The 288358-nt window shown below is 41.2% G+C and overlaps 4 protein-coding genes across 5 annotated transcripts; 1 reads left to right on the top strand and 3 right to left on the bottom strand.

Annotated features, from left to right (window-relative positions):
- Positions 1-4768: 4768 nt before the first annotated feature.
- C1H2orf49 (chromosome 1 C2orf49 homolog) lies at positions 4769-11700 on the bottom strand. The gene is made up of 4 exons (XM_063444637.1): positions 11517-11700; positions 9420-9586; positions 6603-6954; positions 4769-5978 (listed from the first exon to the last, which is right to left on the bottom strand). Exons 1-4 carry the CDS (start codon positions 11619-11621, stop codon positions 5919-5921), a joined length of 684 nt encoding a protein of 227 aa, XP_063300707.1. The 5' UTR covers positions 11622-11700; the 3' UTR covers positions 4769-5918.
- A 352-nt stretch (positions 11701-12052) lies between these two features.
- Positions 12053-63168, top strand: TGFBRAP1 (transforming growth factor beta receptor associated protein 1). The gene is made up of 12 exons (XM_063458636.1): positions 12053-12120; positions 25638-26376; positions 28362-28556; positions 33424-33578; positions 35435-35517; positions 39773-40114; positions 40808-40865; positions 43558-43701; positions 53678-53824; positions 55081-55240; positions 55897-56330; positions 62068-63168. The coding sequence occupies exons 2-12, from the start codon at positions 25668-25670 to the stop codon at positions 62254-62256; spliced, it is 2616 nt and encodes an 871-aa protein (XP_063314706.1). The 5' UTR covers positions 12053-12120; positions 25638-25667; the 3' UTR covers positions 62257-63168.
- A 58477-nt stretch (positions 63169-121645) lies between these two features.
- GPR45 (G protein-coupled receptor 45) lies at positions 121646-123350 on the bottom strand. Its single transcript, XM_063458563.1, has one exon. It carries the CDS (start codon positions 123348-123350, stop codon positions 122229-122231), a length of 1122 nt encoding a protein of 373 aa, XP_063314633.1. The 3' UTR covers positions 121646-122228.
- Positions 123351-123402: 52 nt separating this feature from the next.
- On the bottom strand, positions 123403-237874 carry MRPS9 (mitochondrial ribosomal protein S9). 2 transcript variants are annotated; one of them, XM_063458542.1, is made up of 12 exons: positions 237724-237874; positions 226410-226589; positions 190171-190233; positions 188259-188289; positions 187123-187202; positions 177735-177820; positions 177162-177237; positions 174703-174871; positions 173587-173695; positions 152203-152372; positions 147494-147589; positions 123403-123482 (listed from the first exon to the last, which is right to left on the bottom strand). In XM_063458542.1, the coding sequence occupies exons 1-11, from the start codon at positions 237820-237822 to the stop codon at positions 147498-147500; spliced, it is 1155 nt and encodes a 384-aa protein (XP_063314612.1). In that variant the 5' UTR covers positions 237823-237874; the 3' UTR covers positions 123403-123482; positions 147494-147497. The 2 variants fall into 2 exon arrangements, with proteins under 2 accessions (XP_063314612.1, XP_063314620.1); XM_063458550.1 differs by lacking the exon at positions 123403-123482 and having other exon boundaries at positions 147481-147589.
- Positions 237875-288358: the final 50484 nt, after the last annotated feature.

Here is a 288358-nt window from a genome sequence, read left to right as displayed (position 1 = left end):
TTTACAGCGTGACCAAGGAATACAGGTCACTTCCTCCCACTGTTCCAACGAGCTGCGCTGTAGAGGTAAAAATCAGAGAGAAGGGAGTCTGAAAGCCAGGACCAGAAAAGGGATAGCCGGCCCACACTCCCATCACACTCAGCTAGATGAAACTAGACCCCAGGGAAGCCACCCTATAGCACCAAAAATGCATGGAAGTATGGGGGGGTGCGGCTAAAAATATGTATTGTGATATGTGTTATCTGTGTGTATGTCTTAACTGTGTGCATTTGTTATCTGTGTATATGTGTGCTTGTAATCTGTGTGTGTGTGTCTATGCATCTGTATGTGTGTCATTGTATGTACCTTTGTGTCTTTGCATCTCTTTGTATATGCATGTGTATCAGTGTGCGTGATATAGGCATCCGGACCACTTCTGAATGACATGTCCTACTACACTTTTCAAAAGCGCAGCTGAAAACATTGCCGTTATGCATTATTCACAATATTTTCATTGCAGCGTTAACCTGCCTGTAGTATTGGAGGTGCTTCCCTGTTTGTTGATAAACCTCAGATGGCTACTTATCACAGTCTGTGATCAAAGGGGAAGAAATATCCAGTGAAAGTTTTGTTGTTGTTTTTTTTACATGTAAATCCTCCTAAGTATACTTGAGTGCCCCGTGGCAAGATTTATGTAGGAGAGACATCACAGAAAATTAAGGATATTGTATCTCAACAAGGGTCCATTATAAATTTTAAAAAAAAACTCGACCTGTACCTAATCATTTTTGGAAGCCAAACATAATTCACCACAGTTGAGCTTTCAAGTTATTGAGGAAGTAGCACCCCATGGGAGATTCTTTATTGGATTAATGAGTTTAACTCTATGGAACTTATAGGCATAAGAAGGGAATACGAGGTCTCCTTTCCCATAGACATAGTCTGTTTCTAATTATATTCTTTTTTTCTTGATTATGCCAAAGCATTTTTCTCCACCTATTGTTCTCATAGGTGTGAAGAGAGTTGGAGTCATACGTGTTTTGTTAGAAATAAATGTTTGTCTTGCTTACCTAATGTACAGAGCTGCATAATATGTTGTCACTACATAAATAATTGTAAATAGAATCTCCAATCAGGTAGCGTGCAGCTGTTTTGGTGAAGTACAACATGATAGCAACATTTTGAAATACATTGCTCTGTTATAAAATTGAGTCTACTTGACAGTAGAAAATAAGTGTATACAATGTTAAATGGTATATTTTGTTTTAATGTAATAGTTGGTTAGAAATATTGCACATTATTTTTGCTACACTTTTTTGTAAGGTACCATAATTATATACAATGTGTGAAGTATGTTGTGTAAATGTGTAAATTGTGAGATGGTTATGTAACTCATGATCATGTAAGTGCAATGTCAATCAGCAGTGGCTAAGGCCAGTAAGGTATTGATTGTCATGAATGAAAAAGGACATTCATTCTCGGGATAAGAATATCATTTTGCCTCTTTATAAATTACTGGGAAGACCACATATTGAATATGCTGTGCAATTTTGGGCACCTGTTCTAAAGAAGGTTATTATGGCACTAGAAAAAGTGCAGAAGCGGGCTACAAAATTAATAAAAGGAATGGAACATATCAGCTATGAAGAAAGCTTAACAAATTTAAACCTCTTTAGTTTAGAAAAACAGCGCCTGAGAGGGGATATGATAACATTATACAAATATATTCAGGGTCAATACAAACCATTGTGTGGAAATCTATTCACAAACCAGACTTTACATAGGACACGAGGCCATGCGTTTAAACTGGAAGAAAGAAAGAATTTGTCTAAGGCAAATGAAAGTTTTTTTACTGTAAGAACAATAAGGATGTGGAATTCTCTGCCCGAAGAAGTGGTTTTATAAAAGTCCATACAGATGTTCAAACGGCAACTAGATGCATACTTGCAAAAACAGAATATTCAAAGATTTAATTTTACAATTTAGGGTAATAGCTTCTTGATCCAAGGATTAATCTGACTGCCATTCTGGGATCAAGAAGGATTTTTTTCCCCTAGTTTGTTGCAAAATTGGAAGTGCTTCAAACTGGGGTTTTTTTTTTTGCTTTCTTTTGGATCAACAGCAAAAAACAAATGTGAGGAAGGCTGAACTTGATGTCCGCAAGTCTCTTTTCAGCTATGTAACTACGTTACTCTTTTTAGTCATGTGATTAGTGCATTAATTGGTGTTAATATAGTTACTAAAAAATGTGACTATGCACTTAGTGGTTAAGTTTCTTCCTGTTTAGTGGCTGCAATGTCCTCACCCATGTGTCTGTCACAATAAAAGGATTGTGACTATTAAGAAGGTGTGCTGGACCACATTCTTTCACTTTTCTTTTGTTTGGGAGTACAGATTTGGGGGTCTATAGCATCCTTTGAAGGTGTAATGATATACAAGTTGTGCCCAAACACTGCCATTCCTTTCTACCTTTATATTATATTTCATTATTCTTGTCCTAATCAGTTTAGAGGAAGTAAATAAACCCATGAGATGTTGACATATACAAGATACTCTTTACAAATGGCGAGGAATGGTGGGATAGGCCTATAATGTAAAGCTCCATACATACATACATCAATTATATTACATTCGCTGGACTCTGAAGAGCCAGAGTGGCGAAACACGCGTCAGGGGCTCTTACCTGGCGTTATCCTTTATCCACTGAATAGTCAGTGCATATTTCCGTATCCCTGTTGTAATAAGAACCGGGCTACGACTACAGCAGTACTGGCTCATTAGCATAGTTCGCGAGCCAGTGGGTGTTTCAACTATTTACAATACTTTTAGGGGGGACACCAGTCTTTGTTACTTTAGTATCAGGAGAGGATCAGGCTTTTTACTAAGGGGTGCCCTCAAAGGCACAAGATTTTAGGGCTATAAGTCACAGGCTAGCTGCCTCCCCTGTTTCACTGACTTTAACCCTGTCTAAGAGCATCTGCCCTATCACCGGCCACCATCAAGTAGGAGTTGATTCCTCTCCCTAAACGTATCCGCAAGAATTTATCTTGCCAGCTATCCATTTTCCCCCTAAACTGACTTTGTCAATTAGCGCAGCAATGCTACTTTTAACTTACGTTCCAAACAGACCGTTAGATCATAGACTGCAGTGTTGAATGTACTTAATTAGACACTCTATTGCTACCATACTTTGTTTTACAGTGTAACTAAACGGCTTGTCAGTTTATTCTCTAACCACGCTCTGCTAACAATATACTTTCATCACCCATAGTCTCAGTGTTGTATTGTTCTTACACTGTTATCTATAGTTGCCGTTCTGTTATATATCCAGTTAGGTGGGTTATCGTACTTACCGAGATTTTATTTAATTTAGTTCTAATTAAAAGCTAAGTTTTATAGATCTGGGAAATTGGTAATTAGGTGTAATACATTTCCCCCCTCTGTTTCTCTCCTGCGAGAGGGAAACTCACTCTATTAGGATAATTCACTTTTTTCCCTACTTTTCTCCTGATTTGCTCTCTTCTTTTGTATGTAAGATACTCTTTACAAATGGCGAAGAATGGTGGGATAGGCCTATAATGTAAAGCTACATACATATTATATTACATTCGCTGGGCTCCTGGTTTATTCATGTCTGCTTCATACAACTCACTTCTTATAGAAGAGCATTGGCATCTACTCTTACTGCCTCTGACTTGGCCAATTCACCAATTAATTAACAGGGAGTTCCATCTATATAATTAACAGAAAAATATACACCCTCAATAAGATAGAAGCTACAAAGGGGGTTCTGGCAGCCTGGTTAGAGCATCGCACTACCACCATTCAATGAGACCAGTGTCCTAATAAAGACCATCCTTCTAACTCAAGACATTAGTTACCATGCCATTTGAAAATGTAATCCCCTTGGAAAGATTGGACCCTTTTTAATTGTTTAAAATAGAATTCTTAACTTTTTGTGTTGATTATATAAAAACATGTGGATGAGGATATTGAAACTTTTCTTTCTTTTTCTAATCTAATTAAAGGGACACTATAGTCACCTGAACAACTTTAGCTTAACGAAGCAGTTTTGGTGTATAGAACATGCCCCTGCAGCCTCACTGCTCAATCCTCTGCCATTTAGGAGTTAAATCCCTTTGTTTATGAACCCTAGTCACACCTCCCTGCACGTGACTTGCACAGCCTTCCATAAACACTTCCTGTAAAGAGAGCCCTATTTAGGCTTTCTTTATTGCAAGTTCTGTTTAATTAACATTTTCTTATCCCCTGCTATGTTAATAGCTTGCTAGACCCTGCAAGAGCCTCATGTATGCGCTTAAAGTTCAATTTAGAGATTGAGATACAATTGTTTAAGGTAAATTACATCTGTTTGAACCAGTTTTTTTTTTCCATGTAGGCTCTGTCAATCATAGCCAGGGGAGGTGTGGCTAGGGCTGCATAAACAGAAACAAAGTGATTTTACTCCTAAATGACAGTGAATTGAGCAGTGAAATTGCAGGGGAATGATCTATACACTAAAACTGCTTTATTTAGTAATTTAGGTGACTTTAGTGTTCCTTTAAGTCCCCCCCTAATACTGCAAGTTTATCAAAATACCTTATGTAGAATAATCTGCTAAAGGGCTTTTAACTATACAGCACAGCATTATTTGCTGTCCTTGTATACTGTTCATCTTTAGAAAAACGTTGCACACAACTTAATATTCATATTTTCTGGCATAATATGCCTGACAACATCCATCTAGAATTGGAGCTGGAACCTGTTAACAAATTCTGGCTATGCTGCATTGTTTGGGTTGGGTTTATTTATTTTGTTTATATGAAACCATTGCAAGCTACAAAACGAACAAGTAACTTTTGTCTAGCAGCATTGGACTTGGAATTTTGAGACCTGCTTATAGGATATGGGGATACACTATTCAGAACAAGATCCGCTGATAAAAGGTGGTTTAGATGAAAAAGTCAATACTGATGAGCCAAGAGGAACCTATGCATGAAACAAAGACGGCTTTTATATTATTATATATTAGACAGTTATATAGCACAGGGTAGGTGGGCAAAAAAAATAATCTGTGTTTAATGGTACTTGATTTAAATAAATGTTTAACAATCTTTCTCAATCAACTTTTTCATCCACTAGGTCAAATGTTGCCCATCCATCATATAACACCCATTGATAAGATAACACAGATTTGACAATTAATATTACAAATAATCTTAATGAAATGCTATTAATAACAATGTGCACTGACTTGGCAGTTAACATTAATTATAAAACACACCTCTTACAGGATAAAATGTGTGCAATCCATACACAAGGAACATCCACAATACTGGATTAAAACTTTTAAACAAAGCTACAAAAATGTGAAGAGTCCATGTGTTTATTTCTGTTCTTTGAGCTTCAGGAGAGACAAAGTGGCACCCCAAATACAGCAGAAGTACTTTAAAACAGTCAGTCTCAGGGAGGGAGGGAGTGAGATCAAGTAGTGCATAAGCCACAGCAATCCAAATTCCCTTTAATATAAATAATATAGATAGTCATGTCATCTATTTACTAAAATCTAAGACCATTCCCTCCTGTAAGAATGTTTATGGAGAGCAGTGTACCTAAACTTACCTTCAGAAATGTATTTGGCCATGATGAAACATGTATAATCAATAAGTTCTACATAGATCTATAAAGTACATGAACGTGAGGATGTCTTAATCTTCTCTTAAAAATGTTCTCTTTTCTTCAAGAATCTTCAGTTGAGTAACACTGTTCTACATCAATTCATGCACCATTACCAGTTGGCCAGGATTATACATATAAAAATATTAAAAAGGTGCTCCTGTGGAAATAGTTTAGGTCTAAAACCTTCATGACCAGCTTCTAGAAGATGAAATAATAAAGTCAATGATTGGCGTCTTTGTGCCTTGGACAAAGTAGACATGTCAAGGCCAGGTCACGTGCTGAATAACCTTCTTCTTTGCTTCCGTAGGCTTCAAGTCATTCTATAAGAGGAGAATAAATTACTATAGTCCAACATGTTTTACGACTTAGCTTTATAATTGTGATGGACAGTGGAATATGCTGGTGCTATAAAAATGCTAAATATAATGTTCTGAACTTTAATTAAGCAATTCATAAAATCTATTCTCCGACTCCATAATATGAGCATGTAAGCTCTGAGGGAATCAGTGAGACCATCTGATTGGCACAGCAAGGCATTTTGTTGCACATGCGAACTAGCCTACCAATGCTTTAATTAGGTAAATTGGATTAGCTAAAGTCATCAATCTTGATCTTAGCCGAAGAGGCAAAGCTTCACCGTGGAGAACAGTGATGTGGGAGAGAAAATGGAAACAAACGTACTTTTAACCCTGACAACTGTGACATAAATCACTTAACCGTGACAATGGCACAATAGCGTTAGGAATACAAACATGTATTCCTAACGCTACAATGTTCCTTTAATACTGAATAGTAATACTCAAGGCACTTCTGACAAACTAAGAATTGTGTTATATATATATATATATATATATATATATACACACACACACACACCTTGATTTCTTAAAACTTAAACCATGACCATACCCTTTACATGTATCAAAAAGCAATGTATTACTTACTGTCACTTCAGGTTCATCTTTTGGAGCAACCCTTTTTATTTTTACAGCTGTCCCTGTTGTTGATTGTTGTGATCCAAGTGTTTTATCAGACTGTACTGTGTTTTCAGGATGACCATTATTACTGACTGTGTTAAATTTGGCCGGCCTATTAAGATTGGAGTAGCAAACATGAGGTGGAGGGCTAGTTGGGGATCCTATGTTCCTCGATCCAGTATTTGTACTCTCCATAGAAGAGGGCTGTAGTCGCTGGGCAGTTTCACCATTCTCTGTCTTTTTCACTTTTATTGAAGTGCTGGTTGAACTCCCATCAAACACAATAAGTGGTCGTTTTCTTACACCCTCACAACTGACACTGAAAGAAAAATAATAAGTATGACATATCATAAATATATCAAGAATTTATACTCTAAATGGTAGTAATAAAATTATGCTTTTCTTTTTTTAAAGAAGAAAATAACATTCATGGTTGCTCTGCGTTTTACTCTGAATCATCACATGTAAAGGAGGAACATCTACGGCTGTCCTCAGAATTTACATTTAAGCATCTATAACACCATTCCTTGTTTCAGTATGTCGTAACAATTATACTATATACGGGATTTGACAAACCCAAGGACCCAGCAATACCAACTTCAAGTTATATGAAAAACTACAGATACATTTATAAAATTCAGATTAACATCTGGATAACTCAGCATTGGCTCGTTAAATCCAAACACATGATTTTAAAATTTAAATTACGTGTGTATAGTTTAATTAAGAAAGGAAACATTTGCTTTGGATGGATTTAAAGAGTATTGACAATATATTATACATGTAAACATCTAATCTCCTGCTATGTTGCAAAATCACATGTATTATAAAATGTACTGCTCCCCTTTTATATAAGGACAAGCAATAACCATGCCAGAGGATTGATGTAAGATTATTATTCTGCTCCTAATATACTAATTGTTTCACTGGTGTTTAGTTTACTGGCATTTCTGGATAACAAATTGGCATACAAGATGTGATACAACACACCAAGTAAAAAAGACAGACAACTTTCACTGCTCATTACAATAAAAGGTATTCATACTTTCAAATAAAAAAATATTAAAAAAAGATACAAACATTCCATAAAAAGTTACAGAAATGTCATACAGAAACACACAAGTCACTTTCCAAACCCTTATAACATCTTTCATGAGTTGCTTCTTTTGCAAGCAGTTAGCAATTTAATTACACTTGAGCATGGAACCCATAAAAGCAAAAAATAAAAAAGGAAAGAAAAACCAGAACAAAACACACCCACACTCAGCCTCATTTGATCTCAGTGTATGATATAGGTTTTATGGATTTGTGCTGGTACAACTGAAAGACTACAAATTGTCAAGAATATGAAATAATGAAAGAAAAACAAGTTACCTGCGCTCTCTCCTTAATCCCTATGTATTTTTAAACAAATTGAGTTTTTTTTAGTTACCTCCAATGGCCATGAGAGGATAAGCCCACCTGCCATCGTCAAGGCAGACCCCCCTACGTGGGTCCTAACTCTAACCATTCACCTTGCTTCCTTGAGCTTCTGGTAAAGGGGTGTATATAAAAATACCCCTTTTTGTCTCATTAGAGATCTTTGCCAGAAGCTCAAGGAAGCAAGGTGAATGGTTAGAGTTAGGACCCACGTAGGGGGGTCTGCCTTGACATTGGCAGGTGGGCTTATCCTCTCATGGCCATTGGAGGCAACTAAAAAAAAAAAAAAAAAACAATTTGTTTAAAAATACATAGGGATTAAGGAGAGAGCGCAGGTAACTTGTTTTTACTATGTATTGGGGCTGATGTGTACTGTAGTCATTGCGGCGCCCAGTGATGGGAGTGAGCGCAGGACTTATCTTTCTGCATTAATATGAAATAATGGTTGAGGGGGATGAAGGTCCAGGATTTAGGGATTAACCGGGTGGGTCTAAGGTGTTTTTAGGTTGTTTTTTTTAGACTCAAAAGGAGTATTTTTTATTTATTTTGTGTTGCACCTCCCTGCAAATAATGTGCACAGCCTTCCTAAACAGTTAAAGTATTTATATATTAAAAAAAAAAAAAAAGTATCTCCACTTTAAACGAATCAAAAAAGATACACATACTGTATGTGAACATTGCATAGAAGTTTAAAAATTCTATAAAGAAATACATGGGTCACTTTGCAAAAAAATTATCCAATTTTACATAGACGGCTTCCTTTGCAAGCAGTTTAGTAGAACTGCAGCTTTTGCAAGATCCTTTAAGATATACCCCGAATAAATACATGCATATCCACTAAACAGTTGCTTGTACTTTTTATTTTTCCGTCATTTGGGCAGTGAAGTATCCTTTTAAAACTTCCATACATGCTTGCTTGGAATTTTCTTGTAGCTCTTCTAACTCCTTGCTGTCTATGCTTCTATTAACCAAAGTGTGCCAAATGTGTTTTATACCCCACCTCCTATAGACTGTAAGCTCGTTTGAGCAGGGTCCTCTTCAACCTATCGTTCCTGTAAGTTTTCTTGTAATTTTCCTATTTATAGTTAAATTCCCCTTCTCATAATATTGTAAAGCACTACGGAAACTGTTGGCGCTATATAAATGGCGATAATAATAATAAGTTGAGAGGGTTTGATGGAGATGCTTTAGGACAAAATAAAACTATATTAAATCAGTTTGCCTGCGAGATAATCTCACGATCACTTGTTCCATTTCCATCCCTGTTTTTTTGTTAAATCCTTCTGCGAGCCTTAAAAATACAGGGGAATAAAAAAAAAACGGATCTCTCCAAAGATACAATACACTTTTATTCAATGTCATTACCTTTTCGTTTGTGGTTCTGTTACTTTATTCTGTTCTCTCTTGCTTTCCATTAGCTTCCCCCAGCGACTCTTTGGCAATGCTCTCTGAGGCAGAGGCATTGCATGTTGGACAAAGATTTCGGTCAGTCGTTCTTTGTCATTTAATGCCTCTTTCACCTCAATATTTTTCTAAATCGAAAAGGAAATGTATATTGAGAAATGACATAACAATAAATGAAATTAAGCAATACACAACCATCAAATGAAATGTTTTATATATATATATATATATATATATATATATATATATATATATATATATATACACACACACACATACATACACACACACACACACAAATATAAATTATACTTGTATATTGTTTTGCAGGCATAGAATGGTATTCTGCCAGCACTTTATATCAGTTTGCCTAGTACACACAGGGTCATATCAAATCAAGTATTTTTCATTTTCCTATTGTAAAAACGTACGGATATTGTGTCAGAGTAGTATATGTACATGTCAAGAAACATCACAAATCACTAAAGTTCAACCAGATAATCAGTCAAAGAAAATAATCAAGGTATTCTCTGTTGTGAGAATTATTGGCATGAAATGGTTCCAGTATTGGCAACTACACGTGCAGATGATGTCCTTCACACATGCATCTTAAATTTAACCAGGGATCTCAACCATGAATGCAAGTTAGCAAAACACAAAACGAAGATGAATAGTATCAAAAGCATTGTAGCCTACTGAGCCAGCTACAGACTGAGGACTCCTAGAATCCTTTGGATATGTAGCTGTTCAGCAAAGTTAAAGGAACACTATAGGGTCAGAAACACAAAGAAACCTATAGTGTTAAAACCACCATCTGCCTCCCACTTCTTGAAGGGAATTATTATATGCACCAGAACAAATACAATAAGCTGTAGTTGTTCTGGTGACTATTATTATTTATATAGCGCCATCAGATTCCGTAGCGCTGTACAATGGACTAGATCAGGGGTAGGCAACCTACGGCACGAGTGCCATGCACGGCACTCAAGGCTGCTAGAGCCAAACAGGTCTGTCCTATTAGGAGTCCCAGTGAAACTTCAAATATCTGCTAATACAAAAAGGTGGTGAAGGACAATCCTCAATTTATACATTGCAGCACGTAGAGGTAGTGATCTCAGATCACTGTCTCCCAGCACTTGTGAATGGGAATGAATCCACACTTTAGAAGAGTAGCCTGCAGCTGTGGTTGCAGATCCTGTACGTGGCCAGCCTGGAACCCAGGGAAGCCACCCACACTGCTTGATATACACAGAAATGCACAATAACCCTACCTTCATATAAATAATATGAACAGCCCACAAACACACACACGTAACCCGCTAACAATCCACATACATGCACACAACCCACATGCAGCCTCTCTCATACAATACCCCAAACAGCCCCACACTACCAAACACACAATGTGACATATCCATCCACACACACAATTCTACAAGCAGCCCCCATACACAGCCCACACTCATATGTATCATACACGATACCAAAAACTACTCATGAACATATACAATATAACAGCTTATATATGCACAAATACAAAGCAATTGCAGTATAAATAACACAAGAAGAATACGGCAACATTCACACCTCAATTTTAAAAAAATAGGATCGGCACGCTACGGCACAGTGCTTCTAAAAGGTTGCCTACCCCTGGACTAGATAGTGTCCCTTTAAATAAATAAATTGAGAAATCACCATGGAAACCAAATGAATGTTTTTGCTAACTGCCCACAATTAGAACTTTGCACTTTATTGCTTAGGTGGATTAAACCCGGAGTATTCTCTGATGTATAACCATGGGGGGTTTTGGGGGGGGAAGGTCATATTATAATATAATAACTGTCCTATGCTCCCATGTTATCTGGCTGTGATGCTGAATACACACAGTGTGAGCAGGTGCACACAGTTATCAGTATCCATGATGCCTGTCTGATGGCCCCAGGTTACTCATTAGATCAGTAAGTCCAGGTTCCAGACACCATAAGCACTGTGCTCGGCCTGTCCTCCCTGTCCCAGGCCCCGGCGGCCATTGTGGGTCCCTCGGACACCCAGCCTCACCTGGCCCAGTGAGAGCAGCAGGAAGTCCCGGGAGAGCAGCTCCGGGTGTAGGAGTACATCAGAGCCCAGCTCCCGGACCCCGGCACAACTTCCACCAACAGCCATAGCACCGACTTCCCACGATGCTCAGCGCCCGGAGCGGAAGTGACGTTGGCTCTCGACGACCTAATCTGATTGGAGGGCAGTGTGTGCTGTGGATGTAGAGTGTGGACTGACCATTCATGGCTGTGTGACCGATAACATATATATATATATATATATATATCCATCCAAGTGTGCGCGTGTCTCTATATAGTAACACACCAGGGGGCCAGACTCTATACATTGAAGTAGTGTCTCCACGGAGCTAGATCCTATAGCATGTACAGCGATCAATTACAATTCCTACACAGTGCGTGCGGTTGGCACATTCACACATACTCAGACACGGATTTCACATGTTGCCATAATCAAAGATGGCGGAGCGTGGAATGTTTTTCCCAGTGGTGATCACATGACCCGGTTACACTTAACGTCTGTACGTCACGTGGTTCGGAAACACCTCCCGGCCTGGGGCACGTGACTTTGACACCGAGGAGGCCCGGGGCAGCCAGAGCACAGCCAGGTACTGACACAGGTTGTATTATCTCAGCGCACGGAAACACACACTGTGTATATATAGAGTAATGTCTGCTACCAGCACAGCCTCACTATACTAATAATGTATTATCCGGGTATATTAATTATACATCACACAGGTCCAGTAATAGCTATACTGACAATGTATCAAATGGCTGCACAGCCAGGTACTGACACAGGTTGTATTATCTCAGCGCACGGACACACACACACTGTGTATATATATATATAGAGTAATGTCTGCTCCCAGGGCACTGCCTGCTACCAGCACAGCCTCACTATACTAATAATGTATTATCCGGGTATATTAATTATACATCACACAGCCAGGTACTGACACAGGTCCAATAATAGCTATACTGACAATTTATCAAATGGCTGCACAGCCAGGTACTGACACAGGTCCAGTGATAGCTATACTGACAATGTATCAAATGGCTGCACAGCCAGGTACTGACACAGGTCCAGTGATAGCTATACTGTCAATGTATCAAATGGCTGTACAGCCAGGTACTGACACAGGTCCAGTGATAGCTATACTGTCAATGTATCAAATGGCTGTACAGCCAGGTACTGACACAGGTCCAGTGATAGCTATACTGACAATGTATCAAATGGCTGTACAGCCAGGTACTGACACAGGTCCAGTGATAGCTATACTGACAATGTATCAAATGGCTGCACAGCCAGGTACTGACACAGATCCAGTGATGGCTATACTGACAATGTATCAAATGGCTGCACAGCCAGGTACTGACACAGGTCCAGTGATGGCTATACTGACAATGTATCAAATGGCTGCACAGCCTGGTACTGACACAGGTCCAGTAATAGCTATACTGACAATGTATCAAATGGCTGCACAGCCAGGTACTGACACAGGTCCAGTAATAGCTATACTGACAATGTATCAAATGGCTGCACAGCCAGGTACTGACACAGGTCCAGTGATAGCTATACTGACAATGTATCAAATGGCTGCACAGCCAGGTACTGACACAGGTCCAGTAATCGCTATACTGACAATGTATCAAATGGCTGCACAGCCAGGTACTGACACAGGTCCAGTGATAGCTATACTGACAATGTATCAAATGGCTGCACAGCCTGGTACTGACACAGGTCCAGTGATAGCTATACTGACAATGTATCAAATGGCTGCACAGCCAGGTACTGACACAGGTCCAGTAATAGCTATACTGACAATGTATCAAATGGCTGCGCAGCCAGGTACTGACACAGGTCCAGTGATAGCTATACTGATAATGTATCAAATGGCTGCGCAGCCAGGTACTGACACAGGTCCAGTGATAGCTATACTGATAATGTATCAAATGGCTGTACAGCCAGGTACTGAACCAGGTCCAGTAATCGCTATACTGACAATGTATCAAATGGCTGCACAGCCAGGTACTGACACAGGTCCAGTGATAGCTATACTGTCAATGTATCAAATGGCTGCACAGCCAGGTACTGACACAGGTCCAGTGATAGCTATACTGTCAATGTATCAAATGGCTGCACAGCCAGGTACTGACACAGGTCCTGTAGGTAGAATAGCAATGCATTATCTCACTGCACACCCACCTGCTGACACATCGTGTAGATGGCTATACTAATAATGTGGCTTCATACTGCATAGGCAGGTACTGGCACAGGCTCTCTACATATATCAAATGGAAACACAGACCCCTAAAGCACTTTTAGCTTGCTGAATAGCTTTATGTGTGAAGTGTCGTTTTTTTCAGCTTACAAAAAAGTGTAGATTTCATTAGAAATTGGCACTTTTATAAATTAACCTTGTTATGCCCCTCCCTTCAGCTGTCAGTAAGACAATCAATCCTGTTCCTCCCTGGTAGTTGAGCTACTCTTCAAGAGGCAGGTAATTGCCCATTAAGCCTGCCTTGCATATTTATTTTATCTAATTGTTCTGCAATGGGAAGTCTGTGATTGGACACCCACAGAAAGTTTGGGCTGGAGAGGAATGAAAGAGTTTGCAAAGACTGCAGCCAAGAGATCTGCAAGTTTTGAAAGCTATTTTAAATATACCGCCAATAAAAATACATATTTAAATGGACACTATAGTCACCAGAACAACTACAGCTTAATGTAATTGTTTTAGTGATTATAATCATTATATGCAGGCATTTTCATGCAAGCCTTATCTTTTCAGAGAAAAGGCAGTGTTTACATTGCCCCTACGGACACCTCCAAGTGGCCACTCCTCAGATGGCCACTGGAGGGGCTTCCTGGCTCAGTACTGCACAGTAGGCAGCACTGCTGTTCAGCGTCTCTACCCTCTGCATGGGGACCCTGAATTTTCCTCATAGAGATGCATTGATTCAATGCATTTCTATGAGGAGGTGCTGAATGGCCAAAATGGTGTTTGGCCCCGCCCCTTGTCGATTTTATCCAATTGGCTAAAAATCAGCAATTCTGATGATGACACCAAGGGGGCAGGGCTAGCGCTGGCAGACCTGCGCGGCGCTGGATATAAGGTGAGTTTTAATTCCTTTTTAAGGGGTGTGAGGGGGGAGGGGGGGAAAGCCACCTAAAGGGTGGGTTTAGCACTATAGGGTCAGGAATACATGTTTCTGTTCCGTACCCTATAGTGTTCCTATTGAAATGAGGAGGCAGATGGAGCTACAGTGCCAGGAATACAGCTTTAAAGGGACACTCCACTGTCTAAATAAAATAAATATATATATATATATATATATATATACCGTATTTATCGGCGTATAACACGCACTTTTTTCCCCTGAAAATAGGGGGAAAATCGTGGGTGCGTGTTATACGCCGATATCCCATAATTACTGACCTGTCCTGAAGCGTGGGCCGGCTTCACAGCGCGCACCGCGGTACAAGAACTTTAATTTCAGGTTCCGGTTTCCGGCGGGACTGAAAGGAAGTGTGCACAATAGTGTGCACACTTCCTTTCAGTCCCGCCGGAAACCGGAACCTGAAATTAAAGTTCCTGTACCGCGGTGCGCGCTGAGAAGCCGGCCCACGCTTCAGGACAGGTAAGTAATTATGGGACAAGGGAAAGTACACTATGGGAGGGGAGGGGGGGAAAGTACACTATGGGAGGGGAGGGGGGAGAATACTATGGGAGGGGGGAGAATACCATGGGAGGGGAGGGGGGGAGAATACCAGGGGAGGGGAGGGGGGGAGAATACCAGGGGAGGGGAGGGGGGGAGAATACCAGGGGAGGGGAGGGGGGGAGAATACCAGGGGAGGGGAGGGGAGGGGGGGAGAATACCATGGGAGGGGAGGGGGGGAGAATACCATGGGAGGGGAGGGGAGGGGGGGAGAATACCAGGGGAGGGGGGGGAGAATACCATGGGAGGGGAGGGGAGGGGGGGAGAATACCAGGGGAGGGGGGGAGAATACCAGGGGAGGGGGGGGAGAATACCATGGGAGGGGAGGGGAGGGGGGGAGAATACCAGGGGAGGGGGGGGGAGAATACCATGGGAGGGGAGGGGAGGGGGGGAGAATACCATGGGAGGGGGGGAGAATACCATGGGAGGGGAGGGGAGGGGGGGAGAATACCATGGGAGGGGAGGGGAGGGGGGGAGAATACCATGGGAGGGGAGGGGAGGGGGGGAGAATACCAGGGGAGGGGAGGGGAGGGGGGGAGAATACCAGGGGAGGGGAGGGGAGGGGGGGAGAATACCAGGGGAGGGGAGGGGGGGAGAATACCAGGGGAGGGGAGGGGGGGAGAATACCAGGGGAGGGGAGGGGAGGGGGGGAGAATACCAGGGGAGGGGAGGAGAATACCAGGGGAGGGGAGGGGGGGAGAATACCATGGGAGGGGGGGAGAATACCATGGGAGGGGAGGGAGAATACCATGGGAGGGGAGGGAGAATACCATGGGAGGGGAGGGAGAATACCATGGGAGGGGAGGGAGAATACCATGGGAGGGGAGGGAGAATACCATGGGAGGGGGGGGAGAATACCATGGGGGGGGGGAGAATACCATGGGAGGGGATGGGAGGGGGGGAGAATACCATGGGAGGGGAGGGGAGGGGGGGAGAATACCATGGGAGGGGAGGGGAGGGGGGGAGTATACCATGGGAGGGGAGGGGGGGAGAATACCATGGGAGGGGAGGGGAGGGGGGGAGAATACCAAGGGAGGGGAGGGGAGGGGGGGAGAATACCAAGGGAGGGGAGGGGAGGGGGGGAGAATACCATGGGAGGGGAGGGGAGGGGGGGAGAATACCAAGGGAGGGGAGGGGAGGGGGGGAGAATACCATGGGAGGGGAGGGGGGGAGAATACCATGGGAGGGGAGGGGGGGAGAATACCATGGGAGGGGAGGGGGGGAGAATACCATGGGATGGGAGGGGAGGGGGGGAGAATACCATGGGAGGGGAGGGGGGGAGAATACCATGGGAGGGGAGGGGGGGAGAATACCATGGGAGGGGAGGGGAGGGGGGGAGAATACCATGGGAGGGGAGGGGAGGGGGGGAGAATACCATGGGAGGGGAGGGGAGGGGGGGAGAATACCATGGGAGGGGAGGGGAGGGGGGGAGAATACGAGGGGAGGGGAGGGGGGAGAATACCATGGGAGGGGAGGGGGGGAGAATACCATGGGAGGGGAGGGGAGGGGGGGAGAATACCATGGGAGGGGAGGGGAGGGGGGAGAATACGAGGGGAGGGGAGGGGGGAGAATACCATGGGAGGGGAGGGGAGGGGGGGAGAATACCATGGGAGGGGAGAGGAGGGGGGGAGAATACCATGGGAGGGGAGGGGAGGGGGGGAGAATACCATGGGAGGGGAGGGGAGGGGGGGAGAATACCATGGGAGGGGAGGGGGGGAGAATACCATGGGAGGGGAGGGGGGGAGAATACCATGGGAGGGGAGGGGAGGGGGGGAGAATACCATGGGAGGGGAGGGGAGGGGGGGAGAATACCATGGGAGGGGAGGGGAGGGGGGGAGAATACCATGGGAGGGGAGGGGGGGAGAATACCATGGGAGGGGAGGGGAGGGGGGGAGAATACCATGGGAGGGGAGGGGAGGGGGGGAGAATACCATGGGAGGGGAGGGGAGGGGAGGGGGGGAGAATACCATGGGAGGGGAGGGGAGGGGAGGGGGGGAGAATACCATGGGAGGGGAGGGGAGGGGAGGGGGGGAGAATACCATGGGAGGGGAGGGGAGGGGGGGAGAATACCATGGGAGGGGAGGGGAGGGGGGGAGAATACCATGGGAGGGGAGGGGAGGGGGGGAGAATACCATGGGAGGGGAGGGGAGGGGGGGAGAATACCATGGGAGGGGAGGGGAGGGGGGGAGAATACCATGGGAGGGGAGGGGGGGAGAATACCATGGGAGGGGAGGGGAGGGGGGGAGAATACCATGGGAGGGGAGGGGAGGGGGGGAGAATACCATGGGAGGGGAGGGGAGGGGGGGAGAATACCATGGGAGGGGAGGGGAGGGGGGGAGAATACCATGGGAGGGGAGGGGAGGGGGGGAGAATACCATGGGAGGGGAGGGGAGGGGAGGAGAATACCATGGGAGGGGAGGGGAGGGGAGGGGGGGAGAATACCATGGGAGGGGAGGGGAGGGGAGGGGGGGAGAATACCATGGGAGGGGAGGGGAGGGGAGGGGGGGAGAATACCATGGGAGGGGAGGGGAGGGGGGGAGAATACCATGGGAGGGGAGGGGAGGGGAGGGGGGGAGAATACCATGGGAGGGGAGGGGAGGGGGGGGAGAATACCATGGGAGGGGAGGGGAGGGGGGGGAGAATACCATGGGAGGGGAGGGGAGGGGGGGGAGAATACCATGGGAGGGGAGGGGAGGGGGGGGAGAATACCATGGGAGGGGAGGGGAGGGGGGGGAGAATACCATGGGAGGGGGGGGAGAATACCATGGGAGGGGAGGGGAGAATACCATGGGAGGGGAGGGGAGGGGGGGGAGAATACCATGGGAGGGGAGGGGAGGGGGGGGAGAATACCATGGGAGGGGAGGGGAGGGGGGGGAGAATACCATGGGAGGGGAGGGGAGGGGGGGGAGAATACCATGGGAGGGGAGGGGAGGGGGGGGAGAATACCATGGGAGGGGAGGGGAGGGGGGGGAGAATACCATGGGAGGGGAGGGGAGGGGGGGGAGAATACCATGGGAGGGGAGGGGAGGGGGGGGAGAATACCATGGGAGGGGAGGGGAGGGGGGGGAGAATACCATGGGAGGGGAGGGGAGGGGGGGGAGAATACCATGGGAGGGGAGGGGAGGGGGGGGAGAATACCATGGGAGGGGAGGGGGGGGGGAGAATACCATGGGAGGGGAGGGGGGGGGGAGAATACCATGGGAGGGGAGGGGGGGGGGGAGAATACCATGGGAGGGGAGGGGGGGGGGGAGAATACCATGGGAGGGGAGGGGGGGGGGGAGAATACCATGGGAGGGGAGGTGGGAGAATACCATGGGAGGGGAGGGGAGGGGGGAGAATACCATGGGAGGGGAGGGGGGAGAATACCATGGGAGGGGAGGGGAGGGGGGAGAATACCATGGGAGGGGGGAATACTATGGAAAGGGGGGGGGAGAATACTATGGGATGAGGGGGGGAATACTATGGGATGGGGGGGGATTTCTAAAAATGAGGTGCGTGTTATACGCCGATAAATACGGTATATATATATATATATATACAAATCACTATTTAGTAGATATACACCAAATGAAAGCATGCATGCATGCATTTGATTTTGAATTACTTTGACTGGTGGTATATCTAAAAACGGATTGCAAATGTTGCATTTCTTGTTTGCTGCCTTTGCAAATTTTTCTCTTTTAACCACTCCCAGACTTTCTGTTTCTAGCCAACTACAGACTTTCCAATGCAGCTCAATGAGAAGTCTTTACAAGTTAAGTGCTCTGAGCGATTGCCTGCAGTCTGCTTGAGTCAGGGAGGTGTAACAAGGATATATTATAAAAGTGCCAAACTCTATTGAAAACTGCACTTTTTGTAAAATGAAAAAAAGGACACACTCTGCTCACATAACACATTTCATCAAGCTAAAGTGCTTTAGGTCTCGAGTATCCATTTAAATGCAATCAAGTTTTCATTAACGGTATATCTACTAAACAGTGATTTATTTTTGTGTAGTGGAGTGTCCTTTTAATAATGTATATCACACCGCACAGCCAGGTACTCACACAGGTCCTGTACGTATATAATAATCTTGCTGCACACCCAAGTACTGGCACAGGCTCAGTAGGTATACTAATAATGTATCACAACACTGCACAGTCAGGTATAAAAACATATCCTGTAGTTATATTAAATTAATCTCAATGAAGTAGGTACAATGTCTGGGGTCCCCTGGTGCCATTTCGCCATTCAGTTTTAAATTTTATTTAATGTTTAAATGATCACTATAGGGTCAGGAAAACAAACATGTATTCCTGACCCTATAGTGCTAAACCCACCATTTAGGTGGTTTGCCTAACCCTTAGCCCCCCTATATGATTTTTGCAGAATCTGTAGTATTTGGATTTATGTTGCTACTTCTCAGAAATTACACACTATTCCTAAAGGAACACTGTACTACCATACCAACTTAATCTAAAAGAAGTTGCTATAGTGCCTACAGTGGCCTCAAATGACTTTATTTTAATAACTAGAAGGTTTGGAAGTGCGGCTTCAAGCCACGCCAGCAACCCTCTGGGTAGAAGAGCAGAGAAGCATACCCTAGCATACCATGACGTCATGGTCATTCATAGAAAATCATTACATGTTATGATTCTCTATGGCACAATCATAGGCAGATTGCGACTTGTGCCACACATGTGGTCCTCACTGCTTCTCTATGAGGAGCATCAGTTTGGACTATTATTCTGGAGCCATGAGTAGAAGAGTGAAGGTGTGATGAGTACATTTTTTTGTTGTTGTTGTTTTTTCTTTTGTATTTAAAGTGCATGGAGGGGTGTCCTGAAACTATCTAGGGACATTAAGACAATAGCGTTAGGAATGTCGTTATGTATTCAGTGTCCCTTAACAGTACATCATTATTGAAAAAGTTTGACATTCCTATCTTTCAATATCATTTTCTCTGTAGTTTTCCACCTCTATGATGCTAGGCACTTTGCTTTCTGGCTGATAGTTTTCTCATGCATCCATCAAACACATTATTCCATCAGACTGCCAGACATTGAAGCATGATTCATCACTCCAGAAAACACTTTTCCCCCTAATTCAGACTACAGTGATAATGTGCTTTTCACCACATCAGCTGACATTTGACATTGCGTATGTTTATGTGAAGCTTGTGTAAAGCTGCTGTCAAAACGTTCTTGTGCTGACGTTGCTTCCAGAAACGGATTTGAACACTAGTGAGTAATGCAACTACTGTATGTGCTTTAGCTCGCTGCACCCCTACTCTGTAAGAGTGCATGACTGGATAGATGTTGCTCATGAACACTTCACAATAATAGCACTACAAAATACTTTTGGCCATATTGTGTATGTATAGGATGGAATGTGGTCCAGTTATGCATATCAGTAAGAATAGAAAGTTGTCGGCTTTTTTTTTTAGCAACCTTACATCATGGCTACTTTCAGCCAGTCGTTATTTTGAAACCCTAGAGAGAACAATGTAAGGCTTTACATGAATTTTAGGAAACGGCTTGTAATGTTAGAAAACGATTGCTTGTTAATGTGAAACAGCAACATCAATTAATTTTCCATGGTAATATTATTCCACAAAAAATATGGACACAGAAAGAGGAATACTGAGCAAAATATTCTATATTATTATATAGCGACTATAGCTCAAGAATGTCATACCCTGTACTGTGTTAGTACCCATTTACAGAGTCACAGTAGTGAAATTGCAGCAAGATGCTTGTGATATGCAGGAACAGGAAAGATCATGCAGACCTTGCTTCTTGAATAATTGATTTATGCTTCCATGTGGTCCAGAATTAATTGAATGCTAATTACAACTTCGGTTGTAATACCTTAATATGACATTACATATTCAACACTCAACAAATCCCAGACTAGGAATTTTGTACTGGCAGCTAGGTGTTTGTCAGCCCACTTAGACGAGGTGGCTGGCTGGCTAAAGGAGTATGGAGGTGGGCTTCTGGCTGACTGAGTGAAAATTGAGCCTGACTGTGAGTATGCTGTAATCTTCGAGCTTTTCTTGCTCTGCTTCCGTGCACACACTCCTGTGATGCCGTGATATGACGTCAGTCCGACCCCGGCATCACTAAACAGAGCTTGAAGAGTACAGAATCACAACAGCTCCACTGGACACCAGGGAAAGGATCCACTCTAGCTCTCTCTGAAAAGGCATTGTTTACATTGAAAAGCCTGCACGGGCAGGCTATTAACACCAGAAACACTGCATTGAGTTGTAGTGGTTGTGGTGACTATATTGTCACAGAAGAGAAAGGCAGCCATTTCCAGAGCATTAATCCATCCAACATTTGCTTCTGGGTCTATATTATACCGCATTATATTAAAACTTCAATTTTCAGTGAAATATGTTTTTATAAAGGTCTACAGACTTGTATTGTTTAAGAAATACTGCAGAGCAACAATTCGTGTTATTAAGATTTGTTGAAATCTCACAGACAAAAACTGTAATTTCAGATTGGTAATACAACTGAAGATACAATGATGTTGATATTTGTTTTTTTGCATAGACCATTAGGAAGGAAGTGATGCAAAATAAGCACTTCTGTTTACCGTATATTATATTGACGTGCTGCTGAGGTTCTTTTTTCTTAGTTTCTCAATCTGCGCTACCTGAACTCCATAGAATACTATACCATAGTCGCCAGTGAATGCTTCATCACCAGTTTAATTTCATAAGTTAAAGTTACATAGTTAGATAGCTGAAAAGAGACTTGCGTCCATCAAGTTCAGCCTTCCTCACACCTGTTTTTTGCTGTTGATCCAAAAGAAAAGAAAAAAAAAAAAAAAAAAAAAAAAAAAAACCCAGTTTGAAGCACAATTTTGCAACAAGCTAGGACAAAAAATTCCTTCTTGACCCCAGAATGGCAGTCAGATTTATCCTTGAATCAAGCAGTTATTACCCTACATTGAAAGATTATATCCTTGAATATTCTGTCTTTGCAAGTATGCATCTAGTAGCTGTTTGAACATCTGTATGGACTCTGATAAAACCACTTCTTCAGGCAGAGAATTCCACATCCTTATTGTTCTTACAGTAAAAAAACCTTTCCTTTGCCTTAGACGAAATCTTCTTTCTTCCAGTCTAAACGCATGGCCTCGTGTCCTATGTAAAGTCCGGTTTGTGAATAGATTTCCACACAATGGTTTGTATTGGCCCCGAATATATTTGTATAATGTTATCATATCCCCTCTCAGGCGACGTTTTTCTAAACTAAATAGGTTTAAATTTGTTAACCTTTCTTCATAGCTGATATGTTCCATTCCTTTTATTAATTTTGTAGCCCGCCTCTGCACTTTTTCTAGTGCCATGATATCCTTCTTTAGAACAGGTGCCCAAAATTGCACAGCATATTCAATATGTGGTCTTACCAGTGATTTATAGAGAGGCAAAATGATATTCTCGTCCCGAGAATGAATGCCCTTTTTCATGCATGACAATACCTTACTGGCCTTGGCCACTGCTGATTGACATTGCACATTGTTGCATAGTTTGTTGTCTATAACAATTCCCAAGTCCTTTTCGTGTGTTGTTATCCCTAATTCGCTTCCATTAAGGGTATACGTTGCTTGTGTATTCTTTACGCCGAAGTGCATAACTTTGCATTTTTCAACATTAAATTTCATCTGCCATTTGAGTGCCCAGTCCCCCAGTCTATCTAAATCCTTCTGCAGCAAAGTAATATCTTGCTCACATTGTATTATTTTACAAAGTTTTGTGTCATCTGCAAACACTGAAACATGACTTTCAATGCTGTCTTCAAGATCATTTATAAAAATGTTAAATAGAAGGGGTCCCAGAACAGACCCCTGAGGGACACCACTTGCCACCTCTGTCCAGCTTGAAAATTTACCATTAACAACAACTCTTTGTATTCTGTTTTTAAGCCAATGTTCTACCCAAGAACAAGCATTTTCATCGAGACCGATTTCCTTGAGTTTGAACACTAATCTTTTGTGTGGAACTGTATCAAATGCCTTGGCAAAATCCAAATAGATCACATCCACTGCAACACCCTGATCTATACTTCTACTTACTTCTTCGTAGAAAGCAATCAAGTTAGTTTGACACGACCTGTGCTTCATAAAACCGTGCTGATTTTTGCTGATAACCATATTCTTCTCAAGGAATTCTTGAATATTATCCCTTAATAACCTTTCAAATATTTTACCAGCCACAGAAGTTAAGCTCACAGGTCTATAATTTCCAGGCAAGGATTTTGAACCCTTTTTGAATATAGGAACCACATCTGCCTTCCTCCAATCCTCCGGAACACTTCCTGAAAGAAAAGAATCTTGAAAGATTAAAAACAGAGGTTCACTTATTTCTACACTTAGTTCCTTAAGTACACGTGGATGGATACCGTCAGGCCCTGGAGCTTTGTTTATATTAACTTTCTTTAGTTGCTGCAGCACATTGTCTTGAGTTAACCAATTACAATTATTCTGCAAGTTTTTAGTAGCAATCATTTGCACATCTATTGCCATGGGTTCTTCTTTAATATATACGGAGGAGAAATAGTTATTTAGAATTCCTGCCTTTTCTTGGTCTTCATTAACCAACACCCCCGTTTCAGTTTTAAGTGTACCTATACTTTCATTTTTGGGTTTTTTGGAATTTATGTACTTAAAAAATGCTTTGGGGTTGGTTTTGCTCTCTTTAGCTATCATTTTTTCATTTTGAAGTTTAGCAAGTTTAATTGCCTTTTTGCACGCATTATTTGCTTTCTTATATCTTTTATAAGATGCATCTGATTTGTCTGATTTAAATGCTTTAAATGCCCTTTTCTTATTTTTAATCTCTTGTTTTACTTCTCTACTAAGCCACATTGGTTTTAATTTGTTTCTTTTATACTTATTTCCCAATGGTACATACTGAGAAATGTACCTTTCTAATATTTGTTGGAAGATGATCCATTTATCCTCAGTGTTCTTTTCACTAAAGAGTTTATGCCAGTCAATATATTGTAAAGCTTCCCTTATCTTATTGAAATTGGCCTTTTTAAAATTATATGTTTTAGTATACCCCATGTGCTTTTGTTTTTTTGAGTTTATTTCAAAGGACACTATATTGTGATCACTAAGTTATTGGCACTTACTGAAAATGTGGATGTTATTGGCTGAAACTAAAATCAATTTCTTATAGAAATCTAATTAAAGAAAGATTAAGATGCACTGCCCTATGGTCTTTCCTGATTTATACAGAGTGCAGCTATTCCAGTACCACTCAGGATTACTGTTGGTCAGGAAAAGTCCATCAGTCTTCACTGACAGACAGTTTGTCAGGTCTGCACGTTATGAATAATTGAATATTATGTGTAAAGTAAAAATTTTCAATATTCTGAAACCAATATTTAATCTGTTGTTCGAATGGTTGGTAATACATGATCTCTAAATTAAACCAAGTAGAATAAATGTTGACAGACATTTTTATTTATTTGCATTACTTGTAACTGTTTGTATACAGTAAATTAATACATTTTGCAATTCTAAAACTTCCAATAATCTGACTAATCATTTGTTATGTATCCATAGTTTTTAACGTGACCTAATTTGGCAACGTATACAGTAAACAGTAAATTAATACATTTTACAGTAAACAGTAAATTAATACATTTTACAGTAAACAGTAAATTAATACATTTACAGTATACAGTAAATTAATACATTTTGCAATTCTAAAACTTCCAATAATCTGACTGATCATTTGTTATGTATCCATAGTTTTTAACGTGACCTCATTTGGCAATGCGTGTGACGCACAGTGACGCACTGTGTAATAACACATTCACGGTTGTTTTGTATCGGAGGAGCAGTGCAGATTTTACCGCTAGTAATTGTTGCTCAACATACATGTTTTTGTGAGATAAGGGGCAATATGGAGAGCTTTTTCAAATGGTAATGTATACTGTCAAATCTAATAAAAGGAGCACTATGCTCAGTTAGCTGGTATAACAAAGCATCAATTATCAGCAGCAATTGCTTGGTTATATAGGCTGGGAAATGTGATCTATTTGTCTTTTGCACATGAACCTGGCCGGAAAAATAAAGACTGCCTCTGTCAAAGCACAAGGTAATGACTCAATTATTTGCCTGGAAGGTCCCAGGCTCAGGGGCTGGACCTTCACTAACTAACTCAATGTAGACTGCTCCTTAATGTTTCTCCCCCCCCCCCCCCCCTCCCACCCCCTTTTTTTTTATTTTTATTTTTACATATACCATACACACTCATACACACTTCAAATTATATTTTAGAAAAATATATTTTCTAATTTTTGTATGTTCTCTTTTGTATCTTAAAATGTATATCATTTTTCATTTTCGATATGTGCTGTACATTGTTTTGATTTATTCCTATTTGGTGCTGCAGGTCGCCCTGGGGCTCCCCGTGGATTTTGCCATGAGTGTGCAAGCGTTTCATTTGGTGTGTGCATCTGGAAGGGAGCAGCTGCCACCAGGGATTCAAATTGAGTGCTTGGAGTGCAGCGGCCATGATCTCTACCTGGGCACCTTCGATGGCTCCATTTACCATTTCTTGCTAGTGGAAGAGCATAGCAGTGACCCAACAGGACTATCTCTAAATCAGCAAACAGACTGCTCAAACACCAGGTTTTCCATCACCAGGCAAAGGCAAAAGCAACTTGGGCTGAAGAAGCCAGTGTGTGAACTGAGAGCCGCTTCAGCCCTTTGTCGACTGTTGGCGCTGTGCGATAACACTATTCTTTCGCTGTGCAGTGACACCCTTGAGCCAATCCCGGGAATAAAGATCAAGGGAGCTCTTAGCTTTAGCCTCAATGAAAACCCTGTGAGTGGGGACCCGTTTAGTGTGGAGGTGTGCCTTATCTCCTCCAAGAGACGCACAGTGCAGATCTTTAGTGTAGGACAAGAGAAAGTACAACTGCTAAAAGAGGTTGCTACCCCTGAGCAGCCTTGTGCTTTAGCAGCTGATGGACACTACCTATGCCTGGCACTCAGCAGCCGCTACATTACACTGAACTATAACACAGGGCACTGCCAGGACCTTTTTCCATACCCCAGTGAACAGAAGAGACCAATTGTAAAGAGGATTAGCCGACAAGAGTTTCTTCTGGCCGGACCAGGTGGATTAGGTAAGCACACAGAGACACTGTAAATATGTTGCTTTTTTGCACAAACGTTCTAAGAGTCCCAAGGAAATGTTTGTAGTTTTACACTATTAATTCACATGGACATTAAATTGCACATTTGTAACCTACTGTGTAGATTTACCCAGCACTAATAAAATACATATTTCAAACATTAAACTGAAAGCGTGTAAGTAGGCTAGGACATGTTAAGCGTGTAACAGTTAAATATATCACCATGTTTACATTTGCTAATAATCAAGGTAACATTGTGTAAATGGGAAAACAATAGGTGATTACAACAGGTTGGCTTGACCTAGTCTTTAACAATTTTCTAAAAACAGCGTTCTTGGAAGCTGTATCATAATAGCAGAAAGTGACATTAGTTTAGCTGTTCTCCAACAAAATGTGCTGTATAGATAGAATCACTTATTATTGGCCAGTGAAGGTGTTTGACCACGTTTTTGTTTTATTATTTTTAGTGTTGTCCAATTTGATGTGATCCCCTGACAGAAACAGGAAGTGGATTGAATACTGAGATTTATTTTCTTGTGTCAATATAAATATTTTATTTATTTTCTTCACAAGACCTCGAATATTTTAATTAGATTCACCCTGTTCATAGAGGAATTATCTAACCGAAATTTTTTTTTAATTTTTCCTTCCCCTCCGTAAACACTGTTGTACTATTAAACTCAATTAGCCGCACACCAGTTCAAGACACGGGAGCAAACGCCTTCCTATGAGGTGACTGATACACTTACACTCTCAACCATCTTCTTCTGTAATGCTGTACTCTTGGCATTCCTGCCATAACGCCCACACTTTGGACATCCTAGGGATCATAATGATTACCTAGACAGCTACACATGTAGTATAGTTTTTAAATAAAAGACAACTCATTGCTGTTTTCTAGCTAGCTTATACAATTTCCAGCAAAAACAAAACTGATGTATATTTAAACATTACACTTGAAAGTATATTGAAACAAAATCATGATTAAAACATATGAGGGAAAGAGATTCAGTGTCAGTTAAAACAGTTTAGCTTACAATGGCATAATTTGCTCTCCGATATTCTGAAAGGGAATCTCTTATGAGGAAAAACAACTTGCCTTAAATCTCTGCCATACACATTGAATACATTATATATTGTATAGATGCATAGTATATTCAATGTAAAATATAAAGATTTACGCACTTTTCCTCTGTTCCAATGCCAGTTCATGAATATTACACTTCGTATAACACACACACATCCACTAGCTGGTCAATTCTCATCAGTGATGTCAGCACGTTGGCTTCATTGCTGGTGTTGGAGTGAAGTGAGGTCAGTACCTTTTTGGCACTGGCTAGGAAGTTCTTATAGCAACCACAGTGAATGCGTTGCAGAGAGACCCCATGCGACATTGACTGACAGCTGGGAGAAAAACCTATTTTTAAATATATATATATATTTTTTTTTTTTCCTCCTAATCTGTACATTGTGTTAGTAACCCTGCTAGCACAATGTACAGGTAAAATCTTATCTAGTGACCATGTTTTTTTTGGGGCATGACACACGCCTTTAGAGGAACCAAGTAGCATACCTGCTGTAGTGGGTTGGAGTGCCCTGTCACCCCCACTGTAGTAGTCTTTGCTAACTGTTCAACTTCTTTCCTGGGATCAACCAGCCACGGCTCAGTTGCTTTGTTACCACTCTGTCAAGTCAGTGTGTAGCTATGTTTTACAAATCCTCCTAAGCTATTCGTGTAAACGATGTACAATTCCATTTCTATTTTCCTTCTTAGCCTGGCATCTAGATTTTGGGAGCTGCAACTTCTTCCAATCTCTATTTCTGCTGCCCAGTTTGGTTTTTATGTAGGTGATATCACTCACTTTTGTAATTTCAATAAAGTATACTGATTTTTAAATCATTAGAACCCCCTATTGTTCCCAATATATTTCTCTTCAATCCTTGCTACTATTCTGTCCTACTCCTTTTTTTTGCAGGCATGTTTGCAACCGTAGCGGGAATCTCCCAACGTGCTCCAGTTCGCTGGTCAGAGAATGTTATTGGTGCTGCAGTGTCTTTTCCTTACGTCTTAGTTCTGGACGAAGAGTTCATAATGGTTCATAGTATTCTAGATCAACAACAGAAGCAGACTATGCCCTTTAAGGAAGGAATCATTCTGCAGGATTTTGAAGGTATAGCTTTTAGCTGGATGGCTCTTTTTGAATTTTCTGACCCCATTTCTTTTAGTTTTTTTTTCTTTTCTTTTGTTTTGCTCACCAACAAATATTTTTTATTTAAAATAAGATTTTTTTGACCAGGTAAAACTGTAATGACCTAGACAAGAAAATATTCAATGAGATCTATAAATGGTACTATATTTGAAAGTGTTACAGTGTTTCCTTTGACCCTGATTTCATAATGATCTGTACATTTTTTTTTTGTTTGTTTGTTTCTTATGTGCCCAAAAAGTACAATTGCAATCTTTTATTTTATTCTCATCGTGATATCTAACTATTTATCTTGACCTATTGTGCAGGACACCACATATTTAATAGAGAAACATTTTATTACCATGAAATGATCTGAGAAATATTGCAGGTCCCATTCTACTTTGTTTCATCAAACATAATAATTATATTGTATTTCTGTTTTGGAGCGGTTAATACACTTGTACTTTTTTTTTCTCTTGGCAGCAGGGTGAATTTGAATAAAATCAAATCAGTTTAAATAACTAGTTGGTAAAACTTGATTTAAATCATGGCTTTCTAAGTAAAGACTTGTTCTTGTTAGAATATTAATATTTGCAATCAGATGAAGCTTTCATTTTTAGAATAGCTTTTCAGATTAGTTTGTTGGGATTGAGGTCCTTTTCAGAACTGTTTTTGTTTTGTAACATTTTCTTGTGAAGAAGGTTCATGTTATCTCTGCAAACACAAATGAACCGTTTTGAGAATTGATAATCCAAGCACCAGTAAGAATATCTTCTTGACAGAAAAAATGTCCGAAACATCCTTACAGAAACTCTGGAGTGTGAGTTTCTGAATGGATTAATGGAATTAATTGATAAAAGTACAAATTCAATGTTGCATGAATATATAGCCTCATGTTTGTATGCTACATGCATAAAACAAATCAATATGGTGCTATCAATAGCGTGTAAACTATAATATATCTTTATTAGAAAGCAAGCTTAAGAGATTTTCATTGACAAACTTTTACTTATTTAGTTTTTAATCATATTGTTTTATTTAAAAAAAATATATATATATATTCTCACAGGTTGTTTTTTGTTTATTCTATACATAGCATATGTGATTACAGAGCACATAACCTTTTCTAAGTTACTTTACTTACAGCGATTGTAATATATTAAATGCTATTCTAGTATGCTTAAATTAGGATTACCTGTCATATATTCATAGATTTGAGCGGGAACTACTTCACCTCTTGTCAATATTATTTTGTATGTCAATTGCTTGTTGTCAGAAATCCGCATTCTATAAATGTAAAGTGCTGAAGAATATGATGGCGTTATATAAATGCTACTTTTACACTCTATTGTCTGATAAAAAGAAACCCTTCATCTTTTTTAATGATATACAGTTGTTGTTTTTTTTGTGATAATTGCTGTTGATTGCATCGGGGTTTTGCCTAATGGTTAAAATATTTCATTATATGGTGTGTGCATCTTTAGTCAAGCGCATACCTAAATTTAAACTAATATATTGAACAAAAGTACCACAGAAACACATCCATCCTAGAACAAATCTCAAAACCTTTAAATAAAACTACATGGATTGCAAACTCTGTCACCCAAAGGTTCTGACACCAAAAATATTTTATCTAATCTTCTTCCTCGTACTTTCCTGTGCCTTAATCGGTTTCTTTTCCTGAGAGCTCTAGTTTTTGTTAAAATACATAAGGAAAATGAGGGACTAGTTTTCCTTCTGTATAAGGAAAAGGATCATTGTATTAACTAGTGTTGAGGTGACTGTTGTCCTTTTTAAAGCAAGGTTCTGTGTTCGTTACAAATCAAATGTATCTACAATCTATCAGTAAATCAATCAGCAGAAGGGAAAATAGCAGATATCATGGGCAGAGGAGACGAAAATGTCTGTAGCCAGATATTGAGATCCAGCACAAGGGAACATTTTTATTTGTAATTTTTTTTATATATAAAGGCAATTTGGCAGAAGAAAATTATAATCAAAAAGTTAAACTGTTACTGGTAGATGGACTCAGGGCCATCTTTAACGCGGGGCAAACTGGGCAGCTGCCCCGGGCCCAGTTTCTCCTGGGGGGCCCAAAGCAGCTCCACAGTTTGCCCTCTGTCTACAACAATTTATTTTAGGATCACCGATCCTAAAATAAATTGTTGTGGATAGATTGCAAACTGGGCAGTACAGGGGCAGCGGCAGAAGGGTCTCGAGCCACCTTCCTTGAGCAAGCAGAGAGATCAAAAAATCTCCCTGCCAGCTGTTAGAATGAACTCCCTGTTGGTCCAGTGTGCTGCTGGGGCTGCCGCACGCTCACGCGGTTCCGGTGCTCTGTGAGTGTCAGAGCACAGACGCCAGGCTCCCAGCCTGTGCTCTGACATCATCGTGCGGACCACCAGGGAGCCAACCAGCAGCACACTGGATCACCAGGGACTCACTGGACCAGCATGAAATGAATTATTGCCTCCCCTGCCTGCATAGAAGGTCAGCAGGTTTGGCAAAGTTACATAAACCCCCTAACCCTGTCTCGCTAGCCCGCCCCAGCCCTGTCCTGTCTCACTAGCCACCACAGTCCTGTTACACTCGCCACCCCATCACAATCCCTTAGAAACCCCTAACACTCATATTCAAACCCCCTACCCTAAACTGTGGCATGCTCACCTACTATCTCACACTTGCCCAACAGATGTCTGTGTATGTATCTGTGTGTCAACGTGTGTAAGTACCAGTGGGTGTATCTCTGTGTATGTGTCAGTGTGTGTAGACTTGTGTCTTTGCATTTGCATGTCTGTTGCTGTGTGTGTCAGTGTATCTATGTGTGGCAGTGTAAACACGACACACAAATGCACACCTGCATTCTAAAGCGAACATTCATACACACATACTCCTTATAAAACATGCTTACATTCAAACACACACACATTGCTCAGTACTAAATACAACCCTGCAAGAATGGGAAAATTGTAGATCCCAAGCTAGCAAAGCATTGTGGACTTGTATGACAGATGGGGATCTACATATTGGCCAACCTTGTGCTAGAAGGCGGTCCAAAAGAAAATTCTTGCCCCTGCGGACCCTAAGCAACTTGTCAGTATGTCTGTCAGTGTATTTGTGTTTTTAGTAGGTCTATCAGTGTGTGTCAGTGTGTATCAGTATGTCTGTCAGTGTTTGTGTGTGTCAGTATGTCTGTCAGTTTGTGTGTGTGTGTGTGTGTGTGTGTGTGTGTCAGTATGTCTGTCAGTTTTTGTGTGTGTGTGTGTGTCAGTATGTCTGTTAGTAACACACAGATTGCATGCAAGGGAGCGGGGAGGCAAGGTCCAGGGGGCCCAAGCAAATGCTTGCCTAGGGTCCAACTATTATTAAAGACTGCCCTGTACAGACTGGCATCCTGTCTATTCATCTTGTTGTGACCATCTATGTGAAACTGCCCAATTTAAAGCTCTGAAGGTGGTTAGGCCTTTGGAATACCGTTACATTTCTCCTAGGTAAAAGACCGCACTGTAGATGTGCATTGTCCTTTTTATGGGATAGTGCATATTATTATATGAGCTCATATTGGAGTGACTAGGAAGATAGAAAACATCACCACAAAATGGAGGTCGTGTGTAAAATTTACTAGATTAGAAATGTCTCTAAATTTAATTAGATAGCAAAGTAATCCCCCTCTCAAATTTTACATGATTGTTGCCACTTAAGTAGCCATTCTCCACCTTTTTAATAATGATACTCAGATTTGTATCTATGGTAATCAAAAATAATTTTCTACAAACCAATAATCTTGAAACCTTGGTTGCATTTTGTTTTCTAAGAAGTAAACAGATTCTCAGTTTTACTAAGGTTTCTTAAGAACTTTCTGTCACTCACAGAAAATAAAGATTTGATTAAAGACCCAGAGGAGAAAATTATATTTCTTAGTTGATAATTCTCTTGGCAGATGCTCCGTTACCTGAGTTGCTGTGCTTTCTTTCGGTAAAATGTGAGCTGAACAATAGGCTGAGTAACACATATTGGCTTTCCTTTCACCATATGTCAATGTTTGACCTTGTTTGAGAACAGAAATCTGTGCAAGATCTAGTATTACAAAAACAGTCAGTGTCCACAAACATAGAATAGTGGTTTTCATGTACAGTACACCCAACATCCTATGTTGCTGTTACCCCTTTTAGGCCCAATGACAAATACTATAGGATTTTTACATTTTATAGTCCTGTCCTGCATGAAAACCTAAAGGGTTCTGTTCTGTGACATGATTAAAAAATAGCATTCACCTAGCAACCTGTACTGTTTATGAATGAATGTAAAGCTATTATTTAATGAAGAATATTACAATATTTGCAATGATATACTTTCTGGAATACCTTAATTAGTGTTGTTCTATTACTTGATTTATTTTTAATGTGAAAGCTTTGATACCATTCAGAGGAATGTGTTCAGGACCAGATTATTAAATTGAAATTTAATTGAACACAATATTTTTTTCTGGACTGGACTGGATACTACCTTCAATGGTGCTTCTTGGAAGACAGTGTCTCTAAATTGGTGTCTTCCCTTTGTGAAGAACAGTCCCCCGTCAGTGATGTAACATTTTAAAAATATGCATTAGTAGGTTGGCCATGAAGTAAATAAAAATGTTACTTGCAAACCTCTGCTACCACAACGGAAAGAAATATCAATCTAAATAAAACAACATTTTTGTTTAATTAAAATGATATATGTCTCCTGTATGTACCTCTCCTAAAATTGAATGTGAGTTTAGTTTTGCACAGAAAGATTCTTAGTCGGAGTTACTCAAAAAGTTCCATCACACACTTTCTTATTCTTTCTTATTTTTTTATTTTTAAAGGAAGGGTAATTGCAGCAACGGCTAATGGGATATACATTCTACTTCCCTTACCTTTGGAGAAACAGATACAGGACCTCCTGTCAAGCCAGAGAGTCGAAGAAGCCTTAGTGTTGGCCAAGGGGGCTCGGCAGAACATTCCAAAGGAGAAATTCCAGGTTAGTTCATTTGTAATCTTACGGAAATGAGGGATACTTTGTTCCATTGAGTGGACAGCTTTCTTAAAAATGTATAGGTGACTATACATTTTGCTGTGAAAATGATTAACAAATCTAATTATTAAAAGACTCACTTCCCTGGATTACCTCTGACTACTCCAAGAAATGGATGCAAGTAGTTGTGTGCATCCTTTGCCAATGGCCACCTTCGTAGTTTTTCCTATGTGAGGAGTATGGTACTAAAGATGTAATAAAAGGTACACTGTGTAAAATAACTTCATTAGTTGTTAGGTTAGTGCAGTGTATGTATACATGTGTACTTTCACAAAAGTTGTTGGGTTTTGGTTTGGTTTTCTAATCAAGTCTTTTTACCAAATATGTGTGGCCACTTTAACATGTGCTTTTATAAAATAAATAAAACAAATTGAGAACTTAATTTGACTTACTATTAGACTTTTAATACATTGCACCTTGTTAATGCTCAGTGGCAGACATTGACGGAACTGGAAGTCACAAATCTAACACGTTATATTTGTGACTGTATATACCGTATATACTCAAGTATAAGCCGACCCGAATATAAGCCGAGGCCCCTAATTTTACCCCAAAAAACTATTGACTCGAGTATAAGACTAGGGTGGGAAATGCAGCAGCTACTGGTAAATTTCTAAATAAAACTAGATCCTAAAAAAATTATATTAATTGAATATTTATTTACTGTGTGTGTGTGTGTATATAATGAGTGCAGTGAGAGTGTGTGTAATGCAGAGTATAAGACTAGGGTGGGAAATGCAGCAGCTACTGGTAAATTTCTAAATAAAACTAGATCCTAAAAAATTATATTAATCGAATATTTATTTACAGTGTGTGTGTGTGTGTACGAATGCAGTGTGTGATGCAGTGTATGTGTTGCAGAGCCTTGGTGGGGGGTGGGCATTTTTATTATAATTTTTTTAATTTTATTATTTATTTATTTTCGTCCCCCCTCCCTGCTTAATACATGTCAGGGAGGGGGGCACTCACTCCCTGGTGGTCCAGTGGATGGGCTGTGTAGGAGGGGGGCTGGCAGGAAGCATTTACTTACCTTTCCTGCAGCTCCCTTCTCCTCCGTGCCAGTCCAGTCAGCTCCCTCTGCAAGTCCCAGTGTAGACCCGTGGCAACACTCTGACCCCGCGGCTCTCGCGAGACTTACACTGGGAACTGACTAGACTGGCGCGGAGGAGAAGGGCGCTGACAGGAGCTGCAGGAAAGGTAAGTAAACGCTTCCTGCCAGCCCCCAACAGCCCCTTGTCTGTATTATGGCAATGTAAGTTGCCATAATACAGACATTGACTCGAGTACAAGTCGAGTTGGGGTTTTTCAGCACAAAAAATGTGCTGAAAAACTCGACTTGTACTCGAGTATACACAGTAGGTGCTTTCTGTTTGTGGTGCAGTGTGTATTGGGGTAGATTTGCTCAGTGTTTACTCAGACACCTGCCATTTCACATGACTTCAGGAAGGAAAATACCATGCACTTACTAAGGCTGAATCTCAAATTGACCTGCCTTGATTAGTTATCTGATTTCTTACCTGTTGCAGAGCAGTGCAATGCCTGATGTCAACAATAGACTTGTAGTGGACCAGGTAACCCAAGCCATCCAGGAGATTGATCGACAATGTTAATGTCACTGGATGTATTGTTTGTATAGTATAGTGTTTTGTTTCAGATTATTTTTGATTTTATCCTTTTCCCCACGAAGAGCAGAAGAGTTGCAATGTTTTTTGTTTTGTTTTTTTGTATCATGTCCACAAAGTAGAACATATAAACATAAGATGTGTAAGGTAGCATGTATAACATTCTCTTTATTTGTGCAGGTTATGTACAGAAGAATCCTGCAACAGGCTGGATTTATACAATTTGCTCAGCTACAGTTTCTAGAAGCAAAAGAATTGTTCAGGTAACTAGCTACTAGTTTCTGATTTACAGATTTCTTTTTAAACTGATGCATGAAGCCTAGTTTTTAAAACAAGCCAACCTCAATGTTACGCAAATAATAAGTGTATATTATGGTCGTCTAGAAATAATGCTAGAAAAAAAAAAACAACAACCCTGTTTGAAGTGAATGTTTCAGGAGATGCCACACCTGCATTGGTTTGACTGGAATGCAGACCTGTTCGTCTTCAGAATTTGGTCTGCCTTAGGACTCTAAGGACTCTATCTTAGCAAATTTGTTAGATGAGGATTGCCAACCTTCCTAGAACTTTTCAGATATTATTGTCAACGGCGTTTACACTTCTATATACACCCTATGTTTAAGCAGTATTCTGTTGAGGGGGAGGCATTTTGAATATCTGCCATTTACTGCATTTGGAAAAACCAGCCTAGCCTTTAAAATGTCCAGTTTGTATGGGAAGGTGAACATGATGTGTCCTTTACAAATGAATAGTGCTTTTTTTGCTTGGTTAATATCTAATCACAATGAACTTTAATTTGAATGCAGCCCTTTGTAAAATATCATCTCATTGCTGCAGAATCCCTCAGTGGATGCACATGATTTCAGCTGCCCATTGTAATAAAATGTTGGGGACCGTAGGCTCCATGCAACATATCAAGTGAACCTGCCTGACTTGGCCTCTGTTTTGAGAAAAGTATATACCACCATAAAAACCTTCTCAAAATTACCTATATCCAAATATAAAAAGTCCCTTTTCTTAGCATTTCCTAAATGCTGCTAAATTACCGATCTCTGCACTCTAGAAGGAGGCTTTGGTCCCAGCATTCCGTTAATGGCTAGCTTGGCTTGAGTAAATTAGGGGTTAGGAGCTCACCGCTTCCCTGACCTACTGTATAGAGCAGTATCTTAATACCTGGAGACTTGATTACATAGCTATACACGCAGTTATAGATGTGGGCTATGCAGATGAAGCAGTCAGTTAAGTTGGCTTTATTTTATTTTTGGCTTTGTGTTATTGGTGTAGCTCTGGTTTCTTACATGAAGTGTATGGGAAAACTCATAACTCGCTAGAAGTACTCTCATACATTCAATCTATTTACCTATTTCGTACCATTAGATTCTGATAGTACTTTATTATTCCGAAATAGCGTAGATAGCAGAAATTTGTTCAGAATTGACATTGTTTTATTACTAAGCCTTGTGTGGATTATGTCAGCTTGCAGTATTTTCATTGTGTGTAATTTCAAAATAAAAAAATGTATGTAGCCATTAAATGGCTCTGTCCTTTAGCATGTTTTATTTTCTATTGCATAAATATACAAACAATACAATTATTACATCCAGCATACATCCTTATTGCACATACTTAACCAACATTACATCAGAGTCTGAGAAGACTTGCCCTTCCTAAGCTGGATTCTCAATGAGTGATTTAATTATCTATTTTAAATTTGTGTGATAATATAGGCGTATTATAATTGTGTTCTAAAAGTGCTAGTGCTTTTTGAAGACATTCTTCCCTTATATTATTGTTTTCGGAAGGGTAATTATTTATCCGACCCATGCCATTTTCCATCTTTAATTGATAAATAATTTCTTTCCACTGAGAGTATCGTATTTCATGTCGTTGTTTCCAATCTCTTGCTATTAAAATTTTAACTGCAGTGAAACCATGTACTAGAAGATAGTATTGAGTTTTGTTTAGGGTGGGCCAGAACAAATGCAAAAGGGCCGTTTGAGGCTTACTTTCTATTTTAATCTGATCCATACAGATCAAAAACTCATTCATATGGGCCCAACTCCACATCTCTAACAAAATCTTGAAGTATTTGGGTTGATTTTGGCTAATCACGTAGGAACCAGATACCATCCATTGCTTACTTTATAGAAGGTTTCTCTCAATGATAAATTTTGAATTTGTTTATTGACTCCAACTAATGCTTTACCCCATTCATTAAGATTGATTTTAAGTTCCTTTTCCCGTTTTAGAATCACCTTAGCTTTTTCCTCCAATAAGGTTCTCATTACTAAATCATAACAGTCGGCCAGTAGCTTTAACCTTTGGGTCAAACACTTGTTTCATAAGATTATACTCTCTATCTGATCCCTTAAACATATATTTTGATAAATACGATTTGATCCTTAAATAATAGATATTTTGGAATTTGGAATATTGTACTTTGAGACTAAAGAAGAGAAAGGTTTAATACTTCTCCCACTCATAATCTTATCCAAGGTATTAATATTCCTACCCTTCCACTTTGCCAGAGATAAATCTTGGATGAGGAATTCTAATATCTCTATTTCCATAAAACCAAATATTTTATCTGTACACAGTTTTATTTCTAATTTTGTACCATATTGTAAGAATATGTACCATTATCTTGTTTTTTTATTTGTTTCAACCTTTAAATATCTTATGTTATGCCAAATCAGTTTCCAATTCCATTCTAAACCACCCTTCGTTACTCGATGTTGTGTTTTTTGTTTTGTTTTTAGTTAACAAATTCACATGTTATATCCTACTGGCTTCTGCGGTTTTCTTCTTATAGACATAGGCTATCACCATATCTTGGTTTCCCATTTCAATATTTAGAGCGGCAAAAATTTTTTATCATATGTAATCGATTCAGGGATATTTTTTAAGCGAATGTTCTTTCTTCTAGCTTTGTCTTCCCATTCATTAATTTTCTTTTCAAGTATTTTGATTTCTGCTGCAATTTCCTTTTGTGAGTCTGCCACCATTCTATTTTGGATTTCCATTTGTTCGTATCTTTCTTCAATCTTTATTATCTTTGTCCGTACATCCTCTATTTGTTGTTTTAATTGAAAGGCGCTATTTTGGATCTCTATTTTGAATGTTTCTGTTTGCTGTTCCAAACTAAATTTAAAAAAATTCTTGTTAAGGAGTATTTTTGATTCTTCCAGTATTGGGATTTCTGCCCTAGATTTATTTTGTTCTTTACTGGATTGTGGAGAAAAGAATGATGAGACTCCTTTATCCTGTTTAAAGACACAGAAAAAATAGATCTAAAAAAGGACACTAAAGGACCACTATAGGCACCCAGACCACTTCAGCTAAATTAAGTGGTCTGGGTGCCAGGTCCCCCCTAGTTTTAACTCTGCAGCTTACATTGCAGGGTTAATCCAGCCTCTAGTGGCTGTCTCCCTGGCATGCGCATTCGGTGTCACTCGGGAGCGGACTTTGGCAAGGGAAGGAGAGGTCACCAGCACCCGAGGGATCCCTGGCTGGATTAAGGTAAGGATTTTAACCCTTTCAGCCCAGCGGGAGGGGGGGCCCGAGGCGGGGGAGACCTTATAACCCTGTAGTGCCAGGAAAACTTTTTTTTTTTTTCTGGCACTGTAGTGTTTTTTTTAAGGTGGCCATATTTGGTTTACTTGGTTAAGTTACTTTGTTCACTCTAGGCCATATAGATTATTTATTTTATTTATTTCACCTCTTGATTTATAAAAAGCAAATTGGTGCTTCATGTTTAAACAATTCACATGCAGGGAGCCAAAACACAAAAGAAAGAAAAGAGAACAAAAAAGAAAAGGAAAAAAAACAAACAAACAACTTTACACCTATAAAGAACTAATAAACCTTAACATCCTTTTCCCTTTTTTTCCTCTTGATTCATAATATGGTAAAGGTTTGCTATTTTTTTTCCAGTTTTAATCCCATTTAGTCACGTTTGTTTCTTTAAGGCTTCACAGATTAGTTGGTTATATAATTTGCTTACCACCAGTTTCGTTATATTGATAGTAAGGAGATTATTTTACACTTATCGTGCAGGGCTTGCTCATCCAATTTCCTTCATTAGGCCCCTTGTAAATTTCCTTTCTGCACTACCTCTCACAGAGCCACCGTACACTTTTCTTCTCACCGGTCTCTCCCATCCGTGTTAACGCCAGAATATTTGGTCCACGGCCGCTATCCCTTACTCAATATAGGTCACCACTCATCTCAGCATTCAGCTTCCAGACCATTCTCTATTGAACGCCGCTGATTACCGTACTCCGCCCAGACCCCGCCTCCTGATGCGTGCGCGCGTCCGCACGTAGTCACATCCTGTCCTTTAGATTTTATGATCACAGACTGCAAGCTAATAACTCATAAACAATAAGCAATGATAGTGGTAGGTTTCAGTAACTGCCTGGTAAATATGACCCTTTACTGCTTCAGCAAGATAAGATGAGTGGGACTTTGTCAGTGAAATTAATTTGTTAATTTGTTCATGATTTTTTGTCATCACAGAACCAGCCACCTTGATATCCGAGAACTAATATCACTTTACCCTCTCCTGCTGCCATCTACTTCCTCGTTTATCCGTACGCACCCACCTCTACACGAGTATGCGGATCTCAACCAGCTCACTCGAGGAGACCAGGAGAAAGTGGTCAAATGCAAGCGCTTCCTTATGAGTTACCTGAGTGAAATCCGAAGTACTGAGGTGGCTAATGGATACCAGGAAGATGTGGATACTGCACTATTAAAGCTGTATGCAGAGGCGGACCATAAAAGCCTACTAGATCTTTTGGTATCAGACAATGCATGTGATCTCGCAGACGGTGTCTCCTGGCTGGAAAAGCACAAAAAGTGAGCTATGAAAGATTTTAATACAGTGTTAGTCCGTAAATCAAACCTTTACAATTTTTATAAAGTCTAATTGGAGATTACGATCACACGATTGAGCCAATGTGAGACACTTTACAGTCTTCATCACCGCATGAAGTAATGTGGATGAAATAAGTCTTAACAGTAAACTCTTTTGTTGACATTACAATGCATTCAAAAGCTATACATAAGACAAAATAATGACTACTTTGTCTCAATTGCCTATCTTTGGCAAATGTGGACTTTCTGCCGTCATTTCCCATCAGCAGATACATATGGCACCTTATTGCACATAAGCAAAATTTAATGGAATATAGCAGGATCCATTGTAGACTTTTTATTTTGTATCTCAAGAGTACAATAGTAACATTGCTGCCTGGCATATGAGAGAGAGCAGTCTGTATCTGCTCTCCCAGTCCACCACCATGCAAGCGGACATAGTCATCTTGTAGGGTCTATACAACGTATGCAAAGACTCCACAAGTGAAAGTACCACTTTAAAGTTGTATATCTTAACTAGATATTACACAATTCAAGCTTTTTACACTCTTTTTCGTGTTAATGTGTTTAGCCTGTAAAGGATTCATTTTTACCAAAGGAATATTTTTATCTTGCTTGCTGCTTCATTAAATAGCCATCTACTTCTACAACTATTTTATATTTTCTGTATTTTAGATACTTTGCACTTGGTCTCCTGTACCACTACAACAAGCAGGACGCAGCTGCACTTGAGGTAATTGGAACACATCCTGACACATGTTGACACATTTCCCATGTATTATCATTAAACATTTTCATTCAGTACAGTCACTTTCCTATTACAAATGTGTATCTTGTACCAGGGTTTCATAAGGCTTGCACTCAGAAATATAGTAGAAACCTAAAAGTGAAGTGGGAATGTTCATTGTTCATTCTTGTTTCAGCCGCTACGGACCGTTTTTTTTTTTTTCTTCTCATATGTATTCTTTGTTTGAAGCTAGTTTGTGCAAAGGATTGCATATTGGCAAATCCTTGAGTTATCACTTACATTTAATTTAATGTAATTACTTAATTTAAAAAAACAATCAGTTCGGGGGTGAGAATAGTATCGCTCACGAGCAACGGCATGATACAGAGCGATGACCCAGCGGACAATCCTGAATGTTCAGCGTAAATAACAGCATCTATCCAGCATAAGCCAGATGCCTTTACTTTACTTTCCATGACCTGCTGTCACTTCTCTCATAAATCACGCTGTCTCACCCTAGTATAGGTCTAGATCTTCTGCAGCACCGTTTTACATTTAACTGATTAATGCTTCAAAGGACTTTTGCTTGTTATCTTTACTTCATACACTGAACATAGGCTTTCCTCTCATACTACAGCTGTATGATATCTAGGTGCTCAATGCATGCAAGACTCAATGTTTAATTAACCAGTTTATTCATAGACACATCTGCCTCGCAATTTGTAGTTTGAGGTCATTTGTCTGAAAGGCTTAAAGTAAAGTCATAAGATTTTGATTAGCCACTTGGACACAAGAGTATAGCATGTTTTGGATAGATGACCATGTACTGTATTGACACATTACTGTTAGATAGCCTTACCGCATTAGCCTGTATAACTGACAAGCATATTATACCCACATTACATGCACTGTAATTGCAATGGCCTGAGTATAACTTTGACAATTGTACCTTAGTTATGTATGTGCTAAAAGTCTACTTAATCATAAAAAATAAAATAAAAAAAGAGGCAGAGAACTCGCGGAGATGATATCCACTGTATTGTTATACCCCCGTCTGTAATGTATCTTTACCGTCTCCCCTTCTTTATTCTGTTCCCATGCAACACTATGCCTCAATAAAAGAAAGAATTGAAAAAAAATAAGTAGTTTCCTACTATAGATGAAACAATCTGGAAGCGGTGTGCAGTTCTCCTCCTGAGTGATTGTGGTATGGAAGGTGTTTATCTGTTTTTGTGGTGATATTTTTTTTGTGTGATATATATATATATTATATATATATATATATATAATATTGGGTGTAAAGAAACTGCTTGCACTCACGGACTTGAGATCTAAAAGTTTTTCTTTATTCAAAGCATATCCATAAAATCGTCACACCAACGTTTCAGCCCTCGTCCGGGGCTTTCCTCAGGATGAACGGACAATCCTGAGGAAAGCCCCGGACGAGGGCTGAAACGTTGGTGTGACGATTTTATGGATATTATTATTATTATTATTATTATTGCCATTTATATAGCGCCAACAGATTCCGTAGCGCTTTACAATATTTTGAGAGGGGGGGGATGTAACAATAAATAAGACAATTACAAGAAAACTTACAGGAATAATAGGTTGAAGAGGACCCTGCTCAAATGAGCTTACAGTCTATAGGAGGTGGGGTATTAGAAACATTAGGATAGGAAATATCAAGTAGGAGTGAAGCAGAGCTGGAGGAGAGAGCAAAGCACTATTCCATAGGGACAGGTATGTAAGGGAGAGATTACTCTGGGAGGCCATACGCTTTCCTGAAGAGATGGGATTTAAGGCCCTTCTTAAATGATTGAAGACTAGGGGAGAGTCTGATGGCAGTAGGCAAGTTATTCCATAGGAGAGGAGCAGCCCGTGAGAAGTCCTGCAAGCGTGAGTTGGCCGTACGGGTGCGAGCAGCGGTCAGGAGGTGGTCGCGGGCAGAGCGGAGGGTACGAGGAGGGGCATACCTCTGGATCAGTGAAGAGATATAAGAGGGGCTGGAATTGTTCAGTGCTTTAAATGTATGGGTTAGCACTATATGCTTTGAATAAAGAAAAACTTTTAGATCTCAAGTCCGTGAGTGCAAGCCGTTTCTTTACATGTATACTTTTGGCTATGGCTTTGAAGCATCCGGCCCTTAAAATTGTGGTTGAGCCCGAGTGCAAGGATACAAGCATCTTTTTTTAATTTTTATTTATATATATATATATAATATAAATTTGAAGAAAGGTGCACTCACAGGGCTTCATCAATAAGTTTTTATTCTTAGATGTGTATGTTTTTTTTTATAAGTTCTTTTATTCTTAGATGTGTATTACATGTGTAATCAAATCATCAATTACACATGTAATACACATCTAAGAATAAAAAGAACTTATGGATGAAGTCCTGTGAGTGCACCTTTTTTCAAATTAATATACATACCTACGCTGAGGTTTGCACCCAGGCAGGAACACAAAGAAAAATTTTTTTTTGAAGGGTGAGTGCCATATATGTGAGTGTAATAAATATATATATATACCGGTGTGTGTGTGTGTGTGTATATATATATATATATATATAAAAAAGCTTTGTGACTATTTTATGTCCGTGTTATAGCTTATTCTTCAAATAGGCCGTTGGTTATTTGTAATATAAATTCTGATTATGGTAATGTGGGTCAATAAAAGTTTTCCCTTCACCCTTACAGGTCTGGGTGAGAATTGTGAATGGTGATCTGGAGGATAACACACGCCCCGACCTCTTTGAATATATTGTGGACTTTCTTACCTTTTGCACAGACCCACAGCTGGTGTGGCAGTACACAGATTGGGTTTTACAGAAAAGTGAGCAGGTTTGTGGTTCTATTGAGAGCAAATTGAGCTGACTGTGGTTATTGTAAACTGGTGCGTTTTATTTAACAGTAAATACATCACATACTATTTTGTGTATGTCTCTATCTCTGATTAATCATATTTTTTTTATATGCTGTTCCCAGAGCCATGAATGTGGTTATCTTCTCTTCTTTTTCACTTATTGTTTCCTTTTTTCCTTATTTGTAGCAGACCCTCAATCGATGTCCCAGAGGGCTGGCAAATAAATAGACACTTTTGTTAGAACAAAGCAAAAGAAAGGAAGCTTAGGGAGTACACTCGTGTAGGGGTTAACCCAAAGAACTACAAAGGTAGTAAAAAAAAAAAAAAAAAAAACAAGAGCATGAGTGCCCTAAATCATACAATATAAACTTTAATTGTAATTGATAAAATCAGGGCTATACAGGGAGTGCAGAATTATTAGGCAAGTTGTATTTTTGAGGATTAATTTTATTATTGAACAACAACCATGTTCTCAATGAACCCAAAAAACTCATTAATATCAAAGCTGAATATTTTTGGAAGTAGTTTTTAGTTTGTTTTTAGTTTTAGCTATTTTAGGGGGATATCTGTGTGTGCAGGTGACTATTACTGTGCATAAATATTAGGCAACTTAACAAAAAACAAATATATACCCATTTCAATTATTTATTTTTACCAGTGAAACCAATATAACATCTCAACATTCACAAATATACATTGCTGACATTCAAAAACAAAACAAAAACAAATCAGTGACCAATATAGCCACCTTTCTTTGCAAGGACACTCAAAAGCCTGCCATCCATGGATTCTGTCAGTGTTTTGATCTGTTCACCATCAACATTACGTGCAGAAGCAACCACAGCCTCCCAGACACTGTTCAGAGAGGTGTACTGTTTTCCCTCCTTGTAAATCTCACATTTGATGATGAACCACAGGTTCTCAATGGGGTTCAGATCAGGTGAACAAGGAGGCCATGTCATTAGATTTTCTTCTTTTATACCCTTTCTTGCCAGCCACGCTGTGGAGTACTTGGACGCGTGTGATGGAGCATTGTCCTGCATGAAAATCATGTTTTTCTTGAAGGATGCAGACTTCTTCCTGTACCACTGCTTGAAGAAGGTGTCTTCCAGAAACTGGCAGTAGGACTGGGAGTTGAGCTTGACTCCATCCTCAACCCGAAAAGGCCCCACAAGCTCATCTTTGATGATACCAGCCCAAACCAGTACTCCACCTCCACCTTGCTGGCGTCTGAGTCGGACTGGAGCTCTCTGCCCTTTACCAATCCAGCCACGGGCCCATCCATCTGGCCCATCAAGACTCACTCTCATTTCATCAGTCCATAAAACCTTAGAAAAATCAGTCTTGAGATATTTCTTGACCCAGTCTTGACGTTTCAGCTTGTGTGTCTTGTTCAGTGGTGGTCGTCTTTCAGCCTTTCTTACCTTGGCCATGTCTCTGAGTATTGCACACCTTGGGCTTTTGGGCACTCCAGTGATGTTGCAGCTCTGAAATATGGCCAAACTGGTGGCAAGTGGCATCTTGGCAGCTGCACGCTTGACTTTTCTCAGTTCATGGGCAGTTATTTTGCGCCTTGGTTTTTCCACACGCTTCTTGCGACCCTGTTGACTATTTTGAATGAAACGCTTGATTGTTCGATGATCACGCTTCAGAAGCTTTGCAATTTTAAGAGTGCTGCATCCCTCTGCAAGATATCTCACTATTTTTGACTTTTCTGAGCCTGTCAAGTCCTTCTTTTGACCCATTTTGCCAAAGGAAATGAAGTTGCCTAATAATTATGCACACCTGATATAGGGTGTTGATGTCAGTAGACCACACCCCTTCTCATTACAGAGATGCACATCACCTAATATGCTTAATTGGTAGTAGGCTTTCGAGCCTATACAGCTTGGAGTAAGACAACATGCATAAAGAGGATGATGTGGTCAAAATACTCATTTGCCTAATAATTCTGCACTCCCTGTAAATAGATATCCCCAATGTAAGCGAAATGCAACAATTAATATACAAGGCTAAACATTTTTAGCCTTGTATAATAATTGTTGCATTTCACTTACCTTGTGGATTTCTATTTATATCCCTGATTTTATCAATTACAATTAAAGGTTATATTGTATGATTTTGTTAGCCTGTTGGCCAGAGCTAGTGCAGGACACGGCCTATTTTTTACATTCCTTTTGAACCGCTGATTTATTGTACTCGATTTTTGTGCCCTATACCCCTCTCGTCATTATACAAACTGAGCATTACCACCTAGTGGTGAAATGTGGGTGCTACACATGCTCACTTCATTTGGCAACTTGGTAAGCAAGCAAATAGCACATGTGATTTTTGGCTGCAGCTGTGATGCCCTAATTTTTTTTCTGTTGCTGATCTGTGGTTGTATACGCCTCTCACTTATCTTATTTCTGTATCACCCCCTAGTGGTTAACTGTGGGTATTACATTTGTTTACAATATTTTTGGAAGCTTACTCACAAGGCTGCAGCTTATTTGTTTTCTGCTACAGCCTGGACAACTAGTGACTTAATTGGGGTACTACACTTAAGGATAAGTACATGTACAAAATAATTAAATATTTCTTGTGGAGCTAAACTTTCCTTTTCCACAAAATTAAATATTTTATATTACCTTGGAGCATTTTAAAGTATATGTAATGAAAGTTACTGTTTTGTATTTACTTTCTGTATAGTTCCACTTTTTAAGAAGAACCCAGTCCAATACTGTACTGAGTGTTTAAAATATGAACGTATTCTTACTATACTTTTAAAGATATACTGGCGCCCCACTTGACCTCACTATTCAACAGCTGTCTCCAAACAGGAGTCATGCCCACAGACATGCTCCAAGCCCACATCACAACACTCCCGAAACGGGGAAAACCCCCGACTCACTGCTCCAACTTTTGGCCAATTTCCCTCTTAAATTGTGATACTAAATGATATGCCAAACTACTAGCCAACAGGATAAACCCCATTCTACCACGCATAATACATAATGATCAATCAGGCTTCATTAAAGGGAGGCAAGGTTCTGACAATACTAGGAAGATTCTCAATATATTATCCCACGTTGAAACGGAGGGGATCGAGAGTATTCTTTTGGCCCTTGATGCTGAAAAAGCCTTTGACAGGCTTAACTGGGCATACATGACGTCAGTACTGATTGAATTCGGCTTCCCACAACAACTCATACGCGGTATCATGGCGCTATATAGACACCCCACTGCTCGAGTATATCAGTGGGGATTCCTGTCAACCCCATTTACACTTAAATGGTACCAGGCAGGGGTGCCCTTTATCCCCCCTACTTTTCATATTAGCGTTAGAGCCCTTAGCCTACAAAATCCGACAAGACCCACTCATCACTGGAATATGTATAAACACAAACGAATACACATTATCTATGTTTGCCGATGATATCCTACTTTCCCTTAGTTCACCGGAGGTCTCTTTACCTCGGCTCATAGAAACGCTACAAGATTACGGTCACATATCGTACTATAAACTCAATAGTACTAAAACACAAGCCCTACCATTACACATACCCTCATCACAGATAAACGTACTACGTCATAACTTCAACTTTGACTGGAGGCAAAAGTATATTACGTACTTAGGTGTGAAATTAACTCTGCATGCCCCACAAATGGTGGTCCTCAATTATGGTACGCTACACCATATATGTACCTCACACTTCCAAACATGGAAACACGTCCTAATCAATAGAGAAAACTACCTCAATAAAGAGAAAGTGTTTCTTTACAGTGCCCAAAATGTAAAAGCTGCCCAACACTAAAAGTGGAATACCCCTTACCCACAATAAAAAACAAATATACAGAAATAAGGTATACAAATTATACCAAACAAGTGGAGCGCTCTAAACAGTAGAGGGGTTTACTCACCCCTTTGGTACAGTGACAGTCTTGAAAAACTTGAATGTACATATACAAGGAAGCAAAAACAAGAAAAACAAAAATATAGTGCAGATGTTCCAAAAATGGATAATTGGTAGTATGTAATGACTGAAACCACTCACATGGACAGGAGCCTATATGGTATTGGCTCCGTAAAAGGATCCTTTATGCTTTTACAGCAGCAACACACCCCTTTATCCCAGGTAGTGTCCCTCCAGGAGTATACAACGAGAAGAAAAGCAGAAAAACAACTGTGTAGAATTGCACATACTATAATGGTATTTTGAAATATAAATAGTTGTGCTCACCTTCTGCAGAGCCCTGAAATCCCGGCTCTGAGGTTGATAAACAATGTGCTACTTTAGAGGGGGAATAGCACTCTCCCCAATGGAGTTCCTGATGGCTAGAAAGGACTTTGGACTAAAGTATAAAATAGTAAATAACATTTATTGTATTAAAAACAAAATAAATGGGTACTTAGAAAGTAAAAAAGATCCAATAAAAGTCCAATAAAAAGTCCAGAATAATCAGCTAAACGCGTTTCACTCTATGAGCTTCCTCAGTAGCTACGCTTCCTCAGTAGCTAGGTTTCCCAAAACTATCTGCATACTACGAAGCCGCCCTCCTAGAATCCGCCATACGCCTCCATGCGACTAGACATAGACTACAATGGGTCGATATGGAACATGACAAAACACTCCCATACAAATTGCTGCACACTATTTGGTCTCCGACACCGTATAGGAGTCAGAAAGGAATGCTATACCCTACCACCAAACTATCTGTGAAAATCTGGGACAAGGTCTTAACCACAATGTCTGACAAAGGGAAATTTTGCACATATGCCCCCTTGTGGGCGCTGGAAGGGGTAGCATCAGGACTATCATTGAAGCCATGGAACACTCACGGTATCACCCTTATCAGAGACCTCTGCTCCCAAGGGAAAATGCTGCCTTTCCTTGACCTTCAGGCAAAGTATAACCTACCTACATAATTTATATTTAAATACCTGCAACTGAAGAGCATGATACAAAATAAATGATGCAGACCTCACTGATAACACCCCGAACGGCTCATTCCGTAACTATCTTTAACAGGTGCCCTTCCTCACCGACCAAACCCAAAGCCTTATATGTTTGCTATAAGGCCCTGTTAGGACACACACCACCTCACTCTTTCACATATATATCCCAATGGGAAAAGGAGGGCATACCACATATCTCGAATGACCAATGGCTCCACTCACTAAACGCTCTTAAAGGGCTCACGTCTTGCTTCTCACAAAAAAGTAGTCTATAGGTGGTACCTGACGCCACAGAGACTTAACCAAATATATCCCGGGACAAGCCCTCTCTGCTGGAGATGCGGCGTAGACACAGGTACTATGACCCACATATGGTGGGAGTGTGGCTTGATTAGACCACTCTGGCTGCAGGTTCACCACATATTACGAACCACACTGGGCTATTCGACACCCCTTACACCGTTGACAGCTCTCATGCTGCTCTTCCCAACCACGTGGAATAAAGCGGCTAAGAAACTAGCCTCTCACGTCATATTGGCAGCCAGAACGCTTTTAGCCCAACAATGGAAAACCACGTATTGTCCATCACGTAAAGAACTGTTAGACAAATTGTACCAATATTATAGATATGAATTGCTTTCCTCTGAATCCCACATGAAGGCGAAGCACACAGAACGACTATGGCACCCTTGGCTAGCACTCTTATACCCCCCAAAATAGCGGTTGAGCATCAACATATATCATTAACATATATCACCAAGATACCTGTTCCAGAAAATGACACGCTCATGTAAGTCCGTGCTACGAAAGTGGCTCTCCCACAGACGCACAATATGAGATAATTTAAGACAATCATACAAAACGCTAAACGGTTGCACGATAATGTTGAAAGACAACTCAAATATAAGATGATGACTGTATTAAAATGTGTAAACATATTCGATGATGTGTTCCACACTGTATGCATGTCAATAATGGCACTGTTGTAAAAATGTTACATAATATGCTGGAATCAATAGCTGGAATCATAGTGTACCCCCACCCCTTCTTTCTTCTTTTTGTACCCCCTTTTCTTTTTTACCTTTGCAAAATAAAAAAAATGTAAATCTCAAAAAATATGAACGTATTCTGAGAACACTGGCTTCTACAAGAATTGTTTGCATAATTCTGGCTTTGATTGATGATCCTTTACTGTTGTAAAGATCGGTGTTGGAATTTTTTATATATATATATATATATATATATATATATATATATATATATATATATATATATATATATATATATATATATATATATATATATATATATATAAATATATATATATATATATATATATAATGTGTGTGTGTGTGTAGAAACAATCGCACTCCTGGGACTTGGTTGAAGTAGTAAAATTTTGCTTTTATTTATTCCATATAAAATATCAACGTTTCAGCTCCAACATGGAGCTTCATCAGGACAGGTAACATGTAACAAATGTGCAGACAAGAGAATATGTACCCCAGATCCCTCCAAAACAAACTGAACAATCAAATTAAATTAAATATGCACCACTGGAGTGTATTTACTGAATCAGTGTCCGGATGTAGCACAGCTGGCCATGGCTGACTCCCACTTTGCCCTTGTATCTGCACAATTGGGGCTCAGAGGGAAGGGGGGAGGGGAGTGTTTGTGTTCCAACCACTTGCCTGGCAATATCCGGTATGCATGCAGGGGCGTATTAGCCGCGAGGCAAACAAGGCATTTGCCTTGGGCGGCATTTTCCAGGGGGCGGCAAAAAAAGCCGCCCCCAAATGCCCAAGGCAAATGTCTTGTTAGCCTTGCGGCTAACAGACATGCCGGCGGGCTGTTGGGCGATCGGGCGGGCGGCCGGCGAGGGAGCACTTCCCCTGAGCTGTCTGCTCAGCTCCCTCGCCAGCCGCAGAGTGAGGCTGGGAGCCGGAATATGACGTCATATTCCGGCTCCCAGCCTCACTCTGAGGCCGGCGAGGGAGCTGAGCAGACAGCTCAGGGGAAGTGCTCCCTCGCCGGCCAGCCGCCCGCCCGCCAGGCAGTGTCGCCCGATGGCCCAGCAGCCACTGGACCACCAGGGAGGTACAGACACCCCCCACCCCCCCACCATTCCCAAAGGTAAGGAGGCTGGGGGAGGGGGGTGTTAAATTTTAAAAAAATGTGTTAAAAATAAATGTAAAAAAAAAACATGTTAATAATAAATTAAAAAAATGTATTAAAAAAAAAATGTGTTAGTGTGTGTCTGTTAGTGACTGTGTTTGTCTGTTACTGAGTGTGAGTGTGTCTGTTACTGAGTGTGAGTGTGTCTGTTACTGAGTGTGAGTGTGTCTGTTAGTGTGTGTGTGTTTCTGTTAGCGAGTGTGTGTTTCTGTTAGCTAGTGTATGCGTATCTGTCAGTGAATGTGTGTGTGTGTGTATTTAGAATGCGGGGCGGGGGGAAAGGTTGGGTGGGGGTGGCGCGGGGGGGGGAGGGGGGGCGCCTGAGTTTTGTCCTGCCTAGGGCAGCACAAAACCAGGATACACCACTGTATGCATGGTTTGGGGTTACCATGATTACAAACAGAACTTTAACTCTCATCATCCTTAGCCAGCGGTGTTGCCTGGGTACTTGATTCAGTAGTGTAAAAAAGCTTGTATAAAAATAGTTACTAAGTAGTGAATTACTAAAAACAAATACTCGCAGGACAAGATGGCGAGTCGCAAAGCTAACAAATTATTAGTATAATAGACTGATAGTTAGAATGCATCTTATCTACAAGTTTAAGGGAAGGGCTTGGTGGGAGTAGCGACAGAGTACCGTCAACCTTATAGTAATAGCTTGTACTAGCACTGTTTTTAAGTGGCAATAAGGTTTTAGTGCTAAGACAACATACCCTCAACAGAATAGCTACCTTTGCCACAACCAGCACCGGGCACTACAAAAGTCTTCTACGATGTGTGTGTGTATATATATATATGTGTATATATATATATATATATATATATATATATATATATATTTTTTTATTTTTTTTTGAGTTGCACTGGTGTCTATAGTTCTGTTTTGAGCACTTACCATTTCTTCGCTTGGTCTAAACTTACCGATTAAGGGGCTAAGCACCATAACCACTTTGGAACTGTTTCACAAAAAAAACTGGGCTCTCCCTTTCAGCTATAGCCACTTTTACACTTTTACATTGTCATGTGTGACTGTGAATACATGTATGCATTGATTACTGAGAGCGCTGAGCTAACCTGTCCTATGAACTCCCAGCCTGTTATTGCCACCCAAGTTCAGATGGTTTTTCACTCGATAATAAAGGAGTGTAATATAGGCATTATGAATGCGGTTGCAGAGGCCCTGGGCCCCAAAATGGTTTTATATAAAATTTGGAAGACCGCGCTCATAGACTTATAGCAGTATGGTGCTTATAGTGGCCCTTTGGATTTCAACTGATTGTGTAAAAGCCTGTAGTTACAGAATAGTTAACTTGTGTAGTCCTGTTGTGCATTTTCTGTATGCTGTGAATTCTCTTTGAAATAAAATGAGAAGCACGTCTTATATCAGGTGCAGTCAGCAGGTAGTGCTAAATGTGTTGATGAGTTTCAAGTTCCATGATTGTCTGCAAACCTGTGTCCATCCAACTGCTCTTGAAAGATAATGGAAGTCCTAGATCAACAACAACTGTTAAGATACCTATTGGCTACTATTGCTTTATTTTTATTTTTTGTTTGTGTAAAGCAAACTGTATTTGAAGCCTTTTAACTATATCCAGAAGGTAGAAAAAGATTGTAGCATCATCAAATGGCATTCTCCAGACTATATCCTGTGATCAGTTGAAGATGTAAAGGGGCTCTTTAAGTGCAATACCCACTACTGACCATTTTAGTGTTGGTCCTAGTTATTTAGACTATGGAGGCCAGATGCTCTCAGCATATCACTGCCATCCAGTTATGATGTTGCTAATGTGGAAGTATATATTCTGCATTTGCAAAATGTCATAAGCATGCCTGGGATACAGTTCATGCTACTTGGAGTACCCCTTTAAATGAAATCTCCAATAACCATAACCCACTGTAAATTTTTAAAGTGCATTTAGAACAGTTTGAATTCTTACCTGAGTCATTGTGGAACTGGTCCTTGCCTGTGCTAGGGAGAGCCTGAAGCTCTCTGCCTAATCTAAGTCCGGCATTGATTAGGTCAGCTGACACTCGCAGCCCATGAGCTAGCACTGTATATCCAGGTTAGTAGCTTCAAGGTGTCCACAGAATGTGGTGGGTGCAGGAAGTGGCTCCCAACAGGCCTGTAGTAAGAAGTCGAACCAATCTAAAACTTTTTGACTGCTTAAAATGGGTAGGTGCCAGGACACCCATGTACTGTTTATCTGAAATAGTTATGATGCTTGAAGTGTTCCTTTAAAAGAGCCTTTCCAGGCACCAAAACATGTATTTATAAAATATTTTACCAAGAAGGATACATTGAGATTTCTCTCGTTTTCAAGTATGTCCTGGGTGAAGTTGTTATAGTGCCAGGAGGCCTCTGGAGGCACTCCTGCCTCAAAGGGTTGAACAGTTCTTGGAAAGAAACCTTTTTTCCAAGCCAGTTTTGTGATTGAGGAGTCACTGATTGGCTGAGAGCATCAGCTGACCACTCTCAGGCCATCAAGGGCGCCTCTGCCCGGTGGCACTCCACGCTTCCTAAATCTAAAAATTCAGAATCCAGATGCCGCCTGGGGGAGTGGACATTGCCGCTAAAGGCAATTTTGGGGTTAAACTGTCCGAGAATGGTTTAACGCCTTAAGGTTAGAGTGCCTCTGGGGGTCTCCTGGCACCATAGCAACTTAATTTAGATGGAATGGCCCTTTAATTCACTAGCATGTTATTTTATGCAAGGGAGGTCCTGTACATGTGCTATTGAGTTGTATCAATCACTTTATAGTGGGGAGTTTTTTGTTTAGTTTTTTTATGCATTCCCACTTAATGCTTTAGATTCACTATTGCACCCTTTTCATATCTTGCAGATTGGAGTCCAGATTTTTACAAAACGGTCTTCAGATGAGCAGTTACAGAATGGCTTCAGTCCAGATAAGATTGTGAATCATCTGTGCAAATATCGCCAGGCCTTAATTGTATACATGGAACATTTAGTGTTGGGGAAAAGGATACAGGTAAGGGCCTCAAAAAAAATAAATACATTTATTTTTTTTGTGCAAAATTTCTGACCTTTTTGAAAAATAAAAGCACTTTGACGAATACGTTTTCCGTGGTTTTCTTGGAATTCATCCATTATCTTAAGCATGTTGTTTGGCATTATTTAATACCAACGTGACTAGTGTTAGGCAAGGTATGTTTTATTGTGACACGTCATCTGTTACAATGAAACTGCTAAAGGGTTAAACATATTCTGGGGATTTAAATGTAAGGAAAGTTTCCCAGTGAAAGTTGTTCAAAGTACGGTATGTGAAAGAGAAAATGGCCTTTAAAGGGATACTGTAGACACCAAAACAATTTTATCTTAAAGCAGTTTTGGTTTATAGGTCTCTCTGCTCAATTATCTGCTATTTAGGATTTAATCACTTAGTTTATACAGCCCTAGTTGCACCTCTGCATGTGACTTTCCCAGCCTTCAAAAACACTTCCTGTATCGAGGGGTCTAATGTTTAAACTTATTGCACAGTCTGTTTAATTCAGATTTTATCTACTACTTTGTTAAAAGCATTATAGACCCTGCAGGAGCCTCCTTTGTGTAATTTAAAGTTTAATTTACAGAGCAGGAGATAAAAACTTCAAAGTAGGTTAAAATCTGATTGAAAATGGGGAAAGAAAGAAAAATTCATGCAGTCTGTGTCAGTCATAGCCAGGGGAGTTGTGGCTAGGGCTGCATAAACAGAAACAAAGTGATTTAACTCCTAAACGGCAGAGAATTGAAAGTCAGGGTTCTAGTTCCCACCATTTTTTACTGTCCATTATATACATTTCAAAAGTATATTTTCTGTTTAAATTTTTTTTTTTTTGGCAAACATTCCATGTACCAACTACGGTCAGCTGCTCATGATATGCTTTATTAATCACTTTATAAATACTCGCATAACAATTCAAGTTTGATCGTTATTACTATATTGAATATTCCCAATAACCTGTTTATGAGAGAAGTCAGAACTCAACATTTACACTCACCAGTAGCCATTGGCAAGATAAACGTCTTCCGTGGTAAGTAGAAATTCACCTCTGCGAAGTCTGTCATGGAACCACCGAGCATGCAGTGGTGAGGAACATTTAAGGCCTACAAAGTAGGGTAGGAGCTTTAAGCCCAGATTATATGATTTATAGAAGAGTGATTTAATCCAGAAATGCATTTTATCTTTGTATAATATTTTATGTATGTGTTCTGCTGTAAGTAAATAAACTGATCCTCTCTTGACAGAAGGAAAAGTATCACACACATCTGGCTGTTCTGTATGTGGAAGAAGTCCTGCGCCTTAAGTCTATGGACTCTTTAGAGCAAAAAGAAGTAATGGAGCTCCATACACGACTTCAAAACTTGCTGCGACAGTCAGAGCTTTATAGGGTTCTCCTGATCATAGGTAAATATGTGTGACTATACAGGAAAATAAACAAGGCTTACAATTTAGAGATCTTTTAATAAAACACTACACAGGCATCGATTAAAACAGGTTGGGAATACATTTTTGAATACTTTGACGTATAATATTGATCATTTTTGCTGTGATAAATATTTCTCAAACATTCAAAGTAGAATAAAAAAGTGTCATAGTGAAATATGTTCATATGTAGAATTGTAAAATTGTGAGTATACTTCCAGGCACTCTCATATAAAAAGCAGAGTCATAGTTTTTAGGATTTCAAATGCAACTCTGCTGTAATTCTTTAATATTAAAAATACAATATTTGCACAAATAGTCTCTCACAAATTAGAGAATGTACAATGAGGGATGTGTAGGACCATCAACCACTTGAAATGTCCATTGTAACTTTGTACCCTGCATTTAATCACAGTCTTGCTTAAGCTGTTTGTGTCTTAGCTGATACACTGGCTTCTTTATGTCTGAATTGTTAAATGTAATGCTCACAGGGTGTCATCTTAATAAAGCTTTTTATTCAGTGTCGGACACTTTAAAGCATGACCACTGATTACAGCCAATATTGGGAATTGTGGTTATTAAAGGAAATGTTTTGTTATTAAGTAGCTTTGTTAAGCTTTATTTATCTTCTCTGTCAGATAAAATAAAAGGGACCGATCTGCACCTGGAGCGGGCCATATTACATGGAAAACTGGAAGAGCATGATCAGGCTTTGGACATTTTAGTTCACCGTTTAAAAGACTTTGCTGCTGCTGAAAGTTATTGTGTGTGGAACTCACAAGGAAGAGACGTCCCTTACCGCCAGCGCCTCTTCCAGCACCTTCTTACCACCTACCTCAATCCTCCCAGTCCAGATAATGCACTTTTAGTGGCTGCTGTGGATTTACTAAATAACCACCCATTGGAGTTTGACGCTGCCAGGGTTTTGCATCTAGTACCAGAGAACTGGTCCGTACAGCTCTTGTCCCCTTTCTTGGCTGGGGCTATGAGGGAGCATATTCATGCACTAAGGACGTCCCAGGTGGCATTGGGCTTGGCAAGAGCTGAAAATATCATTTACAAGCAGGAAAAGGTGTGTCTGCTATTTTTTTACCCCTTTTTACCTCAATCATAAAGATGTAAAATAACATGAAAAACTGTGCTAAAAAGAACAATGTAAAACAAGTCTCATCATTATGAGCCATGTATCCTTATATAGTGACTTTTATGTGTTAGGACTGACAGATATAGAATTTAAAAGCCAGACTTTCATATTTAAAAAAAACAAAACTGATTTTTTTTTCCCCATTATATTTACTTATTTATATTTCAGAATTAAATTCACAAGTAGTACAAAAAGGAAAAATGGCAATCCTTATATGTCATATACAAGTATAAGCGTATTCCCCATACACAATAGATAGCCATATTAACCCTATCACATACACTGATTCTGTTTTTTACACGAGACGGCAGCCAGCCTCCCTTACGAACTTTGATTTGTTTAACCGGTAATAGCAACTACTAACAGACTTGCATTACTTGCATTATTGGTCCCTCGATTATCATCATTTTTTGTTATGATGAATAGGCTGACGATTATAGACCACGACTAGGGTATCTAGTCAGCTCTGGGATCTGGGGTGCGATATATATATTTGTGTTTGCGCTCCTTATTAGTATCTGTTACAAGTTGGCTTTACTTGATTGTTAATTCTAGACGGTAGTCAGCCATTCTAAACGAACATTCATTCAGCAACAGCGACCGCCATCACTACAAACCTGCTTGACTGGTCCCCATATTATTATGTTGGGTCATGATGATTAGACCGACGAATACATACCACGATCAGGGAATTCAGTCAGCTCTGGGATCTTGATGGCAATTTGCCGTCAGGGGCACATACTTTAAGTTATCCTCATACCTATCAGGGTTCTATAGGGCTTTACCATATGATCTCTATATCTTAGGGTTGGTTTTCTAGCATTTCCCCTCCATTAGGAGGACTTGTCTCGTACATTCTGATTTCCTTACTCCCCTTTCCTGTACCAGATGCCCATGAAGGCATCTTTCTCACTACATCTCTGTTTATTTGTACAGCTAATACATTCTCTGAACAGGATCCCTGCATGTTATCAGGTCTCTCGCTACTATTTGATACCTGTTTCTTTACAACCAATTCTGTAACTTTGTTATAGTCCCGGTGTTGCTTCAGCTACTGTGTACCATTCTCGGACATTATTCTGCTCGAGTTGGGTGCTTTGTCACTCTATATTATATCCGCACGTTATATTGCAACATTATATCGAATCATAGCGTACTTTTAGTAGCGCAGGGCATATTCACGCAGAGAAGGTGATCCTGTCATCTAGGGGATCACTGAATGTTGACTACGTGTGTATTCACACGGACTACTGACATTAACTCTATACTTGCCATTTTGGGCTTTAGAGTCCTGTCCTTTCAGACAAGCCTCCTGGGAGTGTTTCTGAACCCTTTACTTGGGATTATAATTGTTTTTTATATTGACACCGTGATGCTTTACCTACCCGGCTAAACATGAGTATGTTTCATGTTCGCATCACCCGTATTATGGCTTTTAGTATTATTTTTCTTCTTTTCTGTTATATTTTGATTCTCGGCTTTTGACTGCCATAACTGACTCGATCCTCTAGTCAGCAAGTCATTACTGGGATAGCTTTTTGTTTTGATGTCCCATCTTATATTTCACCAATAAAGGACTTTTAACTATTTGTTAATTTCAAATTTTGGGAACAGATCTTTTTCCTCTTTCCCTTTTTCCCTCCCCTTTCCCCCTTTTTGTACAGTACTATCACATACACATACCAACAATAAGACAAACAAAAAATATTGACTGCGAGATCTATTTCTTCGTTAACTTCTATTGTTCCTGGTTCAGTAGACAAAAGCCAACACTATCAGGGTTCGGAGTACAGGCCAACAATCTTGTCTATTCTTTATAGATGGTTGAGGAACTGTAGGGTAGTTAAATAGTATATTTTTCATCTCCAATTGGAAGAGCAGTTGTTTTATAAATAGTTGGAATTATTACTTGCTTGCAGTGTCTAGCAATCAGTAATTTTGCTGCCATTAAGCAATGTGTAATCAGAATATCATATTTTCTAACACCTACCATGCTATTTATATTTAATAAAGCAGTTTCTGTTTTTTTAATCAGCAGTATACCATCCTACAATCCTTTGTGATTTTAAATACTTGGTCCCAAAATTGAACTATCCTAGGGCAAGAGGTGTAACTAGGCTGTTTCTGGAGGATGTCGAGATTTTTCCCGTTACCTCCTTCCCTTTAGGGGTTTTAATGTGCGGGTGTGCGATGTTTTTTGCGGTTGACTTGTCTTGGTGTGTATTTGGAGCATGTAGGTCTTTTGTAGGACTGATCTATGTATTGCACCATAAACCCATTCAATGGTAGGATAGTTAACTTGTAGGAACAGTATAGAACAAAACAAAACAAAACATGTGGCCAGTTTTGGCAACTTTGATCTTGGTATTGTGTTTGAGCTTTCTTTTCTTTGTTTTAATATATATTATTATTTATCTGGGTTTTTTTTTTTTTTTAGTTTCTTGCCTTCCTTATGTGGGGTTACTCTCTGGTGGGTTTCTGAGGAGTGTTACCGGGGTGGGTTTCCCTCTTGGTATTCTCTGTGCAGCCTTCTTTTCTGCCGTTCCCTGTTTGCCGGCCTGTTCGTTTGTCTATGGTATTCTGTGATATAGGGGGCCTTTGTGGGGTCAGTGGTTGTTGGTATCGTTTAGGCCGTTTAGCTTCTGTTTGTTCGTGCCGTATTTTAGTGTCACCAAAAGGGGGGGGGAGGGGTGACTCCAATACTATGGGGGTGGGGGGGTAGAGCTAATTAATTTTTAAATCTTTCTTTATACCCTGCTATTCTTTCAAAGTTTGTGAAATTATTAATGATTTCTCGAAGTCGTAAGTAGTTTTGTTTCTTTCTATATCATTCCACAATCGATAAGCAAGGTTGTCAGAGCCTACTCCTGCTTGCTTCCAATTTATACCATGCCTGATCCTTTGAATCGTTGATGTGTAATTTTTGGACGTGAATAATCATAATCGCCAGATAGGTATTTCTAATTACCGGGTATCCTATTCCTCCATGATTCTTTTTTTCATTTTTATTTATTTTTTGGCCAATATCCTAGTATTTATTCGAGGTCTTTTGCCTCTCCAGATGTAATTGGTAAAACTGTATTGTACAGTATCTAGCCATTGTTTTGGGATTGCTAGAGGGAGCATCTGAAATAGATATGCCCATTTGGGGAAGATATATGATTTAATGGTGTTAATTCTCCCCCACCAGGAAATTTCATAGTATCTCCATTCTCTTAACAGGATAATAGTATGTTTAATGAGTCTCAAAAAATTTACTTCCATTATTGCTTTTGGATCTACGGTAATATCAATGCCCAAGTATCGTATAGCCTTAGCAGTCCAATTAAAATCATAATCTTTTTTAAGTCTTTTAAGTTTGTTGACTTCAATATATTTAAATAGGACCGATGTTTTATTCATATTGAATTTATAGTTTAAAACTAGTCTATAACTCTTAAATTCCTGCATTAGATGGGGTAGAGAAAAACACGGGTCTGTTACGGAAATAAGGATGTCATCGGCATGTAGGCATAGCTTTAGTTCCCTACCTCTTAGAATCATTCCTTTAATCAAGGGGTTACTTCTTATATTTATAGCAAGATATTATATAGATAATATGTATAATAGAGGGGATAAAGGACACCCTTGTCTCGTTCCATTAGATATATCAAACCTATCTGTACAAAAGTCCTGCCCCACCAATCTAGCTGAGGGAGATGAATACAATGCACCAATCGCATCTGCAATCAATCCTATCAGGCCAAATCGTGTTAAAACCTACCTCAAATATCCCCAACCCTGTCGATGGCCTTCTCTGCATCCACCGCCAATCCTGCTTGGCCCAAATAAATCCACAATCCGCCTTGTATTATAACAAGACTGTCTTCCCATTAGGAAGCCTATCTGATCCGAATGAGTAACTAAAGGCAAGATCTTCTTGAGTCTTTCTTATAAAATTGAAGCATATATTTTCATATCTATATGATTAAAGATATTGGGCGATGGTTAGATGCGTCTGTCTGTACCTTGTCCAGTTTTAGGATTGGGATTATATTTGCGCTTAATAACTCTTTTGAGGCCGACCCTTTTGCTGCCGACCTTTTTGCTGCCAGCTCATTAAAGGTAGCCGTCATAGGTGCAATAACACTTTTCTGGAAAGCATTATAGAACGTGTTTGTATAACCATCTGGTCCCGGGGCTTTGCTATTAATCTAATTTTACTAATTGCTTGCTGTACCTCACCTGGGTCAATCTGCTGGTACAGGATCTCTAAATTTTCCAATGATATTGTCTATATCTTGGATTTTTTTTTTATAATTATCAATATGTAGGGGTATTGAGTAGTCCTCCAAATTATAGAGTTTATTATAAAATATTTTAAATACATTGCCTATTTCTTCTGGCTTTAGTTATGTCTTGCCATCTTTTATTAATGTATAAATTATCTATTTTTTTTACTTATTAGTTAACATTTTATCTACTCTGTTGTTCCTATAGTAAAATCTGGTTTTTAGTCTGCTTAAATTGGTTTCTATTCTTTCCGATATTTTTGTGTTAATCTTTTCTCGATATAGCTTAATTTAATTTTCCCACTCCATATTTAGTCCTTTTTTTTTTCTTTTTTTTTTTTCTTGACTTGCTATTTTAATCCAGTAACAACTTATTACTGTTTTAAAAGTATTCAAAAGAAATCTCTTCTGATTTTTTTATTTATTTTTTCCAAAACTGACTTTTTTGTAAAGTGTGTATATAGTGGCAACTCCCATGATGCTTTAGCAGTAGTTATACAGCTGCAGGCTGCATCCACTGTTGTCTTTTCTATGGAAAGTGTTTAAAGGGGCACTATTGTGCCAGGAACACCAAGTGTATGTAGTTTTTAAACCACTGTTTAGATGATCGGCCCCACTTACATCTTGTAAGGTTATTTGCTCACCTTTTTCCATCTCCGCACGGTGCTCCTCGTGTTTGACCCCATCCCTCATCCGTCTCCTTGGCCGACATATTTAGAACTGATGATCTCTGCCAATCACAATGTTTTCCTATAGGAAAGCATCGGATTGACTGAAATCATCAATTCTGATTATCTTAGATTATCTCAGCCAAATGCCACCATGACCAATCTGCATCTCCTCCTGGAGATGCATTGAATTAATGCATCTCTATGGGTAAAGTTCAGCACACTGTGCAGCACTGACCCAAAAAGCACCTCTAGTGGCCATCTGAGGAGTGGCCACTAGAGGTGTTCCTGGGCTGTAATGTAAACACTGCCTTTTCTCTGAAGTGTTTACATCAAAATGCCTGTAGGGACTGACTCCACTAAATAAACTGTAGTTCTGGTGACTATAGTGACCTTTTAATTGTTAGGTGATAATGGTTTTATTTCGAGGATCTAAAGCTTTCCTAACTCTTGCATTTGGTCAAGTCCTGTATATGCTCGTACATGTTCATTGCAGTGCAGTGTCTCAGTGATAACTGGTTACCCCCAACATAACATATTTTTGTCTTTTCTCACATTGATATGGTGCAATGTCACATTTGACATGCTAGTATGAAAGCTTTGTAAGAGTTTTTATGTTTGCTAGCTTTTTGTTTAACCTGTGTCTCTTCAGTGTTTGTTTTTTATTTATTTTTTTCACACAAAAAATTGATGAAAAAAACATGTTTTGTTTGTTTCTAATTCCAGCTGAGCATGATGAAGAATCCAGTGGTTCTGTCTGAGAAGAAGCTCTGTCATGTTTGCCGAAATCCTTTCCAGGAACCAGTTTTTGTCAAACACCCAAATGGCCATATTGTTCATACCCATTGCGCTACAAACCAGCACATGAATAGTACCATTTCTGACAATCTGCCCAGTGCTAGCAAACGAACTTGAATGACGTTCATGGACCCAAAGTTATCACGATTATCTGTCAATGATGGAAACTCTCTCCCTCAGCCAGATATGTAAGGAATTTGGTGGCTTTAGATGAATGCAATGAGAAAACATTGCAGTTATCAGATGTGAAAACAAGTCATGAACAGTCTAAAGTATTGAACATGACATTGTGGAGATCAACCAAACCACCATGAACCACCACACGGAGCATATTGGTAAGCGGTCAAGCACTTGTGATGTCAACACCGTCCCATGAGCAACAATAACTATCTTAAAACATCAACTTAATGAAGTCAGGAACTAAGCTTTTTGCATTTTTTTTTTTTTAAGATATTTGCACTGAAGATATTTTGCATAAAATGTGATGGGGAAATTCAAGAAATCGTAATGCATTGGATCCAAAATCTACCATAGTCTTTTTGGGGGGATAAATGTCTTGTTGCAGGTATCATGCAATCTCTAAATCATGATTCGTCACATGTTGACACTTCTCTAAATATGAATTGTGCTCTGCCACTACACTCCCTGATCATCAGAACTCTATCATATATTGCATTCCTGTTACAAAGGAGGTCCACTTGACCAGTTCATAGCAAGAGACAAATAATAGTGGTGTTGCTCTCCTGAACTTCAATAATGTTTTGCTGGTTTTTACAAATGGAAAATGATGCATACTGTTATATAAAAATTGTATAAATTTATATGCATATGTGTAATCTAATTACATCTCTATTCATGTCCGTGATAAAAATCACTCACATTATCAGATTTTAAGACATTGTATCAAAGCTTTTCATCCGCTCGACGTTCTAGTCACAGCTAATTGATATAGTGTTTTCTAACTAAATCTGATCTTCAGCCTGTGTATTCCTTTTTGATCAGTCATTTATCATTGTTGGTTATGACAAACATTTCTAAAGGAATGTTTAGAGGTGTTGAATAGTACTCTGCTTTGAATTACCTGAATTTACATCATTTTATCACTTAAATGGCAGATTTTGCCCTAGTCACCTTTTTTCTTAGATATCTGGTTTCTGTTTGTATGCGAGGACCATTGGATCTGTGATATGATAGATCAAGATGAATACCTGTGCATGTGGCATTCTCATAACTGTTAAATGGTGGGTGGGGAACATTAATTTTTGTGTTTGACCTTTTAAAAGATACATATTTCAGTGCTGATTAATGCTCCTACATTTTCAACGATCTCCCTAAATTCACATACTAGTCAAATTGTGGCTTTCCTGTCTGCATATAGGTGATTTGACTTGTATTCATTATCTATCCTTAAATCCTGAAATCCCTAATCTGAAACTCCTGTTTAAAGTTGATCTTGATGAACTCTATAGTTCAATGCTTAACAATCACTATACCATAGACTTAAATGAACACGCCAAGCACCATAATCACTATAGCCAGCTTTAGAGGATATGTTGCAAGGAGGGTATGATACTACAGCCCACTGTAGTGGTTATGGTGACAGAAGTACCCGGACACCCTTTCAGAGTATAGTGTCAACGCATTTTAGAATGGTTAGACAAGTTCCCTGGGTGCCAACACTCTCTCCTGCAGGAGAAACCAAATGTATCACCCCAGCTAAGCACATCCTGATACCAGGCCATGCTGCACTGATGCTCACTGGAGCTAAATGGATTTTCCTGCAAGGTGGGACCCAGATATACTGTCAAACCCTTGTTAAATTACTCTGAGTTATCAACAGGAGACTCCTCGCACCATAACAGCTTAGTGTTCCTTTAATGTTTAAGTTAACTCCATCTACTCTCTGCAGTCCTGAGATATATCCTTGCAGTATTCAGCAATGCCAATTGGCTGTTTTTAATGGAAATGTTACATTGTCTTGTATTACATAAAATCCGCATTGTCCTGTCCTTTAGAGAGCTATATCCACAGGTTCGGTTTGTGTTCCTAAACTGAAGTTAAATTATATAGGAATCACATTTACTTTCCGTTCCATTCATGATTTCTCAAAATTTCTCTAAGCGTTGCTCGCCTACTCTGTTTCCAGGAAATTTATTAAGATGTAAGTACCATATTTTTCGCTCCATAAGACGCACTTTTTTCCCCCTCAAAAGTGAAGGGAAATGTCTGTGCGTCTTATGGAGCGAATATGAAGCTTTACTTATTTGTCTTGTAGCGTTGGCCGGCTTCACAGCGCGCACCGCGGTACAGGAACGTCAATTTCAGGTTCCGGTTTCCGGCGGGACTGAAAGGAAGTGCGCACTCAGTGTGCACACTTCCTTTCAGTCCCGCCGGAAACCAGAACCTGAAATTGACGTTCCTGTACCGCGGTGCGTGCTGTGAGGCCGGCCCACGCTACAAGACAGGTAAGTAATTATGGGAGGGGGAGGAGAAGACTATGGGACAGGGGAGAAAAAAAAAATATTCTGAACAAACTGTCCCATAGTAGGAAACACTATGGGACAGTTTGTTCAGAATTTTTTTTTTTTCTGGGTTTCTTCCTCTAAAAACTAGGTGCGTCTTATGGTGTGGTGCGTCTTATGGAGCGAAAAATACGGTACATAGTCATGTCTACAATAATGCGCAGAAATGTTATTACACTCCAAGCAAGGTTAATTATTTGCGTGGGAAGGATGCAAACAGATTTTGTATTTAGGAAGGTTTTGTGCTTAGGATTTTATTTTGTTTTTGTTTTAAATAATAATAAAAAAAGCAAAAAACTATACATTGCAGGGTTTATGTGATAAACTTGATATTGCGGAGAATTGTCAAAGTAATTGCAAATGTTAGGCAAAACCAAGTCTTAAAGGAACACTATAGTCACCTAAATTACTTTAGATAAATAAAGCAGTTTTAGTGTATAGAGCATTCCCCTGCAATTGCACTGCTCAATTCACTGTCATTTAGGAGTTAAATCACATTGTTTCTGTTTATGCAGCACTAGCCACACCTCCCCTGGCTATGATTGACAGAGCCTGCATGGGAAAAAAAAACTGGTTTCACTTTCAAACAGATGTAATTTACCTTAAATAATTGTATCTCAATATTTAAATTGAACTTGAATCACATACAGGAGGCTCTTGCAGGGTCTAGCAAGCTATTAACATAGCAGGGGATAAGAAAATCTTAATTAAACAGAACTTGCAATAAAGAAAGCCTAAATACAGGAAGTGTTTATGGAAGGCTGTGCAAGTCACATGCAGGGAGGTGTGACTAGGGTTCATAAACAAAGGGATTTAACGCCTAAATGGCAGAGGATTGAGCAGTGAGGCTGCAGGGGCATGTTCTATACACCAAAACTGCTTCATTAAGCTAAAGTTGTTCAGGTAACTATAGTGTCCCTTTAAGCCAAGAAATAACAGTGAAAAATGTTTCCAACTGTCTCTGCTTAAAATTTGCAGTTTCCTGTTCAGTTCGCCATAATATTGACTGTTTCCCAGTTTTAGAAAATTATTAAAGGGAAACTATAGTGCTAGGATAACAAAGTTGTTTTCCTGGCACTAAAAGCTCCCTTTAGTGCTCCCCCCACTTCTGTCACTTACCTGATTCCAGCACCAATGTCCCACGGTGCTGGTTTAGGCTCCATCTCTGCTCCTCCCCCGCCGTCAGCCTGTGGGGGAGACCATGTGCGCCGATCGTCGCATTAGAACTTCCACCATAGGAAAGCATTGTACAATGCTATCCTATAGGGTTCAGGGTGAAGCTGGATGTCCTTATGCAGAGCATGAGAACGTCCAGCGAGCAAAAGTCGCCTAACAACCCGAAAGTCCCTCTAGTGGCACTAGAGGTGGAGTTAACCATAAAAGGTAATTATTGCAGTTTCTTCAAAACTGCAATTATTACCTTTGCAGAGTTAAGGAAGCTGGGACAGTGCACCCAGACCACTGTAATAAGCTGAAGTGAGATGGGTGCCTACATTTAAGGTTTATTTTTATAAAATGATGGCATTTAGTGCATTTTGCAGAAGCCTCATTATAATAATAATAATATATATATATATATATATATATATATATATATATATATACACACACACACACACACACACACACACACACAATGCCTGGAAATACAGGTCACAGAAATAGAAACATTTTACTGCTTAAACACAGTATCAGTTTTAATTAAAAACCTTTCCTTCCCTTAAAATTGCCACTTGTTTAAATAAATGTCACAATCATCACTAGCAATAGGGTATAACCATTGAATAAAAATGAAATTGTTTATAGCGGTGCCTGGTATTCCTATGCAGCTGTCTTTGCTTTAAACATGTGTATCAACCAAACCACCATGAACTACCGCACAAAGCATATTAGTAAGAGGTCATTTTGGATATGCTGACTTTATAAAACGGTTACGTTTCTTGTCCTGATACTTCCAGACACGGAAGCTCATGGAAAAAGGCCGATTTAGACATGAGCAATCATTGTTTAAATTCTAGGTGTACCTGGAACCTCTAGCATTGAAACGATTACATCACTAATTATTTTCCATTTAAAAAAAATCCTTTTTCTATTCACCAGGCATGCTCTTAATGAAATGAAATTGGTATTGGGAACTGCGTTGGTCAGCAGAGATTAAACCCAGGCTCTTAACCCCTTAAGGACACATGACATGTGTGACACGTCATGATTCCCTTTTATTCCAGAAGTTTGGTCCTTAAGGGGTTAATAGGTGAAATAACAATTTGTAGCATTTTGAAGAGTGTGTATAAAAAAAAAAATTAAAAAAAAAGAGCACTTAAGTGATCTGTAAATTGGTTATTTGTGATGGAAATCATGTTGTCTTATTTTAACTCCAACAAGCTCTTTTGTTTTGTGTGTAACTGAGCTACTGCCCCTACCTCTTACTTTAAGTGCATTTTAAGTTCTGCCCTCTGCCACACATTCAAGGAGTATAATCTGTTTACAGAACAATGGAATATGCCTGTCTTATGAGTGAATGCTTAAAATAGAGAATGGCCCAATGCACATAGCTGGTAAAGGACTGCACATTGTAATGTCAAACCCCTAGCAATAGCTGCTAATGAAAGCATGTGTACATGAATTACTGCCCTTTTGTGTGAATGCTCTTTCTTGCCATTAACAAAGCACTGTGAGACTTCATTCATTGAAAAATGATTATTATGCTGTCAGTGAATTTATTTTAATTGCAAATAAAATCGGAAAGAAAATTGTATACCCATTCAAAATGTAATTACTACTCGTGATACTGATGATTAAATAAATGTAAAAAGATCCTCTCTAAAGTCTTTGTATATTCTTTTTATTTTTTTGTGCAATATGAAATACATTAAACGAGTTCATCAGTAGCAGATACCCAAGAGGGCAATATAAAGGGATACTATAGTCACATGAACAACTACAGCTTATTGTATTTGTGTTTTCAGAGACAATGCAGTGTTTACACTATAGCCGAGGGATACCTCCACTGGCCGCCACTCAGATGGCTACTAGATGTGCTTCCTGGGGCAGGGCTTCAGTGTGGAGCACTATCATTCAGTGTCTCTGCCTTCGGCATGCAGACACTGAACTTTCCTCATAGAGATGCATTGATTCAATACACCTCTAAGAGGAGATGCTGATTGACCAGGGCTGTAAGGCTCTGCACCTGATCTGCCTCTTGAACAGTCTCAGCCAATCCTATGTGAGAGCATTGGTATTGGTTCAGATCACTACTTCTGATAATGTCAGCCAAGCAGGCAGACCAGGGGCAGAGCCAACAGCTGCAGAACAAAAGTAATACTTTACTATATTTAGGGGGGTGGGAGGAGGCGACAGGAAGGCTAGATGGTGGTGGTTTTAACACTGTAGGGTCAGGGATACATGTTTGTGTTCTTTTAAATTTGACAAATTTGTAATTGAGATGATATAAACACTGAGTCACAACATTAAAATCACCTTTTATTATCGTGTAGATTCTTTTCGTGCTGTCAAAACAGCTCTGCTGCGTCGACGCATGGACTCCACAAGATCTCTGAACGTGTTTTGTTATCTGGCACCAAGACTAGCAGTAGATCCTTTAAGTCCTGAAAGTCACAAGGTGGGCCTCCATGTTTCGGATTAGTTGTGACCACACATCCCTACGATGCTCCTTTGGATTGAGATCTGGGGAATTTGAAGGCCAAAGCAACACCTTGAACTTTGTCATGTTCCTCTAACCATTCTTGACAATGTTTGCAATGTGGAAGGGTGCATTAACCTGCTGAAAGTGTCCATTGCCATCACAGACCACCATTGTCATAAAGGTGTGTATGTTGTCTGCAGCAATCTTTAGGTAAATGATTAGTGTCAAAGTAACATCCACTTGAATGCCAGGACCCAACAGAACATTGCTCAGAGCATAACTTTGCTTCCACCGGCCTGCCCTCTTTCAATTGTGCATCCTGCTGCCATCTCTTAATCAGGTAAACAGACATGCACTCGGCCATCCACCTGACCTAAAAGAAAACCTGATTCATCAGACCAGGCAACCTTCTTCTATTGCTCCATTGTCCAGTTCTCACGCTTTCATCATGACCAGTCTGCAGCTACCCAGCCCCATACACAACAAACTGTGAGGCACTGTATGTTCTGACACTTTTCAATTATGATGATCATTTAGTTTTTCAGCAATCTGAACTACAGTCGTTCTACTGGAGTGGCTAGCCTTTGCTCTCAATGTGTATCAATGAGCCTTGGGTGCCTATGACCCTGATGCTGGTGCACCACTTGTCCTTTCTTGCACTACTTTTGGTAGGTACTAGCCACTACATACTGGGAACACTCCACATGTCTTGCTGTATTGGAGATGCTCTGACCAGTCATCTTGCCATCACTATTTGGATCTTTTCAAGGACAATGAGTTCAAGAACTGACAGTTTACTTGCTGCCTAATATATCGTACCTGTTGACAGGTGCCATTTTAAAGATATAATCAATGTTATTCACTTCACCTGTCAGTGGTTTAATGTTGTGACTGATCTGTGTGTGTGTGTGTGTAAGTTATATATATTATCTATACATATAATACATGCACACTAGCATTGCGGGTTTCAATTGCATCATGAAAAGAATTACTTCAATCTGTTGAGAGACCTTCAGAACCTTGGGCCCACAAAGGCATCTGCATAGAGCAGAGAGACAGGAGGCATTTACAGTCTCTCTGCAGAGACAAAAAGGGATACAATGAAGTTCTGCTGAAAATGTCTGTGCCTAGAGAAGATGGGAAATGGGTCAGAGGTGAAAGGCAAGTTTACTTTATTTTGTGTTCCTTTGAAATACAAAATAAAAGTTGTACATGTGTATAAATAGGGTTGGAATTAAAGGGGTTATGAATATTTACAAGGTAATTTAATAAACTCCAGATTTTAGTTATAGCAGAAGTTGGGACACACAGGAATTATCCATTGCCGACCTTATTAGGAAAAAGGAGTTGCGACGGTTCAATGGTAAAACGGCATGTATTTTATTCTATATGCTCTCATCCTAATTTATCTATTTTTTTGCCTGGCCTATAGTGGCAGTAGACAGTGGTGTCTGTATTCCTTAGTGGGACAAGCAGACTGCAAAGTGAAATAAAATAAATTTAAATAATCCCTCTTCCTTCCCATGTAAATTTGGGCTTACCTTACACCTTCAATATTTTCTTATCCGAAAAAGGGACGGACAGGCGGACAGCACGTGCCAAGGGGACCCTGCCCGAGAGCTCCTCAGGTGCTGAGCTGCAAGACACTGCTCCATGGGGAGCTGTGGACGCATTTTTGTTGAGGAGCTTCCAAACAAGTGTTTGGATACATTCCTGGGCGGTTCGTCTATTGCGAAGCAGGCTTTGCGCCAGCGCACAGTTGTGGAACACATGCCGAAGAGGACTTGTGTGCCACTGAGGTTTCAAATGCACTACTGTGTATGCACATTTTAAAACCTCGATTCCTGGCGCAAAATTCTATTTTTAAATGCCTATTTAAGCTGTGCAAGCCCTTTTCTGGCCACAGGGTACGTATCAGTTTGGGATATACAGTGTCACTAGTTTTACTCCCACAGTCTTCGAAGACTTCGAGGTGAGCTTAATTATCTCTCTACTTTAAAGACTTCCATTGTATTTTCCAAGTTTAGTCATTTAAACTTGGATTTTTTTTTTCTTCTTGTTCTGTGTTTCAGATGTCTAGCCTGATGTCACTTGAAAAAATGGAGAAAGATAAAGTTTCGGCCACAGTATCTCAAAAATGCTTTTAAATCCAAGCCACCTGCCTTGCAACTAGTGTGCTGCGCAACTCTCTGATAGCTGTAAGAAAAAGATCTGCAATCAATGCTCTGCTGAGTTTTTGGAAAAATCAAAACAAAAAAAGATGCAGTCATTTCTGCAATGGTTTCAAGGCAACCTAGCGCAGACTTTTGAAGCATTTAAAGAAAGAGCTTAGTTCAATCTTTATGAACTTGCAAGTAAGAAATGTAAAAAAGAAAGGTCGTCGTCATCATCTCATTCTGAGTTATCATCAGGAGAATGTTCGGATTCTTCTATGTATGAATCATCTAGCCAAATTTCTAGCGTGGAAGAAGGTTTTTCCAGCAGAAGAAATCAACAGATTTATGAGAGAGGTGACTTATGTTTTACAGGAAGATGCTACCTCTAAACGTAAGTGAAAAGGCTTCCTTATACAACCTAAACTTTTAGAAGTTATGAAAAGTGAATTGAAGAATCCAGAAAAAAAAGAGCATTCATTTTGAAACCTTTTAAAGAAGTATTTAAGTTACAGGAGGTGGAATGGGAAGTCCTACCTAAAGGTGATATCCAAATTGCCTAACTCTCTAAAAAGACGGAAGTAGAAGATGCCAAGCTTGCTATCAGAGGTAGTTAAGATATCCGGAAAGATTCCTTAATTTTCAGACAACAAATGGATAACTGGTTTAATGAGAATAAATCCAATAAACAGGACAAAAGAAAGATTCTGATGGCATCAAAGTAGGAGGGATAGTCCAAGGGTTTTATCAAATATGGAAGAAAACAACTGCAAATCCCTGGATTCAATACCTCATAAAAGATGGGTACAAGATAAAGTTTACAGAAAGGCCAAGGTCACATTTCCTGATCTCATCATAGCTTTCTCATGCCAAAATGGAATCTCTCTTGGCAGAAGTTTAAAAAAGGAGTAATTGAGAGATGCCAAGGAAAGAAAAGCACCAAAAAGTTTACTCAAGATTATTCCTGGTTCCAAAGCAAGAGCATTGCTTTTCGTCCTGTGTTAGATCTCAAACACATCAACAAGTTCATTCCGTATCTCAATTTTTGCATGGAAACCATTATGATGGTAACTCACATTCTTCAAAAAAGAGATTTTTATGGTTACCTTGCACTTGAAGGACGCATACCCGCATGTTCCTATGGCAGCAGACACAAGGTGGTTTCTGAGGTTTGCAATCCCCTCAGGAAAGATAATTCTACATTATCAGACTGGCCTCTGCCCCAATTATATTTACAAAGACCATTTAACAGCATCATTGAGAGAAAAAGACAACTCCATAGTATCCTATTTAGATGATTGGTTTCTCAAAGCAAGATCAAAACTTTGTGTGCAGGAGGATATTCAAGCTACGCAGCAGCTCCTAAGAGATCATGGTTGAATCACCAACCAATAAAAGGCTACAGCCCGCATCAGTTATTCAGTTCCTGGAATTTATTGTAGACTCAACACGCTAGCTCTTCATCTACCCCTTCAAAATAAAAGGAAAATCAGAAAAGTCACAGCACATTGGTCACAGACAGAGTGCTCTCCACATCCAGAAACTTTTTTTTTCCAATTTAGTGTTTATTGGTGTTTTTTATTGATTGTTTTTGCTTGAAAACATTTAGTAGAACAAGTTTACATACAAGCGCAGAAATAGTAATAGTAATTCAGTCTCAAGGGGTTAACATGATTAACATCAGCGAATCGGTATATCGTGTAGGGTATAGTGGATGCAACACAGGCAGCGTTATCACATCAAGACCAAACAACACAGTATTGATCCGTACATCATACATATTTTGTAAGTATGCACCCATATCATTAACCATAGAGAGGGGGGTTAGGAAATAAAGAAGACATGCTTTCATAAGTGTAGTATTGTTGTATTTTGTCACAAAGCTGGGAGATGGATTGACACTTAGTGGATTTTAGAGGCAATTAGATTACAAGCTGCCAGGAGAATAAGGGCAGTCAGCTTTCTGTGTTTACTATTTAAGGTGGATGGGAATAGTAGGAGTAGGCAAGACGTGATTGTCATGGGGAAGTCTTGAGTTTCCAGCATATTTAAAATGGTCTTGACATGGCCCCACAGTGGACATACAGTTGCAAGAAAAGGTATGTGAACCCTTTGGAATGATATGGATTTCTGCACAAATTAGTCATAAAATGTGATCTGATCATCATCTAAGTCACAACAATAGACAATCACAGTCTGCTTAAACTAATAACACACAAAGAATGAAATGTTGCCATGTTTTTATTGAACACACCATGTAAACATTCACAGTGCAGGTGGAAAAAGTATGTGAACCCCTAGACTAATGACATCTCCAAGAGCTAATTGGAGTGAGATGTCAGCCAACTGGAGTCCAATCAATGAGATGAGATTGGAGGTGTTGGTTACAGCTGCCCTGCCCTATAAAAAACACACACCAGTTCTGGGTTTGCTTTTCACAAGAAGCACTGCCTGATTTGAATGATGCCTCGCACAAAAGAGCTCTCAGAAGACCTACGATTAAGAATTGTTGACTTACATAAAGCTGGAAAGAGTTATAAAAGTATCTCCAAAAGCCTTGCTGTTCATCAGTTAACGGTAAGACAAATTGTCTATAAATGGAGAAAGTTCAGCACTGCTGCTACTCTCCCTAGGAGTGGCCGTCCTATAAATATGACTGCAAGAGCACAGCGCAGACTGCTCAATGAGGTGAAGAAGAATTCTAGAGTGTCAGCTAAAGACTTACAAAAGTCACTGGCAAATGCTAACATCCCTGTTAGCGAATCTACAATACGTAAAACACTAAACAAGAATGTATTTCATGGGAGGATACCACAGAGGAAGCCACTGCTGTCCAAACAAAACATTGCTGCACGTTTACAGTTTGCACAAGAGCACCTGGATGTTCCACAGCAGTACTGGCAAAATATTATGTGGACACATGAAACCAAAGTTGAGTTGTTTGGAAGAAACACACAACACTATGTGTAGCGAAAAAGAGGCACAGCACACCAACATCAAAACCTCATCCCAACAGTGAAGTATGGTGGTGGGGGCATCATGGTTTGGGGCTGCTTTGCTGCGTGAGGGCCTGGACTTGCTATCATCGAAGGAAAAATGAATTCCCAAGTTTATCAAGACATTTTGCAGGAGAACTTAAGGCCATCTGTCTACCAGCTGAAGCTCAACAGAAGATGGGTGTTGCAACAGGACAATGACCCAAAGCATAGAAGTAAATCAACAACAGAATGGCTTAAACAGAAGAAAATACGCCTTCTGAAGTGGCCCAGTCAGAGTCCTGACCTCAACCCGATTGAGATGCTGTGGCATGACCTCAAGAAAGCGATTCACACCAGACATCCCAAGAATATTGCTGAACTGAAACAGTTCTGTAAAGAGGAATGGTCAAGAATTACTCCTGACCGTTGTGCACGTCTGATCTGCAACTACAGGAAACGTTTGGTTGAAGTTATTGCTGCCAAAGGAGATTCAACCAGTTATTAAATCCAAGGGTTCACATACTTTTTCCACCTGCACTGTGAATGTTTACATGGTGTGTTCAATAAAAACATGGCAACATTTCATTATTTGTGTGTTATTAGTTTAAGCAGACTGTGATTGTCTATTGTTGTGACTTAGATGATGATCAGATCACATTTTATGACCAATTTGTGAAGAAATCCATATCATTCCAAAGGATTCACATACTTTTTCTTGCAACTGTACACCCTCCCAGGCCCACCAGATATGGAGAAAGGATCCTACGTCGGTGGTGCGCCTCCAACAGCAGGATGGTATGTTAGGGAAAATTGTGTACACTCTAAGAGGAGTCATTGTGTACACTCTAAGAGGATCAGTTTCCTATGTGTGAGTAACATTTTGTCACTGTGGAAGGCCATTAAGTGCAAATAGAAAATCTTTGTCAAAGATTGGTTCTGCCCTACCCGTTTCCCACTGGGTTTTGCAGCTGGGTGGTTTGTTCAGCATCATATCTTGCCATGCTTTGTAACATAAAGATAGGTTTAGTGGGAGAAACCCAGCATCGCTCTAGCAAGAGCTGTGCGAAAGGGAGGCCTGGTGGAGGTGCATGTAGTGCTACTTTAGCTGAGATTATATTTTTAAGTTGCAGGTAGGAGAATATGGTGTGATTAGGGACCCGACAAGTGTTTTGTATAGTTAGGAGAGACTCTGTGCCCTGGCTGTCAGTTAATTGGCATATCTGGGTGACACACAAGGAAAGCCACCCTGCGATGTCCCAGAGTTTTATGGTCAAGATAGTTGTAGGGAGCAGATAAGGTAGTCTTGGTCAAAGGGCTTGAGGTGTCCACATGTAATCAATTAAACATTGTTTATGGAGTTGTTCTCTCCATATCTACCCACTGTGAGGTTTCTTCTGGTGTATGCATGAGTATTCCTGTGTAAAGAATTGCGGCCTTGTAGTACAGCCATAAATTAGGCAGACCTATGCCACCGTGTTGAGGGGGCCTTTGTAATAGAGTAAACGGAATACTCTTTTTTTTTTTTTTTTTTTTTTTACAGTACCAGATGAAGAATCCAGAAACCTTTCTAAGTCTCGTAGGAAGGTTTGGTTTGCCAGAAGTGGATCTTATGGCAAGATGAAAGAACAGGAAAGTGCCAGTTTTCACTTTCCTGTACAAACAAGAAAACCCTCAGTTTCTGGATGGTATGTAAATTCCATGGGTCTTCAAACTTGCTTACATTTTTTCCTCCAATGGCTTTAATTCTAAGAGTACTCCAAAAAATCAGAGCAGAGAAGGCGAGAATTATAGCAATAATTCCTTATTGGCCAAACAGGGCTTGGTTTTCGGAATTGAAACAAATGGGCTTGACCTACTGGGAACTACCAGTTTCAACACAACCTCTGGAAGACAATCTTCTTCCAGAGGACTCACTCCAAATTTTTCAATTAATGGCTTGGCTGCTGCAAGGTTAATTCTATATGATCAAGGAGTGCCGGAAAACTTGTGACATACTACTGAACTCCACAAGAAAGTCTACATCAAGAATTTACTTGAGGATTTGGAATAAATTCTTACATTGGTGTGGACATCATAATTGTATTTGATGTGCCTTATCTGTTTCTACAATTCTCAATTTTCTACTGTCCGGTTTCTTGTCTGCTCTTGGTGAAAGTCCAGATTTCGGCTCATAGACATTTTCTGGTCCAGGATTTCGCTTCACACTTATTGGTTAAAAGATTTTTTTAATTCAATTTTTTAATTGAAGTACCACTCCAAACTATCAGGCTCTGGGAGGATCAGCCCCTTGCAGTCGTAGGATCCAGTGGGTGGACAGCTGAAAGTACTCACTTGATGACCGGTAAGTTCAAAAGTTAAATTCCGTTTATTCAAACATAAAAAGTATAAATAAAATTGTTAAAAGCATGCTCCTGTCGCTGTTGGAGTCCAATAAGTCCAGAGTTGCGTTTTCCCTGACGAGACGAAAGTAGTAGTTTCCTCTTTCTCTTCGGCTCTCTCCTCCAGCGCAGCTGCTTCCGACTTCCGGTTTCACGCAACGCGTTTTGCCCCGCCTCTCGGGGCTTTCTCAAGCGGACGCTTGAGACGCTTGAGAAAGCCCCGAGAGGCGGGGCGAAACGCGTTGCGTGAAACCCCAAAGTCGGAAGCAGCTGCGCTGGAGGAGAGAGCCGAAGAGAAGTCAGAGAAAGAGGAAACTACTACTTTCGTTTCGTCAGGGAAAACGCAACTCTGGACTTATTGGACTCTAACAGCGACAGGAGCATGCTTTTAACAATTTTATTTATACTTTTTATGTTTGAATAAACGGAATTTAACTTTTGAACTTACCGGTCATCAAGTGAGTACTTTCAGCTGTCCACCCACTGGATCCTACGACTGCAAGGGGCTGATCCTCCCAGAGCCTGATAGTTTGGAGTGGTACTTCAACCACTCCACAATTGTGAGTGTGAAAATATTTTTCTTTATTTCAAGTTCATCTACCTCAACAATATTGCACTAGGTCTGTGTCTTTTTATATTATAGATTGGACTACCTGAGCAGACCTGTGCAAGTATATATTTTTTCTTTGTGTTGGTGTATATTAATTTGCACAGTTAATATATACGTAGTGTTTCCCCAATATGCATATACACCTGCATTTGTGTATTTGATTGCATGACACGTTTGCATGCTTTGCACATTATACTGTACGAGCTACATATTTATTCTGCGCACTTATTTTTCTATTGTCTACAGGGGATGGTTAATGTTTGCACTCACTAGATAGTGAATAATATCAGGCACTTCGCAGGTACTTGAGCTTCTTGAAGATTTCCTCAATGTAGCGTTGAATGTGTATATGTGGAGAAAGGTCACAAAATATGTGGCAATATATCAAAAGTAAAAGTACAACTTATATCTATTAACGTTCAAGGAAGTAATATCTGGAAAGAGGTCTCCAAACCTTCTACTGCTAGATGGATCACCGATACCGTTAAACCAGCACACGAAGGCTGTGGTCTAATGTTATCTTTTCTTGTGCAAGCACATTCCACCAGCGGCAATGGTGACTTTCTTGGTGGAGAGAGATCCAACGTTTTACCAGGAGATATCTGCAAAGCTGCAATATGGTAGTCATTCAGCATGTTTATAAAGCACTACAGGCTAGACATTTCCTCCGTAGAGACTTCTTTCAAGTGTAAGGTGCCCCAGGCTGTTGTTTTATAAGACCCACCATTTTTGTCATTTTTATTTTGGGATCTTGCTATATCCCCACTGTCTACTGCCACTATGTCAGGAAAAACTGAAATTGTACTTGCTGTAAATTCTTTTTTCCTTAATATAGCGACAGTACAATTTCCCTCCCTTCTTTTTGATAATAAATTTATATTTTTGCATTTAGCATGTATCTGCCTTTTTTTTTTTTTTTTAATATATATTTTCTGAAGTGTATGTAAGGTATGAGCCAGCATTTATATGGCAAGGAGGAGGGATTATTTATTAGATTTTACTTTGCAGTCTGCTTGTCCCATTAAGGAATACAGACCCCCCACTGTCTACTGCCACTATATTAAGGAAAAAAGAATTTAGTAAAATTTCAGTTATACTCAACTACTAATTACATCTTCAAAACACTGTTTAACAAAAAAAATGTAAAATATTCAGGCTGTATAGGTCAATTTAATGAAGAAAAAAAATACCTTTATTGTGACAGACCCAAATACTACAGATATGCACAAAATATATTCAGTTGAATGTGTGATGCAGAAAGGATAAGTGTAAAAATTAGATGTTACCAAGTAATTTGACTGTCTTCATATGAAATGTCTGTTATTTTCCTTTATATGCTAATAGTATGTGCTTAATTTAATTATTTATGTTTGTTCTCCAATCCTTTTTCTCTGTTTGTGTCTTTATGTTCTAGAGATGACTAATGAATAAGAACACAATTATGTATTCAATTATCTCTTAAATTGTGTTTATAGTAGGGAGGTTTATACTAGAACCATATAACAGAAACCGTATTTATTTATTCTTAATAAAAATATCAAACAGCCATTGTGCTTGTGTGAGAATGGTGCTGAATATATACATGATTCAGTATGTTATAACCTTGCTCAAATGGCATATAATGTTTCAGAACTACTGTATGTAATACAGTATGGGGTAATAGTAAGAAGTAAATAATGAACTGGGCCTTGGACAGTATCTATCTGATTCTATAGAAAACTGCTATGCAGTGGAGAGAGATCAGACAGGCAAACAGGGCTACCTGTGGCTGCTATCAAGTGGACACATGACGATGCTGTGATTTCTTGGTGTAACCCTGCAGCAGCTAAGCTAGACTAAGCAGCAATTTGTCAGATAACAATAGAATCTGAATCAACATACGGTAACTGAAATGTGTTCCTGAAAATGGTGCAATTGCAAAAACCCAGAAACAAGCAAGCTGCTAGTTATGCAAATGGGTAGCAACCATTTGGGGTTTTTTTTCCCCATAAATTGATGCTACTAGTTATTGTTCTAGATTAAAAAAAAAAAAGTGTAATTTTATGCCTTTAAATAAATATATCTTGTAAACGTTAAAAAAAACTGTTTACCACGTTACGAAATGGCAAACCATAAATTGTAGGAGGTGCTGACTCAGTGGTTTGCAGATACCATCTGTCTTGGAGTTGGTATTTAAGAAAAACACATTATGTTGTCTATTTTCAATTTTAAAATGAAAACAGGGCAACAGTGAGAAAACATTTAATTGCATTTCATTTAATCTTTCTGATACTATGAACACATTTACAACCATGGAAGTCTGAGAAAAGTCACTTCATAAAGGTCTGGCATTAAGATTTATTCCATTGTGGATGGCTCAAATGGGAAGGGGTGCAAAAGACAATATTGTGCTAGCTAGTACGTCACACTCCCTGCTTATTATAACCATATTAATTTAACAGGGCTGCAATCAGAAATTTTGGGGCCCCTGACAAATGTCAAGGTCTGTGCCCACAGAGCCCACCCTCAAGTCTGCCCACAGGTGGAACTAACTTAGAGGGGGCCCTGGTGCAAGACATTTTTTGGGGGCACCCTCTAGCACAAGGGTAGCAAAATGTAGATACCCATCTTTCGTACAAGTCCCAGACTGCTTTGCCAGCTGGGGATTTACAATTTGCCCATCCTTGCATGGTTGTATTTAGCACTGAGCAGAGTTTGTGTATTTGAATGCAAGCATGCACAGACACACACATACACAGACACACTTAAAGTTACACTCACTGACATAAAACACACACACTGACACATCGGTATACCCACAGATATACACACATACACTCAGGTGCACACTGACACACAGACACAGAAAGGTGCCTCTACTGGCTGGGGCTTATATGAGTCAGGATCTGGCTCTCCCATCCTCTCTGCCTTACCTGTACTTTAATTGTTTAGTTTTGACACTGTTTTTTATTTATTTTATCACATTAATTTTGCACTCTATATACTCGCAATGCTCTTACATTAGATTCATTATTATACACTTTAGCTTATTTAACACTGGAACTATTTAATTTTTCTCCCACGTTTGGAATAAGTGTAGTACCCATCGATATTGGGGCACATATATATATAGTGATAATTACTACATATATATATATATATATGCCTGGGCCATCAGGACCACCGGGCCCATGACAACTGTCCTGTCGCATTTTACGGACCAGCCCTGTTAGCTATATTTATTGTATGGAAATAAACAGACTCTGTGGAGGAGTCTAATTTCTGAGCTGATTGCTAGTTGTTATCCCGAGGTGTCTCCAAAGCTGCCACTGGCAATTACCATGCTTTCAATTATATGCTTTCAATCTATTTTTCCACTGATAATGGACTCCTGTGCCAAGAATACGCTGTGTGCAAAGGTATATGCATCTATTTAACAATTATGCATTTATTACAGTTGCTGAACATAAGCAGGTTTTTTCATTAACAACAGGGGATTCTTTCCGATATCTACAATTAAGGGATTTAGTCCAAGTAGACACAGTTAAGTCTGCAGTAAACAACCCCCTCACCTTTTGTGAATGCATTTGTACCCCAGACACACTACAAAAAGGCCTTATTACTACTATATACGGTTATATTTGTGACTCCTCTGGGGAATGGGGCAGACCAGGAACAAATCCTTGGCTCCAGGTCGCCATAGCGATTTAGGAATTTTGAGTGTTTTTTTTTTTTTAAAGTTTGTCAGTCTGTTCAGCTCCCAAGGTGACCGGCTGGCAGAGGGGTGAAGGTGGGCAGGTGGCGGCTGTAATGATTAGAGGCGGCAAGGGAGCGGAAATATTATTGCTCTGCTCCCTCACACACCCTGCTGTGATGCCTGGAACCAGAATATGATGTCACTCCGCCCTGGCATCACTAAACAGCGCTCAAGGGAGCAGAGCAAAAAGACCATGGAGATCATCAGAGCAGCTCCACTGGCCCTCCGGAAAAAGATTCACTCCACCTCTCCCAAAGGTAGGGAGGTTTGGTGGACATAACGTAAAATAAAAAAAATATTTGTGAGCGCCTGAGAAAAAGTGTGTGAGGTTTGCACTATTAGTGTGTGCCTGTCAATGTGTATCAATGCTGCGCCAATCAGCATCTCCTCGTAAAGATGCATTAAAACAATGCACCTCTATGGTGAACATTCAGCGCCTCCAAGCAGAAGTGGAGACGCTCAATGTAGGTGCTGCAGCCTTGAAATCATCTATCTCCATCACACAACAAGAACAAACATATAAGACAATATGCAAATGCTACACTATCTCAGTGAAAATGTGTTAAATGGAGAAAACCAATTTGGATCTATGCTGCAGAAGGTGTGAGCAAATAGGCACACATGGTGGTGGAACTGTACAAGGTTCAACAATATTAGATGCAGGTAACAGATTTGTTGACATTCATTTTCCATATACCCATTGAACTGGACCCATGGTCCTTTTAAATAGCCAAACATCACACCACACCAACAGGTTATTTAACAAAATTACCCTTGCTGCTAAAAGAGCATTGGCTCAAGTTTGGTAAGGGGCTTACATTCTTGAGAACGATAGAATAGTAATGAAAATAAAAGACAGTTACTTTTTTTTAATATATATATATGTATTTTATTTTTAAAAAATTTCATTAGTACATAAAAAACATACAATACCTCAAATTGCAACACATGTTTTCAATTATAGTATTTTTACCTCGATACTAGGTATAAAGCAATCAAAACGAGAAGTCTAAAACATATAGCTATGCATACAATGCCTCCAGTTACATTACATGTATTCAGATAAAAAGATTTACAGTGTCATTAGATGGATGGATGGATTGCAAAATTAAGGTACCTCCAAGATCAAACACTCTCAGACTCATTCACAGTCCCGCGGAGCTAGCAGTGTCATGTGCGTATGTACAATTACTACCCAATTGGGGGCGTACATAGCAGCTAGTGTCTCTCGGGACCCAGACACACCTCAGGGGCATCAAATACCATCGATATTATTGTGGCGGAACCAACCTCGCCACTGAGAACTGGAGAAGCCTGGTTGCTAGCCTCCTGCCCAGTGATTATGGTCCCTGGGAGATATTGCCCTTTAAGGGACTGAATTGGGGCTTATGGACTGCTACCATAATGTACTGACCCTTTAAGAACTACTTTGGGCATGTGGATTGTATAATACTGTCCCTAGCCCTTTAAATACTTTGGGGACAGATTGGTACTTTTGTATATGGCACTTCGGACACAGTCGAAGCTGTCGAAGTTACCGAAGTTGTCGAAGTCGTCGAAGTGGCCGGTATCGGACAAAGGACCACGTGGCGGCGGCCATTTTAACTTCGAACACCGCCGACCCTTAACATCAACTCCACTTCGACACTTCGACCAAAGTCGAAGTTCAGGCACACTTCCAATGGGACTTTTTTGCCAGGAATTGACCGACTGCACAGCCCAAATCTATGGAACGGTCGGTCATAAAAGGACTTCCGTGTAACTTTTGATCCAGTGATCTGGAGGGATTTGCCTGAATTTTGGAAGTGTTTATGTTTAAAGTATGCTGAGTCTGAATATGTGATTTGTATGTGAATGTGATGTATGGTTTTGAAGTTATAAATATTGTGTAAAAAGTATATTTTAAACTGTATGAATAATGGGATTATGTGTCACACTAAGGGGAGGGGATGTGTGGGTTGCACCCGTGATACTATTGGTTATTTTATGCCTCCCCCTGGGTGTGGCCTGTATGTGTACTCTTGTAATAAAAGCCAGGCTGGATGTGCCAGTCCAGAGTTCCTGTTTTACCCTCAAAGTGAAGTGTCGTCTCATTATTGGGGGAAGGATTTATTGCATGCTGTTCCAGTTGACTGCTAGGAGTGTAAGCCTATTCGTATGGTTCCTATTCAACGGTCTACAGCATTCCTATGCTTGAAAAGATTCATATGCTGCATCGGTTTGGTGATTGTGGTGTCTGCCAGAGTGCTTGGAGTCCTCAGGAAGCGCTAGGAGCATCCATTAAAGGAGGTACCCAGTCGGGGTGCCAGGCGATCCGTTACAATTATAAACATTAACTACTGACCAGGAGCTTTTCCACAATTTATGTCATCTGCTGATTTTGGTCAGTCCAACCGAGTTCCCTTGAATTATTCCAGTTTCCATTTGACATTGATATATTAATTGTTTTTTAATTTCATCCCACTCTAAAACTTTATTGCTTTTCCAATGCCTTGCCAGCATTATCTTAACTGCCATTAGAATGTGAGTTAATAAGATACTTTTTTCAATGGGCATGGAGGGCCATCCCTGATGTAACAGGAAGCTCTGTGGTGTAAAAGGTATATATATCTGGCATATAGCATAAATCTGATCATATATACTCTTCCATAACTTAAAAAATTTACATTGCCACCATATATGGAGATAATCACCTTTCACAACAGCACATCTCCAGCATTTATTATTCTGATCTTTATATATTTTAGCCAGTTTTTCAGGGACCATATACCATCTATTTATGAGCTTATAAAAATACTTGACTATGTTTAAGCAATGCACCGACTTGTTCACCTTAACCATCGCCCTTAACATATCTTGCTCGGTAATTTCAATGTGTAAATCCTTTTCCCACTTATTCTTGGATTTCCAAACAAGAGACTTCTGAGAATCTTTTAAAAGTTCATAGCATCTAGTAATATGTCCTTTTTTCCTGTAGCTTTCCATAATATTTTTTAAATTATTCAGATTTTTATCCACCTGAAATTCCAAGACTTTCCCCAAGTAGAACTTAATTCTTAAATATGTAAAAATCTCCTTGCTATTGATACCGGAGAAACTGACGGAAGCCGAGCACAGAGAGATGGACACAGGTTTCTTCAGGAAGGAAGAGATCTTTATTCGATTCACTGACCGGGACTCAGAGGGACTAATGTCACCAAAAAACAGCAAATTCTGAGCCCTGATCATACAGTGTAGGTCCCTTATATAGGTATATAGCTCCTCCCATAATCAGCTCCACCCACACGTACTCTTACCCAATCAACAGAATAAAGACTAACTTCCTGTTTGACCACATGGCTTGCCCAGCACAATGGAGGAGGGGAATTCTCTATATCCTGTATTTCTGCACATGCTCCGTACACTACTGATTGTATCGTTGCCACGTGCAACCAACCGACCGATACATCAGTATATGCACGTGCACATACCACGTGGCAATCTCGGCCTACTAAATTTATTTTTACCGAGATTCCACCACATTCCCCCCTTTGATGCTTCTGATATTTCATAATTCCAGATGCATCACTTAATCAGAGTTTGCTTACACCTCAAGTTGCCATAAACCAGACTAGACTTTGCGACTCTCTAAAGATACGAATCCCTCAGCATTCCTCTTCCTGTACATGTTCTCCTTGATTTAGAGCCTCATACCTATAAACAGCCATTATCTGTGCAGCTGCCTTTCTCTCTGCTATATTCTCTATAATGCTCTGCACAGACCTAACTACCAAAGGAATCAGACATGGCAGGAGAAGGCACAACATCAAGATTAGCATGACTCCACCTACCAATGCCTTGAGTCCTCTAAACTGCTCATACCAATTACCAAACCAACTACTCGGATTATACCCTTTCCATACTTGAGTAGGCACATGAGCTAGTTTAACCATATGGCTAGTAAGCTCAGATATTGCTTGCCCTTCATCATCTAATTGAAGACAACAATTGCTTAGATTAAACTTCCCACATACACCTCCCTCTACTGCCAATAGGTAATCCAAGGCTAATCTATTTTGGTAGACGGCTGTCCTCATCCTAGTGTTATGCTTTGCCAGGAGATTGAACGCTTGCGATGTTTCATTGGTAATTATCTCAACCACTGCCTGTAACCATATGATACGGTTGAGCATGTATATTGGGGTTCTATATCCAAAAGTACCATCTTCTGCCCGCGTAGCTGGCCCATAATAATCTATAATACGCTGGGGAGGCCACTCATTATCTTCCCAGGTACCTATCTCTAGGGGTCCCCTTTTCTTTCTATGATTCACATCCTATACTTTAACTCCCAAAGTCTCTCCTGTTTCAATTGGCAACAAGAAGAAGGATGGTTTGAGGATACCTAATACACATGACCCTTCCCAGTCCTGTGGTAACTCCGAATAGGCCTTCTTACCACAGATCCAGTACAAATTTGCTGGAGCTTTCCAACTAGATGTAGCAGATAAGTCAAACCACACATCCTTTAAATTGGTATAAATTGCAAACGGATTAGGTGGTTCTGAGACATTTGAAGCTGACCACCAAGTTGTATCTTTTGTATCATCATCATAAGCTTTTTGCCAGGGGTCAAGTCCTGGGTAAAAAAGTGCAGGAACTCACCCCAGATCCACTCCCCGCCCCCTCCCCCCCCTCCCCCCCAAAAAATTATACGCTTGTATGCAGGGGCTGAGTAAGGGCACGGGGCTGAGGAGGGGGGCAGGAGCTGAGGAAGAGGGACAGGAGCTTAGGAGGGTGGGGGGGAGGGGGGCATGGGCTGAGGAAGGGGGCATGGGCTGAGGAAGGGGACATGGGCTGAGGTAAGGGATAGGGGCTGAGGAAAGGGACAGGAACTGAGGGGCTGAGGAAAGGGACAGGAACTGAGGGGCTGAGGAGGGGGACAGGGGCTGAGGAAAGGGACAGGGGCTGAGGAAAGGGACAGGGGCTGAGGAAGAGGGACAGGGGCTGAGGAAGAGGGGCAGGGGCTGAGGAAGAGGGGCAGGGGCTGAGGAAGAGGGGCAGGGTTGAAGAAGAGGGGCAGGGTTGAAGAAGAGGGGCAGGGTTGAAGAAGAGGGGCAGGGACTGAGGAGGGGGACAGGGCCTTAAATAGGGGGACAGGGACTCAGGAATGGGACAGGCCTGAGGAGGGGACAGGGACTGAGTAAGGGGATAGGGCTTGAGGATGGGGACAGGGACTGGGGAAAGGGACTAAGGAGGGGGGCAGGAACTGAGGAGGGGGGACAGGGCCTTAAATAGGGGGACAGGGACTGAGGAGGGGGAACAGGGCCTTAAACAGGGGGACAGGGACTGAGGAGGGGGGCAGGAACTGAGGAGGGGGGACAGGGCCTTAAATAGGGGGACAGGGACTGAGGAGGGGGGACAGGGCCTTAAATAGGGGGACAGGGACTGAGGAGGGGGGCAGGAACTGAGGAGGGGGACAGGGCCTTAAATAGGGGGACAGGGACTGAGGAGGGGGGCAGGAACTGAGGAGGGGGGCAGGAACTGAGGAGGGGGGACAGGGCCTTAAATAGGGGGACAGGGACTGAGGAGGGGGGACAGGGCCTTAAATAGGGGGACAGGGACTGGGAAGGGGGACAGGGACTGAGTAAGGGGATAGGGCTTGAGGAGGGGGGCATGGACTGGGGAAAAGGTCTAAGGAGGGAGACAGGGACTAAGGAGGGGGGACAGGGCCTTAAATAGGGGGACAGGGACTGAGGAGGGGGGACAGGGCCTTAAATAGGGGGACAGGGACTGAGGAGGGGGGCAGGAACTGAGGAGGGGGGACAGGGCCTTAAATAGGGGGACAGGGACTGAGGAGGGGGGACAGGGCCTTAAATAGGGGGACAGGGACTGAGGAGGGGGGGCAGGGCCTTAACTAGGGGGACAGGGACTGGGGAGGGGGACAGGGACTGACGAAAGGGATAAAAAAAAAAAAACTAAAGTGCCTTCCCCCCTCCCTGAGGCTTACCTTGGGCCAGGAGGGGTGGGACAGGATCTGGAACCTGCAGCCTGCAGTCAGTGGAGTAAGCCGGCCTCTCCTGATGATGTCAGGAGGATGGGGCGTGGCTTCCTCTGCTCCCCAGCGGTCCTGTGAGAAGAGCAGAGAAAGTCACGCCCCCTCCTACTGACATCATCAGGAGAGGCTGGACGACTCCACTGACTGCAGGGGGAGAGGTGAGTTTAGAAATCCGAGTCCCCAGTCAGAGGCAGGGGATTCGGATTTGTGCTCCCCCTGCTCTCGCAGCCGCTTGTGCCAGCCCTGGATCCTGCAGGACTAGTAATGGGAACGGCGTTCCTGCTGTGGAAAAAGTGCAGGAACGCCGTTCCCACGCGTTCCTGCAGGACTCGAGCCCTGCTTTTTGCCCTAGACAAGTCAATTCTCCTACAGATGTATTAAACATTATTCCTTTCCTTGCTATGCAAACATAACCTATAATGGAGGTCTTTAATCGCCACTCAGATTTACCTCTAACACTCATTTGATAATCAGTTTGAGAAGATATTAACTGTTCAACTGTCTCAGAACTGGAATACATTACCTCCTTTGCTTCCCATGGCCATTGGTCTCCCATATTAGTACCTCCACACACATAGCAGTTGGTTACATTAAGACTACCAGCAATACTAAATCAATAAATACGTTCTTTGCGTTATGGGGGATCTTATTTTCCACACTCATCTCCTCATAGAAGGAATGGAAGACCTGATGAGTCTGGGTTGCCACAGTATCGGTCTCTATCCCTATAAATAATATTGTCCCAGGATCCAAACCTGTTCCATATATTTGGAACCCTAATAAGTTCCCAAACCTATCTATAAATAGTTCTGGGTCATTGATAAGTATATGGACTGGGTTACACTCCATAGACTTACAATATGGTTTGGTAGGCAACTTAGTAACAATCATATCCTTATCTACTGTCTGTCCCCAGGTTGCCCACCCTACACAGGACCAATACGGACAATAATTATAATCTTTATTTGGGCATTTTGGATCCATATATTTGTACTTACTACTGGGACAAATATATTTATCATTAGACCCATACGTTCTTTCACATTTAAGATCACCACATACATTCCACGGTTTTCTACCACCTGATATCGCCTTACATGCATCAAATAGCAGAACACCTGAAGAATGTACGGTTTCTAGTATGGTCTTATTTATCAGGGTCCCCTGTGAGTCTCCATTCCGAATAGTCAACCAAATTGTACGGGGTTGATACTCAGGGCTAAAACACTTAGGTTCTCCTGCTCCTAAATGGCATACACTATAATCTATACCTAAGTATCTACACTTAGATACATGTCCTTTACACTCATATTGTGAATGCCAAATAAGGGTCTGGGAAATGTGATTGCCTGTTTTCGTAGTCTTAATGCAAACCTCACAGCCTGGTGTGTCGGTACCTCTACCTTCCTGAATGATTAAAAACACACATATATACATTATCAAACACATCACTCCCGACATCTTTGTCCTGACTCTTCTAACGTGCGATGGCACCTCAGCTTCCAGGATGTAAGGGCTGCAGGGAATAGAGTCCTCCTGATCCTCACTTTTCTTCATAGAGATCCCTTCAAGACACTCTGACTATGTAACGTAGGCAGGTGGTCAGGCTTTATTATGGCCGTCAAAACACCTACTTGCTGATCTCTATGATAACTCTAGAAGTCCCAATATTTCCTCGTCACTCCGACTGAGTTGCACGCTTCAACCGGATCTTGCAGGGATTCTCAGGATCTGGTGTAACTTGCCAAGAATCTACTGCTGCTGGTTTAACCCTGGAGTGATGAATCCACTGAGTCACTTCGGCCATCTTTATAGCTGTTGGGGTAGACAAAAGAACAACATAAGGACCCCTCCACTTTGGCTCCAACGGTACACTGTTCCACTCCTTTATCCAAACTTGATCTCCTGGATGATAAGAATGGACAGGTGGATAAATATTCACAGGTAATCTATCTTGTACCCATTTCTGTACCTCCTCCATAGTTTTACTCAACTCTACAACCTGCTGCCGGGTAATTCCTTCTCCCAACTGACTTAAATCCCCCCTTAAGTTACCAAGTACGGGAGGTGGACGCCCATACATAATTTCAAAAGGTGAGAGACCCATCCTTCTGGTAGGTGTACTATGAATGCGCAACAGAGCTATTGGCAAAAGAACATTCCATTTAAGTTGGGTTTCTTGACACATCTTTGCCAATTGGTTCTCAATAGTTCTGTTCATCCTTTTCACTTTCCCAGAACTCTGAGGCCTATATGCCGTATGAAGTTTCCACTTAATACTGAGCATATGAGTCAGTTGTTGTAGGCACTGGTGAACAAAGGCTGGACCATTATCCGATCCTATAGAACATGGTAGTCCATATCGGGGTATTATTTCCCGCAACAAAAATCGCACAACTTCTCCTGCTTTCTCTGTACAAGTAGGACATGCTTCTACCCATCCTGAGTAGGTACACACAACTACTAGAAGGTAACGATGTCCACCGGATTTAGGCATTACCGTGTAATCTATTTGGAGATCGGACATAGGGAGTCCTCCCATATACTGGACTCCCGGTGGTTTCACTGGACCTTGCCTTGCGTTGTTTTTGGCACATAATACACATCTTCGTACAATGGCTTGAGTCAGATTGGACAATCTTGGTATGTAGAAATGCTTCCTAAGAGATTCTTCCATACCATCTCTTCCGGAATGTGTCCCATTGTGATAATTCTGGACAATTTCTACGGCTAGCGATGCTGGAATAACTATCCTTCCATCTTCTAACTGATACCACTTATTCTCCAAGTATTTTCCAGCTTCAGTCTTTAACCACTCTTCTTCTTGAGCTGTATCAATTGGAGTCCATTGAGACAGGGGGGTCGGTATAAGAGCAGCTATACACTCCACATATTCCTGTTGTCCCGATTCAGCGGCACGCTTGGCTGCATTATCTGCCATCCGATTTCCTTTCACCACATCACCATCCCCTTTCAAATGTGCTCGACAATGCAGTGGCGTACTAAGGGGGGGGCGGGGGGGGCGGTCCGCCCCGGGTGCCATCAGGCACGGGGGTGCCACCAGGGCTGGCCAGGCTTGGAGTTCAGTGAGCTGTGTGGCTGCACCGGGTGCCATAGCAGCAGGGGCGCCGGGCAGCCGACACAGCTCACACACGCAGGGGCTGGAAGCAAGCAGGAAACCTGCACGGAGATTTGGGGGCGGAGCCAGGTCGGCCGTGGGGGCGGAGTCATGCCGGATGTGGGGGCGGAGCTAAATGCAGCCTCATACTGCTGCACACAGAGAGAGGGGAAGCAGGAAGGAGTCCCTGCTTCCCCAACTACAGCACAGGAGGGACTGAATCCACTCCTACTCCAGCCCAAGCTTACTGTAAGTGAGAGAGAGAGAGAGTGTGTGCTGTGTGTAACTGTGATTGTGACTGTCTTTGACTGTGTGTGTGACTGCCTGTGATTGTCTGTGTGACTCTGTGTGTGTGATTATCTGCCTGTGATTGTCTGTGACTGTGTGTGTGATTGTCTGCCTGTGATTGTCTGTGTGACTCTGTGTGTGTGATTGTCTGCCTGTGTGTGTGACTGCCTGTGATTGTCTGTGTGACTGTGTGTGTGATTGTCTGCCTGACTCTGTGTGTGTGATTGTCTGCCTGTGATTGTGTGTGTGACTGCCTGTGATTGTCCGTGTGATTGCCTGTGTGCGCGATTGCCTGTGTGTGTGATTGCCTGTGTGACTCTGGGTGTGTGATTGTCTGCCTGTGCGTGTGACTGCCTGTGATTGTCTGTGTGACTGTGTGTGTGATTGTCTGCCTGTGATTGTCTGTGTGACTGTGTGTGTGTGATTGTGTGTATGTGTGTGTGTGAGACTGCCTGCCTGTGTGTGTCTGTGTGTGTGACTGTCTGCCTGTGATTGTGGATGTGTGTGTGTGACTGTCTCTGACTGTGTGTGTGTTTGTGACTGTCTGACTGTGTGTGTGTGTGTGTGTGTGTCTGCCTCTGATTGTGTGTATGTGTGACTGTCTGTGACTGTGTGTGTGTGTGTGACTGCCTGTGATTGTCTGTGTGACTCTGTGTGTGACTGTCTGCCTGTGATTGTGGGTGTGTGTGTGTGTGTGAGACTGTCTGTGACTGTGTGTGTGTGACTGTCTGCCTGTGATTGTGTGTGTGTGTGTGTGTGAGACTGTCTGTGACTGTGTTGTGTGACTGTCTGCCTGTGATTGTGTGTGTGACTGTCTGTGAATCTGTGTGTGTATGTGTGACTGTCTGCCTGTGTGATTGCCTGCGTGTTTGACTGTCTGCCTGTAACTGTATGTGAGTGACTATGTGAGTGTGTGTGGGACTGTGTGCATCTGACTGTGTCTGATGGTCTTTGCCCTGCAGTGAGCCGGAAGCCAGGATATGATGTCATTGCGGCCTCGGCGTCATTACAGGGCGTGCGAGATCCCAGCAGCCACCACTGACCACCAGGGACTGAGGATCCACTCCATTCCTTCTAGAGCAAGGTAGGGAGGCTGGGTGGACCTCTTAATTATTAAATGTGTGTATGTATGTAATGTTTGTGTGTGTATGTGATTGTATGTGTGTGGGTTAGTGATTGTGTTTGTGTATATCTGTGATTATGTGTGTGATTGTGTGTATCTCTGCGTATGTGTTTAGTAGATAGCTCCCTTATTTCCTGCCCTTAAATATTGCAATCCCACATAAGGATAACAAATAAGGGATTTATCTACTAAACAACTGAAAATAAGAAAAGGGCATTTTTTTTAATCCTTTAGCTGATCATTCCCTGAATTGCTGCCCTTATGTGAGATATCCATATTTAAAGATGCCAAATGAGGGTGCTGTTTAGCAGATAGCACCTTATTTGGTGTGCTTAAATATGTATATGTATCTGCATGTGTGTATGTCCGTGTATGTGTATATGTGCAGACATCTAAAACTCTTGCCAACACTACACACAAATACACTCATGCATTTCAACGTCAACACTACATACAAACCCCACCATTATATATAACCATACCACTGCATTCAAATACCACACAACACACAAATGCATGCTTGCAATCAAACGCCAACACTACATACAAACACACCGCTACATTCACTCACATATACTCCATACAAAAACATGCATACATTCAAACACACAAACACTGCTTAGTGCTAAATACATAAAAAAAAATTGGTTGTTTTTATATTTAAAGTTGGGGGGAGGGGAGAAGGTGGGGGGTGCCAAAAATAGGACCCGCCCCGGGTGCCAAATGATCTAGGTACGCCCCTGCGACAATGTATGATACCAACTTCTTTCGGTTCTCACACGGCTTCCAAGAGTTGTAATATCTCAGCTGCGTACTTGATTTCTTTACCCTCTGAGTTCAGTAGTCCTCTTTCTTTATACAAGGCTCCATGGGCATGAGTGGTTAAAAACGCATATTTTGAGTCTGTATAGATGTTCACCCTCAAACCTTCAGCCAATTGTAACGCTCGTGTGAGTGCGATTAATTCTGCCTTCTGTACTGATATTCCTTTTGACAATGGCCGAGCTTCTGTCACCTTGTCTATGGTTGTCACTGCATATCCTGCGTAGCGAATCCCTTCTTTCATGTAACTACTGCCGTCCGTATAGTACTGGACATCGGGGTTCTGGATGGGAAAATCACGAAGGTCCGGTCTGCTTGAGAACACTTCATCCATCACCTCCAGGCAATCATGTTGACTCTCAGTAGGTTGTGGCAAAAGGGTAGCTGGATTCAAGGTATTAAAAGTCTCAAGATGCACTCTCGGGTTCTCACATAACATAGCTTGATACTTAGTCATACGGCTATTGCTAAACCAGTGATTGCCTTTATAATCTAGCAATGTCTGTACTGCGTGCGGGTCTCGCACGTAGAGTTCCTGACCCAGAGTGAGCTTATCAGCTTCGGCTACCAGCAGGGCGGTGGCAGCTACGGCTCTTAGACAAGGTGGAAGGCCACTGGCCACTGCATCCAGTTGTTTGGACAAATATGCAACAGGTCGTTGCCATGATCCCAAGTACTGTGTCAGTACTCCCACAGCCATCCTTCTTTGCTCATGTACATATAAGTAGAATGGACGTGTATGATCAGGTAGACCTAATGCTGGGGCGCTCATCAATGCCTTCTTAACATCCTCAAATGCCTTCTGCTGTTCGATAGTCCACAGGAAGGGATCGTGTTCTGTGCCTTTTATAGCTGCATAAAGGGGTTTTGCCAATATCGCATAACTGGGAATCCATATCCTGCAGAAGCCTGCTGCCCCCAAGAACTCTCGCACTTGCCTTCTATTCTTGGGTGTTGGTATTTGGCATACAGCTTCTTTTCTCTCTGGCCCCATTATCCTTTGACCTTCAGAGATATGAAATCCCAGATACTTGACAGTTGGCTGACACAACTGGGCTTTCTTCCTGGACACCTTGTATCCTGCCTTCCAAAGAATGTGCAGTAAATCATATGTTGCTTGCTGACCTATCTCTTTTGTAACTGCCGCTATCAACAAATCATCTACGTATTGTAGTAGTACACATTCTCCTGGGATGGACTTGAAATCTAGTAAGTCCTGACTTAATGCTGATCCAAATAGGGTAGGTGAATTCTTAAACCCTTGGGGCAGTCTTGTCCAAGTCATCTGGCGTTTCGAGCCCGTTACAGCATTTTCCCATTGGAATGCAAAGATACACTGGCTTTCTGTAGCAATTCGTAGGCAAAAGAAGGCATCTTTGAGGTCCAAAACTGTGAAGTAAGTAGCCCCGCCCGGAATTAAAGCAAGCAGGTTATAGGGATTGGGCACAACTGGGTGTATACTTACTACCGCATCATTGACTGCTCTCAAGTCCTGCACAGGGCGATACTCATCTGTCCCGGGCTTTTGAACAGGCAACAATGGGGTGTTCCAGGGGGAAGTACAGAATTTTAGGATACCATACCTTATGAACTTATCCAAATAAGACTGTATGTTCTTCTTTGCCTTTTGTGGAACATGGTATTGTCTTAGGCTCACTGGATAAACCCCAAGCTTTAGTTCAATCCGTATGGGTGGGATATTGCGAGCAAGTCCTGGTGGGTTACTCTCTGCCCACACTCCTGGTACATTAAACAAGGATTCATCACTCTTAGGGTTTTGGCTGGTCAACACTGTATAAAGTCGCCACTCTTCTTCCTTTGGTACTGATATTGTCATTATACCTGAGGGTCCATTAAACTTCAAGGATGTCGTTCCGTTAGGCAGAAATGTTATCTGTGCTTGTAATTTCGATAACAAATCTCGCCCTAGCAGTTGGACTGGACATTCAGGCATATAAAGGAACTGATGTTTTACTACGTGGCCTCCCAGTGTACAGAGTCGACTTTTAAGAACCGGTTTAGCAGCACTCCTCCCAGTTGCTCCTATTACGGTGATAGTTCTTCCTGAAGGAGGAGCGACTAGGTCAGTCACCACAGAATGTTCAGCACCAGTGTCGATCATGAAAGAACTCCTTTTTCCCCCTATTGCTACATCGACCATAGGCTCCGCTCGGCCAAGGGGGATGGAGCCCGGTCGGTATCAATAGTCCTCCATGACAGTGTCAGCCAAACCCACAAAGTCTCTATCTTCTCTCTCTCTGGGTATCTGTGCTGCTGGGTAATACCTATCCCCATTAACGCTTCCTCTATTACTCCCACCATTTCCTCCAGGGCCTCCTCTTCCTCTCGCTCTGCCTCTATAATTATTGCTATATCCTGCCCTTGTTCTATCTCTCTCTCTCTCATGTTGTTTCCTCTGTGGACACTCACTTCTCCAATGCCCTTCTTCCCTACAATACGCGCATTGGTTCCTACTTAAAGGCTCCCTATTCCACTTATTCTCGCTTTTCTCAGTTCCCCTATATACACCCTTCTCCCTTCTATCTACACCCGCGATAGCTATTGCTAACATATCTGCTTTCCTTCTCATCTTTCGCTCTTCTTCCTTTTTCGTCTCTGTCTCCCTATTCATATATACCTTATTCGCTATCTCCATTAGTTGAGTTATAGACATCCCCACAAACCCTTCTAACTTTTGTAACTTTCTCTTTATATCTCCGTAGGCCTGGCTGACAAAGGCAGAGTTAACCATCCGGGAATTCTCAGGAGCCTCTGGATTAAAGGGGGTATACAAACGGTATGCCTCCAATAATCGATCATAAAAGGCACTGGGTGACTCATCACATTTCTGCAATACCTCAGCCGTCTTTGACATATTGATCGCCTTATTCCCTCTGGCTTTCATGCCAGCAATAATGGCGTCCCTGTAAGCTTTTAAATGGGCCATGTCTGCACCATTGACATTCCAATTCGGATCTGTATTTGGATAATGGGCTGCGGCCCATGCTGCCGGGTTGGCCTGATTTTGAGTACGGGCCACTTCTTCAAGCACTTTAATTGCCGCCTGATTTATCCGTGTTCTTTCCTCGTTATTGAACAATGTCATAAGCAGTTGCTGGCAATCAGCCCAAGTGGGATTATGTGTCTGGATTATGAAGGTAATCAAATCTGTCATGGCTTGAGGTTTATCGGTGTAGGAGGAATTATGGGTCTTCCAGTTGAATAAATCAGTTGTGGTAAAGGGAACATAAACAAATACAGGATCAGCGTGTTGTAGCTGGCCTTCACCGTTAATATGTGTCGGCCCCGGTGTCAGTCGGAGAGAGGCATTTGATAATGTCGGGGTTGGAGGGTACCGGTCAGTTGTCAGGTTAGTATGGGGCTTCGTTGAGGGATGTCAGTTATGGGTTCCGGTCGAGGGGTAGTAAGACGAGGGGAAAGGGACGCTTTGTCTTTACTGAAGGGAAGATCAGTAAGTAAGATATTCCGGGCCGGGCTGGGAGGAGCCTGACCAGGAACTAGAAATGCTGTCAAATCCGGATAGGTGGGGTTAATAGGTGTAGGTACCGGAAAGGGGGGGTTTAAAACAAGTGGGCTAGCCTCTGAGCTAGAGGAGGGGGTAGGTGGAGACAACGGGGCAAGGGGAGTAGTGTTACCAACAGCACCTCCTCTTCCTCTTCCTGTAGAGGAGGAGTAAGGGGGCGGCATGGGGATCTCTGACTCAGGGGGCGTGTCCAGAATGGGCGTAATCACGGCCTTAGTGGACAACCGAGTTCTGGCCACCATGAGGCGACATTGCTCCTCGTGGCATACCCTGATCCATTTTGGCAAATCATTTACGGCCGCTTCCAACAAACAATATACAGAAACTGGCCGTAAAGTTCAGGCCTACCCGATACAGCCACGTGTACGCGCTGCACCAGATTAGGATCAAAACTACCACGTGGTGGCCATGCAGCCCCCAAAGTAGGCCATTCCCTACTACATAAAGTAGTCAGGCGTGTTGGAGACATCTTTACTCCAAAGTCATATACATTATATCCCTTCTTAAAGTTTTTTAAAATACATTCTAAGGGATCAATAATCTTTGAATCCGACGCACCCATACTTAACAATGGAGCGTCGTCTCCAACAGAAGCAAACACACTTCCAACAGTCACACTCGTTCCCCTTGGCAACAGCACCACGTGGTACAGTTACTAGGCCAAACGCACACAACAAAACATACAGGGAATTCCCGTACACACACAGCTATTTACAGTATCAGTAATTATAATACATGGTTATGGTACCGTGCGCTATGATACAGTTACACACTATTCACACTCTCGCTAGACGGCAGAGCTCACACTATCTAGCAAGATATACACTCTACTACAATAATCTTTAAAACATTTACAATTTCCCAACTAATCTATTGGCCAGTACCTCGATGGACTACCTAAAACTATTTACATCCGTTTTGGTTAGCCGTCGCTGCCCAAGCACCACATATAGCGAACTAGAGGGCGGAATTTACAACAAAACCCTTTTAGTCTATCTACTCTATCAATAGTCTAGTGGGTTCCAAATTTACACGCCTTCCCACTTAGCCAAGATAGGTTGAGATCTAGCGGACTGAATTTACACCAGGCGCCACTTAGTCTCCCGGTCCCTCCGACCTAGCGAACGAAATATACACCCTAGATACGCTAGTCTAGACAAGACACCGGTGTCCGGCTTGGGCTATTTACACAGGACCCAGCCTGACTCCAAACCAAAATTAAACGGGCTGACTACAGGGCGTTTAATTACGAGCGGTGCGCCTTCGCTCCTTCCCTCCACTGGAGGGGGCCAATTCCATACACAATACAAACCCCTTATGGGCCTACCGCACAATCGGTATCCAATACCCCTAGTGGGTCCACCGTCTAAAACAGTAGTCGTCTTACCTCCTCGTTCCTAAACCTGAGTTCACACTCATCGACGGGGACACCCCAGCACTTACTACGTGGAGGCCGATGATCTCCTGGACAACAGACCAGTGGTGCCGAGACGAAAGGAGGTCCACGCAAAAGTTCACGGGTACAGCCGTAGGGAGCGTGGGCAAAGATAGACCGTCCCACGCCTCTGCTTCTCAGCTACCGTTGAACGATGAGCTTCCCGGCCAATGCACCAAATGATACCGGAGAAACTGAAGGAAGCCGAGCACAGAGAGATGGACACAGGTTTCTTCAGGAAGGAAGAGATCTTTATTCGATTCACCGACCGGGACTCAGAGGGACTAATGTCACCAAAAAACAGCAAAGTCTGAGCCCTGATCATACAGTTTAGGTCCCTTATATAGGTATATAGCTCCTCCCATAATCAGCTCCACCCACACGTACTCTTACCCAATCAACAGAATAAAGACTAACTTCCTGTTTGACCACATGGCTTGCCCAGCACAATGGAGGAGGGGAATTCTCTATATCCTGTATTTCTGCACATGCTCCGTACACTAGTGATTGTGTCGTTGCCACGTGCAACCAACCGACTGATACATCAGTATATGCACGTGCACATACCACGTGGCAATCTCGGCCTACTAAACTTATTTTTACCGAGATTCCACCTCACTATCAATTGCCAACTCTGTTTGTAACTGGGTGAAAGGCTCAACTTCGGTTCTATCTATACAGTCTTGAATTATCTGAATACCCTTCTGTAACCATTTACTAATATTAATATCATCAATATTCCCCAGAATCACCTCCATGGGTAAAAAGGGAAACAGTCTGTATTCTATTTTGAGATCTTTTTTAATTTTATTCCAGCATCTCAGAATACTATCGATAATAATCGAATTTCCTGGGTGGGCTGGTTTACACTTATTTTTGTCCTTTCGTGTTACCCAAAATAGGTCAGAGAGACTATCTGCCTCCACAAGTGTTAGCTCTATTTGGTACCACGCTTGGTCTTTTTGATCTTTACTTAAGGTGGTAAAAGCGTGTGCAAACATGCAGGCATTATGGTATTCTATTACATTTGGGTCAGCAAGTCCTCCGAAAAGACAGTTACTTAATGGACAAGTTCACAGCTCAGGTCTGCAATACCATTACAGCTTTTTACAAAGTTGTGAGCATGTAAATAGCAGAACCACCTAATACCCGTATGCCTTGACTTCACAGATGGAGATGACCCCTGTGGGGGCGCGAATTCCTTCATTCCCATATTCGTTCTCCCCCTCCTCCCCCATCTTTTTTTCTGACCTTTCTTTACTTGCTTTGTTGTTTCTCTCTGTTTTACGTCTATTTTATTTGACTTTCGAGGAGATATTGTTCTTAAAGTTCAAAATTGAGAGGCTGGGGACAGGGTTGCCAGGATATGTTGAGCATTTTGTTCAAGTATTGTACTGATCTCTTTGTTACAACTGAATGAATGTACATTGCCAATTTGCTCTTCCTATGTGTACCTCTGTCTACATGCTCTCTTAAATAAAAAAATAAAACAATAATAATAATACACTGTGTGATACAGGGATATATTCCATATCATTCTGCTCTGAGTGGAGCCACTTTGGGACTGAGGCCTACCTCCACATGGAGAAACTGCAAAGCCTTTTAATTTCCAAATGCTGTCTACAGCGTACTTATGATTGTATGACTGGTCTGGACTTGGCTTTTACTGTATAGGATGATTCTGGGAAAATATTTGAAAAGAATGTTACAGGAAGCAGATAGCTGAAGATGTAATCTTACTATGCTGCACTGTGCTCCATTCTCAACTATTCCAAGCACAGTAGAGTGATCATTTGCAGACTGGATGCCAGATCACCTACCAAAGATCAAGACATCTGCTTTATACATTATCTTGGAGGTTCTGGATTAATTACAGTTGTGACCAAGACCTGCCAGAAGTCATATGGCAGATCATATGGGTGGGGCATTGTAATGTCATATGGGGGGGGGGGGAGCGGCAAGTTTTTGTTTGCCTACGGCAGCAAAAATCCTTGCACCGGCCCTGGCCAGAAGCAAGTCCTGGACGCCAGATCTTAACTGTGACATATATCCATTGCCCCCAGTGTGAGATGGACTGCTTGCTGCTTTATCAGAAACCAAATTCTACTCAAACCATTTTTTGACGCTATGTGTTAAGATTTTTAAACAACCAAAGCAGCAATAATGGAGATTTACTATTACACATCCCACTCTGGGTGGCTTGCTATGATACATTGCTTGATACATGGGAGAAAGCTGAATTTTACAGCAAGACAGGAGGCTTCATATTTGCATAATCATTGTTTACTGACACCTCCAGCAGCAAAGAAACTCTTAAAGGGACAATATAGGCACCCAGACAACTTAAGCTTATTGAAGTGATCGGGGTGCAGTGTCCCTGTCTCCCTTAGTCCTGCAATATAAATCATTGCAGTTTTAGAGAAACTGCAATGATTACATTGCAGCACTAAAACTTCCTCTAGAGCAGGGGTTCTCAACCCAGTCCTCAGGACCCCCTACCAGTCCAGGATTTGGGGATTACCTGGGTGTGTCTAAGGTGTTTAGAAAAAGTGAAAAAAACCACCTTAGACTCCAAGGTGTTTTTGTTTTCTTTTTCTAAACACCTTAGACACACCCAGGTAATCCCTAAACCCTGGACTGGTAGGGGGTCCTTGAGGACAAGGTTGAGAACCCCTGCTCTAGAGGCTGTCAATCAGACAGCCACTAGAGGCACTTCCTGCTTGCTAGGAATATTTTATTGATAGTGTTGATCTGATTTGTACCTTGTGGGGCTGTAGCTGGACTGCTTCTGGGGTTTGCTGCTTTCTACTTTCTTTTCCCCCGACAACACGGGCCTATTGAGGTTCTGTGACCACTTGGCTTGCCCTGGTGCCCCTTCTCCTGACTGTGGGGCTTCCCTATCCTCTTTCTCCTCTTTTGGCTGACCTACCTTTTTCCCTATTGTCCTGCTGGGGTCCTGCACACACATTGGCTTACTGTTTTTTCAAGGAAAGTCTTATCGGACCATGAACATTCTTCATTCGGCCAACTTTGTGGCTCACTTCACTTGGCAGGGTTCAGGCATTGGCAGATATATCGTTTGCTAGACCTACTCCTTTGTGTTGTGCTCTGTTTTTGGGGGTGTTTCCCAAGTACACATATACACACACACATACACCGTCTAGGTGTATTTTACTATTAATATATATATATAATTATATATATATATATATATTAATATCAAATTACACGTAGACTGATACTGATTAAATATATATATATATAATTATTGTTATATATATATTTATATATAATATAAAAAAATATGTAAATACGTAAAAAAATAAAATGAAAAAAATAATTAAAAAATCTATAGATGTGTGTTATTTCGTTCTAACTGTATTGTAATATTAATATATATATATATATTTATATCAAAATACACATAGAACTAAATAATATATATATCTATATACATAAATATATACGTATATATCACTATATATATACCTATATATAAATAAAAATATTAAAAAAAAAAATATATATATATATATATATATACACATTTATATACACATACGTATATATATACATATATTAATTCTACACATATATGTATGTAATATTTTTACATAATTAGGTATCTTAATTAATTACAATCAGCGGGACCTGCCCTACAACCTATGCCGAAAGTATAGGGAATTTAATTTACTAGCACTATATTTAACCCTATAACTTTCCAAGACACCATAAAACCTGTACATGGGGGGTACCGTTCTACTCGGGAGACTTCGCTGAACACAAATATTAGTGTTTCAAAACAGTAAAATGTATTACAACGATGATATCGCCAGTAAAAGTGAAGTTTTTTGCATTTTTCACGCACAAACAGCACTTACATGGATGATATTATTGCTCCGGTACTTTTTACTGTTTTGAAACATTTGTGTTCAGCGAAGTCTCCCGAGTCTCCCGAAGTCTCCCGAGTACAACAGTACCCCTCATGTACAGGTTTTATGGTGTTTTCAAAAGTTACAGCGTCAAATATAAGGCTTGTGTTTCATTTTTTTCACATTTAAATTCGCCAGATTGGTTACGTTGCCTTTGAGACCCTATGGTAGCCCAAAAATGAAAATTACCCCTATGATGGCATACCATTTGCAATAGTAGACAACCCAAGGTATTGCAAATGGGGTATGTCCAGTCTTTTCTAGTAGCCACTTAGTCACAAACACTGGCCAAAATTGGCGTTTTTTGCATTTTTCACACACAAACAAATACTAACGCTAACTTTGGCCAGTGTTTGTGACCAAATGGCTACTAAAAAGACTGGACATACCCCATTTGCAATACCTTGGGTTGTCTACTATTGCAAATGGCATGCCATTATGGCTGTAAATGTTATTCCTGGGCTACTATACAGTCCCAAAGGCAACGTAACCAATCTGGCGAATTTCAATTTCAAATGTAACATGCTATATTTGACCCTGTAACTTCCCAAAACACCATAAAACCTGTATAAAGGGGGTACTGTTTTACACGTGAGACTTTGCTGAATACAAATATGTGTATTTTATTGCAGTAAAAGCAAACAGTATTATGACATTGACAGTTAAAATGTCATGTAGAACTAAGAAAATAACAAAATGTCTTATTTTCTCCCATTTTCTTCATATTAAATTATGTTTCATAGCTAAATATTTGATATTAAATAAAAGCCCTCTTTCCCCTGAATAAAATGATATATAATAGGGGGGGTGCATTTAATATGAAAGAGGTGAATTACGGTTGGACAGACGTATAGCGCAAATGCCAGGTTTGGTTTACGTTTTGTTTTGTTCACAGCGTGTACATTTGGCTCAGTCCTTAAGGGGTTAAGTTTTTGGTCTTATTTATACAACATATACCATATCACTTACAGAACAAACATATATGAACAGGGGTACAACTAAATTATGTTTTCTTTTTCTGCCAAAGAAGGGGAGATCAGAGGCACAGCCATGAAGTATATTCCTTAACACGGTGAACTTTTTTTAGCCATTGATCCCATATATCATATTTTAAGAGGTTAAGACTGACATCTCTTTCCATTTGAATTTGGTTTAATAATTGAGTATATGCTTTCTGCCATATCGAGCTGCTAGTGGATTTCCAATTTTGTGCTATTATCAATTTTATCGCTAATAGCATACGGATAAGCGGCATTTTGTCTTTTAGAGGTATAATTGGCCAATTCATATGTAATAGAATTTCTGTTGGAGACCATTTTTTTGAACCTTAGATATTTTTGCAAACCAATAAAGAGATTTGTTCCAGAAATCTTTAACCACATTGCATTCCCACCATATATGTAGGTAAGTACCATTTTCTCTATTGCATCTCCAGTATATTTCAGTTTCAGAGGGGGAGATTTTTGCAGATTTTGTGGGAACCCAATACCATCTATTCATAATTTTATAATGCATCTCCAAAAGATTTAGACAATGGACTGATGGCGAGGAACTAATCAGTGTTCTATTCCAATCTTCTGCATCAATATTTAATCCTAAATATTTTTCCTAATTAGATATAGCAGGGATTTTTTGTATATTATTAAAATTTGTAATCAATTGCCTTGTTTGTGCCCATATTTTTTACATTTTTGAGTAGTTCAATATTTTTTATACATTTGAGATTAGAAAGGAATCTTGGTAAATAAGATATTTATTTAAAATATTATTTACTCTAATTTGAGAATTGGGAAGATTGAATTCCTCCATCATATCAGGAAATGATTTTAGAAATGCATTCTTCATTAAATGTGATATAGTGGTAATGTTTCTTTGTTTATAAAGATTCAGGTTTAAGTCGTTTGTAATTACCTCTAGTTTTGGCAATATTCCTAATGGCTTTTTAATATTTATCCATGATTGTATTATTTGGCTTAAAACTGTACTTTGCTGTTTTAAGATGGTAATTAGTTGTTTTTCTTGATTGATGCGACCCCACCATGATAATTCAACCTTCCTCCAATTTTTGATGGAATGGTTTGTTGATTTTAACATATCAAAAAAGTTTACCTCCTTTAATCTATTTAGATTTTTAATGATTTTGACACCAAAATATGAAAAACTGTGTTTGACCCAACTAAATTGATAGAGACTTTTAAGTAGTTTTTGTTGGTCTTTATTTTTGTGGGAAGGATCATTGATTTTTCTATATTAATTTTGTAATTAGAGACTTTACTAAATTGTTGAAATTCTTCCATAAGATTTGGTAATCATTTATCTGGGTTAGTTATTGTTAAAAGAACATTGTCTGCACATAGGCTAATTTTAAGTTGCTTTTGTTTAACAGAAAAGCCTTTCATATTTTGATTATTTTTTACAGTTGGGCATGGTATTTTGTCTGAATGGTTCCCAATACAAAAGGCACCAGGCAGGGTTGCCCACTCTCACCTCTTCTATACATGATTCAATTGATAACATGTCAATTGATAACTGCTAATGGGGTATGATACATAGACATGATTGCTTGGAGCATCCAGTCTTGAATACCAAAGTATAGTAACTATTTTCTCATGAATCCCCAACTGACCCTGTCAAAGGCTTTTTTGGCATCTATTGACAGGGTCAGGAGGGGAGTCTCATATCTTTCTATCTATTACTGGTCTGGTATTTGAGCCTGAAAATCTGTTTGGCATAAAGCCTATCTGGTCTGGGTGTATTAAATTATTTAGAACTTGTTTTAACCTGTCAGCAAGAATAGATGCGAATACTTTGATATCAGTATTCAAGAGAGAGATTGGTCTAAAGTTTTGTATTTGTAAATGATTTTTGTTAGGTTTTAAAATTGGAATTATGTTGGCTTTAGTTAATTCTAGAGGAAAATATTTTTCATCTACTATACCATTAAATGTGGATGTTAATTGGAGTAAAAGATTTGATTTGAATAGTTTATAGAAAATATTATATAGACCATCGGGATCAGGATTTTTTTGAGATTGTAACTTAGTGTCAGGCTTACCTTGCTGGGAGTCCAATATGCAGAGATATGCTCACCCTTGCAATTAGACACAGGCCAAGGTGGTCAAGGTAGAACTCACCTGGCCTGTGAATCTGTGCACGGGGGCTGTGCAGGTGAATGCTTGAAGTCGCAGTACAGAAAAGGAAATCCAGGAGAATAGTCGTAGGTAAGCCAATGGTCAGAGGATGCCAGAAATCAGGAGATACGAGTAGCGAGCCGAGGTCAGGGAATGCCAGAGGTCAGGGTACAAACGAGTAGCAATCCAAGGTCAGGAGAATACTGGAACGTGGAATAGCAATACTCCAACCAGAGTCATTGAACTGACACTGCCCTTAGGGAGGGGCAGTGTCTTATACCTTGTTGATTAGGTATCAGATTCAGCTGGAGAGTGATTGACAGGTCTGAGCCAGGTGAAGTCCAGCCCCCTAGTGCTGCAGGCAATTCAGGTATAAACGGGAGTTATCCAAAGTCCTGAAATGGCTCAGAGGTAAGAGAGCAGGTTCAGAACTGCCGAGTACACAGGTTCAAATCCCTCTTCGGGCAATAAAGGGACGACCCCGTCTGGCAGTCTGGAGGTCACGGTGTGAATCCTGACACTTAGATATATTTCATTCTACTTCTTCCATTGATTGTTTGTGTTAGTTTTGCAAATGCTAGATTTGGTAAATATTTGTCTATTTCTGAATCTTGGGGAGGATTGTTTTAATTATATAAATCTTCATAGTAATTGTTAAATGCTTTTCCTATACTTTCAGGAGATAATAAAGTGTTGTTATTTACCATCAGTTTAGATATCTTAGATTTCAAGTCATTTTTTAAATATGTCGGAGTGTAATTTATCTGTTTTATTACCTTTAGCGTGATATTTAATTTTCATTTTCTTCATTGCGTAAATCGATTTCTGTCTTAATTTAGAATTTATTTGTTCTTGTATTTTTTATCATTTCTGAATAAATTTGATTTGATGGATGTTTTTTTATTTTCATTAGAAATATTTTATATATAAATCGGTCATGTTTTTCCCTTGGTTTTTTTTATGTTCTTGGTCTAACTTCATTAAATTACCTCTAATAACAGCCTTAAAAGCACACCAGTTGTTAGCTATAGCTGCGTCTTGTGGATTATTTTCTTTAAAGTATAAATTAATTCAATTTAAAATATATTCTTTATTTTCTTTTGAATTGAGCAAATATTAATTTAATCTCCAGGGAGGTCTACTCTTATGTCTAAATGAGTCTTTTAATTTAAGCACAAATTTACTGTGATCTGACCATGTGTTATTTAAAATATTTAATTTAGAAATTCTGTTTAGTAGCGATTGGTTTCCACAAATCAAGTTGATCCTATGACATATTTACTCTGAAGAGATGAGTAAAATCTTTTTCCCCTGAATGGGAAATTCTCCAGGCATCATACAAATGTAATTTATTTAGAGTATTGGTCAGCATCATAGCTTGTTTTTTTTTAGTTTTTTGTTATTGATTGGGGTAGATTTTAAAAATGTGTTATCTATCTAATTCTACATCTAAGATACAGTTGAAATCTCCTGCAACTATAAGCCATATCTGATATTTTCTTAAGGTGACCAACTCGAGAAACATCTGTTTTGTTTCTACATTAATTGACATACAAAGGTATACATTTATTTATATCTTATTCCTTTATCTTTTCTACTGATATTTATTCTCACTTTCCTTTCTCTGATTTCTCTCTCTGTCTTGATCTCCTATCATCTTATTATGTCGATCTTATGTATAGGCAGATATGAGATAAGAGAAATATAAAAGAAGATATTTGAAAAAGAGGGAAAGAAAACAAAATATTAGGTAGACAGAGTGTGTGTATGTTAGGATAAAATTGAATAAAAGTGTGTTTCCTATGTGGATCTGTGATATATTGTATATATAGTGTGATGTGGTGATTGACTCATATGTTGGTGTATTTTGTTGGCCAAAGAAAATAGTGTAAAGTGATGATACGTGAGAGAAGAAAAAAATTAATAAAATAAATATATATATATATTTATATATATATATTAAATAAAGAATTGTACCGATTGTGGTGGTAATTGTAGATGAACCCATAATGTTAATTGAAATCTGTATGTCTAGTATAGTGAAAATGTTATAGAATGGTGTAGAAAGTGACAATAAAGTGATTGTATGATAATGAGTGAAATGTAAAATTATCAAGTTGTTGATGTTTAGGATTATAAATCTATAATATTGTAATGATACACAAGTGATAATATGAGTAAAGAATTAATTGTAATGTGTGTAATTTTTGAAGAGAAAAACAAAACAAACAAAAAACAACAACGTACTATTGCTTTTGGTAATGCTACTGTTGCGGTCGCCGGCCCGCCGAGTCTCACGGCCGTGCCCGACCGGCACAGCCTCGCCGACAACACGAGCTTACCTGCTCATCGGCGAGCCGGGAACCGCTCCCCCAGGTCTTCCGGGCATCACGCCCAAATCCAAGATGGCGCCGACCGCGTGGTCGCGTCTATCACTAGCCCCGCCCCCGGAAATTATACCAACGTGTGCGTGACGTCACAACGTCAACGCACACGCACGTTTTGGGGTCAGAGGTCGCCCTCTGACCAATCAGAGCATAGAGAGGGATATTTAAATCCCTAACTCACCCCAGTACTCTATCGTGGTTTCCGTTTCCTGGTTTCCTGAGAGTGCTCATTTTTCGTGTTTCTGATTTCCTGGTATCCTGATCTTGGCTTTTCCCTGGTTATTCTAAATTCTGGTTTCCCTGACTTGGCTTGTGTTTACGGTATTGTGTATTTTCTGGCTTCCCTGACCTCGGTTTTCCCTTTGACCATTCTCTGTCTCTAGCGTATTAGTCCGGCCATTCTAAGGTCCGGTTTACACTCTGTCCTTTTATTTCCCTTTCCTTGTTTTCTGTATATGTTTACATAGTTTCTGCGTGCTGGACCACACTAGTAGTCGCGACATTACGACAGGGCCATGGATCCTGCAGAATTATGCAAACATATGATTGCTTGTGAGAGTAGGGTGGAGGATATGAACCACAGGTTAGACCAATTTGCCCAGGCATTTCAGACCTTGCTCCAGAGGACTGCCTATTTAGAGGTCCCTCCTGTACCACCTGTGGTTCCGCCACCTGTAGTGGTTCCCATGCCACATAAACCACCGTCCATAACCCTTTCACCTCCCCCTCGTTATGGAGGTGATTCCAAAGAATTTAGAGGTTTTTTAAACCAAATTGAGTACCACTTCGAAGCCTCTCCAGGTTCATTCCCTACAGATAGATCAAAAATTGGCTATCTGATTAACCAATTAACTGGAAAGGCCTTAACCTGGGCTAACCCCTTATGGGAGAGTGGAGACGCAGTAGCCCGTGATTACAGTGTCTTCCTCACAGCATTTAAGGCTACTTTTGAACCGAAAGGCAGAGAGAAGAACGCTGCCAAAGCCCTTATGAGAATAAAACAAGGCAGTCGCTCTGTAGCCGATTACGCCATAGAGATGCCAGAACACTGGCATCCGAAGTTGACTGGACCAATAGTGGTTTGGTGGCTGCCTTCTCTGAAGGTTTAGCTGAGAGTATACAGGACGAAACCGCAGCTAGAGACCTTCCGGTTAATCTCAATGAGTTTATTACGTACATGATAGATATCGATAACAGGCTCAGAGAGAGAGAGAAAAACACTCGTAATAGAACAACGTAATAGACGTCCTAACTTGTCCATAGCTCCTCGTTTCTCTAACCCAGTGGTGAGTAGCCAAGCTCCTCCTCCAGAACCTGAACCCATGCAATTGGGTAGTGCTAAACTCACTGAGGCAGAGAGACAACACAGACGTAATGAAGGGCTATGTATGTATTGTGGCAAGGGGCATCAAAGATTGTCATGCCCGGTTCGGCCGGAAAACTTGCACACCTAAGGCACGTACGGGGACCGACCTTAGGTGTGATGTATATGTCCCCTAAATTGACTAAGAACCGTTTCCTTGTCAGAGTTACCTTGTCTTTTAATAAAACCACTGTACAGTGTGAGGCTATGATTGACTCTGGGGCAGCGGAGAATTTTCTAGACAAAGAATTCTCTGCAAAATATCTCCTGCCCTTAAGACAGAAAGAGAGACCTATAGCAGTCGAGGCCATTGATGGAAGGCCTCTTACCCAGCCTTTCATCGCACACAAAACTCTGCCAATCACTGTCTCAGTGGGTATTCTTCACTCTGAAGAGATGGTCTTTCAAATCTTATCTTTGCCTACATGTCCGATAATACTCGGTTTCCCTTGGCTCCTGAAACACAATCCACGTTTGGATTGGGTTGAAGGAGAGTTTGTTAGTTGGGGTGAGAGATGCAAAGGTGTTTGCCTAAAGCAGATACCACAACCAATTGGTACCATCAATGTTCCTATTGCACCTCCCCTGACCACACAGATACCGCCGCAGTATTTGGATTTAAAGGAGGTGTTCAACAAAGTCCAGTCAGAGGGGTTACCTCCACATAGGCCCTATGACTGTGCCATAAATTTATTACCAGGTACTATGCCTCCAAAGGTAGGAGTTTATGCTTTATCCCACCAAGAAAAGCTTTGTTTAGAAGAGTATATAAAGGATACTCTCAGAAAGGGTCATATCCGTAGGTTCTCCTCACCCGCCGGGGCTGGGTTCTTCTTTGTCTCTAAAAAAGAAGGAGACCTACGCCCCTGTATCGACTATAGGGGTTTGAATAGGATTACTATAAAAATGCCTACCCTATTCCCCTTATATCAGAGCTATTTGACAGATTGAAAGGAGCTCGAGTCTTCACTAAGCTCGATCTCAGAAGTGCGTACAACCTAGTCAGGATTAAGGACGGCCACGAGTGGATGACCGCATTTAACACAAGAATGGGACATTACGAATACCTGGTTATGCCGTTTGGATTATGCAACGCTCCAGCGGTATTCCAGGATTTTATTAACGATGTCCTAAGAGAGTACCTCCACATGTTCGTTCTAGTGTACCTGGACGACATTCTCATCTATTCCCCAGACCTAGAGACACACCACGAACATGTGAGAGTAGTACTCAAAACCCTGTTACAGAATGGTCTTTACTGTAAACTGGAGAAATGCCAGTTTGACCAAACGGAGATACAATTTCTTGGATATGTTATATCTCCGTCCGGTTTCCAGATGGATCCCCGCAAGCTGGAGGCAGTCTTACAGTGGCCGTTGCCCAAGGGCCTTAAAGCTACACAACGCTTTATAGGTGTTGCGAATTACTACCGCAAATTTATTAAAGGGTTTTCTTCTGTAATTTCTCCTATAACCAATTTAACCAAAAAAGGAGCAAATTGCATATCTTGGCCCAAAGAAGCAAGAGAGGCATTTGAACAGTTAAAATCTTTATTTTCCTCAGCACCTGTCCAGACCCATCCTGATCCAACCAAACCATTTATCCTAGAAGTGGATGCGTCAGAAACAGGAGTTGGAGCCATTCTGTCTCAGAGAGAAAATCCTGATATGCCTTTACATCCCTGTGGGTTTTACTCTCGCAAACTCACACCTGCAGAGGAGAACTATGACATAGGGAATAGGGAACTTTTGGCCATTGTACTTGCCCTTAAGGAATGGAGGCATCTCTTGGAAGGTTCCAAAGAGCCACTTTTGATCTTCACTGATCATAAGAATTTGGCTTATATTGGGGACGCTAAGAGATTGTCCTCTCGTCAGGCTAGATGGTCATTGTTCCTCTCCCTATTCAATTTCGTAATTACTTATAGGCCTGGAACTAAGAACACAAAGGCAGATGCACTTTCTAGACAGTTTGAGACAGATGAAGTTCCTGAACAAGAGGTATTTCCTATCATACCTCCAGAATGCCTCATTGCCACCACAGTTTCCGAGGTGTCTTCTCCACTCTTCTGTGCCATAATAGCAGATAAAACTCAGGCACCCGTGGGAAAACCTCAGGATAAACTGTATGTGTCACCTCCGTTAAGAAAAAAGGTACTTGATTTATTCCATGATAACTTCACAGCAGGTCATCCTGGAGTCCATAAAACCCTCTCTGCTATCTCCAGGAGGTTTTGGTGGTCTACTCTTAGGAACGATATCAAAGATTATGTGGGGGCATGTCAAATATGTGCCATTTCTAAAGTTCCTCCTAGATCACCCCCTGGACTGTTACAACCACTGCCCGTACCTAATGCTATATGGACCCATTTAGCCATGGATTTCATTGTGGATTTACCCAGTTCAAATGGGTTCAATACAGTTCTTATGGTCATCGATAGATTCTCGAAGATGGCACATTTTATTCCACTTAAAAAATTACCATCCGCTCAAGATCTAGTTCAGATATTCTTGAGAGAGATCTTTCGGTTGCACGGTGTACCCAAAAGCATAGTATCTGACAGAGGTACCCAATTTATTTCTAGGTTTTGGCGTTCCTTTTGTAAACAATTGGGCATCGAACTCTCCTTTTCGTCAGCTTATCATCCTCAAACAAATGCAGAGAGGGCTAATCAGTCTTTAGAAGCCTATTTACATTGTTTTATCAATGCCAATCATTCTAACTGGTATGAACTCTTACCCATGGCTGAGTTCGTCAGGAACAACGCGACTCATGAATCTTCTAATCATAATCCATTCTTTGTAAATCAGGGTTATCACCCCACTATTTTCCCTTCTGAATTCTCAGACAAGGACATTCCTGCTTTAAACACCCGTTTAGAATCTATTCATGATACCTGGGATTCCGTTCATTCAGCTCTACAAAAGGCTTCGTTATGTGCAAAAGTCCAAGCTGACAAGAAACGGGGTGCCAATCCTGTCTATCACCCAGGTGACAAGGTGTGGTTCTCCACACGACATATCAAACTTAAGGTTCCGTCCATGAAATTTGCCCCTCGGTACATAGGTCCCTTTCGAGTCATCCGACGTATCAATCCAGTGACCTATTCCTTGGCGCTTCCTGCTCATATGAGGATTGCCAATACGTTTCATGTATCTTTGCTCAAGCCCCTTACTTGCAATCGATACACCGGGATAACCACACCTCCTCCGCCCTTGGTAGTGGGTGACCAGGAGGAGTACGAAGTTCGTTCTATAACGGATTCCAAAATGTCCAGAGGTATCTTGTCCTATCTTGTTGACTGGAAGGTTTATGGTCACGAGGAACGTTGTTGGGTTCCTGCTGACCGGGTTCATGCGCCCCGTCTTGTCCGGTCGTTTCACAACCGCTTTCCTCTTAAGCCGGGTCCTTCCCGCCAGGTGAGCGGTCTTCGAGTGGGGGGTACTGTTGCGGTCGCCAGCCCGCCGAGACTCGCGGGCGTTACCGACCGGCACAGCCTCGCCGACAACACGAGCTTACCTGCTCGTCGGCGAGCCGGGAACCGCTCCCCCAGGTCTTCCGGGCATCACGCCCAAATCCAAGATGGCGCCGACCGCGTGGTCGCGTCTATCACTAGCCCCGCCCCCGGAAATTATACCAACGTGTGCGTGACGTCACAACGTCAACGCACACGCACGTTTTGGGGTCAGAGGTCGCCCTCTGACCAATCAAAGCATAGAGAGGGATATTTAAATCCCTAACTCACCCCAGTACTTTGCCCTGTCGTGGTTTCCGTTTCCTGGTTTCCTGAGAGTGCTCATTTTTCGTGTTTCTGATTTCCTGGTATCCTGATCTTGGCTTTTCTCTGGTTATTCTAAATTCTGGTTTCCCTGACTTGGCTTGTGTTTACGGTATTGTGTATTTTCAGGCTTCCCTGACCTCGGCTTTCCCTTTGACCATTCTCTGTCTCTAGCATATTAGTCCGGCCATTCTAAGGTCCGGTTTACGCTCTGTCCTTTTATTTCCCGTTCCTTGTTTATGTATATGTTTACATAGCTACTGCGTGCTGGACCACACTAGTAGTCGTGACAGCTACTGCATCATTTTCACCTTCCTTTTATTATTTATCAACTTTCCTCCCCATTATTCTTTCCTCGTAAACCATTTTTGTTATATTAACAAATATTTTACAAATATCTCTATATTGAACATATGAAGGGTGGAGTAAAAAAGAAAAAATATATATTTTAAGTCTCTTTGATTAGGTTAATCTGTGGGGGGGAAAAAAAACTTAATTTTAATACTTGATTAAGCCTTAACTTGAAAATTAGAGAAAGAATTAAGAACATGTATGAATATTTCCTTTTTGTTAATTTCCCATCTTCTCAATTGTTACTTTTCTTCGTATTTCCCAGTTTTCTTTCAGAATCAGAATTCAGACAATCTTCTTGTTATTCATCTATTCTTTTAGCTTATTAACCTGTTTGAACTCTTAAATGGAGTCTTTCCAGAAGCTTCTCAGTTTGTTAGGGTATCCCCATCTGTATTTGAGATTGTGTATTTTGAGAACTAGTAGAGATGTCTTAAAATCTTTTCTCCAGGGTCTTGTTCCAATTGATAGATTTTGTTAGAATTGGATATCTTAATAAGTTTCGTCTGATTGATTAGAACTTTTGAATAGTCTTAGAATATTTTCTTTAAAACTAAGAATGAAATTGGACTATTACGTCTCTAGGTGTGTTTGGATCTAGGTACTTAGGTTTATTTAGCCAATGGAATCTTTCTAAAATAATATCATGATCTTGAATTGTTGCTCCTAGTGATTTGCAAGGGGGTTGCAAGCTTATTATATCTTTATATTGCTTTGCTTTTATCTTCCTCTTTTTTTTTTTTTGCTCCAACTTCTTAACGTTACTTTATATTTAGCTCTGTTTTTTTTTTATGTTATGTTTTTTTTTTTTAGATTTTAGTGGGGTGTGGAATGCTAATTTATTCTAGTATATCTCCCAGTCACCACACTTAGACCAGCTTTATATAGAACTGTTCAGTATATATATTTCTTAATATACTTCTTTGTGTTTTCCTTTCCTTCTTTTTTTTCTCTTTTTTTCCCCCTTATTTCTTTTTCTTTTCTTTAATCTTCTCTTTCATTATTGCTTTTAACTCCCTCTACTTCTTTCCTTTGTTCCTTCTTTCGTTGTTTTTTTTTCTTTCTCCTCACTTCCCTTTCTTTGCCCTGCTTTTCCTCCCTGTCTTTAACTTTCTTTAACTTAGTTTATTATACTTTTTTGCATGTATATTTACTTATAAATTTACTCCAGTGTTCTATTAAGCTTCAGGTAGTTAAAAAAAACAAAAAAAAGCAATTATCCTACCCAATTCTGATGACTCTTCAATTCCGGCAGCTCAGTTGTTTGATGCCGCTGTAACACGGCAGCGTTGTTACGCAACTCTCACAACCTCAGGGACAACACACCAGAGCGCGGTATACTAGTTGAATAGCGGTCGTGTAGTGTTGAGTATCTGTTGGTATGTTGCTTGTTGGGATTTACACATGTGTATTCTGGGGTCTATCTGTATCTATGTCGTTGCATGCCTCCTTTGATGCCTACTTCACAATCCGTTAGACTGGCTCCATCAGCTCCTCCCCCTGATGTGCGCTCGCTCGCGTATTCACGTCATCAAGTTCCTCCCCTATGTCTTTGTTTTCTGGTGCCTTTATTACGTGGTTTGATCAGTTTTAACTTGCTTTACATGTGGCGCATTTACCGTTGGGGGCAGGTGTTATGCTTATGTTCTTTTATTGATATTTTGGTGATATTGTTACCTGTACCTGCATTGATGACAGTTTATTGGTGCAATATTCATCTTAAGTTTACTTCCACAAAATTTCTCTCTTTCCTATCCCCTCTCCCTTCCATCCTTCCCTGTGTCTCAATCCCCGCTAGTCCCTTATGTGTCAATACCCCGTCAAACCATGTGTCTCAATTTCCCAACGTCCCATTCCATGTGTCTTAATTCCCCCCAGTCCCTTCCATGTGTCAGTTCCCCCTTCCATGTGTCTCAATTCCACTCCCAGTCTATTCCATGTGTTTAAGCCTCCCCCCACTGTCCCTTCCATGTGTCTCAATTCCCCCTCAGTCCCTTCCACGTGTCAATTTCCCCTCCTGTCTCTTCCATGTGTCTCTTCCTCATCCCCCTCTGTATCTACTCTCCGCTGTCCATGTAGCGCGGCCGAGTGGAACGCGGTACTCGATCTGGCAGGAAGTGTGGGAAACAGAGGCTCCTCTACCACTTGTAGTGACCAGCAGGAGGGGAGTGCTGTGTGCTGCCTTCCTGCTGGTCACACAGTGACAGTGATCATGGGTCAGTGCGGTTGCACTGACCCCTGTCACCGTGGTAGTTGCGCCACTGAGCAGAGTATTAGAGCGGCAGACAATAAATTGTGGCCTTACAGTGACAATTTTACAGTGATCTTCCCAGCCTATAAAAAAACACAGGATTCAGCTCATGTTGGCATTTTAGGGCCCATTAGCTATGCCAACATATAATGTACTTGTAGGCAAATGTATTGGGGACAAATTGGTAACCTGCCTAAGGCTCTGTGGAATCTTAATCCTTAATCAGCTAAATAAAGCATCAAACACAATACCTATATAGAACATATCTCAGTGTCATAGAAAGGGAGTGACATAGAGATCCCCAAAGTTTCAGTAGCAAAACTGAAACTATTTTCACACAAAAGTACCCCCACCCCCTTTTTTTTGGTATTCAATGGCAGATATATTTTAAGGTGTTTGTATAGAAGTGTATAGTGGGATAGACTGTGTATCTGTGCTTACTACCTACTTTAGAGTTATAATTTTGTGGGCAACCCTTAAAAATCTAACTTTGAAAACTGGATTTGTTTCCATGGAGACATGTGCAATGTTCTGGATGCTTTCTGCACTTCCTGATTACTGAATTAGGATTCGCAGATGTTTTACAAATCATGCTCAAGATGAACTCTGTGAAAGATTTTACTAATACCAGGACATTTTTTCCAGCTGTGTCAATGTTTAACCCTTTGAGCAGTGTTAATTTTGTCAACTAACAATTTTAGTCAAATTTTAGTTGACTCAACTAGAACTAAAACAATTCAGATGACTAAAATACGACTGAAACTAAATTTACTTTTAAGTCAAAAGACTATGATTAAAACTAAATTAAAATTTGCTGCCAAAATTGACAATGGCAGGTAAGACACATGGGGGGCTGAGGAATTGAAACACACCAGGGGCTGGGGGGAAATCAGAGACAGAGAGGGGCTGGGAACGGGGCAAAAGAGACAGAGGCGTTAACAAAACCCATTAGATTTCATTAGTGTCACATTCTCTCATTCTGGTCACTGGAAGTTCAACATGGCACCTCATGGCAAATGACTCTCTGAGGATCTGAAAAAAAAGAAATGTTGCTCTACATAAAGATGGCCTAGGCTATAAGAAGATTGCCAAGACCCTGAAACTGAGCTACAGCGATTTCACAAGACGTGTTCCACTCAGAACAGGCCTCGCCATGATCAACCAAAGAAGTTGAGTGCATCTGGTCAGCGTCATATCAAGTGGTTGGCTTTGGGAAATACAAGAGTGCTGCCAGCAGAGGTTAAAGTGGTGGGGGGGGTCAGCCTCTCAGTGCTCAGACCATACGCTGCACACTGCATTGGTCTGCGTGGCTGTCGTCCCAGAAGACACAAGATGATGCACAAGAAAGCCTGCACAACAGTTTGCTGAAAACAAGCAGGACATGGATAAGGACTAAGGACATGGATTACTGGAACCATGTCCTGTGGTCCAATGAGACCAAGATAAACTTATTTGGTTCAGATGGTGTCAAGTGTGTGTGGCGGGAACCAGGTGAGGAATACAAAGACAAGTGTGTCTTGCCTACAGTCAAGCATGGTGGTGGGAATGTCATGGTCTGGACCTGTATAACGGCTGCCGGCACTGTGGAGCTACAGTTCATTGAAGGAACCATAATTGCCACCATGTACTGTGACATACTGAAGCAGAGCATGATCCGCTCCCTTCGGAGACTGGGCCGCAGGGCAGTATTCCAACATGATAACGACTCAAATACACCTCCATGACGACCACTGACTTGCTAAAAAAGCTGAAGGTAAAGGTGATGGACTGGCCAAGCATGTCTCCAGATCTAAACCCTATTGAGCATCTGTGGGGAATCCTCAAACAGAAGGTGGGGGAGCGCAAGGTCTCTAACATCCACCAGCTCCGTGATGTCGTCATGGAAGAGAACTCCAGTGGCAACCCATGAAGCTCTGGTGAACTCCATGCCCATGGGGGTTAAGGCAGTGCTGGAAAATAATGGTGGCCACACAAAATATTGACACTTTGGGCCCAATTTGGACATTTCCACTTAGGGGTGTACTCACTGCCAAGGGTTTAGTCATTAATGGCTGTGTAAACACCAAAGAAAAAGTTACCTACGCTCTCTCCTAAATCTCTATGTATATTTAAACAAAGGAGGGAATTTAGTTACTCCAATGGCCATTGGAGGGAATGCCCGCCTGCCAACGTCAAGGCAGACCACCTTTCCTACACTGACCTTTCACCTTGCTTCCTTGAGGCAAAGATATCTCTAATGACACAGAGATGGGTATTTTTTATATACACCCCTATATACTCAGTGGTGTATCCTGGTTTTGTGCTGCCCTAGGCAGGACAAAACTCAGACGCACCCCCCCCCCCCGCGCCACCCCCACCCAACCTTTCCCCCCGCCCCGCATTCTAAATACACACACATTCACTGACAGATACGCATACACTAGCTAACAGAAACACACACTCGCTAACAGAAACACACACACACTAACAGACACACTCACACTCAGTAACAGACAAACACACTCACTAACAGACACACACTCACTCACTAGCAGACACAAACTAGCAGACACACACACTCACTAACATACACACACACTCACAGGCAAACACACACACTAACAGACACACACAGTCAGACACACACACTAACAGACACACACAGTCAGACACACACACACTCACTAACAGACACACACACACACACACTAACAGACACACACACTCACCCACCCACATTAACACATTTTTTAAAATTTATTTAAACACCCCCCCAGCCTCCTTACCTTTGGGAATGCTGGGGGGGGGGGGGGAGGAGTGTCTCTTCCTCCCTGGTGGTCCAGTGGCTGCTGGGCGAGCGGCACTGCCTGGCGGGCGGGCGGGCGGCTGGCGAGGGAGCACTTCCTTTGAGCTGCGCGCCTCAGAGTGAGGCTGGGAGCCGGAATATGACGTCAAGGCTAACAAGACATTTGCCCTGGGCATTCGGGGGCGGGCTTTTTTGCCGCCCCCTGGAAAATGCCGCCCAAGGCAAATGCCTTGTTTGCCTCGCGGCTAATACGCCCCTGTATATACTTATTAACCCTTAATAGGGAACACATGGGATGGTAGGCAGCATTGTAACATAGCTGTGTGATACAAAAAGTGAATACAAATACAAAATAACACTCCCATCACTCCTGGGCGGCATTTTGTATTAATCGCTGTGTGTTGTTATTTTGAGGGGACAGCAAATTTACAGTTTTACAGGATATACTCTTACTACTTTACTACTACAGAGTGTCATTTCTTCAGTGTTGTCACATGAAAAGATATAATAAAATATTTACAAAAATGTGAGGGGTGTACTCACTTTTGTGAGATACTAGTTACATCAATCTATCTTTATTTTTTAAAACAGTTTTCTTTTGAAACCATGTGGCTAAATAATCAATAATAAAAATAGATAATTTTTGTCATTAAATCTTTCTTTTGTCAGCTAGAAGTCATATTAAAAAAAGTAATTCTAAAACATTTGAAAATTTGGCAGGTTGGGATTATACATTTAAATTAACACTTCAAACACCATAACCACTACAGCTTGCAAACAGTTTGAAAGGTAGAGTCTTTTTCTGACCTGGAAGCTCCTGCTAGTGGGTTTTTCCATTAGCACCTCCCTGTACCACCAGGCTTAGCTCAGTGTGGAGCTTTCCAACATTAGGGGAACAGGTGATGGGCACCCACTGGACCCAGTGGCATACACACAACCCATGGGGCCCCGGTGCGAAAACTGATCCGTGGGCCCCCCCCCGCGCTTACTCTGCGCGGGCTGGGGCTGCAACACATGGCGGTGCGCACCTGGTCGCAGGGCTGCGACCCGTGCGACCGCGGTATGTACGCCAGTGCATGCATAAACACATACACTTAAAGGACCACTACAGACACACAGATCACATCAGCTCAATGAAGTGGTCTGGGTGCCAGGTCTCTCTAGTTTTAACCCTGCAGCTGAAAGCATATCAGTTTCAGAGAAACTGCTATGTTTCACTGAGGGTTAATCCAGCCTCTAGTGGCTGTCTCATTGACAGCCGCTAGAGGATTTTCTGCGATTCTCACTGTGAAAATCACAGTGAGAAGACGCTGAACGTCCATAGGAAAGCATTGAGTAATGCTTTCCTATGGGCGGTTTGAATGCGCGCGTGGCTCTTGCCACGCATGTGCATTCGGAGCTGAGAGGCGGATCGGGACGGAGAGATCCCCAGCGCCAAGGGAGGCGCTGGAGAAAGGTAAGTGCTTAAGACACACACACACACAAGCACACTCTCATGAACAGACGCACACATTTACTGACAGACACACACTCAGTGGCAGACGCACACAAACATACTCAGTAACAGACACACACACTAACACACTCACTCACACTAACAAACACTAACACACACACTAACACACTAACACACTCACTCACACTAACAACCACTAACACACACACACACTCACTAACACTAACACACTCACTAACACACACACTAACACACACACACTAAAACTAACACACACTAACACTCACACTAACACACACACTCACTAAAACTAACACACTAAAACTAACACACACACACTAACAAACACACTAACACTCTATCACTAACACACTCACTAACACACACACACGTTTTTTTTATTTAATCCCCCCAGCCTCCTTACTTGTGGGAGAGCTGAGGGGATTCCCTGGGGTCCAGTGGTGTTGCTGGCTCTGCTGTCACCCGGCTGGCTGGTCCTGCGGGCGCGCGAGGGAGCACTGTCCCCTGAGTGCTCCCTCTTCAGCTCCCTCGTGCGCCGCGTACTGATGCCGGAGCCGGAAGATGACGTCATCTTCCGGTTCCAGTTTCAGTGCGGTGCGCGAGGGAGCTGAAGAGGGAGCACTCAGGGCAGAGTGCTCCCTCGTGCGCCCGCAAGCCGGGTGACAGCAGGGCCAGCCTCGGGGGGCCCTGAGGTGGCCGGCTCCTGGGCCCCCCAGCAGAAGAGGCTGGCCCTGTGGGTACATACCTGGGTCGCAGGGTGGCCGGGCCCCCTGGTGGGCCGGGCCCGGTCGCGACCCCTGCGACCCCGGTATGTACGCTGACTGGACCCCAGGTAAGTTGTCAAACTATTCAAAGTTTCACTTCTTACCCTTGGAGAGCACCTGTGAACTTTGTGGTTACTGTGCTTAGAATGTTCCTTGCAGAAACCAAAAACAATACATAAATATATATATATATATATACAAGTATAAAAACAACAACTAAGTATTATAGGAATTGTAGTCTATTGAAAGAGTTACCAACCATTTGACACTGCAACTCCTGCATAATGCACCAGCACAGCAAGACATAATCGTGATGTGCAGAAGTGACAAGAAGGGCCAGTGCTTCTCTGCCTCATGGAATACTGACATGCTTTAAATCAGGAATCATGACCCCCACATTTGTCATGTGACATCCCAAACTTGAACCTCTGTTGCTGTCTGTTGGAATATAATTATACAATTTACCAGTTTGAAACACTAATATTTGAGTTCAGCTCAGTCTCCCGAGTAAAACAGTAGCCCCTATGTACAGGTTTTATGGTGTCTTGGAGAGTTACTGGGTCAAATATAGAGCTTGCGAATTAAGTTATCTGCACTTTCTCCCTGTGTTGTCAGGCATGTCAATCAAATTTTAATTAATCAAATCACATAATTATGTTAAAAGATTACTTAAATATACATGTAGAATTTTAAAGGAACACTATAGTCACCTAACTTACTTTAGCTAAATAAAGCAATTTTAGTGTATAGATCATTCCCCTGCAATTTCACTGCTCAATTCACTGTCATTTAGGAGTTAAATCACTTTGTTTCTGTTTATGCAGCCCAAGCCACACCTCCCCTGGCTATGATTGACAGAGCCTGCATGAAAAAAAAAACTGGTTTCACTTTCAAACAGATGTAATTTACCTTAAAAAATTGTATCTCAATCTCTAAATTTAACTTTAATCACATATAGGAAGCTCTTGCAGGGTCTAGCAAGCTATTAATATAGCAGGGGATAAGAACATCTTAATTAAACAGAACTTGCAATAAATAAAACCTAAATAGGGCTCTCTTTACAGGAAGTGTTTGTGGAAGGCTGTGCAAGTCACATGCAGGGAGGTGTGACTAGGGTTCATAAACAAAGGGATTTAACTCCTAATGGCAGAGGATTGAGCAGTAAGGCTGCAGGGGCATGTTCTATACACCAAAACTGCTTCATTAAGCTAAAGTTGTTCAGGTGATTATAGTGTCCCTTTAACCCCTTAAGGTCCAAACTTCTGGAATAAAGGGGAATCAGAACATGTCACACATGTCATGTGTCCTTAAGGGGTTAATATATATGCATTTTTAGGTATTTAAATTCCACGCGTATACTAATGTAATCTTTTATGTAATTATTAGTGATGTCCCGAACTGTTCGCCAGGAACCGTTCGCTGGCGAACATAGCTTGTTCGCGGCAGGCGAACATATGCGATGGTCGGTCCGTTTACCTATTCGTCATGGAGGTGGGAGGGTCTGGGGGGGAGGGTCTGCTGCTGATTGGCTGGAATGTGTCTGCTGACTGTGAGGTACAGGGTCAAAGTTTACTCAATGATGACGAATAGGGGGCGGACTGACCATCGCATATGTTCGCCCGCCGCGTTCGCCACAAACAAGCTATGTTTGCCAGCGAACGGTTCCTGGCGAACAGTTCGGGACATCACTAGTAATTATATGTATTTATATATATATATATATATATATATATGCGGTTATTTGTATTTTATATATAGATAGATATATATAGAATGTCATTCTAAGTGTATTTTGTTACCAATATATATATATATATATATATTAATAACAAAATACAGTTAGAATGAAATTACATATGAATATATAATTTATATAAAATTTTGTTTCAATATTTTTTTTATTTATTTATTATTGTAATTATAGGTATATATATAATATATGTGTATATATCTATGATATATATATACATATTATATATATGTAACGTCATTCAAGTGTATTTTAATACTAATATATATACTTATATTAATATTAAAATACACTTTGTATGACGTTACATATATAATATGTATATATATTATAAATATATATAATAGATATACATATATTATATATATTAATACATTTCTATTTTAATTTTAAACATGTTTAATATATTTTTTTTACACCTCCCACCAGCAGGAGACTGTCTGACATTTTAGACAGTCCCCCTGCTGGCAGATCCACAGCCAGCTATAGGGGGCCATATTTGTCGGGGGAGGGCAGCCCTCCAGAAGAGGATCGCGGCAGAGGTAAGTCCACCAGACCTCCGTTCTATGCCGCCGCAACGGCTTTAAAGCCCTTTTAATGCGGGACAGCATAGAACGCCGTAATGGCGTTAATCCTCAAACATACATACACGTTCCATCCACACAGCAGCACACAGCTATGCAGGCTATAAACGTTCACATCTATGTTGCAGATTGGTTCTGGTTTCTGAAGTTCTAGACCAGGCATAGGCAACCTTCGGCACTCCAGATGTGTTGGACTACACCTTTCATAATGCTTTGCCAGCATTAAGGGTGTAAGAGCATTTAGGGGATGTAGTCCACAACAACTGGAGTGCCAAAGGTTGCCTATCCCTGTTCTAGATAATCATCTTATTCACACTCGCCTCGACACATAAACAGAATACATTTCATCTACTCCATCATCTGAGGACCTTGATCTCTCTCCACAATGCTTGTCTTCTGCTTGGTGTTTGCTGATGGCAAATAATAAGAATATGTAGCAATATCCATTACAGCCTATATCATATATCTTTATTTCCTCTTCTTGAAGAAAGAAATGATCTGGCTTATGGAACGCCTTAACAGTCAAAAACCTGTGTTTAGATTAAAGTAATTCTCATAAGATCTAGTTAGTCATGACAAGAGGCAGGAGATATTTTTATTCAATAAAGGTAATACAGACAGCACTTAAAATATGCTGTGTCAATCAATAGAAAAAGAAACACAATGTGACAGAATCAATGGTGAAAAGAGTGTGAATAAAGACACATATAGTTAACTCAGAAAGAAATGTTGAAAAGAATATTAATTTCAGTACTGTGTTTTATGGTGATGGGACTCAGGCCAAGCTTCAGTTGGATGTCCCAGTTCTGCATACTGTAGAACTGCTTAGGTTCACTGTGTCAAGTACATTATAATCTAACATATTGCACAACGTTTAGCATAACAATTTGCAAGCTCTGTTGCAATGTCTATGCTAAGTAGCTTGCAATCAATTTGATGTAAACAAAGACGTTTCTCCCACCTTCCTCTACACCTCACCCATATTGGGCAATGTGCTTACTTGCCACTGCTCCTCTCATTGAGCACAGGGGCGAACAGGGCAGAAGTGACCTTATTGAAAGTGGTTGGACCTGGCCATCTGTTATCATTGCCCTGTGGAAAACATAAATGATTCTATGCTCGAAACAAATATACCCGATATGTTTTTTCCTAAACCTCTGATTGGTGTTCACTACAAACATAGATAGTGCTGGGCCTTATCCTTCTCTTAGCCCTTCCTGGAACTTTAGGAAGGATCTTGAAAGTTTTAGGTATGAACTCCATGCATGCTTCACGGAACTTCCTGATTCTCCAGCAATAGATGACTGGGTTGAAAACAGACTTGAGGTAAGTAAGCCACAAGATGCATGTGCTGATGATGTAGAATGAGGAGCTGTAATAAAATGTTCTGCTGAACACTGAGAGTAGGCTGAACACAGAGTGAGGAAGCCAACACAGGGAAAATCCAATAAAAAGAATCAAAATGGTGGTGAAGGCTCTCGTTTTGAAACTCATGTCCACGTTCATTTGATGAGGCTTTTGAAGCCCCACCAACCCTAACTTGCTTACTTGGCTTAGGCATAGACTGTCTGCATGGTTATGAATCCTAACAGAGTTCCTTCTCACTGTGTTCAGAATGCACAGATAAGAGTATAGCATTACACTGAAAGGAATGAAGAACACAGCTACAACCAGCATGACTGCATATGCTCTATCAGCTGAAAACTCAGTATATCCCAGTACACACTGTGGAGCTCGGGTGGGCACCTCCACCGAAGTCCATCCAACCACCGAAGGAAAGGAGATGCAGAATGACAATACCCAAGAAGTGGCAATCATTATCTTGGCTTTGTGTGGGTTCAACTTATCCTGCCGCTGCACAATAATTAGAAATCGATCAACGCTAATGATTAGTAGAATGGCAACACCTTCCAGCACAAAAAACCAGTACAGCATGGCTGAGATCTGGCAAAACTGCGTCCCAAAGTACCAGCTTCCAGTAATAATTGTGACTGCAGTGAATGGCATGCAGAAGAGTGATAACATAATGTCAGAGAATGCCAGTGTTGCCAGGAGAAGATTGATGGCTGATCGCATGGCTGGCTTCTGATAAACAATAAGGCATACAATGGCATTGCCTAAAAAAGCAATAGCAATCATCACTATCATTATTATTGCCAGTAATATCCTGAGTGGAGTTGGGAAAGGTTCAAACTTGGAGTTTAGGGGCAAAGTCGTCACATTGAATTCAGATAACGTGAAAATGTCTAGGCCAGTGGTGTTGCAACCCATTGTAACGAATCAAGCAATAAGGAGCCTGTTCGCATTCATTGTTCTGTTCTCCATTGAGTCAAACATGATGTTGTTATACATGCTTGTTAAAGATCAGATGACGGCTTTCCCAATCCTTGCATCGCCATAAGTCTAATGAGGAAACATAAAAGCACATTAAAAAGAGATGTTGAAATTGTCAGAGCAAAGAAGGACTAATTACACAGATGAATCGTTAGGTTTTTTCGGTGCTTTTCTGTTATGTCATGATCAATGTCTAACACAGGGGCACCAGGTAAAGGAACAGACCAGAGTGGACTACCAATAATTTTGTATCATAAATTATACATATAGATGATGCCATTGATCTTTAAAAATATGTATTTAAATTAATAACAACAACAACAACATACCGCTGGTTGATTTGCTCTGCAGTTTTATCAAATTAGCTGATTGATTTCCTCTTTCACATTGAAACCAGGAACTAGCAAAGAACTCTCAGACAATCCTTGGCTTATCACAGATTTCTATGTGAGAATTTAGGAGCCATTGTGTATGACATGACATGCAAGCACAGGAATCTATGTAATTGTGCACTTTAGCAACAAGCCTTATTTCAATCATTGGGGGAAAAAGTGGCTAGAAAACGTATGCAGATGTGACTGGAAGAGATGAGATTTCTGGGACAGGTACATCTGGATAGATTTCTATGACGTCAAAACATGACAGCTAATACGAAGTGAACTCTTACAACTCAAGTAACCCCTAACAGTCCAGGATTCAGGGATTACCCAGTTGTGCCTAAGGTGTTTAAAAAAAAACAAATAAACAACACTTTAGACACAACAGGGTAATCTCTAAATCCTGGACTGGTAGGGGGTACTTGAGGACTGGGTTGGGAACCACTGGTCTAGATGCATATTCCTGTTCTTGGGTAGAACATTGGCTTAAGGATAGAGTACAACTAGTTGTCATTAATAGTAAATTGTTAAGCTGGACAAAAGTGGTAAGTGGTGTCCCTCAGGCTTCTGTTTTGGGACTGCTTCTATTTAACATATTTATAAATGATCTTGAAATAGGCATTGAAAGCCATGTTTTAGTGTTTGCAAATGACACAAACCTTTGTTAACCCTTTCAGGACGGAGTCAATAGTACACATTCTGATCAAAACAAAACGTAAACAAAAACTGGAATTTGCGCTATATGTCTGTTCTACCGTAATTCACCGCTGGCACATTAAGTGCAGCCACACTTATTATATATCATTTTGTTCAGGAGAAACAGGGCTTTAATTTATCATTAACTATTCATATATGGAACATCATTTATTATGAATAAAATTTAAAAAAGAGAAAATGGGGGCGGGGCCGGACCGCCAACGGGATCAGACGTGTTCTGTCTGAGCTCCCGCTTTGGGGGACCGAAAATCGACGCAAACTGGAGGTTAACTCTCCCTATCAACCGGCAACGGAGACCAAGCGGAGCCCCAGACCCTGGGGTACGAGGAGATACCCCTCAAGACCCTATCTGGAACCTACAGGTACCCGACGTAGGCCCGAAGCGTGTTGGAGCTTGAGCCGGGAAGAGACGGCCGCTCTCCCGGGTCTCCGGTTGGGGTCCGGCCTCCTCCCCCCCCTCTGGACCGGGGGGGTCATCCCGGTCTACAACTACTTCAGCAACTCCTATCACGCCAAGCCAGGCGGCAAACAATCACCCTGCTGGGGAAAACTCACCGGTAGCACCCTCCCAAGATGGCCGCCGCACGCCAGCCACATGTGCGAAGTACCCACAGACTGGAACTTGCACACAGAGGTAACCATCCAGCGCCATCTGAGCACCACAGTAACCTGCTACAGGGATGTGTAAGAAGAGCAGCCAAACCGCCGAAAGGAGCTCAAAGACAGCGCCATAGAAGGAGGCTTTTCCCGCCAAAAAGAAAATCCAGGCGGCTGCACCGCACATCGCGACAGGACCCCCTTAAGCCCAACACTTCACCGACAGCAGAGATCACCATCCCTCACTGCACCGAACCCGGAAGCCGCTGAAGGGGCCCCAACAGACCTCACTAGACGCATCTTCTCTCTTCACACCTCACACAGGTCCTCGCAGTGACAGCCAGAAGGGCTCAATATTGGGACTTTCACGACTGGACTCGGGGTCAACCCGGCGGGGTATCGGCTAGACGCAATGGGGGAATGTAAACAAGGGCACTGCTAGTCCTCCATGACACCCTGAAACACAGCAAGTATAGCTTGAGGCGTATCCACGCGCTTAAAATATGGTACACCTAACGCGTTACACATAATTTAAAACGACCCCCTATGTGGAATGTATATAGCATAACGAATCTCTGGGTGACGACCATAGCTAAATTTTGCACTAAGCAAATCACCCTAACCCTCATATTCAGCAACATACATCTGGCCCTCGAAAGGCACCTTAACCCTGCTGCCGCCAATAGAATGCTAGTAGCACAATCTCTAGGGAATGCTAACACCACAGGTGGCTCCTAACTAATCTCCCACATACGAGCATGCAAACTTACAATAGGACCTACTTTGGTTAATCTTAGCCACACATGAATATAACAAAACCTGACTCAAATAGAGTGCATATAACTAATCTATGCTATTAACTGTTTATGTATTACGCGTGCACTGCTCATTTACTACTTTACTTTTTCTATATTAATTTCATAACTGTGCTGTCATTTAATGCCATGATATTGTTTATTTTGTGATATTTCAGCGGCTTATATCTGCTGTCGTGGCGATATAGGCATGTTTGTTACTCTAAGCACTACAAAAATAAAGAATTAAAAAAAAAAAAAAAAGAGAAAATAAGATTTTTTTTACATTTGTATTTCCGTCTGACATTTTAGCTGTGAATGTCATAATACTGTTACTGCAAAATACTGCAAAAAAATGCACATATTTGTAATCAGCAATGTCTCACGAGTACAACAGTACCCCCCATTAACAGGTTTTATGGTGTTTTGCAAAGTTACAGGGTCAAATATAGAAAGTTCCATTTTCAAATTGAAATTTGCCAGATTAGTAATGTTACCTTTGAGACGGTGTGGTAGCCCAGGAATGAGAATTACCCCCATAATGGCATACCAGTTGAAAAATGTATGTTTAGTCTTTTATAGTAGCCACTTAGTCACAAACACTGGCCAAAGTTAGCGTTCATGTTTGTTTTTGTGTGAAAAAAGCAAAAAACTAATATTTGGCCAGTGTTTGTGACTAAGTGGCTACTAAGAAAGAATGGGCATACCCCACTTGCAATACCTTGGGTTGTCTACTTTTGCAAATGGTATGCCATCATGGGGGTAATTCTCATTCCTGGGCTACCATACGCTCTCAAAGACAACATAACCAATCTGGCAAATTTCAATGTCAAAAAAATGAAATGCAAGCCTTATATGTGACTCTCTAACTTTCCAAAACACCATAAAACCTGTACATGGGGGGTACTGTTATTCTAGAGAGACGTCACTAAAAACAAATATTCGTGTTTTAAAACAGTAAAACATATTACAACAATAATATAGTCCATAAAAGTGCCGTTTGTTTGTAAAATATCATCGTTGTAATACAATTTACCAGTTTGAAACACTAATATTTGAGTTCAGTGAAGTCTCCCGTGTAAAACAATACCCCTATGTACAGGTTTTATGGTGTCTTGGAGAGTTACAGGGTCAAATATAGTGCTTGCAAATTAAATTCTCTGCACTTTCTCCCTGTGTTGTCAGGCATGTCAATCAAATTTTAATTAATCAAATCACATAATTATGTTAAAAGATTACTTAAATATGCATGTAGAATTTTAATATATATATGCATTTATAGGTATTTAAATTCTACGTGTATACTAATGTAATCTTTTATGTAATTAAATATATATATATATATATATATATATATATATTTGAGGTTATTTATTTTTTATATATTGATAGATATATATATAGAATGTCATTCTAAGTGTATTTTATTACCAATATATATATATTAATAACAAAATACAGTTATAATGAAATTACATATGAATATATCATTTATATTCAATTTTGTTTCAATATTTTATTTATTAATTTTATTTATTTTTTATTGGTATATATATATATATATATAACGTCATTCTAAGTGTATTTTAATACTAATATATGTGCTTATATTAATATTAAAATACACTTTGTATGACGTTACATATATAATATATATATATATATATATATACACATTTATTTTATTTTATAAGATGCCTAATATTTTTTTTTTTACTTTCCCACCAGCAGGGTGACTGTCTGACATTTCAGACAGTCCCCCTGCTGGCAGATCCACAGCCAGCTATAGGGGACCATGTGATCGCTCTTTGAGAGCGATCACATGGCCCCCAGGGGCTTCTTTTTCCATGGGAGGGCTGCCTGGGCTGTGAGGCAATCCTCCCGAAGCGGAGCGCCGGGTAGGTAAGTATCCCGGGCGCTCCAGGGCTCAAAGCCGTTATGGCGTTCTATGCCGCCGCAACGGCTTTAAAGCCCAATTAAAGCGGGATGGCATAGAACGCCGTAAGGGTGTTAACGGGTTAAGTAATAGCATGTGAGAAAGATATTGCTTTGCTGCAGAGGGATTTAGATAGATTGGGGGACTGGGCACTAAAATGGCAGATGAAATTTCACATAGAGAAATGCAAAGTTATGCACTTTGAGGCAAAGAATGTACAAGCAACTTGCACCCTAAATGGTAGTGAATTAGGTATAATACAAGACGTTTTTGGGAATTATTATAGACAACAAGTTAGGCAGCAAAAATCTATGTCAATCTGTAGTTGTTAAGGCCAGTAAGGTTTTGTCATATATAAATAGGGGCATAAATTCTTATGATGAAAATATAATTTTGCCTCTTTATAAATCGCTGGTAAGACCACACCTTGAATATGCTGTGCAATTTTGGGCAACTGTTCTAAAGAAGGATATCATGGCACTAGAAAAAGTGCAGAGACGAGTTACAAAATTGATAGAAGGAATGGAGGAAGGTTAAAAAAAAAATTAAATCTCTTTAGTTTAGAAAAATTATGCCTCAGAGGGGATATGATAACATTATACAAATATATTCGGGGCCAGAACAAACCATTATCTGGAAATCTATAAACAGGGCTATACATATGACACGAGGTCATGCATTTAGGCTGGAAGAGAGAAGAATAAATCTAATGCAAAGAAAATGTTTTTTTTTCAGTAAGAACTATAAGGATGTGGAATTCTTATATCTGCCTCTCTATGCAAAAACATAACATACAGGGATATAATTTCTAATTAGTGGGGTAATAGCTGCTTAATCCAAGGAAGTATCTGACTGCCATTTTGGGGTCCAGGAGGATTTTTTCCCTAGTTTGTTGCAAAATTGGAAGCACTTTAGACTGGGTTTTTTGTCTTTTTTTTTGGATCAACAGCTAAACATATGTGAGGAAGGCTGAACTTGACAGACGCAAGCCTATTTTCAGCTATGTAACTATGTAAGGTGCCGGGAGCCGGAATGTGACATCACTTTGGCTCAGGCACCATTACAGGGCGCACATGGATCGGAGCTCCCTCAGAGCAGCCCACACTAGACCCCAGGATGAGGATCCATGTCTCTCGTGAAGGTATGGAGACTTGGTGGATCTAAACAAATATCTTTTTTTGAATGTGTATATGTGTGAAAATGCCAGTGTGTGAGATTGTGTCTGTGGTTGTTTGTGTGTCGAACAGTGTTTTTTCACTGTGTTTGAATGTGTGCTCGAACAATATTAACTATCTCCACCAAAAAGCCTCATATCCCTTACAAAACAGCTCATATACCCCACAGTAAAGCCCCTACCTGTCCCCACAAATATCTGCCCCTATTCCCACACTAAACCCCCTATCGCCCCACAATGTTCCCCAACCCCAACAGTAAAACCCATATCTCTCCACACTGAAGCTTATATCCCCCACAATACTGCCCCTATTCCTACACGGCAAATCCTCTATCCTCCATGTTGCTGTCCCCATCTTACACAATCCTGCTGCTTTTCCTCCACACTAAAGCAACTATCCCTCAACTATGCCTACCCCCCACTAATACACTATATATATATATATATATATTGTGAAGGAGCTCCTATACCCTGGCTGAGTATCTCTGCTTAGTATTCTCTTTCTCTGGAGTAAATCAGCTATAGTGATTATAGCATCAGACAAGACTAGATGAAGGATAAAGCAGGTACAACTTTTATTCAGCAGCTTGCAAGTTTATATACACACACATTCCCAACAGGGAGTCATTATGGCACACAATATAACCCCACCCAGGAACCTTGGCGTCTGGGACATAACTTAATCAACAGCCAGAAAATGTAACTACCAGACAACAGGGTGCCGATACAAAAACATCCCAAATACAAGTGTTCCCTACATCATATTCCCAAGTGTCAGGTCACCGAGAGCTCTTGTTCAGATGGACAAACTGTCCAAAAAGTGCACGGATTGGTGGTGTCCAGCCTTAGCAATCACTGGATGAAGTTTTAATGGGCGGTGACCATTCTCCGATCTGGCGCCGAGCTCGTTGATATTTGATGGTAAGTTCCGGTAACCACTAACGGTTTCCAGCGGCTCTGGATAAGGGAGTTCCCACAAGTACTGGGCGTTATTTGATGCCTCATCACCTGTCCTATTTCCCTTTCAATTAGCACTCTGTTTGACGTTTAGGGGACCGAGCGATACCCAATTGTAGTTTTACTGGTCTGTGGCATATCTCCAATCTGGAAAACAATTCCAGAGTATCTCCGGGTCAATCACTCTGCGCCAAGAATGAGCCTAGATAGCTTCCAAGAGTCCCTGGAGTTAGCTGAACAATACACCTAGGTGTTCTGGGTGTCCTGCAGAGTAAGAACACATGTTGAAGGGATGAATAAAGCGATCTAAGTCATTTTGGGTAGAGATTAGCCTGGAGTCTTGCAGCAGTTTTTATTGTGATCAAATCAGTCTGTTACACTGCTCCCCCTAAACCATTAGTCCTGCAGATACAGCTTAACCCTCAGAGGTCACCTTGAGGAAGACCTGGGTGGTTACAGTTATTTTTTCCTGCCATGATAACCTGTTGTCATTTCTATTCTGCTATCAGAGCGCTAGAGATAAAGAGATATCCCCAGGTGTCATACATTCCCAGAGAGCTTATGTTTGGAGAGGCAAACTGTCCAGAAAGCACCTTGATTACAGGTGTCCAGCCTGAGCAATCACTGGAATAAGTTTGATTGGGCTGCGACCATTCTTCAATCCGGCACAGAATTCCATGATCTTTGAATTCCTGCGAATCCGGAGCACTCTGTGCCTAGAAAGAGTATAGATAGCTTTCCAGAGTCCCTGGAGCTAGCTGGGCAGTAAAACTGGGCATTCTGGATGTCCTGCAGAGTAGGGGCACAAGGTGGAGGGGTGAATAATGTGACTATAGTCCTTTTGGGGAGAGATTGGTATGGAGCCCCACACCAGTTATCGTAGTGACTGGATCAGTCTTTGACATATAATAATTAGCATTAACATAACACTAACATATTTCAGTTATATAATGAGGAGATTTGACAACAAATTGGGATATTAACAGTGACCGTACCTGCTTAAAATGAGCTTACAATCTTTCAGGAAATTATATACGGTATGTATAATAATGACAGATTTTTTTTTTCTTTTTACCCCCTAGGAATTGACCACAGGTATTACGCTTCTGTCCATCCACAGTCCGCTTGTACATCCACTGTCCGCTGTCACGAGCCCTGCTTGAACAGATTTGTCTCCCAATCTGTACATTTTACTAGTAATCCACAATGTACAGAAAGAATTTTTTAATTCCGAGTTTTATATTGCACTTCTAGATTTGCACACTATTCTGTCGCAATGTATTATAATAATATAATTTCTTTCCCGGGCTGCTTTTAGTACCCAACGCGGTCTTAACAGCCAGTCACTGCAAAATGAGCTCAATAGAAAATGCATTCAATATCTCAAAAAGTGACAATGCTATCTGCAATAATTTTCCTATTTTTTATGGCCTTCTGTGTAATCTACCCTCCAGAATTATTGGTTCAATGGCAGGTTTTTTTTAAATTGCCTGTTGATGTTTAGATACAGTACAGCAGTATATTGGAGACAGAAAGCTGAGAGACTAACATATGTTTTCTACCATGAAAGATATTATAGGCAGTCATTATTTTCAGAGGCCTATAACATTACAGATGTCACATCTATTACATATAATAATCATAACAATCGACTTGTGTAGTGTCCAGAGACAGAAGCAATGAGAGGTTAGTGACCCAGAGTAGGTGGCAGGCCAGGGATCCAGTGTAGGTGTAGATGTAGTCAGTCATGCAGGAGAAGATATAAGGCAGATATGCAGCAAGCGCAGTGAGGGCGAATGATGAATGGGTGACATTGTGCTTCAGTCACAGAAGAAGGGGGTTTGGGTTAATCCAAGTGAGTGGAGCAGAGGAAATGAGTAGAGAGGATGTTAAAACATACACCTACAGGTAAATGTGGATTTACTAATACAGACTCAAAATACTGGTTTGCACCATCAACACATTAATAAGCAGAGTGAAACCAAACCAGTTAAACAGCAATCTGCAGAATATAGAATAGAATATTCCTTCAGTTGTTATGCATATTTTACATGTGATGACTGTGATTAAAACTTTGATAAATATTAGTAATAAATGATTTTAGTGTATCTAAACACCTTCTACAATGTGCTAGGACTGTGTATACAGTTGCATGCATTGCTAAGCCACCTCAGAGGCCATTAATAAAGGCATAGACCTCTATGGTGCATGTAGGAATTGCTTGCCCCCTCCATGCCTGGCAAAAGCAACCCCCCTGCCTAGTAGTGCTGTGAGTCTCCCCCCTACAACCCGCTGGGCAGTTGTATGTATCTCTTTCCCCCCTCCATGCCTAGTAGTGCTGTGAGGCTTTCTTTCCCCTAGTACCCCCCTCCCCCCCTCCCACACTCCATGCCCGGTTACTCCTATGTATCTCTGCCCCCCATGCCCAGTAGTGCTCTGCTCCCCTCCATGCCTGGGTAGTGCTGAGTATATCATCCCCCCCACCCCAATTCCTGGGTAGTGCTGGGAGTCTCTGCCCCCTCCATGCCTGGGTAGTGCCGAGTATATCTGCAGTACCTTTATCGCCGGATGGATGCAGCCTAGTCCCGGGAGCGGGATGTGTAGCCCGGCCAGAAGCGGTGTAGTGGCTGCCTGCCGGTGCAATGACCGGGGCTAACCAGCAAGACCCCGACACCAAGGCAGCCGCACACCGGGGGTACATGGCCAGCACATCGCCTCCTCCCTGCCTGGCCCCCGGGCACGGCTGGACCCCCCTCCCTGACTGCCATGGATCCGCACCGACTGATGGTTTGAGGGGGAGGACCCAGCATCGCCAGTCATAGCTTAACCCGTGCAGTGCTGCTCTCCAACACCCCCTGCCCCTGCATTGCACATAAACTATATGTGTGTGTGTGTGTATATATATATATATATATATATATATATATATATATATATATATATATATATATACCAATAAACAGCTATAAACAATGTATACTCCTATATATACCAATAAACAGCTATAAACAATGTATACTCCTATATATACCAATAAACAGCTATAAACAATGTATACTCCTATATATACCAATAAAGTGTCATAGAGACAGAATACTCCTATATACACCATGCTGATTACCCTGATCACAAACCATCCCCATAATCTATAGCTAGCTGTTACTGGGGCACACACTAATCCTTGGTTAAATCATGCTAATAACAAAAAAATGCAGAGCTTAGAAATTCGTCCATAACAACACCATTCCAGATACCAGACACTGCATCTGATGGTCACATTTGCCTAGAGCTTTGGACATCTGTTATAGATCATTTAAATACCCCTTCTATCCTTAGCCATTCATTTACATCCTTATTATATTAGAAAAAGAACATCAAAATAAAGAATCTTAGAGATATTTATACCCAGCTACTGGCTACAACAATGAATAACGTTCCATGCATCACTATTAAATAAAAACAATCCTCAAGGCTAGCATAAAATATAACTATAATAAAACTTCAGCTCAAAATCTCTTCATTTTTCATATATACTGTGAGCAAAATACTGCTCCTTACTTGACTCCATCTTGTTTTGGGTACCATCTTATACCTGCATAGAGGTTTGAACCGTTCCAAGAAAAAAAACAAGTGTTTTACAATCCAGGGAGAGAAGTCCTTAAGGGTTGGCGGAGTGTGAGAACTTGGCCTCAGGGTCTGATGGCATTGGCAGCCTCTAACGTAAACACCAATATATGTACTGTACACACAAATATGATTTCCGAGCCTCCACATGCTACAAACTTTGGAGAACCAACTTGCACAAGTCCAAACATAATTGTTTGTTCTTTGGTTCCTGATTTGCAATACTGATCCTGACACCAGAAAAGAGCATGGAATGGAGAAAGACCAGTAGTGATATTGCCAGAGTTATTTACTAAAGTGAGAATTCAAAGTAAAGTCAGAATTATTTTCAAATTTAAGGTTAAAACAGCCAAACTGGAAACATTCTCTAGGTCAGCTATACCTTCAGTTTAGCTACTCTGGCTTAAAGTTGAAATTCACTTTGAATTCTGACTTAAGTAAATAGGTCTGAGTTTGTTTTACCCTTGATGTGTCTGTGTGTGATAGGGTTGACCCTGTAAACCTGTACTGGACAAAACGTCACTGGATGTTAAAGGAACACTTTAGAGTTAGGAGTGCTAAGATGTATTCCTAACACTAATGTGCCCCTCTGCCTAATGCCTAGTGAGTACCACGCGCATTAGGCCTTTCCCGATAGGAAAGGATGGGGTTTTGCTAGACAATGGATGACCGCATACACAGCGTGAGAGCTTCCAGCGTCATTTCAAACTCTGTGGAACTGGAGGAAGCGCCTCTAATGGATGTCTGGTTTAAAAAAAAAAAGTTTAGTTTAAACTTCTATTTATCTATTGCAATTTTATTTAAAATTGCTATTTGGGATTTTAATACTAACCTTGACAGACAGATAGACACACATACAGACAGACACACATATACAAAATGTTTAAGTCACCCTCCTGTTTCCTACCTTTTAGGTGCATTTCCCTAGGTGCCAGTGGTGGCTCAGGTTGATGGGAGTCAGAGTTCCCACTCTGACTCCCTCTCCTTCCTCCCGCGCGGCTCTCTGATAGCTGGGTGGAGTGACCGGGGCAGTGAGCTCATCACAGGGGGCCCGGTCGCGCTGTTAAAGCACTGCAGCGCTGACCAGGTCCCCTGGAAATCTATACCCATCAGGTGGCCCATGCTGTTAGGGCCACTTGAATGTACGGCCCCATTTGGTGGCCCCATCACGTGCACACCCTGGCGGTTTGCCGCACGTGCCGGGGCCGCAAAACATGGTGGCTGGTACCCGGTCGCAGGGGTCCACAGGGCGGCCAGGCCCTCTGGTGTGACGGACCCGGTTGCAGCTGCGAACCCATGTGACCCCTATATGTACGCCACTGTCAGATTATTTATTATTTTTTTTGTAACAGAAAGAGGACACCTTCAACGTCGGGAACTCGGGAAACTGATGGACATACATACCAATAAACGTACCCTAGCTACACATACTTCTCCCAATTTGTTCACACGTAACCTAAGACGTCCGCCTTTAACCACCTATGATGACATCACACATAGCGACCGTCACGGAAAAAGCAAACTTTAGTGATGACAAATTGAAACCTAAGCAACGCTTGAGCTCCGCCATAAGTAATCCTCAAGTTGACATCCCTCATACGAACATGCGGAGGTAACGCACTGACCCCCGCGACACAGAATTAGATAGTAAATGGCGCTCCAAGGTCTCACTTCTCACTCGAATAGGTGACCGCTGTTCACGCCTGCTTATGCTGCCCTGACAGGCCATACGAAACCCACTTTTCACTGGGCCCGTATACCGTCAATCCTATACTGTATTTGCTAGTGATATCTTCAACGATACTGTTAATCACTTTTTTGTCTGACCTCCACCTACCATATATTGCGACTGGATCTGCGTATCCGCCATAGTTTTCCCGTGTACTGAAAATGTTACCTCTAGAGGCCTGCGAGCCTCATTACCTGTTCTCTGAAAACCTGTTCCTCAATAAAAAGAGATTTACAAAAAAAAAGAAAGAGGACAATGCACATGCTCCAAGGGAATAATCCCACCAAGGTGCTCCAGAAAGGGAGGGCAAATCTCCACAAATTTCACTGGGAAATTGCACAAAAGCCCAGACACACCCAGTGGTTTCTTCAAAAAGGCAGTCTTATTCAGGAACAAAATACAGCAACAACGTTTTGGCTCTTACATGAGCCTTTGTCAATCCTAATGAACAAAGTGAGACATCCTTTTATTTTTAGGAATACAAATATCAATCATAATCAGTGATTAAACTCACTCGGTCGGGAGGGGAGGTAGGGCGTTGTGTGCACACACTTCCGAGAGTGACCTTGGCACAATCAGAGAAAAAAAAAAGGCAAAAGTTTACAGAATGGAGCAACTTATTAATAAATCATAACAGCAACCTCATGTCTGGTTACCATGAACACCTAAGCCAGACATCCCAAGTCTCCCAGTATATCAGGGAGTCTCACGCATTTTTAATGCGGCTCCCTGACACCCTAAAATCATAAACAATATCCAAGAAATCACACGCACAATCTGACATACCGTGTGTGTGATTTGCCACCTGATAATGCTCCCCCTTTAAGAGCCAACCAGACACCTGTGATGTCAGCCAGCAGGGAGGATGTGACCGTCTGTCACTTCCTCCCAGCTGCACAAAACACTGCCCTTGACGGCCCACAGCATCATGTAGGCAGAGGAGAGGCTGGAGTGAGCTGCTGCTGCATGCTCACTTCTATCAGCCTCAGCCAGTCCAGAACTTCAAGCAAGCCACCCTCCCAGACACAAAGGTAAGCTAAGAGGAGGGCGGATGCAAACATAAAGTATGCCTTGTGTGTATCTGTGTTTGTATGAGCCAGTGTGTGAGTTTCTGTATGTCAGTGTGTGTATTCTGAATGTGTGTGCATCTAAGTGTGTGTCAGTGTGTATCTGAGTGTGTGTATGTGTCAGTGTGTATCTGAATGTCAGTGTGTGTATCTGAGTGGATGTGAATATGTGTATCTGAATGTGTGTGTATCTATATGTATGTCAGTTTGTGTATCTGAGGGTATATGCCAGTGTGTATATCTGTTTATCAGTGTGTATGTGCCATTGTGTGCATCTAAGTGTATGTGGCAGTGTGTGTATCTGTATGGTAGTGTGTGTATCGGGTGTGTACCTGAGTGTCAGTGTGTGAATCTGAATGTGTGTGCCAATCTATGTATCTGTGTGTCAGGGTGAATCTGAGTGTGTGTATGTACCAGTATGTATCTCAATGTCAGTGTGTATCTGAGTAAGTGTGTGTGTGTGTGTGTGTAAGTGCCAGTGTGTCTATGTAAGTGTATGTGTCAGGTGTGTATCTGAATGTATATGCCAATGTTTGTATATGTCTATCATTGTGTGTGTGAGTGTCAGTTTGTGCATGTATGTGCCAGTGTGTGTATCCGTGTGTCAGCAATATATAAAATAAAATAAAAAACAGGATGGACATAGTCAGTCAAAAACAATGAGAAAATTTTACTCATTTCAAAACCTACATTTGAAAAATACAAATGACTCAAGAATAAGCATCATCTTTGTGTTAAGTGAAAAACAATTTATGATGATTCGGAGACTATAATAATTATGATAAAGTAAGCAATAAATGTGAGAAATATGTGAACACATAAAATGTACAAATGTGTTTGATGTGATAATTCCACAATATTAAAGTGCCAACGCATAAAGCAACCTGCATGATAAGGACAATTAAAGGGCCACCATTAAAGTGACAGTGAAGATGTGCAAACAAACATTATAACTAAAGTCTATTATATATAGAAAATAATTAAAAGAAAAATCAAAACTAAAAGATCAATCAATGCATAGAAATGTTATAACGTGCCATGATGTAAAATACTTCTTATGAATATAATGTGACAACTGCAAGATCTTATTGTGACACCATCACTTTACTTGTCAGAGAGGTTTTAATGTTGTGGCTGATCAGTGTATGTACCAAATACCTGCTCCCCAAATCCATTTGTGGCTGTAGTCAACCTTAATGCTCTAGGCTGTCTTGACACGAATGAAGAGAGAAAAAACACAATTCTCCATTCCTTCCAAGTCTGATTTGACTATCTAAAACAATGCACATCACGTCGAACCCCTCTGGTGCCTGAGGTTTAACTGCACCTTTGCCGGTGTCATTGGAGCATCAGTCAGCCCAGAACAAGAAATCCTGGGTGGCATTCTGTGCATGTGTGAGGTCTGTCATCAGCACCAGACATGGTGCCACAGAGGGGCGGCATGTGCTCCTCTCAGCTCGACCTCCCTGACATACATTCCCCTCCATTGAGGTGGAATGACATCAGCGGAGGACAATCTGGCAGAGAAAAGACTTGGCCTTATCTCAGGAGTTCAGCCATTTTCTTTCTTTTTCTTTTGTGGGGGACAGGATAGAAAGGGCTAATCTCAGCAAAAACAGTGTTTTCTCAAATATTTTTGGTTGGAGTAACCCTTTAACTCTTTCACAATGCGCAATATATCAGGGCTGTCATAAAAATGTGAGCGAGATTAGAGTGACTAGAACGCTATAAATACCAGTGATACCAACTGCTCTGGGACTGGGTACTTAATATGCATTGCTTTCCATCAGTGCATGTGATCAGTCTCAGAGCACTGACTATCAACATTCCAAGTCTTACCTTCACTCGAAGCCAAGTATCAACACTTCCTTCAACCACACACCTTATTAAATATATGGTTTGCTACCATTTTGGGTTATTTAAAACCATGATATGGTCTGCTAGTGTAATGGTCTGTAAATAATCAATGTATTGTGATTTGGTAGAACAATACTTTTAGAACACTAGCAAAGTGGTGATTTAAGTAGCTAGTTAGGTGTTAAACAAGGTAGTTAGCAAGGAGTACATGTTTATAATGACAGACATTGCAAATCAGTGCAGTTATAAATCACTCTCAAAAAGGACACAAGGTGAAGGGTAGTATCTGCACCACAACCTGTACAGTGATGTTAAGGTGCCGTCTAAGCACCCCACCATTACAGCCCATAGTAGTGGTTATGGTGCTCAGCTGTTCAAATATGGACAAAACTGATATCGCTGATGTGGAAGTGTAAATTATGTGATAGTAATTATCACACGGCAAGGAGGAGAATTTAAAAAAGGTATTACAATTTTAAGTTATTCCTTATGAATGGATCTTATTAGTCATCAACTGATTTCTGTGAGCATTTTCCCTTAAAATCCTTGCCAAAATTAATCAGTACAGGAGTTCCATCTAGTGGCCATTACATATATTACAGGGAGAAGAGAGACACATTGGTTTCAAATTAAAATATTGTAAAGTAAATATATATATCGTTAGTTGTCTTACCCAAGGACACTTAATGTTGAGGTGGTCTGACTAGGATTCAATCTGAGTTTTACAGTTCTAAGAAGCAGACTTATTGCAAACGGGCATGCATAATGCATTAAAGGTCAAAGGATAAAACTGAGAGTGGGATAAATAAAGAAAAGTCCCCACTTACCCCTTAGGGCCTCAGGATGCCATGCAAGGAACTCCAAATCCTTTGAAGTAATGCAAAGAAAAATAATGCCAGAAAAAGCAAGACCTGTATTACCCTGTTTCCGGATTATATTTTCTATTCTTCATGTGTTATTTTAAGATATGATAAACAACGTATATGGCTGAAATTGAAATAACTGCATAGAGATAATTTTCACCCTCAAATGGGTATGACTGCCACATATAGTGAGCTTCAAAGCTCTATCAGTATATCACTTCTAGAAGATAAAACAACATGATTTGCTATACAAAACAATCCACTAAGTGGTAATGCATATGAAAATGTAATGTGTACCCTTCCTGAATAAGGAAGGTATAAAGCACACAATTCTATCTATATATTGTTATAGGTAAACACCTAGCAAATATACAAATAACTTCTTATTTTTATTGCTGTTCATGCAAAGGTAAAAAAAAAATAAAAAAAAATGTAAAAGATAGCATTTTCTCCTTCAATCAAAAGAGCAGTATCTCACATGTGTCTAGTATGCTGCACTAAGAATTTGAGGTTGGTAGATGTATGCACATTAGCTCATATTATGGGACTGTGTTGGTTATCTTGGAAGAGGAGACACAGCTTTCAATTTAGATCATGACATATTCATTAACATTTTAGGAAAAATTGGAAACCGAAAAATCAAATCGGCTTCAACCTCTCTATATGCACTAGGGAGGATGAAAAAAAATAAAAATAAAAATAATATAAATATATAAATAAAAAATATATAAATAAAAATAAGATATATCCTATCACTTATTGCATCAACTGTCTGGGTGCCAGGACTACCGCTTTAATTCTTACCACTGTTTGACCCACCTAATTTTTAATGATGATGGCTAGTCTCTTATGTATGGAACACTGAAATTATTTTTAAAAATAAAGGTTAAAAATATAGCTGAGCAGGAGAAAAAGTTGGAGCATTGTTTCTAATTTGGCTATTTCGGCCTAAAATGTAAAACATCCCGGTCAATTCCAGCATATTGAATATACCAGAAGTAAATTATAGGGGGTAATATGAAGCCACCATGTTAGACACGGTGTCTTTTTTTTAAAATCATATTTATTTTGCTTGCCAACTGCACTTTACCTTACTTGTCTTTAATAATATAGAATAAATGTGACAATTATTGCACTGTATTTTAGAAAACCAGTTTGAAGTAAAGAATAAATTAGCTTGGTATACTGTAAACCAATATACAAAAACATGAAAACGTGATTACTTCCATTAAAATACAAGAATAAACCAGAGACTTTCCTATAGTTTCCATATGTAAAAATATACCCACAATAGGGAATAGTACTCTCAAAAACAATGACAACATTAAAAACAGGGCATAGCACAAAATTAGGGATTACAATTGGCCCCTCACTGTGTAAATCAGTAATTGCCTTTTAACAATCCTGCAGTAAAGTGCAGATGTATGCTCTCTATGGGTCGGATCCAAGGTGTTGGATTTCACTCCATCACATACGGATCAGTGTTGGACATTGACAGAAGAGAAAAAAATTATGAATATAACAAAGTAGAGACATAGAATGTGACAGCAGATGAGAACTATTCGGCCCATCTAGTCTGCCCAATTTTCTAAATACTTTCTAAAAAAAAAAAAAACATGTCTTGACCCATCCTCCCCTTCTAACTATCGTCCCATATCCCTGCTCCCCTTTTCCTCAAAGCTTCTTGAAAGACCAGTCTTTACCAGTCTGGCATGCTTCCTCAACTCCAACTCTCTCCTTGACCCTCTTCTACTGAGACCAGTGGCGTATTAAGAGGGTTTGGGGGGTCCGCCCCGGGTACCACTCACTAAGGGGGTGCTTGGGGCGAACTTTCACAGGGATGGCATTTCGCCGCCCCTGTGTGTTATATCCAGCAGCAGTAGGTCCTCTGTTCTCGCGATTCACGAGAGCGTTGCCGTGGGTTTCTATGGCAGAGGACCCTGCTGCTGTGAGCATGGAGAGTACTGGGCTCCTCTTCACTGCCCAATGATGCTATGCCACCGGACCACCAGTTGAGGAGGACAGGACGGGCAGGTAAGTGGCAGCACTTATTCCACACTGCATACTCTATACACACACTGCATACATTATACACACAAGCTGCATTCACTATACACACACTGCATCCACTACGCAAACACACACTTATACATGTGTATCTGTATGTCTGTGTATCTGTTTGTGTGTCTGTGTTTGTTTCGGTGTTCAGTACCAAATACATAAAAAAAAAATTGCAGTTGTTTTCTACATTTTAAAGTTGGGAGGGGAAGGGGGTGCCAAATAAAGGATCCGCCCCGTGAGCCAAATACTCCAGGTTGCCCCTGACTGAGACTGCCCTTATTAAAGTCACAAACGACATCACAGCTAAATCCAAAGGTCACTACTCCACACTAATTCTTCTTGACCTCTCTGCTGCCTTTGACACCGTTGATCAGGTTCTCCTTCTCCAAACTCTTCAATCGCTTGGTCTCTGTGACTCCGTCCTCTTTTGGTTTTCCTCATATCTCACCCAACGCTCATTCAGTGTCTCATTTTTTAATGATACCTGCACCCTTTTTCCGGTCTCAGTTGGAGTCCCCCAAGGCTCTGTCCTTGGTCCCCTTCTATTTTCTCTTTACACTGCCTCTCTTGGCAAACTTATTACCTCATTTGGATTCCAATACCACCTGTACGCTGACGACCCAGATATATCTCTCCTCCCCGGACCTCTCCCCTCATGTCCTGCAACATGTCACCTCTTGCCTTTTTTTTCTCTATCTCAGATTGAATGTCCTCCCGCTTTCTGAAACTCAATATTATCAAAACAGAACTTCCTGTCTTTCCTCCTCCTAATATTAATCCTCCTCTCGCACTCTCCCTTAAGATTGGTGGTACCCATATCAGCCCATCCTTACAAGCACGTTGTCTTGGTGTTACTTTTGATTCTGGCCTCACCTTTGAGCCTCACATCTGGTCTGTTGTCAAATGATGCCAATTCCACCTTAAAAACATTGCCCACATCCACCCCTTTCTTACACAAGATGCTACTAAAGAGCTTGTCCATGCTCTAGTAATCTCTTGCATTGACTATTGTAACTCTCTCCTAATTGGTCTTCCCAATAGCCTTACTGCTCCGCTACAGTCTGATTTTCCTCTCTCGTCGGTCCTCTCACACCTCGCCCCTCTGTCTGTCCTTACACTTACATTGGCTTCCTGTATCCTATAGACATCAATTCAAAGTGCTAACTCATATTTATAAAGCACTGAACAATTCTAGCCCCTCATATCTCCTCACAGATCCATAGGTATGCCCCTTCTCGGTCTCTCTGCTCTGCCAGTGACCTTCTCCTGTCCGCTGCTCGCACCCGTACGGCCAATTTGCGCTTGCAGGACTTCTTGCAGGCGGCTCCCTTCCTATGGAATAGCCTGCCTACCGCCATCAGACTCTCCCCTAGGATAAGAAAATTAAATGAAACCGAACGTGCAATAAAAAAAAAGGATAAACTTTAGATGCCTCTTTACAGGAAGTGTTTAGGAAGGCTTTGCAAGTCACATGCAGGGATGTGTGACTAGGGTTAATAAACAAAGTGATTTAACTTCTAAATGGCAGATAATTGAGCAGTGAGACTGCAGAGGCATGATCTATACACCAGAACTGCTTAATTAAGCTAAAGTTGTTTTGGTTACTATAGTGTCCCTTTAAGTCTAGGATCGCCTTATGCCTATCCCATGCATGCTTAAACTCCTCCTTTACTGTGTTAACCACTACCACTTCAGCTGGAAGGCTATTCCATGCATCCTCTACCCTCTCTGTAACGTAATACTTCCTGAAATTATTTTTAAACCTTTGCCCCTCTAATTTAAGACTATGTCCTCCTGTTATGGTAGTTTTCCTTCTTTTAAATATACTCTTCTCCTTTACTGGGTTTATTCCCTTTATATATTTAAATGTTTCTATCATATCCCCCCCTGTCTCGTCTTTCTTCCAAGCTATATATGTTAATATTCTTTAACCTTTCCTGGTAAGTTTTATCCTGCAATCCATGAACTAGTTTAGTAGACCTTCTGTGAGCCTATAACATGGCCATCACAGTCTCCACTAGACCTCAGGAAGGCATCACACTGCTAGATATACAGCTGATACAAACAATACAAACAGCACACACACAGTCCTCACATACCACTGACAATCCACAGACATGCACACAACTTCACAAGCAGTTTCTTACATATAATACCACAAGCAGCCCAACACATACACACTACCAAACACATAATGCCATACACACACACACAAAATATATCACAAGTAGCCCCCATGCACAGCATACATTCATAGGTATCATACACAATACCATAGGTGTGCGCACGGGGTGTGCCTAGGCACACCCTAATCCCCGCGGCACGCCTGTGAGTCCTGCAGGAACGCGTGGGAACAATGTTCCCACGCATTCCTGCAGGCACTCTGCCACCCCCAAATGCCCTCCTCATTCCCCCTGTCATGGGGGGGGAGGGCAAGAGGTAATGGACCCCCCCCGCCGGTCTCCATCTCAGCCGCGGCGAGGGAGCTGTGTGCTGTCTGCTTCCTCTCGCCGCGCGCCGTTTGCTGATGCTGGAGCCGGAATATGACGTCATATTCCGGCTCCCAGCTACAGCAGACAGCCCGCGCGGTGAGAGGAAGCAGACAGCACACAGCTCCCTCGCCGCGGCTGAGATGGAGACCGGCACCCGACCCACTGGACCCCAGGGACAAGTCCACGCCAGCACTCCAAGTAGGGAGGCTGGGTGGACAATTTTTTATTACAAAAATAATAATTTGTTAGTGTCTCTGTGTGTGTGTGTGTGTCTAAGTATGTGTGTGTGTGTCTACGTATGTCTGTGTGTGTATCTAAGTATGTCTGTGAGTGTGTGTGTGTCTGAGTGTGTGTGAATGTATGTGTGGGTGTGTGTACGCGTATATATGTGTGTGTGTCAGTGTGTGTGCACGTATATATACACGAGTGTATATTATTTTTTTGGGGGGGTGGGAATCTTGGGAGAGTTCTTACACTTGACCCCTGCCGGCAGGAGAGATCTCCTCATGCAGAGCCGGCACTATTTGAGTGCCGGCTCTGCTCTAAGCCTCCATGGGCTGGCGGGGAGATCAAAGATCTACCTCACCGGCCCACAGCAGCATAGAGGGAGGCAGGAGAGGACCCGGGGAGCTCTAGACAGGAGCTTCGCCAGGTTCCTCTCGCGAGATCTGAGCATTGCCGTGGCAACGCTCAGATCTTGCGAGAGTGAACTCTAGCCCCGCAGGCTAGAGTATACTCTACACTGGACCACCAGGGATGGCACATGGCAGCAAGGATCTCCCCTCCCTATCATAAGGTAAGAAGGGAGGGGGGATATTTACTACAGCACACACACAGCGCACATACAGCACCCTCACACACACAGCACACATACAGCACCGTCACACACACAACACTCTCACACACAGTACACTAACAGCAACCTCACACACACAGCACCCTCACAAATACACGACACAAACAGCACCCTCACACACACAGCACCCACACACACACAGCACCCACACACACACAGCACCCACACACACACAGCACCCACACACACACAGCACCCACACACACACAGCACCCACATATCACACATCAGACAAACCGCACCCTCACACAGCACACTAACAGGACCCTAACACACCCTCACACACAGCACACTACCAGCACCCTCACACACAACACACTAACAACACCCTCACCCACATAGCACACTACCAGCACCCTCACACAGCGCACTAACAGCACACACACACACACACAAACAGCAGTGTGTGTGTGTGTGTGTGTGTGTGTGTGTATGTATATATATATATATATATATATATATATATATGTATATATATTTATAAAACAAACAAACAAAAAATATATATATACATGCGGTGTGTGTTTGTGCTTTAGGGTGCACACCCTAATGCAATAGGCTGCGCACGCCTATGCACAATACCACAAACTACTCATGAACGTATACAATATAACAGCCGGCATATGCACAAATACACTATTACAAAGCAACTGCAGCACCCATAAGGAATACAAGCACAACACAGCAACAAACACCTCGATTTAAAAGAAATAGGATACACCAAGGGACTTGAATATCTTTGACACAGTACTACAAAAATATTGCCTACCCCTACCCTAGAGGCTAACAGATATACATGAGCCAGTCAACTGAGGAAGCCTTCGGGAGGGGCGAAACGTGTTGGAACATTATATATCGGTTGTATGCATATATATGCTATATTTTATTTTCATCCAATATATATGTTTTTGTTATACAATAAAGAATTGCACATAGTTTAAAAATAGACTCCTGGATTCCCTACCATCTTTTCAGATGAACCTTTATCCTACTGACATAGATGTATACTCGCTGTGCAAATGCCTTTAAAGCATAAAAAAAGAAGGGTCTGCATTGTGGTGAGTTTATCAAAAAGATAGGACAGGCAGAGATGAAGACAATTCACGAATTCAACACTTTAATTCCGCATGGACTTAAGGATTTTGAGTTGTGTCGAACAGAACCGGAGCATTGCGGGATGAGAGACTACTACAACAGATCAGCTACTGACTCAATCCACCCCACTTCCACAGTCTCTATACCAACAGCCTTTTGTTAATAGCGGTGCGTTGGGCTCACATACGCTCACCTACTGCGATTCTGTAAGTATCTGCACATTCATTGTGTGTGTTTTAATTGATGGAATACATTTGTTTTAATACCTATTGTATATTGCACTACTGATATATGCATACTGCACTATTTGTTTTTCTCTTTTTATGGTGATATTTTTCTTTGTGAGCAACTCTACAATTTAGTCACTTAATTTGTTTTTTGCGCTCCACTTATCTCATATTTTCTGTTTCCTGATCCCCTTAACTAAATAATAAGCTAGAATCAGGCCTCACTCACAACACTTCCACAGATTATGAGGACAATAATGTATATACAAGGAACTAAAAAGTAAACCTGCAGAAATTGCTTGCAAAAAACTGTAGTGGTTAACTTGATAATGGCCATACTTTTTAACAAACTGTGGCCATCCTGTCCCTGAGACTTACTAGTATGATTGATATCATATGCGGAGGAAGCCAATTCTTAAATCCTGCAGTATTAAAAAAATTCTTCCCCACCAGTGCATGTATTATTAAAGGGACACTATAGTCACCAGAACAACTACAGCTTATTGAATTTGTTCTGGTGAGTTGAATCATTACCTTCAGGCTTTTTGCTGTTTACATTACAGCCTAGTGATAACTTCACTGGCCACTCCTCAGATGGCTGTTCGAGATCCTTCCTGGGTCATAGCTGCCTAAAATTCATCCAAACATTGAGTATCTCCTCCCTCTGCATGCAGACACAGAACTTTCCTCATAGAGATTCATTGATTCAATTCATCTCTATGAGGAGCTGTTGATTGGCCAGGGCTGTGTTTGAATCATGTTGGCTCTGCGCCTGATCTGCCTCCTAGTCAGTCTCAGCCAATCCTATGGGGAAGCATTGTGATTGGATCAGGCTACCACTTCTGATGATGTCAGCAGACAGCTTTTTTTTCTGAGGAAAACAGCATGCAAAGTTACAGCTTCAGGCTTGAATACAGTAAGATTGTGCTATATTTATTTATGGAGGCATGAGGGGTCCAGGGGGGCTAGATGGTGGTTTTAACACTATAGGGGAAGGAATACATGTTTGTGTTCCTGACCCCATAGTGATCCTTTAAGTGATCGGATACCTATCATATTATTTGCTACTGAATTCACTAGTGTATTCTATTTTGGTGCACAAAAAAAGTGATTTCTGACAAAAGTGTTTAGGCTACATATAGATTCATTCCAGTTCTTTTAAGCTTGATTGCCTTCTTTTCCAGCTCAAATAAAAGTCTGCCCCTAAACTGACACTAAAGACATCAGAACATGCAGGTCCAGAGTCCAAAATCAGGAAGGGCCATGCAGGATATAATGTGACCAATAATAAGAGGTGGACACATACATTTTCCCAAATACACAAACTTACATATATGCACAGAGTGACAAGTGTCTACACACATTTAATTATGCCACTTCTGCAATACTCATGACCTGCTTCCTGTCTGATACATCAATAAAATACCTTTTTTTCTCTCCTGTAGGTCTAGCAGGCATACAAAGTTGGGACCATGGAATTTAATTTTTTATTTTTTTTGTTAACAACTTTTACCTAGTTATAAACTTTTGGTTAGAAACAGGACTGCTAAGCAAATGTTAATATTTTTAAACATGAAAATAAATACAAAATAAAATGAGACATTAAATATTTAATAATAATTTTATTATAAAAAAAATCCCTAATGAATGGTACAACCAGCTTAACGCTTCTTCCATGTAAACTTCCTTCGGGCTCCTTCTTGTCCAGGCTTCTTCCGTTCCTTAATACGAGGATCTAATGTCAGCAGCCCAGCTGAAAGACAAATTATTCAAAGTTTAGATTAAAATAGCACTCAGATTTTAATTTCTAGATGAGTTTATATTTATATCACCACACCAGAATATAAACAACTACATTACACCAAGCAGCTTTGGCTTCACCGAAAACCTACTTAAGTTTCGCTGTACGTAGCTTCACATATGCCTCAAAACAAGATTTTAAAGGGACATTCCGGGCACCAGTACAACTTGCTAACTAATGCATTTTCTGAAGAGACGTGGCTAAAGCTTATGGAACAGCAAACTGCAAAACTATTTTTTTTATCTAAAAATTATAAATCTTACAAGTATAAGCTACATTTAACCTCTTTAGGACAAGGGGTTAGGCAAATACAGTGACGGTATGACATGTACAGCACGTCATCATCCATAAAGGTGATAATATATTAATAAACACAAAAACCACACACAAAACAAAAGTATAAAAGGACAAAAAAAAAAAAAAAAAGAAAAACACCCACAGTTTGAGGACATATACAAACCTTGAAGGAGTTCAAAAGACGTGAAAAATTACTTTATTATAATAAGTTAAAATGTACCACTTTATGAACGTATTCTAATTGTGACAAACTGCATCTATGTATCCACAGGCCCGGGATCAACATAAGAGTCCTGAAATCATTAAAGGAACACTATAGTGTTATGAATACAAACATATACACCTAACACTATAGTGCTGCAGTGACTGTTTAGGTCCCTGGCCCCCTCTGATTGCAGTGAAAAGTTGTTTAACTCCCCTTTTCTGCCTCGCCACGTCAGTCTCATCATGACTGGCTCAGTTTCCATGGCTAAAATCAATGTATCTCTACGGGGAGCGTTCAGCGTCTCCATGCAGCGAGAGCAGACGCTGAACGTAGGTGTTGCACTCTGTAGATCACTGACATAGGAAGCAAGTCTAGGGGTTGTCTGAGTGTAAACAAGTCCTGAATGTAAACACGGCCTTTTCTCATTGAAAAGCCTGCAGGGACATGCTGTACATACCAGAAATTAAGCTTAGCAATATGAGAGAAGGATTTTTATAATGAAAGGAAAATAAATGGTCCTATATAAACTTAATTGAAGATAATTAAATAAGCCTGCTATTCTATAAATAGACAATATCTGCCTTATATTTCAATTAAATCCCCGGTGAATAAGATAGAGGCTCAAAAATGTACTGTGATTGTCCAGGTTCTGAAACCAAACCTAGAATTTGCGGTTTAATTTTATGTTTTGCTCAAATATAATTAAAGTGTTTCTCTTTACGTGCCCCAATACATATTTATTGTTTTTAAATTACAGAAAGGGCTTTCAATATCCTATATGTATACTTAGCACAACATTAAGTGTGAATAAAATGTTAAAAGTAGGAAAAACACATTTTCAATTTTAAAATAATTTTTACACATCCAACGCAACTGAATAAGAGTTAAAAATAGATTTACATATCAGTCTTGATTGTTAAATGCCTCATAAGTCTAGGATATAAATTAATTGGTAGTTAACTCTAACCCTATAGTAATCCCCCCAATATGATGATCATGATTGGCATGGGGACATGCTGGAGACTATGAAAACAAAGTATGGTGCAGTGCTCGATTTGTCCTTAAAAAGTATATAGTAGAAACAAAAAAAGAGTTAATAGTGAAGTATGCAGCAGCTCCAGACTATAACAGAATAAAAAATAGGTACACTCACACTTTTTGGGAGCTAGGATGCAGCTCCTATCGCCTGGGTGGAATAATCCCCACCTGCGTATATTGTGGAATATTAGCTCTTGTGGTATGTTCTTATTATGGTGGTGACTCTGGTAGATATGTAGAAGACATGAGAGGTATATGGTGCAGTGTGACAAAGTGCCCTTCGCCATTTGTTCTTGGAAAGGCCTGCTTGCCAGCCTCTTGCCTTGTGACTATGGCCCCTGGGAGATATTGCCAGTTAAAAAAAAAAGTATATTTGGGCTTATTGGATTGTTAAAACACTTTTTCTGCCCCTTTATTTCCACGGGAAAATGTGCCTCTTCCCCTCCCCCTTCTTCCTGTCCTATTGTTCTCCAGCAGGGCGTTGTCCCAGGTACACTGCCAGACCAGTTGAAACTGGCTGCTTTGTCCCTCTTCAATCTCTCATCAGCCCTTGCTATTGTTTAACCCCAGGGCGATCCAACTGTATTCGTGGGATCTGAGCGCTTTTCGGACATATTGAGCACTCAAATCCAAGCTATTTGGGGATATGTTGGACATATAGGTTAAACATTGTATTATATGAGTTATGTATTTTTATGTAGTTTTTGTAACAGTTTTTGGACTTCGAGATAATTGGCTTACCACAGCCACTTAAGCCAATTATCTCCAGGATAGAGGAGAAGATAGACCGGCCGCACAGCCTAAATCTGTGGAACTGTTTTGGGCATAAAGGCCATGCTTGCGGTCGGTCTAATAGGACTTCCATAAAACCCTTGAACCCCTGCTCTGATCTGGGTGATTTTTGGATATGTTGTTCACCCAGATCAGGGCTATCCATGTAGGATGTAGGATTTATGGGGATATGTTTGTGTTTTGGGGTGTTTCTGGACTTTGGGTAAAACTGGATATTTTCTGCCTGTGATAATTAAGTTAGCCCATTGTGTTTGTTAATTGTATCACATGCAGAGGGGAGGGTTTGTGTGCATTAGCTGGGAGTGACTGATTGTACTGTACTGTGTTGATTGGCTGTTGTAACTTTGTGTCCTGTGTTCCACAAGGTCCAAGTGGGTGGTAACCTTGTGGGGAAATGTGTATATAAGAAGCAATAAAGCCTTGGTGCATTCTGTTCCTGTTTGACCCTCAACACGTAGTCTTGCCTCGTGATTGGAGGGGAACTGCTATAATCACACTGGGGATTGCTATACTTTGTATACTCCCTTGCGCTCTAATTACTTAGCTCTTTTAAGAGCTGTTCCTGATACGCTCTCTTGAAGGAGAGGGCTTTTCCACACGGACCTGGAGGACAAAAGCTGATCCAGGGTGGAAGGAAGACGGTGAGACTCCAATTAAGCTACGGCGATTGTGGAGTCTGCGGTGGTTGTGGTGTCCGGTGCGGTGCTTCCTCGGCGCAAGCTAGGAAGCGTCCATCAACAGAAGGTACTCGGAGTACAGGTGATCCGTTACATGCAGTATCTCTTGTTCCACGGGACAAGAGACCCCAGTTCTGGTGATTAAGCTGCCTCGAGGACTGCATCAGTAATTTGTGAAGGAGCTGAATATCTCCTTATTTTCTACATGCTGGAGACTATATCACGGTTTGTTCAGAATCTGGGGTTCTCCCTTGAGCACCGGCCAGCCCAGATTCACAGCAGCTGAGCACAATCTGCTTGACTACGATGTTCTCAATGGATTGAGCACGGAGCGCTGCATGCAGCTTATTGAACAGCCCCCAGGTATTGATTGATATCTGGGTTACACTGGTCTGACCAGGGATTTAAGTTTGCTCACAACACATTGCAGCAACAGGTATTTAAATGCCTATTGAAATGGCTGTAGCAGCAGTCACTACGAGCATTGCACACAGCACATTTATCAGTCTGGGAATGCTAAAAACTCGCCCCAGTTGACAAAGGGGAGCTCCAGGTATCGATAAATGTCTGGGACTTTACATGTGAGCAGGGAATTAACCCTGCTCACACCAATATGTTAGGACGTGTCAATACGTCTTAACGATGTTAAACCTCTAAATTAACAGTGGCACCCTAACACAGCATTTCACTAATCTAGAACATCAAGCATTTTTATTTAGGACCTTTTGTGATCCTTTAGAAAAGTCCTCTTTGGATATATCTGTGAAGTGACACATTTTAACTTACAGTAGCAAAGGTTATTTAACAGTCTATTGAACTATTTTAGGATTTGTGCATGTCCTCCATTTGTGGGTTATTTTGTATTTGTGTTTATTGAAACATTAGAGTTATCCTGTATCCATTAAGGACACGCATGTCTTCACCTTATTTCCCCCTTTTTTGTATGGTCAATAATTTACAAATATGTATGAAACTGTTTTAACTAGATCCTCTCAGCAAGGTATGCTACAGGCCCAAAATTAAACCAAACAAATAAATAAATAAATATGCAGTATTACACAGTAGTGTTTGATCCTAAAGATATACTGTTGACCATTCACCAGACAAGGGAAGTGAGACTGGTGGGTTGCCTGATGGGTCAGATCTCATAGATATATGGAATTAACGGACAAACCTGCAGCTAGTCTTGTGAAAATGAATTGCACTCAGGGATTAATCACAAAGCAGTCTTCCAGTGGGTCGCTTCCCCACATTAACACAAACACCAATAGTAAAAGCTGGATGTCACAACAAGGGTGTCAAGTGAAAAAAATCCATTATTAGAGCCACATATGGCCTAGTGTGCAGATTTAAAAAAATAAATAAAAAAAATTTGGCTGTATAGACCTTAATCATATATACATTTAAGCTTAAAATGCCCCAATCAAAATATAAAAGAGCTGAATGAGTGAAAATATAAAACCACACATTAAATACGCATCGTCACTTTGATTTTACTAACTTAACTTGCACATACTGATGCTGCAGTAAGATAATTAACAATTTATGGATCTCACCTTGTCTCATTGACTCAATTTGATTCTCAGGAAGAAAACTTAACAAAGCTCTAGATGAAGCCAGGCGAATGGCTCCAGCCTGCGATGACCGTCCTCCACCGGTTACTGTGCATTCCATGTCATACATTCCAAGCCGGTCAAGGAACTGAAAGGGGAACATCAGCTGTTCTCTGAAAAACATGCAAAATTAACAATTAGCTTGCATCTGAAGAATAAGAACTACTGTCTGCTAACAATGCTGCAATACATAGACCAAAGCAACCACTATAGTCACCAGAACAACTACAACTTATTGAATTTGTTCGGTTGAGTAGAATCATTACCTTCAGACTTTTTGCAGTAAACACTGTCTTTTCAGAGAAAATGCAGTGTTTCCATTACAGCCTAGTGATAATAGCGGTTCCTGGGTCATGGCTGCCTAAAATGCACCCAAACATTCAGTATCTCCTTCCTCTGCATGCAGACACTGAACTTTCCTCATAGAGATGCATTGATTCATTTAATCTCTATGAGGAGCTGCTGATTGGCCAGGGCTGTGTTTGAATTGTGCTGGCTCTGTCCTTGATCTGCCAGCAGGCAGTGGACAGGTCAAAAGTAAAGAGTGACAAAGCCAGCAGCTTCAGGCTTGAACACAAGAAAGATTTTACTATTTTTAGGGAGGCATGAGGTGGCCAGTGGAGCTATATGGTGGTTTTAACCCTGCAGGGTCAGGAATACATGTTTGTGTTCCTGACCCTATAGTGCTCCTTAAACAAACAAAAAATATGAAAAAGATAAAATTATAAATATAATGTGCATCTATGATCTATAAAAAATAAATAAAAAAATGACATAATGGCAGCTGATTGACCATAATACTTAATCTATACACTGCACAAACCACATTTATATTATATTTTAGAATTTTATTTTAAGTTACCGTATTTTTCGCTCCATAAGACGCACTTTTTTCCCCTCAAAAGTGAGGGGAAATGTCTGTGCGTCTTATGGAGCGAATATGAAGCTTTACTTACCTGTCTTGCAGCGTTGGCCGGCAGCACAGGGCGCACCGCGGTAGTGGAACTTGAATTTCATGTTCCGGTTTCCGGCGGGACTGAAAGGAAGTGTGCACAAGCTGAGTGCGCACTTCCTTTCAGTCCCGCCGGAAACCAGAACATGAAATTCACGTTCCACTACCGCGGTGCGCCCTGTGCTGCCGGCCAACGCTACAAGACAGGTAAGTAATAATGGGACAAGGGGAGGGGGACAGTATGGGAGAGAAGAATATGGGGAGGGGGATGAAGTCTATGGGGAGGGGGAGGGGGATGAAGTCTATGGGGAGGGGGAGGGGGATGAAGTCTATGGGGAGGGGGATGAAGTCTATGGGGAGGGGGATGAAGTCTATGGGGAGGGGGATGAAGTCTATGGGGAGGGGGAGGGGGATGAAGTCTATGGGGAGGGGGAGGGGGATGAAGTCTATGGGGAGGGGGATGAAGTCTATGGGGAGGGGGATGAAGTCTATGGGGAGGGGGAGGGGGATGAAGTCTATGGGGAGGGGGAGGGGGATGAAGTCTATGGGGAGGGGGAGGGGGATGACGTCTATGGGGAGGGGGAGGGGGATGAAGTCTATGGGGAGGGGGGGATGAAGTCTATGGGGAGGGGGGGATGAAGTCTATGGGGAGGGGGGGATGAAGTCTATGGGGAGGGGGGGATGAAGTCTATGGGGAGGGGGGGATGAAGTCTATGGGGAGGGGGGGATGAAGTCTATGGGGAGGGGGGGATGAAGTCTATGGGGAGGGGGGATGAAGTCTATGGGGAGGGGGGATGAAGTCTATGGGGAGGGGGGGGATGAAGTCTATGGGGGGGGGATGAAGTCTATGGGGAGGGGGGGATGAAGTCTATGGGGAGGGGGGGATGAAGTCTATGGGGAGGGGGGGATGAAGTCTATGGGGGGGGGATGAAGTCTATGGGGGGGGGGATGAAGTCTATGGGGAGGGGGGGATGAAGTCTATGGGGAGGGGGGGATGAAGTCTATGGGGAGGGGGGGAGATGAAGTCTATGGGGAGGGGGGGGAGATGAAGTCTATGGGGAGGGGGGGGAGATGAAGTCTATGGGGAGGGGGGGGAGATGAAGTCTATGGGGAGGGGGGGAGATGAAGTCTATGGGGAGGGGGGGAGATGAAGTCTATGGGGAGGGGGGAGATGAAGTCTATGGGGAGGGGGGAGATGAAGTCTATGGGGGAGGGGGTGAGTGAAGTCTATGGGGGAGGGGGTGGATGAAGTCTATGGGGAGGGGGTGGATGAAGTCTATGGGGAGGGGGTGGATGAAGACTATGGGGAGGGGGTGAGTGAAGACTATGGGAGAGAGGAGAAGACTATGGGAGGGGGGGGACACTATGGGACAGGGGAGAAAAAAAATATTCTGTACAAACTGTCCCATAGTAAGAAACACTATGGGACAGTTTGTTCACAATATTTTTTTTCTGGGTTTCTTCCTCAAAAAACTAGGTGCGTCTTATGGTGAGGTGCGTCTTATGGAGCGAAAAATACGGTATATAAAGACACAGTGCAGTGAGCTATGTGAATGATCATGCATTACATTTTGCATCTGAATCGTTGATACTGAGTGCTGAGCACTTAACGAACAAGCAAAAATGAAGTATATCATTTAATCTTCATATTTGCTAACATTTTTCACTAGCAAAATGATTAATTTAAATCAGACTCGTTACTTTAAGTTTCCTCTCCTTACAGCCAGCAACCCTTTGTTCACCGTATGGTTAGATTTTTATTTTTATTTTATTTTCCTTTTCATACCAACATTGCTTAGCGATTTAACTCAATCTCTGAAAACATTACAAGGTTCTGTTCTCCAGATTTTTACAATTTTCCATAAACATAGAAAGGTCACAACACAGATGCCTATACATCAGGGGCAGTAATTTCCTGCCAGATTATAGTGTGAATACAACACAAGGCACATTTTACAGGAGTGCTTGACTCCTTCAGACATATTCCTCCAAATAGGGTACAATGTAAAGGAACAGCAATTATTTATAGGACAGTAAGTCTTGCTGATCACTTCTCTGTGTTTGGATCCAGACTTTACATAAAGAGTGTAGGCATAGTTGGCATTAAATTAACTTAAACTGCAGTCATCCACCCACCCTACATGCCATGAAAAGATTTAAATAGATAAAAATGAATCACTCGCACACAGCAGATCTTCTCCCACATTTGGCAATTAGCTTCCTCCTACAAGAAGACACTTAATATTTAAAGATGGGGAGCTTATTTGGCTTGCTGGCTATAGTAAATGTACTTACAGCTAATAGGAGACAATACGCATGTGGCACTTACATCATATCTTAGACTGTGTCACACAATTGCCGTAGATAATATTGGCAGGAGTTGAATGATAGCATATTGGCATAGTAAGAAACACGTTACCAATGAGATATTAATTAGCATAGAATATTCTTAAATTGATTAAAGACAAAAGAAAAATGAAAATATGCAACATAGAATTGTTATTAATTTTTTTTTTTTTTTAAGGGATAAATAATTATAGATTTTATAAAAAAAAAACATTTGCACTGATGATTTCTCTAAACCTGAGCCCTCTTGCATGCTCATTTTGCTTTTTAATTCTTTTATGTGAGGTTTCATAAGGGGTTCTGAAATTAGGAGATAGGTGTACTGACGGACCATAGCATAACAAGTCTCAAAGAAGGTAAGAAAGAATATTTTTAAAACAAACCTTTGAAATGTAACACAACATTGATAGTCTCTCACACACTATTAATCTGTATGAAGTTTCATTCTGTTGGCAAGTTGCCTTTAAATATATAAGCAGCCATAACCAAGTTAAATACAACCAGTGCAATCTACACAAATCAGCACACTTTGACTCCATTAATGGAACACTATAAATCACCAAAATAAGTTTAGCCTAATTAACTATTTTGGTGTATAGACCATGCCCCTGCTCAATCCTCTGCATTTAGGAGTTAAATCACTTTGCTTATACAGACATACTTACACCTCCTTGCATGTGACTTGTATCTCCTACTCTGGGCTGGAGTTAAAAACTTTTAAAGCAAGTTACATCTGATTGAAAGTTAAACCAATTTTGTTTTCATGCACGCTGTGTCAGTCACGTGCAGGGAGGTGTGGCTGGGTCTGCATAAACAGAAACAAAAGTGATTTAACTCCTAAATGGCAGAGAATTGAGCAGCAAAACGCCAGAGGCATTATCTATACACAAAAAACACTTCATTAAAGGCCCACTATAGGCACCCAGACCACTTCAGCTTAATGAAGTGGTCTGGGTGCCAGGTCCATCTAGGATTAATCCTTTCTGCTGTAAACATAGCAGTTTCAGAGAAACTGCTATGTTTACTTTAGGGTTAATCCGGCCTCTAGTGGCTGTCTCATTGACAGCCGCTAGAGGCGCTTCCACGCTTCTCACTGTGATTTTCACAGTGAGAAGACGCCAACGTCCATAGGAAAGCATTGAGAATGCTTTCCTATGAGACTGGCTGAATGCGCGCGCGGCTCTTGTCGCGCATGCGCATTCAGCCGATGAAGGGAAAGGAGGAGGAGAGTCCCCAGCGCCGAGGGAGCCCGGCGCCGGAAAAAAGGTAAGGGATTAACCCCTTCCTCACCCTAGAGCCTGGCAGGAGGGGGGCCCTGAGGGTGAGGGGGACCCATGGACCCTATAGAGCCAGGAAAATGAGTATGTTTTCCTGGCACTATATTGGTCCTTTAACCCCTTAAGGACCAAACTTCTGGAATAAAAGGGAATCATGACATGTCACACATGTCATGTGTCCTTAAGGGGTTAAGCTTAGTTTGTTTTGGGGACTATAGTGTCCCTTTAAGATAATTAGAAGGATGCCTAATGCATACGCAGTGCATAGAATCTATTTGGCTAACACTGCTAAAGAACACATTTGTCAGCAGATGAGGTATATCATTCAGTATGAACCAGGTGCCTCTCACAGGAAACAGTAAATTTACTGGGAACAATTCTGAGAGAGCTTTGGTTTTCCGTGGTGATGGGATTCAAGTGTAAAGGAATATTGTATAGAAAATAATTCCCAAAAGCTACCTTACTAGAAGATAGCCAATAGGAGAAGGACCCAGTCCAATCTCAGCAGTAAGTAAAAATAAAATAAAAACTTTATTATAGTCTATTAAAAGCCTGGGAACAGATAAAGGTATCTAGGATCTCATATGGAGAGGAGTATAGCATACTAAAAACTAATAATTAGCCTAATAAAGTAAAGATGCTAACAGAGAATTATGTCCATACCTAGAGACGGTATACTAAATACACACGTCACCAGATTAGTGGGTAAAAACAGAGTAAAAACAACGATAGAGAAATAGGAGGTCTTGCTGGGCACAGAGTATGTGGTATCCCAAAAGGGTAATAATAAGGTATAATACCCCAAAATCATAAAGGGATAAATACAATACTTGAACCAGCTTGAAGAACCCCTCCCCCCCCCCCAAAAAAAAAAATCAGGAAGGCAGCTATCCCTCTAAGCTAACCCTATGTCTCCTATACAACACCTTTGTGGGTGTTCTAGTCTGGTAGCTCAACCAAAAGGACCTAAAGGTCTGTTGCCACAGGTAAAAAAGAAAAAAATAAAGATACTAAATCATCGTAAGTGCAAAGTGCTCATAGAGTGCTAAAAATAAAATAACCCATGGAAATATTTTACTTTTAGCACTCTATGAGCACTTTGCACTATTTATTAATTAAAGAAATATTGTATCTTTGTCATACTTGGCAGTAATGTAATCATCACATACTATAACTATTTTTTTTTCCTAAATTAGTTGTTTTTAAAACCACAAACAAAAGATTACTGTATTTTTCAGAAAATAAGACACACCCGTATACAAGGAATATAGTGTGTGTGGGTACAGAGGTATGTAGTGGGTGTATTATTATTGGCATTTATATAGGGCCAACAAATTATGTAGCATTTTACAATATAATAGGAGAGGGAGATTAAACAATAAATGAGACAATTACGAAAACTTACAGGAACAATAGGATGAAGAGGATCCTGCTCAAACGAGCTTACAGTCTATAGGAGGTGCGGTATAAAACCCAATAGGACAGGAGGTAGCATTTAAACAAGATGGGAGGGAGGCAGAGCTGGAGGAGAGAGTAGAGTGCTGCCCTTTAGGAGAGAGCAAGAGACAGGTATGTGAGGTAGAGGTTACTCTGGTAGGTGTGTATGGAATGTATTGTGTATATAGGGAATGTAGTGTATGTGTGTGTAAGGAATTCAGTGCTTGTATGTATGTATATATATATATATATATATATATATATATATATATATATATATATATATATATATATATATATATATATATATATATATCTCCAACCAACACCATGAGCACTGCAGACTTATCCCATCCCCCAAGCATGAGCCAAGGCTTTAAGAAAGGGTCAAGCAGGTCTGTTTAATGAGCACACAAAAGCAACAGCACTAATGCAGCAAAACAACTCCTCCTCAGAGGAAAACAAAATGACTGTTTTTTTTTTTTTTAATTCTTTATTTTTGTAGTGCAGGTGGTTACAAAATATAAACTTGCGCCACAACAGCGTTTATCAATATGGGAACATAGATAAGTCAAACAGTGGCTTTGAGAAAACATGCAAATTTTTAAGGGTAGAGTTGATATGTCTATGTAATAACAATCAGATTAAGACTAGATTTGTCTGCAGCTTCCTGACCACTTTGGTACTTAAAACTATACATATAAGAGTAAACAATTGTATGCATATGGATAGTAAGGGCAAGATAGATCATGTTAATTCTAAGGTTTGTATCACATTACAAAAAAACATCCTAGAGGAGTGCCAGGGAACACATTTGGGCTAAGCCATAGAGAAATTATAAGGCAAAAACATCTGTGCTAAGCTAATAGTGAGTAGGTCGGCATAATTAGGGCAGTTAATGTAGCTTTCAGTAATGTCACTTAACCAACGCCAGCTGCTGGTATATGGTTGTCACCCCTCGTGTCGTTGTGTACGCCTGCCTGCCCGCCACAGGGAGGATCAAACTCTCGGTGTGTGGATGAGATCCATGTGTAGGCCGTTGAGGGCTGTAGTATACTCTGATTTCCCTTCTGGGTTTCCTCCCCAGTGGGCCGTGTATGGGCTTCCCGACAGCTTGGTTTCCCTGGAATCAGCTTCGCTGCAACTGGTTCTGCTTCACATTGGGCTTTGTGGTCGTCAGCGTGGGGTTTCGTGCTGTGCTGGTTGCCGGTTTCCGGGATCGCTGAGCGAAGAATTGGCACCCTCAGTGGCGCGGGGTCGCAAGATTCTGCAGGCGTTGCAGCATAGGTTTTAGCGGTTTCCCGCGTGATGGAGCTTCGGTTCCTGCTTAGTTTAAAGGTTGCTCTGGAGTTATGAGGGGGGCACAATAGTAGGATGCGCCGAGTGGTCGGACGGATCCACGCTGCCACCTTTTTCATCGCCATCCGGTAAGATTGTCTCCGGGCCTTAAGTTTTGCCCAGAGATGGGTGCGCAGCAGGTCCACGAAGTCCCCTGTATGCTCGGGTGGAGTGAGGCGTGGTTGTTTGGTCGTAGGCCGCGGTTGCGTCGCCATCTTGGCTGAGTCTCATGAGCTCCACGTGGCTGTTAATTTCGCCGCTTGTACGGATATTAGTGTGGGGTAGGCTTGAGCCGGGATGTCCCTCTCCGGCAGGGGGGGGGGGGTGAGAGTGTGAGTAGGCGGTCTGAGTAGGCCGCCTGTAGGCCTCAGGTCGATCCCCGGTACGTCGTCGCTGTGGGTTGCCGCGGCTTTGCGGACGCACTTACCCTGTGGTAAGTCCTCTGTACAGGGGCTGAAAAGTAGGCAGTTGTAGGGTGTAATGTCGTTATTTAAGCTTATTTCTGGCTTTTTTGTGAGGAGCTCCACCAGCATGCGTCCGTTCAGCCCGGCTGCTAGGCTCCGCCCCCCAAGGAAAACAAAATGACTGTTAAGTTCAGTCAGTGTTTCAATATATGACAGTTTTTGGAAGTTGCTGAACTGTGCCAGTACCATTTAAAGGGCCAGAACAGTCTTTTAAAACACCAATAAGTCCAAATGGTGTTTCTAACTGGCAAAATCTCCCAGGGACCATAGTCATAAGGCAAGAGGCTGGTAATTAGTCCTCTCCAGGCACAAGTGGCAAAGGGCACTTCGTCACAATGTAAATATGTGGTGTGGAACAGAGGCTGTGATCTGTGTGGAGTGATTGTTGCCATTGCTTATTTCAGTTTTAACCCCTTAACGCTGTTACGGCGTGCTATGCCGTCACGGGTTAAGTGGGCTTTAAAGCCGTTATGACGGCATAGCACGCCGTAACGGCTTGCAGCCCCAGCAGGTAAGTTATACTTACCTCCGCCGCGATCCGCTTCGGGAGGACTGCCTCACAGCCCAGGCAGCCCTCCCATGGCAAATGAGGCCCCTGGGGGCCATGTGATCGCTCTCAAAGAGCGATCACATGGCCCCCTATAGCTGGCTGTGGATCTGCCAGCAGGGGGACTGTTTGAAATATCAGACAGTCCCCCTGCTGGTGGGAAGTATAAAAAATAAATAAAAGACAAATGTAAAAATAAATTAAATATATTTTTATATATATATAATATGTATATATATTATATATATATAATATATATATACATATTATATATATGTAACGTCATACAAAGTGTATTTTAATATTAATATAAGTATATATATTAATATTAAAATACACTTAGAATGACGTTACATATATATAATATGTATATATTATATATATAATAGATGTACATATATATTATATATAAATACGTATAACTAAAATAATAAATAAATTAAATAATAAAATAAATAAATAAAATATTGAAACAAAATTTAATATAAATTATATATGCATATGTAATTTCATTCTAACTGTATTTTGTTATTAATATATATATATCGGTAACAAAATACACATATATATATATATATATATATGTATATAAAATACAAATAACCGCAAATATATATATATATAGATAAATACATATAATTACATAAAAGATTACATTAGTATACACGTAGAATTTAAATACCTATAAATGAATATATATTAAAATTCTACATGTATATTTAAATAATCTTTTAACGTAATTATGTGATTTGATTAATTAAAATTTGATTGACATGCATGACAACACAGGGAGAAAGTGCAGAGAATTTAATTCGCAAGCACTATATTTGACCCTGTAACTCTCCAAGACACCATAAAACCTGTACATAGGGGGTACTGTTTTACTCGGGAGACTGCGCTGAACTCAAATATTAGTGTTTCAAACTGGTAAATTGTATAATTATATTCCAACAGACAGCAACAGAGGTTCAAGTTTGGGATGTCACATGACATATGTGGGGGTCATGATTCCTGATTTAAAGCATGTCAGTATTCCATGAGGCAGAGAAGCACTGGCCCTTCTTGTCACTTCTGCACATCACGATTATGTCTTGCTGTGACTTCGCTGAACTCAAATATTCGTGTTTCAAACTGGTAAATTGTATTACAACGATGATATTTTAAGTAAAAGTGACGTTTTTTGCATTTTTTACAAGCGAACTGCACTTTTATGGTCTATATTATTGTTGTAATATGTTTTACTGTTTTAAAACACTAATATTTGTGTTTAGTGAAGTCTCCCGAGAATAACAGTACCCCCCATGTACAGGTTTTATGGTGTTTTGGAACGTTAGAGAGTCACATATAAGGCTTGCATTTCATTTTTTTCACATTGAAATTTGCCAGATTGGTTATGTTGCCTTTGAGAGCGTATGGCAGCACAGGAATGAGAATTACCCCCATGATGGCATACCATTTGCAAAAGTCACAAACACTGGCCAAATATTAGTTTTTTGCTTTTTTCACACAAAAACAAATATGAACGCTAACTTTGGCCAGTGTTTGTGACTAAGTGGCTACTAAAAAAGACTAAACATACCCCACTTTCAATACCTTGGCTTGTCTACTTTTTCAAATGGTATGCCATTATGGGGGTAATTCTCATTCCTGGGCTACCACACCGTCTCAAAGGTAACATTACCAATCTGGCAAATTTCAATTTGAAAATGTAATGTTCTATATTTGACCCTGTAACTTTCCAAAACAACATAAAACCTGTTAATGGGGGGTACTGTTGTACTCGTGAGACATCGCTGATTACAAATATGTGCATTTTTTTTGCAGTAAAACCTAACAGTATTATGACATTCACAGTTAAAATGTCAGACGGAAATGCAAATTTAAAAAAAAATCTTATTTTCTCACATTCTTTTTACTTTTATTCATAATAAATTATGTTCCATATATGAATAGTTAATGATAGATTAAAGCCCTGTTTCTCCTGAACAAAATGATATATAATAAGTGTGGGTGCATATAATTTGAAAGAGGGGAACTACGGGTGAACAGACACATAGCGCAAATTCCAGTTTTTGTTTACGTTTTGTTTTGATCAGAACGTGCACTATTGACTCCGTCCTGAAGGGGTTAATGTTTGTATAATAATGTTTATTTAATGTTAGTTATTTCAGCTATATTTAATGTTCGTTCCTCCTCCCTGAATCTTACCTCTGGACAGGGAGGGGTACACGGAAAATGCCCTGGTGGTGAAAGCTGCTGCTATAAATCCTGCTGGTGGTCCGTTGTTTCTATAAGAACCCAGGTTCCACGTCCGCCGGGTGCAAGCTCTTATCGGGAACGCTGACATTGTGCAGCATTGGAATGTATGGAACATTATTTGCACAGTAACACACAACATATTATAGCTGTGGTAACCCATGGCAATGCTTTGACAGGCAGGCTCGAGCAAGAGAGGACCCAGCGGAAATGCAGCAAGTCTCCTTGGACCCCTCTCCAAGTATCCAAACCTACAATGCCTGATCATGGCTGTATATTTTGCTGTGTAACAGAATGAAGTATATAATTTAATCTGTATATTTGCTAACATTTGCCAATTTAAATCATACTGGTTTCTCTTGCGATCACACACGGTGAGGCTTCCCTACGCCATTGTAAGCATCCGTAGTTGGATATTTGCTGTATATGAACACCAATCAGCCACAACATTAAAACCACGTGCCTAATATCACGTAGATCCTTCTCGTGCTGCCAAAACAGCCCGGAGCAGAACACTGGCTCTGCCAACCAGCCTTCTTCCCATTCTGCTAGCAAGTATTCCCCAGCTAAACAACGCACATGCACCCAAACATTCAGCTGATCTAAAAGAAAACAAGACTTAGCAAATCAGAAAACATTTTTCCTTTGCTCCATGGTCCAGTTTGGACAAAGGTACTTTTGGAGGTAGACCGGTGTCATTATGGGCACTCTAGCTGGCCTGTGGCTACGCATCCCCATATGCAGAAAACTGTGATGCCCTATATGTTCTGGCACCTTTCTATCATAGCCAGCATTAAGTTACTCAGCAATTTGAGCAGTAGCTCTTCTGTGTGTTCGGACCAGATGGGCGAGCCTTGGGCGGAACTTTACCATGATGACTGTTCACCGGCTGTCCTTCCTCACCACTGCACATTGGGAACGCACCACAAGACTTGCTGTTTTGGAGATGCTCTTACCCAGTCATTTAGTCATTTTTCCTGCTCCCAACATATTAAATTCAAGAACAGATTATCCACTTGCAGTCTAATATATTCCATCCAGTAACATGTGCTATTGTAACAATATGTTGTTCACTTCACCGGTCAGTGGTTTTAATGTTGTGGCTGGTTAGTATATACACATAATATAGCCTGCATTCAGCATATAGGAAGCAGGCAGTTTTTCCCCCAGAATTCTTTTGGAAAAAAAACTACATCCTATATTTTAACAGCACCCTTATAATGTATGCATGTTCATGTGAGAATATATATATATATATATACACATATATACACACACACACACACACACACACAAATAAATGAAGAGATGCACTCTCGGGGCTTTAAAGTGGAAAAGAGAGAATTTATGCCAATAGGTATTACATTGAAAAAACAGATGTTTCGACCCATTCGGGTCTTTCTCAAGAGATATATATATATATATATATATATATATATATATTATATCTGCTTAAACTAATTTGCATATGCCCACCCAGAATCCTTTGCGGTTGTAACATCACTGCAGATTTGGGATTTCTGTGGGAAAAGCAAGTCTTATGGCTTGACTGGTGTGCAGATTTTTGTTTAACATTGTAATAAAAAAAAATATATATATATATACACACACACACACACATATATATATATATATATATATATATATATATATACACACACATATACATACACACGAACATGCGTACATTATAAGGGCGCTGCTAAAATATAGGATGCAGTTTGTATGTCTTAAATTCTATATATCTACTTTAATTTGAGGCACAGGTTGTTGTTTTTTTTCTTTCCTCCAACTTTTTTGGCAATGTGGAGAAAGGAGACCAAGTTGTAGAGCAGCATACACAGGTATCTACCTCTTTGTACCATGACCTGAAACTAACTGCAAAGCATCCTAGTATCAAGATGCAGCAGGTAATAATTGCTTGATCAATTCATCACTGCCAAGATTCTCACTGACATAAAAAGACGTAGCCTGTAATTGTGTGAGGGATTACCCGGCTATAAAAACACGGGCCACCCCTCTCACTGGACTGTTAATGCTGGGTTTAGTGGGCACGGCAACATCCCATTGTGGGCGCCCTTTGACCCGCCGGGCCTCACCAGGGGGCCTTCTGCGCCCGTCTCCCCGACACATCCTCCGGCCGGTCCCCTTGGTCACGTGGGCAGGCTGCTTCCGGGGTCTCCCATTCGGCCATAATTGGCCGCGGCAAACCGTGAGTTTGGGCCTCTCGGGCCTCTGGCACAGAGCCGCACTTTCGGCTCAGATTTCAAGTATTTTGTTACCCCCAAACTGGTTTATGCCATCATCTTTCCCTACTTTATCATCCCCTTGCAAACTGATTGGTAGGGGATTCGTATTATAAATCTTACTCTTCTATGAAATACAAAGCAGAGGGGATCTTGTCATCAATTGTGACACTACTCCCATGAAGCAGACCCCTCACACATGCCTGTGACAAACAGCTTCTCTAAACCTCCTGCTTCCCCCAGTCCCATGTACCTCCCCAGCCGACATTTGGCTGACCAAGTACTTTCTCGCCATTTCGGGCCAATTTTAAGTACACATTTGACCATGACTTGCACACCTTATGCCAAGCTGTTTGCAGTCAAGCCATGTTCAGCAACATTCGGTCACTCAGGCGTTATGTTGGCTACAAATATATTCGTCCGAATATACCCCACGTTCACCTTATTTCCTACAACCAAGTTTAATTTTAAAGCCTAATGCGGCAGGATTAGTAATTTTATTTTGTTTCACGGTTTTAGCTATTGGTCCTACCTTTCTGGTTGATTCAGTTGAAGCAGTGCTAATTATGTCATTCTGCCTCAACATTTATATTATTACTCTAGTAACTACAAGTTACTTGCACACTTTCTCTGCCACGGTCAGCACAGGTATTGTATCTGGCCCCCTCCGTGTCATTATTGCCTATAGCACGTTCAGGTATATAGCTCTCGTTCCTTCAAGTGTTGTTGTCCATTACGGTCTTATGTCAGTAATGTCACTGTAGCACTCCGGAGGTCTGGACCTATATTCCTGGCATTAAATTCTCTAGCTGTCATCAGATCAGTTGACCAGATAGGTAGGCATATATATTAAGATAAGGTGCTTTCATCCATATATGGTTACTATGCCGACTTACAATCATCTTCAGTTATACCACAGGGTATGTTAATATCTATCACACCAATTTTGTTTTTTTGCTTTTCCTCAACAACCAGTAACCCCCAAACTGATCTATGACTTACAAATCGCCCTCCACACTCCATGTGTGTTTCTCAACATTGGCATACCCACCCTGTACCTCAGGACTCACAGTGGGCCTTCTCTCTGCATTATATGCATATTCCCTATGCAAACCCTCACTAGGTCTGTGCAACACGCTTCATACGTCCTCAGTGGGCAACCAGGTCCACTTCCAACCCCTCGTCTTGGCATTAAGTTATATATCATCAGGGTACAAGCGTAGGCGTATGTGTTTTTCCATAGGCGTAGGCGTACTTGTTTTTCCTTATACTGCCCACATGAGCACTCTGCTAATCTACTCACAATCCTTCCTTAGTGGCATACATCAAGCCAGACTCCCAGGAGGTTACAGTATTCCTCATCATATGTAATCCTTACATCTTTCATTAGGCATTGCGGATTTAGCGTAATGTCAATAATGCGGTGTAACCATGCCACTTACAATATGAAACGTACGAGTATTACTTCTCATAACCCATTACCCTGCTACTCTAATCTCGTGTCATTTCCAGCTTACTACGGGGTGCTACAACCCCATCATATCTTGGCCCTTCATAAGCTACACAGCACATCACAATTTTTGGCCCCTTAATTGGGCACTCATATACAGCATAAGATTTACGTTTGGCATACAGCTTGCCACAACAATATTCCTACATACAGCCCTTACTAGGCCGTTACTCATACGTTACATACGGCCCACCACAGGCATTCCACTACAACTCCATTTCGACCCTGCATCTGAGCAATTACGTACGATTACGGCCTCGTCAGGCCACTCATTTTCTCCCTATACCACCCTCTGTCTGCATACATAACCCCAGTCACAGACACTTGCTGAATCTCGAAAAGTTTGTTTCCCACTAGTAAATATTTATGTACATACTGTCACACATACTATTAGACCGTCGCATGGAAGGACACACAGTGAGAACTCACACCAAGATACAACACACTTAGTTTCCCTATCCACATATTGATGGGACTAAGGTTGTATACACATATTTTTCCTTATTATCGTGATTCTACTATCTATACTTGTCGCCCCGTTGTTGATGTCCTTAAAAATGTTGTGCCCTTATCTCCATTAAACACTTACACCATACTGGACGCATGCCCATTAGCGTTCCCATTGTGTCGTTAGATTCCTCTCTATAAGAATCCATTCTCATGCTCAACCACACTAGTTGGGCCAGGTACGTACGCATGCCTACCTTAAAGGCATTACGCTCCTATTCCCCTTCATTCCTTAGGGCTAGATCAACTCACTGTAAAGGGTAGTGGTGCTGGCCTTAATACAGTTTAATGGTTATCTTGTCCCGCAAGGCCAACTCCCATCCTCAAACGGAGGTAATAGCCCATTGGCCCAACTCATAGTTAGAGCTTCAACCTCTGTAGGTTATTAGTTAGGGCCTCACCTGTCATGACCACTCATAATGAAGCTTTTAATTGTCACCGAGAGGCAAACATTCCTGCCACTCCGTTCGGTGGCCTCAGTCCCTCGGCCAAATTCATATCTAGAGCCTCTCAAAGCCACTTGGCATTTAGTAGGGCCTCATTTATCCCTGGTTAGCTAATTTCTTTGCCATTTGGCACTAAGTAAGACGCCAGTTGATGTAGGGTTAAACGCTCATAGCACGGCTGTTAAATTACACGCTATTTAGTACCTCATACTACGTCTCTTAACTAAGTGCAAGCAGGGTTTTCACCCCTGAATCCTGCAACGAACCCTCAACCCCTGGCATACATTCAACATAGAAATAGGATTCCGCTAGGCCAGTCTCTTGCGATCCTGGACCAGCCGATTGCTGATGCCCAGAAATAAGGTATATCATTCCCTGTCACAACTCATGAGCAGGGTTGGTGTTTGCCAACCCAGAAAATGGAAGACAGCATAGCATATTGCTTGCAAACTGTGGAATCAGACATCTGTTCACCCCTTTATTTGATTCACGTTAAACTAAAGAAGTCAAATCTCCCAAAGTCTAGCAAGTAGATTGAACCATAAACCATACTTTCACAAACGCCCAAATTTGTTCTGACCTTTGGTCTATATAAATCCGCTGTCTCTTACGTTCTAAACGTCTGTAGGGACATATGGACCTCTGTTACAAGACCTTTATGTTCCAGGGTTAGACATACAGCCCTCACATTATGTAATGGTAGTGCAATATTGCTGATGGATTACACCACATCCGATCCCTGTTTCTCTGCTACACCAAACCATTGGCTCTATACTTTTTACAGCCATGACTTTTAGAAGTTACTTCGTTACCTCTATTACTCAACCTCCTCTTTCACTTGTCAACTTATACTTAGTTCAAAGTACCAATTACTATCCCCTAAAGCACGCAAGTAAACATGGCCATGCTTTCTTCCCTGGGGGGTCTAAATATCCCTAGCTGCTGTAGCTTCCTCCAGTAGTCTAACTGCGGTTAACGAGACTCAGACAAGTACTGCCTAACCAAAGGCAGAGTCCTGTGTATCAGGCAACATGAAGACAGTCTCTGGCGAATGCCTGTTATCATAGGTATCTTCAGCCTTCCTGGTTCTGTGAACCTTTTCATGCGCGCCATACTGTGAGGTCACAAATACATTATAGGACTACTCCGCCAACTCCCTGGTCATACGCTTACATTAACCCTGCCATGCTAGTCACGCCCGTTCTAACAGACCTGTCCAGACGGTCAAAATTTTTTTTTGCTTACTTATAGGTACAGGACGCCACATCCAATTCTCACAGGGTGTTGATTCCCCCTATATATTGCAGATACAGCTGCCACACAGATCTACTGCCGTTTCAGGTCACTGGGTCTGTGACTTGTAGCCCCCCTCACTCTTTAGTATTCTTTGGGCTCTTGGCAAGTATACCCCACATAGCCACTGTTTGCCAGGGGTCTCTATGGAGTGTAGATCTCTCAAATGCTACCAAGGCGACACATCAGGTTGTGAAGTTTGTAAGGGTCGGATCTCCCTCCTCAGTTAGTTACTTTCGAAGTTCACTGGCTTGCTACACAGCAACACAATCTTGTCCACACACTCATACAGGCTACATTTCATGGCAGCTGTTGATTTGACTCATTCCCATTTTGCTAAGCACACCATACGCTACCAAACGACCTACAGGACTCCTAAAACAATTAGAATTATACTACATTAGGTCCTATTATGGCCTTGTTCCATTGGTGGCACACCTGACTCTCTGCCAATATCTGCCTATCATATTGTCATCACGTATTCTATCATAACTTTGTAGTGTTCATATCCTTTTTGCCACTTCTTCCTTAAATTAGCTCACAAATATCACACACGTATCTCATACCACCTACAGAGATAACCTCATGCCAATCAGCATGGTTTCAAGTCTAGATACTAGACCAATTATCCGACACTCAGAGGACTATATGCCTGTCTTAGATCTCACAAAATACACTCACAACTTAAATTGCATTAAATACGTCAAGACTTTTTCCGCAACTCGTACACCACTCGTCAGCATTTTGTAAGTCAAATCTCATAGTAGGAAACTACCTTCCAGCCTTAGTAATACCACAGTACACATAATCGAACACCAGAACATACGAATCCGCTATAACATCTCTCAGTAGAGAGAGATTTGAGGAAGGCGCCTAAAGGTATTGGTTGTGTATCATCAACACGTATCAATGCATTTATTCATTCAACTTTTTGCACTCTTTATTTACAGGCCTACCCCGAACGTCGGTCCCGGCACACCTCAACCGACTTGTACCACATCCTACTTATTCCAACAATACAATTACTTGGCTACACAGCTTTACCAGTTTCCAGTGAGCATACCACTTGGAGTTCTATCAGTGTGGGAATCTTCCCTCTCAAGTGGAGCATTGCAAACCCAGAGCCAGGGGTGATAGGGCTCTGGTAAATGTGAGTTTTTTCCCCACATCCCCCTATACATATTTTGTTTTGGTTTAGATGGTCGGCACTATTCTTTGTCTTTCTATATTTACAGATCAGTTTAGTGCGCTTTTTTGGTAAATATTTGTCTATATTCTGTGTATACTTCTGTATCACTGGGATTGAGTGCTGCCATACTATATGTTTTATATCCTATAGCGCTGACACACTGTTGGTCTTTACTTGGCTTATTATCCCCGGCTACAAATATATATATATATATATATATATGTCATTGAGAATCTTGGCAGTGATAAATTGATCAAGCAAATATTACCTGCTGCATCTTGATACTAGGATGCTATGCAGTTAGTTTCAGGTCATGGTACAAAGAATACCTGTGTATGCTGCTCTACAACTCAGTCTCCTTTCTCCAGAATGCCAAAAAAGTAGTTGGAGAAAAAAAATAATAATTAAAAAACAACAACCTGTGCCTCAAATTAAAGTAGCTTTATAGAATTTAAGACATACATACATCACCACTATTAATATATATACATATATATATATTTTTTGTGTGATTACTAGTTATTTTATTCAACAATATAGTAAAAAAATAAAACTAGTAGCCCAAAACCAAAATATACAAGGTATTATGAATGGCATCATACACAACCGAATGATCTTTAAAGGTAAAGCTATGTCCTCTTTCCCCCAGTAGGGGATGCTACAGAGACAAAAAAGAGAAGACATACCCTAGTCGCTGTTCCAGCTGAATACATACAGAGCAGATATATAGGACACAATTGAGGGATGAAAGCTATTCTTTTTGATTGGGCCTATTCAACAAGTTTGAAAATCAGGCTGCAGAGGATGTTACCTTCTCAAAGTCATCAAAGGAGGCATTCACCAAACAGTGAGTGAACTGTAGGAACTTGAAAGCCAAAATATACATTTAAGACAAAATTGCCAATGTGGATACTTTAGCCTAAATTCTGCAATCCTGTTTCCAATTCTACACAATTCACGGTTAGGTGATTAAAAACCTTCAAACAATGTGTTTGAAAAGCTAGTGGTTCAAAGAACGCATACTAAATCAGTACACAAACTGTCCTGTTAAAATGGTCTAAAGTGGCGGTATAGTGTTAGTATTTGAATGAAACCACTGTGGAAGAAGAAAGAAAAAATAAAAGAAAAAACGCCACAAAAATCAACCCCCTTCTCCCCCATAAATCAAAGTTTTGTTTATTAATTACACTAAGCCCATTTACGTGCTAAATGGCAAATTAACCCAGCCTTTTTTTTTGTACTGGTATGACAATGATGACAATCTGCTAACCACTTCATTTAAATGACCACTAAAAATGAATGTAAACGGAGTAAAGTCTTAGCACATTGCGATGGTTACTCTGCTCTTTGAAATTATGTTACTTTCAATAAATCTAGGGATTCATTTCCCCCTTTCATAAAATTGTAACGCGCTGCGGAAAAAGTTGGCGCTATATAAATACAATAATAATAATAATACCCGGTAATAATATCGGGGTTATCAAATAAGATTTGTTATTAGATCATTATGGATTGGTATTGCAGCTGTTGTGGAATGCACATCTCATGATTCTCAGGCATCCATTTGATTGGCTGAACATCATGAGAAATGCAATACCAGCACCTAAATTGACAAATGTTATCCACAATGCTGCATAACTACCAAATTAGAGGGGCAAAGGTTAAAAAATAATATCAGGAAGTATAACTTAAAGGGACAATATAGTAACATGAACAACTTTAGCTTAATGAAGAAGTTTTGGTGTATAGAACATGCCCCTGCAGCCTCACTGCTCAATCCTCTGCCATTTAGGAGTTAAATCCCTTTGTTTATGAACCCTAGTCACACCTCCCTGCATGTGACTTGCACAGCCTTCCATAAATACTTCCTGTAAAGAGAGCCCTATTTAGGCTTTCGTTATTGCAAGTTCTGTTTAATGAAGATTTTCTTATTCCCTGCTATGTTAATAGCTTGCTAGACCCTGCAATAGCCTCCTGTATGTGATTAAAGTTCAATTTGTCCCTTTCTACTACCTTCTAACTCCCCTCTTTTTTTGTAATACCTCTAAGAATGTTTGCGGTGCATCACAGAGCTATACTATACTACACAACATTAACGTGTTGAATGCAAATCCCATGATGGTGAGCAAGCAACATTGATAGTTGATCATTATAGGACTAATAGCTTACGGTTGATGGGGCTGTGCGAGGGGTGGTAACACTATGGGGGACTATGTCTGCAGTAAAAACATTGTTGTTGAATGCATCTGAACTTCATGGGAATTGTAGTTCTAGACTGGGCTTGAGGCCACTGCATTACACACTAACTTTTTTGTGGTTGACTGCAGCTCCCATGATAAACAGCCAGCCATTACAGGCTGGACACCATGGAAATTGTAAATTGTGATAGTTGTGGCTACTCTTTACCATTCCAGTTATTATAATCTAAAGTTCTTGTGTTACACAGGTACATACCAGTCTTTTAACTATGGCCACCACAATCATTTACATTTTTCCTATTAATGATTAACAAAAAATTACCTCCAACCAGGAAACACCTCTCTTGAGCCAACAAAGGTAGGCAATGGGGAGGAGGAATGGAGATGGAAGAGGGGAGCACATTTTGCCTCCCCCTGGGAACAGTGGTGTATCCTGGTTTTGTGCTGCCCTAGGCGAGGGAGCTGAGCAGACAGGTCAGAGGAAGTGCTCCCTCGCCGGCCGCCAGCGCCGCCCAGCAGACCGCCCGCCCGCCCAGATGGCATGTCAGTTAGCCGCAAGGCTAACAAGGCATTTGCCCTGGGCATTTGGGGGCGGCGTTTTTTGCCGCCCGCTGGAAAATGCCGCCCAAGGCAAATGCCTTGTTTGCCTCGCGGCTAATACGCCCCTGCCTGGGAAAATAATCTTGCTGACGCCCATGCTTGTGTGTTACTGTGTAAATAATGATCCATACTTTACAACCTTTTGGAATGAAATTACATTTCTTCAATAGGAGTATGTTTAAACTCTTGCCAAGCATAAAATGTACCAGAGATTGCACTGCTACTTTAATCTAAACAGTGGTTCTGGAGAGAAACCAGTACATAATGTCCAGATTTATACACATCTGTATAATTTTCTAAAACAAATAAATAAATAAAATAAAAATAAAAGAAATATATATTTCAAAAATTCTAACAAAGAAAATAAGTAAATGTGCTTTTTGTGGACGATATAACCTCTGAAAACAAGTTTACAACATTTCCAATATAAAGAAAGATACACATTTTTACATTTTTGTATGTGTAGTATATAGTAGGATGGTGGAATGATTTCCAGCTTTCTGTCCCCAAAATACAGATAATACCATAATAGGATGCAGTAGAAAAGCGATACAAAAATATTCTTATATATTATAATATTTTTTTCTGCAGCAGAACTCAACTATGAGATTTCCTACATGGTATGCATTTATATGCAAGTATTTGGAGAAGCTCCTTTCTGACACTGGACACGGATACGGGAGAAACTCTTGCACATGGGGTATTCGGGTTAGACTTTTACCTGTCTTGGAGCACACTGAAATACTCCAAGTAATCAATGCCATTAATGGTTATACGTCCTTTTCCAGAGTCACGAAGCACAACTGTGGCATGTGTCGTTTTTCTTCTACCTGCAGGTCATCAAGTCATACAATGTTATGAGAACATAGCATAAGTGGACATTGGGTCCAGCCAAGTCATACAATGTTATGAGAACATAGCATAAGTGGACATTGGGTCCAGCTAAGTCATACAATGTTATGAGAACATAGCATAAGTGGACATTGGGTCCAGCTAAGTCATACAATGTTATGAGAGCATAGCATAAGTGGACATCGGGTCCAGCTAAGTCATACAATGTTATGAGAACATAGCATAAGTGGACATTGGGTCCAGCTAAGTCATACAATGTTATGAGAGCATAGCATAAGTGGACATTGGGTCCAGCTAAGTCATACAATGTTATGAGAACATAGCATAAGTGGACATTGGGTCCAGCTAAGTCATACAATGTTATGAGAGCATAGCATAAGTGGACATTGGGTCCAGCCAAGTCATACAATGCACATTGCTGTGAATATGCCTTTGAATTGGCTAATAGCCAAACATCAGGTACTTTTTAATATGGTTCTAACATGCCTAATTCCCCTCATATTCTCATCATTTTCCTTTGAGGTTTTGTTTTGAGCCCATTTGCATGTAAACATACAAACCTGTAAGTGTGACATGTAAAGGATCCCAAAGTACCACCGTACGTAAACAAAAGCTCAAACAAAATAAAGAGAATACCAAAAAATATTATGAGAAAACAGCAATAAGGAATATATATATATATATATATATATATATATATATATAAAAAAGCCTGCAGCAGTTCTTTTAATGGAATTACTGCTGTGTTTATATACAAAGCTAAGTAATATTATTAAAAGCTATGATGTGGTGATATGACTCCTATAGGTATTTCATAATATCTTGATAAGACCTGCCTGCTGCTAGTTGCTGTGCTGTAAACATATGACTGTCAAAAGCCTATAATTTAAAAGTCATACATTAGAGAAACAGTACAGCAGACATTATGTGCCCCTGCTGATCACCACTCATCTAAGTAGGTAGCACAGAAAGATGTCATGATTACCTTCCCCTGTGCTGAATGCCACACCACTCTCATCATACTGCAGAGGATTAACCACCTGCTTTTTTGACTGGACTTCAAGCATCTTACAAAACGACAGCACATATTCCTCTTCTGTGTTGCTGTAGGTCTGACTCCGAATACGTTCCAGCATCTGTATCAAGCGCAGGTACTGCAGGTACACAAAGACTCATTAGAAAGCTATAGACCAGATAATGGCAAAATATATGCTAGTCTCCCTTAAATAACTAGAAACCTCACCTTATTTCCAGCGCCACGCAGGTGTGCTTGTGCTAGCTCCACCCTCATCCAACCTCCTGATATCATTAGAAATCGCTGGATTGGCTGTGATCGCCAATTCTGATTATCTCAGTCAAGGAGGCGTGATGGGGCCAAACACCACCTGGTCATAGAGATGCATTAAAGCAATTCATCTCTATGGGGAGGGTTGCACAATGTACGGCACTGACCCAAGAAGGACCTCTAGTGGCCCCAATTGTGTTCCTAGGCTGTAATGTAAACACCACCTTTTTCTCTGAAAAGACAGTGTTCACCACAAAAAGCCTGCAGGGACTGACTATAATCATCAAAACAACTACATTAAGCTGTAGGTATTCTGGTGACTATAGTGTCCCTTTAAGTTCAAATGAGAATATTGAATAATAAAAAAAATAAAAACACATGAGTAGCTGAAAATAATTTTGTATTAATTATACAGATGTTGCATAAACATTTGCAAATCAATTAAAGTATACAAGTCTGAAATTCCTGTAAATTTCTAGGTTGTGCAGCTTTTGCAGTGTTTCAGCAAAACAGAAAGTGCTTTAGTTCACCGATGAGCTTATACCAAAGACATTGGTTTTTGGGCACAACCAGATTTCTTGATAATGTTGATCAATTATCAGTTTTCATATCTATCTCAATATGTCTTTACAGTTCTTGAAATGTTTGTAAACAAAAATGTCTGTAGTCCATTATTTTCTCTCTCTCCCTCTTTGTCTTGTCTGTTAGTGAACTGAAAATCAAATTACAACATTTAAGCAATGAAGCTGTGATATTTTAATTTCCACTCCTCCCCCCACCCTGAGGTTACAGCATTTAGCTATGTGATAAGTAAATCTCTTTACACAGTGTTATGACAGCAGATTTTCATACGCAGCCATAGACCTGCTCAAAGTGGTGCACACTCTACTTTCTCCATTATAACCAACTAGGCCATTAAACAGCTTGAGAAATAGGACTTACTTTTAGTATCATTGTTCTCTCTACAAGGAGACAATCGAGCCATTTAAAAAGCCCAAGTGCCACTTCGCTCTTAGGCAGCCTCTTCAAATCAATTATTTTCTAAACACCTTTTATAATTTTTTTTCTCCCATGCTCTTAAGCAAGTGATTACATGATAAATTGACCTGTGAAAACTCACTGTAAATGGGTCAGGTATTAACCCATTTGTGTAAGATTTTCATTGTTTTCAACAGGAACACAGTGTTTATCCTACATGCCCCTGCACAGGAGAGATTTATGGGATGTATTTAGGAGTAAAAAAATAATTAAAAAAGTATTGTATTTGTGATTCACTTAGGAGCTGTCTGCTGTAGTTCAAAATCTGATAAAGCTGAAGGCAACCAGTAAACCAGAAGAAGGCAGTCAGTGTGTCATTGACAGAGGTCCCACAAGAGAGGAGTAATGTGCAGAACACAAGTTGTCCAGTGGTGTATTTTGGATCTGTGCTGCCCTAGGCACGACTAAATTCGGACACCCCCAAAATCTAAATTTGCCCCCCCAATTCGTGTCAAGGCCACTTTCTTGACTGTCAATTACATGCCCTCATTGATACATGCACGGATATACACTCACTGACAGATACACAGTCATTGGCACACACATACAGTCATTGGCACACACTTTCACTGACAGACACACACTCTCAGATACACATAAAATGATATACACACACTCACAGGCACACCCATTCTCACTGAAAGACACACACTTTCACTCACGAAAACTGTCAGCTACACTCACTCACAGTAAGGTGGACAACCCCAGAACATGAGGCAAACAAGGCATTTGTTTGGGAGCTTGGGGTGGCATTTTTTGCCCCCCCCTCCCCTGAAAGTGCCGCCCTAGACAAATGCCTTGTTTGCCTTGTGGTAAATACATCCCTGAAGTTGTCATTAAGGAGATACAAACTAAGATTTAGAAGGAATGCCTTCTACAGCTGACAAGAGTTTTTTTTTTTTTTTAATTAGCCATGAGTTTAGACAGTCCTAATATAGGAACGCTAAATAGCTCATGCTAAATAATAGGGTGACAGGTGCAAGAATTTAGTGCATATCATCAAAATAAACAGTATAAAAATGAACATTTTAATTTGGTTTTCAAGCAGCATACACTACATATAATGTTCTCTCTTTTCCATTATATTACAAAAATATATATTAAAGTCATTAATTGCTTACATCTTGGTCGGACATTTTTTCCACTAGCTTTTCCTCCAGTTCTTCTTTAATCATCCATCTACTTCCAATCAGGTCTCTGTTCAAAACAAACATACAGCATTAAGCATTCACTAATTATCCAGGCAATTAGAGACGCATCACCTGATATCGCTAATATTGGCGTGACTTGACAATCCACCGAAACGCGGCAGAAAATCACAATTTCAATTGCTTCCTATAAATAGAAGCATTATTGTATGAGAAAAGCAGTTCAAGCTTCACTGATATCAGGAAATCATGTGACAGACTGTTCAAAAGATTAGCTCACATCACAAAAAAAAAAAAAAAAGATTTTTTCTTTTTCCTTTTTTGCTGTGTACAAATAGCTTTAAAAATATAACTGTCGGATTTTTCATCTACATCCAATATTTAAAATATTAGAGGTCTTTAAACTTATTCACTTATAGAATTTTTTATACAACCTTAGGAGAGTTTATTTATTTTTAATTAAAATACAACCAAGGAAATATTGTGTTTTCTACAAAGACATTGCATATATGTAAATTACCCCCCAGCACATCATTCACAACTTACATCCGCTTAGTATTTTCAGAGAATAAGCCTTTTTTCCGCATTTGATCTTCATGCTGTTGGATTGATAGAAGTTTTCCATACATTTCCTGAAAAAATTGTGAACAAAAAGATTAAATAAAAATTAAAACTGCACATGATTCCACAGTACCAACTACACGCATTTTTTTTTTTTTTTTGTCCAGTATATTTATTCAGGGCACCAAGTAAACAATATGAAATACAATATGAAAATTGCAACAGAATATAATCTGGCTGACACTAGAAACGTATTTTTCAGCATTTCTTGTGAGGCTGCCCTTTAACCCCTTAAGGACCAAACTTCTGGAATAAAAGGGAATCATGACATGTCACACATGTCATGTGTCCTTAAGGGGTTAAAATAACTGTTGGTTGGAAGAAAGCCATTTACCAAGTAAATAAATAAGTAACTCACAGGTACAAACAGCCCAGATAATAATGAAAATCATTATTTAACTCAAAAATAAACTAAAATCAGTCAGTGATCAAAATCTTTCCCGTTTTTAGGATTATTTTTTAAAAACAGAAAATGAAAAAATATTCTGAAAATAGTCAGAATATTAAATTTTTGACCAACTGAAAAGTGGGTTTTGTCAAACACAATTTTAAGGACGATGAAATTACCGGAGTGGAAACTGGCAGCGCAAAGACTAGGTTTGCAATTTAAAGCAGGCACGAGATCCCTAGTTTATAGGGACAGACCATGCTGGAAATGGCTCTTTTTTTTTTTTTTTTTATACGTTTAGTTTACAGAAGTGTAAACTAAGTGTCCAAGAAAAAGGAGTGTGTGCACTTACTAAAGGAACTTTAAAAACACTATAATTTTACAAAGTGCTGTAGTGGTTATTATGGGGCGGGGCAAGAAACTCTCCTCAATATAAGTAGTCAAACCCTGGGTCTGGTGGTTGCCGTGGACTGACACCTTCTCTGCTCTGAGTTAAGGTCTCCTCGTTTATAATTTATTTATTAGAAATCAAAGACTAGATCGTCTCAACTGTCATGAAATCAAGACGTTTAAACTGTTACTGCAGCCAAAAATCAATGGTTTAATAAAACATTTTTGGTTGGAGAAACTTTGTTGATATGACGCCCCCCATGAAGAAATACATTGTTTCAAAGAAAAGTTACATTTTCTTACAATCCCATGCACTAAGTTCCTATTCTACCTGGAGCCCAAGTTCTCTTCTCTTGTGAGGTCACTCCGCCCTCGCCACAAGGGGAGAGAGGTCCCCAAAATTTAGCTGATGGGAGAACTTGGGCAGCGTGGATGTGGTGGCCATGTCACCAGCTATGCGACAACAGACGTCAAATATGCACTGAATTTTCAAGCCAGCCCATCTTACAAATACAAATATTACCTCTATTCTTCATGCTATGAATTACAGGATGAGAGTGAGGAGAATGCAACATGATGAAGTATATATCAGTCTGCAGTCTAACCATAAAATTGATAAATGTTAAAATGAGACAAATTGCACAATTGTGTGTGTCAACAAGAAAAACTGAATAAACCACAGATTAGAAACGTGAAAACTTAAAGTTATCACATAACCCCTGTAATGTCAGAGTCACAGGGGTCAGCGACAAACATTATTGTACCACATCTAAACTGCAGACATCTAAAATAAAATGAAACTTCTAATTGTAAGAGTGTGTTTATGCAGACCCAGGATGAGTTAGCAGAGCTCTGTTCTCTGGCTGCTATTTCCAGATTCATGTAATCCTCCAGTGAAAATGCAAGAACAATGATTCTGTCAGCGCGAGAGAAGCTGTCAGAGGCAGGGGACTAGAAGAGTTGATAAAGCAATATTACCCATGACAGTGCATTCAGATGGGGCCATTTAAAAACAATGGGGAATTTACAGCTGCAGCTCTATAGGCTTCAGACTGAGCCACCACAAGTCACTGATGCATGGAAGACATACTGTAAAACAGAGTTAAATAAATGACAACATTTATTTATAGAGCCATGGGTGAACACAGAGGTCCTTCCAAATGGATGCAACTACATAACAAATGTCTTAACCCTGGTAGAACAACACACGTAATTGCTGGAGAAGCCATTTAGGGTCATGTAAGTCCCTCTGTGCTCATGCCTTTGTTATGGTTGACTGAAAGCACTTTAGACCTTATTTGATTATTGTTTTCACTGTGCAGACATATCCGGAACAAAAGAGTGAAAAACAATGGAGAAAGATTTTCAAGGCAGCTTCTGTGGTCACTACACCAGAAAAATAGTAATCGGCAAGGGTTTTCTATATAGATATAAATTCACTACAAACTGGAATTGGAGTTCATCTACACATATGTTGAATCCAACCCGCTGTCAAATGTCATATCTACTTTCGACAATTTTAGTTCTTAAAAATGTATCATCTGCTACTTAATTACAAAAATGGGACTAAATACATAAAGATTCTATAACCATTAGGATGCCATTAACAGAGTACTGGTAACGGTGCTAAACTAGGACAACTGGCCACAATATCAAATGTCAAAGAGACTATAAATGTAGAAATCCCTTACTTAGTCAAAAATATATATCAATCAAAGATTAGTTTTTACCTGAATTGAGCATAACAAACAATAAGAGGCTGCTACTGTACATGAATCTGACAGTAAATGCATCTGGCACAGAAATTCCAAGGCAGGATTATTCTCTAATAAGCACAAATAAAGCAACACCATGGATTAGCCTCATCGATTAAAGCACAAACCCTGCAAATAAATGGGAGAGTGGAGCGAATTTAATTACTCTGCCTAGTATTTCTGTTAAATAAAAACATTAATGTAACTTATGGTGAAGACGTGCTATTAAAGTGCAACCGTTAAAAACTTAACGACTGCAAAACTTTGCATTTACAACCGCTGCACGTTGGTTAGACATTTCAACGGTATGTGGGATTTTGTAGTTGATAGTTTTGAAATAAAGTCTTGACATGAATAATATTAAATATATGTGTAAAATGCAGCAAACATTAAGAAAGCAAAAGCCTCCAATTTTGACCATGCAAGGTAGTCCGGTCCAGGACCCCAGTGCTTAGGAGGGGAAAGGGGAGGGGGGGGGAGGAAGAAGAATTGCAACCCTTTTTTATTGTTTATTTAGATTAGAGAAGGTGGGAGGGACTATTTTATGCTGTATGCAGAGGAGAACACAGACTAGCATACTTGACACTCTAGTATTCCTTACATAGTAACAGAAATACATGTATACCCTTCACCCCACACTAATACGCCTGAATCCACTCAAAGACTTGCCATACAATATACCCTTAGATTTACACCCAGGTCACCAAAATACTCCCCTGCATCCACACGCTACACATACATGCACATAAATAGCCCTTTACATGTCTTGAAAAGGACATGGTAAGGGACCACAGAATGAAATATGCAATATAATAGCATGCTTGATCACAGCATGGAATATTGGGGGACATGGCATAATGGATAATTGGATAGAAGATCATGTCATAGCATTTGGATTATGGCATGGGATAGGAGTTTATTTTGCTTATGGGATCACATGATGTTTGGGAAGGGAGAAGATGAGGGTTAAACAGATGCCAAATGAGGTTGACTTGGGGTCCAGAAGTGTATCTCCACTTATTCATGGACCATAAGCAACAACACAAAGATTCCTCACAAAGAAACACTTTGGCCTGTTTAAACATCTACGATGCTCACTCAACAGTCCTAGAGCATTAAAAAAAAAAAAGTAAATACTACTTAATGCAAATGGATTTTCATTACGGGACAGTTGAAATCATAAAGGTATTTATAATAGTGTATGACATTTAACGTCCAGGGGTGTTGGGGTTAAACAGTTTTAAAGCACAAACATTACAAAAAAGCGCTTTAGACACTGCAAAATGTGTAATTTCTTTATTATGATGAAATGCAACATACACATCTTGCCCTTGGGTTGCTCTGTTTCAGCCAAAACAAATGCAAATGGCTCGTAGGATGACAGCTGTTTGATAAGGCCTCAACAAGACCTGCATGCTAGACTTTTACTTTTTTTTTTTTTGCCGTGAAAGTTGGGATGAAAGGCAGAAGGCAGGAAGAGAATTAATGTAGCATACAGTCTAAAGGCAATGCTACAACCGTGATTAAGTAGAAAAGTTAAAAGGCACAGATTTTCCACAGCCTCGCTGTGTGCAACCCATCCGTGTAACGAGTTGACAGGCCTAGCGCGTCCTCTCCATCATCCACTCCGACAGCTAAAACGCAGCACTGCATCTTTCTTTTTTTTTTTTAAAGGAAATTTGCGTCTGCACCATGAAGCGTTGTACATTATTTCTTAGCACTGCAGGGGGCACAAGTCCATATGGAACCTTCACAAATATTACCACAGATCAAACCGGCGGCGTCTCCAGGCAGATTTGACATACCTATTTAAATGAACAGCAGGGGTCCTAAGGCTGCCGGAGGCTGAGCAGGAGAGAAAACCTCTGTGGAAAGTGTGCTGCGGCTCCATTACTCAGCAAAGGCACACTCTGCATTTATCACCAGATTCATTTCTGCCAGGGCATGGAAACTCATTTGCTCAAGGTCAATGATAACAGAAGCCGACATATAAATATATACACTTATACACACAATGATATTATCCGGCCAGGGAAGAAGGGGCACAGAATAACAATATTACACAGAAATAACATTTAAAAATACAAGTTTATGTAAATGTAATTTGCAGTGCTTCATTACCAAGTTGGAAGGCACTAAAAGAGAATAAAAAAAAAAAAAACCCACAAACATATGAACACACATTAACAACATAAAATGGCAGAAACTATATGCAAACACACGTGCTTGATGCTAAATGTCTATTACAGTGGAGACTATTTGCACTGTGGTGTGATCATTACAGATGGATACAGCAAAGAAATTCTCTCTTCTGCCTGATCAATACCAACAGAGTATCTAGCAAAACTCTCAGATCATACTAAAAAGCACTCAACATTCGAGTGAGCATTTGTAGCTTTCTTTCAATGTTGCTGAATGTCTGTCAGAAAAGCTCTACCTTCCACTGAATCTTCCGGACAGGGAACAGCTCGCATAAGTTCCCAATGCAATTTCCTACAGTTCAACGCAAACATCACTTGACCTATAATTTTTTTGTTTAATTGTGCCTAGCAAGTGTGCTATGGCTTACAAATCATATAGCTTTGGTTGCCAGAGATTTCAGTTGTCCTAGTATATGTGGCATGCCATAAAATGAATATTCACTAAACCCTGCAAGTGTATGCCATCAACCATGCATCACAGTGTTACTTTATTGTGGGGAGCAAAATTCATGCAATTCTGGCACAAACATATGTGAATACTGCTCCAACAGTGAGCAGCTTGACAACTCTAGTAACTGTATATATCATGTAGTATCCACATCATATGAGCACAAACGTTATATAAAAAAAAAAATATAGAAAAAGAAAACATGGAAGGTATTAATCCTGTTCTTTTTACTACAGATTTCAATGATACAATTATAATAAGGTAAACAAGTAGCGATTCAAATGTCACAGCCATACCAATTCATACCAGTGATGGGGCTGTGATGGGCTGAAAGTTGTCAGCTGACCCTCTTAGCCAATCACCGCCACACATTGCTGTTGAGACGAATACGTCACCATTAGCCCAAGCAGAACACATGAAATGGGCTGCAAGGAACTCCTATTGGATTGCAGCAAAAAGTGTGGTCATGAAGATAATTATTTAAAACGTAAACAATTTCTTACGGTCTTAAAAGACTGTCAGGGCATGTGTTACATATACTGCATTACTGGATATTTGCAAAATATTCAAAAATCACTAAAAGTAATATAACTGCAATAAAAAAAATAAAAAATAAAAAGACTTGAGAAATTAGAGTGGTTTCCATAATCCATTTGGTCAGCTTGCTACTGGCTGAGCTTTGTCAGTGACTCCACCAACACTTGACAGACCAGACATATCACCAAGAAACCATCAAGGATATGCTGTCACTCAACACTGTAAATGTAATGCGTGCCTAAAGGGATGATGGTAAATTTTCAACCTTTTTAAAAAGAAAGCCGCAGGTTGTGTAGTGGTATGCGGGGCCGGCCTTAGGCCTTTAGACGCCCTGTGTGAAAAATCTTCACAGCGCCCCCCCACCCCCCATCATCCATGTATGATGTAATGTTTGTGTTGTCTTGGTATGATAGTAGATGTGATGACTGTGTGTGATATGTATGCTATGTGTTGGCTGTGTGTGATATTTGTAATGGGTGTATTAACAGTGTGTGATATGCGTGTATTGGTTGTATGTGATAGATACACACACACACACACACACACACACACACACAGAGTCAGACGTCCATACACACAGAAGTAGACAGTCACGCGCGCGCGCGCACACACACACACACACACACACACACACACACACACACACCATCATACACACACACCATCATACACACACACAGAGGCAGACAGTCATACACACAGACACACACACCGTCATACACACACACCGAGGCAGACAGTCATACACACACACACACACACAGGCAGTCATGCACACAAACACACAGACACGCCGCACGGGAAGCTCCACCCCAATATATATAATTTTTTTATTACGGCCGGCCATGTGTGAGCTGTGTCGGCCGCAGGGCGCCCCCTGCTCCATGGCGCCCTGTGCGGCCGCACAGATCGCACACCCCTAAGGCCGGCCCTGGTGGTATGTCCAGATAGTAGTATGTTTTATGTAATCGGTAAAGCTAAAGGTGGTCTCAGTAATCGGTAAAGCTAAAGGTGGTCTCAGTAATCGGTAAAGCTAAAGGTGGTCTCAGTCAGCAAAAAGAATGCTTAACCATGCTGTGGTATATCCCTAAGGTTTGAACTTCCTTCAAAATAGACTGCCTGTCCTACAGAAGAAAATAGGGAACAGAGTACACATGAAAAAAATAAAAAAAATTTATAAGGCTATTTAAAATCACCTCTTTCTGCAAAACCCAGCACTACTTTGCAGTACCCCAATATCGGTGGGTCCTACACTAATTCCAATGTAGGAACTAAATTATCTGTATTTACACTACAAAGTACCCTAACCCAGTGATGGCAAAACCTTATGAGCCCAACTGAAATGCGAAACCAACCTATTTATCTCAATGTATCAACGCCGCATTTAAACCTTTAAAAAAAAAAAAGGAATTTTTTGTTTAAGGAACACACATTACACAGCTGTCTGTACTAATTAACTGCTTTTTTTCTGAAAAGGAAAACACATTAAAATAGGTTTCAATGATACAAATAGTTTTTAGGAGGTATGAAGCAGTACTCGCTTAGCTTTTATGATGTTTTAACACAAGAGAATAATGAAAAAATAGAGATGGGAGTATCCAGCAAATTAATGATTCAGGGGCACAGATCACTAGCCGCCCTGAGTCCTAAGGTGAGGCAAAATTTTAAACCATGGCAACATTTAAATATTGTGAATACTGCCAATGATATCAAACAATATAGAAAACATAGGTTTTACTAAGATGGTTTGCCTTTATATCCTTGCAGCTAGTGTATTGTGGAAGGTCTAATTAACAGGTGTACTTCCTACAAGGTGTTTTTCTACTTGGATCTACACAAGCTACTACAAATACACACAGTGTCAGGTGAATCCATTATTTCCCTTCCAGTTTACACTAAAAATCCCCACATTTGCCTGAAAGCAAAGGCTACTTCTTGCCCAAAACAGATCCCCACGTTACTCCACAGATTATCTCCAAATTTCACTTTAAATAAAAACCCTCCACTTTACAGTGCTGTAAGCAGACCAGGCGCCTCTCAGCTTCTCTGACTGTGTGTGCGCGGGGGGAGTTCTTGGCTGTGCAGTCCCCTTTTTATTGTGGTGACAATTTCGCTGGGTGGGAAGAAGTCAGAGAGCCCATCAGCCTGAATGGAAATTTCAGTAAGTCCCAGCTCATGCACTGTGTGGACAGCAACAGCTGCAAACAAGTACATAGCAGTACCCAGGATATGGCAAACATATGGCTTGAAAGTCGTGCTAGCTGTGGCAAGCGTGCCATAGGTTTGCCATCGCCGCTTAGCCCATGTCTTCCAGAATAATGCAAACAAGCCCTTGCCATCATTTAATTTAGTAGGCTACTTCTTAGTCACTACTTACTCAACCATCATTCTATTATTCATAAATAGCACCAGACCTACCAAGTTACATGGCAGTGCTGTGTGATACACAATATGGTCTCTGGGTTGATGCGCTCTCTTTGTGTGTACAGACCATGTCGGAGAAGTCAATTGCGGTCACGTGCAAGCACAGTCACAGACAATGCCCTACAGACCCCATTTTAGACACTGTAAAGATGGCAACTCTAACACCCACCCTCTTTCTCCCCTTCCCACATAAAAGCAATTTTCACAAACTGCTTGCAATGAACCTAACCTCCAATTATAGATTGTTCTTCCCCACCATTAGTTAGCTCTAATCCGGTTAATACGATTACTTTTTCCTATGTGTTCTTCATTTTCATTGTAAAATATTGTTTATCCAATTTAAAAACAAAGCACACCGGTGACAGAAATTTATATAAATCATGTTTCCACAATGATCCCAGAATTCCCAGCTTGACATACAAATGAGCGCATGCAGACATTGTATTACAGACTTCACTCTGCATTTTTGCTGGCACCATTAGCAGTGGACACTGCTTTTAGCACAGCTTTAAGATCCAAAAGGATCAGCACAGGTAAAGGTCCAAAGGGACCAGTCACAAGAAAGTTTCTAGTTTAAAGCAGTGTCCGTTGCTATGGCTAACTGCAGACATGCAGGGTAAAGTCTGAAACATCATGCCTGTCTGTGCATATTTACATGTCAAACAGGGAATTCTGGGATAGTTGTGGAAACATGATTTCTCTGAGTTTCTTTGCCATGGGGGGACTTGCCCAAATCCAACTTGAGATATACAGGTGATGCACAAGAGTCATCTTTCTATCTGCACTGTGTACTTAATACTAAAATACATCAGCTAGGTGGAGCAATAATTCAATATGTAGTAGGCAGCAAGAGATTAACTGTGCACATATGTAACCTGACATCTACTGGTCAAATCCAAGAACCCACAACAGGATACAGAATAACAATTATATATGTACATCATTCATAGAATGTGACGGCAGATAAGAACCATTCGGCCCATCTAGTCTGCCCAATTTTCGAAATACCCTGTAAAATTCCCTATTCATTACAGAAACTATGTGTTTCCTATAAAAGACAGAGATAACTAGATAGAGATGATCGATTTGCATGCATATTTATAGATTAAAAATACTAGCTATATTCCTATGCTGCCGGTTTAGATAATCATAATGGTTGTATGTAACTCACGTGCATTAAAGAGTAATAGGATTGCTTGCCAGTATAAAACAGAAAGTGAAGTGGACGTCCATCTTCTGCCCACTGAATTGCTATGGAAACAAAGCACAGTTTTTGTTAATATCAGTGGTGTTACATTGAAGTTGTGTAGATCAGCCTATTTCACAATAAATTTTGTAACACCATATTTATAGTGTACATTGCATATATTTAATGTTATGGATGTCTGCACATGAAGATGCACACTGAACAACAAGGTGCTGAGGACATGGGCTTAGCCTGTACCCATAATAAAGTCATGTCCTGTCCTATGTGTAGGAATTAAATGAACATCTTAATGTCGTGGTTTTAATTTAGCATAGATGCCGTCATTTTCTTACAATGTACAACTTGTTTTTTTGAGATATTTCTCTGAAGATCTGCCTCTAGTGGCTGTCAGACTGAAAGTCACTAGAGGCACTTCATCATTAATAATAAAGGCAGGGATCAACATTGCATGATCTATGTTACTAGGCAGGCCTAAATGTTCCCCAGCACTGCAAGCCTGGAGGGTCCATGGCACACTCATCAGGGGTGCATTTCTACTCACCAGGGCTGAATGTTTACTCACCAATGGCTATTGGGTAAGTGGATATTTGGAGCCCTGATCATACAGCCCTGAATACAGACATTAAAAGTAAATATAATCTTAATGTTAAAGGAACATAAACATATTTTGCAGTGAAAATCAGTTCATTTGGAAAGATAAATAATAACATTTGGTGGAATAAGTCAGCAGTCAGTGATGCTCAGTCGTTCCTATGGAGTAACACCATGGTTACCCATCCAGTCCTTACAGCACGCTAACAGTCCAGCATCCCCACTGGAATAGAGTTGGGAAATTTGTGAATAATGTGCTATTTGTGCAGTTTAAGACTGTGTTACGATTTACTGCACTCATGTACACTCTATAAAGGAGAAACAAAATGTCACAAAGCTGCTTTTTTTTTTTTTAACAAAAAAATTTTATTTTGATTTTTTTTTTACAATTTACTAGGAAGTAAAAACAAACATACAACCAAACCACCCAAGATGCACAACACTGCACGTTTAACTTATTTTTTGGGGAGGAAAAAAAACAAAACAAAAATGTATTAAATCAATCTCACCTCTGCGCTTGGGGAAAAGTTCCTCCGGATGCTATAGAAAAATAAGAAATAAACATGCATTTTATTAGAGTATGTATAGAAGCAGAACACTCTATACATACAGAACATTTGTCTCTGGGGCACATTTCAAAATAAAATGCCTACAATGTACTAAAAAGTGTCACTGAAGAACAGAGGACATAATGTAGAGTACAATGTGTACAGAGCAACGTTTCGGCTAATATCTGGCCTTTATCAAGCTTGATAGACCTTGATGGATCTTTGGTACAACTTTGGTTTTAAGACAACAGGCCTGCGAGCAGGTGATACAGCCCAAATATAGATGCTCGCATTGAGTATTTTACTATAAGCAAAATGTACATCTTTATATACAAGTGACACACAAAGAATACAAATTTCTAAAACTGCATCACTTGCATCAATCAGCAGCTTCTCATACTGGTCTTTTATTTGAATCAAAGAAACACCAGTCCAGCAGATTTGATGCGATATGATTTCAGTCCCAGATGCAGTTCCACTTATTACACAGAATGAGTAACTCCTGAATAAATGGATAGTCATCCTATGACTGCAATCAGCCTATTCACAGTATTGCAAGCCAAGCTATGGGAAGAGATTTCACAAGTTACCTACCACGTGATGGAAGCTCTCTTCACAATATATCTACACTGAACAAAATTACAAACGCAACACTTTGTTTTTGCCCCCATTTTTCATGAGCTGAACTCCAAGATCTAAGACTTTTTCTATGTACCTACAAGGCCTATTTCTCTCAAATATTGTTCACAAATCTGTCTAAATCTGTGCTAGTAAGCAGTTCTCCTTTGCCGAGATAATCCATCCACCTCACAGGTGTGGCATATCAAGATGCTGATTAGACAGCATGATTATTGCACAGGTGTTCCTTAGGCTGGCCACAATAAAAGGCCACTCTAAAACGTGCAGTTTTATCACTCAGCGCAATGCCACAGATGTCACAGGTTTTGAGGGAGCGTGCAATTGGCATGCTGACTGCTGGAATGTGAACAATATTTGAGAAATAGACCTTTTGTGTACATAGAAAAAGTCTTAGATCTTTGAGTTCAGCTCATGAAAAAATTGGGTCAAAAACAAAAGTGTTGCATAATTTTGTTCAGGGTATAATAACATACATCTTTACATTTGCAATGTTCATCTTTAAACCATTCAGCCTACAAATGCACGCAGGACACTACATATTTATACAAATGCTAGGAGAAGGAATCTTTGCAATGGAGGAATAGAAAAACATTAACTTTTGAAAATGTTAAAAGTGATTTATAAATAGGCATTTAATGCATACAGTGTTGCTGCACAAGGCTCACAGATGTTTATAGTATGAATCAATTTAATTGAAAAACGTGCTTATTAGAAATGTGTTGGAGTGGGGTATTTGGCTAAATAAGTAAAAAAAAAAACAAAAAAAAACTCCAGCTACAATAAGCAGCTCATATGATAGATCTAATGGTGCACTAAAATGCATTATAGAATACTAAATCATCTCTTAATTTTGGTACGTGTCAACTATCTTTGCACCAAGTTTTTCCATTGTGCAGGGAACAGCCTTTTGACTTCTCTGATAATGCACTATGCCCAGCATGCCTGAAGTTATACATGTGTGAGCAAACAAATGGACATTCTGTAAGGTCCTTAGAATGGTTTCAGAAAGCAGTCTCATTGAGTAAATTATGTACATGATCTTCAAAATAAAACTAAAACAGTCCATCTGCCAATATGCAATATCACACATCAGAGTGTTGCGTGAGCTATATGCTGATCAGAACTAGCTAAGAAACACCTCCCTGCACATGTGCTGATGTATAAAAAAATATTTTATTTTTCAGATACCCCAATGGTTTCCCTATATATATATAAAATATAATGTATACCTCACCTTCATTGTTGGACGTGCTCTCTTATCAAATAAGCCAGATGGAAAGAGGTATGTGATAGCTCTCTGAAAGAACAATAAAAATGGTACAAATTACAAATAACTCTACAATTTAGTCTATATTTATTATTATTCTGGAAATGCATGATTAGGGAAATACTAAACACAATCACACAAAAAATATTGGGTGCTCAAGAGACATTTTGTTTCCAGTGCATCTCACAAGTTGGGATTCAGAAAGAAGAAGAATACAATATATCAACTATTCCATCAGCTCTGCTACTATAGTCTTCAATGTGAAACTCACTGAATTCTCACTTTAGTAAGTATCCCTGCTAGGAATTCATTTTAAAAGTTCAATTATTCTTTTTCTGTAAGCCCTTCTCTACTGAGCACTTTTTTTATTTTTTTTTTATTTAAACAGGATTAGCATAAGATGTATTTGAACTAAGTGATGCATAGATAGCATATAAAAAAATAAACACCGCAATTTTGTATGTAATTGCTTTGCAGACAAACAAACATTTTAATTATGTACATTTACACAATTTTTATTTTACGTTCATCCTTTGTAACAATGTTTTGGAAAATATATAAATATGAATGGTCAAATACTGCTTATAGGTATTTGTGAGGACCCTGAAGGCATTACTCAAAGTGCAGCTTACTAAAACAGACAACAGAATTTAAAAAGAATGTCTGCATTTGAGCATAATGCCCACATACAATCAATGCAGTTAAAGCATATAGTTCCAAAATGAAAGGTATTTAAAACTGCCAAAGCAATATTCATCAATCTCTGGAAAGCAAATGTACTGTTGACAGTGAAATGTCCATTCACCGCTCCCCATCCCTGACTGTAGGAATTAGATCACCCATTGAAACTTCCTGTGTTTAGAAGCAAAAGGTGAGCAGACCTTTTCAGCAACCTTACATTCATTAGATCAGTGACTAGGGGCTTCTGGCAGAGAAATGTATTCCTCCACTGGCTGGTAATTATAACTAGAGTTTAAGTGAGACTTCATGAACGAGATTTCATACTGCAAAATACATGAAAATAAAACAAGCTTATACTCTATTGAAGAGTTTAATCTAATCACTCCATATAATAACCTTATAATTCAAGGATGAGGTAAAGTTCAGCCTTTTTAAATGAACACTTCAACACGAGATTGGAAGTCAAACCGTTCTAAAATGGTTTGACTACTTACAATAGGGTGGTGCCAGGGCCCTCCTGGCATCATAACTACTAAACCACAAAAAAAAATTCTCTACAAGCCTCCTCTAGTTTAAAGGACACAATATTTGTTTTGTTGTACATAATCACATCCCAGTTCCTTTAATGTATCCTGGTGAAAAAAATAAATAAATAAATAAATCACAAGCCAAAACATTATACCTGGTGTAAACTCAAGTGTTTAGATTATGAAGAAATATAAAGACAATACATGGCAATAAAAAAAGGCTACTCCAAGCACCATGACCACTTAATTGGTATGTCCCCAATACTTCTATTATTTTGCATGTTGTGTTTTACAGCTGACAGAAAATTTTATTAACACTTTGTGTGCCATTTTCTGCTCACATTCGTTGGCACTGAATGGGTTATTCGTTAAAGAACCTCAGGTAGTAAAAGTCATATATCGGAAAAAGGAATAGTGATGCATAAAGATGCTGGAATTATTGTTATCTTTTACTTTATTTGGCTTGCAAATTACAAGCAGCTGCTTTAATCCATTACGGGACTCTTGGGTGTATTAATTAAATTTTGATAGTACCCATTAGGGCCATATAAGCACACTAAGCAGCTTAGATTTCGACTTTAAAACAAGCCATGCAGTAGGTTTTCACTTTGTTTTAATAAATCAATCTAAATAAAAGACATGCATGGAGACAATATTTCAGTTCATGAAAAGAAATGGCAAAATGTCCTGCTAGTTCCCATAGAGAAGTAGCATTATTTGGAACCAACATTTCAGAAGCAGCCATCTTTGTTACTCCCTGTGAGTGTGTAAATTATGGAGTAGATTTTTGATGCAGCGCCTGTGTGTGAATATGCAGTGGCATATGTGTGAAGAGGTTCAGTGTATAAATGCACAGGTTTGTGTGAAGGGTTAGTGTGTGAAAGTATGTATTTGCATACCCAGTCCCCAGCCCAATTAATAAGTCCTCTTCATAACCCATTCTTCACCTGCCTATTCCTTAACTTCCACCTCTCATGCTCACAAGGCCAATTCCACCTCTCATGGTCACTAGCTCATTTCCATTTACCTCCTTACATCCTTTGTGTCTGCAGAGTGCTGGGGGTGGGTTATCCCATTGCAATCAACCAACGCCAACCAGTAGGGACTATATAAGCGATAACAATGCTATAGTGTTAGTTGCCTATTATCGACTAGAGAATGAGAAGGGGCAAGACTCAAGGCAACAGGCAATACCCCTGTTTATGTCAAACCGCTCCTAAACTGTAGAGTTTATGTTTAGAGTGCCCTGTCAATTGCATTCCGTGAAGAAGTCAATAGAAGTTTAAATCAGTGTTCTAGCTGATGTGATCTACTTAGATTTTGCCAAGGCATTTGACATTGAGATATTCGCCTCATATGTTATATCCATCAGTGGGGATTGTACTGCTGCAGGCAATCTTACTTAGAGCTAGTTTAAGCTCCATAACATGTGAGTGCTACATCATATACTACTGTTGTGAGACTTATTTTTGTGCCAAAACAGTCTGCACTATTATTTGTCAGTTTGTGTCTCCCTACATATATTTGCAAGCACCTTAATCAAGAACCAACATTCCCAAAGAATCTAGAAACAGCTGTGTTTGCGATATTTGACTGAATATTTGGAATTTTTAATATATTTATTCTATCGTTTTGCACATTTTGGCGCAACCTGTTTTTTTGTACAGATAAAGATCAATTGGTTTAGATGAAAATGCTTGTCCTTAAATTTAACATATTTTTGTGTTCAGAAAGTATTACATATAGTAGGGTTCGAAAAGAATTTGTTAATAGCTCAAATGAAATACCCCATGATTCTGCTCTGGGTCTTTTCTTTAAAGCGGCTCTCTCAAAGTTGAGTATGTCATAAAGATAAAATCTTTATGAACTATTCACAATAGCCGTGTTGGGATTTCACTGAGATTTCAATTCAGTCAAAATACATCACAAGAAAAAGAAGGAACTTTTGTCAATTCCACCAACTGCCACTGATGACGGTCAAGGAAAAAGGTAGTCTGTGGAGGCTCCCAGTCTCCTGCATAGGCATCTGTGTTGTACTCATGAGATGCATGCATAAGAGTACAGCACTGATGAAGTCTTCTGGCAGATGAAACACCAGTAGTTGCAGACTGTTCCCTGGATGGAGATGGCAGCAGCCTGCAAGGGACAGCTTCAAATCAGTAAAATCTACTTTTCCCTGCACCCACAGAATAACACACACTAAGCAGTGATGTCTCTTTCGTGTTCCATCAGGAACAGAAAGCATCTCTAACATTTTGGTGAAGCACATGGGTTGCTGACAAGGGGATCCAGCCTGATAGCATCCCAGGTGGAGAGCTTAGTGGCCGGTCTTCAACGTGCGGAGTTGCAGATCCTACTGACCGCATGGATGCTAGCCAGGAAGGATCTCCCGTGTCACCAGCCCTCCCCTTGGGTCAGAGGTTTTAGAGGTGATAATTTTTCAGTCTCAAATCTTTAAAATCTTTATGTTCAATTTATTTGGCTTATCTTTGAAACAATTTAGTATTTTCGTTATGTGTTGCAGATAAGTCTAGTCCTGTCTCTCCAGATATTATGAATGAAGACAAAGTGACTTCTCCAATACCTAAAAAAAAGCCAACTATAAATTGAAACATCTGAGTTCTAGCGAATGTTCCACATCACTACCAGATGGTACAAAAAGAAGGATCTTCAATCAGTGTTCGTCCTGAACACTGGAAAAGTCCAAGCAACAGGACATGAAATCATTTTTATCTTGGTTTCAAAACAATCTGGCTCAAACATTTGATTCATTCAAATATTACAGCACACGTTAAAGCACCAGTTAAACATAGGCAAAAACGGAAGAGATCTTCATCTATATCAGAGCTGTCTTCGGGCGAATGTTCTGTGATTTCCTATTCAGAAACGTCTAGCGATTCTTCAATAACGGAAATTGGTTTCCCACAAGAAGAACTAAGAAAATTTATTAAGGAAGTTAATGTTGCCTTCTCTGAAGAGGTATCAGAAAAGTTGAGTAAAAAAGCCCTACCAGTTCAACAGCAGATTATGAAGCTTATGTACAAGGAGTGGAAAAAACAGGCATTTAGAGAGCATGTTTAAAATACAAGGAGAAGACAAGTGGGAAGATTTACCAGTCGATGTACAGGTTGCTCAGTTGTCTAAAAAGGCTACTAGATCTATTGGAGAAGTCTCTGGACTTAAAGACCCTATGGATAAAAGGGCGGAAACATCTAGCAGACGAGCATATCAAGCAGCGGAGTTTCAGGCTAAAGCAGCATTGGCAGGAGCTAATCGGATTCAAGGTTTGGAAAATTGCCTGGTGCAACAGCAAGACAAGGATCTTTCACACCTATTCCGCCATTTAAGATTATCTAATGAATACCTGCTAGATGTCATCACAGAGGTGATTAAGCTATCTGCTCGTGTCATGGGCTTGACCTTTGTGGCCCGCAGGGCACTGTGGCTTAAAGCCGAGACGGCTGACACAGCCTCAAAGTCTGCTCTGTGTGAACTTCCTTTTGAATTCCTTAGTGGAATTTCCCAAGACGTGTGCACCCTTATGTTTTAGTATAAACAATAGATAAGATGTCTAGGTCATGACAAATAAACAATAGATAAGATATTCATACTTTAAGACAGCCATCTTGTCCAAAGTCAGGGAATTTCCCAAGGCGTGTGCACCCTTACATTTTAGTTATGGCCTTGTATCTTTGCCAAATTAAGGGAGGTCCTAATGAACACCTAAGATATAAATATGTGATGGACCGCTTGGCACCCTGACCGGGCACCTCAGTCAGTCGCTGCTTCCTAGTACTTGTGAGCACCATAAGCACCGCACTGGAACACCATAACCACTGCAAACCCCCAAAACTGCCACAGCTTGGTTCGAATCTCGCTGTTTCCCACCCACCCTGTCCTAACCCTGGACCCAAGACTAGGATCCAGCTTCCAGTGGGTAGACCTCTTCTTTACCAGAGAGCAAAGCAGGCTGCTCTTACAAGAGTAATCGTTGTGATCCAAGGGAGTATAGTGATTATAGCAATCCCCAGAGTAAATATAGCTCTCCAATCCCCCAAACATGAGCCAAGACTTCATGAAGGGGTAAAATTAATCTCAGTTTAATGGTAGCCACAACTGGCCTTTTATGACAGTTCCCATGCAAGGGTCCCTCCCCTCTGGACCTGAGAGTAAAACACAGAAATAAATACACAATCACATTGGGAATGTCCTGGACCTGAGAGCCAAACAAAAATCAGATAATCCCTTCTCTGTGCCTGGGATATAATTGGATCAGGAACTGTACTAATCTAATCAAATTATCTCCAAGCACAGAAAAATAAACATACATTTTTACAAACCCCCAAAAATACCTTAAAACACACAAAGCCCCCACAAAAGTTACATCCCATGATAGCCCTGACCTGGGTGACCAAATATACAAAAATCACCCAGATCAGTTCAGGGGTTAAGGAATTTCCCTTTAAGTCTTATTTTTTTTTTTTTTAATTCTTTATTTTTGCTGTGCACATGGTAATACATAGGCTTGCAATGCCATAATAACAGAAACAAGCAATGATGTCAACGCAGAACATATACATGGCATGAAATTGAATGAAAGTGGCACATTTTTTAAAGGTATAATAGCAAGTGACGGTAAGAACATCGCTTAATATACGTTAGCGTAGAGACATAGTTAGTGTGCTAGATTACTGAGGCATGTACAAAGCTAGGGTAAAAGATTTATGAGAGACCATAGCATTGTTGTCTACTACACAGCAAGTTACCCATATAGGTGTGGGCCATCAGTGGGTTCCGCGGCATAGAGGCTGTAGCCTCAGTAGGCATATTGTGCTTAGACACATAGCGTGTAGACAAATAATGTATGAGTAAATAACGTAAGGGCAATTAGTGCATAGGCAACTAGGGCACATCTTAATGCCGTGTCAGAGTAAATAAGCAATGATGTCAACGTGGTATATATTCATGGCATGAATAAGTGGCACAGTTGTAAAAAACAAGATTATAATAACAAGTAACATTAAGGGTATCGCTTACTATGCGGTAGCGTAGATACACGGTTATTAAACAAGAGTATTGAGGCATGTACAGAGCTAGGGTACAAGATTTATGAGAGACCATATCCTTTTCGATTGCTACCATTTTCGACTACTACACAGCAAGTAACCCATATAGGTGTGGGCCATAAAGTGGTTCTGCAGCATGGAGGCTGCAGCCTTAGTAGGCAGATTATGCTTAGGTACATAGCATATGGACAAACCGTGCATGGGCAAATAGTGCTTAGGCAAATAGTGGGTTATGGATAATGCAAATAACGGTACAAATAATAGTAATTTGGCAGCAAAATAATGCAGCACAGTGTCAGTCCTGAGGGGGCTGGTGAAAAAGAGAAATTAGAAAAACATAATAAAAAACATAATAAAAAACAGATAAGGCCCATACTCTGTGCGCCCAGTAGGTATCAGTCATCCTATGCCTCTCTCCCAGATGCAAGAAGCATAGTCCCGTGCCCCAGGGGGGTGCTGCTGTCTTTCCCAGCTTGTAAGGGCTTGGCAGAATGGGCCTCTCTGTCCCCACGTGTTTCCCCCTGATACCTCCATGAGAGTTTGAGACCCAGAATGGTCTCGCCGAGGCTGTTGCTGTCTGGCAGGCACAGGCTGATTCAGAGCGGTGCTTGGTGCATGGCGCTTGGGGCGCCCCTTCTGTTGCCGTCTGCTCGGACGCAGTATCTCTTTCCCTTGTGGTCGGCTATAGGGGGATCTCGTTACTGCCACTCGTACCTTCAGCCGGTGCCTGGGAATTCCAGGGTGATGGGTGAGTGTGCTAGTGCGCCTCGGCCTTGGTACTGTCGGGTTCCAGGGGTCTGCCTTCTTGCTCCTTTTGCCGCCAGCCGTATCTTTAGTCCCTTGCTTCTTGGTGAGTTCCCGCCATTTGTCAGTGCGGCCCAGTGGTAAAGTTTTCTGCGTACTCTTCTGTTTGGGAAAGCTTGTGTGAGTGTGCCGCCTGGTGACAGGCCCTTTCTCTGGGGTTGTTGGGAACAGAAGAGTTTCCAGCTTGTCCCATAAGGTTTGGAAGGCTTTGTTCAGCCGGTTCTCTGCCTCTGTCTGTTCGCTTCGCGTGCTGGTTAAGCACACTGTCGCCGCCATTTTGCGTGCGGAACTGCTGCTTGGTTCAGGTCCCGGGATTGCCATAGCGATTTCGCCAGGTTGCGTCCGGATCTCCCGCGGCCGGACCGGGATGACCCCCACCGGTCCAAGGGGGGGGGGAACGTGGGCCTTGTTTCAGTCTGTCCGCCGTGGATGACAGCAGGGGAGCGGCCGCCTCCCTCGCGCCGATCATGCGCAAACAATTCAGAGGAAGTGCTCCCTCGCCGGCCGCCCGCGCCGCCCGACCGCCCAGCAGCCACTGGACCACCAGGGAGGAAGAGACCCCCCCCCCCCCCAGCATTCCCAAAGGTAAGGAGGCTGGGGGGGGGGGGGTGTCTAAATAAATTTAAAAAAATGTGTTAATGTGGGTGAGTGTGTGTGTGTGTTAGTGTGTGTGTATGTTAGTGTGTGTCTGTTTATGTTAGTGTGTGTCTGTTTATGTTACTGTGTGTCTGTTTATGTTACTGTGTGTCTGTTAGTGTGTGTGTCTGTTAGTGTGTGTGTCTGTTAGTGTCTGTGTCTGTTAGTGTGTGTGTCTGTTAGTGTGTGTGTCTGTAAGTGTGTTTGTCTGTTAGTGAGTGTGTGTGTGACTGTTTGCCTATGTTTGTGTGTGTGTGTGTGTGAGACTGTCTGCGTGTGTGTGTGTGTGTGAGACTGTCTGCCAGTGTGTGTGCGTGTGTGTGTGTGAGTGTCTGCGTGTGTGTGTGTGAGTGTCTGCGTGTGTGTGTGTGAGTGTCTGCGTGTGTGTGTGTGAGTGTCTGCGTGTGTGTGTGTGAGTGTCTGCGTGTGTGTGTGTGAGTGTCTGCGTGTGTGTGTGTGAGTGTCTGCGTGTGTGTGTGTGAGTGTCTGCGTGTGTGTGTGTGAGTGTCTGCGTGTGTGTGTGTGAGTGTCTGCGTGTGTGTGTGTGAGTGTCTGCGTGTGTGTGTGTGAGTGTCTGCGTGTGTGTGTGTGAGTGTCTGCGTGTGTGTGTGTGAGTGTCTGCGTGTGTGTGTGAGTGTCTGCGTGTGTGTGTGAGTGTCTGCGTGTGTGTGTGAGTGTCTGCGTGTGTGTGTGAGTGTCTGCGTGTGTGTGTGAGTGTCTGCGTGTGTGTGTGAGTGAGTGTCTGTCTGTGTGTGTGGCTGTCTGACAGTGTGTGTTTGACTGTGTGTGTGTGTGTGTGTGTGGCTGTTTGCCTCTGTGTGTTTGGCTGTCTGCCTGTGTGTTTGTGTGTGGCTGTGTGTGTGGCTGTCTGCCTGTGTGTGTGTGTGTGTGTGTTTGTGTGTGACTGCCTATGTGTGACTGTCTGGGCAGACTAGATGGGCCGAATGGTTCTTATCTGCCGTCACATTCTATGTCTGTGTGTGTGTTTGTGTGTGGCTGTCTGTGTATGACTGCCTGAGTGTGTGTGTGTGTGTGGCTGTCTGCCTGCCTGTGTGTCTGTGTGTGGGAAGGGGTAAGGAGTGGGGGGCGCTGTGAAGATTTTTTGCACAGGGCGCCCAAATGCCTAAGGCCGGCCCTGGCTGCTGTGATTTGGTCCACAATTTACTGCTGCTCCATTCGAAAGCTAACATGGTTATGGTGCATAGACCTTTTACCTCCATGGCAATTTAATCCCTAGATTAAAAAGGTGGCAAAAGAATAAAAACAAAAACATGCAAAGAAAATATATTCATATAGAGGTTGGAACAAAATAAAAAGAACAAAATAAGGTACCATATCAACAGGATTGTGGCAGTATAGGCTGAACTTTATGAACACGTCTCTCTTCCAACAATGTAACCATGTAGTGTAATTTTATTCTGAAAGTGACAGATTTGTGACCGCAGTTGGTCATGAACTAGAGAAGCACACAAACAAATGTAATACACAGGGTGAGAAAGCGCTTATGAAATGTAAGTTTAGCAAACATGGAGTTACATTAAACTCAGCATGTCTGCGTAATTATATTTTGGAAGCTTGCTCCAAAAGGAATTTTTGAGATGGAAAAAAGGTGGCACTAAATCAGTTCTGCCCCCTTTTTTTATTGTCACCTGAAATTTTTGGCTTACTATTATAAAACACAATGAAAGGCCACAGACTTACATACAAAATTCAAAACAGCTCCAATGTCATCACGTTTTAATGCTTTGTTCAGATTAATTTACTTGTGCCTTATGTTTTTATGTTTGTCGCAGAGACACAGGATAAACTCCCTATGGCCTAGAGAACATTTTTTTTTTTAATTGGTTGAGGTCCCAAATACATTGATATATAATATACTGATTTATGATAATGACTTTTAGAATAAAGAATTTGTCATTGACAGATATGTGGCAAACATAATTCAATCATACCCAAAAGGAAATTATGGATTAATTACACAGCAGTAAAAGATGACAATTACAAATTTGCGATTATCTTCTCTTATGGAACTTACGGAGTCTGGGTGCATAAATAAATCAATGTCGGCAGTGCATTTGTTTTTCCATGCCCTCATCATTAGAGAAACGTGAAAAAACTAATTGATGTTGCATTACGCCAATACGAGAAGAAAGATAGATAGAAAAGCAGGAAGAAAGAAAAACAGAAAGAGAGAGAAAAAGAGAGAGAAAGATAGAAAGATCATATCAAGTGTTGTGCTATGAACACTCTGCCAGCTTATTGAATTGCATAGAGACTTGCATCTACAGGGAGTGCAGAATTATTAGGCAAGTTGTATTTTTGAGGATTAATTTTATTATTGAACAACAACCATGTTCTCAATGAACCCAAAAACCTCATTAATATCAAAGCTGAATATTTTTGGAAGTAGTTTTTAGTTTGTTTTTAGTTATAGCTATTTTAGGGGGATATCTGTGTGTGCAGGTGACTATTACTGTGCATAATTATTAGGCAACTTAACAAAAAACAAATATATACCCATTTCAATTATTTATTTTTACCAGTGAAACCAATATAACATCTCAACATTCACAAATATACATTTCTTACATTCAAAAACATAACAAAAACAAATCAGTGACCAATATAGCCACCTTTATTTGCAAGGACACTCAAAAGCCTGCCATCCATGGATTCTGTCAGAGTTTTGATCTGTTCACCATCAACATTGCGTGCAGCAGCAACCACAGCCTCCCAGACACTGTTCAGAGAGGTGTACTGTTTTCCCTCCTTGTAAATCTCACATTTGATGATGGACCACAGGTTCTCAATGGGGTTCAGATCAGGTGAACAAGGAGGCCATGTCATTAGATTTTCTTCTTTTATACCCTTTCTTGCCAGCCACGCTGTGGAGTACTTGGACGCGTGTGATGGAGCATTGTCCTGCATGAAAATCATGTTTTTCTTGAAGGATGCAGACTTCTTCCTGTACCACTGCTTGAAGAAGGTGTCTTCCAGAAACTGGGAGTTGAGCTTGACTCCATCCTCAACCCGAAAAGGCCCCACAAGCTCATCTTTGATGATACCAGCCCAAACCAGTACTCCACCTCCACCTTGCTGGCGTCTGAGTCGGACTGGAGCTCTCTGCCCTTTACCAATCCATCCATCTGGCCCATCAAGACTCACTCTCATTTCATCAGTCCATAAAACCTTAGAAAAATCAGTCTTGAGATATTTCTTGGCCCAGTCTTGACGTTTCAGCTTGTGTGTCTTGTTCAGTGGTGGTCGTCTTTCAGCCTTTCTTACCTTGGCCATGTCTCTGAGTATTGCACACCTTGTGCTTTTGGGCACTCCAGTGATGTTGCAGCTCTGAAATATGGCCAAACTGGTGGCAAGTGGCATCTTGGCAGCTGCACGCTTGACTTTTCTCAGTTCATGGGCAGTTATTTTGCGCCTTGGTTTCTCCACACGCTTCTTGCGACCCTGTTGACTATTTTGAATGAAACGCTTGATTGTTCGATGATCACGCTTCAGAAGCTTTGCAATTTTAAGAGTGCTGCATCCCTCTGCAAGATATCTCACTATTTTTTACTTTTCTGAGCCTGTCAAGTCCTTCTTTTGACCCATTTTGCCAAAGGAAAGGAAGTTGCCTAATAATTATGCACACCTGATATAGGGTGTTGATGTCATTAGACCACACCCCTTCTCATTACAGAGATGCACATCACCTAATATGCTTAATTGGTAGTAGGCTTTCGAGCCTATACAGCTTGGAGTAAGACAACATGCATAAAGAGGATGATGTGGTCAAAATACTCATTTGCCTAATAATTCTGCACACAGTGTAGTGTTCCTGAACAGGAACACCCTACATTCAGGGCACTAGCTGTAGAGGGCACTAAAACAATGCTCCCTGCAGTGTCTGTGAAAGTGGCCTGGCCATATATGATTTGCAGGCAGCATGGCGTGCCCCCTTTACCCTAATCACAAAACTCCCTTTACCCCCTTCCATCAGAATCCCACTTCTCAGGACACTAGAGTTGGGAGGTATGGTAATGGATCTAGAAACAGGAGTGATTATATAAAGAGTTTGAACAGGAATTCTCTGCTGGATATAGTTAGAGTATTCAATGCTCTAGAACTGTGGTTCCCAACCTTTTTTTCATTTAAGTACCCCTGGCAGCCAATTTCCATAAATTGTATCCCTCATAATAGCAAAATGTTTGTAATGAACATAGTTGCTCTCCCCCTCCGACCCTGGCTCTCCCTGCTCCCCCCCCCCCCCTCCGACCCAGGCTCTCCCTGCTCCCCTTCCTCCGACCCAGGCTCTCCCTGCTCCCCCCCCCCTCCAACCCAGGCTCTCCCTGCTCCCCCCCCCCCCTCCAACCCAGGCTCTCCCTGCCCCCCCCCCCCTCCAACCCAGGCTCTCCCTGCCCCCCCCCCCCTCCAACCCAGGCTCTCCCTGCCCCCCCCCCTCCAACCCAGGCTCTCCCTGCTCCCCCCCCCCTCCAACCCAGGCTCTCCCTGCCCCCCCCCCCTCCAACCCAGGCTCTCCCACCTCCTCCTCCCCTCCAGCCCAGGCTCTCCCTGATCCCCCCCCCTCCCCTCCTCCAACCCAGGCTCTCCCTGCTCACCCCCAGGCTCCCCACACATGCAGATACAAACACTGACACTGATACAGACACACAGATACAAAGACTGACTGACACACATGCAGATACACAGACACACTGTATCTGCATGTGTGCCAGTATGTGTATCAGTGTGTTTGTGTATCTGCATGTGTCAGTGATTGCATCTGTGTCTACGTATCTGCATGCAGATGTGTGGCAATGTTTGTATCTGTATGTCTGTACATCTGCATGTGTATCAGTGTGTCTGTGCACCTGTATGTGGGTCAGTATGTGTATCAAACAATGCCACACACACAGATGTAAAGACACAGCGATACAAGCACTGCCACACATACAGTTGCACAGACACACTGTTACACACACACCAACACACATGCGGATACAGACACATACAGATAGACACACCTGCATAGACATACAGATACACACACTGACACACATACACCTGCATGGACATACAAATACACAGACATACAGATTCAGACACTCTCACATAAAGCATGACACTCACCTTTTGGCAGCAAGAGGGTGACTTCCATGGCTGGGGCGATCAGATGGGTTTCTTGCTTCCTCTCCTGACCGGCTCCCCACATAGACGGTCGACGCCCGCCTCCCTCACGCACGGCTCAGAGTAAGTCAGCTGGGAGGAAGTGACAGGCTCGCACTTCCTTCCAGCTCTCCAGGCGGCTTACTAGGTGCACGGTTGCACAATTAAAGCGCCAGAATACTCGATCAGGCCCCTCATGGCAGATGTACATCAGGTGGCCCTAACATGGCCGCCATTACCGATTTCTGTTCGCGTACCCCCCGGGGCACTGAATTGTATCCCTGGGGGTACGCGTACCACAGTTTGGGAACCGCTGCTCCAGAACACCAGTACTATGCTGTATAGAAAAACAAAGGGAGATTTATAAACGTTTGCACCCCAACAGTCATTTTTAATTGTTTGCCTTTTTCTGGCTAGGCAACTGATTTTTCATTCTTTCCATCACATTTGCCTTCAGAAAAGTGCTCTCTTTTAATTTTTTTTTCTCTGCCACTCAAAAATTTGACGGCCTTTTCTGAAATGGGTCATTTTGAAAAAAAATGGTCTAACTTAGGCACTGAAAAGGTGACACTTTTTAGACCAGTTTAATAAATACAAATAGAGTGAAGGCCAAAAATAAAGGACTCTTTTCAGTGATAAATCTCCCACATAGAGACTATTACTCTGTGCTCTGGAGCGGGGATACACTGCTGGATATATAAAGAGGTTACATTATCCAGTGCCCAGCTGCAGGAATCTTCTGCTGAATTGAGAAAGAATCTATTAACCAGTGTTCCGAAGTATGATTATGCATTTCAGAGTGCTCTAGAGCAGGAACATGGTCAAATATATAGAAGAATCTATTATACATGTCTAGCTGCAGGAATGCTCTGCTGATTATTCAATGTTTCAAAAAAAAAAAAAAAAAAAAAAGGGAATATTCTGCGGTATATAGAGACATTATACAATTCAATGATCAGCTGCAGGAATGCTCAGCTGGATATAGAAAGATATTATAGTATACAATGTTCTTCGGATGCAATACTCTGCTGGCAACAGACACAGATTTTATTATACAATGCTCTGGAACCAAACTTTGAACAAGGCTGTGGATCATGAGATACCAGCTTTGGTACAGCGGTTATTTATTTATTTTTTTAAATGCATGCATGTTTTTATTGAGGGACATCTACAAAACAGTGATTTTTTTTTGTTGGGCAGTGAAGTGTTTCATTATTTTTATTCTTTATTTTTCGAAGTGCATGGATAGTTACACAAGATGAAGTTGGTGAATGACATTGCAAATGTTATACATGTAAATGACAAGATATGTTGCACTTCATTTTTTTATAATAGAAAAGATAACAAGAGTGAGGTTTCTGGGCTCTTGGCAAGTTATGGGTGCTGACACATGTCTCCGGTCTGGGGGATCGTCCGCCTCCCCCGTCCAGTGAGTCTCAGGCCGCATGCTGTAGATCGTGCAGTCAATGAGCACCAGTCCCGCCTTGAAGCCTTTTCTCGGGTCACAGTGGGATCAGGAGTCAGGTAAGTCGCTTGTAGTGAACCACTGTACCCGCAATGGGGGTGATAATTGCCATTTTTCACGGTATGTGAGAGGAGCTCCTGCTGAGCACGTCTTCCCTCCATGATGGTCAGGCTCCGCCCCCCAGTTTTTTTTTTTTTTTTTTGGAGTAGTTCTACAGCTTCAAGATAAACTATTTATCCCATATGTACCTGCTGGACAGGTGTCCATGGGATATGATTATACCCAGAGAGGCTGCTAATTTGTGGAGTATCTTGCTAGGAAATGAAACCTAAAACTGAAGAAGGTCTCTAGCAACTGTGCAAATTCAGGAAGTATATATTTTTTTCCCCTTTACTTGTTAACAATGAATGTAATATCTATTTTAAAAAAAGCCTAATTAACATAAAAAGATATCAAATTATGTTTTGTTAGCTTTAGAAAATAAAGTTCATGTTTAATCTCACAAAGCTACTGGTTTCCTTTGATCCTATAAAAAGCTGAACTTTATTTCAACCACTGGATAAACAGATATTTAATAAGTCCTAGAACCTTAACTAAGCATAGTGACCTGTCTCGCACTGACTAGACTGACCCATTCAAGATTATATAAAAAAATTTGGCAGAGACGGTGTGCTTTTATGGATGATTCCATAGCTACTGTGTATCAGTTATTCTCTTTGTATCATTGTCATGCACCTTCCCAATTTCTGACATCCTATGAGAGATACAGTAACAACTATAAAGGTTAATGCCTTATTTAAAAAAAAAAACCTGCAGGTCTTAATGAAAACAAAAATCATATCTAACTTACTAGCAAATAGTTTACATTTTACAATTATTTATATAGCTTATTTATATAGCTCCAACATATTCCACAACATAGTACAAGAAGTAAAACAAGACAATTCTAACAAACACGTTTGACATACAGGAACAGTAAGTGAAGAGGGCCCTGCTGAAACGATCTTAAAATCTGAAAGATTATATTCACAATTTCATTATTGGCATTTAAGTCATTTATATTAATGTTATCGGTACAGGAGGCAATGTATGCCTTGGCCATATGGCAAAGTTTCTAAGAGAGGAGGTATAAAATTGGGATGGTGTGGGTGGGCCAATGGGGAAGTGCCAGTAAGGACAAGTTGGTTCAAGGATGACCCCATAACGGGGCTGGCCTAACTGGAAAGAGAACAGGTCCCATTAAAAACAAACAAACAAACAAATAATTAAAGAGTGGGTAAATTAGTCATGGAATAATGGAAAACTGACCAACTGACATGTTAGCCAGACCTATTCAGGACTGCACATTGCAAAGTGCTGCTAAAGCACTCTGTCCACATGCTGAATTGCAAGTGTAATCTGCACAGTGTGAGTGTGCCTGACGACGTGTGCACGCTGTGCATACTTGCAGGATAACCGTAAACAAACCAGATATGGAAGAACTAACCCATATCTGCTGGGAAGCATGACATCAGAAGAGGAGAAATTCATTTCCAGGTAATTAGATCTTGAAGGTGAATTTGTCTTCCATAGAAATAAAACCAATAATAAAAATAGGTCTCAAGTATAGGTTTGTTTTAAAGAGGTTATCTGTGTTAGTTTACTTTTATTACGATTTCTCATTATGGTTTCTTACTCTCATAGGGTTACAAAAAAAAAAAAAAAAAAAAAAAAAAAAAAACGTGGTGCCAGTGGTGTATTGTGGTTTTGTGCTGACCTAGGCATGACTAAACTCTGGCTTCCCTCTAATCTAAATTTGCCCCACCCCTACCTGTCAAGGCTGCAGTGACACACACTCACCACCAACAAGGTAGGAGAAAAAGGTCCAGGCAAAATAGTAAGGCTCATTTATTTAGAACAACGTTTTCCCAGCATTATTTTGATGCTACATTAGGTCTTTGTCAAGCTTGACAAAGACGAATGTATGCTCAAAACGGTGTAAAATCTTTGTTCTAAATAAATGTGCCGGGACCTTTTCCTTCTACCTTAGATTCAACTGTCTGGGGTTTGTGCTAGCCTGGTTGCACCCAATTTTTGCTTATATGAAATTAGTGCAGTTCCTTTTGTATTTTGATAGTACACATCCACTCACAGACAGACACACACAGTCAGTGGCGCACACACACTTTCCCTGACAAACACAGGGTGACACACCCACTCACAGACAGGCACACACACACACACTGACACACATCCTCACTGATTTGATACACTAACACACACACACACACACACACACACACACAATATTGACACTCACTCTTTAATTTTAATTTCTATTTAAATTCAAAGTTCTCCAGCCTCCCTTTAGGAAAGCATTCTGTCCCTAGGGTCTAGTGTGAGGTTGTTCAGATCTTCTTGTTGTGCTCCCTCGTACGCCGTTGAGTGATGTCGGGGCCAGAATTAGGTCATATTCTGGCACCCAGTATCACTACAGGCTTTGCAAGAAGATCAGAATGGACAGCTCTCACACCCTGCCTCAGGAGGGGGGTCTAAGGTGGATAGCCAACCAGCTCCTGTGAACCCAATGACACAGGGCTAACAAGGTATCTTCTAAAATTGCCTGGGGCATTCGGGGGCAGCGTTTTTTGCCATCTTCCTAGAAAGTGTCACCGAAGGAAAATGACTTGTTAGTCTTGTGAAAATACAGTGCTGCTCACGGCACTGGGATAGCACCACAGTACCCTATATAGTGCGTAGGGGAGGGGCTGTCCATGCACAACATCAGTGCTGCTCAGACCTGGGGTTTCTAGGATTGCAATTTAGTTATCAGATTTCTATTTATGAAAGCGGTTGGCTGAAGAATCATTACGGTCGATTTAATTGGGTGCTACTAAAACCACTAGTTTTACAGAAACTACAGAGTCACATAACACAATCGTTCGACTTTTTTGGCAGTCAGTACTATTTAAAATATAAAAATGCAGGGGGGCGTGGCCAGAGACTAAACCGAGCGGACGTCTTCATGCAGGGCTCCGCTCGGAATATAGACAAAAGGGCAAAAACCGAGAGAAATTAAATACAAATCCGGCTGGAAAGATATCCCCCCCACAGAGAGAATATGGGGAAGAAGCACAAGAAGTCTCAGGGCATGCCTACACCAAGACAGCCTGATATACGGCAAGCATTTACTCCCCCCCAGAGAACCAAGATGGCGCCTGTGGCCTGCTGTACCTCAGAATCCTCAGCTGAGGAGGAGGAAATCCCCTCACCCCGATCGGAAGGGCGATCCACAACGCCAGACTCCGGGGACGACGGGACCCCAGCCACAAAGGGGGATATCAGGAGGCTGCTGGTAGAAATGTGGCAAATATGGAGAGAGGACCTCCAAAGGGTCCAAACGGAAGTGGTAGATGTGTGCCGTGCGGTCCAAGGCCTGGAACACAGAGAGGCATCCAGTAACAACAAAATCTGCGCTATGGAACAGGCTCAAAAGGATCTTACAACCCAAGTACAAGACCTAAAACGCACAGTGACCACCTTGGAGGCAAGGCACAGGATAAAAAACCTGCGCCTTAGAGGTGTACCTGAGACGGTAAATGATGCGCAGCTCCTGACCTACACCCAAGACCTCATAGCAACCATGGGCATTAACCCTGCTCCGACCGGCACTCTGATCACCGCAATATTTAGGGTGCGCAAATCAGCGGCGGCACCCAAAGAGGCACCCAGAGACATCATAATAGTCACACGTGACATCTCCGCAAAAGCCGCCATACTGACCCGATCCAGGGAGCTGGGAACGGTGCAACATGCAGGACACAGAGTGGCGATATTCCCAGATACACCATTCTCGGCTTTAACGGAAAAAAGAAAGTTGGCACCCATAGCCCGAAAACTGAGAGAAGCCGCTATCAAGTACCGCTGGGGTATGGACGGATCCCTAATCACAGATATTAACGGAGAAAGCAACATACTTACATCAAAGGGAGATCCAGACGGCTTTTTGAAGCTCATTGATGTGGGGAAGCCGCAACATCCAGGTACCCCACTACCCACAGAACCAACAGCAGAGACGGAGAACTCCACGCGACCCAACCGCAAACCAGACAGGCCACAAGGCGCCGTTATTAAGAGACTGACCCCAATACCCAGGAACAGCGTACGGAACTCTACAAATAAAACGCTGCAGATAGACAAACCGTTTAGAGAAATACGAGACTAAACTGCAGAGCAAAGAGCAAGGTGCCAGTGGGTATTGGCATTAGGCACATTAATGCAGGTCGCATCTTAGTCATCTTAGTCATCTTATTCAATGCTTGTTCAAATGTTGTCGACTGTACTACTGCATTTTATATATATATATATATATATATATATATATATATATATATTGTTGCATTTTCATTTTATACTACTATATTCACACTATATAATATGTTTCTCGATGTCGTACATAAAACACCAATAAAAACAAATTGAAAAAAAATATATATATAAAAATGCAATAGTTAAACAGAAACATAAGACCCACTTAAAAAAAATACAAAAAAGTATTTATTGAAAACATTTGTTTGTGTAAAGTTATTTTTTAGCATTTGTCTTAACCATTAGAATCTTCTTTTCTTTGTCCTAACTGGAATGCACTGCTGGCTCACCATTGACATCTGCCCATAATTAATTAACTCACATTTCTTTTCAAGGCAACACGACTCTTCCAAAATCTGCCTATCATAAGCTACACACTACTACAGCACTACCAGCCAAGCCTTTCCTGGAATACACCTGTTTTCCATTGAGGATATCTGGATTCTAACCAAACTGTTGCAAAGATAGGCATCTTATGGAATGTACGAAAATCGCTATTGATACATCCATGTGAACCAACTTGAAAAGGCGAGAAGTATTATCCTTCTGGGAACAGAGGGAAAAAAAATGGTCTTCCAATTTCTTTTTTTTTGGATTTCCGACCTAGGAAGTTCCCAGCATCCCAGCCTATCACTGGAAAGCCCAGGATGTCCTCTTTACAATACAGAAGGGATTGATAGGGCAGCTCAAAAGAATAAAAGAAGATGCATGTGAATGAAATGTCCAGTACAAAGGACACAAGTTAATGGGCTGGGTCTCATTAGATTTTTACAGAAATAAACCTCACCTTTTGAAATTAGTTCACATGTAACCATCAGGTCAAAAAATGGAAATTGTGTTTTAGAAGGAATTCATAACTAAAAATGATCAGAGAGATTAGTGTGTAATCTCTCTGCTGAAATCAGTCTTCTTGATACAGACATACAACATAACTCATCTGGCTTGCTTGAAGGCATCACACATAATGTTAGTGGAAAATCAGCCTTATGTATTTTACCAGCAATGTCAATGCTACTTCTTTCATGTGAAGCCTGCTTTAAAAGCAAAATGTCTGCTCATTATACAACCTTTTAATTTTTTCATTTTTTTTAATGTATGAAAAGAGTGCAAATAATATGTATAAGACAAATGATAGTCATACGTTTTCAGAAGGATTAATTTACTCCAAAATGTGGGGATTTTATTTTTCTGTCAAATGTCCCTTAAAGGACCACTATAGGCCCCCAGACCACTTCAGCTTAATGAAGTGGTCTGGGTGCCAGGTCCAGCTAGGGTTAACCCTTTTTTCTATAAACATAGCAGTTTCAGAGAAACTGTTATGTTTATATTTGGTTAATCCAGGTTAATCTGGTGGCTGTCTCATTGACAGTCGCTAGAGGCGCTTGCATGCTTCTCACTGTGAAAATCACAGTGAGAAGACGCCAGCGTCCATAGTAAAGCATTGTAAATGCTTTCCTATGAGACTGGCTGAATGCGCGCGCGGCTCTTGCCGCGCATGCGCATTCAACCGAAGAGGAGGAGAGGAGGCGGAGAGCTCCCCGCCTGGCGCTGGAGAAAGAGGCAAGTTTAACCACTAGGTAAGCTTAACCACTTCCTCTCCATCCAGCCCGGCGGGAGGGGGACCCTGAGGGTGGGGGCACCCTCAGGGCACTATAGTGCCAGGGAAATGAGTATGTTTTCCTGGCACTATAGTGGTCCTTTAAGTGTGCAAGAAACGAAAATGCAGTCAAGGATACACAACATGACTCAAACTTTGTCAGTTTAACCCCTTAAGGACCAAACTTCTGGAATAAAAGGGAATCATGACATGTCACACATGTCATGTGTCCTTAAGGGGTTAAAGAATTGTACAATTTGCAGCTAATTCAATATACCCACAAAGAAACACTTATTACGCAGCCTATACTATTCTGTGAATTTCAATTTTCTAACACCCTAGAGAAACAATGGAAATGTACTAGACAAAGCACGTGTGAATATGTCTGGGCACATTGAGACATGCAGGTATTTTACAGGATTGACAATTCAAGCTCAAGTGTTTATGAAATTGTCATCGCAGAAAAATCAAGAGTTGCTGTTGAGTGCTGATGCTGTGGGCACCAATCCATAACATGATCGGTTACCTTGCAAAAGCAAACTTTGAAAGGCATGGAAATGGAGTGAGGCTGGATTGGGGGTCTGGCAACGATACTTTCAGGGCAGACCATGAGCACTAAGGAATTTGTTTTGCATGGGAGAATTGGCCTTGCTATGGGTAGCAAATCATGGGGGAAAGAGGGGAGAAAATGCAGACTTCCCCTACTCATGGGTGGTAACAATGAACAGAATACACATCAGCCCCAATACATACAATAAAAAATAAAAACAGAGAAAATATTAACTTGCTCATCCCAAATTCCTATGCATACTTAGAAAGAAATAGGGCTACTGGTCGGCAACTCGAAAACGGATTGCCCTCCAAATAGACCTTATATCCTTATGTTACAAAAAAGGCTTTTACTGCAGGTACCCACTGAAGGGAGTCTTTGCATGCAGTGAGCCAAAACAAAAAACTCTTTAATAATCCCTCTTGAGGAAAAGAAAGCAAAAAAATTTTGTTATATGTACAAGTGTAAGTTAAAAATGAGGACCTAGTGGGGTAAGGGTCATAGCTACGCCTGGCTTTACTGTAATGAACACATAAACTATGGAGATATAAGTGTGGCTTCAAACATATGCCGAATACTCCACTAGAATAGTTGTGTCAAAGAGTCCAAGGGTACAGAGTATGCAGCAACAGTTGCTAAAACATCCGGTTATATTTTGTATCAACTAGTAGAGGCTACAATATGTGCACCCAGAAATGCAAAATGCAAATACAATAGTACCTAGTACATGTTTAAGTATATTCCAGATTAAATATCCCTTATTATGTGAGAAAAGCAGGTGCAATTGCAGGGAGTATAAACCTGGAGATAGCTTAAAGGCTGTAGACTGCAGTGCAGTATAGAGATGTACCTTTGAATGCTATAAACTTATATCCAGTGCATAAAGCGAATTTTTCAATAGTATCTAGTGCATCTTTAAGTATATTCTAAGTACATATCACTTTTTATGTGAGGATACCTGGAGATAGCTAAAGAGCTGTTAGATTACAATGCAATTCAAAAATGGAGATGTACCTTTAAATGCCATAAATTATGCCTAATTTGCCTAATTTATTATGCCTAAAATGCCTAATTTATGGCATTTAAAGGTACATCTCCATTTTTTGAATTGCATTGTAATCTAACAGCTCTTTAGCTATCTCCAGGTATCCTCACATAAAAAGTGATATGTACTTAGAATATACTTAAAGATGCACTAGATACTATTGAAAAATTCGCTTTATGCACTGGATATAAGTTTATAGCATTCAAAGGTACATCTCTATACTGCACTGCAGTCTACAGCCTTTAAGCTATCTCCAGGTTTATACTCCCTGCAATTGCACCTGCTTTTCTCACATAATAAGGGATATTTAATCTGGAATATACTTAAACATGTACTAGGTACTATTGTATTTGCATTTTGCATTTCTGGGTGCACATATTGTAGCCTCTACTAGTTGATACAAAATATAACCGGATGTTTTAGCAACTGTTGCTGCATACTCTGTACCCTTGGACTCTTTGACACAACTATTCTAGTGGAGTATTCGGCATATGTTTGAAGCCACACTTATATCTCCATAGTTTATGTGTTCATTACAGTAAAGCCAGGCGTAGCTATGACCCTTACCCCACTAGGTCCTCATTTTTAACTTACACTTGTACATATAACACATTTTTTGCTTTCTTTTCCTCAAGAGGGATTATTAAAGAGTTTTTTGTTTTGGCTCACTGCATGCAAAGACTCCCTTCAGTGGGTACCTGCAGTACAAGCCTTTTTGTAACATAAGGATATAAGGTCTATTTGGAGGGCAATCAGTTTTCGAGTTGCCGACCAGTAGCCCTATTTCTTTCTATATATTTCCAGGGGTTAAGCCCCACTATATCCTATAACCATCACAACACTGGCGGATGGATTTAATCCATTTCCTTCCAGTGGTTGTTCTTTTCCTATGCATACTTAACTGAAGATTTTAGTACCACTCCAATGGCCATTAAATGTATGCATACCTGCAATTTCAAAGCAAACCTCTTGCTTCTTTTCAGCTTCAGTTAAAAAAAAATTAGAATGAGACAGAGGGGGGTATTTTTCTAAACTCCTACATACTTATTAACCCTTAATATGGAACACGTGGGATTGGCGGCAGCATTGTAACATAGCTGCGTAATACAAAAGCAAATACACAAAAATAAGTTCTGTGCTCAGACTCCCACTACTCCTGGGCAGCAGCAATGGCCATAGAACAGGGCTTCCTAAACTTTTATGGGCAGAGACCCACTTTTCGAAATGGTAATCTTTTGAGACCCACTTGCTTTTAATGCATATTTTAAAAAGTGAACACCATGGCAATCAGCTTTAGAGGCATACAATTGGCACACTATAGCAATGCGCTTTAGATGCATACAATTGGCACACCATGGCAATCAGCTTTACAGGCATACAATTGGAACATTATGGCAGCTTTAGATGCATAAAATTGGCACACCATGGCAATCAGCTTTATATACATAAAATTGATACAGAATGGCAACCAGGTTTAGAGGCATAACATTTGCACACCATGGCAATCAGTTTTAGAGGCATACAATTGGAACATCATGGCAACTTTAAATACATAAACTTGGCACATCATGGCAACTTTAGGTGCATAAAATTGGCACACCATGGCAATCAGTTTTAGAGGCATACAATTGGCACACCATGGCAACCAGGTTTAGAGGCATAAAATTGGCACATGATGGCAATCAGCTTCAGAGGCATACAATTGGCATTCCATGGCAAACAGTCAGATGCATAAAATTGGCACTCCATGGTAATCAGTTTTAAAAGCATACACTTGGCACACAATTGGCAATCAGCTTTAGATGCATAAAACTGACATCATATGGCAGTTTTAGAGGCATAATTTGGCATATCATGGCAGTTTTAGAGGCAGAAACTTTGCACATCATGGTAATCAGTTTTAGAGGCATACAACTCCTAACTCACAGACTCAGTCAGAATCAGAAGTTGTGTGTCCCGCTCATCCAGGCACCTCACGTTAATTATCCCAGTGGTGGAACTAATGTAGAGAGGACCCTGGTGCAAGTATGTTTTCTGGGCCCCCCTCTAGTGCAAGTGTGGCCAAAAGGTAGATCTCCATCTGTCGGAGAACTTAACAATGCTATGCCGGCTGGGAATCTACCATTTGCCCATAGTTGCAGGGTTATATTTGTGAACAGTGTTTGAATGTAAGCATGTTTGTGTATTAAGTATATGTGTGCATATATGGGAGTATTTGTATGTACTGTTTCCTTTGGAATGTAGTGGTGTACTTGTTTGTAATGTTTGCGTCTGAACGCAGGGGTGTTTGTATGTAGTGTAGGACTTTAAATGCAGGTATGCTTTTTATGTGTAGTGTTGGTGTTTGAATGAAGGGGTGTTTGTATATAATTTTAGTGTTTTAATGCAGGGGTGTGTTTGTATTGATTGCAGTGCGTGTGTAGTAGAAACATAGAATGTTACGGCAGATAAGAACCATTCGGCCCATCTAGTCTGCCCAATTTTCTAAATACTTTCATTAGTCTCTGGCCTCATCTTATAGTTAGGATAGCCTTATGCCTATCCCACGCATGCTTAAACTCCTTTACCCCTCTACCACTTCAGCTGGAAGGCTATTCCATGCACCCACTACCCTCTCAGTAAAGTAATACTTCCTGATATTATTTTTAAACCTTTGTCCCTCTAATTTAAGACTATGTCCTCTTGTTGTGGTAGTTTTTCTTCTTTTAAATATAGTCTCCTCCTTTACTGTTTTGACTCCCTTTATGTATTTAAATGTTTCTATCATATCCCCCCTGTCTCGTCTTTCCTCCAAGCTATACATGTTAAGATCCTTTAACCTTTCCTGGTAAGTTTTATCCTGCAATCCTGAACCAGTTTAGTAGCACTTCTCTGAACTCTCTCTAAGGTATCAATATCCTTCTGAAGATACGGTCTCCAGTACTGCGTACAATACTCCAAGTGAGGTCTCACCAGTGTTCTGTACAATGGCATGAGCACTTCCCTCTTTCTACTGCTAATACCTCTCCCTATACAACCAAGCATTCTGCTAGCATTTCCTGCTGCTCTATTACATTGTCTGCCTACCTTTAAGTCATCAGAAATAATCCCCTCTAAATCCATTTCCTCAGATGTTGAGGTTAGGACTCTATCAAATATTCCGTACTCTGCCCTTGGGTTTTTACGTCCAAGATGCATTATCTTGCACTTATCCACATTAAATGTCAGTTGCCACAACTCTGACCATTTTTCTAGTTTACCTAAATCATTAGCCATTTGGCTTATCCCTCCTGGAACATCAACCCTGTTACATATCTTAGTATCATCAGCAAAAAGACATACCTTACCATCAAGACCTTCTGCAATATCACTAATAAAAATATTAAAGAGAATGGGTCCAAGTACAGATCCCTGAAGTACCCCACTGGTGACAAGCCCAAGCTTCAAATATACTCCATTGACTATAACCCTCTGTTGCCTGTCACTCAGCCACTGCCTCACCCATTCAACAATATTGGAATCCAAACTTAAAGATTGCAGTTTATTGATAAGCCTTCTATGTGCAACAGTGTCAAAAGCCTTACTGAAATCTAGATAAGCAATGTCTACTGCACCACCCTGATCTATAATTTTAGTTACCCAATCAAAAAAAAATCAATAAGATTAGTTTGGCATGATCTCCCTGAAGTAAACCCATGTTGTCTCTGATCCTGAAATCCGTGTGTTTTTAGATGTTCAGCAATCCTATCCTTTAAAATGCTTTCCATCACTTTCCCCACTACTGAAGTAAGGCTTACTGGCCTATAGTTGCCCGACTCCTCCCTATTACCTTTCTTGTGAATGGGCACAACATTCGCTAACTTCCAATCTTCTGGGACTACTCCTGTTATCAATAATTGGTTAAATAAATCTGTTAATGGTTTTGCTAGTACACCACTAAGCTCTTTTAATAGCTTTGGGTGTATTCCATCAGGTCCCATTGACTTATTTGTCTTTACTTTTGACAGTTGAAATAGAACCTCTTCCTCTGTAAACTCACGTGTAATAAATGACTCATTTATCCTTTTTCTTAACTGAGGTCACTCTCCTTCATTTTCATCTGTAAATACCGAACAAAAATATTAATTGAGGCAGTCAGCTAGACCTTTATCCTCTTCTACATACCTTCCTTCTTTTGTTTTTAATCCAACTAATCCGTGTTTTACTTTTCTTTTCTCATTTATGTATCTAAAAAAAGTTTTGTTCCCCTTTTTTACTGACTGCTATTTTCTCTTCTGTGTGTGATTTGGAAGCTCTTATAACTTGCTTAGCCTCTTTCTGTCTTCCTCACTCTGTTTTTTTTTTATAATTACTAAATGCTAACTTTTTGTGTTTTACTATTTTGGCCACATCTGCAGAGTACCACAGTGGTTTCTTGAATTTTTTGCTTTTACTGACAAGCCTAATGCAATTTTCTGTTGCCTTCAGTAGTGCAACTTTTAAATAATCCCATTTAAATTGCTCCAGTCTGATAATGACTCCTTTACACATATTCTAATTTTAGAAAAGTCTAAAACTTTTGTTTTTGTGTGGTGTGACTCAGTCACTGTTCTTATATTAAACCACACTGACTGATGATCACTGGATCCTAAACTTTCACCTACAGTAATATCGGATACCAAATCTCCATTTGTTAACACTAAATCTAGTATGGCCTCTTTACGAGTTGGTTCCTCAACGACTTGTTTTAGAGACAATCCCAGTAGGGAGTTTAGAATATGTGTGCTCCTGGCACAAGTAGCTATTTTTGTTTTCCAATTTACATCAGGAAGATTAAAGTCACCCATGATGATAACTTCCCCCTTCATTGTCATTTTAGCCATTTCCTCAACTAGTAGATTATCTAACTCTTTAATTTGTCCTGGGGGCCTATAAATCACACCTACACAAATTACTGTGTGATTACCAAATTCTAACGTAACCCAAACGGACTATGTTCACCTCACTAACTTTTATTAGGCTAGATTTTATGCTATCCTTCACGTACAGGGTCACCCCTCCCACTTTCCTGCCTTCCCTGTCTTTTCTATAAAAAGAGTACCCTGGTATTGCTATGTCCCAGTAACAGCGACTAAATCTATCAGTTGCCATTATTGCCACAAGTTCATAGAACTTATTCCCTAAACTGCAAGCATTTGTAGACATGACTCTAAGCTTATCATTTTTTAACACACTTGCTACAGGCACCTTCTGTCCTTGTTTTGGGGGACAATTGGATTGATGTTTTATCACCCTTTTGCCCCCCCCCTAGTTTAAATACATCCTAGCAAAACCTCTGAACTGCTCACTGAGAACATTTGTTCCCTTTTGAGAAAGATGCAAACCATCTTTTTTGTACAGATTATTTCCATTCCAAACAGAGCTACCATGAGAAATAAAGCCAAATCCTTGCTCCCGACACCATTCACCAAGCCACAAGTTAAAGTCCCTAATACGCATCCGCCTGTCGAGTGTTATGCACAGGCAGAACTTCAGAGAATGACAGTGTGGAAGCAACCTGCCGTATATCATTGGCAAAAACACTAAAAACTTCATTAATCTTTGAAACGTCAATGCAAGCCAAGTCATTTGTCCCTAGATGGACAAGTACATCCAATTCCCCTTCCTGCTTTGCTCGCTTAACAATATTACAGATACGTCTCCCGTCTCTGTGAGCAGTAGCTCCGGGAAGACACCTCACAAGACCACCATTGTCCATCTCCACACCTCTTATGATGGAATCCCCCAACAACAACTGCTTTCTATTAGGCCTCACCACTAGCCTCGGTGCCTCTCTCCACAACAACACTAGCCTCGGTGCCTCTCTCCACAACAACACTAGCCTCGGTGCCTCTCTCCACAACAACACTAGCCTCGGTGCCTCTCTCCACAACAACACTAGCCTCGGTGCCTCTCTCCACAACAACACTTGCCTCGGTGCCTCTCTCCACAACAACACTAGCCTCGGTGCCTCTCTCCACAACAACACTAGCCTCGGTGCCTCTCTCCACAACAACACTAGCCTCGGTGCCTCTCTCCACAACAACACTAGCCTCGGTGCCTCTCTCCACAACAACACTAGCCTCGGTGCCTCTCTCCACAACAACACTAGCCTCGGTGCCTCTCTCCACAACAACACTAGCCTCGGTGCCTCTCTCCACAACAACACTAGCCTCGGTGCCTCTCTCCACAACAACACTAGCCTCGGTGCCTCTCTCCACAACAACACTAGCCTCGGTGCCTCTCTCCACAACAACACTAGCCTCGGTGCCTCTCTCCACAACAACACTATCCTCGGTGCCTCTCTCCACAACAACACTAGCCTCGGTGCCTCTCTCCACAACAACACTAGCCTCGGTGCCTCTCTCCACAACAACACTAGCCTCGGTGCCTCTCACCACAACAACACTAGCCTCGGTGCCTCTCTCCACAACAACACTAGCCTCGGTGCCTCTCTCCACAACAACACTAGCCTCGGTGCCTCTCTCCACAACAACACTAGCCTCGGTGCCTCTCTCCACAACAACACTAGCCTCGGTGCCTCTCTCCACAACAACACTAGCCTCGGTGCCTCTCTCCACAACAACACTAGCCTCGGTGCCTCTCTCCACAACAACACTAGCCTCGGTGCCTCTCTCCACAACAACACTAGCCTCGGTGCCTCTCTCCACAACAACACTAGCCTCGGTGCCTCTCTCCACAACAACACTAGCCTCGGTGCCTCTCTCCACAACAACACTAGCCTCGGTGCCTCTCTCCACAACAACACTAGCCTCGGTGCCTCTCTCCACAACAACACTAGCCTCGGTGCCTCTCTCCACAACAACACTAGCCTCGGTGCCTCTCTCCACAACAACACTAGCCTCGGTGCCTCTCTCCACAACAACACTAGCCTCGGTGCCTCTCTCCACAACAACACTAGCCTCGGTGCCTCTCTCCACAACAACACTAGCCTCGGTGCCTCTCTCCACAACACCATTACACTCTGAAAGTGCAGAAAATGAATTATGTAGAGCAACAGACTGTGCAATATGCCCTTTATCCACAACTCTAAGTCTACCAGATCCTACAGTGATCCATCTGCCATTCCTATTATGTCTCTGCGGCAGTGGCTTTGCAGCAGTTCCAGCCTGAGTTTGTTTACTAGGGGGGGGGGGGGGACAGAAGGCTACAGTGGGGGGGGGGGGCAGGGGAGAGAAGGCTACAGTGGGGGGGGCAGGGGGAGAGAAGGCTACAGTGGGGGGGGGGCAGGGGGAGAGAAGGCTAAAGTGGGGGGGCGGGGGGAGAGAAGGCTACAGTGGGGGGGGCAGGGGGAGAGAAGGCTACAGTGGGGGGGGGCAGGGGGAGAGAAGGCTACAGTGGGGGGGGGCAGGGGGAGAGAAGGCTACAGTGGGGGGGCAGGGGGAGAGAGGGCTACAGTGGGGGGGGCAGGGGGAGAGAGGGCTACAGTGGGGGGCAGGGGGAGAGAGGGCTACAGTGGGGGGCAGGGGGAGAGAGGGCTACAGTGGGGGGGGCAGGGGCAGAGAAGCCTACAGTGGGGGGGGCAGGGGCAGAGAAGGCTACAGTGGGGGGGCAGGGGGAGAGAAGGCTACAGTGGGGGGGCAGGGGAGAGAAGGCTACAGTGGGGGGGCAGGGGGAGAGAAGGCTACAGTGGGGGGGAGAGAAGGCTACAGTGGGGGGGAGAGAAGGCTACAGTGGGGGGGAGAGAAGGCTACAGTGGTGGGGGAGAGAGGGCTACAGTGGTGGGGGAGAGAGGGCTACAGTGGTGGGGGAGAGAGGGCTACAGTGGTGGGGGGAGAGGGCTACAGTGGGGGGGGAGAGAGGGCTACAGTGGGGGGGGAGAGAGGGCTACAGTGGGGGGGGAGAGAGGGCTACAGTGGGGGGGTAGAGAGGGCTACAGTGGGGGGGGAGAGAGGGCTACAGTCGGGGGGAGAGAGGGCTACAGTGGGGGGGGGAGAGGGCTACAGTGGGGGGGGAGAGGGCTACAGTGGGGGGGGAGAGAGGGCTACAGTGGGGGGGGAGAGAGGGCTACAGTGGGGGGGAGAGAGGGCTACAGTGGGGGGGAGAGAGGGCTACAGTGGGGGGGGAGAGAGGGCTACAGTGGGGGGGGGGAGAGAGGGCTACAGTGGGGGGGGAGAGAGGGCTACAGTGGGGGGGGAGAGAGGGCTACAGTGGGGGGGAGAGAGGGCTACAGTGGGGGGGAGAGAGGGCTACAGTGGGGGGGGAGAGGGCTACAGTGGGGGGGGAGAGAGGGCTACAGTGGGGGGGAGAGAGGGCTACAGTGGGGGGGAGAGAGGGCTACAGTGGGGGGGAGAGAGGGCTACAGTGGGGGGGAGAGAGGGCTACAGTGGGGGGGGGAGAGAGGGCTACAGTGGGGGGGGAGAGAGGGCTACAGTGGGGGGGAGAGAGGGCTACAGTGGGGGGGAGAGAGGGCTACAGTGGGGGGGAGAGAGGGCTACAGTGGGGGGGGAGAGGGCTACAGTGGGGGGGGAGAGAGGGCTACAGTGGGGGGGAGAGAGGGCTACAGTGGGGGGGGGAGAGAGGGCTACAGTGGGGGGGGGAGAGAGGGCTACAGTGGGGGGGGAGAGAGGGCTACAGTGGGGGGGAGAGGGCTACAGTGGGGGGGGGGGGAGAGGGCTACAGTGGGGGGGGAGAGAGGGCTACAGTGGGGGGGGAGAGAGGGCTACAGTGGGGGGGGAGAGAGGGCTACAGTGGGGGGGAGAGAGGGCTACAGTGGGGGGGAGAGAGGGCTACAGTGGGGGGAGAGAGGGCTACAGTGGGGGGGAGAGAGGGCTACAGTGGGGGGGAGAGAGGGCTACAGTGGGGGGGGAGAGAGGGCTACAGTGGGGGGGAGAGAGGGCTACAGTGGGGGGGGAGAGAGGGCTACAGTGGGGGGGAGAGAGGGCTACAGTGGGGGGAGAGAGGGCTACAGTGGGGGGGAGAGAGGGCTACAGTGGGGGGGAGAGAGGGCTACAGTGGGGGGGGGAGAGGGCTACAGTGGTGGGGGAGAGAGGGCTACAGTGGTGGGGGAGAGAGGGCTACAGTGGTGGGGGAGAGAGGGCTACAGTGGTGGGGGAGAGAGGGCTACAGTGGTGGGGGAGAGAGGGCTACAGTGGTGGGGGAGAGAGGGCTACAGTGGTGGGGGAGAGAGGGCTACAGTGGTGGGGGAGAGAGGGCTACAGTGGTGGGGGAGAGAGGGCTACAGTGGTGGGGGAGAGAGGGCTACAGTGGTGGGGGAGAGAGGGCTACAGTGGTGGGGGAGAGAGGGCTACAGTGGTGGGGAGAGAAGGCTACAGTGGGGGGGGGAGAGGGCTACAGTGGGGGGGGGAGAGGGCTACAGTGGGGGGGAGAGGGCTACAGTGGGGGGGGAGAGGGCTACAGGGGGGGGAGAGAGGGCTACAGTGGGGGGGAGAGAGGGCTACAGTGGGGGGGGAGAGGCTACAGTGGGGGGGAGAGAGGGCTACAGTGGGGGGAGAGAGGGCTACAGTGGGGGGGAGAGAGGGCTACAGTGGGGGGGAGAGAGGGCTACAGTGGGGGGGAGAGAGGGCTACAGTGGGGGGGAGAGAGGGCTACAGTGGGGGGGAGAGAGGGCTACAGTGGGGGGGGAGAGAGGGCTACAGTGGGGGGGGAGAGAGGGCTACAGTGGGGGGGGAGAGAGGGCTACAGTGGGGGGGAGAGAGGGCTACATTTTGGTGTAACAATAAAAGGACCGGGACAGTGAAAATGTTCAGGTGGCAATAAGATTTTAACTTTTTAAGTATAAAGCCGCAGCAAAGAATTTCTGCAATTACATTTCAAATATGCATTTGCCAGCAGTGGGCATATAACGAGCAACAAAATAATGTGTTATGTATTGTTATTGATGGAAGACTATTTTAAACAGTCAAGCATTTGTGGACTTGTCACAAACATGATCTAGAAAAAGCCTCACAACCACGAACACAATGTATTAATCCATTTGCGTCAAACATCAAAAATATAAGTGACACTGACATTTTAATCCATTTCTTTTTCATAGTGTATTATTCCCAGTCGATACTATTGATTTGACAAACAGTAAGCACAAGTGTATATTAAATCAAAATCACATCTTTTGACTGAACCACTTAATGCATACCAGCATTTCGAATAAACATCTCCCTCACTTTATGCAAATAATCTACATTCCACGTAGAGATGGATGAAAATAACTTTTCCCCCATGTGTTTCCACAATCGAAAAGGCAGACCCTCTCAGCCAATCACAGCTGCCCATTGCTGGTCAGTCTAATGCTTCCTCACACTGCATAGGAGGAGGAGAATAATTGTTTGTTGCTCATTTCTTCTGACAGAACGCTTATAACAAAATATATCTTTTGGATCTGCACCATAGGCCAGATCATAGCTCCAAAGGGTGCACCGTATAAAAATATAAGTTCAGCACTCAGCAATCACGATGTAATATTTGTGTTTCTCAGCCATACCAAAGGGCAAGCAACGTTTCAACACCGTGTGTGTCTTTATTAAGACAAAAATGATGTGGAATTCTCTACATACCGAAGTTGTGCGATGAGATTCTACAGGTATTTAAAAATGCCTGGATGTTCATTTTTGTTGAAAAGACAATGCCAAGGGTCAGATCGCGGCCACTGGATTTTGAAACAGTAGAAACATGTTCTGTGGAGTGCCGATCACGCTTCTCTGTTTGGCAGTCTGATTTGAGAGTCTGGATTTGGCAGGTGAAAGGAGAACGTTACCTGCCTGATTGCATTGTGCCAAATGTAAAGTTTGGTGGAGGTGGGATAAATGGAAGGGGCTGTTTTTCCCTTCCGTGAAGGGAAATCTTAATGCTTCAGTTTACCATGACAATGCTATGCTTCTAACTTTGTGGGAACAGTTTTGGGAAGGTAATTTTCTATTCCAGCATGACTCCGCCAGAGTGCACAAAGAATGGTCTCCGTAAAGACATGTTGGATACGTTTGATGTGGACTGGCCCGCACTGAGCCTGACATCAACCCTATCAAACAACTTTGGGATGAACTGGAACAGATTGCGAGATAGGCCTTCTCGTCCAACATCCGCGTCTTACAAATGCTCTACTGGATAATTGAGCAAAAATTCACTCTCCAAAATCTCAGAAAAATCCTTCCCAAAAGAGTGGAAGCTGTGCTGCAAAGGAGGGACCTACAACATATATCAATGACTATCTATTTAGAATGCAATGTCATAAAGGTCCGTATTGGTATAATCATCATGTGTCTCAAATTTTTTTGTCCATATATTGTATGTAAATTTGATAGCCATTACGGAGTCAAAGATTTATTTCCCATTATTGTGGTACATTTGAAAATTGCAACAATTGTTTGGGGGGGTGGGGGAGGGGAGGGTTTGCCTTCTTTTGGATCAACAGCATAGACAAAATAGGTTTTAATGGCCGAACTTTTTCAATCTAGATTACTATATAACAAAAATATGAAAGAAATATTAAAAACAGAGCTAGTTCAAAATATAAAAGGTGAAGGTTATGAAATTTACAAATCCCCAATTATTTATTAAAGCTTCAATATATCCTGCAGCACAAGCAAATACATAGATAAACACATCCAAACACCAAAAGATGCAGCGCACGCTGTTGACTACAACATAAAAACTAAAAGGTTTAACTTACACTTAGGGGTATATTCACTAAACACAAATTGAAAACAGAAATTAGACAAAATTGTTTACATTATTTTTGCCTAAAATCTATTACATTTTCAATTCATTACAATTTGGTATTTAATTAATAAACCCCTAAGTGTAAAATAACTAACACATGGAGATACAAACCACAAAAATAAAAAAAATTAAAAAAATCACTTACTTTGCTACAATACTCATTGTTTGCAGAAGATACCCAGCAAACAAAGGGTTTTATTCTGGCTGGAGAGAAATTATAAGATCGCACAATCTATGGTCTGGGAAACCCATCAGGTCAGGCCTGCTATCTCTATTAATTAGTTATCCCAGCTGGGCAGTGGGTAGGCAGCTGTTAACGTGATCAATGACTTACCTAAATGTCATCTCGACTGATTCGCTTATAAATTACCAGCAAGTGAGACTAATGTACAGGTGCTAATTTATTTAAACTGTTCTCTTCACTTCTACGTAGCATCAGAAACTGCATCTGGCACCTAATGTTAGCTGTCAGTTGTATTTAGTCATGCCTGTTCTAATGACTCTGTTCATTAGAAATGAGCACAAATTATGAAACATTGTGAAAAATGATACGGCAAATAGAATGGACACAGCAAATCAATTAAAGAAATTTCCTGCAGAAGATTTCGTCCTAGCAGGAAGGAGAACACGCAGCTTTCTGAACAAGAGCAGAGATAACAATTAAAAAGCAATTGAAGGGAACTTGGCAGCATTATTTATCAATCTGCTCGCATTGCGGTGGTAGACGTGAGCACCGGCAGTCTGAAACGGGATTAAACCTTTCCTTGGAGTCTAACGCAAGTCTTCTGTGGATCAACACTTTAGGAGGAGGATTTACTGCTGCAGACAATGAACTGTCCTACGTTTTACTACACTGTATTGGCCTGATTTTTCAAGTTGAACACAGCTCAGTGATTGCTGATTTATAGCCATGTTTAGAAGTGAAGAAAGAAGAATTTACCAATTTTAGATATCCATTACCCTTCCCTCCTTTACCAATTTTAGATATCCATTACACATTACCCTTCCCCTCCTTACCAATTTTAGATACCCATTACCCTTCCCCTCCTTACCAATTTTAGATATCCATTACCCTTCCCCTCCTTACCAATTTTAGAAACCCATTAACACACTAAACACATAATATAAAACAGGGTAATGTTTCTGAGCATATTTTCAATCAAATACCACAAGGAGGGGCAAAGCAGGATGAGAACTTTGACATATGATTATATTTCCAGACCAAACACCAAATGTAAGATGTTAAAATATAAATATAATTTATTTTTTTTCCACTCAAAGTTAGAAATCAGTATATGGTTCAGACAGGTAAAGGCAGTAAAAGCAGAGAAAGGTTAGCAAGAATGTAGATCATTCCTGGGTGAATTATTTTATGCTGTTATTTTTAGCTTTTGTGTGTTTCCCCAAAGTGTGTTTTCCATATACAAGCCATTAAAGTTATTAATACCCAACTTAATGGTAATCAGTTTATGGACCTGAGAAGGATGAAATACTGAGATGACACCGCTGTTTGAGCAAGCACTCAGGCAAAAGTGGTTTTTAGTCCTGTATCAGGATACAAAGCTGGAAACGTATTGGTTGAAATAGGCATGTCATGCTTGTCAGACCCCAGGGAAAAGCCTACAAAATGTCTACTGTAATCAGTAATGCTTTTTCCCCCAAGTAAAAGGGAAGCCCCATCATAATACAATTGAAAATAACTAACCTAGTTTTATTAAGGAATAATTATGCCATGTACATCATTTGAGAGGCAAAACGAGGTGAAGAAACATTGTCCTAGAGACTATATAGCAGAAACCTTAACCACTGAGCTATAAACCAAATCAGATGAGGACATCAATAAAAAAAAGGGAATGCAGATTTTTCTTCAAGCCAGTAACATCATATTGAGAATGGTCTAACAGTCATGATCTACATATCAGAGAAAGCAATACAACAACTCGAAGAATAGAGTGTTGGAGGAGCATGATGTCACTTGATTGAAGGGGATGGGAAGGGAAGCTGAGCAGGACTTTTGCGGGAACTTCTAACCTTAGGCAGATGGAATTAAAAAAAAAAAAATTGTAAAAAATCTAGACCCTTATTTTATGCCGAAGGCATGAGTGTTTTGAATGACAGATTACATGCAGGTAAAATATTATCTGCTATAAATGAGGAGGTCTAACTTCTTTCAAGAACTGCGAGGGTCAGATATAATCTGTAATTAAAACTTGATTGTGACCACTAGCTGGACTGCAGTATCACTACACAACATTTTCCCATGGCTTCAAAAAGGACTGCATGATTGTTTCCCTGGTAAACGCTTGGAGGAAAGAAAATTAAAATGGAACATAAGGTAAAACTTCTAAATGCCATTTAAAATCTTCCCTTGCTGCCAGCATGACCCATAACAGAGAAAGGATTCTTCAAGTCAAAGAATACCAGAATAATATGACAACATAGTGATGTACCATTAGATCTGACTGACCCAATATCAGGATAACAAATCCACTCCGAGTGAAAGTGATGTATTCTGCCATGTAACGACAGTTTGATTAAAATTCACAGGAAGCCGGGACAGCCACAACAGAGTTAAGCACTTTCAATATGAACCTCCACACTAAATTACTTCTACAGAACAGCGCCTATACTTACATCAATATCCTCTTGGGTAAACGTCTCAGGATCCTCTCCCATCATGTTGGCTAAATGTCTTTTTCCAATGTTGAACTCTTCAATCTGCTTTTTAATAAAAGCTTCTGTGTACTTTTCCTGTCCTTGGGCTGCAATATTTCTTCTCTGTACTGTGGTACTAGTATGTATTAGACGGGAAACCTATGTCAAAACATGAAAGGAGAGAGGATTACCATTTCTTTCTGTACAAAAAGTGATAGTTCAGCCTAGTGCTACATTGTTGCATTCCTAGTTCCTATGAAACGTGTACACAATAATACAAGTATTACAACTGAATTACAGCAATACTTACAGAGCTGTGAAATCAGTATAAATCATGGGCGTTTCAGGATTCCAGGTGGGCGGTAGGGATTTCCAGGTTGATCGGGCGGGCGGGCGCGAGCCGGCGGTACCCGTGCGACTGGGTACCGCTGTGACCATTTGCGGCTCCGGCCCGCGCGGTAAACCGCCGGGGCCGCCTTCCAAAGTGTCCATCGGGTGGCCCATGCTGTCAGGGCCACCCGATGGATGCGGATTGTAAGGGGGCCCGGTCAGCGCTGGGCGCTTTAACAGCGCGACCGGGCCCCCTGTGATGACATCAGAGCTGGGAGGAAGTGATTCCCAGGTCACTCCTCCCAGCTAAAACTGAGAGCCGCGCGGGAGGAAGCAGAGGGAGTCAGAGTGGGAACTCTGACTCCCATCCACCTGAGCCACCACTGGACCCCAGGAAAAGTCACCCTCCTGCACCTTAAAGGTAGGAAACAGGAGGGTGACTTAAATATGTGTGTGTGTGTGTGTGTCTTTGTGTGTATGTCTTGTGTGTGTGTATGTGTCTGTCTGTATATATATGTGTGTGTGTGTGTGTCTGTCTGTATGTGTGTCTTGTCTGTGTGTGTCTGTGTCTGTATGTGTGTCTTGTCTGTGTGTGTCTGTGTCTGTTTGTGTGTGTCTGTTTGTATGTGTGTCTGTTTGTAGGTGTGTCTGTAGGTGTGTGTGTGTGTGTGTCTTGTGTGTGTGTCTTGTGTGTGTGTGTGTGTGTCTTGTGTGTGTGTGTGTGTCTGTGTGTGTGTGTCGTGTGTGTCTGTGTGTGTCTGTGTGTGTGTGTCTGTGTGTGTGTGTCTTGTGTGTCTTGTGTGTGTGTGTGTGTCTTGTGTGTGTGTGTGTCTTGTGTGTGTGTGTGTCTTGTGTGTGTGTGTGTCTTGTGTGTGTGTGTGTGTCTTGTGTGTGTGTGTGTGTCTTGTGTGTGTGTGTGTGTCTTGTGTGTGTGTGTGTGTGTGTGTGTGTGTCTTGTGTGTGTGTGTGTGTCTTGTGTGTGTGTGTGTGTCTTGTGTGTGTGTGTGTGTGTGTGTGTGTGTGTGTGTGTGTGTGTCTTGTGTGTGTGTGTGTGTCTGTCTTGTGTGTGTGTGTGTGTGTGTGTGTCTTGTGTGTGTGTGTGTGTCTGTCTTGTGTGTGTGTGTGTGTCTTGTGTGTGTGTGTGTGTCTTGTGTGTGTGTGTGTGTGTGTGTGTGTGTGTCTTGTGTGTGTGTGTGTCTTGTGTGTGTGTGTGTGTCTTGTGTGTGTGTGTGTGTCTTGTGTGTGTGTGTGTGTGTGTGTGTGTCTTGTGTGTGTGTGTGTGTCTTGTGTGTGTGTGTGTGTGTGTCTTGTGTGTGTGTGTGTGTGTGTGTGTGTCTTGTGTGTGTGTGTGTCTTGTGTGTGTGTGTGTGTGTGTCTTGTGTGTGTGTGTGTCTTGTGTGTGTGTGTGTGTCTTGTGTGTGTGTGTGTGTCTTGTGTGTGTGTGTGTGTCTTGTGTGTGTGTGTGTGTGTCTTGTGTGTGTGTGTGTGTGTCTTGTGTGTGTGTGTGTGTGTCTTGTGTGTGTGTGTGTGTGTCTTGTGTGTGTGTGTGTGTGTCTTGTGTGTGTGTGTGTGTGTCTTGTGTGTGTGTGTGTGTGTGTGTGTGTGTGTGTGTGTGTGTCTTGTGTGTGTGTGTGTGTGTGTCTTGTGTGTGTGTGTGTGTGTGTGTGTGTCTTGTGTGTGTGTGTGTGTGTGTGTGTGTCTTGTGTGTGTGTGTGTGTGTGTGTGTGTCGTGTGTGTGTGTGTGTGTGTGTGTGTGTGTGTCTTGTGTGTGTGTCTTGTGTGTGTGTGTCTTGTGTGTCTTGTGTGTGTCTTGTGTGTGTGTGTGTGTCTTGTGTGTGTGTGTGTGTGTGTGTCTTGTGTGTGTGTCTCGTGTGTGTGTCTGTGTGTCGTGTGTGTGTCTGTGTGTCGTGTGTGTGTCTCGTGTGTGTGTGTGTCTTGTGTGTGTGTGTGTGTGTCTTGTGTGTGTGTGTGTGTCGTGTGTGTGTGTTTGTGTGTGTGTCTTGTGTGTGTGTCTGTCTGTTATAGTGGACTATAGTAAGTGGGCTACCTAGCTCAGCCTCCCTACTGGGCATTGCTATAAGGACGGTTAAAAAATAGAAAAAAGGGGAAAAAAAGGTGGGGAGGGGAATTGAGGAGGGAGAGGAGATGAGCTGACGCACAAACAGAGAAGTCGTCTGAATATCACTGAAAGAGACCTTCCCAATGGGAATTATCTGATAACTAGAAGTTAATCATTGCTTAAACATCTCTTCAAAGCAGATAAACTAGTCTGTGCGAAACTAACGCACCTGATTGCCACAGCTTAATTGTATGTTGATATAAAAAGTTACTTTTTGATTAAACGTACAGTACACCAATTAAACCATTGTGTTTTTACTTTATATTTTAATATACTTATCGATGTTGTGCATTGCAAATAGGTTGAGTTAAACTGCTTAGTGTACATGATGGCCACAAAATGACAATTTCTGCGAGCCATTTAAACTGGGTTATTTGTGAAAGATTATTTATCAAGTAAAAGCTAAATGTGAAGCAATCGTCATAGAAATCAATGAGAGATTTCTGCGAATTGCTTCATATTTAGCATTGTGCTACTCTTATAATACATACAGCACGGCCCATTGCATTTTACTGATAATTTGGAATACAATGGAGTAACGTAGTCATGATAATTCCGAATGTCAAGGCAACAGACAAAACAATCACTTTTTTTTTTTACTCTTAAATGGAAAACAATATGCTAAACTGACCCCTTTAATGTTACACAGATAATAATAGTACTTTGATTGGCCTTTAACTTTTTCCCATGTTCTTGTTAAGTGCGTCAAATTAACATGAATTCACACCAGTAGTGCCTATTCTCTCCTGCAAGTTTCGCCATTTTTTGCTTTATGTTAAAACACCATTGCAAAAACACATTACAACATCAACTATTAATATAATCATAGATTAAAAACATGTTGGAATGAACACATCAGAGATCTTAAACCTAGTACAAAGATCTTTCACTGCACGGTTCTTCCCTTTTAGGAACCGCACTGTGATTGCTACTGCAGGCTGTAAGTGCAGGACTTCCAAAATACTGGGATCAATTTTACTAGGAGCCTGGTAGCATGTGCTTTATATTTATTTCTACTGGAGAACCCAATAAAATACTTCGTTCCACATGGCAGAAGGCTGATGTCTGCTAAATCATGTTCATTGAGTGAGTAAGATCTAAGTTTCCTGGCATGGTTTATTTTTTCTTGCATTTATTTTTGTATTTTGGGACATTATTTTAATTAAAAATAACTAGATACAGGAAACCACATAGAAGTTAAAATACAGAACTTTCCAAATGAAAAAATAAAGGCAATGTGTACAGCAGTGCTGGACAAATAGGTTCCTTAGGAAATAAAACATGGGGGCTATCCTTTAGAGACCCGTAAAAACATCAAAGTCAGATGATAGCTCATTCTAAAGCCTACAAGTGCAATGCAAATGATTGACTTATTCCATCAATATAAACTATACATTGCAAACACAAAACAAAAAAAATTAAAATAGCGTTTTAATAAAATACAGTTTTTTTGATTGAGTAACCCTTGCTGGCATGGTCCCCTCTAAAAATATATATAATAATAATGTGTGTTTGTTAATGGTCCAGCAAACTGCCTTTGATGACCGTATTCCCCCGTTCGATAGAGGAAGGGATTTCCCAAAAGCCAGGCTGAGATAGGACTTCAGACAATTAATGCTAACTTTGCACAGAAAACTGTATCTCTGTATGTGCTGCACATCGACACTGCAGGTAACATAACCACTTCAAAATCCCTGAAGTGGTCATGGTGCTTGAAGTAATCCTTTAATGCAGGCTTCCCCAAGCTCCGACCCTCCAGATGTTGCTGAACTACAACTCCCATGATTCTCAACCCATTTCATTCATAGAATCATGGGAGTTGCTGTTCAGCAACATCTGGAGGGCCGGAGTTTAGGGAAGCCTGCTTTAATACGATTAAACCTGCTCTAAACTCACTAGCCAAGGAAAAAACTAATGAGGGATTTTTTAATTTTTTTTCTCAACCAATGGTTGATAAAGAACATATGCTTACAAATAAAGTTGAGCTAACAGGAGAAACCTTTATTGAAGCAAAAGAAGCAGTTTACAATTTGTGTGGCCTATTTCTCCTATCCATGACTTGTGAATGAATGCCTTGATAGCACTTTAAAATATCACCTAAAAAAAATCATGGATAATAAAAAAAAGAAAAGAACCTTAGACATTCAAGGTTGATATTAAGCACTCTTTAACCCCTTAAATTTGTTTGGGCGTTCTATGTCGTCCTACATGAAGTGAGTCTTAAATGCCAGTAGGGTGGCATATAACGCCCCGCATATTTGGTGTGAGCAGAGTAAATCTCTATTCACATCAGGGAGCACCAGGTATCAAGAGATATCTGGGGCTTTCCTCTTTCTGGTGGGCCATTTTCAATTTTTAGATGAGTCATTAAAATGCCTTTGCAAATATCTGTGTGAGCAGGGTAAAATCCCTGCTCACACAATTAACAGCAGGTATACATGGGGTTACAGAAAAAATGACATTGCATGGTTAATTCCACCTTTAGTGGCTGTCTTTCAGACAGCCACTAAAGGATGTCTAGCATTTACAAATCCCCCACAGCAAAGCACTGACTTAATGCTTTCCTATGGGGAAGATAAAATGTGGGCATAATGCTTGTCCCATCGCTGGAACGATGGGGCAATGAAGCCAGTGCCTAGGGACCTCGGCACTGGAAAGAGGTAAATATTAAGAAGTTTTTAACAATTTTAACACCAGTGTTAGCTTTCGCTATTGTCAGAGAAACTTGCATGTACAGTTTTGTATTCCTAGTGTCATACTGTTCCTTTAACAGAGGCCCAGGAAACTAATTTTCAAGTCTGTACTAAAACAGTTACATGCACTGCTTAGAAAAATATAAGATTTAAACAGAACAGCTCTGCATGTTATATTACCATCATCTGATATGTGACAGATTAGAAGTAATAATTTGTTTACAAAACAAATAACTAGATTTGACTGTTAATGTTCCCACAAATAGTTGTTTACGGACATGCCATATGGTAATGCACCTTTGATAGCTAAATGATAAGAGCTGATGGTTTTCCGGATTGCTGAAAGACTTCTTCAGGCGTAGCTGGTAAAATAGCAGCATTCACTCTGATGTTACAAGGTCATTGCCAGAATATGTTCATCTGCTCAACAGAGGGATCTAATTGACAACATGTGAAATGGGGCACAACAACCAATTCAGCAAAATGCACAACATTGTTATAAATAAAAACATTAAGACTATTGTGGAAAAGCTCTAGGCTTACTGCCTCCAACAACGCACAAAAAAAGCATTTTGTAGCACAGTCTAATTTGCGTAAAATACCAAACAAAAGGGAATTTAAAGAAATTTAAAGTCCCAGTTGAAAGGAGTTATTTCATCTCAATGGTATTTGCAATGACAGCTATTCTCTCTGTGTATAGTTGACTTCTTTCATGTTAGCAATGATGAACAGCACCACAGAAAGTAACAACGGAGACAAAAGAATCGGAAGTCCTACGTAACTTGAAATTTCCTATAAAATAACCCTATAGCTTAGCCCATAGAACGTGAACAGCTCCTAGTCCTGAGTGTGCGTGTGCCTGTTGGGTATGGGAGGCATCTAACCATGATAAATTGGTATCACACATTTTCTTTGAACGATAAACCCCCCCCCCCCCCCCCAAAAAAAAAAAACAAGCCTTTACTTTGTATTGATTCTATATATTTTTATGTATTAATCAATAGACACATATATTTACATTTAGTTAGTTAACCAAAAATATTGTGGTGGGGCCAAGCACAATTGAACTCCCCCCAGTGCAAACAAACTGCTGTTATGCATAATCGGCATCTCTCAAGTTAGTGCCATGCTGATGAGACCCACAATGTCAAAACTGCAGTCCATGGCTAGTTTCTGGTCACTGATCCTTTTGGATCTTAGGACATGAACACACAGAACCAGTTAGTTAGCTGGGTTATGGCAAATGCATAAGACCAATCTATATTGATTTGTAGCAATGCATTGCCGTATATTGCTATCTGGCATCCTACTCATGTTTTGCCTATATTGTAGATTTTGTACTAGGACTTTGCTGCAAGCCACTGAATGTTCCTCTATTTCATATTCAGTGATATATATTTTTTAATATGTGGGGTAGCAGCTTCAGGATCCAAGAACAGACTTCACTGCCATTTTGGGGTCAAGAAGGATGATACAAAATTGAAAATTGCCTTCTTTTAGATCAACAGTAAAAACTGATGTGAGAAAGGCTAAACTTGTTGGCCGCAAGTCGTTTTTCACCCTGCATAGTTCTCTTGTAAAATTAGCTTCTTTCATGTAAATTTGGTTTACATTGAATTTGTATTGTTACATTTTGAAAGTCTGTAGAGCCAATTCAACACTCCTCCCAACAATGAGATACATATGGAAACTGGATGGGTGGACAGAGCCCTGAGGGGGCGTTGCCAGTGACACATAATGGATGGGCCTGCTTATTTACACACTGCTGCTGGCATGGTCCTAGCTCCCACTGCACAGAGTAAGCAATAATGTCCTTGCGCTGTGCTGCCCCGGAAAAGTCCCCTGGTGTCCCTAGATGTGGAACACCACAAAACTGAAGCAGGACAGAACCCCAACATCAGGACTGTTTGGAGGCCCAACATATTTATCTTCGTAAATTCAGTATGATAGCATTCATTTTGCCCAATTTCTTTTTAGGAAGTCATTACGTACTTTATTGTATGTACTGGATTTTTCAGTATTAGGCTTTTATCAACGTGAATAAATGTTTCTCATACATCATTGGTACTTTATATAAACTCATCTATTTCTTTCACATTCTATAAGCGGATTTGTGTTGGGATCTTTAAACTTAACTTAAGAGCTAAGCCCCTGTTACGTGGAGCCGCGGCCGCACACCCGCCCATTCCCCTGTGCGGCCTCGGAAGTGAAGGAAACTGTAATTACTTCCTGTATCAAATGAATACTTTGTGACTGTGTTAGAGAGTGTCATCCAGTATCTGTGTGTCTGTTTGTCAGCGTGTGTATGTGTATCACCAGCCCCTCTGATCGCATGGGAATGTTGATCTTACCTTTTTTCCCCAATGCCGTGCTAGTCTCGCAGAAGCCGGCCCGCCTCCATAGAGAGACTATCAATTACCAATCAGCATCTCCTCGTAGAGATGCAATAAATAAATGAATCTCTATGGGGAATGTTCTGCGACTCCATGCAGAGCATGGAGACGCTGAATGTAGGGGCTGCACATTGTGCAACAATGAGATAGGAGACACTTTAGTGGCCGTTTGAGAGACTGCCACTAGAGGTGTTACTAGGTAGCAGTGTAAACATTACCTTTTTTTCCTGAAGAGGCAGAGTTTACACTGAAAAGCCTGCAGGGTCAATCAACAGACACCAGAGCCTCTACATTAAGGTGTAGTAGTTCTGGTAACTCTAGTGTCCCTTTAAGAATTGTATTTTTGTTGTTAAAAAAAAAACACGGGCTCCTAACTTTTTTAGCTGGCTCCTAGATTGAAAGCAAATTTGTCAAGCCTTGATGTAATAATCAGTTGCATTTGAGCTTAGTAGTTAATTTACTAACTACTAAATTGTAGTGAATTAAAAATTGAATTACAATATTCAGGCTTAAAGGGCCTAACTGTGATTATAACCGAATTTGCAAAGTTATTTAAATATGATATGTTTGCCTAAATTTTGCCATTCTGGCTTCAATTTGTTTCAATGTGGAGTCTAGTAAATAACCCTGTATTCATGATTGACAAACATTATGTGTTGAAACAGAGCCAAGTCCACAGTCTGGTGGAACCAACTCCTAATTAGAACTTTGATGTTCCGGCTTTTTTATTTTTTTATTATTTTTGCTGTTGACTGGTTGGACTGACAAGTGGTAAACTGCATATTTAAATGCATTTGGTTAAAGCATGAACAATAAAAATATTAATCTATTTATTTATTTATTTTTAACTCTACCCCCGAACCTTACAAATGTAACTGCAATTAGCTGCAGAACAGACTTCAGTAGCCAATGATGATCCACCTTTTTTTTTTTGTCAGCAACAACACTTTCCGGTTAGTGCTGGGTTAAACCCTGCTTGCAAAATTATCCAATGAAATGCTTCAAAGAGAACAGCTGGATTGGGATAGTATACCTTCACAATTGTATAGTTTGCAATTGCTCAAAATAAAATATGAGAATATGAAATTGCTACATCTGATCGGAAAACAGTTTCAGGATTGACAGCCAGAGATGAAAAAAGTGCTAATACAAATTAGGCAGTAAGACTGCAGAGAAAGTATCTATGCAACATAACCACTTCAGTAAAATAAGGTGGTTATTGTGTTCAGATTAACATTGTGCATCTCTAGTGTTGGAAAACGAAGTAAAATGCTTGGAAGAGACCGTTGAGCCATGGACTAATTGGTTGTATTCACCAACTGTTTATCTTTTACAACATTAACAGTAATAGAGAGTTTAAAAACCATTAGGCAATTCTGACCGTGTCCACATTGCATGTTTCCAGTTAGGTAAATTTTCTGTATTTTCAGATTATATATATATATATATATATATATATATATATATATATATATATATATATATACACACACACTTGTTTTGTAAAAATATACATCTCTAAGGATTACAAAATCATATACAGTATGTTAGAATTGTTTTCTCACACTTCTTATATCTCAAATACTCTCACTTTTCTACAGGGTTTAAAAAAAATCTTAATGTGCATCTTGAAATAGTTGAAGATTCTTTATTTACTACTTCACAACAGGGTATATTTGCATTTATATGAGAAGCACTGGACTCTTTTGGTGTCATGACTTTAGACATGAAGACCTTTCAAAGATCAAAGGTCTTAAAAGGGTTGCTCAGTGGACCAGGACCCCTTCACTGATTTGAAGTGGTCATGGTGCTTGGAGTCTGAATGTGCAGTGTTTAAGTTTGAAACACTGCACACAGTTGTTGGAGTCTGTACACAAAACATTTGACTCAGACTCCACAATTTGAGTTACCTCCATCTACTTATATTATATCACAATCACCGCATTTCAATTCATCATACATGCCGGTTATAAGCAGTCATGCTAACCCTAAACAAAATCTCCTAAAATCTATGGGTCAACTAATATGCTGAACATTAAGTTGTTGATACATGGCCAAGATGAAAATAAGGCCTTGGCCTAATGCTTTATTGATATTGATGCTTTCAATCTTCTCATACCTCTATCACTTACAGCTTGTTTTCTAAAGACATAATTTGTGGAGTGCTTACCATCACTGTTAACACTTGACCGAGTACAGTTAAGAGTTGCTCTTTATAAATACATTTCTGGAGAACTAGCATATGGCATTACTGCTTGCGGTATTGTGGCATTTGTATTTAGTTAATGAGCTAGCGAAAGCTCCTGCTAAGGAGGTCAAAAAGCAAGCAAAAGTTTCTCCTGCAAGAGAGAAGCAGTGAGCATCTATTGCCATGCACAGAATTGACATTAAGCAGCCAACAGCAGAGTGCTGGGCTGCCCAAGTCACATGTGCCTGGTGGTAACTACGGTAGCACCAGGTACACAATAACTCTGGATGTCCAGTGTTTTAATCTGAACAAAGCACATCCTGATCCCTACCACCAAAATGGTTATGGTGGTTGAGGTAACCCTTTAAATACAAGAACAAAGGCATTAAATATAAGGGCAATCTATGATTTGAGCAAGCACCAGCTTGCCTAGTTTTGCTTTATAACAAAATGAAAACCAAATTATCTCTTTTTTTTCCCCATCTGAAACAAGGTACATACTTAAAGGACCACTCTAGTGCCAGGAAAACATACTCGTTTTCCTGGCACTAGAGTGCCCTGAGGGTGCCCCCACCCTCAGGGACCCCCTCCCGCCCGGCTCTGGAAAGGGGAAAGGGGTTAAATCTTACCTTTTTCCAGCGCTGGGCGGAGAGCTCTCCTCCTGCTCTCCTCCTCCGATCCGCCTCTTCTCCTCCCCGTCGGCTGAATGCGCACGCGCGGCAAGAGCTGCGCGCGCATTCAGCCGGTCACATAGGAAAGCATTCATAATGCTTTCCTATGGACGCTGGCGTGCTCTCACTGTGATTTTCACAGTGAGAAGCACGCAAGCGCCTCTAGCGGCTGTCAATGAGACAGCCACTAGAGGACATAGGGGGAAGGCTTAACCCATTCATAAACATAGCAGTTTCTCTGAAACTGCTATGTTTATGAAAAAATGGGTTAGCCCTAGAAGGACCTGGCACCCAGACCACCTCATTAAGCTGAAGTGGTCTGGGTGCCTAGAGTGGTCCTTTAACTGACCTGTAGGCCATTTTTCATTAATGTGAAGTACAAATCATATGAGAGCATATGCAATTCATTTCCATAGAAAAGCCATGGATGCGAGTGTGAATGCACATATGAAGCACTTCTATAATTTCTTTCAATCACAGACCAGGAACTGGCTGAGACTTTACAGCCACTTTCTTGTTGCTATGGGCCTTACAGGAGCCTGAGCATTTGCACAGAATAGCCTCCAAAGAAACACATTACAATACATAGGTAATCTTGAGATTACATTTACATTGGGCATTTAAAATGTCCTGTAAATTCCACCCAGGAGTGAGTTTGTAATTGTTAGATCTTTAATAATAAATATATTATTGTGCAACTAACTTACTCCCATGAATTCTATGATGGGATAAGAGACAGACAGCGCACAGTGCAGGTATCTGATGGGGTGAGAACTATGTTACCTGTCACCTGCAGTAGATGTCAATGTGTATTTTTCTGCCTTTCAGCCTGCAGCTATCCCCCCCATTATCACTGCTAACCCGCCCCGACACAAGTAAAGCCGGGCTGCCGTGCTCACCTCGCCGCAGACTGCAGCTGCCATTACTGGTTTCCATGAGCATGTTCCCACCGCCCGCAATAGGACATTAAACCCCGGGCTCCGGCACACAGAGGCCATGCTTAGCGGTGAAAGGGTGACAACCCGGAACTGAAAACCGACACGGGGAAGGGCTTACTTTACTCTCATAGAAACATAGAGGACTTTCAGATTAGCGCTTCTACTTCCGGTACAGAGTGTCAGCTGATGGCTGAAGGCGATGCTGAATGTGAAACCGCTCTATATGGTTTAGTGATATGTGATGGGAAGTCTATGGGAGCCTTAGTTTTATGTGAAGGTCACTGGAACAGTCATCACATGTTGTTGAAATAGCAGTAGTGGTGCTAACAGCTATATTGACATGGTTATTTACTAAAGAGAGAATTGAAAGTGACTCCTAAGAGAATTTTACATTTAAGGTCAGGTTAGCTATTTGTCATACTTTCTATTATATATAGCCAGTGCTATCTGAACAACATTATGGGCCGCTGGGTAAAGCAGTGCACTGGGGCCCTGCCTACACACCACTCACAGGAATACAAATTTAAATTATAGATAAAATTAAACTTATATTTAATCCAACAAATGCAATACATAATATAATACATGCACACAGAGACTGCTCAATACACACCATTGGCGGATCCAGGGGGGGGGGGGGGGGCAACGGGGCAATTGCCCCCCCCGAGATTCTCCCCTGCCGGCTAGTGCAGGGCTGGCATTGCCCAAGCGCCAGCCCTGCAATGTGCCTGCGGACCGGGGAGGGAGATCACTGATCTCCCTCCCCGGTCTGCAGGCACATTACTGACAGCCGACCGGAAGGGGAGGGAGAGAGGACCCGGGAGCTGTTACCAGCAGCTCCTCCGGGTCCTCCTCTCGCGAGATTTGGAGCGTTGCCGCGGTTACCACGGCAACGCTCCAAATCTCGCGAGAGTGAACTCTAGCCCTGGAGCGCGGGCTAGAGTTCACTGGAACCACTGGACCACCAGGGATTCCCCACTGGGACCACCAGGGATCCAGAAATGTCCCCCCTCCTCCTCAATAAAGGTAAGAAGGGAGGGGGGACATAAATATATTTTATTAAATACATTTTTTGTTTATTTTTATTAAAAAGCCCTCCTCCCCTCCCCCCCATACACACTGCCCCCATACCCACTGCCCCACATACCCACTGCCCCACATACCCACTGCCCCACATACCCACTGCCCCCATACACACTGCCCCCCATACACTGCCCCACATACACTGCCCCACATACACTGCCCCCATACACACTGCCCAACATACACTGCCCCCATACACACTGCCCCCATACACACTGCCCAACATACACTGCCCCCATACACACTGCCCAACATACACTGACCCCATACACACACTACACACACTGACCCCATAAACACACTGACCCCATACACACACTACACACACTGACCCCATACACACTACCCAACGTACACTGCCCCCATACACACTGCCCCCATACACACTGCCCCCATACACACTGCCCAACATACACTGACCCCATACACACACTACACACACTGACCCCATACACACACTGACCCCATACACACACTGACCCCATACACACACTGACCCCATACACACACTGACCCCATACACACTGCCCAACATACACTGCCCCCATACACACACTGACCCCATACACACACTACACACACTGACCCCATACACACACTGACCCCATACACACACTACACACACTGACCCCATACACACACTGACCCCATACACACACTGACCCCATACACACACTGACCCCATACACACACTGACCCCACACACACACTGACCCCATACACACAAACACTGACCCCATACACACAAACACTGACCCCATACACACAAACACTGCCCCCATACACACACTTCCCCCATACACACACTGTCCCCATACACACACTGTCCCCATATACACACTGTCCCCATATAAACACTGTCCCCATACACACACTGCCCCACAAACACTGTCCCATACACACACTTACCCCTTACACACACTGACCCACAAACACTGCCCCATACACACACTTCCCCCTTACACACACTGACCCCATACACACACTGACCCACAAACACTGCCCCACATACAAACACTACACACACTGACCCCATACACACACTGACCCCATACACACACTGCCCCACAAACACTGTCCCCATACAACACTGTCCCACAAACACTGTCCCCATACACATACTGCCCCGCACACACTGCACACCTATACACACACAGTGCCCTACACACACTGCTGCCCCCCCATACACACATTGCCCCAAACACACACACAGTGCCCCCCATACACACACTGCCCCACACATACATACAGTGCCCCCCCATACACACACTGCCCCACACAGACATACAGTGCCCCATACACACACTGCCCCCTAACACACACACTGCCACCCTTACGCACTCACACTCACTTCACCGCTCACACACACACTGCACCTTTCACACACACTTCACCCCTAACACACACCACTTCTCCTATGCCCTATATCCCAGCAGACCCCAGGTAAGTTGTCAAACTGTTCTTAAACGATATGACTACTTACTCTGGGGTGGGGTCCTGGCACTACTGGCACCATAACTACTACACTGAGCTGTAGTGGTTATTGTGCTAGGATTATTTTTTTTAAATAATCTACAAGTGCCCCTCCCGAGATCAGGCTCTGGATCCGCCACTGATACACACACACACACAGACTGCTGAGTACACACAGAAGGACTGTTGAGTACACACAGACAGACTGCTAAATACATACACACAGTCTGCTGAATACACGCACACAGTCCGCTAAATACACGCACACAGTCCGCTAAATACACGCACACAGTCCGCTAAATACACGCACACACAGAATACTGAACACGAACACACAGTCCACTGAATACATACACACAGACTGCTGAATACAAAAACAAACACTACTGAATACACATACAGACAGACTGCTGAATACACACTCAGTCCGCTGAATACACACACACACAGAATACTGAACACTAACACACAGTCCGCTGAATAAACACACACAGACTGCTGAATACATACAGACTGCTGAATACACACACACATTCACACAAATACAGCATTGAGGGGTGCAGTGTATGTGTGTATGTGTGTATGTACAGGTGCTGTGTATATGTGTGAGGGGTGCTTGTGTGTGGGGGGGTGCTGTATGTGGGGGGTTGCTGTATGGGGGAGGGTTGCTGTGTGTGTGTTTGTGTGTGTTGCAGAGTTTAACCCCTTAAGGACACATGACATGTGTGACATGTCATGATTCCCTTTTATTCCAGAAGTTTGGTCCTTAAGGGGTTAAGGGGCGCAGGTACCAATTTTTTTTTTTTTTTTTTTAAAGTAGTGCTATACATAATATTCATCCCCTCCACCCATCTTCTTAACCTTTGGTGAAGGAGGGGGGGACTGTAGCGTTACTTACCTTATCCAGGGGCCGGCCACGGTCCTCTCTTCGAGCTGTGCACGGTCCTGCTGCTGCACGAGCCGCACGCGGCTCATTCGACGGCTGCAACAGGAAGGCGGGCAGTGACTGCGAGAAGCGGTCACGTGTCCCGCTCAACAAAAGACAAGAAGGGACGGACTCTGCCTATACTGTGGTAGGAGAGACCATATGATAAAGGAATGTCCTGTGCTTCCGGGAAACTCTCGCACCCAAGACCTTATAGGGGACTGGCCTTGGGTGTGATATCTAAGTCTCCTAAATTGCCTCCTAATCGTTTGCGTCTCCCTGTTTCTCTTCATATGGGAGAGAGTTATATAGCTGAAAGCATACTAGCCTTGGTTGATTCCGGGGCTGCTGTGAACTTCATAGACTCTGGTTTTGTTACGAAAAACAACATTCCCATCAGAGAGAGGGAGATACCCTTGGCCATTGAGGCCATAGTACTCCAGTCGTTACCCATGAAACTGTACCATTATTCATGTACACAGGGGTTTTACACTTTGAGACTGTTCAGTTCCAGGTTATCACCTCTCCCTCTTCTCATATCGTGTTAGGGTACCCATGGTTACGTTCTCACAATCCCATTTTCGACTGAGAGTCGGGACAATTAAAATCATGGAGCAAAGCCTGCCACGAATCTTGTATGATTAAAGTCACCCCTTTAAATTCTATTAATGTTCCTACTACTCCTCCTTTGTCTACTGTTATACCTCCTCAGTACTTGTTTCTCAAGACTGTATTCGATAAAAGGGAAGCTGATAAATTACCGCCTCACAGACACCTATGATTGTGCTATCGATTTATTGCCTGGCACTATACCTCCAAAGGGCAAGGTGTACCCTTTATCTATTCAAGAAAACCGTATCATGGAGGAGTATGTTAAGGAATCACTAGAAAAGGGGTTCATTAGGAGATCCTCTTCCCCGGCTGGAGCGGGGTTCTTCTTCGTATCTAAGAAAGAAGGTGATTTAAGACCGTGTATCGATTATAGAGGTCTAAATAAAATCACTATCAAAAATGCATACCCTATACCTTTAACCACAGAATTGTTTGACAGGCTGAAACATGCTACTGTATTCACTAAATTGGATCTTAGAGGTGCATACAATTTAATACGTATTAAGAAAGACCACGAATGGAAGACGGCATTCAACACTAGATCCGGTCATTCCGAGTATACTGTTATGCCATTTGGTCTTTGCAATGCCCCAGCAGTATTTCAAGAATTTATTAATGACGTCTTAAGAGACTTTATTCACACATTTGTTATTGTGTACTTGGATGACATTTTAATATATTCTACAGACTTACACACTCATCACAGACATGTTACAACAGTCCCGAAGACCCTTCTTGCTAATGGTCTTTATTGTAAACTAGAAAAATGTTTATTTGACCAATCCGAAGTCCAGTTTTTGGGGTATTTGATTTCCGCTAAAGGTTTTCGTATGGATCCCCAGAAGCTTTCTTCTGTCATAGAGTGGCCTCTACCACAAGGTTTAAAAGCCATTCAGCGTTTTCTTGGTTTCTCTAACTATTATAGACGCTTTATTAAGGGTTTTTCTTCTATTGTAGCGCCTATCACCCGTATGACAAAAAAGGGTGGTAATACTCGTGTCTGGTCTCCTGAGGCACTTCAGGCTTTTGAATTTCTTAAAACTACATTCGCCTCTGCACCTATTTTACAGCATCCTATCCCCTCACTGCCTTATATTCTTGAAGTTGATGCTTCTCATATCGGGGTAGGTGCTGTTTTGTCCCAAAGAGAGTCGCCTGAAAAGCCATTGCATCCTTGTGGCTTCTTTTCTAGACAAATGTCCAAAGCTGAAAAGAATTATGATGTGGGTAATCGCAAACTCCTTGCTATTATCTTAGCTTTTAAAGAATGGAGGCACTTGTTAGAAGGAACTAAGGATCCTATCCTCATTTTTACGGATCACAAGAACCTATCCTACCTTGGTGAAGCTAAAAGATTATCTTCTAGGCAGGCTAGGTGGTCACTGTTTTTGTCCCTTTTCAATTATATTATCACCTATAGACCAGGTGATCGTAACATTAAAGCAGACGTTCTGTCCAGGCAGTTCGAAACTGCTGACAAACAGGAGATTGATGTTACTCCTGTCATTCCCCCAGACAGGATAATAGCTACTACTATTTTGTCTATTTCTTCATCCCTCTTGCAGGCCATACAGGCGAAACAAAGCATGGCACCTAGTGAGAGGCCTATTGATAAATTGTTCGTTGATGTTCCCGAGAGACGGGATATTCTGTCGTTATATCATGATACTAAGACTGCTGGACATCCTGGTATTTCCAAAACTATGTCAGCTGTTTCTCTGTATTTTTGGTGGGATTCCTTACGCAAGGATGTCACTGACTATATAGGTGCTTGTACTACTTGTGCCTGTATGAAATCTTCTCGTAGAGTTCCTTGTGGGCTTCTGCATCCGTTACCCATTCCCAAGAGACCTTGGTCTAACCTATCCATGGATTTTATTGTTGAACTACCCCCTTCGAATGGTTACACAGTTATCCTGATGACAGTAGATCGGTTTTCCAAAATGGCTCACTTTGTGCCTCTTCGCAAGTTGCCCACATCCAGGGAACTAGCTCTTTTCTTCGCTAGAGAGGTATTCCGGTTACATGGTAGTCCCGTATCTATTGTGTCCGATAGGGGTAGCCAATTTATTTCCAGGTTCTGGAAAGCCTTTTGTTCAGAAATGGGTATTTCTCTCTCATTTTCTTCCGCTTACCATCCCCAGTCTAATGGAGCTGCAGAATGTGCCAACCAGTCTCTGGAGCAGTACCTTCGTTGTTTTGTGTCCACCATCAGAACAATTGGTCTGACCTTCTTTCTTGGGCTGAGTTTGCTCAGAATAACGCCACTCATGATTCTTCCGGCAAAAGCCCTTTTTACGTTGTCTATGGCCAGCATCCCATTGTTCTTCCGGCTGCATTCTCCTCACAGGGCATGCCAGTTCTGGATGAGCATTTGGCTGGTTTGCGTAATACTTGGGAGCAGGTTCAGCGTTCTTTGGTGGATTCCGCTGCTCGCCAGAAGGCTCAGGCTGACAAGCATCGCAGGGGGGCTCCTTCTTATGTTGTGGGGGACAGGGTTTTGCTTTCCACGTGGAATATTCGCCTCCGGGTGCCTTCTATGACATTGGCTCCCTGCTTTATTGGTCCTTATCGTATTCTGCATAAGGTTAATCCTGTTTCGTATGCCTTGGGCCTTCCTAAGAATTTGCGTATTCCTAATGTCTTTCACACCTCATTGTTGAAGCCTTACGTACGCAACCGCTATACCCGGCATGCTCCCCCTCCCGTCTCTGTGGAGGGTCATGAGGAATTCAAAGTTTCTGCTGTTCTTGACTCTCGTTTCCTTAGGGGTCGACTTCAGTACTTGGTGCATTGGAAGGGCTATGGGCCTGAGGAGCGCAGTTGGATTTCAGCTGATGCTGTTCACGCTCCTCGCCTTGTGCGTTCTTTCCACTCTCGTTTTCCTGCCAGACCTGGCCCTACCCGCCCGGAGGGAGTGTCCTCAGGGGGGGTACTGTAACATTACTTACCTTATCCAGGGGCCGGCTGCGGTCCTCTCTTCGAGCCGCGCGCGGTCCTGCTGCTGCACGAGCCGCACGCGACTCATCCGACGGCTGCAACAGGAAGGCGGGCAGTGACCGCGAGAAGCGGTCACGTGTCCCGCCTGCATCTAAGAGCGCGCCGCGGGTCTCGGGCCCGCTCTTAAAGAAACAGTGGGAGCCTAAATTGGCAAAATGCTCCCATTGGCCCCTGTCATGCCACACTCCCCATACACTTACCTTTTGGGGGTGTGGATATGACAGGAGCCAATCACATTAATTTAGAAGGTACTTATACTCACCTTTTTCCCTTACTCCTTGCCCTATCGTGGTTTCTGTTGCAGTTCCCTTTAGTGCTTGTTGTGTTCAGTTGTGTTTCTTCGTATTGACCTTGGCTTTGTTTCTGACTACGTTATCTCTTTATCCTTATCTGTTCTGTTTGCCGGCTTGCTGTTTACTGTGTACCAGACCCCGGCTAGTCCTAGTTTACGCTGTCTCTTTGTGCCCTTGACCTCGGATCGTTCCTGACTCTGTCTCCTCTCATATACGTCGAGTCCGGCCATTCTAAGGTCCGGTAGACGTATCTCTCCTCTGTGTTGTCTTTTGTTGAGTTGAATCCTGCGAGTTGGGGTATATTTTCGTTACAGGGACACAGCCAGTCCTGGTGGTCCGGTGGTGGTGAGTTCTGTGTAGCCTGTGGCTCGTCTGGTTGCAGACTGTCTCCTGTCCTCCCACATGCAGAATGCTGTATGGAGCGTTGCCATGGTAACGCGCGGCAACGCTCCACGCAGCCTGCTTGCAGGAGGAACGATCTGCCTTACAGGTCCTTCCTCCCTTCTTCCGGATCCTCCCTACCTCTCTCCACGATCGAAGGGCCCTTGGGCTGGTGAGGCAGATCGCGGATCTCCTCACTGGCCCAAAAGGACCCACGGCCAGAGAAGATCAAATGATCTTCCCTGTTGACCATGCATGCTGGGCAGTGTGGTGGAGCCCCCATGCTTGTGGGGCCCCAAGGCAACTGCCCATCATGCCCATGTGGAAAGATGGCCCTGTGTATAGCAATATGCAGGTGACTTGTTAACATTTTCCAGATTTTATTTGCACTCATACTATATTTAATGATGTTTAGGCGATATGACAATGTTTTCTGAGGGCTTTGTCATATGCATAAGGACTTTTAGTTATGTTTGCCAAAGGTTTTACATAAGGACCAATCAGTATGTGACTTGTAATTAGTCACGCTCATCTGAGTGGACTTAAATACAGAAGAATAGTGTGTTTAAGACATGATCTGAAGAAGCCGTCCAGGCGAAACGCGTCACCACGCTCCAGTGTGCACAAGGTCATTGCGTGCTTGCACGAAGCTCCGGAACCCAGACGGAGTCTACATTTTGCCAACAGTGCACAGCCCGACGACTGCAGGTGCTAGCGGCAAGTCGGAGGGACTACTGACACACAGTGAATGGACCCTGCCAGGGAAATTTTGTGTGAATTAAATTTTTGTGAGAATAAAAGGATTTCCTTGTATCCAGTTGCCATCCTGCTTGCCTGTCACATTGTGGTCCTGATCATATGATACCAAGCTATTAAAGTTAGAGTTGACTTTTACTGCTCTCCTCTTGTGTGTTTTTAGATTCATCTATTTCAAAAATATTTTAAGTCACAGAGTTACACTATATATTTCTCTTCTCTATTTTAGTTTTTTTATGCATTGTACATACCTGGTGGAGAGTAATACTGGGAAGTTCCATTCTTTAGGCCATTATAGAGTGAGTGTTCTCTTTGGATTTTTTTTTTTTTCATCAATGGACTTATTGGTTTACACAAATATCTGACACAGTTTTATATTTTTTGCAATGTTATTAGAACTTGCCCTGTATTCCGCCAGGTGCAAATGGCCCCTCCAGTCAGTCTGCCCCAACACTGTACTGTCACCGTTATACAAACAGTCACCCCCTCAGAGTATACTGTTACACTGTACTGTCACCCCCCCCCCACTGCACTGTCACTCCTCAACACTGTATGATCTGCCACATTAACCCACCCTAATCCTGTCACATTAACCCCCATAATCCTATCACACTCACCTCCCCTCACCCTGTAAAACTCACCCTGCCACAGTTTCCCCTTTACTCGTCCTGTCACAGCCACCAGCTGAATACATTCATCATACACCCACAGTCATGAAACATAGCTTTGCCATAAACACAATGCACAAAAGCTACTAGCAGATCCCCAGACACAAAACACATTGCAAGCAGCTACCCCACACATACGGTTCCTGACACAAACATACACTTGTTCACAGAGACATACATTCGCACACACTCCCAGGCACATACATAGTTAGACAGTGCTAGACACCACACTCAGAAATACACACAGCCAGATACACATTGTGACTTTATATCTGTCAATGTGTATCTGTTTGTCATTTGTCAATGTGTTGGTATCTGTGCAAGTGAGTTTTGAGTGTGTGTATTTATGTGCGTGTATATGTGTGCATCTTTTAGTGTGTTTATAGTGGGTATAAACAATTAGCATAAATGCAAATACATTTGTTTATTGAAAATTAATTGTGTGTGCAAATTATGCTACAACTACAGCCAGAGAGCTCACAATGCAGCGCGCAGGGAGCCACAACACTGCAAGCTTCTGAACAATGAATGCAGAGACTAGCTCTCTCAGTGCTGCAAGTCCGTCTTTCAATACTATAACTGCTCTTTATACACACACAAAATGCGACCCCTATTTTTATTTCATTTTGGTTAGTGGGGGGCCTCATGTTTGAGTTTCGCCTAACGCCTCGCAAAGTGTAGAGCCGTCTAGACCCAGTGAATAATCAAGGTAAAAATACTCAAACTGGAAAACAATCTTCAAGTCAGCTCTGCCTTCAGCTGTTCTGGTCTTATATTTGAAATTCTCAGTTTAGTAACTAACCTTGTAAATTCTACAGTGATATTCATTAAAATGAGAATTCAAAGTGCATTTTAAATCTAAGGTCAAAGTAGCCAAACTGAGGGAAAAAAATAAAAAAAGAATATGATGTCACTCCGGCGACGCGTGATGGAACTGAGCAAGATGATCAGAGCTCCCTTTCTATCTGCATTGACTGCTCACCCGCCCGGCTGGCAGTGAAAGGGTCTCCACTGGACCCCAGGGAAGTAGAAAATCAATTCCAGCACTCCAAAAGGTTGGATGGCTGGGTGGATTAAAATGTTACAAAAAAACTAATTTGGGAGTGTGTCTACCAGTAGACATGTACAATTAGTTTTGTTCCGAATGTCAATTCGGATGAATTTTGGCAATTCGGATACTTCCGAATGTCCAAATAGCTGAATTTCCAAAGTTCCGAAATTGCCGAAGTTCTGAAATTGGCGAAGTTCCAAAGCACAGAATTGCCAAAGTACTAATATACCCAGTGGTATACCAGTTTAAATAAAAAGTATACAAACATAGCCAGGATTCAGCTGTAAGCATTTGCAACACTTACAGCAATCAAGTAACATACATTCACATAAAATGTTAGTTACTTAGCCTGTCAATGTATGGGAATGAATAAGTAGAAAACTCCCTAATTCCCATGGTATTAGGGAGCTATCTACCGAAAGGCTGAAAGACCAATTTAAAAATTACTCGCTATACCGCGAGTAGGGGCATGTCTAGTAAACAGTGAGCAGCCTGTGGCTGCTCACTGTTAAACCCCCCCCCAAAAAAAAAACATGTCCCCCCTCATGAGCCCCCACCCTAAAAATAGTGAGGGGGTACCATTAACCTGTACCTGTAAAAACTGTTTTAAAAAAATTACAATTTGATGTCTCCTTTTTTCTAAAATATTCTTTTTTCAGCCCCAAAAAAGGCCAAATAAAAAAACCATAATACCCGTCGCACTTTGAACCCCCCCCCCCCTAAAAAAACAGAGCACAAAAAAAATCAGACAAAACCCCCTCCCCCCGACGCTGAAAAAGTAATCCATCTTCACCCATGGAGGGCAGCTCACAGACTGAGCTCCGCAGGGCGGGGGAAGTCTTTTGAAGACTTGCCCAGCCCTGCAATTAGGCTCAGAGCACTCTAATTGGTTGATTTAAGCCATCCAATCAGATTGAACTGACAGGTAAATGAAGAGACTGATAGGTAGGTCTCTACATTTACCTGTCATAGCAGTCTGATTGGTTAGCTTGAAATCCAACCAATCAGAGTGCTCTGTGTCATTTTACACAGCGTGGGAAAGTTCTTTGGAATTTTCCCACGCTGTGTAATTTGACTCATAACAACAGTCTGATTGGTTGATTGAAAGTAACCAATCAGAGAGTTATGAGTCAAAGGGATCAGTGGGGAGGCAGAGGGATCAGTAGTGCCAGAAACACAGCTTTGTGTTCCTGACAGCTCTGTCATATTTTGCAAAGATGGTGACTGCTCTTCTGGGTGTCTGGTGCCCGCGGGGCGCAGGGGAAAGTAAGTTTTACTTACCTGAACCTGTCCCACCTGGCCTCTGCCTGCTGGCCCTCTTCAACTCATGGAGCTTCATTGCAAGTGAAATTCCAACATCTATGAAAAAGACTAATTTTGGATCAGGGAGGGGTGTAAAATGAGCTGCTTTAACAGACCAATTTAGCATATTTACATTAATATGGAATTTACACCCTCCTCCTAATTGATCTGTATGAGAAAAAATAAGATATGACACAATGTTTCTATTTTTCTTCTCATTTATAATTATTAATGTGTGTTCTGGCTGTAACTGGATTAAACTGCATTGTTTCAGTAGACCTTGGGACCTTGACCTTGCCCGATTGCATGCCAATATTATTATTGCATAGTGTAGCATGGTAAGGTAAAAAACACTCTTCCATCTATAGGCATGTAAGAAGGTAGGCTATTGTTTGTTTTAATTGCCTCTTTTAATACAAATGGACATGTGCTTCCCACTTGTGATAGCCAAATTTGTGCCAGCTGACATGCCATTTTGGGGCACTGTAGAGGAGTCCGTAACAAGTGATGATGTTCCTAGATTTCCATGTGCATTATTTGGCCCGCATCGAATGGGCCATGAATAGAGGAACAAGTAAGTGGGCAGCTGCAGCATCACCTTCACCATTGACCCTCACACTACTGAGGCAACTGGAAGGGCTATATCACTGTCCCTGCTTACTTTTGGCAGACACCTGTCCTGCTGACATGTGCTTGCAGGATGTCTATTATGACTTTTCCTATGTTTTGGATTTCTTGTTTTTTATTTAGCAGTCTGTGGTGCATAATGCAACTTTTCTTGTTTACTGATTTTCACTTTCTCTTTTGACTATCAGTTATTTAACTCTGTGCCATTTGATTCATGTTGGTTGTTACTTTCATCTTTGGTCTTAACACCAGCCATGCCACCAGTCTCATGCATGCTGCCTCATGGCCTCAGTGGCCTTGTGGGAAATCCGTCCCTGCATGTTGTATATGTTAAAACTGATGACTTGTAAAGATAGACTTATCTGTACCTGCTAATTGTTGCCAAATAATTGTATGAATTAATTGGCATTGAAAAAGGGGTTACCATCAATGTGGTGTGGTTTCCCTGAATATATATTAATTATCTGCATTACTATTAGACCTGCATCCTAATTTTACTTTGACTGAGTCTCCGAGAGCAAGATATATAATCCATGCTCAGATAGTTCTTAACAGGAAGACAGGTACAAAATTAGTTACCTTAAGCAAACAAAAAAGTGTTATTTGTACCATACTGTGGTATTTATCAATTTAAAAAGTAAACTGTTAATTGGATATGTGGGGGTGTTCATATTAAACTTTCATTTAATGGAAAGTGGGAATTATTTACAGATATTTTTTGGTGCTCCTGAAGCTACTGAATTTGTCTGACAACAAAATGCCAAGATATATATTCCCATCTCATGTCACAAAAGGGGAGATTAATAAGCACTGCCTTTCATCACTCTTAACTAAACATTGTCACACCCGTGCAAAACTACAAATTCTGGAGATTTTATGCAGTTTTTAGCAGAAACGCTGCTAAAAGGATTATCACAGCAAAATGCTTCTTAGAAGCAGAATGAGATTGCTGTAAACTGATTGAATAGGAAAATAGCTAAGGGTTCTAAGCAAAATAGACTTTTTCTTGTTAGACCTATAGCCTTTCTTAGTTTGATCATACTGTGGCATAACAAGTTGTACATTTAGTAAATAGACCCCATGACAAGACTGTCAACTTTTGGCCTGGTGGCAAGTGTAAGTGAATGGCATTTGTTTCAGCTCAGATTTTATGGATTTGACAGATGGAAACTGCTGGAGTTGTAAGGTGTGATATATGGAGGTCAGTCTCTAATGAGGTGAGTTAGGACATCTAAATCTCCTTAGATTGGACAGTTCCAGGGAGCACTGAAACTGTGCTTGTTGCAGGGTCAGCCCCAGTGGGCCAGCTGGAATGATGGACAGGCAGCTTGTTGTGTATTCACGTCAGACTGACCTGCTATTTACTAGGGCAGGTCTGTCTCCTTACTGGGCATATCCTCACTGACTCGCACCCTTTACCTTCCTCCCACCTGTGTCCCGAATTCGAAAGACATCAGAGTTTGGAGGTATGTGACAACTGCTGCTTTTAGAAGTGGTCATGGTTGTAGGCTGGTAGATATTGGCACTGTGTGCCAGGGTCTATTTGCACCCATGGCACACATGAATTTGGCACCCCAGAACTCCTGAGCTGCAAAATGTAAATTCTGTGCATTAAATACGTTAGTCGGCAGCGCACACAGCACTCTGGCAGTGGACATATTGAGATTAGTGATGTCCCGAACTGTTCGCCAAACTGTTCGCGAACTGACCGCCGGCGAACAATAGCGTGTTCGCGTTGGGCGAACATATGCGATTTCCAGTCCGCCCCCTATTCGTCATCATTGAGTAAACTTTGGCCCGGAACCTCACAGTCAGCAGACACATTCCAGCCAATCAGCAGCAGACCCTCCCTCCCAGAATGTGTCTGCTGACTGTGAGGTTCCGGGCCAAAGTTTACTCAATGATGACGAATAGGGGGCAAACCGGAAATCGCATATGTTCGCCCAACGCGAGCACGCTATTGTTCACCGGCGGACATTTCACGAACAGTTCGGCGAACAGTTCGGGACATCACTAATTGAGATTCACCTTGCAGACAGAGCCTCCCTTCTTTTGTGCTCCCTTCTCTCATCGCCTCCAAATCAGCTAGAATTTGTTATTCAATTTCCCACTCCCTTTACCTCCCACTGTCCCTCCTCACTCCTCCTCCCCTTCCTGGCTCATAGCGCAGGCATGCACTCTGAGCTGGTTAAATGATCCAATCTACCTCTATCTATCCTTTAATAAATGTATTATGTGCTACATCACCAAAAAAGGTAGCAATATCAGAGACAGATTCTGTAATTCTTCCTCGCTATTTTATTCCAATATGCCTGCTAGCGCCCTACAGACCCACCCCGGCCCCCACCCTTCACTACACCTCAGTGCTTTGTGACAAGAGTAGAGTAGTGAGAGGGGCAGTAACCTGGAGGGCAAGCAGTGCTTTATGCTCTGTTTGAGGGTGGCCCAAAATGCCACTCCCTGTTGAGTAGACCACTGCATTGTCCGCACTTCATAAGGGATAATAGAGCTAAAGGTGACTAGTGGATAATCTTGTTCTGCATAGGCAAAAAGCATAGCTAACTTTACCTTAACCATCACATTTCACCAACAGTGTAGGGGGTAACTGGATTACCCATCTAACTGCCTCTACAAACAACTGTATGAACCTTCTAATGAGCCTAATGAAGTATACTAAATACGGAAAGTGGAATCAGCTGAAATGGATGCCACAGTGGTTATTATATTGGTTGCCCCTAAAATAAACAGCAGAGATTCCCAACTATACTTAAAAAATAAATCACGTTTGTTTTAAAGTTAATTAAATTATGAATTTTTCCTCGTCACCTTAATATCGCATCAGAAATAAAACTTAAAATCATGGAGTCTTTTTTTTTTTATTGCGTATGGTGTGCTGCTGTTCCTAAAGTACGGGAAAAAGGAAATCAAAAGCAGAAGAAAGCAGTCAGAAAGGCCATAAACCACCCCTTTTCTATATACATTTCTCTCCCTCTATCAAACACACAAATTGGATACTATTTCAAGGCATACCAGTAATCTAAATCCTACAGCCTTGTTAAAAGTGCAGACACACACATCTGACAGATACAACAGATATTAATGAGCCATGACTAGAAGTTTGATTTTTCTGTCAAGTGCTCCCATCCGTTTTTAATAAACAGAGGGACAACATAAATGCTGAATACTAGGTGCTCCCTGCTGCCTCCACTAAGCTAGCTGCTTTTTGGTGATATATGCCTTATGGATGAGTTATTACTTGGAGCATCTGACAAATGCTGTACTAGACCCTTCAGCGAGACCTCCAATAAAATGCTCTTTAATGTGCATTGTACTTGAAATACCAATGAGCTAGGATTAACCGCTTCACTGCTGAAGAGAGGGGAAAAAAACATGATAAATTGCAGCCTGACAGGGACATTCAACATAAAGGAGAACAGGGTGTAAAACATGGGGATAAAAGCAACGCCAAAGTGCGATGGCTCTGGAACTAGTTATTAAAGGGTTTATTAAATTCCAGCAGTGAAGATTATTTGCGTGCTGCTGACACAACTAGTAATTTATTTTGAGTTGCTGACAAGTAATTTTCATCCCCCCCCACTCTCCTGATTTTATGCCTCTTCATTCTGCTGCATTACAGCAGGTCAGGAGGTGCTGGACTTATCAATTCAAGGTAAAAGTTGGCACAAGGCAACATTTGTTTTCACTGTTCCGTTTCAAATAGAAATTGTAAACTCATATTTGAAAAACTACCATCAAATGGACTAAGTAGGGAGCACGGATAGATTGCTATCAGACCCTCACCACTCCCCCAACATGTATGACTTCAGATATCACTCCCACCTTAAACTTCATGCTGTGCATGGACGATGTAAAATAAATCCTAACTCAGCAAACAGTGACATTCTAACAGTGGAGGCATGGTTCCTTCAGTTAATTCCACTGGATCCAGCATTGGTACTTGCTTTTATGTAGGCACAAAGTGTGTTTTTATGATTGAAAATATTCTGCACTATATTTTTATTGTTACTTATTGAAACACTGCACATTCAGAGACATTGGCAATTATGTGCCAGGGGCAAGTTGCCCTGCAGCAGACGTAATACACCCTCACACTCTGCACTCCCCCCGCATCCCTCTCTGCAGGATTGTGTTTTGTTTTAAAGGGACTCTATAGTCAACATATAAAAGCAAGAAAGACAGGTCCCCCAGCCTTCCTTCTTGCTTTTATATGAACTTTCATTTAATAAAAATAATTTTCGGAGCATTTTTATATTAAAAACTTACCTCCGTTCCAGCGCCGAGCTCCCAGCCATCCCTTTTTCGTCGTCGCGCTGCACCAATCACGTTCTTCATAGAGCGGCATTGACAGCCGCCCTATGAAGACACTCAGCGCTTTACCGCGCATGTGCGCGGAATGCGAGTTCGCGAGCTGAGCTGTCTGACTGACAGCTCAGCTCGCTTTCTATACCCGCCCCCCTCCTACTCCAAACACTATATATAGAGCTTTCTCTCTCTATATATATATATATATAGTGTTTGCATACACACACACAAATTAACAATAAGGGGGGGACCTACTGTCCTCCCCCGGCCCCCACCCCTGAGCGGTGGGTGGGGGCCCTAAAACTAACAATAAGGGGGGGACCTACTGTCCCCCCTCAGCCCCCACCCCTGAGCGGTGGGTGGGGGCCCTAAAAATAACAATAGGGGGGGACCTACTGTCCCCCCCGGCCCCCACCCCTGAGCGGTGGGTGGGGGCACTAAAAATAACAATGGGGGGGACCTACTGTCCCCCCCCGGCCCCCACCCCTGAGCGGTGGGTGGGGGCCCTAAAATTAAAAATAAGGGGGGGACCTACTGTCCCCCCGGCCCCCACCCCTGTGCGGTGGGTGGGGGCCCTAAAAATAACAATAGGGGGGGACCTACTGTCCCCCCCCAGCCCCCACCCCTGAGCGGTGGGTGGGGGCCCTAAAACTAACAATAAGGGGGGGACCTACTGTCCCCCCCCAGCCCCCACCCCTGAGCGGTGGGTGGGGGCCCTAAATACAAAGGGGGGGACCCTAGTCACCCCTCCCCCCCCACAAAAAAATAATATCTCCCTACCTACCCCCCTCACCCTAAAAATAATGAGGGGGGACCTTTAACTAAAAACCTGTTTAAAAATAAAAAAAAAGAGATAAAAACAACTTACCATTCGATGTTTTCTTTCTTCTAAAATCTTCTTTCTTCAGCCCCCAAAAAGGCCAAATAAAAAAACCATAATAACCAACGCAATAAAAAAAAAAAAACGAGCGCAAAAACAAAAAAAATCCATCTTCACCCATGGAGGGCTCCGCGCAGACTGCAGACTTATAAAGCCTTGCCACGCCCTGCAATTAGGCTAAGAACACTCTGATTGGCTGGTTTAAGCCAATCAGAGTGCTCTTTGTCATTTTAAACAGCGTGGGAAAATTCCAAAGAACTTTCCCATGCTTGTAAAATGACACAGAGCACTGTGATTGGATGGATTTCAAGCCATCCAATCACAGTACTCTGTGTCATTTTACACAGCGTGGGAAAGTTCAATTTTCCCACGCTGTGTAAAATGACACAGAGCACTGTGATTGGATGGATTTCAAGCCATCCAATCACAGTGCTCTGTGTCATTTTACAAGCGTGGGAAAGTTCGATTTTCCCACGCTGTGTAAAATGACACAGAGCACTGTGATTGGATGGATTTCAAGCCATCCAATCACAGTGCTCTGTGTCATTTTACAAGCGTGGGAAAGTTCTTTGGAATTTTCCCACGCTGTGTAAAATGACAAAGAGCACTCTGATTGGCTTAAACCAGTCAATCAGAGTGTTCTTAGCCTAATTGCAGGGTGTGGCAAGGCTTTATAAGCCTTCCCCCGCCCTGCAGAGCTCAGTCTGCGCGGAGCCCTCCACGGGTGAAGATGGATTTATTTATTTTTGCACTCGGTTTTTTTTTTGTTTTTTTTTTATTGCGTCGGTTATTATGGTTTTTTATTTGGCCTTTTTGGGGGCTGAAGAAAGAAGATTTTAGAAGAAAGAAAACATTGAATGGTAAGTTGTTTTTATCTCTTTTTTTTTTTTTTTTAACAGGTTTTTAGTTAAAGGTCCCCCCCTCATTATTTTTAGGGTGAGGGGGGTAGGTAGGGAGATATTATTTTTTGTGGGGGGGGGGAGGGGTGACTAGGGTCCCCCCCTTTGTATTTAGGGCCCCACCCACCGCTCAGGGGTGGGGGCCAGGGGGGGACAGTAGGTCCCCCCTTATTTTTAATTTTAGGGCCCCCACCCACCGCTCAGGGGTGGGGGCCGGGGGCGACAGTAGGTCCCCCCCTTATTTTTAATTTTAGGACCCCCACCCACCGCTCAGGGGTGGGGGCTGGGGGGACAGTAGGTCCCCCCCTTATTTTTAATTTTAGGGCCCCCACCCACCGCTATGGGGTGGGGGCTGTCCCCCCCTTATTTTTATTTTTAGGGCCCCCACCCACCGCTCAGGGGTGGGGGCTGGGGGGACAGTAGGTCCCCCCTTTTTTTTAATTTTAGGGGCCCCCACCCACCGCTCAGGGGTGGGGGCCGGGGGGGACAGTAGGTCCCCCCAATTTTGTTATTTTTAGGGCACCCACCCGCCGCACAGGGGTGGGGGCCAGAGAGGGGGAGGACAGTAGGTCCTCCCCCTCATTATCTTCATGGCCCCCACCCGCCGCCCAGGGGTGAGGGCCGGGGGGGGGGAGGAGAGTCTCCTCCCCCCCCCCCTTCAACCACTATAGTGGCCAGAAAGAGTCCCTGTGGTTCCTCCTCTTCGGGCTTCAGCTGTCAGCTCTAGCCACTCCCACAGCAGAGCTGACAGCCTCAGCACACAAAGCGCGTTCACAGTGCTTTGTGTGCTGATAGCCCGTCTGAAGTATTCACCCATGCGTGAATACGTCAGACGTGAATGAGGCCTTTTTAGGGCCTCTGAACTCGGAAGTCCCTCTGGTGGCCGTCTGATTGACTGCAACAAGAGGTGTTCCAAGCTTCCAATGTAAACACTGCATTTTCTCAGAAAATACAATGCTTACAAGAAAAAGGCTGCAGGGAGCTGTAGCTCTCACCTGAACAACCTCATTAAGCTGAAGTTGTTCAGTTGACTATAGTGTCCCTTTAAAAAAAATTAAAAAAAATAAAAATCTCCCTCCCCACCTTTCCCTCCTCTCACTCCTCTCACTGGCCTAGGGCGTGCGCATGCACTCTGAGCCGATGATATTGTCCAATCACTGGACTTTGTTACGGCCCCAGTGATGTTGGAGGGGAGAGCAGAAAAACAGCACCAGGAGCTTCGCTTGGCGCTGGATTTAAGGTAAAACTTTAACAGTTCTTACTGAAAATTGAGGGAGAAGACCTTTCTCATAGTGCCCAGGAGCCACGGATGGCCCAGTAGGCTGCGATAGCCATGGGCCATGGCCAGCAGAGGAGATCAAGGGATCTCGCCTGCAGGCCAAAATGCAAAGCGTGTGCATTCACGGCAGGTGGGGAGATCTGCCGGAAAGAGTAGGAGGAGGAAGGCTTCAAGCTACTTCTTGCGCAAGCTTTGCGTTTCAGAGAGTTGCCACGGGTCACCAAGGCAATGCTCTGACATAGATCAGGGCTCGCGAGATGTGGGGTATCTCCCTCAGCTCCCTGCCAAAAGGTAGGAAAAAGGGAGGGGGAAATATTTAAATGTTATTTTTTAATTCATTATTAAAAAAAAAAAAAAAAAAAAAGTAACATTTATATATATATATATATATACTAAGTTATTCAGTTGCTCCTTCTCATCCCTGCCCCACACACACAATGCAGGCCCCAACACACTCACACACACTGCACCCCTCACAACCACTAGATTCACTATAGACACACTGCAGTCCCCCCACAACATCAATGACACACACAGTACATCCCTGACACACACAGTACACTTCTGACACACGCACTGCATATCCCTTATGCACACACTAGATCTTATATAGATGCACACTGTACATACACACACTACATCCATGACAAACAGAATACATCCCTGAGTTAATTTCATATGCACACCATGGATCCTTTACGAATACACTTGATCCTCTACAGACACACACTGCACCACCTATATACACACACTCTCTGATTAGAAAATGCCCGGGCCAAAAAATATTTTTCCCAGTCCAGCCCTGGTGCCCAGTAGGGCATATTACGAAGGAAATGTCCCTTATAGTGACCCTTCAGGGCCTGTATAAGCAGTGCTAACAGCAAATGACTGCATGTTTTATCAAATTAAGTGTTGATAACCTATGTTTTAAGTATAATTCTTCTTCAATACTGAAACAGAAAATACTTCATAGAAAAACAAACAAGAAAAAAATTACCTTGCTGTGGAATAGTCTGTCCATCAACATTATATGTCAAATAGCCACATAAGTGCTGAGTAGGATTTTTTTTTTCTATATTAGGTATTTTGGTCTAATGTTTGAATTTCACTTCCTGACAATTCACACTATTGTGAATCGTTTCAATTATGTAGAGCCAACCGACAATATTATATGTATTCTGAAACAGAATAAAGCATTTTCAGCATTATTATTTTAAATGTGAGTGACCAATGAACAATTTTCACATTGTTACATAAAGATTTTGCAGGCTTTCCAGTGAAAATATTTTAATTCATTTACATGCGAATGCAGTGTACAAATGAGCATACTTTTCATTCCCTGCCCACAGAACCCAGAGTTTATCTATATTGGGTTACAAATGGCCAGTCTGGCAATCCCTGTTTTAAACAATTATCAGCACCTTCAGTGTTTTGCAACAAAGTAAAATAAGAATGACAAGGTCATAATGTGTCAGGCAAGCAAATCTAGCATGTGGAGACATTTATGTAAAAGATTCAAATTCAAAATACATATTTTTCATGCAACTTGTCACTGAAATTAAACAGAAATGTTATATCACATGACATAAGGCAGAGTTACACAGAAACTGTGATTGTACAACATTTTGATGATAGATTCAATTTAAATTAATATTTGTTCTCCATGTACACGTCTTCCCTAGTTAAGTGATATGCATGACTTTTCGTGGTAGGCATCCACTTGATGTATAGGAGAAATCTTTTTTTCATTAACCCGGTTTGGCTGCCAACATGTCTGCACCATTCCACAGGTGTATATGTTGATGCCTAAGGCAACATAATCCATACCTTCCCCAAAGATTTTGCAGTCTTTTTTCAACACAGATGGTTACAATTTGAGGCCAACACTCGACAGTGAAGCTGTATTGAGTTTCTACCCTGAAACCTACAAAACCCAGTTTAACATTATGCTTGTATTAAATATATTTGTCCCTTTTTTCACAGGGCATAGGAGGGGTTCCAAAAGCCACCGAAGGAAGGAAATCATTATTGTACTCTTCAAAAGTAGGTCATGTGCTACATCTGCTCATAGTCTGAGAGGAAGAAACATTGGACCTCAAACAGTGAATATGACTCCTTCAAAATGTTTGAGAACAACCCAAGAAAAACTACCTCGGAGGCTTGTTTAAAAAGCATTATCTGTAATAGCCTCAATGTGTGTTCGCGTCTCTTGTCGAATTTGCACCTTCTTCCAACAGCTAACAAGGTTCTGTAATGGTAGAAAGAACAATTTAATGAAGGAAATTTAATAGTTTGTGTTAAAGCTAATATGGTCCATTAAGAACTGTCATTTCTGTAAACAATGAAGATATATCACATAATGTAGAGCCATCCCATTTTAAATTTTAATTTTTGCAAAATAATGTTATGTAGGATGCGCTTGACAACTCCTGAAACACTTAGAGTTAACTTTAATGATTATTATTATTTTAGTTTTTAGTTTTTTTATGATTAGACTTTTGTTGAGTTAGTTTGTGGGCAAAAAGTAATATGTATGGGTATTTTAAAAATAGTCACATATCAGTGAGACTGAACCAAGTAGCTATGCTGTAGGCTTGAACAATTATTATTATAATGTTATTATTTATATAGCGCCAACAAATTCCGTAGTGCTTTACAGTGGGTGGACGAACAGACATTTAGTTGTAACCAGACAAGTTGGCCCCCCTGGAACAGAGGGGTTGAGGGCTCTGCTCAATTAGCTTACATGCTACAGGGAGTGGGGTAAAGTGACACAAAAGGTAAGGATAGTATTAGACTAATGACAGTTAGAAACATAGAAACATAGAATGTGACGGCAGATAAGAACCATTCGGCCCATATATTATAAGCTTAGCTACCTCAAAAATGTAAAGCGTTTCCTCTTAACTGACGCCAAAAAGGTGGTTTTATCCCAGAATCACAGGACCTTTTGCCTTCATGTGCTGTACAGAAGAGGATGTTACTTTGTGCTTTAGTTTAAAATAGTCAAGGTCTTCCTCCACCGACCGAGCATAGCCCAAAACCATAATGATTTCAATATTGACAAGAGCCATATCTGATGCTGCAGTTTAGCTCAAGCAGTAGATTATGGATATCTGGGATTTTCAAGGATAGATCCTCCAAGGCCCCCTAAACTGCTGCATCCGGAACTTCAGCAGAAAGGAAGGCATCCAGGCAAACTTGTCCCATTATCTGTCTCGAGACCAACTAATAAGAGTTTTCATCTCTCTCCATTACCCTCTCCCATGTTTCCCATTTCTGGAAATCCTACATTTTACTTGCCCTGTCTAAACAATACACAGCCTTCCTAGGCCTCCCCTATCCTGTCGTCTTTTGAATAATTCTGAAATTTCGCTATCATCAGCTTTCACATTTTGTTTCACAATTACCGGATCTATCCATGGGCTCTCGCCCGGTCTCATTTTTTGAGTTCATGTGCAATCAATCAAATCTACTGCCTCAAAATACCATATGACTATACATTGGGATTTCATCAATGCTGCTCACTGTCTTGTCCCATTAGATCGGTAGGGTTGAAGAGATGTATGTTCCATAGAGGAGCTAATCTTGTTTGCCTCTGACAATTACTAAATACATACATCCACTTAGTTTCACTGTATACATTGGCTGTTCTCGGGGTTGACCAGTTTTGACTGACCTTGTCCTGTACCTGCTTGAGTCATACATGATCTCCAAGTTTGGTTTCAATTTAGATTTTTTTTCTCTTAAATAGTACTATGGGTTTCTTTGTTGAGATGTGCGTGCCTGTCTAGTGTGGCTCCTTCCCCATCATACAACTCCTCTCCAGTTTCTCTTGCTCCCACCCTACATCCCTCCACTATTTTTTTTATCTCCTTTTTTCTCTTTCCTTATCCCTTTTTTCCTTTGTACGTTTTTCTTTTGCTGATAAACAAATGTCTAGCGTGTTTACCTTATATGCTTTTATTTGTTATGCTTATGATTGACTTGAAGTGATGTTCCTATATGCTGATGATAATTGTGTTACTTTCAAGATGTCATCTCCTTACTGATGTATTTCAGAATGCTTTAAATGACAAAAAAAAAAGAGTTTTTCACAACAAATGTGTCGAATCATGTCAAATGTTTTATTTTTTCAAATAATAAATGCAAAACTGAAGGTTGACTTATTTAACCCCTTAAGGACAGAGCTTCGGAAGCTTGTCTTTCACTTAATGACAACGGCATTTTTTGCATTTTTTGCTGTTTGCGTTCAACTGCAATTAGCATTTTACTAATTTATTGCACCAACGCATATTATATATCGTTTTTTAAAGGACAGATAGGGCTTTAATTTGATGTAACATATATATACATAAATGCTTATTTATTATAAAAAAATACAGAAAAATGCAAAAAAAAATGAAATATTTCGAGTTTTTGTTTACAGTTTTTGCAATAATAATGTGTGCACAATTAGTGCAGGTTAAGGAAAGTAATGAAAAATAAATTAATTTAGTTGTTCTGATTTACAGAATATATAATGTGTCTGGGATTTTAAGGTTTTTTTTCGTAGTTACAGGTCACAAAGCACAAGGAGTAAAATAAACTTTTAATGTGGAGCAATTTTAGAATTTGGTATGTTTGTCTTGTAAGCTAAATATCCATAAAAGAAAACAAAATTGCCACACAAAAGTATATATTTATATAAAGTATACACCACAGGCTATTTACCTAAGGTTGTTTTGACACTTTCTACGTAGCCATTTTACCGCCAACCTCTGCTAAATATTGGAGTAAAATTGTGTTTTTTGGGGGTTTTGGCACACAAACTTATAACAAAGAACTTCTCATGTGTATTTTGTAAAGTTGGTGTGTGCTATTCCTGTACAAAGTTTTATTATGTGTTCAGTTACTTCTGCTGAGTACAATGGTACCCTCATTGTATGTGTTTGGCACTGTTTCGTGAAGCTACAGTGCCATATAGAAGACCTGTCCTTTTCAGTATTCACAGTCGAATTTTGAGAGACGGATTTAAGGAGCCTATGCTTCCATTTGGGGTATTATAATAGTTTGACTGTTCAAAAAACCCCACAAAGGCCAACCATTTGTAAAAGTAGACACTCCAAGGTATCTCATAAGGTGCATATTGTGCCTTAACCATAGGCGTGCGCAGCCTATTGCATTAGGGTGTGCACCCTAAAGCACAAACACACGCCGCATGTATATATATATATATATATATATATATATATATATATATATACACACACACATACATATACTGCTGTTTGTGTGTGTGCTGTGTGAGGGTGCTGGTAGTGTGCTGGTAGTGTGCTGTGTGTGAGGGTGCTGTTTGTGTGCTGTGTGTTAGGGTCCTGTTAGTGTGCTTTGTGTGTGAGGGTGCTGTTTGTGTGGGGTGTGTGTGAGGGTGCTGTTTGTGTGGTGTGTGTGTGAGGGTGCTGTTTGTGTGGTGTGTGAGGGTGCTGTTAGTGTGCTGTGTGTGAGTATGCTGTTTGTGTGAGGGTGCTGTGTGTGTTTGTGAGGGTGCTGTTAGTGTGCTGTGTGTGAGGGTGCTGTGTGTTGTAAGGGTGCTGTGTGTGTGTGTGTTTGTGAGGGTGCTGTTAGTGTACTGTGTGTGTGAGCGTGCTATGTGTGTGTGTGTGAGGATGCTCTGTGTGTGATGGTGCGGTGTGTGTGGGTGCTGTTTGTGTGCTGTGTGTGAGGGTGCTGTGTGTGCGCACTGTTTGTGTTAGGGTGCTGTGTGTGTGTGGGTGCTGTATGTGTGTGTGCTGTATGTTTGGGGGGATTGTGAAGGTGGGGGCAGATTAGTAAATAACACCCCTCCATTCTTACCTTATGTAGGGAGGGGGGATCCTTGCTGTCATCCCTGGTGGTCCAAGGGAGAGTGAACTCTAGCCTGCGGGGCTAGAGTTCACTCTCGCGAGATCTGAGCATTGCCGCCACACCGCTCAGATCTCGCGAGAGGAACCTGGCAGAGCTTCTGTCTAGAGCTCCCCGGGTCCTCTCCTGCCTCCCTCCATGCTGCTGTGGGCTGGTGAGGTAGATCTTTGATCTCCCCGCCGGCCCATGGAGGCTTAGAGCAGAGCCACACTTTATTCCTGGGGAATAAAGTGTGGGAACTCTCCCAAGATCCCCCCCCCCCAAAAAAAAAATATACACTTGTGTGTGTGTGTGTGTATATATATATATATATATATATATATATATATATATATATATATATACGCGTACACACACATACACTCACACACACATATATTCACAGACACACACACATACATTCACAGACACACACACAGACACACACATACATTCACAGACACACATACACACACACACTTACAGGCACACACACACATAAACTCACAGACACACACACTTACAGACACACTCACACACACACTTACACACACACACTCACAAACACACAAATTATTATTTTTTAATAAAAAATTGTCCACCCAGCCTCCCTACCTGGAGTGCTGGCGTGGACTTTGTCCCTGGGGTCCAGTGGGGCGGGCGCCTCTCTCCATATCAGCCACGGCGAGGGAGCTGTGTTTTGTCTGCTCCCTCTCGCCGCGCGGGCTGTCTACAGTAGCTGGGAGCCGGAATATGACGTCATATTCCGGCTCCCGGCATCAGCAAGCGGCGCGCGGAGAGAGGGAGCAGACAGCATACAGCTCCCTCGCCGCGGATGGTGACAGGCACCCGACCGGGGAGGGGAGGGGGAGAGGTGTCCATCACCTCTTGCTGCCCCCCCATGACAGGGTGAACACGGGGGGAGGTGGAGGGCATTTGGGGGGGAAGAGTGCCTGCAGGAACAGTGGGAACATTGTTCCCACGCGTTCCTGCAGGACTCACAGGCGTGCCGCGGGGATTAGGGTGTGCCCAGGCACACCCGGAACACCCCGTGCGCACGCCTATGGCCTTAACATGCCCCCATTATTTCACCAATACATGACAAAGTATGTGGTAAAAAATAATTTTGTGCATTTTTACATACGGATTGCATTTTTGCTGGGCATTTTGTATATTTCATATGTGCCACTAAGTTCAACCCCCCCAAAGTATGCTCAGCTAAGTCTTCTGAGTAAAAGGACACCCCCATTGTATGTCTTTGGCACTATTTCGTGAAGCTACAGTGCCATACAGGAGACCTGTCCTTTTCAGTATTCACAGTAGAGTTTTGAGAGACGGATTTAATGAGCCTATGCTTCCATTTGGGGTATTATAACAGTTTGACTGTTCAAAAAACCCCCACAAAGGCCTACCATTTGTAAAAGTAGACACTCCAGGGTATCTCATAAGGTGCATATTGTGCCTTAGCATGCCCCCATTTTTCCACCAATATATGCCAAAGTATGTGGTAAAAAATTGTTTTGGGCATTTTCTTACATACGGATTGCATTTTTGCTGGGCATTTTGTATATTTCATATGTGCGACTAAGTTCAAAACCCCCAAATTATGCTCAAGTCTTCTGAGTAAAAAGACACCCCCAATGAATGTCTTTGGCACTATTTCGTGAAGCTACAGTGCCATATAGGAGACCAAGCCATATCAGTTTTTACCGAACTTTGAATTTTGACGCTCGGCCTATGTGCAATTTCCAAGCATCTTCGCAGGTTTTAAATTCAAACTACCCCACAAAGGCCTACCATTAATTAAAGTAGACACCCCAGGGTATTTCAAAAGGCATATTTTGAACCTTAGCGTGGGATCATTTTTCCGCTAGCTTGTACCAAGTGTAGTGGTAATAAGCGTTTTTTTTCTGCATTTTTGACACACAAAGTGAGTTTGCACAGTATATTTTGCAAACCTTATGTGTACTACCACTGTATAATACTTCATATGTTGCTCAGCTATGTCTGCTGAGTACAAATTTACCCCTGTATGTACCTTTGCCAGGTATATGTGGACATCAGAGGGGCACATTTGGGACACAGCCATTCCATTTTTTTTCAAACTTTAAATTTTTACGCTGTGCCCATGTCCCATTTTAGAGTATTTTACCAGGCTATATAATCCAAATACCCCATGAAGCCATACCATTTCTTAAAGTAGACACCCCAGGGTATTTCAAAAGGCATATTTTGAACCTTAGCGTGGAATCATTTTTCCGCTAGCTTGTACCAGGTGTAGTGGTAATAAGCGTTTTTTCTGCCTTTTTGACACACAAAGTGAGTTTGCACAGTATATTTTGCAAACCTTATGTGTGCTACGACTGTATAATACTTCATATGTTGCTCAGCTATGTGGTCTGAGTACAGCAATACCCCCGTATGTACCTTTGCCAGGTATATGTGGATGTTGAAGGGGCACATTTGAGACGCAGCCAGTTTTTTTCTAACTTTGAAGTTTTACTCTGTGTCCATGTTCCAATTTGGAGTAGTTTAGATGGTTGGTTATTGAAACTTCCGCACAAACACATACTATTTATTAAAGAATACACCCTGGGGTAATTCAAAAGGCATATTTTCAACCTTGGCGTGGGATCATTTTTTCTCTAGTTTGTTCCAGGTGTAGTGGTAATGAGCGTTTTTAAATGTATTTTTTTTAACTTTTTAAAGCTTTTTAACTTTTTAAGCTATTTTTTAAACTTTTGTTTTGCTTATTAATTTTTTTAGTTTCCTAAACTTTCTTAAAACTTTTTTTTTACAGATTTAGCATTTTTCTAAGCTTTTTCTTTACCGTTAACCCCTAACTAGCAGTAAGCAGCACTAACAGTAAATTCCCCATTTTCCCATAATTCCCACCCACCCTAGCTAGCAAAATATTTAATTAAACAATATTTAAATTAGTTAATTAAATACATTTAGCCCCTGAGGGTTAAAAAATAAATAAAAGTTAATCGTCAGGGGTTAAAAAAAAATAGATCACAGTATAATACTGTGATCTGTATTTTGATCACTGTAGGCAGGAGTTAATTTTTATTTGAACTGGGTAAAGGTTTTTTTTTATTTTTTACTTAAACGTTATTAAAACTTTTTTTAACTTAATTTTTTAACTTTTTAAAGCTTATTTTAAAACTTTTTTTAACGTTAACCCCTAGTTAGCTTAACACTAAATCCCCCAATTCCCCACTAACTTCCACTAACTTCTACCCTCCCCAGCTAGCTAAATTTATCATTTTAAAATATTTAAATTAATTAATAAAATAAATGTAACCCCTGAGGGTTAAAAAAAAAGAATTAACCCTCAGGGGTTAAAAAAAAAAAAAAGTCAGATCATAGTAAAATGAAATCCCTGCCAATTGGTCACTGTAGTCAGTGATCAATTGGCAGGGAAGGGGTTAATTTTGTATTAAACTGGGTAAAGGGGGGTGGGATTTTAATTTAACTTTATTTATTTTTTTTACAGGGGGCAGGATCAGCACTGATCCGTCTCCCTGCACTTCACAGTGAACCCGGAAGTGCAGGGAGGTGGTAGGTGAGTATACTGAGCACATGTGCCCGCTCTGACATGCTGTCAGAGCGGGCACATGTGCTGGGACAGCCGGATCCGGTGCTCCCGGTCTGCCTCTAATACAGAGGCAGACCGGAGCACCATTAACCCCGCGATCGCCGCGATTGCGGCGATCTGGGGTTAATTTTAACGGGTGACGGACGAGGTCCGTCACTCGTCGTTAAGGGTTCCCCTGAGTGACAGACCTCGTCCGTCACTCGTCATTAAGGGGTTAAAGAATATGAAATAAAATCATTGTTGTACATATAAATTGACCAAATATGTCTGATCTAGTTGAAAACATTTAACTTTTCGGTTTGCACAGGCTTTGTTGTGTGAGCTGCCTTGGAGTTTACTTATATCTTCAAAGCCCCTAAAGATGTAGGCATAGGGTCATTATGACTAGTCGGGTAACAAGGTGATGATGAGAGACTCCATACAGTATTGTTTGGTGCCTCCAACTGTTAAATTTCTCTACCCACTCCCATGCTTACAGTTAGTGCAAGTTTAATAAGCGGTATAGACACAATTCCATGAATAAAAGAATATGGGAAGTGTAAAAGAATATGTTTACAGGATATTTGACTGTAATTTTCCCATGTTTTTGTCACAGCAGCTATAGGATAATATCAGACAAATACACATACGTTCAGTTGGCTGGTGGAAAAAGGAGACTTGTGGTTTCTACAATATAACAAACAGAAGAGATGCTACTGCCAGCCAACAATATATCATTTTTAATGTACGCTCATGATACTCCAGAACCAGGATACCTGGCAAGGTTTGAAGTGGTTTATTAGACTATAGTACTGTCCCCAGTTGTTGGAACTATGGTGAAAATATACGCTACAGAGTAATGCGGTTTCTCTGAAGATATGAATTATGAAAGTCTCCTCTTATTGTTTGCATTGTCTTTTGAATATAAAGCTATGGTTATTTACTCTATGTGGTGTGTATTTATGAATGTGTATAGAAACAGTTATATGATCACACAGAAAGCAGACATGTATGATCCGTGATCATCGTGTACAGAGCCATTATAGATTCAAAAAAATGTATAATGGATTAATCTAAAAGCTTTCATATGAATTAGTTAACCATTACAAAATTAATTTTATAATTATGATATTGCCTTTTATTAATTTTATTGCTACACAAATCCAAGCATTTGTATAAAAAAATGCAAGGAGAAAAAATGACTGGCCTATTGGATACCATAGCGGTATTCTAACTTACTGCTTTCAGACAATTAGGATACAGCTAGAAATCAAATCATAGTCAGTGACCAGAAAATCCATATCTGTATACTTGAGGTGTACGTAGATTACTTGGCATCTGGGGCAAGTGCCATATGAGAAACCAAGCAATTTCAGTTTCTGTGGTTAGAATTTTCATAGATGGATTTGACTGTTCTATGTCTATTTTTGTCGCATTATAGCAGTTTAACTGTTCATATAACCCCACAAATGCCTTCAATTTGAGAAAGAAGACACCCCAGGGTATCTTAAGTGGCATATTGTAATATTTTAAACAATATATTTGTCAAACAAATTAAAAAAATACAGACTACTCACCAGTATGAGAGGTCGTTCTGGGAGAATAAAGGATAATCACCAGGATTGAGAGCAATGTTTAGGTGATAATCCGGTTACTTTTAATATAATAGGGAAAATCCAGAAGGTTTGCTAAAGTCCAATCCACTTTGGCAACAGTAAATAAGTCTATATGAATATCCAGGAGAAGGGTCAAATCCAGTCTGGTTCGGCAACAGTAAATCAGTCCATAGGAATATCCAAGAGAAGGGTCAAATCCAATCTGGTTCAGGAACAATTAATAAGTATATAGGGAGAATCCATAAGAAGTGTCAAAGTCCAATCCGGGTCGGTAACAAGTAATAAGCAAATAATTTTAACTGGGATTTAACTTTGAGAGGAATTGGAAGAGTCACTGGGACTTAAGAGAAAGACACCTGTAGCAGAGTAAATAGGTGTCAACTGCACGGGTAGAGGCACATTAATTGTGCAATGAGACATTGAAGTTGAAGGTTTAAATAGGTGGATCCATGAACTTTAATTAACGTATATTCTCGAGTATAAGCCGACCCGAATATAAGCCGAGGCCCCTAATTTTACCCCCAAAAACTGGGAAAACGTATTGACTCGAGTATAAGACCCGCGGCTCTCGCGAGACTTACACTGGGACTTGCAGAGGGAGCTGACCGGACCGGCGCGGAGGAGGAGGGAGCTGACAGGAGCTGCAGGAGAGGTAAGTTACAGCTTCCTGCCAGCCCCCAACAGGACCGCAGGGCTCAAAAAGAAAAAAGATTGGAGGGGTGAAGATAACTTTAAAGAACTTTGTAAAATTGAAAGTAGGTGCATTTTTGAATTGAATACCTTATCCCCCTACGGTCTAAATTTAGATTTTGAGTTGGTTCATTTTTTATAACTCATCATTTTTTATAACTATACATTATATTTTTTACATTTTTTATACCTTTTAAGTTTTTTATAGAGACTTTTCTTTTAGGTTTTTTTTTTTTTTTCACCCACCAATCTTATTCTATATGGGCTATATCCATACCACCTAGATGGGATCATTCTGTACCATATACTCACATGCTGTCTAATGTATATATATATTCTCTTTTTTATATATATTACTATACTGCTGCTATTGCTTTAACATTGTGTATTCTTATTTTATTTTTTATTTTATTTTATACCACATTTCTTATTTCATTGTATTTCAGTAATTATTGTTTACATGGATACATCCTTTAAGATATGTTAGATGTCCATTCTTAATATGAAACTTTTCTGCTCTAGTTGGACAAATGTACTAATTAATCCCACACTGATATTGCACATTATGTATTTAAAATGTCCTTTTATGCATAACATTGCATTATTACCGCTATTTTGTATATATCATTGTGCCACTTCCAATACTGCAAGTTTTTTTCTATGCGAGCATACTAAAGAACTATAATAGATGCCCTTTCACAAGATGGAGTCTCCAGCCTCGAATGGGCAATCGCACTAAACATAATCAAGCTGGAAAATGAGCGCCGAAATACCGGAAGTGATGTCAGACGCCGGCCACCCGAACTTCCGCCCATGTGACCGGCAATCAAAATAGCGGTGGATTTAAAACGGAACAGCAACTGGATGATTTTATGCACTGATGAAAACTCGGACTGAGTTGAAACGCGTCTGCATGACTGTGATTTCGTGAGTCACCATATGGGACCTGCACAGTTATTATTTTAATTAATATTTACAATAAATCTACATTTTTTATCATCACTCTGCTGCTGTTCCTTCTACCTCTGGGGGATACCATCCAGGATTCTCCAGCAAAGCCTTTTGAGGCACCTTTGGGCACTAAATACAGAGCCTGGTACGGCTCTGGAATCCGTGAGTGTATCCAATTACCTCCATATTTCTCTCGTTGTATGTACAGTCTATACTATGTACCTTTTTTATTATTGTAGGTACTGACTACATGGGACATCCCTCACATAGACCTGTACATGCATAAGTATTGTTTTATATGTTTATACACAGGGAGTGTTGTGTGTATTTTGGCACTTGTTGCTTCTAATACCTTCTGTACATTTTGACTTTAGGGTGTTGGGGAACACCTTTCTCACTCCAGTACTGTGTTTTGGTTTTTACTGTGTAAGCGCCATTCACTTCCCTTGTTTTATTGTGTCTATTTACTATTCTCCACAAAGTGTAGGCTGCTCCAGTCCATTAAAAGATGGAACTATTTGAAAAAAGAAATAATTGGCAAGATAAATTGGCCAGAAAATTTCACTGTGAATCAGAACCAATTAAGTTTCGTGAATATGATTTTGATTATACTTGTGATTCATTACAAAAATTATTAATTAAGGAAACAAAAATCAAATGGGAAATTTTCACCATGGAAAAATACCTAACAGAGAACATTACACCAAGGGGCTTAAGGTTTTTTAAGAAACCTACCTTTGATCAGGACGATGATGAATTCATGGAGATTTGGAATTCAGCATTGGAATCATTCTCCGCTCGTATGATGTCCATCATCGTCCAACAAAGGAAACGAAATCTTGTCAAATTGGATAGGGAAATTAATGAAATTAAAGAAAAACTCCAACCAATACTAGGCACCGAAGAGGTTAATGCCTCCCTTAAAAAAGTCCAAGAAAATATAGACAAACAAGAAGAAGAGGTTGTTGCCATCAAGAAAAGCAAATATATTAGGGATAAGCATGATTATGCTTACAATAGAGTTCGCTCATTCGCTAGGCACAAAAGAAACCATTCCAACCCTAGATTTAAATCCAATGGGTACAATAGGAATTACAACGTAGACAACCAAAAAACAAATGCAAACACATATAAAAAACCCTATTATAAGGAGGGTAATAAACCAACCTTTAGAGATTCTCCTAAAACTAGCGGTGCAAATAGGATACAGCCTCCTAAGCGAAACCAACAATATACCCCTAATTATGGAAGTAGATATAGATCCTTAACAGACGAGACAACTAATGATCATACTACTAAAAGTAAACCCCATGCCCACCACTCATCCCATTCTTTTTTAGTTCAGGATCAACCCCCCCGCCCACAAAGGTCCAAAAGACCGTGGGATCAGGGAGAAGGGGATGCCGAGCAGGAAGACCTTTGGACATTGAAAAAAAGAGGGAAAAACCACCATTAGGTATTTTTAACCTCTCCAATAAAGTATTAACGAATAAAGAATTAGAAGTCCTCGATAAGGGCCTAAAATTCGCACCAACTAGCTCCAACAAACCTTTTAATACTTTCATAGACATCCACAAATTCATTCGGAAACTTTGTTTAAAGAAACATTTTAAAAAATTCCCTATTAATGAATTAAGAGATACTAACAGTGACAATTTTATACACACAAATTTGAAAGACAAATCCCAGTTTTTTCCCAAAAACCACATTAGCGGCGAAATGAAGGTTTTTGAAAAATTGGTCACTAATGATGTGAGACAGATATCCAAAAAGAAAAGAAATAACTTAAATTATTCCCAAACTAAAGCGCTGAGAGATCTTCAACAAGATCACAATATTGTTATTAAGCCAGCAGACAAGGGTGGGGGCATCGTTGTGCTGAATGTTGCGGATTACATGGAGGAGGTATACAGACAGCTCAACGATGCCTCCACCTATACCAAACTTAAAGCGGATCCTACTCCAGAAATAAGAAAGAAATATACATCGTTGTTGAGTAAGGGTATGGAAGATGGAATTCTCAACAAGCAGGAATATAAATATCTAAATGTCTCGGTATGCCGTATACCAGTTCTCTACATCCTCCCAAAAATCCATAAGGATACAAAGAAACCCCCTGGAAGGCCTATAGTATCCGGGATAGGCTCCCTACTAAGTAGGCTATCTGAATATGTAGATAAACTACTTCAACCTTTGGTGATATCTCAACCATCCTATCTCAGGGACTCCACACAGCTAATAAAGACCTTACAGAATATCCAATGGGAAGAGGATTACTATCTGGTCACATGTGATGTGACCAGTTTATATACTATTATTTCTCATGAGTTGGGTTGCACGGCTGTCAAGCATTTTTTGATGCATAGTAATAAGTTTGCTGAAAGCCAGATCAATTTCATTATAGACAGTATCTATTTAATTCTTACCAACAACTTTTTTTGGTTCGATGGTTCCTTTTTTTTACAGTTAGTCGGTACTTCGATGGGGACCAGATTCGCTCCCAGCTATGCTAATCTCTTTATGTCTCACTGGGAGGGTACCTTCCTCCCAGTTCGGGACATTATGGGAGCGGGTCTGGTCCTCTATCGCAGATATATCGACGACATCTTCTTTATATGGAAGGGGTCCAGAGTGTCCTTGGATCTCTTCCTGGAGGGCCTTAATGACAATCATAATAACATCGTTCTGACTAGTCAAATTAGCCAAACATCAGTCCAGTTTTTAGATTTGGATATCTATGTCTCACACAATCATATTTCCACCAGAACTTATTTCAAACCAGTGGATGTCAATGGGTACATTGACACCACGAGTTGTCATTACGATCCGTGGTTGCGCAATGTGCCCAAGAGCCAATTCAACCGGATTTTCAAAAATTGTAGTGACATCAAAGAATATGAAGAACAGGCGGGACGTTTGAAAAATTTCTTCATTGAAAAGAAATATGATCCAAGCATCTTGGACCATCAAATTCAGGAAACCGGACAGCTAAATAGAGAGTCCCTATTAGAATATAAGGATAAACAAATAACTAAACAAACAGAGGAACCTCTTCTAATTTTAGATTATAGCGGTGACGCTAAACACATCAAATCTATTGTCCAGAAGTACTGGCACATTCTGAGAACCGATGAGGGTCTTAATAACATCATTGGTGAAAAACCAAAAATTATATATAGGGGTACTAAAAATTTACAAACGTTGCTGGTCAGAAACCATATAAAAACACATACCGCTAGTACCAACGTTTTTAATCAAAAACATGGGTTCTACCCATGCAAAATGTGCACAGCCTGTAAAAGAACAAAATTTAAGAAAGATACACAAACCAAATTTATCTCCAATATATCTAAAAAGGAGTATAAGATTAATTCTATTCTTACTTGCCATTCCAGTAATGTGATATACCTCCTCTGGTGCCCTTGTGGACTCCAGTATGTGGGAATGACCACGAGGACTTTAAAAACCCGCATACTGGAACACTTGGGCAACATACAGAGGGGGTATGCCAAACACAGTGTCTCTGCACATTTTTTACAATGCCACAATAGTGACCCTTCATGTGTCAATTTCACTGCCATTGCTCAAAAGAAAAAAGATTGGAGGGGTGAAGATAACTTTAAAGAACTTTGTAAAATTGAAAGTAGGTGGATTTTTGAATTGAATACCTTATCCCCCTACGGTCTAAATTTAGATTTTGAGTTGGTTCATTTTTTATAACTCATCATTTTTTATAACTATACATTATATTTTTTACATTTTTTATACCTTTTAAGTTTTTTATAGAGACTTTTCTTTTAGGTTTTTTTTTTTTTCACCCACCAATCTTATTCTATATGGGCTATATCCATACCACCTAGATGGGATCATTCTGTACCATATACTCACATGCTGTCTAATGTATATATATATTCTCTTTTTTATATATATTACTATACTGCTGCTATTGCTTTAACATTGTGTATTCTTATTTTATTTTTTATTTTATTTTATACCACATTTCTTATTTCATTGTATTTCAGTAATTATTGTTTACATGGATACATCCTTTAAGATATGTTAGATGTCCATTCTTAATATGAAACTTTTCTGCTCTAGTTGGACAAATGTACTAATTAATCCCACACTGATATTGCACATTATGTATTTAAAATGTCCTTTTATGCATAACATTGCATTATTACCGCTATTTTGTATATATCATTGTGCCACTTCCAATACTGCAAGTTTTTTTTCTATGCGAGCATACTAAAGAACTATAATAGATGCCCTTTCACAAGATGGAGTCTCCAGCCTCGAATGGGCAATCGCACTAAACATAATCAAGCAGGAAAATGAGCGCCGAAATACCGGAAGTGATGTCAGACGCCGGCCACCCGAACTTCCGCCCATGTGACCGGCAATCAAAATAGCGGTGGATTTAAAACGGAACAGCAACTGGATGATTTTATGCACTGATGAAAACTCGGACTGAGTTGAAACGCGTCTGCATGACTGTGATTTCGTGAGTCACCATATGGGACCTGCACAGTTATTATTTTAATTAATATTTACAATAAATCTACATTTTTTATCATCACTCTGCTGCTGTTCCTTCTACCTCTGGGGGATACCATCCAGGATTCTCCAGCAAAGCCTTTTGAGGCACCTTTGGGCACTAAATACAGAGCCTGGTACGGCTCTGGAATCCGTGAGTGTATCCAATTACCTCCATATTTCTCTCGTTGTATGTACAGTCTATACTATGTACCTTTTTTATTATTGTAGGTACTGACTACATGGGACATCCCTCACATAGACCTGTACATGCATAAGTATTGTTTTATATGTTTATACACAGGGAGTGTTGTGTGTATTTTGGCACTTGTTGCTTCTAATACCTTCTGTACATTTTGACTTTAGGGTGTTGGGGAACACCTTTCTCACTCCAGTACTGTGTTTTGGTTTTTACTGTGTAAGCGCCATTCACTTCCCTTGTTTTATTTTGTTTTGTACATTTGATATGTAAAATCCAGGGCATGGCAGTCGAGGGGGGACCCACATTTCCCTTCTGTAGCGGTTGAACTGCCGCTGGTGAACTTGCACCGGGGCCTCCACGCAATTAGGGCCACCCAATGGGCAAATGTCTTAAGGGGCCCAGTCAGTGCTATCAGTATGCATGTGTGCGTGTCATTATGTATGTCTGTGTGTCTGTATGTGTGTGAGTATGTATGCCTGTTTCAGTATGTGGTGTGTCAGTATTGATGTGTGTGTGTCAGAAATGTCTTTGTGTCAATGTGTGTATTTGTGTATCTGTGTGTGTATTCTGTGTCAATATGTATGAGTGTCTGTGTATCTGTGTGTGTGTGTTAGTGTGGGTAATTGTGTGTGTAACTATGTGTCTGTGTGTGTCCGTGTGTTTTGCTGTGTCAGTGTTTGTAACTGTGTATGTATCTAAGTGTCATTGTGTGTGTCTGCGTGTGTATCGGTGTGTCAATGTGTCTAACTGTGTATATCTGTATTTCAGTATATTTGCAGGTGTGTTAGTGTGTGTCTGCATATCTGTCTATCAGTGTGCAGTGTGGAAGTGTATATACTACACAAAAACACACGCCTGCATTGAAACACCATCATTCATACACATACTCCATACAAAAACATGCTTACATTCAAACACAAATTGTATATATATATATATATATATATATATATATTCACAACATACACACGCTGCATCCACTACACATACCGTATCCACTTTCCACAAACTGCATCCAATACACAAACACACTCTGCATCCACAAAACACACACCCTACATTAACTCTACACACACTGCATCCTTGTAGGTGGATTTGTAGGTGGGCCCTATGGGCAGGCTTGGAGGCAGGTCACCGGGGGCCCATACCTGGAGCTGTGTTGGGGCTGCAAAATTTCTGATGGCAGCACTGGGGTCAGAGCATCGCTACAACGGCAAGTCTTGTTGGGTTTTCCCGGCATGCAGTGGTGGCAAGAAAAGGACAACTAGTGAACCAGTGTCAGGCTCATTTGTGCCAAGGGCTCTTTGATGCATGTGGGAAACAAAGACTAGGCCATCAGGTCGATCAAACAGAGGAGCTACTGTAGCTGAAATTACTGAAAAAGTTAATGCTGACCATGATAAAAAGTTGTCAAAACACACAGTACATCAGAGTTTGCTATGTATGGGGCTGGGTAGCATTTGTAGGATGTGCTAGAATAACAAATCCAAACCATGGAGGTCCCACCTAACAACTTGCAGGATTTAAAGAATCTGCTGCTAATGCTTTGGTGCAATATATCCATCATAGCTGTTTTGACTGCATGAGGGGGACCTATTAGGCAGCTGGTCTAATTTTTATAATATGACAGTGGGAGACTATGTTCTCATCTATGGTTTTGTTTGTGATATTTTGGGGATTAAGCTTTCAAGAATGTGCATCCCGAATGTGCAATAGATTTTGCTGTGTAGATTTATTTTCCTTTGATACTTTTTCTCTGTTAGATATACTAAGCACTGTATTTTTGGTATATAGTGTCATATATATATATATATATATATATATAAGGCTGGAGCCTGGAGTTGGGGGGGGGGGGGGGGGGTGGTTGGGCTGCCCCGGCATATAAAAAACTTGGCAGGGCCACTTACCTGACATTGTCTTCCTGGAGTTTCCCTCCCACCTTTCCCCTTTTTTATACTTAATTCTACCTTTTTAGGTAGTTTAGTTCTATTCTGTTTATGTTTCTGACCACAAATATATACATATATATATATATATACAAAATACACAATCCAGCGCACTTACTTATTCACTAAACAAAGATTTCAAATCTTAGAAATTGTAATAGATTTATTTAAAAACACCTCACCTAGGCAAGAAATAATGGGGGTTTAGTTACATTATATCATATATTGCATAAGTGAGTGAGCTGGATTGTGTATTTTGTATATTTTGGCCCCAGCAGCACCATATTATGTATGCATGTTCAGGTGAGTGCAACCTCTTGGTTTCATTTATACATATATATATACACACGCACACGAACACGCACACGCACGCTCACACACCTGATGCGATGGAAAAATAAACTTGTTAATATCATTAATGGATGCTGTGACTAAATATACTAGATAGATTTTACAGCTATACAGCATATCACAAGTTTTATTTCTTGCAAAGATTGGCAGTCTGCTATGATTTGCGCCTACTACTTTTTCTACGAGGTCAGACAAAGCAAGAGGTGTTGCTTTGTATCCAGAAGTAGTCGTAGCTTCTAATCTAAGCCTACCATTAACATAAATGGGTGGTAATAATATTACTTGAAGAGCGTTATAGGAGAATTGAATTCACATTATATCTTTTATCCCTTCCAGGCATTTTAATACTTATATAATCACTTGATGGATTCTTTATGATGGGTTATGAAATAGCTTTTATAGCGGTGTCTTACCACTATCGTTTGTGAGAGGCTCCATGGAGGAAAAATAATCAAAATAAAGCATATGTGGAATATACAAATGCTTCATTAGGACTGCTGGAAATCTGCAGTGGGTTTAAAATGTTACCCAATTAACATCCATCCAAGATCTCAGGATAAATGTAAGGTTTCACCTAGCTCCTGTAGATATAGCACTTGGACACATGGGCATATTTCTTATGTTATCATTTGTAGTTTATAAAAACAAAATATAATTTCAGCTATGTTCATACTTAGGTAATGTGTCTCTTGCAATATCAATTTCGTATATTTGAGGATACACAATGATAGTTGTTAATTACTTACTTTCTATTCTTGATTCCATACTGGCAGGACCCGATTGAGCATTTTCTAAAATAGTTATTGTCTGAGAATGCTTATTTTGTTTGTTTCTTTCTACTTTCAGTATGCCCCCTGTATCTTAATCATTATACTCTCACACTTGTGATTATATTTATTATCTTTTTTTCCTGGTGTTGGATCTAAATATTTAGATGTATAGGGAGAGGTATCAGCAGTAGAAAGAGGGAAGTGCTCATGCCATTGTACAGAACACTGGTGAGACCTCACTTGGAGTATTGTACACAGTACTGGAGACCCTATCTTCAGAAGGATATTGATACTTTAGAGAGAGTTCAGAGAAGGGCTACTAAACTGGTTCATGGATTGCAGGATAAAACTTACAAGGAAAGGTTAAAGGATCTTAACATGTATAGCTTGGTGGAAAGACGAGACAGGGGGGATATGATAGAAACATTTAAATACATAAAGGGAATCAACACAGTAAAGGAGGAGACTATATTTAAAAAAAAAAAAAACTACCACAACAAAAGGACATAGTCTTAAATTAGAGGGGCTAAGGTTTAAAAATAATATCAGGAAGTATTACTTTACTGAGAGGGTAGTAGATGCATGGAATAGCCGTCCAGCTGAAGTGGTAGAGGTTAACACAGTAAAGGAGTTTAAGCATGCATGGGATAGGCATAAGGCTATCCTAACTATAAGATAAGGCCAGGGACTAATGAAAGTATTTAGAAAATTGGGCAGACTAGATGGGCCGAATGGTTCTTATCTGCCGTCACATTCTATGTTTCTATGTTTCTATGTCGCCATTTCTTTCTCCTCTGTGCGCTTCGATTGATTTTACTGATGGATTGTGGGTAAACCTGATTGGCAATGTTTGTATATGTATGTCAGGGTGTGTGTATGTCTCAGTATGTGCTTGTGCCAAGGTGTGTGAATGTGTTGGTATGTGTATCTATGAGTGTATCTGAATTTGTTTGTATGTATCAGTGTGTTTAAATGTATATATATGTGTTTGTGTGTATGTGTATTAATGTGTATGTATATCTGAGTAAGAATGTATGTGGCAGTATATGTGTGCATATAAGATATAAGCACACATGCATTTACAAGCTAAAACTACATAGAAACACCCCCTCCCCCCACCACCACTCCCCGATTCCTCTTGCGAGATCTGAGCGTTGCCGTGGCAATGCTCAGATCTCACGAGAAGCAACGCTAGCCCCGCAGGCTAGAGTTCACTCTCCATTGGACCACCAGGGATGGCACATGGCAGCAATGATACCCCCTCCCTACATAAGGTAAGAAGACAGTGGGGATATATACCAATCTGCCCCCACCTCCACCCCCACAATCACGCAAACATACAGCCCACACACACACATACAGCACCCTCACACATACAGCACACAAACAGCACCCCCCCATACACAACAACTACACACATACAGCACCCACACACATACACAGTATACTAACAGCACCCTCACAAACACACACACACGCACACACAGCACTCTTACAAACACACAGCACCCTCACTAACAGCACCATCACAAACACACACCCACAGCACCCTAAGAGCACCCTCACAAAAATATGACACCCACACACAGCACACAAACAGAACCCTCACACACACAAACATTAAACAAACAGCAGCCTCACACACACAGCACCCTCACACAGCACACTAACAGGACCCTAACAAACACACACACAGCACACAAACAGCACCCTCACAAACACACACACACACACACAAACACCCTCACCTACATAGCACACTACCAGCACCCTCACACACACACATCACACTAACAGCACCCTCACACACACACACACACAGCACCTTCACACAGCACACTAACAGCGCACACACACACACACAGCACCTTCACACAGCACACTAACAGTGCACACACACAGCAGTGTATGTATGTGTGTGTGTGTGTGTATATAATATATATATAAATACATATATATATATATATATATATATATATTATATACACACATACATACATATATAATGCAATAGGCTGCGCATGCCTATGACTGTGGATCTGTGTGTTCCCCACTCTGTTAATTTTGTAGTCCCTGCTTCTGGTTAAGCTAGAATGGACCGGAATTGGATGTAAATGTTTATATACTTTTTAAATAGGCAGTATATATACATTTACGTCTAATTCAGCATAGGCAGTATATATTAAATTAATGTAAAAAAAGCTTCTAACTTTAATATATATTTACATTCTCCATTGATATAATATTATTGTTATCATTATTAAGGTGTGTGATTATGTAAAATTAATAATAAAATAATGTGATTGTGTTAAAAAATAAAATAGTATTTCCTGATACACAGAATTGTACTTTACCTACTAAATGTTGTAAGCAGCACGTGTTGTTAAGTGTGCATTTAGTTGATTTATATTTGTATGTATGTTTGTTAATTTATTATTTCAACATATATTTACAAAACTGTTCAGATTATAAACCTTTCAAATGATCTCCTATTCCTTATTTGAATAATATGTGGTAAAATATGTTCTACATTATATCTTGTGCATGTAAGAGCTGCTGACCTCAGTTGACCTGTTAAGGTTCACCATTGACCTTCTTTACTTTTATAATATTTCCTTTTTAATTATCTAACAAATGATTTCCCATACATTTCTCAAAGACATGGGAATAAAATCATACAAAATAACATACAACTTTAATTTTCTATACCCTGGGGGTATTTTAACAATTGTGGGATTTCATCACAGATGCAATTAAATGTGCCAGAATCAGCCTAAGGGAGCATTGCCCTCTCAGAATTACCAATAATCATATGCATGTAGCACACCAAACAATCCACGGGCTTTTGATCCCAAGTAACACAAGAACACGGGTGTTCTACTGCTTTGGGCACACATCCTGGAAAAACTTCATAAATACTGAAATCAAAATCCCAGATGGAGATCACACACCTAAATGTCAGCTCATTACATATTAATTGAAATTTTATAATTAACAATTTAAATAAATAATATAAACTAATTATTCACATTGATTCCACTTTAAATTATCACCATGTATCTAGAGATCTACTCTGTACAGTAATTACAACCCATCAAGTAGATTGGATCCATCTATCTATCTATCTATCTATGTCCTTCCACCATTCTGTATGTCTTTTTAATCTGTCTGTCTCTATTTCAATGTCAATTTAGTTACTGTAGTTACTGCTTGTTGTACTTTTTTTTTTTATTAATATTTGAATTCTTTGAAAACCAAAATCAAATTGTTTATTTGAGACAGTTCAGTAAACAAGTTTTTTTGAATAAATATTTTCCACAAGAGATTTCCAAATGAAAACAATGGTTTGCCTTAGGGAGTCTATGTTCTCGTATGGGGGTTATTTATCATGAAGGAAGGCAATGCTCTTTAAATAAAGATTTATTTTCCTTCCTATTTTGTATAACAAAACATAGCATGACTGCAGTTGCTTATTAAATAGATTATTTGTGATCCTCTTTAGGGTTGACTGAAACTAGGATGACCGTAGACCCATTGCTGCATACATAGTGTGATAAAAACATCCTTTGTACTCAAAGGTTTGTTTGGCTGGGATTTTTAAATAACCCTAGCCTATTGTGGTTAGCTGCAAAACAGGGCAAACTCCAAGTCTGGGTTTAAGCGTTTTATTTTCTTTAACACATCAGCAAGTGAAAATAAAACATAAAATAAATGCTTGCTCTTTCCTGAGCTCTAACTATAAACAGATTTCTCTAACTACAGTTGGGTGGCATTCTCACTTCCCAACAAACATAAACATGCGAGAAACAAATGTAGTATAGCACAAGACAAACCTCCGTTTGCAGCAGTCCAGCTCCCTCGGCTGGAATATCAGACTCTTAGTGACCTGACTCAGGCTGGTCTTACATACACTGTTGATTAGGCAAGTGATATGCAAATGGATTCACCTGCAGAGCCTCCACTATTCAGTGCAATACCATGCCTGGATCCTCCCACGGGACTAGCAACTTTATAAGGGAAAGGTAGAATTTTTGCTGTTGATTCAAAAGAAGGCAAAAAGCACAGTTTGAAGTACTTCCAATTTTGCAACAAACTAGGGAAAAAAATCGTTCTTGACCCCAGAATGGCAGTCAGATATCGCCTTGGATCAAGACACTATAAATCCACTAATTAAAAATGATATCCCTGAATATTATGTTTTGAAAGTATTTATCCAACTTTTTAAGCATCTATACAGAATCTCATAGAACCACCTCTTCAGGCAGAGAATTACACATCTGTATTGTACAGACATATATTTCCTGGTTAAACAGTTTGCTATTATTATTACAGTAAAAATAAAATTTTGTTTGCCTTAGTCTAAATCTCCTTTCTTCCAGTCTAAATGTGTGACCTTGTGTACTATGTATAGCCCTGTTTATGAATAGATTTCCAGGCAGTGACTTGTATTGGCCCCGAATATATTTGTATAATGCTATCATATCCATTCTGAGGCATTGTTTTATCAAACTTAAGAGTGGTTTTGTAGCCAGCCTCTGCACTTTTTCTTGTGCCTAATATCCTTCTTTAGAACAGGTGCCAAAAATTGCACAGCATATTCAAGGTGTGGCCTAACCAGTGATTCATAAAGAGGCAAAATTATATTTTAATCCCGAGAATGAATGCCCTTATTTATACATGACAATAGCTTACTGGCCTTAGCAACTGCCTATTGACATTGCACATTGATGCCTATAATATTTCCAAAATCCTTCTCATATGTTGTTATCCATAATTCACTAAAGTTTAGGATGTAAATTGCTTGTGCATTCTTTACCCCAAAGTGCATAACTTTTCATTTTTCTACATTAAATTTCATCTGCCATTTAGGTTCCCGGTCCCCCACTCTAAATCCATCTATAGCAATGCAACATCCTGCTCACATTGTATTACTTTACATATTTTTATGTCATCTACAAATACTGAAACATGACTTTCAATGCCTATTTCAAGATCATTTATAAATATATTAAATAGAAGCGGTCCCAAAACAGAACCCGGAGGGACACCACTTACCATTTTTTTTCCTGCTTTAAATTTACCATTGATAACAACTCTCTGTACTCTATTTTTAAGCCAATAATCTACCCAAGAACAATAATTTTCATCTGTACCGATTTCTCTGAGTTTGATAGATGCTGACCCCTCTTGGGTTTTTATGGTTGTTTCCAGAGATCTAGCTCCACCTACAGCAGATTTCATTAGCCAGCCCGAATTGAGCTTCCGGAATACTAATGTTAATTCTGTGCATATTCATTGCCTAAAGGGAGAGTTCGCTAAACCAGTGAATGAACATTTAGAGTCATTCAGGCTCTGCTGCTGGCGGGACCCAGGTAAGTGATGAACCATTGTAACCGCGTTACTGTGCGAGGGTACTCCTGGCATCATAACCATTGCAGCTTGCTGGATGCATGGAGAAGCCCTTTAATTTGGACTCATATTTAAAGAGAACAGTTTGTCACAGGGCTTTTCAGAAACCAGACTGGTAAATAAGTAAAAGGAGGAGCTATTGCTGCTTTAAAAAAAACTTATCCAACAAATATATCTGTTTTATATATGCATGTATAAAGAGTGTGAGAAAATCACATTTAATTTTTCATCCGCAGGAAGGATAGTACTTTCATTAGTGCTGCTCGGCTATTTTCTGCCGAATTATTTACACAATAATCAAACTGGAATTGCTCCCATTGTAAGCTTATTAGCTTCTACTTTGCATATTTCTGTTCTGTGAACACCAGTGTTCTGCCTGAGATAGGAGCTTTGCATCATGCAGAATACTCATTCTTAGCAAATCCAAGTGCTCAGGTGATTACTGTTAAATGTTCTAGTTTGCCTTAGCAATCAAAATGATGTTTCCAAATTATCTTTGTAAACTCCATTCTTGTGCTAGAACGATTTTATATCAGCATCGTGAGAGTAATTCACAGAGCTTCAGTTTAAATATAAAATAGCAGAACTAGTTGTAAGTGTCACATTAGCAGTGTTACATAACAGTAAGATCTATCATGTGTTTTGAGATTATGATCATTCCAGCTACAAGTTTACCAATTCAGATAAAAACTAAATGTAAATTAAATAAACTACCAAACACTGAGTATGCATTGATATATACTAGCTTATTTACGTGAAACTAAATTGTAATGAAAATTTCAGAGCTGTAGATTAATGGATACATTCTGAAAAATTTGCGGAATAATCTTAAAATAATGGTTCTAAATGCTTTTGCAAACAAGAGATGTCACAGGAGCATGTACTGAACTTGATCATGTGTAAGAAGCCTGGTCAAAAGATTTCAAAACCAAAATTCTAGAGGTGGATTTTGATCTGCAAGACCAAGAATGACGGAGAAGGTGTGTCAACAGAGAAAATAACATCACGCTCAAGGAAGAATTGAGAAAAATGCATATGCACCCGATGGAGCTCTGTTCAAAGGGGCATTTCCTATCCCACAGATAATCCGTACGTCACGAAGGGTATATGCTATGTAAAAAAAATCTGAAAGTTTTCTGAACGAATGAAGCTGTTTTCAGATTTGTTTTCATAAGGGCAGCAATTAGGGACGTATCCTGATGTGGGGTTCTCCTACTTAGGATTCCAAATTAGGGCGCTTTTTAGTAGATAGCATCCTAATTTGGTATACCTATATGGGATTGCCATAATTAAGGATATCACATTGAATGCTTATCTACTAAACAACTGAAAGAGCAAATGAATAAATAAATGTTTTTTCTTGTTCTTGTTCTTCCAGGTGTTTAGTAGATAGCTCCCTAATTTGGTATCCTATCCTTATATGGGATTGCCATAAATAAAGGTACCAATTAGATACTTATTTACTAAGCAAATGAAAGAGCAAATGTAAGACAAATCCTCTTTCAGCTGATAGCTACCATAATTAAATACCCTAATGCGTGGTTCCCCTACTTAGGCTACCAAATTAGAGAGCTGTTTAGTAGATAGGTCCCTAATTTGGTACTCTTATGTGGGATTGCCTATTTAAGGATACCAAATTAACTGTACTGCTTAGTAGATTTATTTTGTGCAGTTGTTTTATTTTTGTGTGCAATTGTTCAGGACATGAAAAATGACTTTGGTGACTTTGAAAACAACAGCATTTTACTAAACAACACCCTAATTTAGTATCCTAAGTAGTAGAAGCCCATATGAAGGTACCAAATTAGGTAGCTATCCAGCAAACCGTGCCCTAATTTTGTATCTTCAGAAGGGGAACCTTACATAAGGGTACTAAGTTACTGGAGCATCTACTAAACCCCACATCAAGGTGACAAATGAGGGGAGCCATCTACTAAAAAATTCCCTTAAGGGAATAATGACATCTGAATTTCTGAAAAATGTCAGGTCTTTGGAATCACTAATTATCACATTTTGATGAAATTAACTTCAGAATTGGTGAAACAAAAGCAAAAAAACAGACCACATTTTTTCACTTGGAACATATTTATTACATACCAAATACTATCAGAAATGAATGTAAGAAGTGGGAAATCCATGCAGAAATTCTAGCTTTTTAGGTTCCTTTTATGGAGATATTAATAGTTTTTCTGGAAACTCATAAGATTTCTCTTGACATTGAAATTACAATGGAAAAGAGCCAGCATTGACCAATCCAGTTGAAAATTATGAAGTATTTAGAGCTCTCCAGAGGGCATCACATTGATATAGCAGTTGTGTTTAAGTTCTGAGAGTAATCCTTTCCCATATGTTACTCCATATAGTTTGAGAGGTTGTGTATTTTGTAAACAAAATGCAATTTGTCCACATTTTGGCTTAAATTCTTCTGAATTCCGTAAATGATGGAGAATGAATTATTTTACCTATGCAATACTTAGTGAATATTCCCCTAGACATACAGAGCTATAAATATATACAGTAACCTATGGATGTATTGCATACTGAGACATGGATTTAATAACATATATTATCAAAGCCATCCCTTGATGGCTCCTTTGGTGAGAAGTGGTGAGGAAATCGAGGTAAAGAATAAATAAAAGGCCCACAGGTGTAATTAGTACATCTGGAGATACCTTACCTAACTCTCACCTGGGGCGCCAGAAAAAGGTAATTGTCATAGATAGAGGTAAATAACAGGATAAAAGCCTTTTTGTCTTAGTTAAGTCTTTCCACATTTGCAAGGGTTAAAAGCAAGAATTCTCTCCCCTGTCTGCTATCTTGCAAGCACACATACTCCTTTTTTTCTCTCACAAGATAACCTGCACAGGTTCGAGAAAATATGCTAGACATGGGCAGTAGATTTCCTGTAATACGTAATGTTATATGCGAAATTATACTTTTTGCACTGAACGTCTATGATTGCTTGATTTTGTCTTCTGTTGGATACACCCCTATGAAAACTGTGTTTGTTTCATATATACGCTGTACCCGCATAAAGAAAACACTATTTTTCTGGAACTTCATAATGACTGGTCTGCATTAATTGTACATGTATTTTCTCTGCAGTGAACAAAAAAAAAGATTAAGGAAAGCAGGATGTGTTACCAGCATAGGTCCATGGCAGCGAAAGGGTTACAGACCCTGTGAATTTTGCAGTCTACCAGTAACTCTAAAATGGCATATGGACAAATCACAAAACAAATGGAGAGTGAACAAACCATTTCATTTGATTCATGATTTGGCGTTCCTTCAGTGGCACCAGAAAAGATGCAGATATTTTCTTGGGGAAGGAAAGGGGGGCAAATCAGCAGCTTAGTTTGCCATAATGGACAAGAGGGTTGCCGAATGATGTATCTCGAGCTTGTGTTCACCTTCCTCCTGCATTTCCTCCACCTTGTCTAAGTTCATCTCTATCTGCTTTTGTATTACCTTATGCAATGGAGACAGTTGTAACATCGTATACTACCACTATCAGAAGTAGCTCATCCACTGTCATTGTTACTTCTCTTGCTATATGCTAAGGTGATGGACGAAAAGCATACATTCCAGAGCATCTTGCAGGCAATCAGACAAATAGTGGAAAACTGGCTGGGTGAGCAGGTGGCACCACAACATGCACGATGGGTACGTGGCCACTAATGGAGCTGCTAACATAGTTATTGCTCTGTGAGATGGTACCTTTGCAGATGTGCACTTTTCTGCACACATTCTACATCTTTTAGTGAAGGCTGCAATTCCCAAAGGCAACCCAAAGGTGGCAACCATACTGGAATGTCATATTTGATTGACAATTCTTGAGGCAGAAGCACAAGACACCACAGAAAAGGGCTTTCCACATCACATCTATGAAAGTATATCAGCTTGTGGTGGAATTTCACTTTAGTGATGCTGGAAGGAATTTTGGAACAGCAAGGGGCAATCCATAATTTGTTTTCCAACTAATGCATTAACTTTGGGTCCCCCCTGTGACGTGATAATTTGACAATAATAGAGCATCTGGAGTCAGTCCTAAAAAGGCACTATAGGGATCAAAACAACATTAGCTTAATGAAGCAGTTTTGGTGTATAGATCATGCAAGTGCAGTCTCACTGCTCAATTATCTGCCGTTTAGAAGTTAATTAATTTATTTTACTGTTTATGCAGTCCTAACCACACCTACCCTGGCTGTGACTGACACAATCTGCATGAAAACAAACTGGTTGATGTAACTTGCTTCAAAAGTTTCTATCTCCTGCTCTGTAGATGGAACTTTAATTACATGATGTAGGCTTCTGTAGGGTATATAAAGATATTAAGAGAACAGGAGATAACAAATTCTAAATTAAACAGACAGTGCAATAAAGTAACCTAAAATAAAGCAGGTTATTTTTCAGGAAATGCTTTGGAAGGCTGTGTAAATCACTTGCAGGCAGGTGTGGCTAGGGCTCCATAAACAAAGTGATTTAATTCCTAAATGGCAGAGGAGCTATGCATCCCTTGTTTCAAATAAATGTTATGCTAATATTTTTTCAATCAAAAAGTGCTCGGTATTGAAGGGGTTAATATGCTTCATTTTCTTTTAAATTTATATTGAAAATTTTGCAAATGGCTCACAATCCAGTTCAGACAAGATAAAGTGTTGTGCATTTCTATATTGTTTTAGTTTTAATAAAAGTGTTAGACTTGTCACAAAAATAATTTTTGAATTATGTAATTTATGCACTTGTAACGTTCAAGTACCATAAAAAGTGGGCGTTGAGTGGTGTTAAACCAACTTACACCAAAACATTCTTGACACATTCATGTAAAAATATAAATTAGGGTCTAGAACACTGGTTCCCAAACCAGTGCTCATGACCCACCAACAGTCTAGATTTTGTCAGTGTCATCATTGGAATAAAACAGGAAAAAAAATACATAAATCCTGGTCAGATAGGGGTCATAAGGACTGCTCTGTGAACCACTGGTCTAGTAAATGGACTTTGTGGTTTTGTTAGGAAATTTTTGATGGATAAGCCATTCCAAAGTGAGGTAAACTAATTTATATTTGACATACCACATTTTCAACCATAATGTGAGGTATCAAACAAGTAAACTTTTCTTTTTCGCATT

The sequence above is a fragment of the Pelobates fuscus genome, chromosome 1 (genome assembly GCF_036172605.1).
Source record: "Pelobates fuscus isolate aPelFus1 chromosome 1, aPelFus1.pri, whole genome shotgun sequence".
NCBI classification, from domain to species: Eukaryota; Metazoa; Chordata; class Amphibia; order Anura; family Pelobatidae; genus Pelobates; species Pelobates fuscus.
The sequence above is the reverse complement of the archived record's forward strand: the minus strand, read 5'-3'. Positions and strand labels throughout refer to the sequence as shown.

Coding starts and splice junctions, on each gene's coding strand:
- GPR45 (XM_063458563.1), bottom strand. CDS start 123,350: ATGGGTTGCAACACCACTGGCCTAGACATTTTCACGTTATCTGAATTC.
- TGFBRAP1 (XM_063458636.1), top strand. CDS start 25,668: ATGAGTGTGCAAGCGTTTCATTTGGTGTGTGCATCTGGAAGGGAGCAG. Junction 33,579..35,434: donor TTCCAAAGGAGAAATTCCAG/GTTAGTTCATTT, acceptor TTATTTGTGCAG/GTTATGTACAGAAGAATCCT. Junction 35,518..39,772: donor GAAGCAAAAGAATTGTTCAG/GTAACTAGCTAC, acceptor TTGTCATCACAG/AACCAGCCACCTTGATATCC.
- MRPS9 (XM_063458542.1), bottom strand. CDS start 237,822: ATGGCCTCTGTGTGCCGGAGCCCGGGGTTTAATGTCCTATTGCGGGCG. Junction 190,234..226,409: donor TTACCCAAGAGGATATTGAT/GTAAGTATAGGC, acceptor TTGTTCTTTCAG/AGAGCTATCACATACCTCTT. Junction 187,203..188,258: donor ACTTTTCCCCAAGCGCAGAG/GTGAGATTGATT, acceptor TTGTTTCCATAG/CAATTCAGTGGGCAGAAGAT.
- C1H2orf49 (XM_063444637.1), bottom strand. CDS start 11,621: ATGGCTGTTGGTGGAAGTTGTGCCGGGGTCCGGGAGCTGGGCTCTGAT. Junction 6,955..9,419: donor ACAGAACCACAAACGAAAAG/GTAATGACATTG, acceptor TTTTTCTTTCAG/TGTCAGTTGTGAGGGTGTAA. Junction 5,979..6,602: donor AAGATGAACCTGAAGTGACA/GTAAGTAATACA, acceptor CTCCTCTTATAG/AATGACTTGAAGCCTACGGA.